The 217,931-nt window shown below is 41.3% G+C and overlaps 2 protein-coding genes across 13 annotated transcripts; one reads left to right on the top strand and one right to left on the bottom strand.

Moving 5' to 3' along the window:
* The first annotated feature begins 7,098 nt into the window (after positions 1-7,098).
* On the top strand, positions 7,099-57,004 carry ZMYND8 (zinc finger MYND-type containing 8). 7 transcript variants are annotated; one of them, XM_048322290.1, is made up of 22 exons: positions 7,099-7,201; positions 17,131-17,201; positions 27,938-28,086; positions 32,501-32,719; positions 33,592-33,705; positions 34,614-34,706; positions 35,974-36,061; positions 36,709-36,764; positions 37,221-37,298; positions 38,341-38,456; positions 39,522-40,003; positions 40,348-40,488; positions 43,064-43,216; positions 43,901-44,404; positions 46,156-46,527; positions 48,111-48,301; positions 48,842-48,922; positions 49,871-49,949; positions 50,489-50,728; positions 50,878-51,035; positions 52,436-52,525; positions 55,601-57,004. In XM_048322290.1, the coding sequence occupies exons 1-22, from the start codon at positions 7,188-7,190 to the stop codon at positions 55,700-55,702; spliced, it is 3,591 nt and encodes a 1,196-aa protein (XP_048178247.1). In that variant the 5' UTR covers positions 7,099-7,187; the 3' UTR covers positions 55,703-57,004. The 7 variants fall into 7 exon arrangements, with proteins under 7 accessions (XP_048178247.1, XP_048178245.1, XP_048178241.1 ...); XM_048322288.1 differs by lacking the exon at positions 52,436-52,525 and having other exon boundaries at positions 32,576-32,719; XM_048322284.1 differs by lacking the exon at positions 52,436-52,525.
* A 2,366-nt stretch (positions 57,005-59,370) lies between these two features.
* EYA2 (EYA transcriptional coactivator and phosphatase 2) lies at positions 59,371-145,518 on the bottom strand. 6 transcript variants are annotated; one of them, XM_048322294.1, is made up of 17 exons: positions 145,444-145,518; positions 107,996-108,114; positions 106,156-106,200; positions 104,376-104,424; positions 103,611-103,753; positions 100,644-100,760; positions 88,143-88,210; positions 86,033-86,210; positions 84,276-84,403; positions 83,709-83,792; positions 72,315-72,404; positions 67,170-67,228; positions 66,217-66,377; positions 65,070-65,184; positions 64,366-64,487; positions 63,441-63,541; positions 59,371-59,931 (listed from the first exon to the last, which is right to left on the bottom strand). In XM_048322294.1, the coding sequence occupies exons 2-17, from the start codon at positions 108,102-108,104 to the stop codon at positions 59,851-59,853; spliced, it is 1,650 nt and encodes a 549-aa protein (XP_048178251.1). In that variant the 5' UTR covers positions 108,105-108,114; positions 145,444-145,518; the 3' UTR covers positions 59,371-59,850. The 6 variants fall into 6 exon arrangements, with proteins under 6 accessions (XP_048178251.1, XP_048178252.1, XP_048178248.1 ...); XM_048322295.1 differs by lacking the exon at positions 145,444-145,518 and adding an exon at positions 145,325-145,345; XM_048322291.1 differs by lacking the exon at positions 145,444-145,518 and adding an exon at positions 145,051-145,147.
* Positions 145,519-217,931: the final 72,413 nt, after the last annotated feature.

The raw sequence follows: 217,931 nt of genomic DNA, 5'->3' as shown, positions 1-217,931 counted from the left end.
AAAAATGACCGCTAGGGGATGCTACATTCCTACACAATTTCACAGCTGGGCGGGGGGTGTGTAACTACCAATTTTGCAGCCTTATTACCATTCTTTTCCACGCAAAAAATATGGAAAATAAGCTTTTGATTATTCTGTGCAATACGGATATTTTATTGGTATTTAAGTGAGTAGAAATAGATAATTTAAAAAATTCTTTGCTAATTGTCTGTCCTATTATGTATAAATGTCCTTTTTATGTGTGCATAGAGGTTTATTTTTAAATATCTATCATAGGAACCTCCAAGTCAAGACCATGATCCCAGTCCAATAAATTGCATAGAGAAGTAGGTGGAGAACATCAGACACACTATACACAAATATACAGAGATCTTTAGTCCAGGGCTCAAATTGTAGAAAGTGCCCTTTGAGAACAAACACAGAACAATTTGTAGGTCTGAAATTTGATACAGAGCAAAGCTGGTCGTTCTGCACTAGAACTTGTTTTTCCTTTAAATAATTTACATTGTTTCCAAGTGGTTATAAAAACTGTACAAAATAGGAATATTTACATGTTTGACAATTATGTAAACTTTCATCATCTTTTAAAATGAAGAACAAAATATAAAAACAGATGTCGGTAACATTTTTCAATTAAAAGAATGAGCTTGGAACAAGCAGGAATGACAACCTTACTATTCAAAGAATTGCTATTTAGAAATTGCATTTGCTTTACAAATATTTGCAAATAGAAACAATAATAAAGAGAATTTTAAATTTTTATACATTAGTTACAGAGGACCAGTTTTTGATATGTTAAATTATACAGGCAGCTGCATTTGAAGTTTCTGGTGAGAGCCCTACCTTAGGACATGCTGCTCTGTTCTTAAGACAGTGTAGCATTTGCTTGTCAGAGTCCCTTTGCTGGGTTTTGGGCCATCAAAAAAAAAAGGTAATTTTTTGGGTGTAATTTGAAATGCTGGTGGTATTCTATGCTATCTATCAAGATCTAAGTTTTCCTGAGCAAATGCATACACATGTAAATAACTCCAAGTGTCTGTTGCTCTTTACATGGTTAAAATGTTGCATACAGGTTCACCTTTGACTCCCCTCAACTGTGACATTTGTCCACTCTAATGTTGAGGATATTGTAGCCTTTAATAACAAAACTTACAGCCTAGTGACATAATTAATTAACACACACTTGGATTTGATTGTTAAAGGCAAGTAGGTTAAATAGAGCATGATTTGTTCTGCTCTTTCAGAATTACTTTCTTTCATGTGGGTATGCATTTCTTTACAGTAAGCAAAATGAAACAACTGTTGAAAACAACTTTACAGTGGCTTTAGCTCAGGAATGTCCTCATTTTTGTCACCTGATAAGGGGAACTCAGTAAACATCGGCTGTAAGTCCAGCAGTGCAAGAAAAATAACAATCTGTAAAGGTGGTAGAATGAATTCAACAGTTTATGTACATGCTAATTAATGTGAGTGATGTGTGCTAATCACAGGCAAGGCTTTCACCTGGCTTCAGAAAGCAAAGCCACAGCTGGAAAATGTGTTGCTTCTTTTCAGAGACATGATTGTATTTCAAAGGCTTTTTTTATTCCTGTCCTTTCATGAGGTTGAAGAGACAATAAAATCAGATCTACAGTGCCATTAAGACATGAAAAAAACCTAGTTAATACCACTACTGTGATGAAAAGATAGATGTAGTGCTTGGTCACATAGTTTCACAGAAACTTCTCACAGAAGTAGTGATTGTTTCAATTACCTGGAGCTGCTCACGCCTGCTCTCAGTCCTGCCATGGCAACTGCTATTGCAGCAGTGGTGTGAACTGGAGCCTTTCCTGGTTGAAGTTAACACAGTAAATCTTTGATTCACTGTTCTCGGTGTCAGAGTACAGACAGTTCTGCTAAAAGTGCGACTGAGTGCTGTGGCTGGAAGGAAGGGTGAGATGCTTAAGCCACTAAGTCTGATTGAAAAAGAAAAGAAACTTGTGGTGAAAAAAGAAAGATGAGAGGTGAACCACAAAACTGAGATGAAATAACAATTGGAATAGCACATAGAGAGGAGAAAGGTGTGAATATGCAGAGCCTTAAAGCTGAAGCCAAACTCTGAATTTAGTGTGTGGAGGAACATGAAGGAGGTTAAAAGTGAAAGTGATACAGTCTGAATCTGCAGTGGGTTGTGCAGGAAAAATTAATGTAATAACTATCTTTGTAATTCTGTCACTTGACATCTTTGGTATGAGCTTTAGCTGGTGTAGTCTTCTGGGACATGATCAGATTGAATTAAGAAAAACCCTGAAGTAAAACAACATTGATAACAAACCAAACATGACAGAAGTCATGTCATCTGATTGTTGTTAACCAACTGAGTCCTGAATGTGAAAAAATTGAGAAAGAAATCATAGTAATAGAATTGGAGTTTAGCATTATGTAGTCCTGAATAATTCCTCCCCAACAGCAGTGACTTTCTTTTGTTTCCTTTGGAAGTACCCTATGCCAGAGTAAGTGCTTTATGCAAGATGTCTTACACTTGGCCATTACAATCACTTGGTGAAGTACAAACTTCTTTCAAGATTCTGTACTTAGGCCTCATGCAGGGTATTTACATTTCCATGGCCACAGAGCTCACCTGTGCTGTGGGTTGGACCCATGTAATCACAACAGGGGTGATAGATCCATTTGTTCACCTGCACAGTGGGTATGCTTTAGGCCTGATGTGCACCATGTCTGCACGTGTCTCACAGCTGCTTTCTGGATAACTGAAAAAGTGTTTGTCTGCATATAAAATATGAAAGCAATTGTATCTGTTAGGCCTTTAATATAGAACATAAAATTTAAATGCATAATAATGAAAATTCCATTTTATATGGAATACCCAACAGCACAGCTGTTTAGTTGTGGAGAGACTGGTTCAAAGCGGGGGTGAAAGCGATGAAATACATGGGCTTATGCCTTAAGATAACGTAGGCTGTAGCACTTCTTTTGAAAAGCTACAGCTGTTAAAGGGCTCAAAGATGCTTTTTTTTTTTACCCCCAGGTATTTTTGGCAGATGATTGAACATGAATGGAGATTTCCTTTGGAAAGAAATGTACATGAAGCAATCTCACAGCACACTAAAAATGGCTGTCAAGAGACACTCTCATAATGCACCAGATATTCAGTGTATGTTATAAACCAAATCATGTTTTAATCTGCCGACAATGAGTGACCATTTTAATCTAGAACAAGTAATGTCAACCCAAAGTACTGAAAGCTACTCATCAGAAGGACTAATGCATGCAAAGCCTTTTAAGCTCATGGGCAAATCAGCTGCCTGCTGTGCATAGATACCTTCTCCAGTAGTTTCTAATGATTTATGAAATTACCAATCTTGACAGGTCACTAATTTTAGCATCCATCCCACTTTTAAAAATCCAGGAACTGTTTTTATAGACATTTATTGTTGGATTCTGTACCGAACAGCGGTCTACTGGTCTTCAGGCAGCTACTGATACTTTGCCAGATTCATGATAAAGTGAAAAAAGTTGAAGAGGTTTTCTTTCCAAGACACTGAATGATATTTTATGTTCTTACTCTAGAATTTAGGGTTATCAGCCAATGACTTGGAAATCCAGGATCAAGCCACAAGCTCTTAATGCATTTTCTTTTCCCTGTTTTTATCTATTTATTTATTATACTTTAAAAATATGACACTTCCCCTTTTGTGTGTCTGTTCAAAATGTTCCAACTTTTGTCCATCACTTTAATGTTCCATCTCTGTCAGTGATGATTCGCCCACTGTAGGGACGGGTAAATATCAACCCCTGCTTCTGTCACATAGGCAGACATTCTCCTTACTGGTATTTGTTTAATTTGGAGGCTCTGGTATGTGTTATGTAGTATAGGTCCTTATAACTCTGTGATGCCTGACGTGTGTGCTTTCTGGAGATGCTGCACAGTGGGCACAGTTCTTTGCAAAGACCTCTGTAATGGGTTGTACTTTAACATTACTGTCTTTTAGTTTCCTTTTGACTGAATTTGCTTTCCATCTTTCCTTTGATTTCTCTGTTTAGCATTTTTTTTTCCCCCTGCCTCACAGCCCTGTTTTCCCTTAATATCTCTAAAGCACTGAAAAGGACAAATACAAGCTAATCTGATCTCTGCCCTCTTTTCTGCTTTAACAAAGCTTTTAGCTTTCCCTCTCATGCTATTTTTTTTAAATTTTGTTTTCTTTACCTTTCTTTCCCTTCCTCCACCAAAAAACCCACTACTCCTATGTAAAAGAATTGGTCAAACTGCAGCAGGAAATGCAATCATGGTGACTTAAGACAAAAATCTGTATTTTTCAGGTGTTACCTCTGTGTTGTTATACCAGGCTTGTACCTCCTGCTGCAAAATAAGAATGTGGACAAGAGAATAAGAGAAATATATTTCAAGCTCCCCCTTTGATTCATGACAGAATTCTTTTGTGTTTTTGAGCAGAACAGCCGAGTGGCTGAGTATACATGCTATATATGTCTGATGTGCTTTCTGCGGTTTTGTTCTTGCTAATGACTGCAGCTTTATAAATTTTTCTTTTGCATTTGGGCCACTGCTTCCTTGAATCAAGAGGAGATGGGCCTTAGGCCTTTCCTAAGGCTGCTGTTGCCTCTCTCTCTCCACTTCGTGCTCATTTTGTCTGACAGGCCCAAGTGTGTCAGCTTGGCAGCGTTCCCAGGCACCATCAGCATTACAACATTCCCGGAGTCGGGTCTGGGTTAGCACAAAGCATTGACAAATTCTGTGTATTTAGTTTTGCTCTCGTGCTGTTCTTCATAGGGATTAGGAATTATTTTTTTTTAAGAGAAGAATATTAGAGTAGAGCAGTCACACAATGAGCATAAATGTTAATGACCGACAATACTCACATTTACTGCTTAGAGGAATCAAAATTTGGATGTTTGTGTGTAGGGGGTGATATCTCTGAGCAACATAGGCCTTTAGGTGTTCAATTAAAAAGAAATCCATCTTGAAGGGTTTGAACTGTTGAAATTGATGCAAGTATGCACTGAATGTCATGAATTTTCAGTGTGTTCCTGCTGCTGTAGTGGGCTCTATGATTCCTTTTATAGCAGCATATCCCTAGTTTCTGCTACATTCCTAAAACAGAACAAACGGTCAGTGTAATCCATGAGCCTTCCTGCTCCCTGGCCTGAAAAACATTGCCAAATCTAAAAAGAGAAAATGCTTCCAGCAGGGACTCCAGAATTCCTTATGAGACGATCATTTATACTCTGGGCTGCTAATCCGCTGTTGCAGCCTGAAATGCAGGAACACAGAACTGTAAGCACAGCGATAGGCTGCTGTGGCAGTTTCCCTGTGACAATGCTATCTCAAGGAATAATCTGAATGCAGTATGGGACAATGCAGAGCAGGATGATTAATTTTACTGAGTGGCACAGTTATGAGTCACGTCAGCTCTCAGGCAGAGAGGTTTGTGTGGTAAAGTAGTTATATCATGAGAGGTGCTGTATGGAGGTAAGGGAGGGCACTAGTTGTTTTTTTTTTTTTTGTGGTGATTGTTTCTGGGATTATTAGCACTCAACTAAATGTGAAGTGCATATTCTGTTTGCAACTGTCGTAGATTTATGGAAGAGGGCTTTTTATAGCTAGTTTTGCACAATTTGAGATCCTGCATGTTTTATTGGAAGAATGTTTATTTTTCTTTGGTTATTTTATCTCATTATTTAATAATTATTGTTTCAGTGTTAAGTCATTCCCTCTACACCTTCACTTGTTTTTTTTTGCTTTTTTAAAGAACTAGTTATTTGATATTCAATATGCTTCAGAATCACCCTTTCATCTGCAATTTCCACTGCAATGTTCATTACTATAGAATGATAATACAGAGCTATATAACACAGATGCAAGATTTTGAACAATAATATAAAGGCTTGTTGGAGGCTTTCTAAATATTTAACCTTTAAGATCTTCATCTGGAGTTAAGACTTCCTTCTTGGCATAACGATAAATCCTCCCACTTTCACTGCATTAGGAAAAAGAACGGAATCACATTTTTTAATCAAAAGCTTGGGAATTGGCCCAAGATCAAACTGGTTGCTTACATGCCGTTTTGTCATTTTGTTTCATTTGCAACATTTTAGTAGGAGATAGAAAGGTAAAGCAAAAACATCTGAAAAGCTACGTGAATGTTTTTGTGGGGACAGACGGATTACTTGCCACGTAGAGAAATCTGTGTTTTCAGGGCCTGTGTTGCCTCTTAAAAAGCACCAACTCCTACAGGGTTAACGGACAGGAAACTGCAGTTACAGCCGCTCCTAAGGAAGTCAGTTTTGTGTAACAGCCCGAGCAGGCCGAAAGGTGGGGGCCGGGGGGGATTGGAGATCTCGGGGTCTGGGGTGATACTGATATTTTTAGTTTTGTTCTGCAGCGTTTTAAACACACGGAGGGCCTGCACCAAATGGTAGCAACGCTTTGTGATAAAGCAATTTCCATTCTGGTATACTTTTTGGGAAAAGGAGACGTAAGCATTCTAGTTTAAGGCTCCTTTTTCCTACTAGGACTCAGCATATCGTGATAGCTAAAGAAATCACACTGCAGGTTGCTCTGCTGTATGTTCATGTATTTAAATTCTGGAGCAGGAGAACCCTTCTCTGAATTCTGTGTTACTAATTTCAGTCCCTCCGGTGCACGTGCACTTTCGGTAAGTTTTGCTCTCTGTCTGTGGCCTGCAGAGCACCAGCAAAGCGAATTTCGCTTTCCGTGCAAACAAAAGAACAGCACTTGCGACCTGGGCGAACTCTGCCTCCTTCGGGTTTAGAACACCCAGATGCCTTCAATAACGGCATCCTGGGGCACATTTGCTCGGGCAGGCGGTCTGCGGCCGCTTCCCCGAGCAGGGCAGTGCGTGCCTTTGGCCGGGAGAGCGCAGGGCTAGGGCGGCAGCGGCGATGGCGAGCGGAGCCGGGCCTAGCGCGCCGGCCTGCTCCGAGCCCGGGATGGCTCCTGCTCCCGGAGCCGCACAAAGATAATCGCTCAGGAAGTGTCTCAGCCAATCCCCTGGCGCTTTACATGCGGATTTGCCGGGGCAGCCAATCCGGGGGCGGCTTTCATGGGGAAGACAGATCATCAAGCCCAAGTGCCAAGCCCTCCCTGCCCGAGTACTGAGAGTCTGTCCTCCATGTTTTATAAGTATTGACATAACACTGTGTTAACAATGCATCCACAGAGGTAAGCCTTGCTTTTTACATTGCTTTTTCTCTAAGACCTATGAGTTGTGGGTTGAGAGTGTGATTCTCTGTGATTTCTCGTGCAAAACTCACACCACAGCACTTATATTAAGTTGGAACTGTTTAAATTTGCTTTCTTGGGTCACATGGTTAGTAGCCATTAGCCACAGCTTTATTTTACAGTCTGGCAAAGCCTTGGCATGCCTACTTCTTCACAGGAGGATGGTGTTTTTAGAGTTTATCAAGATCCTGGTATTCCAAAGGAGGTTTCTGTCTCTGAGCAGTTTGCCAGCACTATTGTCTGTTGTGTCACATGCCTGCTGGAGAGAAAATGGAAGCTAGGGAGCAGATGCATTTAACTGCCCTACAGGGAGTCAAGCAGGGATAATGGCAGACAGAAGAACAGGCAAGTTTACCTTTCTAAACAGTGAATGGAACAGCTAAGATAAGTTATCTCTGAGAAAATATGGGATTTTTTAAAACCTAGACATCAGCAAAAAGTGCTAATGGCAGATTGTAGATATTGGGCCTAGGTGGTGGTGTGCTGTTGCATCATGTTTTTTATGCAGGTTATCTTAACTTAAAATGACTATTGAACCTTTTTTCTTGCAGGAATAATTAATACAACGCTTTTCTCTTTCTGAGGGACAATGTATGGTTAATATTTCGTTCCTTTAAAAGGGAGTTTTTATGCTGCAGATTTTGGAAGTGGGGTGCTGCCCAGTAAAACGCAGCAGTGCATCTGTTTACAAATCTGATGCTTTATGGAAAATGTTTTTGAACTGTTAGCTTTCTTGTTTTGCATAGTTCAAATAAACTAATGTAACTTTTATCTGTGCCTTTTTGTTTTACATTGTATCAGACACAGTTCTGTGTTGTGGAGTCCAGAAGATATAAAATCATGTGTGGTTCATGACAGTAGTACATGTTATTCTTTCTTAGGTTTTTTTTTTCTTTTATTTTTTTTAACGTTTGGTTTAATGCTACGTAATTATTTCAAGAAATTCCTTTTTGATCAATTCCCAAATCTGCCAGCCTGTTGTATCTTCTTAACTGGGAAAATGAGATGGGTGCTTGAACAGTTGGTAAGTAAGCAGCATGCTGCTCTCTGAACATTTTTAATAGTTTTCCAAACATTTTGTTTTTACTGGGTCAGTTAGTGCAGTAGATGAAGTGATGTTAGTGGTTAGTCATATAAAAGATCAGATTTGCTTAGCATCCATTTTAAGGGACTTGTAAGCTGCTCTGTTTGAATGCACTGTTTTTCTGATAATTTGTCTCTAAATTTTGAAGCTTGTACTTCCTGTTTACCTCAGGCCAGTGAAAAATATTCTACTTGCTGCTTGTTCATAGATCATTAATTACCATGTTTGCAGGGTAAAGCGCGTTTTCACTGTTCTTGGGCTTTTCGGGTGTGATGAAAGTGCTAGTGCTCAGCAATGAAGTGACCTTATGAAGTAAAGTAAATAACACTTAATGAGCATATGTTTCTGATACTATACAAAGTGTAACCTCAGACAAACTTGCTTGGTTTATACCTAATTTAGAAACATTTTGTGCTCTTTATAAAGATTTTAATTGTAGCGCCTGCATGCTTGTTTGAACAAGCTGTTTTTCAGTGATCACCAGGGCTGTTACAAAAGCAGAGGAAGGATGCTCTTTTATGCTTTTTATGTAATTTTTGCACTTGTTTTAACAGTCCATACACATTCATTATTTTAGGAAAGAACTGAAAGCTAGTGTGCCTTTGCAAATGACTGTGCTGAGGCACAGTGCATGCAAACTTTCATAGACCCTTGCCATGTATTTGGTAATGTTCTTTAACACAGCAATTTACCTCTGGTTACTTGTTTACCCGTGTGAGTATCTTACTTTGAATATCTCACTTTGGTTAAAAGCTTTCCTCTCTCTCCCCCCCCACCCCCCCCCCCCAATCCCCTAGGATTAGATTATAAGAATGTCTAGTTCAATTTGAATCCTGAAATACTGCTGGGGTACCACTGAATTTCATGCTATAGCATTTTTATATGCAATTTTAATGCATTTTTCAGCATACATGAAAGTGCTGACACAGCTAAGAAGTTATTCTGGTTTTTGTTCTTCAGTTGCTAAAAAACAGAAATTACATTTGGACACAATTTTCCGTATAGTAGTTTATACATGTTAGCAGTTTACTTTCAGCCTTTAAGAGTGAACAACATAGTATTTGTTTAATACGAGGAAGCAGGGGTAAGTGATCTGCAATCAGAAAGCTTGTATTAAAATGGCTCCCACAGGTTTTGTTAGACCAGGATCTGTTTCAAATCTGCACCTCCAGACACGCTGCTGACAGTGAAGTGCATTTGTGTGAGCTGCCCTCGTGCGTATAATGAAATAGAGCATCGTGAGTCTGTTAAAGTTCACTATTTTCAATCACTTGAGTATAATTCTTTTATAGTTCACAAAAAACAAATGTCTGCATTGCAGCAAGATGTCTGAGGCAAGGTAGAGACAGCAGTGTTGTGCCTCGGCTCAGCCCAATGGCGCTGCTCCGCCAGCGCCGGAGCCAATTGCCGCAGCAGGCAGGTTAAAGATTGACAATTGCAGTGGCAAGGCTGAGAAAGGCCTTCTGGAAATTTCTGCCATCTTTGTTCCATCTAAGTAAAGTAAATTCAGCCAAGCTGAAGAATTTCATATATATACATTTTTGGTGCTTTGTCACTCACTTCCCTAGGTTGCATAATAAGCAGCACTCTACTGTTTTTTCTGTTCAAGACAGATGGAATGTGGGGTTTTGTTTAAGTGACAGATGCAGGGAAAAAGCACGTATGCTTTCTCCCCAAGATTTTGCTGGCCTGGATCTTGTTACTATCACAATTAGACAGGACATGTATGAAGCAATGCAGCTGAGGTTTATTCAGCTTGGAGCAAATGGCCATTATTCTGATTATAACTAGCAGTTAATCGTATAATTGCACTGTAAGTTTTCTGGCTACTAGAGAGTAATTTGAATTGCCCAGGATGAATATGATTAGCCATTATTATTTAGTGCCAACATCCAGTTACTTTTGTAATTAACTGGACAAAGAATGGAGTGGGGGGGGAAAACAAAGGAGTGATCTGGATTATAAATCATGCTGAAAACAGTAGCTTTTTAAAAGCTGCATGCCTTTTTCATTCTTTGCAGGCAAACTGTTTTACTTGGAAGCTAAATAGTGCTAGGGAAAAGCTGAGTAATTCCTTTAAACAAATGACACTACTTAACATATTGGGAATGAAAAAAATGCAGAGTATAAACCACTCCAAATGTAACAGTCGCCCCCCCTCACAGTAGGTAGGAGTATTGAAATGTAGCAGAAAACCTACATTGCTACTAAGGGAGCATGTAATAAAAGGAACTTCATGCTCAAAAAGCATAAATAGATAGATTACATTACAAATTTAGCCCTTCATATCAGTGTCCACAGACTTCAACTGGCTCATCTTCCTGAGCTGTCTTCCATTTTGTGATATCACTTTTGCTTGAGATTTTTGTTGTTGTTTTGTTTCTGGTTTTGTTGGTTTGTTTCTCCTGTTTTGCTTTGTTTTCCAGTGTATTGTGTTGTATCACTTTTCAGCTACTGGCCCTGTGGATCCAGTAGCTGAAAAGTGATAGGTTGTGGTCAGTTTTCCGTAGTGGTGGTAGTACTCCAGCATAATTGGTTAAAGGGAGATAAATCTCAGTAAAGGCTCTCTTCTCTGTCTGGAATTCAGGGTATTAATTTGAATTTCCTAAAAATCTTGAAAGTTGAACAAAACCTTTGCCCATGTAAGATGGAGTAGACAGCAATTTTCAGATTTTGTTATTTGTGGATCCCCAGTATTTTTCCCATGGGCACATGAATCCCATTAGAGTGACTTTAAGCCTGTTAGACTAGGTTTGATTTACTTGGTTATTGTCTGAAACCCCTTTGTGCACAGTACAGCTGGCTTTGAGGGGCCTGCAGACTGGAAACCATCATAGTAGGCCATCAAGCTTGGCCCTTTAAATTGTATTTAGAAAGTATTTAAAATACATTTGTTAATAAATATGACTTGTGTTCATGGGCTAAAGACTAATTTAGCCGTAGCTACATAGGAAGTGAGTTTCATGTATTTGTCTGTCATTCTTATTTTAACCCTTTATTGCCCGTTGTCGGAGCATCTGTGTCTCACACAGTGAGATTAAAACGATGCTGTAACAGGATGTTAACATTCCTAATTCAGCTAATATAAACCTTTACTTTCAAGCATGATTGTTCTCAAATTATATTTTTAGCATCTGAAATCTGTAGCTATTTGGTTGCCTTGCTTGGGCCTCAGCTGTATAGTTTATAGACTTAAAGATGACTGTGTAACACCAAGGATCCCCCTCCCTCCCCTGATTTTTCTCTTTTGTGCAGCTATTTTGAATGGACACTGAATAAGAGTAAGGTTTTAAAAAGAACCGAAATGTTCTTTAAATGAAAAATGGAGTTACTTTGCTTGTTATCACAGGTAACCAGCTTAAACATTGCTGTACATAAGATAGCTGAACGTGCCTTTTGTGTATGTTAATTACTTAATACAAAGTGTTATTTATTTAATACACATGGAGCATTTTGCAGGGAATTCTGTGAAAGGAAATGTTAAATACGAGGTGCTCACACTGGAGGGTGAAGCTAAAATTGAGTGATTTCCTTAGTAACCTGTGACTTCACAAATCTCCCTATCTTGTGCCTTTTTAGTTAAACGTTCAGATGTCAGGTGTCCTTTGGTCCTTCTTTACCATTTCTGATATTTAGATGCTGGCTTTGGATCTTGCCCTGCTGTGTAAACAGGAGCTGCTGGTATTGAACAAAGTGCTACCATTTTAGCTCCAGAGCAGGAGTGAGGCAGTGCAGTGCTGGCAGACGCCATTTTAAGAGCCCTGCATAAATAGCATAGCTACCGATGAGTAAGAGACTGTTATAGGTGAGTGCTCATACAAAGCTGCTATTTATTCAGCAATGGCATGCAAATAGTGGTTTTTGTTTTAAAATTTTTATTGAATGCAGTTTTTTGAAATCCTTATTTAGAATTGCTGCTCACAAATGTGATGCATGAGAGGCAGGAATTGTCTTAAAGATGAAATTCAGTTTTAGTGCTTATAGTCTTTAATCTTTTTTTTTTGTTTTGTTTTCTGTTAATTAAAAGGAAAAATGAATTCCAGAAATATGTAGTTCTTGATCTGAAATTCGTGTGTTATTCCCTAATGTAGATCTAGATTGTGTATGTGGGCATTAGCTGTTTCGAGTGGTTTTCCATATCTGTCAGTTTTTCTTGGTTAAATGTCAAGGTGCAGTAGTTCATCTGCAACTTTTAATTGCTCTTTGTAGTTACTATGGGTTAAAACATCTTTAAATATTCTTGTATATGTACATTTTCTCAGGTAAGTACTACTATTAGTAAAGGAATGATTTTCATAAACAGAAAAGTCAGTATATAATTTAGGGATGTGAAATTTGAAAACCTGAATTTTATATTAAAAAAAACCCACCCTCTCTTCAGTTTGGTAGAGAACATATTTAAAAATAAGGCAGCTAAGTTATGTTTTCATTTTTACCTAAGTACCAATAAATCTTGTATGTTTGCAATTCTTATTTTTTTTTCTTTCTGTGCCCAACTCTCCCCAAAGGAATAACCTCCACCCCTTCTACCCTCATTCAAGCATGCTAAACTAGTTTGTATGAAACAAATTAGCTTAACATTTTAGAAAACAAACTTTTGCTGTTGTTGTTGCAAGTTTTGTCAATATGAGTAGGGAAGTTTTAAATGATTAATTGGTGTTCTGGTCATTTGACAGGGAAACTGGCAGAGATTAAATTTCAGTTGTGTTCTTAAAATGTGTTCCTCTGTGTTCATTCATCTTAATGAGGAAATAAGAGTAGCTTTCAGAATCACATAAACTATTTGTTGTATTCATTTAGGTACTTAATTGAGTATTTTCCAGTATCATTTCTGATCTGCAGCCTCAGAGCATCCCATTCATACATGCATGACAGTAATACATGCTGGCTGAAATAGCTGCTCTGAGCCCTGCAAAAATGAATTCTCAAAGTAAACCTCTCTAGAACAGTCTACTTGACCACACAATTATTGTTTCCATGGAACTAGATACTTACTTTTAATTATTTTGCTGCTGGTCTTAATTTTCCTTTTATTTTGCTGTGGGTAATAGTAAGGTAACTGATTAAGAACCTGTTGTTCTTGAATTATTTAATTGGAAATCTTTTACTAATATCTGCATTTGGAAGTTTGTGGTTTACAAAGCATTTTAAAGAATATTCCTTGTATTGATGGAGGGTATAAAGGTAAAAAGATGTCAGCTTTAGAAAAGTTACTGTAAACTTGCTGTGAATTGCTGGTAGGTATTTAAAGGCTTGAATCTCAAAGATGACCACTACAGTCACCACTGTCAACATTCAAACAATGTCATGTTGTGGAAGTCGTTATTATACATTACAGCAAATAAAGCAGTGGGAGATGCTTTTGAGGAGCTGTGAATGTTCAGTATCGTTTATGGTTATGTCTAACACACTTTTATTTAACTGTTCCTCACCAACATTGGGATATTTTTTTTTCAGAACAATCTCTGTAGTTTTCTTGTATGCTTATATGTTTGTGCCTTTAAAAATTAATTAATTGCAGAGAATATGGAGATGCCTCTGTTCCTCTGAGGCTCAGGTTTCATAGTCTTGTAGGTAATTCCTGGATTTTGTGTGAGTGATGCACTGTGTGCACGTGTGTATAGGGAATGTGCTCCTCCATTGCTAAGGAAAGTGGAGAACCTTGGGATCAAGTGGAGAATGCATTTTTGACTGCTTATTTATACTTAAAATCTTTGGGAAGGCTGCTTTCAGGCATCTGTTACGTGATGTTTGCATCCCTGCCCATGGCAGCAGTTTGGAACTAGATCATCTTTAAGGTCCTGTCCAATGCAAGCCGTTCTATGATTCTTTGTATCAAGATTTTGCAAGATACTTTGTTCCCCTTACAGGTGTTTCTGAAGAATCTTTTTGTTGTTTATAGAAGTATTGCAAGAACACTTAAAAGAGTGATGGAGGAAACTGACTCAGTTTCCTAAATTAAGCTCCTTATACGAGTGGGACAGATTCTGAGCTGAAAAACCCTTCTATGCTGTTACTAATAGGTAGGAGTCTTGCCCTGTAACCCCCTGCAGTGCTGTGTTTGGGCCCAGGGGCACAGAACATCCTCAGTCAGCCTGTGACTTCTCCTGGTGCTTTGGTCAGGGAAGTGGGAACAGTTCCTGCTATGGCGTTGCTGTATTGATCCCTCACTCCCATTTCTCAGCCAGGATTCATGCACAGCTCTCTGGGTTGTAATACTGATTTGTACCAACTACTGTATCTTTCATATTGGATCATGTTCCCCTGAGGCTGTGAGTTGAACAAAATGACCTGATGGATTTGGATGAGTCTAGAATTTTATGATTGCTTTAATGTAACTTAAATGTGAGCTGCTGCTAAAAGGGTGGTGCCTTCTCCCTGTGTGGTTCTCCCATTTTCTGCATGTCCAGCTGCACAGTGAGTTACATTCCAGAACTGATTCGGATAAAATGGACATGGTTTCTGGAACAAGTTAAGGATTGGGGAAACCATTCCTTTTACTACCCTATGTAAAATGAGCATTAGTGTTCAACCTGAGTCTTGTAAAGCCTTGTATGTCCCAGTCTGTGTCTGGAACTGGGTCTATATTTTAGAGGCAGGTAATGTGCACATGCCAGATTACTTCAGTCTTACAGAATTGCTGGGCATGAATACATATTGATCTGTATGCATTATTGATTATATATACATGATGTTTTAAAAATATGGGGTTTGTTACAGTTTGCTGATATTGAAATAGGATTTTCTAAAGAGGGAGGGGAAGAAAAAAACCCCGATGCACTATTGGAAGAGAACAATGAACCCATCCCATGAGCCCATCCCTTCCCTTTGCTTAGGAGAGGAATGGGCAAAGGCAAGTGGTGCATGAAATGTTTTGGTGTCTGCAGGCCACTGCCATCTCCTCTTTGCTGAGGCCCCTGGAAAAGGGTGTAACAAATGTGCAGGATAATTGATCTGCCCATGCATAGTAAATGTGTGAGCATTGTAGTGCTGTTGGCTGTGTTGCGCATTTAATCTGCCCATGCAAGATAAATCTGAGAAGCATTGTGTTACAGTCAACTGTGCTACACATTTGCCATAATTCTGGTCACATGGGTGCCTTGCCTTGCTCCTGAAAGATCAGAATAGTCCATGAGCTGGGAGGTAGATGCTGGTAGAATAGAACTCCCCTTCAGTGTTTTGTGACTTTAAAGAGCTTATTTTGTAAATTATTTCTATATCCAAATGACAAGCAATAATGATTTCTGGCATTCGTGGAACTTCTCAGCTTTGGGTTATCCGTATTGAGCTTGGTTGATTTGTATGTAAAATTTCTGCTGACATAACTGTACTGTTTAGAACTGGGAAAGGAATTGTAACCCAACTGCCCAGTAGCGGATAGTTGATTAGAAGTAGTTTTGTCAAATAACAGACTTAAAAATCCTTCTTCTGTTTAGTTTTACTTTGTTTAGGAATCTCTTTTAACTTACACCTGTAACAAAACTCCTGCTAATATAAACTGTTTGTCAGGCTGAAGAGTTCTCTGGTATAAATGTAACCACGTCCTCACAGTTGTTTCCGAGCTCTGATGAGATGTTTCAGGCAGATTTATAGACAGTGGCTAAACCAAGGCTTCCAGCTGCCCTCTTGGCGCAGACATCCCTCCAGGGCAGTGGCTGGGCATACCCCACACTGTCCCTGGAGCTGGGGTGGCTGAATGGAACCTCAGCCCACTTCATAGCAGCAGAAATTCATAACCTGCCATATCAGTGCAAGCTGGTATCAGCAACAACTTCCATTAACAGACTGAGTGGTAAATCGTCCCTGTAGAGGAGAAGATGTACATCCCATGGCTGTTGTACTCTGGTGGTATTAATGGACACTGCAATACCTGCCTGAGGCTCAAGAATGCCATTTGTCTATCCTTTTGAATTTGAGTTTACTTCAACATGGTGTATTTTCTTTTACCTTTCGTCTAGGATAGTCACATCTCCAAAACCGCTCTGTAACTCTGTGTTCATTCTTGTTCATTTTTCATCTCCCTTCCATCTTCTTTCCCCAAAGTGACTTAACTAGCCAAATTGATTGAGTTGTTTTCTTGAATGGCATCACTGTAAGAAAGTAGACCATCAGAAAGTCAGATGTAGTTTGTAATAATTTAATCCTTCCTGGAGCAAATGAAAACTGACTGTGTAAAATTGAATGGTAACAACTCTATACTGTATACTCTTTATGGTTAATAATTGGTGGAATTGTATTGCCAATAAATTATAAATATTCAGTTTTCTGTTATACAGTCCAGTTCCAAAATAATTAAAATTATTTATTTAATGGTTTTTGAAATTACATTTTACCTTCTAATTTTGCAAGTTGTTCTGTGTTGCTAAGTCTGTTACTTCAGCTAATCTGTTCACGAATGCTGATGAGCATTTAAATGTTGGCAGGCATCTGTCCCCGTGGTTTATCTGAGATTAGGAGCTGCAAGAAACAGAATTCCTGTTTGTCTGCCACATGCATACAATTCATACATACATTGCCATAATCTTCAGTATATGTTGCAAGACTGTCATTCGTACAAAAATGTAGCTTTTGTGCTTGGTACCTTGCAGCATATGTGTGTACCTGGATTGTTTCTCACTGTGTTTTGATCAATGTATGCTCTGGCAAACAGGAAACCTTTCATTCCATCAGAAATTTTAATGTAGTTGTGTTTGACAGTGTTGGGTTGCACGTGATGGATAGAAGTTAGTCATGGGAATAATACAGTCCATAAAGTATTCTAATTTCACCTTTTTGAATCCCGCAGCTTGGCTGAAGAGGAAATAAAGGCAGAGCAGGAGGTGGTGGAGGGGATGGACATCTCCACTCGATCCAAAGGTGAGTAAGAGGACTATCTCACTTAGGTTCTACAACACAATTATTTGTAAACCAGGATAGTGAAGCTGTGTCATCTACCATGAAGCTACTCTTTGAGTGGAGACTCAAGATTCACTGTATTTTTTGCAGTGACTACTGTATGTTAGGAAGTGTTTTAATTTTTGCTTGGTTTTCATTGTATGTCAAATCTACACACACAAATATTTCAGTGTTATTTCAGGTTTATGAATAACTTAGGTTAAATTATGAAAAAACAGCAACCTCTTGTATTATATCACTTATCATGGCATCCTTTAAAATAGTACTTCTAGATTTGCAAGACAGAAGAAAGAAGTAGTAGTAGTAGTAGCAGCAAAAATATTAAGATAGTATTTCCTACAGTAATTAATTTTTTTTCTAAGAAAAAAGAATCACAGTAGCATTTCTGTTTCCACAGAAATTAATCCCCTGACCAGTATGTATTTCATGGACATTCATGCCTGTCCATCTCCTTTTGTACTTGCAACTGACTTTGCTGCTGAGTTTACTTGAAAGCCATTTCTCTAAAACAGCAGCAATAGTTACTACCATCCTTTTAAAGTTCTGGCACATATCCAGTTACTCTTCACATTCCTACGGCAGGGCTCACAAATCTAATTAACTCTGAATGTGCAGGTGGGATTGTCTTGAAAGCATGGCACAGATCATCTGCATGTTTTTTAATGAGGAAGCTTGGCTGGATAACATAAAATTGGATTCAGGTCTTATTTGTACTTACAGTAAATTTCTTGTTTCAGTTCTCATGGTGTGGTTAGGTGAGGTAGTACATGTGATCTGACACCTCAGAAGAGATACACTTGCTCCTTTTGTCCCTTCTCCTTGTCTTTTTCTCCCTTCTCTCCTTCTGTATGTTAGTCTGCACCACTGGACTGCTTTCAACGTTTACTTGTCTCTGTATTTCAGTTTTCTAAGCCAGCAGAAAGTAAATGTTTTTGTTGCTTTAATGATTGCTACTGACTAGGGTAAGCTCCCAGCTCTGCACTCCACCACTTACTTCCTTTGTGTTGCTTGTCACATCCCAGCCACTTGAACTTTCTAACCAACTTGAAAACTGAAGCATTTTTCTGCTGTTGTAGTGACCAGTTTGTTCATGAAAGAGTTTGATAACATAAGAACTTGGTATAAGAGGCAAAGGGGTTTAGTAGGTACATCTAGCTGCCCGTGAAATCTCATCTTTATTTCTGCTTAGAAACACTGGCCCACTTACTAGTACTAATAAGAGTTTTGCTTGCCTCAAGTGAGCTAAACCATTACTTTTGTCACTCTGACATCATTAATGTCTAAAAGACACTTAAAAATCTGATATCTACTTATGTAGATGTTTATGTTTTAGTTCTGGTGCTTTGATTAGCCACAAACAGGTGTATGCACCATACAAAGTAAGTTTGCATTTCCTCATGGTAGTTCTAGTGCTGCCCTGACCTTAAGATATGCTGTTTCAATGAATTAAGCCCACAGGAAACTCTTTACTTTTTATTTGGTAAGGTTAAGATGAAGTTTCTTAGGACAGTGAGCTGATTTAATGTAATGGTTATTGAAAGGGTCAGTCTTTCATCTCCCAACCTTCTCACACATGTGATCTTGCAGCTTGTGTTGTGGGCTCTTAACAATTAGAACTGGTCAGTTCACAGGGATTTAACCTGGCAGAAAGAGACTCAGGTTTTCATACTGTTTACTGTTGCAACTCCTTGAACCAGCTGATGACAAAGCCAGTCTCACCATGCACCACCAGGTGCTGGTTTAGGTGGACCCAAGCTGACATTGTGTGGAAGTCACTGGTCTATGCATAGAAGGACTCTTAGTGCTTTAAATACCAGTGGGAGTGATGTAAATGGCATTTCTGTATCACCATAGTAGAGATAAAACTTAGCAAGGGTTAAATCACTTTAATAATAAGGGAATTGGTATTTATTTAACTAGATACTGATTTGCTTTAGTTGGTTTGTTAAATTTTATATGTATGTAGATAAAACCCCTGCTAGCACCACTCTAAGGACAAGAATAACAACTACCCACCCCAATCCCTTACAGGCTTGTGTTTTTTCCAGTGAAGAATGTAGGATATAAAGAACTCTTTAGACTTACCTGTAAACCATTTCTCTTTGTTGTGTACCCAGCCTAATCTGTGAATTAGTGATAGAACTTTATAATAGTTGAATATGTAGTTTTTCACAGAAAATAAAAGAATCATAAATGTCATCTCCAGGAGCTGGCCACATTACAGGCCAGGTGTAATGAATCATTCTGGACTCCTGTTACTTGGATTGAAACAAGCTTCTCTGATAGTTCAGTGCAGTGTTGCTGCAGCAGAGAAGTCACAAACCAGAATTTCAAAGCTGTTATTCTGCTCTGTGCAAGGCAGAAAAAGTGCAGCAAAGTTCTCAACTGGTGGGATGGTGGCAGCAATGTCTCCACTTGTAGCAATTAGCTTGTGCAGAGTTTTGCTTTGTGTGTTTTAAAAAGGATATAGATGAGGAAGTTGACCCTATCTAGGCAAACCTGGAGGGGAGCACAGAGCTCTTTGTGCTTTGTTTGGGTTTTTTGATGTGTGAGAAGCTTGTGCAGGACATCGATCTGTGGCACTGTGTAACTTCAGACTTCACCTAGAGCAGTGGATGTGCTGCAAGTCTGTAACCTACTTGCCCTGCTACAGTTTGTACAGCTCGTGAGGCTGTGTCTAAAGAAAGTTGTAGGGAAATAAATTTAATTGCTTTAAAACCAATTAGCCTGTTGCAGACATCTTCATGAACATTCTTGTTTTGGTATAAGCAGTTTAATTGCTATAATTCAATTCCAGTTCAGTTTAAGCTAAACTAAACCATGCATTGTTTAATCTGTAACACGGGTCTTAACACAGCCTTTGAATTGGTCTAAGTAACGTGGTGGTTTCAAAGCAGCCTAAGCTGGTCAAACTGCTCAATGCAGCAGTTTCATCCACTTCCTTCCATACCTAAGCTGGCAGGAAACTAACTGAACCATAAAACATGAACAGTTTTCTACTTGCTCAGTGTGCTGAAACAGCTTGGTGGACTGCCAGAACTGGTGTAAGAGACAAGGCAGGAATACAGCAGTTGGGTGCAGGAAGTGTGGAGCTTTGTTAGCAAGCATTTAGACAGGGCTAAGCTGGAGTGAAACCAAGAGCTTAAAGCCATCACTGACACTTCTTACTTCATATTGTGCTAGATAAAGCGAGTCTGTAGCTGGGGTCAGGGCTATGGAGTCCTACATGTTCAGCTGCATTTCTCTACCCTTCTCCTTTGCTGGCTGTAATGCTTCTGCTGTTGCACAGTCAGCTGTGTCAAGCAGCTGATCTAGCAGAAAATTGTTCATTTTTTGTAGTACTAGATTCTGCCTGCATCATGAACTGATTAACACTACAGTTACACGCAAGTGCCTGTCTCCAAAAAGTTGTGGGGACAGATACCTGGTAAGATGGGAAAAGGGGAAGAGGAGTAGTGTTACTCTAGAAGTTATAATTTAGATCTGTTTATAAGATGTGCATGTGCAGCCTTGTTAAAGACAAGGTTTTAAAATACACTGCTCTTTTGATGAGAGCAAGAAAGCATAAGGCATCTGAGAACTGGAAATGGGAAGTGACAGCTTAAAGAGAATGCAGAGTCCAAAAACATAAAATGGAGTGAACAGGGGATTGCTCTTCAGTGAAGGAGAGAGGCTGTGGATTAGATGATCGTATTTTCTCCTTTGCATATGATACATTAACATGTCCAGCAGAAACATCTTGTTATATTTCTGTTCCAGCCTTATCGACTACTTTTTAACCTTGTTTATTAAAGATTTCAAGATGGGGCTTGCAAGATCTGTGGATAAATGTCTAAGCATTTCCAGGTTGTGGTTCCAGAGCAACTTTTGTCTTTGCTTGTACTTGTTCTCTTTGGACAGAATGAACTATCCACTGGGTGTTTTCTTCCTATTAACCTGGAAGAATTTTTTTTTTTTTTTTTAAATCCTTTCTGCTAGTTTAACTTAGCTGCCAACAGCAGCAAGCTGTGATGGCAGATGCACTTCCATGTAGGTTTTCCTGTATTTCAGCTGGTACTGGAACTATTGCCTGTTTAGTGCCCAGTCAAAAGGAGATCTTTAACTCTCTTTTTGCCATCATCAGTCAGACATGTCTTCCATTGCCTTTGCATCTATGGTGGCCCTTAGGACTTAGGTGGAGAGGTTTCTACCTGCTTTTCTCACTGAACCAGATTACTGGGGAGTTGAGCAGATGTTGGGCATTGCTGGGAGCAGCCCTGCCCCAGCAGGGACAGCTGGTCATTAGATGGTCTTAGCTTGGCATAAAATCATATACTGAGGCCTTACTGCTTAATGGGGAGAATTCTGACGTTTACAGGTTAGGGGTTTTTTTCAGGTTTGTGTTAAAAGGCTTTGGTCTTAGGAGCTCCTCTCGGTGGTAAAATGTTCAGATACTATGAATATAAACACGAAAATGACTAATTAAATGGAATTCCCAGAATGCATGATATATTTTGTAACAGTTTCATAATAGTGCATCTCTGTCAGCTTTCTTTGTAGTGATACCAAGTATTTAATCACACAGAGATGAGATTCTTACTCCAGTGTGAAACTGAGACTCCTGCAGGGAACAGAAGTGCAGCCCTGGGCTTCTGTCTCTAGTGCAGAGCCCTTGTTATCAGCAATCCCACCTTAGGGAGGCCTTGGGACAGCAAGTCCCCCACAGCCAGGCTCCAGCTTATCCTTGCCTTTCAGCTCTTACCTTGCAAGTTGTTGGGAAGTGTTTCCTTTTCTTTACCTCCCAAAGTCCTACAGTGAAGAAGCACCTAACAGTGTCTTTTTCTACTTGTGTAAAACTGAAATGTGGCAGGAGTTCATCAGAATTTACACAACCATGGCTGACCTCTGTTATTTATTACATTAAGCAACTGGATTGGGTTAATTACATTGGTTTAAATTTCTGGAATGTAAACAGGGCTTTAGCGGTTGATGGCAATTGCATCATGTTTCAAAATTCTGGCAGAAAATTAAAATTCCTCAAAGCTGAGTGTAAGTTCTAACAGATTTATCCATGATTTTATTAAGTTTTTAAGATAAATACCCTTGCTGAAATATTACAGGTAATGGATTTGAAAAATCAGAAGTCTTTTAACAACCATTCAGGATAATAAATTTGACTGGGAGGCTTCACAGTGCTGGAATTCATCTAAATTATTAATTGAAACCTGTTCTATCAAATGGGAGAAGTTAGTATTGCTACATTTGCTTGCAGATTTCTTCATTGATTACACTCCATGCCGTTTAAAGTACAGGCATTCAGAGATTTTGAGGAGGAAAGAGAGACACAATAGTCTAGGTGGTTTTGGTCTTCTTCCTTCTAAAGGCATAGATACCCATTTCTGGGGGGTAATGACATCTTAAGCAATCTTCAGTCACTTTTTTTCTTGTACCTTCTCTCACACTGCCTTCTTAAAGCTGTTTCTTAAATCCATCAAATTAATTCATCATGAAACTGTTTTCAATAAATTTTTGTTCTTCTGTTACATTTTATTGAATTTGATTCCTTGATTTGGTTCACCAAATGTTGGCAGAACTGTTTGTGCCATAATAAAAGGCATGGCATGGCATTGGGAATTAACGTTAACAGAAGTAGCCTTGGGCTGGTTCTGTTTAAGTGACACTTCCGAGTGTCTGACTTACATGGAGCAATTAATTGTGTTTCTAGTTGGAAACGTTATTCAGAATTTTGCATATTTGACCCACTTGCATTGAGATATCAAAAACCTACTTAGGTCGCAGAAAACCCATTGGTGTAACTAAGTCTCAGTTTACTGATATTTCCTAGGAGGCTAAAATAATGCTTTCACTGAAAAAATACATTGATGTTTCTGGCTCCTGGAAAACCAAAATGACTGCTAATCTTACTATCTTTATCACAAATCATACTGAAAAGCTTTTTTAATTACTTTTTTTTGTTGTTACTGTCTTTCTTAGTTTCCCTCTTCTCACTTTCTGAAAATTCCCGGAACAGAAAAGTTTTTTTCTCCAAGCAGTAAACAGCTCATTTTTCATAGAATTTATATCTACAGTTTAAGAAAATTAGGTACAGAATAGGAATAAATAATACTCCTTATGAAAGTAAACTTGATATAGTTAAATTTTTTTTTTAATTGTCTGCATTTTGTTTTGAAATGCTAAACTTTTCTTCCCATCCACGCAAACTCAAAGAAGGATAGTTCTTCACTCACAGCAAAAGATTTTGTCCTGAGATTTCCACACTTTTTGGGAAGGCTCTTGTTTTATTTGCCTAACTTTTTTGTGAGGTTGAATTTGAAAATGATGGTCTCTTGTAATTCTGATTTACTCAGGCTTTTCTCATTTGCCTTGCTATCCGTTGCATTGAGGATGGAAGGCTAAGGCAACATATCCTGGTCTAAGTCAGCCCTGCCACACCAGCATCCCTCCTTCACGCCAGCCACATTTGCATCCTTTTCCCTTACACTGGCACTTTCAACTCTGGGACTTGCTACTCTGCTGATTTAACTGAAATTAAATTTTGAGGTTTTTGTTGATTTAAGCCGTATCAGTTTTCCAAACTGTCTTGCTTCCTGGGTGAATAAACCACAGTGCTAGAGAAAGAAAAAAGGAACAAACTTTATTTGCGCAAGGGTGCTGTGAAGCCTTGACTTAGGTGTGGATTTCAGCTCCCATTAAGGCTTTATTGATAGAGAAAATAATCTAAATATAGGAGATGGCTAGAAATACATGTGTAGACATGATTTCATTGTTGTTTTAGTCTGGAATTGCTTTGATTGTGTTTAGCTGAAGTTTTTAAACTAAAAAAACAACAAAATTTATTTTGAAAGGAAGAAGGCCATAAGGAGGTGTCACTGGCAATCTTTGGCACTGAGCAGTTTATGCTGTGTTCTTACAGTAAGGCATGTTGATGTTGCTTGTTTTCAAGAAGAAAAGCAAGGAAAACAACATCCTACTTTTACAGGTTTTCTGAGTTGGCACCTGCTTCTATTGAGAAAAGTGAGACTTCTCAGTTGTCAGGAATCACTGCTATGGAGTGTTTACAGAGCAGCACTTTGCAATACACAGAGTATAAAAATATTTGGTTGTGGTCTGTACTCCATATGCTGCAGCAAGATAAGATCCCTGATATAAATAATATACTTTTGTTTGTTTTTATATATTTTTTAAGCTAAACTGTAGTAAGTCATTGCTGTAGTTGTCTGCTTACAAAGTGCATTGCCATCACATAAAATTGGACTTACAAAATAGTCATAAAGTGTGAAATGAAATTGCTTTAGGGTTTAAGTATGCCTTAGTCTGTCCCCTGGGAGCAATGGTTACTAATCCTTTAGTCATGTGATGGCATACAGAAGCAAAGATTTAAGCTTCAGGTGAAACTCAGGTTAGCTTGTTGTTCCCCAGTGAATGGTTTGCAAGAGCACTCAGAGGTGCTTATTGTCAACCTTGACAACATCACAGACCAATTAATACTACCCTAGTGATGTAAAACCAGGTAACTTTTAATGAGAGTTAAAAAAGTTATTTCAAGTGTCCATTTTTTCACTTGAGCTGGAAGCACATTTTTTAAATGGCGCTAAGAAAGCAAAATCACACAAACCCCCAAGAAATAAGTAAACTAAAGTCGCTTGGCAAAATTAATATTTTTCGTACAATTGATTTATCAATGAGAAGTTTGGTTCAGGTTGATGTGCTCAGTGTGTGATGGGAGTTCAGTAGGAGCAGGGGGATTGCAGGATCCCATGCTAAATGGTGACCAGCTGGCGTGGTGAGATGCTTCCTAAGGTGAGACCATTCTTGCTCACGAAACACTTTTTGAAAAACATTTGCTTATCACAGAAGAGATCACAGAAATTTTGGCTGTTCCCTTTTGAAGCAGAAACTTGAGTCCACCTCTTAAGTAACTGTTCTAGTCACCAAGTTATTCAGAGCTTAAATTTGGTCTCTTTTGTTCTTTCCCCCCAGATTTGTTTCACTTTTTTCAAATAACACTACACTGGGGAAATGATTCAAAATTAAAAATTAACTGTCCTTCTGACAGGCTGTTTCAACAGGGATCAGTTTCTTGATCTGGTTCACAGTTCAGCTACAGGAACTCTGCTCACACAGCTGGGAGAGCCAGGGAGGGAGAAGCAGCAGTTTGTGCTAAACAGGGTATTCCCATTGAAAGAAATTCGCACAAAATGCAATTTTTATTATAATTAGAATTGGAAGCTATAGCTCAAACAGTTTAAGTAGGTGCTACCATTCTTTTGTTACTTCAACTGAATTAAAAGATTGTTCATATTATTAGGTCCCTCACAGACTGGCAAATTGGCAGCATACCAAGGTAAAGACACTGGCCTATTCCACAAGCACAGCTAAATCTGAAAGAATATGCCTGTGCATTGCTGTTTTCCTGTCTATTCCTTAATTTTTCCAGTTACATCCTACATTCCCTCAAGAAAACCTCTGTGCATTTGAATAACTTGCCAGTTAAAAAAAAAAAAAGGAAGTGTATTTCAGGTCAGTTTTTGTATGTTGTCTATGAGTCACCACTAGTTGATTTGAAAATCCCCAGTACACTCAGGCTTCTTGAACCAAGGAGGAAAATTACATCACTTTAAGTAGTTTTTGAAATTACTTAACCAAACATACATGTTTGTGTGACCATTTCATAAGATTGGTATTGAATCAGCACCTTTTCTGCTGAATTGTAGCTTGGATTTGGCTGTGACTGAATAGTCATTCAGTTCTGATTTAATTAATAACAGTTTAATCCTTTTCCTGACCCCAAATCAGTTTAGGAAAGGAACAACATTTAAAAGTGAAAAGCATCCCATTATGGAACTTTGCAGCTGATTTTCATACTTAGAGCTGAGAATTAATGTGCAGTGTCACAATCAGCTTCTTTGTAAACCCTACAGTCTGAGTCTGAAGAGCTGAAAGGAAACTGATGTGCTCCACTGGTGGCAGTTTTGTGCCTGGAAGTAAGAAATGAAAGCCAAAGGGCAGAAAATTCTACTGTCCATTTACCCTCCTGGTTTAAGGTGTGCCTGCATAGGGACAATCTAGAAATAAAAGCCTAAGTCTCTTCAGGGAGTTATGGGGATGGCTTTATTTGCTGGTGAGAAACTTGGCCTAGAGATCCCGTTGAGGATATTGTTTGCAAATTATAATAAAGAAACAAAGACTTAATGTGATGATGGGAAGATGAGAAAAGACATGGTGTGGTGCTGTTTTTTGTGGATCTCACTGAATGCAAACAGTTCCCATGCTGAATAAGCTCCATTTTACAGTCATGAAAAAAATAGCATTGGTTTTAGGTTTGATCATTTTTTTTAGTTGTGGGCTTTGGTTTAGCTGACACTGATGCTGCAGTTTCTTCCAGGATAGCTGGATTAGCACAGCTCTCTTGGGATATATGAAGCATATCCCAACCCAAGGAGTTCTTCTGCCACCTTCTGTGCATAATCAGCTGAACTGACAAACCCTCTGAGTCTCCTGTCAGCACACTTGTACTGTGTTGGCATTTTATTGTCATAATTGCTTAAGGAGGGGAGGAAGCAGACACTATTTTTCACACACATAGGTGGCACAGCAGTTCTTTGTATTGTCATCAATCTAAATTTGGGGCTAAATGGAGCAGGAGGCAGATTTGCTTGAATCCAAACAGAGCAAGTAACAATAATGGCCTCAGACACATTGTATTGATTGATTCCAGTCAAGGCATGTCAGCAGATAACTGGTGCTAAATGCTGCCCATAGGTGTAAAAGGGGAGGGGTTTGTGGGAAGGGAAAGAAGTCACATGTCTTAGTGTCAAAGCTCAAAACGTAAGATTTGTTTATTTAAACCAGCTTTACTACCTTTCACCAAAATTTTATAACTTATGTCAACAGAAGAGTTTTTCAGAGAGCTGACACCTTATGTCTGCTGGGCAGCACTGCTGAAGTTGCTGTGCCTACAGAACTAGTGGGAGACACTTCTAGAATTGTTGAAATTCCAGATGTTGTTAGCCTGGTGTAGCTATTCTAGATTAGTAAAATGCAGGATGGGCAAACGCTCCTACATTTGTTGTCTCTCTTTCAGTTATATGTCCTTCCATCGATATTTTCATGTGGTTTTCGTATTTATTTAAAGTTTCCCTAAATGTTATCTTGACACATGTTAACCAAGCTTTTGGTCAATCAGAAGTCACCATATAGCACCATATTTTCCATTGATTTGTGTAGAAAGTAGCCAAAACCACTGGGTTGGTTTTTTTTTTTTGGGGGGGGGGGGGGTGGTTCAGTTGTTTCTCTTGTGATATTGTTGAATACTGATCCCTGTGGTTCTAGCTATAGTTTTGTTTTGTTGCATGGATTAAAAGCTTAAGGAAAAATTAAACTTGTTGACCCAACTCTAATGAAATTTCACTTGTATTTTGTCAGAATCATATCAGTGTTCTTTGATTGCCCTTTACAGCTGATTGTGTACTTGTTTCTTTTGAAAAATATCAGTAAGTTCTTTTTAATTGAGCTGAACATTTCATATTCATTAGGGATCACTGAAATTTTGTTCTGAGAGAATGAAGTTGCAAATGCTCTTATTTTAAAAAGATGAAATAAAAATCTTTGAAGAGTGTGAGTGACAAACCATAACCTTGTTGGAATGTTTTTCATCAATTAGCAGTCTTTAACCATGTTGCTTGTTTCTGTTACAGATCCTGGCTCTGCTGAACGCACAGCACAAAAACGGAAATTTCCCAGTCCCCCACATTCCTCCAATGGCCACTCACCTCAAGATGCATCAACAAGTCCTATAAAAAAGAAAAAGAAACCTGGTCTATTGAACAGTAATAATAAAGAGCAGGTAAGAGAAGTCATGGTTTTATTGTGCTGGAATATGAAACAGTAGAGGATGTAGAGACAGCTGATCAGGAGCTCAGTCTTCTTTAAAGAAGCTCCATTTTTGTACTCTTAAGGAATGGATATTAATTTTTGAATGCAGTGGGGGTAGGAGTTGGTATTATAATTTCAATTTGAATGCTCTTTGATTATTGTTTTACATCTGTTGAAAAAGACCACCTGTGTCCTGTTTAGTGACTTCATAAAGGTAATAAGATGTGTAACAAATAAATGCAATTTGGAACAGAATTACTATGAATAATTACAGTAATGAATAATGACAATAATAAAACCAACAATAGCTGGTTTTTAAAATTAAAACCATTAACAGGAAATGTTCAGTAGTGTGATACCCTAGATTAGAAAGATCTCATAATGTCAGTGGAAGTTCCTCATCTGCTTGCAGTCCTTTCCTACTGTCCATTAGTCAGCTCCATCCTTGGTACTCTGTGGATTTCCTCCCCTTCCTTAAAATTTCCAGGCAATGTACACTCCTACCAAACTAGTAAAATCAAAAGGTCACACTGACTTCTCTGTCTTTATGCTTGTAACCTTATTTTTACTGTCTTCTGAATGCTGAATTGATAGCATGTTGTCCTTCTTAGAAGAACTTGACTCCACAAGAGTTTGACCTTTTCGGATTCATTGTATGATGCACATGAAAAAATTACATGAATTGTATTAAATAGCAAATGCTGTAAAGCATCTGCATCATCTTGGAGGAGATTACATGAAAGCAGTCTTCAGCTTTACTGAAATTACTTCACACCTGATGTACTGATGACATGTCTGTGTATTTTTCCAAGTGCTTTTTTGTGTCATGGGGTTTTTTGCCAGTATTATATAAACACAGGATTAAGTTCTGAGTGTTCAAAGCTCTTTCTCCTCGCATAAGAGTATCTACATTATCCTGGTACAATTGCACTGGTAAAGAGAGAAAATTAAATTCCCACTCACTGCAGTTGTCCTGGAACAAAGGCTGTGAATAAATCAGGTCTTAAAACCCAGTGTCAATTGTATTTTATTTCAGGATAATCAGGAGGTGCAACTGTATCATGTGGAGGTGCCCTGGGGTCAGTTTGGCTTTTGCTGAGCTTCACTGCAGCTTGGGTTTATTCCTTTATATCTTGGACATTTTCTGGGCAGATGTTGCCCCACTGAAGTCTGAGCTTGTAACTCTTCAGTGCAGAGATAATTTTGCAAACAGTGGAATTGAATCCTTGGGTATTAATTTCCACTTTTTCTTCCTGCATTTAAAAATATATGTGAAAACACAGTTGCAGTTGTTGAACTTGATAAATTCCCCTTGGTAAATACTTTTCTGTTTTCCAGGTGTCTCAGACCTGAAATGTACAGGATAGAATAAAGTTGTGTATCTAATGAAGAAAACCTATCAGACTTGCTTATTTTGCTGTGTTTATTACAAGTTAGCAAGAAAATATAATCTATTTAGTTCTGTTTAGCTTTTACAAGTTGCTTTTCATTTAATGTTGTCTTGCATGTCAAATTTGAAGTGGGCATGCCTGAAGATTGTTGTGTCTAAATAGGTTCAAACTCTGCTCTATGTGGTAGTGGGAGTTAATTTAAAGATTATTTTAGTGCTGCGTAGATGTGAGCTGAACATACAGGTTCTAGTTTTGTTTGAAGTATGATGTAGCTGATAGCTGTGGTTCTGATTGACTGATAAATCTGTTTTGAGGTATGACAACCTCCCTGGAAACGTCTAACTTAATATTCTACATTACAAAATGCTTTATAATACATGAACATTTCAAGATAACATTGCTAAAATTATAGTTGCATGAAGCTTTGTATTACATATTGTGGGTGCAGTAACAGATCTTCAGAATTGTGCCATCAGGTATTTAAAGTGCTGAAAATCAAGCAAAGAATTAAAGAATTGTAGAACTAAGGTGAAAAATCAGAAACTTCTGACAGTTGGTCAGTTATAATGTAATTGAAGTAGTCAGCTTGTTTTACTACTAGTTTCAATATTAATTTAAACTGAATATAAATAGTGATCTTTTTCTCCCCAAAACAGCACTCTAATACTGTTTGTTTTCTTCAGTTTTCTGTGTCATTCTACAGGTCTTAATAACTTCATTAAAGCCTTTAAAACAGCTACCATCTAGTTGAGCTTGAACTTAATAACTGTTAAAATTTTAACTCCTAAAGCATATTACTCTGTCTAGGACAAATGAAACGGTCCCTTGATGCAGTTGAATCATTCATTTTCAGTCTTTTAGTTTTGTTCTTTGGGTTTCTCTTGAGTCTGTGAACCCTTTTTTGTTTTGTTTTTTAAGCTTGGCTTAGGCAAAATAAAGTGATAGATGTCTAAATGATAGAAATATCCTTGAACAGAAAACTTAATTCATCTCATGTTCCAGCAAAAATTGACTTCTCTTCAGTTTGGATGTTATGATTTCTGTGGAAGTTTCACAGGTTTTGTTTGTATTAAAGCAGAATCTTTGAGTCTTAGAAAGTTAGTGTGGATATACTACTTACATCCACTTCAAAGTCAGAATATGTATTAAATTCCTCTGGTAATTTCCTTTATCTGCAGTGGAGGAAATGCCCCATAGCTGCATTTCCAAGTATAAAAGATTGAGATGTTGGTCTCACAGCTGTGGTGCATTTAGCTGCAAACAAAACATGTTTCTACACTGGAAATTGCAGCTTTCCCTTCCTCACTCTGGTTTCTTTGTTTGAATGCTTGTTGTAGGGATTCATTTGAAATGGAGTTAAACCCTTATGCTGTCCCACTTATTCCGTAAGATCCCATAGGAGCATCCTTCTGAAATTCTTGTCATGTGATTAAATGTGTGTATATAGAAAGCACAGAAGTAACACTTTGCCCATTTCTGTGGTGGGAACAAAGTCTTTTTGGGCTTTATCATCTGTAGAATAGAAAATGAAAACCACCAAAACTGGCGCAAAATCATGCAAAATTTTATGTGGCAGAATGTTTATGGATAACATCCTTTCTTTGCCTAAAATATTGTATAGTGTTAGATAATCTGGGGTTTTTTTTGAGATACAGCATCTTCAGGTGGGTTGTTGCTTCTACCTTGAAGATCCCTAATTCCTGCAAATAATTAGACCTCCTCCTTTGTAACTTTAGGTATCTGGAAATACCATGGTTCAAAGTGGCATGATGGTGCTTTCTGGGGACATTATTTATGCCCCATGTGACTGATTTTGTTCAGGATGCTTCAAAGGTACAGAACACGCGTATGGTTGCCCTGTTCTGTGAATCACACGGGTGTGTGACAGCTCCAGGGTCTCGGAAGTTGCAGATTTGTAAGTGGTGTAGGGCACCATTTACAAAATGAAAAATGACCTGAGAATCAAACAGACTGGTTCTTCAGACTACAAGTGTTTGCATAATTACAAGTGAAGTCACGAGCAGGTGGTTTTACATCCAACAAAAAAGTCACATTAAATGAGCTGTCTAAAATCTCAAGGCTGTTTCCCTCCTCAGCAAACCACCCCTCTGATGAATACCAAACAGAGAGTTTGAGTTCCCTTGTCATTAATAAATAGAAAGTAGTTTTCCAATAAATGTTAGCAGCTCTTCAAAGCTGATAAAACAAACTTCAGGTATCTGTGGACCCACTTAAGCCATCCCAGGCTCTTCACTTTTTGTGTTTTGATATCAGCTGTGTCATCTTTGAGCTGTCAGGCTCAAGGGGAAGACCAGTTCATGCAGGTTACAAAGCTGACACTGTTTTCTAGTGCAGGCAAATCAGTGGAGATGTGAGTCTTAAATTCTGATACACATTTAGGTGGTGAACGAAATCTCTCCTGTAGCGGAGGTGGCTGCTCAGGATGTGAATTTGCTCCTTTGTCATCCTTCTCTACAGTTTGCCTTATTAATCAAAATCAGCATTGGCTTGCTTCGTGGTACAAAGCTATAAACTGCTGCAAACTAGCACAGATTTGCATGGTGTTCAACTCCTTGTTTCAGGACTAACTTCTTCAGTTGGCCCAGGTTTAGCCACCACTAAATATCTTGGTATTTAGCTTGCACGGCCCCATGAAATTCTGAGTTTAGAGGGCCTAATAGCTTCTATAGCAATACTTCTTTCTTGAAGCTGAAAGTGTCTGCTGGCTTTTGTTGGATTGCATGTCTTGCACTCAATGCCCTCACTTGCCACAAAAAATTTATTTCTGGTCTTGAGTGCAAAGTGTCATTTGACATCTGAATAAGCAGTAAACTTCTTTATGAATGATTTTGTGCAATGACTAAGATACTGTGCTTGCATAAATGTTAATCAAACTCTGTAAATTGCTGTTTGCTTATATATTATGAATATTATGATTTGAAAAAATGCAAATTTGTTTTGAAACCAAACCTGTTTTTCTTGCCTACATTTCAGTCAGAACTAAGACATGGTCCGTTTTACTATATGAAGCAGCCACTCACCACAGACCCTGTTGATGTTGTACCACAGGATGGACGGAATGATTTCTATTGCTGGGTTTGTCATCGGGAAGGCCAAGTCCTCTGCTGTGAACTCTGTCCTCGGGTTTATCATGCTAAGTGTCTGAAACTGACAGCCGAACCAGAGGGGGATTGGTTTTGCCCAGAATGTGAGGTTAGTTGGATACAAGGAGTGGATTTCCTTCTTGGGTTTGAGATTTAAGCAGCTTTTCCTGTGTTCTGAAATGTTTCTGGTTTATTCCTACGTTGCCTCTTGGTCAAGGTACCAGAAAAATTTGTACAGAAGAAGAGGCATCCATGGTTCTGCTTTATCACTTTTTCTCTGCGTCACCTGGGTTGTGTTTGCGTTCTTACCACGAGTCTCCAACTTCCTTTATGTCTCCAGCTGTAGAGAAGCACCATTTCAAAGAGTGATCTCTTCATCAGGCACCAGTAATTCTGAAATCTTTCTGTAGTTTTCACTAGCTTAACTTGTGCTTCTTCTGGTGGCCTGATCAGCTTTTCAGCAGTGCGGAAAAAAATGCACTGTAGGGTCTACATAAACAAGTGGGTATTTTGTTACTCTTTTTTTCTGTGGAGTGAGGAAGAATTTAATCATTCCTCTCCGGTGATTTCTGGGGAGAGAATACTTAGCATCCAAGTATCTGTAATGAAGGCAAATTGGTTTATGGCATGTTTTTCTCTTATCAGTTATTGTATTAGAGCCCAGGTGACTTTCTCACTCTCACATTGCTCTGAGCCCACATTGTATATGGGAATTTTATGTATTCACATATTCACTTTGAGTGATCTTGAAGATGCTGGATAATTTTTTTGTTTTTTCTTTTTTTCTTCTTTTTTGATAACATACCCAGACCAAAACCCAGGTAAAACAGGCATCTGAAGTACTTACACTGCATTATCAGAAATGTTTTGTTTCTTATAAAACAGCTATTATCTTTCATTTGAATGCTAGAATGTTTCAGTGGAGAAGGATTTATCTAGAAATGTTTGCTGACAAAGTATTTTTTTAATCTGAACTTTTAGAAAATCACAGTTGCAGAATGCATAGAAACACAGAGTAAAGCAATGACAATGCTCACCATCGAACAGCTATCATATCTACTGAAGTTTGCACTACAGAAAATGAAACAGCCAGGGGTAAGGAAATTTTTGTGGGTTTTTTTTTAAATACTTGGATCATGTGTTTGTCATAATCCTGGGGCTTGCTTCCTTCCTTTAGTGGATGATGAATGTAGTTTAGTTTATCAGATTGTCTGTGACAGCTTCTGTTCTATCTGCCACCTGTCTAGCACAGACAGATTAGTTTAGGTTGTACAGACTATTTTGGACTGCATTTAAAATGTAGTTTCATCATGTAACTTCTGGATGTATTTTCAGTAGGTGTAATGAAAGTACAATGCGGTTTTCCAGTGAAACGTGGTGGTTTCTTACTCTCTGCAAGTGGACAATGCTGTCTCGGAGATAGAAGGGGAATGGGGAGACACGATCTCTTCCCAATATATTTATATGGACAGGAGCCCTAGGCATTGACACTGTTACATTATTGATTATATGTGTTGAAAATGTAGCTGCTATCTGTTACTAGAAATTGTTCTTACCACAGAAGTTGGTTGTATCACATACTTTTAAAATGCTGAGGGTATTTTCTTAAGTGTGGCTAAAAACTGTGTCATTGTGTACTGTAAAACACAACAGTACCTTTTACAAATACCCCAGTTTTTGCAATTTCTGCAATTCATCACATCCAGCATGTGAAAAATCAGTTAAATGAGACAGTAAAACACAACAGTACCTTTTACAAATACCCCAGTTTTTGCAATTTCTGCAATTCATCACATCCAGCATGTGAAAAATCAGTTAAATGAGACTTTTTAATTCCTATTGTTCTGCTAATAATTTATTACCTTGCAACGTTTTATAATTACCTTTGAAGAATTTTGTCAGATAACACAGCAGGAAGTAGTATTAGAAAATGAGTGAGTATTGTGTCATTGATGAAACTGTTCAGTATTAGTAACCAGCGTGGTTATTATTTCCCCTAACAGACAGAGCCATTTCAAAAGCCAGTTTCACTGGATCAACACCCAGATTATGCAGAATATATCTTTCATCCAATGGACCTTTGTACATTAGAGAAGGTTTGTATGAAGCTAACAGAGGAAGGTTCCTTGAGTTTGATTGCTGTCTGTAACATTTCTAAAATGTTTGATGGCAGTGGGAGAGAAGTTGCTTAACATTATTTTGATGGGTGGGGTGGTTTCTTGGTTATTATAAAAGTCAGTTCATTTACAGCTTAAAAACAATCATGTTAACTGAAGTTCACTGTTTTGTCTGAGCTAGTAACAAATGCTCAGGAAAAATAGTGGGAAAAAGACAAGCTTATGCTGCTGACTTCCTCCTGTTAAATTCATCTGATTCCATGAATGATCTCCAGGAGAGACTTTTTAAAGTAGGATTTTCATTTGATCATTGTTTGTAAGCTATTTATGGATCATTGCTTCATTAATTAGGTACCATTTGATGTATCTCCAGGGGTCATTTCAGACTCATTTTACTGATCATTCAACAAATACTGTAATCTCCACTGCACCTGAGGTGTGGAAGAAAAACGAAACAGTCAAGAGGTGGATAATGGAACTTTCATTCTCACTTCAATAGTAATTTGAAAGTACACATAATGAAATTCTCCATTCTCCATTGCTTAATGAAGAGTGAAGCATTGCAGAGCTTTGTTCTGTCAGGACCTGGTGAAGAGACAAGTTTTCATTCTCTGTGTCCTCACAGTGGAGGCCAATGTCTTTATGGTATAAAGTGTAACAAAACCATGGGACTGATTTTATTTAATCAAATTGCTTTGCCCACTGGGTAGACTGTAATATCAAACATATTGTCTAATGTACTGTGACCAGTATTTTTTTCTGGGTCTTGTAAAAATTAAAACTGCTGTGGAGTGATAATACATCAGTAGAAGAAATCAAGGACATTTTTCTGCAGAAACATCACGTTCCTAACACTGTGTTAGGAACCATGTTTTTTTGAAATGTTGAAGATATTGATCTAAATAATTCACTATTTAGATTTAATTTAGACAGTTCATACATTTTTGGGGCAGTCAAAAGGCACCTTTTGAATTTGATAGATTCTTAAGCATTTAGAATCATAAGTATCAAAGAATCACAGACTGGTTTGGTTTGGAAGAGACTTTAAAGCTCATCTTGTTCTGACCCCCTGCTGTGGACAGGGACGCCTTCCACAGGACCAGGTTGCTCTGTCCATCCTGGCCTTGAACAATTTCAGGGGTCAGTTTTATTTACTGTATGACTGATAAGACACAGCATTCAGGAAGAAGCTGTCACTTTTTATTAACTTCTCTTTCCCGATACATTCTTAATTTCTTCTTTACAGAATGTTAAAAAGAAAATGTACGGTTGCACTGAAGCATTTTTGGCTGATGCCAAATGGATTTTGCACAACTGCATTATTTACAATGGGGGTAGGTATTAATATGTACATCTATCCTCAGATATGAAACTTTAACATAGTTGAAGTCATGGAGCAATTTGTAGACTTCTACACTGAAAGGGTCTTCCTGTTAATGACCATGATGCCATAATTTTTTTTTAACAACTGGCATAAATAAAACTATAGGGCCAGATACAGCCTGTGCTGTCACTTGCTCATTCCACCTTAGAGAAAACATATCTGAAATAAGTTAGAATCATGGAATGGTTTGGGTTCATAGGATCATTGGATAGTTTGGACCTTATATGACCTGATCCAACCCACATCATTTCATTCCAACCCCCAAATTGCTTTAGTGTTTTGCATTGTGCAGCACTTAATTGAGACCTAATTGAGAAGATCATACAGCACATCCCTCATTGAAAGAGTGTGCCAGTGGTGGGAAGGCTGCAATAGGCCACAAAAAGGAGCATTTAAAGATTATTAAATGTTACATTGAGAAGAAAAGTGCTGATGTTCTGCTTTTGTAAACATGTAGTTCATGCATATGTTTTTACATAGTTTTTTTAGATGTTCTCTTTTGGTTTCATGAATGACTTTTACATCTGGAAACTGTTGATTTTATCATAGTTCTAGCATAACAATTTTCTTGGTTAAAGTATTTTATTGTTTCCTCAGGAAATCACAAATTGACACAAACAGCAAAAGTCATCATCAAAATCTGTGAGCATGAGGTATGAGTGCCCCAATTAAATTAATTTTTCTGTATGTTTAGTGTTCCATTTCATGTATTTGTGAGTGACATAATAAATAGTTTATAAGGTGTGTATTGCAGATCGATAGTTTTTGAGGGCTTCCTTATGTCTAGGTACAGATATCCATGACCTGCAGAATGGCATTGGACAAGGGCATTGCTAATGTGTCTTCCACTAGGATATTCACTATTTATAATTAAGACTTATGGGGAGGGGAGGGAAGAGAAGAAAGTGGATATATGGATTCTGCTCAAAGGCACCTGTCTTGTTCATGAATATTTGGAGTTGGAAAAAGAGACCGACATCTTCTGATGCATAGGTGCACTTTTTGGTGGTTCTTTTACTGTAACAATATGATTTTCCTCTAAATAAATGCAAATGCTCACACTTTGGACTCTGTTTAATCTCTCCAATAACTTTGCTTTTTCTTTTCAGATGAATGAAATTGAAGTATGTCCGGAATGTTACTTAGCTGCTTGCCAAAAACGCGAAAATTGGTTTTGTGAGCCTTGTGTAAGTTAAGAATTATGGTAGTCTAGCTACTACATTAAACTAGCAGCTCTCATTTGACTGTTACCCCCTCTTTGTTTTAAACCTGTGGTGGTTACTGAGTCAAGGGAAGCTGCTGTAGTTTACCTCGTAGTTTGTGCTGGCGTATCATCCTTGTGGAGTCAGACTGTCTCAAGATACTTAACTGTTAAGATTGCAGGTTTTCACAAAAGGATTGGTCCAGTCAGAAATAGTTGTAAAGGCTGTCAGCAACCAGTTCACAAGTTCTCTGTCCTCAAATATAAGGTAACTGCCTTGTGCCACCTGTGCTTACATGTGGTACCCTCAGTGCTCGGAGGATTTCTGAAACGTGAACGTCTTTCTGCAGATGTGCATCAGTTTAGACTTGGTTTTTCTTTTGTGACCTGTTGATGGGTTGTATGTTTTCTGTTTAATACTGAACTGAATTTGGGAAGACTCCTTAAAATTCTTAAGCAGAAGTGTATAATCCATCAAGTTCTTTCATGGGCTGTCCTGGTTTCAGCTGGGATAAGAGTTCATTTTCTTCTTAGTAGTTGGTACAGTGTTGTGTTTTTGATTCAGTATGAGAATAATGTCGATGACACACTAATGTTTTGGTTGTTGCTAAGTAGTGCTTACCCTAAGTCAAGGACTTCTTAGTGTCTCATGATCTGCCAAGACACAAGCCTAAGTGAAAATTAGAGTGTTTCAAAGATTGGCTCTAGCGTAACTTATGTTATGCTACATGTTTGGAGGGGACTAATCAAAAATAAATGAATAAAGACGTGCAATTACGATAAGTTTAATCAAGATATGTAAGATTTTATGTTTTGGGAGTTTTTTAAGTACAATTTTATCATTTTGTCCTCTCAGGATTTATTATGTTTATAGTAAAATGGAATCTTGTATTTGGCAACTGCCTTGTGCATATTGGATCTTTATTGAATCTAAGTAATACATACAATTTTTTAAAAAATCATGTTTATTAGATTTGAAGGTAGTACTGCTTACGTTTTCTTACTGTGTATTTTGCCTCTTCCTCTAGAGCAATCCCCACCCTTTGGTCTGGGCTAAACTCAAAGGCTTTCCATTCTGGCCTGCTAAAGCACTGAGGGATAAAGATGGGCAAGTTGATGCCCGTTTCTTTGGCCAACATGACAGGTGGGAGTTTAACCAAAGGATGCCTTTGGCCGTACTTAAAAAATTCACGTTGTAATTTTGTGTGCTTACAAGTTTTTGGATCCTGTCTTTAGAGCCTTGACCCTAACAAACTATGTAATACTGTAGCAAATACAGTTTTAGTTTGTTACATGATGTCTGTAGAATGTGAGCTGTGTTTGTAAGATGATTACATACGTAGTCTGGTGAGTATGCAACTTAATTCCTGTGTCTGGTGTTGTGCTGGGGAGAACTGCAGTTCTTAATGGTGGAAGAGAACAATGAAGTCATTTATGTTGTCTAAGCAACATGGGAACAAATACACACCTGTAGGTTTGAAAAATACAGAAATATAACCTGTGTTGAAAATGCCAGTTTTGCTCCAAAGGGAGTTTTCTGTACTTGTGAATCCTCTGCTTAGATGGGCAGGGCCATGATGAATACAAGTTAATTTGTCATGAATTGGAAATATAAATCTATAAACATGTGCTGTAAAAACCCCAAGTCTATAGGGCCATGGAATAATTAAGTTAAAGTTCCTGGCATCTTAGGATCTTGGGAGACAGTTTCAGGGTCTGCTTCATTTCTAGATAAATAAAATCTGTCCAGTACTTGCTGATAGAACTTTTGCTGGCATTGAGGAGTTTGGCATGGCAGGTAAAATGTTTCTAAGAAGGTGCTTGTGAAGTATTCTTTTCCTTAACTGCTTTTTACATTTTAGTGCCATGACAGAAAGATAGACTCTTTAGCAATGGTTGTTTTGCAGTTATATAGACTATTCCAATTAGGAATATTTTGTCATATTTGACCAGTGTTAAGTCATGTTTTATTACTACTGGGTAAAGTAAAATAAGCTAGTGATAATCCAAGGCATACAGTTTGCTTACTTACAGAAATTAAGCACTGAAATATTAAAAGAATGTAATGATGATTCTTTAAAATTATCTGAGCTATTTGTATCTTTATGATTCGGCAAAAATAAATTAGTATGTGCATAAAAGTTGGCAATGTCAATTCACAGTATGAAATGTAGTTATATTATCTTTTCTTTCTCTGTTTTATATATAGGGCCTGGGTTCCAATAAATAATTGCTACCTCATGTCTAAAGAAATTCCTTTTTCTGTGAAAAAGACTAAAAGCATCTTCAATAGTGCAATGCAAGAAATGGAAGTTTATGTTGATAACATTCGTAGAAAATTTGGGGTATTTAATTATGCACCTTTCCGGACACCATATACTCCCAACAATCAATACCAAATGTTGTTAGACCCTGCAAACCCAGCTGCTGGAACTGCAAAGACAGACAAACAAGAAAAAATCAAACTGAATTTTGATATGACAGCGTCACCCAAGATTCTGATGAGCAAGTCCATGCTGAGCAGTAGCACAGGTCGCAGGATTTCACTGACAGATATGCCACGGTCACCAATGAGTACAAACTCATCAGTTCACACTGGATCTGATGTTGAACAGGATGCAGAGAAAAAAGCAACTTCCAGTCATTTTAGTGCCAGTGAAGAATCCATGGACTTCATTGACAAAAATACAGGTAAAAAAAGAAAGGAGGTACAGGACTTTGGTAGTGGACTAGTTTTATTCCATGTACTTTTTAAAGAGAGGCTGTATTATTACTTGGTTTATGAAGAAATTTTAGAAAAAGTGATGCATTTAACTTTCAGTATCACAGATAAGAAATGACAGTTCTCTCTGACACATTGAGAAGGAATGAATAATCTTGAAAAGTGACTAAACCCCTTCAATTTAAATAGCAGAAAATAGTTGTAGCTATCAAAATGAATGGAGAGTGGAAAGAAATTAAAAAAAAAAATTAGAATTGTCATGATTAGGTGTTGTAGTATTAAATCTGTCTTTATAAATTTTGTACTTTTTCAGCTTCTCCAGCACCAACAAGAACAGGTCAAGCAGGGAGCTTGTCAGGCAGCCCCAAACCTTTCTCTCCTCAAGCATCAACGCCAATTTCTGCTAAGCAAGAAAGAACTTCCACTCCAGGAAGCATTCTGAATCTCAATCTTGGTTAGTCTTGATGTTTGAAAACCTAATATTCTTACAGCTGAACAAATTATGGTGGTATCAGTGCAGCATAGTATGAACAAACATGCTCGTTACGTGGCTTTAAATTAACAAAGGTCTTTAAATGAGTCACATGTGTAATTATTGTTTCATCAGATTTACTGGGTTTTTTATTTTGTAAAAGAAAGTTATTGTTTCTTGTTGATGAAAGGAAGTAGTTAAAGGATAATTTTTTCCTTAGCTGACCTGTACAAATGAATGTGTCTAAACAGTAGGTAAGTTTCTAAATGTTGTAATGACATGAACATTGCTGCTCTTCACCATTCAGTGTCTCTCAAGTAAATTGCTGGCAAGGTTTTCTTGTGATCTTTAGGATTTAGGATTTACTAGGGCTTCTCTCTTGCTGACTTCACATCACCTCCTCACTGACCATCCCTCTCTAGGGAGGTAGATCGATGAAAGGAATTAGCAGAATTCTTGAAGTCTTGAAACTCCCTAGAAGTAAATTTTGGGATTGTGGAATTTTGAAAGATGGAGTAGGTAAGTACTAAGTTGGTAAAATAGTTCTGCAAGCCAAACAGATGTAAATCAGTTTCCTCAGTCATGCTTTGTTCCTGTGAGCATTCTGATTCAGTTCTGGCTACTTTTTACCTCCACGTGATACTACACAGAGAACCAGGATTTTGCACCTTGGTGTTAGCCAGGTATTTCAGGAAGGCTTAAGTTCAAATAATGAATTCATGTCTTCAGTGCCTTACAGATATTCTGATTCTGGATACAAGCTTACAAGTCTGTTTTTCAGTGGATCATGCTATATGTGTGGACATAATTGTAGAATTAATTTCTCCTGCTGCACTGCAGCTGATGCATTTGGAAAAACATTAAGAAATACATAGTGCTGCAATTGTTTGAGCCACAGATGGGAAGCATCAGCTGGAGCATAGAATACTTTGAATAAATAGCGTAGATGGGAAAATCCGATGTTATGGTCCATGAGCAATACCATAAAAGGAGTGCTTGTATGCTTTCAAGTAGAATATCTGGGGTTTTTTCAGGTTTAGGGGAATTTCCTGTGTTAAATATACTTTTTGGTGATGGGAGTGAAAATGGCAACTGTTCTTCATTTAATAGTGTCAGCTGTGCCAGACATGGATTCTTCTACGGATGTTAGAATTTTTCCATCGTATGTGATGTGACAGGGATTCTCTCTGCAAACACAGAAGTGAGAGTCCAGAAAACAAAGACACTTTGTATCTTGAGCAGAGTGCTAGGAGGACTCTAATGATCTGCAATTCAGAAAAAAGGAAGGAAAAATAATAGAAATGAGCCATCTGTTGTTTCTGGCAGACTTGCTAATTTGAGAAATGGAGGTGTGAATGAGCAAGATATACAGGGATTTGGGGGGGAAAAACCCGTGTGCCTGATATTATAGGACCTGCCCTTGGATAACAGAGGCAAAAACAATAAGAGTATACCTTGATATGAAATTCAAACTTTAAAAGGATGTCTGGTCAGAGGAATCATTGGTTCAGTGTTTTTTATTTATTTCACTTTTCTCTAAGTTGCACATCAACAGAAAATGTCTTGTAAATAAATATATATATACACACATATATATATATAAAGTAAAATAAGGCAACACTGTGTCATATTTAACTGCTCTGGAATGAAACTTGAAAATAAAGCACAAATGCACGTTGTGCCAGTGTTGCCTTTTGCCTTCTCCGTGGCCTCTGGTCTTTTTCAGCATATGGCATTGGCTCTTTTAATCCTACCACAAGCCAGCTGAAGGAGCTAAACTGGCCAAACATGATTCTTCTCTTCATTCTTTCCCTGTTCTTCATGGGTCCTTCCTCTTCCCCCAAGTAACTCCAACTGATTCGGTGCCCTGAGCACTGATGGAGTGTCAGCACTCCCAGCGAAGGGTAAAGGATAAGGACTTAGGCTACAGAAATACATCTCTGAAATGGGAAAATTGAAGCAAAAATGGGAAACTTAGTTGCTAAGACAGTTTCAGCCTTAGCACTGTAGTGTGTACTCTTTGCAGACAGATGTGTGCATTTCAGAGTGAAAATTCTATACATGTAGATGAAAACTCAAGATTTTGCTGACATATACTGTATTATTCTATCTTTAATTTACTAATCTATCCAGTGAAACAATCCACGTTTTTGTATGTATTCTCATGACCTAACTTTTGGATTTTAAATGATGACTATAAAGACTTTTATTTCTATTCAATTTTCTCTGTGAAGGTAGTACTCCTTGTAGTAGATAGCAATGGTGGTTTAGTAGGGGTGCTGTCAGACAGCTTTACAAACCTGAATGGGGATTTCTTGAAAAATTCACATTGATGAAGAAAATGTCCCCATAATCGATGCATGTGTTTTGTGTGTGAAGAGAGGAAGAATCCATTTTTTGTGGTAGTCATTTTAGAGTTATTATTTAGCTCATAATTATTAAAAAACGTGCAGTATGTTCCTGATTGCATTGCTCTTTGGTGAAACTTGTTTTATCTGGATCGTGATCTCGGTTCCCTTTGTAAGATATTTTTCTTAGTTTCTGTTTCTTTTTGCAGATCGTAGCAAAGCTGAGATGGATCTGAAGGAGCTGAGCGAGTCAGTCCAGCAGCAGAGCACCCCTGTGCAGCTCATCTCTCCCAAGCGGCAGATCCGCAGCAGGTTCCAGCTTAATCTTGACAAGACCATAGAGAGTTGTAAAGCACAACTGGGTGAGTGTCCCTCAAGAACACAGTGGACATCAGATGGATACACTTAAATAAGTTTTTGAATAGTAAAACCGTAATTATTTTACATTTTAAAACAAGAGTTGAGGATATTTGAACTCTTTGAGGCAAGTAGAATGCACTGAACTAGTTCGCTTTATAACACAGTGAGACCTGATGCTTCAAATTTTTGTCAAAAAGCTTTCATCTTTTAACCTGTATTTGTACCATGCTGATGTAGATAGTATGAGAGGATTATAGTCTTGTTTGCTTTGCATGTTGAGAAGTTGGAGAATTCTGTCTAAATTGTGTCGGTTACACAAATTAGAATGAACGTAAGTAACTATTATCAGGTGAATAGTGTTGCTGATTTTTAAGGTGGCTTCTTGTGGATAACAATAATTTATTTTTGTATTTGCCAGGATTGGGAGTTGAACAAAAGAGCTTGCAGGTAGTGGGAAAAAGCAGTGAAAGGAGGGCCACTGAATGAAATAAAAATCTTAATTGGAATATGTAGAAGTTTATTCTTATACATTGTGGTGCTGGGATAGAGCACTAAGATTTGTAGCTTAAGGACTGACAGTTAAGATAATGGTGTGTGTACACTTTGTTCCAGTATATAGAGTATTTTCCTGGTAATGTCAGTCAGTCTGATGTCAGCATGCAATGTACTTTCCTTCCCACAATTAGGAATAAATGAAATATCTGAAGCTGTTTATACTGCAGTAGAACACAGTGACTCTGAAGATTCTGAAAAGTCCGATACCAGTGACAGCGAATATAGTGATGAGGATCAGAAATCAAAGAATGATCAAGAGGATGGTGAGGACAAGGAAGGTACAAGAAGTGACAAAGAATCATTGAGCTTGAAAAAAAAACCTAAGCCTTCAGTTCAGAATGAAGACAAGGAGGAACTTAAAAGCACAAGTCCAGAAGTGGAGAAAACAGAAGAACCGGTCAAGGAAAAGGCCGTTTCAGACACTGAAAAAGAATTTTCTGAAAAGGGAAAGAGTTTACAGCATCCTGCAAAAGAAAAGCTGAAAGGTAAAGATGAAACAGACTCTCCAACTGTGCATCTAGGACTGGACTCTGATTCTGAGAGCGAACTTGTCATCGATCTAGGAGATGATCATTGTGCTCGTGAAGGAAGGAAAAACAAGAAAGAATCTAAAGAACCTTCTCCTAAACAAGATGGTAGGATGAAATGATTTCCTTTTTTTTTTTTCTTCTCTTCTGTAGGACTGTTACCAAAGGTAGAATTGCTACCTTTATTTTTGCATTAAGATAAAAATATCGATATTAAAACAATTTTTAGGAGTGATTGTTCATACTTTGTGATTATGAAAAAAGTTTTTGGTGCCCATTGTAGTTTCTGGTTTAAACAAAATTTGTTTTGCTGTTTCCTTTCAGCAGTGTAGAACTATGAATATCCCTAATTTTTGCTGTGTGACAAATGTAGAGTTTATTTTGCAATTTTTACCACTTTCAGTTGAATCTTTAAATTTCCATTGACCTCCCAACATTTCTGGTATAGAAGAAATTAGAACTTACCAAACACAGAAATTGCATAAGAACCCATTCAAATCAATGTAAATACTCTCAGTCATAATCAAAAGAACAACTAAATTACTTGTTGTCTGAGATACTGTACTTTGTTCTTGTGTTGCTAAAAGAGGAAAGCAATCTCAATGAGTAATATGCTTTTGCTAAGCTTGTTTTGCATGTTAGTCTTTTGACAACAGAAAATAGAAAACCAGATTTAAATGGTTAGATTGAAAAATATTTTACTCTTCATAGAACTTTTTATCTTCTTGTTGATATTTTATAGCATATTGGCTCAATCATTTTATTTAAAATAGTGTTTTCAATCCACTAACTAAGCATACTTTAGAAGACCACTTAATGCTCCTGAATTTTGAATCTTAGAACTTAATGCATAAAAGTTACTATGAGGTCATCAAGAAATAGGCTTATAAAATAAAAAGAGAATTGTAATTTTGGGTATTCTTGTTTAAAAATTAATTAATTTAAGCTTTATGAATTTCAGAACCACCGATTCATGTGGTCTAAATGAGTGATGGTCGAAATAATAAGTAATCCTAAAATTTTACTTTGATAGAGAGGCAAAGAAATAATACATATTCTGGGTGAATTCAAAACTGAACACAGTACTTGAAGTGTGGCCTCACCAGTGCCAACTATTGCAGGACAATCACTTTCCTGATCCTGCTGGCCACTCTACTGCTGATACCAGCCAGGATGCCGTGGCTTTCTTGGCCACCTGGGCACATGCTGGCTCATCTCCAGCACCCCCATGTCCATTTCTGCTGAGCAGCTTTCAAGCCCCTCTGCCCCTGCAGTGCTGCAGGGGGTGATTGTGACCCAAGGGCAGGACCCAGCACTTGGCCTTATTGAACCTGATGAAGTTGTCCCAGCCCATTGATTCAATCTGTCAAGATCTTTGCAAAGCCTTCCTGCCCTCTAGCAGGTCAGCACTCCTGCCCAACTTGGTGTCATCTGCATTTGGTTGTCAATGTCAGGTCGCTGTTGTTTAGAAAGTTTTTAGTGTGCTGTTCCTTCAGTTACTGCTCAGACATTAATCCTTTAGAATGTTTTTTTTTCTCCTGAAAGCAATTGGGATGATGGGTGGAAGTGGTAAGGCAGCAACATCTTAATAAGTGCGAACCTCTCACGTATCTTCTGCATGAGGTCAAGCTGGTTTTTCTTGGTTTTGTACTTTTTGTTTTGCTTAGTTACTGATGCATCTGAATTGCCACCAACTTCAACTAGACTGAAATGACTTTACTTGTAGAATATTGATTACTTTTGAGGAAAATAATTCAAAGCAGACTGGAAGGTATATATGGCTGTTCCAAAAACTAGATGGAAAATAATGAATCAGATGTGTTGGTGAAAAGCTGGCATAATATTTTATGTTTGTTTAGTTGTAGGTAAAACTCCACCTTCCTCCAGTGCAAGCACCCAGCCTCTACCAGAAACTCCAGTACTCACCCGCTCCGCATCCCAGACCCCCCCAGCCGGTGTGACAGCAACCACCAGTGCTGCTTCTACTGTCAGTGCTCCCTCTGCTGCCACAGGAAGCCCTGTGAAAAAGCAGAGGCCTCTGCTGCCCAAGGAAACCGCCCCTGCTGTGCAGCGGGTGGTGTGGAATTCTTCAAATAAATTCCAGACATCTTCTCAGAAATGGCACATGCAGAAGGTACAGAGACAGCAGCAGCAGCAGAGCCAGCAGTCTCAGTCACAGCAGCCTCAGTCCTCTCAAGGGACAAGATACCAGACAAGACAAGCAGTTAAAGGTACACACTTCTCTAACCCAATGTGCCCGTGGTGCTCAAATTCCCCAGTAGTGATCTCAGTGCTCCAGGGGTGCCCAGCCAAGAGTTCTTGTGTGTAAACAAAATCTCTAAGTGTGGTTCTACTCTGATAAGTGCCTTTAGAATACAAGTTACTCACCATACCTGTTCTTTCTGGTGTGTATTTAGAGTCATGTCTCCTTATTTTAATGACAAAAAAATTTGGTGTGTCTGTATATTGCTTTTCTTAGCCAAAACAGACTTGGAAGGGTGAACTGAACCATTTTCTGGATTATATGCTAAAACCGTTAACTATTCCACTTCATGTTTACCAGTGTCACCTCAGCATCTACAGATTGCTTCCAGTTTTGTCTGACAGGCAGTTGGTCTGAAGGGTTTTTCAGAGTATAATTTGACAACAATGAAATTACCCAGGCTCCAGGATTTGTCTTTGAAATCCCTGTTGTTTAACAAGACTTTGATGCTAGTTTACTGAGCAAACACCTCTGGCATTTCAGGATGTTTTCACAACTGTTTTCTCACCATCCCTTTGCTGGAGCTTTCACCAATAGCAGGCACAGGGTAATACAAGCCTGTGCTGCTGTTGCTTCACTTAACAGCAACTTTATGTAGATCAGCTTCATTTGTAATTTCAGCTTAATAAATGGAAATGTTTACTGCTGTGCCTAATGAGGACACATTCTCCACTCTGCTGACACCACTGGCACGCAGGTGATTTTAGAGGAGAGAGGTTTTAGGTTCACATACAGACATTTACAGAGGCTCATTTCTCTGGTCCCAAACTGCTTTTGTTTCTGTCATTTGAGTGTGGAGGAAGTGGTGTCTTTCTGCTTGTAGACTGCACAAATTGATACAGTAATATTCAGTGAGGAAAAACAAATGTGAAAATTGGAGAAGTTAGATGTGAAACCTTTAACAGAATCATACTTTTAATATACACCTTAATAGTATGGGCTAAATTTCGTGTTCAGCCCATGAGTTTGTTTTTTCAATACTGTTTACTATTGAGCACATCATAGCAATGTTCCATCTTAAATATTATAGTCTAGAAATCTATCAAGTGAAAACTATAAAATCTATAGATTCCTCATATGCTGAATGGGCATAAACAAAAATATAACACATGAAGATGAATAACTTGTTTATTCCACTACTGTTCCAATTACTAAGTAGTAATTCCACTACTGAGGATATTGGCAATGACGACATCTTTTATAATATGAATCAGTAAAAAGAGCTTGAAAAGTTTTGTTCTTAAAACTATAAATTTTTTAAAATACTTCAGCAGATAAGTCATTAGAACTGAGGGAGACTTCTGCACTGGCCAGTCTAAGATGATAAGGTTCAAAGTTGTATTTGCTTCCTTACCTTTAAGCCTTACAGTTATGTACAAGTTCAGTGGCTGGGCACTGTGTAATTAATCATATGATGGCACCATTGTATAAATAAAGCAAGTCTGAAATGGTTATGTGCAGACAGTTAAGTTAGATATTGAAGGTAGAAGTTTGCCTACTGTTTTCATAATTCCTTGTGTGATTGATCCACTCAATGTTCTCTTTTCTTAGCTGTGCAGCAAAAAGAGATCACCCAGAGCACTTCCACATCCACTATAACCTTGGTCACAAGTACTCAGCCTATTTCTATGGTTACCAGCTCTGGTTCTGCAAGCACACTTTCTTCCTCACTTAACACAGACTTGCCAATTGCAACAGCTTCAGCTGATGTGGCTGCAGATATTGCTAAATACACCAGCAAAGTAAGTTCTGGAGGAAGGTTTTAATGAAGTTGTACTTTTCTTTTAAAACACCCTATAGTTTCATCAGGTGGTAACTTGTCATAAATGTGTGTTCATGCATTAAAACAGTTGCTAAGTTGTTCAAGAGAAGGGGTGTGGTACTGGTCTCATCACAGTGACAGTGAGGGAAGGGACATGAGCTTTCCATACTCCCTTAGATCTTTAGATTAAAAAATCAATGAATACTATATATTTTTGCATTGAGTTTCTTCCCCAGATTCGTGGTTATATATTTTTTGTTGATAAATTATATCAGTAGCAATTTCTTAGAAAAGTAGAAGGTCAAGCAGTTCACCAGTTCAGGACACTTAAAAATCAGAGTCCTGATCAAAACTGTTATGCTCTACCTTCTAAATAAGTAGAACCAGGTAAATTACATGTATTTAGACAGAGAAAGAAGGGTAGCAATATAGGTTCCCAGTAGAGGGCTTGAAAGAAAATGAAAGTGGGAATCTACTAAAAATATATATAAAAGAATTTTTTTTTCTTTTTGTCTTTCAGATGATGGATGCCATCAAAGGAACAATGACTGAAATATATAATGATCTTTCAAAAAATACTACTGGAAGTACAATAGCTGAGGTTAGTGCAAGATTAAAAATAAAACCAACTTGTATTTTAAGTTTGAAAAATGCAAATTAGTATTTTTATGTATAAAAATGTGCCACATAACTGTATCTACGAAGTACTATATATGGAGATTGTCAAGAGATACTAATATCTGTGGGCTCTGTAAGATAAGCATTAAGCCATCAAACCCAGGTCCTTAAATCTTCTGTCAAGCATTTGTCACCTTGTTTAAAATTAGAAATTAAGTCAGTTTTTTTGAAAATAAAATTTTTGTAAGCTGTGTAGTGCAGTAGCTTATTCCAGTTACATGACCATATGACCATAGTTTTAATACTTCTTTAAAATACTTTGAACTTTTAACATTTTTAATGAAATGCTATACATTGCTTTTAATTTTCCCTAAGGGTAGTACTTAATATCTTCTAAGGGTTTTTTTTTAAACATTCGAAAAAGCAGATTAAGCAGTGCAAACTAAGTATGAATGGGAACAAATAAAGCTCAAAATGTGATGATTTATTTACCTGTTTTAACCAAAATAAGGAAGTCAAAGTTTTGAGCAAAGATATTTGTATTCGTGATCCACAGTGAATAGAAAACCTTGCTTTTCCAAGCCTCAATGTCATACTAATAAATGCAAACAGCACTGAGGAATAGGTTCTTGATTCCAGTCAGAAATTTGAGACTTGACAGTTTCAGAGGAATCAAGAGTTAAGTTTAATAAAATTTTTTTGTCTTCAAAGAATCCTGTGCTCTTTATGGTGAGCAAATCTAGCAAACAAGTATTTAGAATACATCACACTTTGCTTTGGGGTTTACTATTGTCTTGTCCTCATGTTAATGTGAAAGAGCCTTGATGTAAATGATGGCTCATTACTTTGGGCGTGGTTTTTTATATAATAATTATGTATTATACACCACACCCTGTTTATTATTACTAACTATTACATTTTTAATATTTAGATTCGACGTTTGAGGATTGAGATAGAAAAACTTCAGTGGTTGCATCAACAGGAACTTTCAGAAATGAAACATAATCTAGGTATGAAAATGACAGTCCCAAACAGTGTGTCAGGTACTGTCCTACATGGAAAATGGAAATGCTTGTAGTATGTGTTACTCTCATCACATGATGCTGCACATTGTCTCCCTTGGAACTTCCACATTTTTCTTTGTAAAGACACCAAGATACGATGAACAAATTAGATGAGAGAAGAAATGGAATTCTCTGTATTTTCTGATTATTGAAGCAGAACAAAAGTTTGGGCTTGTAAAGAAAAAGCATGTTAGCAGCAGCTGCATATGTCCTTTTTGTGCTTGTGCTGTATTCTGGTCCTTTGTGGGACATCTAGAACTGCAGTGCTAAACAAATGGGAGGTAATGGTTAAAAATCATGGTGCCAGAATAAGAAAAGAAGATGGAAGACTTGCATTTGTTGAGTAGGTATGAAACAGATGCCCAAACTCGGGGAATACCTTGACTGCTAGTTTTAATGTCATGTTGTCTTTAAACTCATATTAGTGTTTTGCTCCTTGCTGTTGGGTAGAAATGCAAACCCATCTTTCTCTGGATTTTGAGTAGAACTGACAATGGCTGAAATGCGTCAGAGCCTGGAACAGGAACGAGATCGTTTGATTGCTGAAGTGAAGAAGCAGCTGGAACTGGAAAAGCAACAAGCAGTGGATGAAACCAAGAAGAAGCAATGGTGTGCCAACTGCAAGAAAGAGGCCATCTTTTATTGCTGTTGGAATACCAGCTACTGTGACTACCCCTGCCAACAAGCTCATTGGCCTGAGCATATGAAATCTTGCACACAGTCAGGTAATGGTGCCTGTTTCACAGCTGAGGGGGTTTGGGTGGGTGGATGGATCCACAGTGTCTCAGTTCTTCATGTGCAGATGGGACCCTGAGGAGGGACTGTGGACTGGCTCCCATGAGTAGTAGCCTCATCCTTTTTTCCTTTATTTTAGCTACTGCGACACAGCAAGAAACAGATACTGAAATTAGCACAGAAACACTAAATAAATCATCCCAGCCCAGTTCAAGTGTGCAGTCTACACCCACAGAAACAGCCAGCACCCCTAAGGAAAAGGAAGGTTCAGCTGATAAAAGCAAAGAGTGTGTTACAGTGAGTATCATCACTTCAAACAAAAATAACGTGTAAGATTTCTCTGAAACCTTCCCCTAAAGGCTTCCCTGGAGAAGCCAGGAATTGGTAACCATTTGCATTATTTCAAAGAGTGTGTTTTGGGGAGTGATAGAGATTTGTGGTTTTTGTTCTTCATCTTGTAAAAAAAACCTCCTCTGTCCTCTGGGAACACCCTTTCCCCTTCACTTATTCCCAGTAAAACCTTGTGTTGGCTTTATTCATCCTTCCAGCCAAGGGGGACTGGACCTCTTTCTCTCTCTCTCTCCAGGACCCATCAGTGTAGCTTCTGGTCTGGATCTTTCGATACAAGTTGCCTTCTGATAAGCAATACTGACTGCAGCACTTCCAAGCCCTTCTTGCCTGGGGGTTCAGAGGCCAAGCTCAAGACCTGCATTCAAACCAACTTACTTTCTCACCACAGACTGCCATTAGGGTACCACAATGTTCCATAACACTGATACAACACTTCACCTGGATCTACGGTTAACGGAGCAGTTTTGAAATCTTCCATAGCATCTACTCTGATAGTTTTCAGTGGGCAAGGATGAGCAAATGCTCTAAAAAAAGGGACTTAACATTGCATATATAGAAAATGTTTATAGAGAAGATTCTGCTTTCTAGGTAGGGCTTGACTATTAGCAATTTCGGCATCATTTTTTTTCTGCCCTTGCAAGATTTATTAAAAGAAAAATTTTAGTGGGGAGGGGGGTGGGGCTGATCCTTCAAACCTTTACACATGATCCTCCACATCAGTAGGAGCCTTGTTGTATTTTAAAATATTAAAAGCAAACTAATTTTGTAGTATTGTGATTCCAGCATGATGTCTCATTGAGATAGTCCTGTAGAATTGGGAAGCATAGTAATCTAGAGAGCTGTGTTCATTTCTTGACACTTTTGCTACTGTCTGGTGTTAGATCTCTCGGCTTGAAATGTCATCTAAGGGAGTAACTTGGGGAACAGATTTGAAGAGGGGGAAAAGAATGTGCTGTTTCACTTAAGTGTTTTGATGAAGTTGGTTAAACTCTGGCTCATTCGGTTAATGTTTGTATGCACTGTTATGGCAGCACAAGCTTTGTATTTCTGGGTAAGTAGGGAATATGAGACCTAAAACCTGCCAGGGAATATTCCAGTTAAACAGATATGGAATTGCTTTTATATAGATGTTCTACCTGAAACATCATGCTGTATACATTGATGATGTTCATAATCTGAATTTTGTTTCATTAACAAGGAAGTAACCTGTGAATTCATTAAGATGCAAATTTTTAACACAAAGGAAACATCCAACATAAATTTCATATAATAATAATAATATAACAACTAGGTGGAATTTATGTAAAAGCTGAGGCTTCTAGAGGTTGCCAGTGCTGTCTCTGCAGATAGCAGCAGGTGTGACAAGCAACCAGCCTTTAAAACTGGTCCAGGTACTGCAGACCACCACCTATATTCCAACTACTCAACCCACAATTGTAAGTACAACATCATAATTTAAAGTCTGCAGCAATGCTGTTCCTGGCATTAAAATTGCTCAGTATCTCTGGGGGGTTGTCTCCGTCTGGTGTTGTATCAAGAGATGAATTCACTGGTATAGTCTCAACTTGCAATGCAAAATGCTTTATTTTGCTGTGCAACATTCCACCCTTTCACTCCATTCACGATTGCAAGGATTCAGAAATCTTTAAGTGCAAAGGCACTGAGGACAGGCAGAGGCCATTTCACATTATTGGTCCGTTTCATGTATATACTTGACCACAACATCAATGTAAATATATAGAATTCATTTAAAATATCTTTTAAATATCGTTTTGTCTATGTATCCTAAAGAGATTTAGAGATTTAATTATTTCTGAGCTATGCTTGATATTCCTGTGACATCTCAGTACCTGTAAAAAAGGATATGCATTTGTCAGCAGTGTCTCTCCCATGCAGTCTTGCACATTAGCATAATGAAACAAGAAATCGCATTGGAATCAGACCTGGGTTTTTTCCATCAAAGGCTTAACCAAGGACAACCGAATTCCCTAGTGTCAGTCACAGTAGATGGGACAGAAGTGAGTTGGATTTTTGTATTTTATACACCATATTAGCCCATTATTTCAGCTGGTTGTGCTCTGCAGTGCTCATGTCAGAGTCAGCTCCTGAGCTGATGCTGCCCTGGTCATGGCACATGCTCTGCCTCTGTGGTGGGTTCAGCAGGCAAACCCATGTGTGGGTGACTTCATTTCTGACTTAATTTATAACAGTGTGTAGTATTTTATCTGACTTAACAGTGTACCTAACCCACCCTGTGACTGTGAGGCCTGATGTGCTGTAGAAGTTCCTCTGTCTCTCTTTCCCTGTGCACACCCCCGGCTGCAGGACACACCTGTGTGTGTTGGTGGATATGTGCTCATGCACAAACAGTGCTTCACAGCCATCAGATTCCACACAAACACAGCTCTTACTGGGGATTGAGACTTCCCACATTCCTCACAGCATTTCAGTTCCACTTGGTCTCAGCTGAGACCACTGTGCACCATTGCAGCATTGGCCCTGAGTTGCTTGGACTGAACTACCATTAACAGTAAGGTTTTGTATGTGTTTTAAAATCCAATAGCAGACATCTAAGACATCAGGCTTCTTTTGTGAATAGCTGCGAGGTTGTAAGATCCTACGGTGGTTTTGTGTAATATTCAGAAAAATGGCAGTTACCCTCATCAGTTTTCTGTAACACAAAGTGTATTGAGTTATGTAGAGCAGAACTGGAAGGTGTGAAAGGTTTCCAACTTTATTTGTGCATGTTTATAACTTTGTACACATTTGCATTAGTCTTGCACAGCTACAGACACCTCTGTATTCTAATGACTGCACGTGCAATTTAAATAATTTTAAACCTTAGTGCATGTTTAATATGTATGCAAAATGTACATATGTGTAAAACTGGCAGAGGTGGAAAATTTACCTCTCAGGGAATGATCTTAACACATTTAAGGAGTCTCGCACATTCCATATTCCGTTCGCGCTAAGAACTGAAACTTAATTATTTCCATGTGTGTAAGTGCGTATATTTAAAAGCAACTGCGGCAACCTTAATTTCCCCATCTCTAGTACTGACAGTGACTTACATAATGGCTTCTTTAGAATTCAGTTTGCACTTTGTGTCCAACTAGGAATTTCTTCCTCTGAACAACTTCCCATTGTACTTTCTGGGTACCGTTTTTCCATTGAACCTTGTAGACACATCTGAAATCATTACAAAATGGCAGTAATCTGGAATTTATTTAGCAAATTGGTCCCATGTTTGTTTTTTATTCTTTCTGCAGTTAAAATAATGTAAAAATATGAACCCATCATCTTTGCATTCTGGGGAATGGAATGAGTAGGCTTCTGGAAGGCACAGACTCAGTCACAAAGGAGCTGTAATCCATCTCAGCAGGGATACTCACAGTCTTTCTGGAATATCATTAAGACACTCATGTGGTTTCTTGAATCAGTGTGGGAAAACATTGGGCTTCAGTGAACTTGTATTTGTTCTTCCATGTTCTCTCTGGAATGTCACACTACCATTGGGGGATGATCTGGGCATCCCTTTCAGGTTCCTCAAAATCTCACTCCCTGTTTCTTCCACAAGATGTTGTGAACTGAAATAGATGCGTTTGATCACCACTTGTGCATCACTGGAATTGTATCGGAACACACTTTGCAGTTTGTATGGTAGAGACATTTCTAGGCTTTCTCACGTTTTTGGAGGAAGGTTAAAATACAGACTTTAGGTTCAATAAATCCTCTTACAGATCTCCAGAGTGATGTGACCTTGACCAGATTGTTTAACATTCTTGTGCCTTTGTCTCTGCATCTGTAGAATCAATTACCACCTATAGAGATGTCCTGAAACTCCATTTGTTGAGATGTATAAATCATGATCTGTATGATGGAAGTGAAAAGTTTATTCTATATTAATATTTTTACAGGGTGTGTAAGACAATTCCCAGTAATGCTGATGTTTTTGCTATTAATTTGTGCAGAAGTTAAATTAAGTACTTTCTTTTGTTCAAATGGATGTTCTTTGTTCTCTTCTGTATAGACTGAATGCATGGGGGAAAGTTCCTTTCGGGGAAAAAGATTTAAGTAATGTGTAACAAGAATATACTTATAAACAAGGGTATTTTTGTACTCCAGTTTGATTTGTCAGAACTTTTTCAAATGACAAAGGATTTTCTTAGCCCTTTTTCTTCTTCCCATGTGTTAGTTTGCAGAAAGTACATAACTGGATGTAACTCTGAAACCCTCACCCTCCAAGCACAGACAATGTGTGCACCCCTATAGCACCTCCTGTCCCTGTAATTCTATAGCAGTGATGAGAACACAGAAACTCTTGGCTATAGGGAAGTAATGCACTACTCTCTCCCCTGGAATGAGGTAATACTGCGGTAATAAAGGTATTAGTTCTTGCACAAAATTGGAACTTGTTCTGGATTTCCCCTGGAAAATAAATCTCTGTTTCTGTGGTCATGTTTATGTGACCTTTAACATAACAATCTGTTTCTCTTGGTTTTAATCCACAGACCATTCCTGTAGTGGTAAGTCCTTCTGCTGGGACAGTGGCAATGAGAACTGGAGTTCAGTATGTTCAGACCACAATGCCAGTCCAAGTACGAAGAGTCTAACTGCTAACAAGAAGTTCATACAGTTGTTGGAATAAATAAATCTAATAGAAATGTGACAAATAAACACAGTTCTTTGGATTAACCTCAGAGGTTCAGACTTTAGCTTTGTGTATGTGTACAAAGCATTAATTACACTACATTAATGTAAAGCATTAGTGCTGGCTTAGAAAAGCTGAGGACAGGTAAGATCCATATTAAATCTATGCTTCTTTTGTAAATAATGTACAATTTGTGGATGTCATTAGAGTACCATCTCCTTTTTTATATTTGTATTGACTTTAACTTATAAAGAGTGTTTGAAGTTGGAAAAGGAAGGTTTAAAACAGCCTTATCACAACCTAATGCTGAAAAATGGTCTTGGGAAACTGCATCAAATAATCTGAGAATCTGAACAACTTTTTCCGTTTGGAGTGAAAAAAATTTCTGCACTTTGAATCTCTTGTGGAATTTCTCTGAACAACCAAGTGATGAAGGATATCTTTTTTCAGTTAACTCTATTAGGCAAATTATGTGGACCTGAAATCCATAAAAATTTACACTGTTTTTCACAATGACCAGGCTGACAACAATATTCATGTTGCTTACAGGTTAAAATTAATTTAAAATTTCATTCAGTCTAAGATCAGAGAATTTGGAAAGTGTAACAGCAGTTGGTTGTAGCAGGATTTCTGATACTGATATCAAAGATTAAGGACAGTAAAGTTTGTTCCTATGCTTTACAGTTTTCTTATTTTTTAAAAATCCTCCCAGAGGACTTTGAAAAAGAACTAGGTGTGGAGAAAAACATGGATTGGGAAACATGGGCAAAGGACTCTTGATGCTGGGCCAGAGCATGTATTATTTATATGATGGAATTTATGTTTTTATGTAAGCATGAAGCAGTACAGTATGAGAGGAAGTACCCCCTGGAGATGCTGTCTGTTACACTGAGACTGTAGTCCCATTTTGTATGTTGTGTAAAACGAAAGCATTGAACAAAGCAAAGGTGATGTATGTATATGAGAAAATTAATTGTATGATATCATTCCAGTACATTCTGTTGTACATTTTAGTCATGTTGATTTCTCTCATTGTTTATATAAGAATGCGGTTTGTACAGTCTCCAGCTAGTACCCTGATTAGAGGGAAAAAAGTATTAGAAGAAAAAAAAAGTGAGAACAGAATATTCATTAATTGCAGTTGTGTCAAAACTAGCCTAGCTGGCCTTATTTGTGAAGCATAATTGCTTTTAGCATATGGAAGTATTTTTTCACATTTTCTTTGTATAAAATTTGTATTAAACTTAAATATCTTTTTTGACAATTGTGTTTCTTTGTGACTAAGACAGGTGACACACACGATATGCTTTGGGTTTCTCCAATTTTTCAAGAAACGTCACCATTTTTTTATTAAACTGTTTTAGAAAAATGTTCTGTGTTCCTGCATTTCCAGTTTTGGTTCAATCTGGAGGAATGTTCATTTCTGCACAATCTCCAGATCACAGGTAATTTCACTTACATTGGCATCTTCTGTCTCAGAAGTGCGGGACCTTTGGATCCAAGTGTGTTCAGTTTGATGTGTAACATTTATTCATTGGTTGGATTGGGGTTGGACTGATATACATCAGCCTAACACCATGTTAGGTGTATTTGTGGGTTAGAAATGGGGCCTCTCATGGTGAGTGCAGTTGTAGCCTCTCAAGAGGGCATGAATTGGGCAAGACTTCCGTGTGTGTGTCTTAATTATAAGTTAGAAGAAACAGGAAGCTTGTGAAATGTCTCATAGTAAAATCTGTGAATATTGTCTGAAGTTCATGCTCCTGCATTTACCTTGTTATGTGCATTTGTAAAGCAACCACAGTTCATGTTCCCAGTGCTACTGTTTACAGAAAAGCACAAAACTGGAAAGCTTGAAATGTTGTTTTGGCCTTCCCCATGGAATCTGGATGCTGAAATGAGGCCTTGTGTTAGAGGAAAAAGAAAGAGATGTACAAGATGTACACTGCTTTCTGACACCTTTTCCAGCCTGTGGAAGTTTTTTCCTACAGAAGAGTTGTTTTCTTTCCTCCTCCAAAATAACAAGTGACCAAATCCTAGAAAAGTATGTAGAAAATGTAGAAATGCATAAAACCACAGGTGAAGGAGCTGAGCCAAGACCTGTACGTGTGTCTGTGCATGTTCCCAGACCTTTTTAATGTTCCTAGGTACAAAATTGCTGTAGATCCCCTATTCTATCCATGATAAATTCCCTGGAACAGTAAATCTTGAACAGTAAACAGTAAATCTTGAACAGTAAACAGTAATTCTGAATCCCCTTGCTGCACTGAGAGCCATGGTGCCTGGAAGGAAGTGCTGACACCTGAGTGAGAGACGTGTTCCTGACCCTGGTGTGTACTGCCCAAAGCTCTGCTAAAGCAGAATGTCAGCAACAAAACCAAGAGCTTTCAAACCTTTAAATATATTCAGAAAGCAAAATCTTCCAAGAAACTTTAAGGAAAAAAAACCAATCAGTGCTCAGACAATTGACTCAATTAAGTCAGGTGTTAAATTTGGAATTTCAAGGCAGATCAATTAGCTGATTGAAGGGGTATTAAAAGCTGAAGTTGTGCTTCTCTAGGAATCTACAATCCCTGGCATTTATTCCTCTTTCAAAAGTTTATTTACCAGAGAGCTTATCTTGCAAGCATTAATCAATTCTCCACTGACTTTGTCACAAATAGGAAATTATGCCACAAGTGAAGGAAATCATTCTTACAGCTGGGAAACCTTGAGGAAAAAATTCTGCTCAGCAAGCCCTGAGAACAGCACTGCCTCTGCTAGAAAAGTGACATTTTGGATGGAGTTGTGCTAAGCACAGAGAGCAGCTCTTTGCAAATGCCCCCGTAGCATCTGCTGGAAGGCTGGGTTTGGTCATGCTGATGTGTCACAGCTGCTGTGGGGCTGCTGCCTTGGATTAATTTAGGATCAGATTTTCTGCTTTAGCTCTGCAGAAAATCCCCTCTCAGATCTAGCACTGTTTTCTCTAAATGTTTTTAAAGGTTAGGAATATCCTTCAGGTTTGTGGAGCACTTGTGTAACCCTTTGAGCGGTGAGGGCTGTAGCATTTGCTGCATCTCTAACACCTCCTTCCAGAGGGGCTTTGATCCTTCTGACCTTACCTGGTGCCACAGCAAGGAACAATCAGCCATTTTCAAAGTAAGAGATTCCTCCAGGCCCAGAGAATTTAAATATTCTGACAGCAAGATTACCAGGCCAGCCTTGAAATGGGGAGCACACACTGCACATCCTACCTCTAGATTCAAGAGTGGCGGGAGAGAAGGCAGGTAATCCAGTCCCCCAAAATGTAAACATGTTTTTATTTAATGCCTTTCACTCATCACAAGGTACTTTTTCCCAATCCTCAGCCCCAAGATGGCAGCATAAGGCACCGTGTAGACACATGCACAGTCCATGTACCATCTTGGTAAGGTTCAAAAACACAGCTACAGTTCTTACCAGCAGTACCATGTGTCCTTACTACTCATGTACACAATATGATTCTCCCCAGCGTTTGTTCTGGAGAAATGAACTATTAATTTAGAACAGTAAGACTTTCCCCACCCTCCCCACCCCCAAAAAGCCAGATGAAAAACACAGGTACAGAGCTTAATACCAGAGTAATGAGATTACTTCATAAATTAAAAAAATACAAAAAAAAAAAAAAAAAAAAAAAAAAAAAAAAAAAAATCAAAAACCAGAACAAAACAAAGAATCAACAGTTTCACTCCTATTTTCAGAAGGTCCCATGTGATAGGATGGATTGTGCAGACTCCTTGCTGTGTCCTCTTCCCCTTTCAAAACCAAGAACGCTGACAGGGAGGCCCAGATTTGTAGCATTTGCCTTGTTGATGGCAAAAAGGCCATTAGAGCTCCGTGCCTCCACCTTAGCCAGCAACTGCAGCATCCCAGTGACTATCAGGAGGACTTTCCTCTGTCCAAAGGAAGGAGGACTTGAGACAATATTCTTTGGCTGCAAGTTCTTAAAGGCTTCCACTGAAAGGGTTCTCCTTCAAAAAAAAGAAAAACTGCAGTTGCTGTGGGATTTTTTTTACTAAGAAAATGTTGAGGAGTAGGTGGAACCGATGTAAGAGTCTGAGTGAAGCCCTCCCAGTGCTAAGATGTTGGGGTCTGCTACAAGTATTCAAGTTCCAGGGCGTGCCGAAGAGCTTCCAGGTCAGCGTGACAAGAGATTCTCCAGAAGGGCATGTTGTGCTAGAGTGAAACCAAAAGAGTGGAATTTTTTTTCTGTTTTTGTAGAATACTGATATCAAAACAACTTCGTTTGTACCCTCAGGAACTGAGTTTTGTACTTGGCTGTCACAGTGCCAGAGGCAAGGAGGCTCATCTTAGGGGAGGGAGGAAGAGACAAAGTGGGAAGTGTCTCTGTTGATCTGTCTCTCCTACGCAGACAGGAAGACACATCTTCCACAATTTAGGAGTATCCTGCTTCACAGGTGATGGAGGATGTGGGCTGCATACTAAACTTTGTTCCTGTTTTTTTTCCCCCCATGAATTGAATAGGAATGTTTCTAAAACTGCAGTATTACTAGAAACAGTTTTAGGCAAATATCAGTAGTGAAAGCTGTTATCAGTGATTCACAGACAAGTGAATTAAATCCATCTATTGTAAAAGGAAGTTATTAAAATTTATAAAAATGTAATTAAAGGGATAAAATGCCACACAATCAAAATGCTTTCTAACAATTCACCTTCCCAATTAACTGGAACTGTAGGTCATACTGCATTTTCTACAAATGTAGGAACTGGTATCATTGCTCAGATCAATTTTTGTTTAACAGAACACTCTTGCCTCAGAGGAAGGTGCAATGAGGTTATAAAAGTCTGTCCCCAAAAAACTGTCCTCCCATTTATGGGAGGTTATCTTAAATTATTCTACTGCCTTCCTGTTTTTGAATTTGTATTTGCTGTGATAAATCTGAAGCCATGTACACACATGTCCAAGTTTTAACCAGCCTGCTCCACTTGAAATCTGAGCATCTGGACAAAATCTGGAAGGTCAATTACCTGTGACCTATTCTATCTTCTTTATATACTACCCTGATCATTCTCCTAGAAGTTGTGAATATACTGTAGAAAAACAAGACTTGTATCTGAAAGAGGACAAAGCATCAACTTTTTAACTGCTGTGAAACAAGTGCAGTTCAATTTCATCAGGGACCTGGGATGTTACCTGTAATCAGGGTGCCCTGAAAGCATCCCTGAACAGCACCGTTCCTTAGCAATAGCTGTGATCCCCATGGTTACTTGCACAGAGAGCACCTCAAAATAATTAGAACATACTCTTAGATGTTAAATACAACTTTTCTTGGTGTGTTCTGGTGAGCCTGGGGTTTGTGCTGGATTTGTTTCTTTTCCAAGACTGTTAAAGCAGTTAAATCAAAGACACAGTTCTTTTCTGCACTGTGATTTTGTAACGTTTGGGACTGTGATTTTCTTTGCCTTCTCCCAAAATGCCAGTCTCTGCACAGTCAGTGGTGTATATGTAGTAATAAATGTACAGAAAGCCTAAACTGACAGCACTTAGTCCCTTCCAGCACGGGCATAACACATCTAAGAGTCTTTTATCACTGCAGGAATTCACCTGTAACCACGCTGCTTGTGCATAAACAGCTTCAACAAAGCTTCAGAGAACATACACTTCCTAGGCAGATTCTGATGAAGGGAGATGTTCCTTTTCCAGTTGTACCTACCTGTGTACAAAAAATTCCAGTGGTTCCAGAGTGTCTATTTACACTCCTCTAACCTTTAAATACAACTAAAGTTTCTCTCTGGTATATTGCCTGTTGCCTACCAGTAAACAAATGTTTCCTTTGAGCTGTTTATCAGTGTGTGTAGAGACAGCAAACAAACCCAGACAGCTGAAGTGACTGAAATCCACCGTTCTGCAATTTCACTTTACGGGGAAAAGTTATTTCCTTCTCCCTCCCCCAGTTTCTATTAAACCCCTTCCATTAAATTATCTGTTTTTCTTTCTTAAACCAGAAGAAAACTTGGCCTCCCAGCCACTCCTGTTGTTCAGCAGTTACAGATTTATCACTTATCAGACAGGTGAAGAAAAATGACCCACAAAACTGGAGATGTTATCAGTGCTGTCAGCAAAACAGCAAAAGGCTCTCTGCCTGTCCCCTCCCTTTTTTGTTTTCTCTGTATAAAGCTCAGGTGTGTAGAAGGTTTGATTAATGATTGTCATCAATCAAAGGAGGCGACAGCCCAGCAAAGAATGTGCTCTACTAATGGCTGAGCTGCTTAGGCCAGGAGACATGAGCAGGAGGCTCTTGAAATCCCAGCAGAGGAGACTGCTGAACCTCCCCACCTCACCATGCAGGCTGAGAGCCCCTGAAGCCTTTGATCCAGTCCTGTTCACTGACCCACTGCCTTTGAAGTGTGGCACTGAGCTGCCACAAACAGCAGGCTATTGTCACTTCAGCCCCACTCATGCATTTTGGACTCTTCCTGACAGCTCCTTAACCCTTCATGAGCTACAAAACCCTCTGCAGTTTTAGGTAGTTTTCCAAGGTGGGTGCAGATATTGTTGCTTCCACTGGCCAGGAAAATTACACTATAAAAAAAATAGGGTTTCTGCTGCTTTGAAGATAACCTGAGATACAAATTCTGGGGATAAAATACATGCCCCCCACTTATTTGCTGGGATCCCTTTGTTGCTGGGCTTGTGCAACCAAAGAGCTCAAATTTGCTTGGAAAGTCTTTGCAGGATCTTCAGCCAGAATAAGATACCAGGTCCTCCAGCACAAGGTTCACCTGTATAGCTGAGCTCCTGTGACACACACTTTGTACATCACCTGAGCTACACCAGTTGTTGGTGTATCTGTTAAAAATTAACAAGTTTCCTGAAGATGGAGCTCATTCAGCCAGTTCCTGCATCTCAACTCATGTGCAATGCTCCTGGAGCGAACGCAGCTCTATCACATTTCTCCAGTCACATCAGGAGCACAAGACCCAGGATGCACAAAGACATCTTGCAAATAATGTTTGCCATTAACAAATTGAATTCCTGGCCCTGTAAAGCCAAATAAATGGAAGCTCCAGGCAATTTTCTGTTCTAAAGTTTAGGAAATGAAAACTTTGGCTGTTCCAATTCTCATTATTCCTGATCACACTGCTTTTGCAGTTTCTGTTCTTTGTATTCAGTACAACTTTCTAATTTCATTTTGCTTGTGAAATTAATCACATTGATCCGTAAGTCATTGAGAAAGGCAGCAACTCTGTACAAGCCCTTTAGGTATTTGCTATAATGAAGTTACACTCCATCTCAACGAGTCATAAATATAAACACACCTATGGATATAGGCATATTCTAGTAAGTAATCCAAAATTAACCCCAACAATTTAGAATTTACAAAAGCAGCACATGTAGATCAGAAATTCACTCTGCCTGCTCATCTGAGATCACACGCTGGAATTTCCCTTTTTGTGTTTTTATAGCATCTTTATTAAGCAAGAATGATTCCTGGAACATGTGACACTGCAACTACCTGAAATATTGTACCAGCTGCCAAAGTGGGGGGGGATTTAGAGCATAGAATTTCAGACAAGGTGATTGCTGAATATTTTGCATATTAAGAAATGAGACCAATTGTAAACTGCTTCAAGTGGAGGGAGCTTCATTAAATGTTTAAATAATGAAAGGGTCATTGCAATCAAAACTTGGAAGAATCCAGCATGGCATCCACAAACTGTACCTTTTTTGCTCCCTGTTCCTCTTCAACACCATCTCCTATTACAATGTACACGGCTTTCCTTCCAAACCTCTGCATTATTCTTTCAAAACAGCTCTCTTTCCCTAAGCAACACAAGAGAAGATACATTTTTTTATCTGGACACACACCACAGGCAGAGCTAATATTCAGGTACAGGACCTGGAGTTATAACCTAATTGAATTGGATGCAACATTCTTTGCTTTCTTTTCAAACTGGAACCAAACTGGATCTTCTTCTGAGGCGGATCCTCTCCATCTCATGACAGTTACTAGCACTTGTTTTGTCAGCCAAGGACTTCCAAGTGCTGCTGTGAGCTTTGTGACTGTGATGCCCTGCTAAGACACCAGCTGGCAGACTGATGTGGCACTCATGGCATTCAGTTTCCAGAGCCCTCTTCTGTTCATTCTGGTTGCAGTAAAAACATGAAAAGGCAATCCTCAGAGGTTCAAACACACCAGAAAGAACAGAATACAAAAAAGCCCCAAGCCAACCCTATCAGTACTTACTACTCACAAACCTTCACAAAGCTCATTCAGCACACTTGACCCCTCTGCAAGAATAAGAGGATCCAAACAATGTTTCTGTAACAGGTCCAACCAGCCCTTCCTTCCAGCTGGGTGCAGCTGGACATCCCATGTGCAGTCAGTGCACCAGAGGGTGGATATAGATCTCTATATCTGGCTCACTGCCCCATGGAGACACTTGACAAGTGTTTTTTAAATTTTTTTCCCTGCAGTCTGTACTAGGTTAAGTGTGGGAGTCAGGATGTGAATTAGATATCTCTAAGTACAGAGCTAAAAATAAAGCTCACTCATTGCTTGTTACAATCAGGTTGGATGGCTGTGCCTGACTTAGGGACAAAACTTCAGCCTGTCTTAGGTGAGACTTCAGTCAGTTTGCTCTTACCTGTTTTTGTTGCACTGTAAATGTTTTCAATGGGGAAGACAGTGCCCAGTCCATAGAGAAGCACTTTAGCCAGAGCTGGTATAAGCTGAGTTGTGGTGACCAACACATTCACACAGTTGGGCCTAGAAAACAGAAGTTATTAGAAATCTGAACTGAAAGATGGCAAGAAGCAAACCTTTCCTGCCACTGGAAGTTCCCGAGCCAATGGGGGATTTTTCAGCCAGAGGAAGATAATGTGAGTACCAGAGATGCCTTTTGATCAGCTCAGTAGAATGAAAAAAAACCAAACCAAACCAGCAGCAGTGATGTAGCCTTAACTGCAAGCTTGCCAGGATCTATTTGGTGGGAATTTAAACACAATGGATTAATGTCCATACTGGGTTCTGTGAGTGAACGTGTTCAGGGACAGAAGGGCTCTTTCCTCCCCCTCCTCTTTTGTAAACCTGCTCACATGCAAATGGTGCCATGGATGAGGAAGCCAAGGAAAGGCAAGGAAAGGACCGTTGTGCTTTTGCTCAGTTCATCATCCCAAGCTCACCCCAACCCTTGATAATTCAGCCTGGCAAACATGTGCAGACTGGCCTCTCACAGGCTTGGCCAGCAAAGTCCTGTAAATGTGTCTTGATTTGTTTAGAGGGGGAACACAAGGGAAGCAAAGGAGCTCCTGGATCAAACCCACAGGCAATTCTTTGAGCTGTTCTTACCGGGAATGTATCAAATTCAGCGCCTTCAGAGCATGTGTGAGCCAGAGATCAGTCAGCGCTTCCAGTTCTGCTCTCAACTGCAGCCAGGTTTCTCTCTTAGGAGCTCCTATTAAACCTGCAAGCAGGGAAAGTGTCCTTGCAGAAGCACAGAAAGGGAACTGCGTGGCTTTTGTAGGCACAATACTAAAGGGCACCTGCCTGTATTCTGAACTCTCACACTGCCCCTCTCTTGGTGGCCCTGGTGCCGCTGCCTCCCTTTGTCACTGCCAATGTCACGCCAAGGCTCTGCCCTGAGGTCCGTGAAGCCCAACAGCAGCACAATCCTCTGCTGCTGCAGCTCAGCTTCCTTCCCCTCTGGTGGAATGGTTCAGAGTCAAGCACACACTGTGGGAACTCCTTGGAACACCTTTCTTGGAGTGAGCATAAAGCTGGCATGGGAAGTGAGCAAGAGGATCGAAGAGCAGTGTGAAGTGGGCAGTGGCCTGGGCAGAGAGACATCTGAGGCCAGGATGGTTTTGTTTCCCCTGAAAACCTGTGCCCCATTTCCAGTGCATGCCAGGTAGACTTGTCCTCCAACCAATAAATAAGTTGTGGTGATACTTTTGAGTTTTGCTTCTTTCTTTTTTGAGTCAGAGGGCAACCTGCACTCATGTACTGAAAAGGAAGCTGAGAGTCTGTTGGAAGAACCGTCTGCAACTAGGGGAGATGAAGGAACCCAGGGAACCCTGATATCTGGTGGTATTGTTTTGGGGGAGTTAAAAACAAGTAGTTATAATACAAGAAAGCCTTCAGACAGAGATCAGACATGTTGTGTAGAAAAAAAGGAGCATATCCAGTTTTGAACTGTTTGCTTGCCTGCTAAACATTCTGGAAAATTGGAGAAGGTTGCTTTCCTGCCAAATAAATCACAAAATTAAGCCCCACACTTGGACTTGAGTCTTTTTCAAACCACTAAACCAGGTATTTCAGTGACTGCTGCAAATCCTGTACAGAACCACATTTCAGGGTGACTGCGGAGGAACTTGCTCAGCTCACTGTGAAGCACCCATATCATGAGGCTCCCTACAGCTCCTCCAGAGATGTCCGTAAGGGTCTCCAGTTTTGGGAAGATGAAAGGCCTGCTGGTTGCCTGGCTACTGGCACTTACCCCCCACATTGTTTTTGTAGGTGTTGTACATCTCTTTCACTCGGCGGTAGCGGAACGCCAATTTCCTCATCCAGTCAACTCCCCCGTGAACCCCTGAGCCCAGACACAGGTTTGCACTGGCAGTGGAACTGTGGAAGCCATCCGCAGAGAAGTTATACGTGCTGGGAGGGGGAGGAGGGAAGGGGAGAGGTCAGTGTAATTACAGCCTGCACAGTGCCAGCAGGGAGGGGAAACGACTGAAAAGAAATGTGGAGACAAGTGGCAGCAGAGACACACAGAGGACACGCTGTACGGAACTGAAGTTCATCTTTAGCACAATTACCAGCACGGATCTAAAAAACGTTCTGTTCCTGCATCAATTTCTCACAATAATCATCCATAAAACCACAAATTGCAAAGCTCTATGTGAGTTCTGCACATTTCATTCTTGTCCCTTTACCGTGGCTCTGCAGGCAACACTTTGGGAAAAGCAGACGGAATTTTACAGAAGTAGTTTCTATGAACGTGATGACCCAACTTACACAGGTAATGGTAATGTTTGGTGCATTTTGGGTACAAGTTTCAACAAGGATCTGGCATGGCAAAGTCCAACTCCTCACTACAGATTGGACAGGGGGAAACCTTTCAGTCTGGTTTTGAAGCATTTTGGTGACAACTGTGACAACTGTCTGGTCAAATCATATCAGAAACTGGTATGGTCTGACTGGAGTTCAAGCTAATTTAGATGTACTTCCCAGACTGGTTCAAAGCTCAGCATAGCCAGGGCCTGACAGAAGGCACAGGCACAATAACGTGAGAAAGTGAATTGTACTTGTGTGTACTTGATAAATGCAGACAGCATGGAGCCAGGAGGGGAGAGAGTGCAGGTTTGAGAAGCACTGACCAGCCTCCTGCTATTTCCAAATGGCTGGGGACTGCCTGTCCTGCAACTTCCAGCTTGGGAGATCTCATACCTTAGATCTTGGCCATTGTCATCTGATGATACATCATCTATGTGGATCTGGTCACAGTCCTGAGAAGCAGATGAAAAAAAATACAGTGGTGAGTAGATGTTGTGGAAAAAAAAAAAAATTGAAATCATATAATGCACAATTATATTAAGTGTAATATTAAGGAGACAAAATCTTACATATTGCTAGTATTGTAGTCTAGCCAGTTAATTGTTAGCAACAAGTATCATATAACACTGGCACAAAATATGAACAGAGAGTGTGTGTGTGAGATCCGCTGTTATCTAAGGGCACAACAGCTCTTGAATAACACACTAAGTGGAACTCCTTCCTATGCAGACAGGAGGGAGAGAGATGCTTGTGTTTTAGCCAGGAAAGCTGTGTTTTTTCTACTCTGTATGCATGATAAGGCAGAGACTTGGCAGCCTTTCCCCCTGTGAGAATACTGCTTTGGACAGGAGGTGTATGCCCAGATAATTACAGGGGGAGAAGATCTGTCCCAAGGAGATTTCCAGAGACGCCTGTCCTGCCGGTGTTTTCCCAGTTTGTTCTGAGAGGGCTGAGCTTCCTTTGATGTGCAGGGAAGCTGGGCTGAAGCACTGAAGGCAACACTCTTTCACTGCCCCAGCCACAGACTGAGCTGAGGAATAATGTGTGTCAGTAATGAGGAAATCTGTGCACAGGAAATTTAACCAGAATATATACTTGGAGCTCAGCCTGCATGAAGTATGTGCTCCAGATCTTATCTTCCAAAATTCTTCATTGTTCGAATGGTGGAGGCCCTGCCTCAAAAATGTGAGAAATGTTATTCCTTTGGTTTCTTTCCCAGTCTCAGCATTAAGACTAGAAAGAGAAAAATCGGGAAGCTTCCCCCACCACCTTAACTCTCCTTTCTCCATGAGGCTTACAGGTGAGAACAGAATAGAAAGCCTGCAAGCTGATGAACACTATCTTTTGTTTTCGTTGATTTTGCAACAGAGTTTAAAAGCTGTGACACTTGGTACTACAGGACTCTGAAGTCAGAACAACTGCAGCTAACCAAGGTGCAGTAATTCTTCACCACTTCGGTGTTCTGTAAACCACAGAATTTGCTTTACCTTCCTTTCACAATTATGAGTTTGATGAATTAAACTAGCCCCTTTCAAAAAATTAAAAAAAATTCTCCGAACAAATAACCAAACTTGTTGTCAACGGCAGAACATGACAGATAGCTCTTGTCCATATTAATGAGATTTTCTGCAGCATTTAGGTAATTCTCAAAAAGACACACAATTGCGTCTTGTTCTCGTCTCATCAGCCCTCTTATCAACCTGTCACTGGAATGTAGATTGCTGTACATAACTGGAGCCAAGCAGCAGAACAGCAGATCTCTGCTGGCATCTCTCTCTCTCCTCCAACCCCAGCATTTTGTAAGCCCCCCTCCCAGTAGCTGTTGTGAACCACGCTGGGGTAATACAGATACAGCCCACTCCACTTCAGCTGTATGATGCGGGGCATGAAGTCAGGGGAAAGGCATTTGTGGAGGGATCTGTTTTTCTCATTTGTGAATGGATTGTTCTGTACCCTGAAGTGTGACAACAGTAGCTATCACATTTCTAACTTAATAAAATACCCTGACACTGGGTGAGACGCTACCTCATAGCGCCGGCTGCGCCTCTCGTGTTACGGGGGAACTCGGGGAGCTGGCTGCAGCCACAGCGTGCACCACGTTTTACCACTCGGTTACAAGACTAATTTTTCATTCTTACAGAATTTCCTTGAAGTCTCAGTGAGTGGGGAATCAAAGCAGGATATCTCGGCTGCTGAAAAGGAGGAGGCTGTTCGAATGGCAGGAAGGCTGTGATGGGGACACGGCCCAGGTTTCACATCTGCTGATGTTTAAGCTGCTACTCTGGGATCTCAGGGTGGATGATGTGTGGCACACACAGCCTATACTTCAGTCCAATGTGTACGACCTCAGCCAGCCCTTGCAGCTCTGGGCACTGATCTGGTTTTACTCTTGGGTATCTCTGGGTGCTACACAACCTGCCTCCAGGTGGGACTAGCCACACTTAAAGGCGCCTGAGCTGTTTTAAATGGCACTTCTGGCTTGGAGAAAGCCTCTGCTGCCTCCTTGTGAAATACAGGGCTCCTGAGGAGCTCCATCTGTTACCCGTCACATTCCCTCTGAGTACTCTCAAGGTATGTCTCAAGCAGGTATGAAAACAACTTACAAATGCACACATAATCTACTTGTGGATCAGGACTGTGCTAGAGATTTTTAAACATCTCATGGATTCACTGATCAATGGAGCTTGCATCCCTCATTAGGTGGGGGTTAACAGCTCCTCCAGGGATGTCTCTGAAAGGCAGCCACTTGTAAAGACACTAATCCCCTTGTTTGTTAATTCCTCATCCCCTTGTCAGTCCTCCTGTCCTTAATAACTGTTTTCCAGAGAGCCAGACAATAATATCTCCAGAGGGGCTGGGGGTGGAAGGTGCTACTCCTTAGCCAGCATTGTACTGTGAACAAAAGGCATCTGGGAAAAAAATCACAACCGGAAAGCCCAGAGTTTGTATTTTAACTTCACTGTGATTTGTAACCTTGAGTAAGTTCTTTTCTCCCCGATTTCCCTAAAAAAGGGAGCAGAGAGGGAGAATGCCTCCTGTCAGGTGAATATTTGCTGATAGGCTCTGCAGCATGATCAGAGCCCTCTGTGCACACCACCTTGCATGGCTCACACTTGTGGACTGCAGGGATTTCACCTACTTGTAAGAGTTAACTTGCTGACAGAGAATCCCTATCTGTAAAAAGACTACAATTTTTTATTAGGAGTCTAAGACTTCTCCAGACACCCACCTGCCCTGGGGACCAGTGATCAGCCTCCTTGCATACAACTACCCTGAGGTTTGGGGTGAATCAGCTGGAACTCGGCCTGTCCACTGGACTGCAGCACTAAGGGAGGATGGGTTGAAGCAGGATGGATGTGAACAGATCCATCTGAATGGATCTTTTGGTTCACCTCTGCACACATCCATGATTTCTACTCCCGAGCATAGCCAAAATGCATTCAGCTAATGCATCCAGGAAACAATTACCTGAATCCCTTCTGGGTAGATCGTAGGAAAAGATAAAGCCCTGGCTAACCAGAGTTTCAGAATATTTTTTTTTTTGGACAGAAAAAAAAGGAGCGTTCCAGTTCAGAAATGTTTTGCAGTGTTTAGCATCATCTGGTAAGAGAACTCTTGCTTTGGTTTCAAATGGGCAACTCTCCCACTGCTGTCTCAGCTACAGCCTCTCAAACTCTGCCCCAGCACAAAAGATGGTCAGAAATGGTTTCTGCTCTGTGCAGTTTTAGCTCATTTTGTCTTGTACAGGCCAGCATAGCACCACATGATGGTGCTAATGTATATGGTAATGCTTGTGGGCCTACAACTAATCTGTTTCTGTGCTGTGTTTTACAAATTCTTTTGTCCATTTTTAAGGATGTCATTCACTGCATTTTTTTAAGCCGAATACTCAGTGATGTACGATCCTTAAATCCCACTCTGAATACACAAAGGTGACTTTTATTTACCATTCTAAATGAAGGAATAGGGTGGGTAACTCTGGATGCCTCTGCTGCTTCAAATTCTTCCAAACTGACATGGCTTTTTTGGAAAGTAAAATTCTGTAAGGCACATTTACTTTCCTTGAATTCTCCATCATCCCTCAATTTTTCACTGAAAAACCTCAGCTAAAACCAAACCACCGATGCCCAGAGCTGTTACTGACTGACAAATGTGCACAATCTGATGAAGGCCAGACAATTTGCTGCTTCATTTAAAGTTTTAGAGCAGTAAGTGAAAAAAGGAGAAAACTTATTTTAAAACTGGTAATTCTTGCAAAAGTCTAGAAAGGCAGAGGGGTTTTAGAGGGTCACTTTGTGCAGGACATGGAGTTTTGCTGCATCACATATTGAGATGCGATGGGTGAAAGGTGAAGGTTCTGTAGTAAATATTATCACTACTGAAATAGTGCCCTGGGCTCCCAAAGATGAGCTCTCTTCTTTTTTTCCCCCTAAGAGAAAGATTTTTTACTTTGTACTTTCTGTGCCCTCACCACAAACTCCCTCTCTGAAAGAAGTTGAAAGAAGAAAAATCTGTCAGTTCAGGTGCTTGTCTTTGAAAGGAAATAAAAATTCTCAGCAAGTGAAACCTCAAGACTGCAAGGAGCCAGGTGGCAGGAAAGGTTGTACCTCCCCTGACACAGGGGACCACAGTGCAATTAAGCACTGAAGGAACCAGAAATTCCCGCTGAACTCCTCAGGCACAGAAAAAGTTCTCTGCTTTCATCTGGCACAGAAACAAATTCTTCCTTTTTCAAGTGAAGGGGAAAAAAAAAAAAAAAGCCCACAGAAGTCTGCCCAGCAATGCCAGGTTTTTTTTTTTTTTTCCTCCAAATGCCTCCAAGCAGTGTTTTGATTCCAAGGTGCCCACAGCACAAACCCCACCTTGCTCACTCTGTACATGATCCATTCAGACTGTGTGTTCTGACTGCAAATGCCAACAGATTTTCATCATTGCTGTACAGCTGTTTCTCAGCTGCTGACAGCATTCTGCCAGCATCACTTTGCCTGCATTTTACCACATACTCAAAAGGATTTTTGCTTTGTGTAAGAGATAGCCAGGTCTAACCATGTCACCAGCAGGAAAAATTTCTTTCTCTTGGTCTGTTACACTGAAACTCTCATAGTTTCATCCTGCAGTATTCCTGAGCTTGAGCAGACCTCCTGCTCTGTCTGTGTGTACAACAGAGCTTCCTCAAGAACAGAGACCATTTTCAAAACCTCTGCTTTGGCTCATAGCTAATTGATGCCTGCCCCCCATAGGATCTATGCTAATTTAGCTTAATAAAATTATTGAATAGCAAATATCTGGAGAAGCAGCAGCAATGTCCTCATTATTACATTTAGTAAACCTGCAAGAGGCCATCATTGTTAACTGCATATTTAGAAAGAAACTCCTGAACAGAATGGAGCTGTCAAAAGGATGCTTCCAATAAGCCACCTATGGTCCATTTCTTCGGGGTCAAAAATAAAAAGTTTCTGGGCCAAAACCCCCTGAGTTTGTAGACCACATGCAAATGATTAGAGAGAAAGATGTCAAATACAATAAGCAGCTACATACCTCCAGGTCATTAAAGAACAGATGTGTATCTGCAAGGTTGAAGATCATTTCTTCCATCATGAGACCTATCCTCACAGACGTTGTGGTGTCCTGTTGGGGGAAAATCAGGTTTTTTCCATTCACTTTGATTTTCTTTTTTGGGGATAGACATGGGGGGTGGGAGACCTTAGACCAAACACAGGATCTACACATTCCTATTTCTTAAGATACATTTATTAAAGTACTTCCCAAGTGTATTTTAACATTGACATGACTTTCCCATCCTTTCTTTTGCTCTCCTAGATAAAGCAATTCTGTTCTTTGAAGGATGTCTGTGACTCACTCTGACCACTAACAGCCCACACACTTCAGATGATATAAAGATCCTTTAAACACCTGAAACTATGTAAGAATTGCTTCAGTAGGTTAGACAAAAATTGATTTCCAATACTACCATTAGTGAGTGGTTTGGGGGTAGTTACCAGCAACAGGGCACACAGAGGGTGATTCTTTCCTGACCTGTCCTTCAAATCAGCAATTCCATTCCCACTGAAGCTGTCTACTTATTTACCAACATCAGCAGAGTTAAAACAGCCCCATCCTACCATGCAAACCCAATTATAACATGACAAAACCTTTGACTATTGCTGCTCAGGACAGCAGGCTTGCTGAGCCTCAACTGCAGTCCCAATGGCAGTTACACCCAAATAACTACATTGCTTAAAAATACAAACAAAATAAAATTTTTTAAAAAAGAAAAAAAAAAAAGGCAAGATAAGACACAACACATGGAAGTTCAAACTGCCTCCTGAAAGGGAAGGACATGATGCAGAAGCTCTGGCTGCCTGCAGCATTTTCAAACCATGCTTTTTTAACGACTGAATGTGAAGATGCACGTGCTGGCAGCTCTAAAATATCTTCTACACCTTCTGAAGCACATGTGAACTTTCTCACACCCAGATACTGCTCCTGCCAACATCAGTGACAAAATCTTTAGTGAATTCCCCTGGAGAAGGATGATGCTACCTGCAGCTCTACTTAGGTGTCTTTGGTTAATTCATCCTAGAAAATTAATGTTTTTCCCAGCTGACACACCACAGTGGCCTGTGAAAAGGCTGTCACTTCATTGCCTCACCAAGTCAGCAAGTCAACCATCCCTTCTGACCCCAAACAAGTGAAACAAACTTCTTCCTAAATCCACAGCAAGAGCACAGAAACACACTGATGCAGACAAAGTTATGAGCAGTACATTATCTTATTCATTAAATACTTCAAAAACACAAGCTAAAATTATCTGTATTTAATTTGATAAACAGTCATAGCTCAAAAACATTGTGCCTGTTCAAACTGAACAACAACAGACAACTTGGAAAAAGCCCACATTCCCACAACAGAATTTTTTTTGTTGTTAGTTCATCTTCAATAGGTCAGGGATCTCTCATCTTGATGTGTAAATCTGCCTTGCTTTAGCATGGGGTGTGACTTCAGTAGAGGAACACCACCCACTTAAGCATAGTCTCTACTCTAATTTCCTGCAGATTTCTGTGGAGTCCTGTTATTGTGTGACAGGACAGTAATGAATTGACTGAGGAGCTCTAACAGGGAGCACAATGTTGGGAGGGTGAGTACATCTCAATCAACCTTTGTGGCAGACGCTGTTGACATGGATGGTGTACTACACACTAAGCTAATTATTACACATTCTTAGTGAAGTTCTCTTCAATTAGAGCAGAATGGCTGTGGTTTTAGCCATGTGTGTGACTCACAAGCACTGTGCCCATTACAGAGAAGCTCTGTCACTCATGTTTAAACACACTTGTTGCTGTCCCACAAACAAGGGCCCTGTCTCTGGGCAAAAAGTAAAAACTTCAACAGACTTGCCTTGAACATCTCTCATTTTAAGCCCCAAACCTGCTCCCCTGATGAGGCACAGGGACACAGGCCTAATCAGGGCATTTGACTGTGGCCCCATAGGAACAGCACTGAATCAAATTTTACTACCCAGGTGTAGTTACATGGGGGAACTGTTTTGAAGAAAATACGCTGCTAGGAAGAAATTATTTTGTAAAAGAGTTTTTAATGAAGCAATTTATTTTTATACATTTCAAGGATCATTAGCTTTTAAAACTCTTTCAGGAAATCTCATTGGTTGCTATCTGTCATTTATCCTCTAAGTTTCATTTTAGCCTTATTGGTATTAATCACTAATGGGGAGTAGGAAACATTTCCACAGTGGATGAAGTTACCTTCTCTTTAACTAAACAATATGTAAACCAAACTGCAGATGAGTGGGGGGGGGGGGGGGAAAAATCATTCTCTTGAGATACAGAACATGATGGAATGAAAACAAAACAGAAAAATGCACTTTACCACCCAGAGGGGAAGTTGTTTGGGGAAATGATTTGGCATCACTGCTTCCACAGTATGGACATTTCCTCCACAGCAAGGCACACTTCCAAGTCTTAAAGAGGCTGATGAAGTTATAAGGCCAACCAGCACTCCCAGTATGACAGAGGTGTCTAGAGGCACGAGGCCAGGACTCCTCCAGCAGTTATTTATTTGCATTACTGTAGCATCTAGAAGCACTAGTGCCAGACTTGAACCCCTCTGTGCCAGAGGCTGTACCCACCCTGAGGAAAGACACAGTTGCTACAGCTGTCAATTCAAGTAGGAATAAACAGGAAAATCAGGCTGACAGAAAAGCACCAAAATGAGATCAGTATATCCAAATTCTCTGCACAGTGTGTAAGTAATTGGAAAGAGGATTATGGCATTTGTTTGAAGATGTTGATGGAGTGCTCTTCCTAGGCACAGAAATCCTGTGCCACTAAAGGACATCTCTGTGCTGCCAGTGGTGCCCTGGTGGACTGTTAGTGCCTGTGCTGGAGCAGTGTGAGCTCAGCAGAGCAATGTAAAGTTACCAGGGATCCCTGCTAACGTCCTTCTGCAGGAAAAGTATGCCCAGGAGCCCTGGGAACAAGCTTCCTGACTAACAGCCAGCCAATGCTTCCTGATGCGTGTGAAGCCCAAGGACCACAGACAGCCTGAAATCAAATCTCCTCCAGGAACCACTTTTTACAGTGAAAACAGATTAATCTAAAAACTCAACCCTCACTGCTTGTTTAGTAACTTTAGAAGAGCGAGGTCCTCCCTCTGCTAACCTACGAGTCATGCTTTCACAAACAAGGACAATGAGAGGCAGGGGTAGAAAACAGGCAATAAACTCCTTTTGTAAATAAAACTTCCAGCAGCATGGTGTATCCCCACATGCCTCACCTCTGCCATGCTCTATTGGTGGAGTTTCCTTCAGGGTCAAAATTAAACAGCCCCACAAATTACTTTTAGTGCAAACCTCTGGTGCTGAGACCAAGCATTCCTGATCCTCCTATGCACAGCCTGAACAGCTTCTTCCAATGGCTGTGGGAGACAAGCATCAGGAGGGAAGAGATCCTTCTGAATTATTCATTCCTGAATACAACCTTCTCAACATACCCTTCACTGCCACTTTTAAAGAACAGGAGTCACAGCTTCAGAGTTGCCCATTTCTCCTTAGGGAATACCTTGAGAGAACTGAGAGGTAAAAACCCCCCATTCCCTACTACTCCTTCATAAACAACAAGGGATCAAAACATACAAACATACAGAGAGTTAGGTAAGTCATTTCTCAACAATTTTCATCAGAAATGTGTTCCCTAAAGAGCATCCTTGCTCATCTTGTCTCTGCTGTTTCTGTCACCCCTGTGACTTTCAGCTAAGGCCTGATGGGTAGTGCCTGCTGCTGGCAATGGCCACACCTTGTGAGCAAGGTCACTTCCACTGTAAGTGAAGCACTGACAACTCCCAGCTCCATATCCACTTGCTACTTTTGCTGCCTGATCAGGACAAAGTCCTGCTAGAGGAAAACATGGGCAGCAGAAGCCTGTGGAACATGCTGTAAAGGAAGACAAAAGCATCCATTCAGCAAGAAGCACATTTTCTTTCATATCCCAAGCTCACATATTTGCTGCCAGTGTTGCTTTTAGTTTGGCCACTTGCATGCACTGTTTCTAACCCCTGAACTAGTTCTCTACATTTGAAGTGAACTGTGTTCTAAAAATTACAATTTGAGTTCAATTATGTCCTCTTAGTTAATAACACCTTGCCTTTAAATAAAATTAATTTCTGTTTAAGTTTTCATTTTTAACCTTCATTTCAAGTAATAATATGTCAGAAGATTGCTAAAAAGAGCTTGTTGAACAGCCCTCAGTTTGTCTTAAAGACAATTTCCATGAAAACTGGAGGAGAGCAAAGAACAAATATTTCCCTATGACAGCAGTGGGAGGGTAGCTCTGCTCACACCACATGAAACTCCCACTACTCTGTACTTTAGCAGAGCAAAGGGAACGCAGAATGTGCATGCACACCCAAATTAGCTTTAGGCTACCAAATGTGGGCACAAATTGCTGTCAGGATGTTGCAACACACACAGTGCTGGGTCCTAGACCCTCTTCCAGGAGCTGACGTGCACAGAAGCCTTCACTGCTGTACCTTCAGTGCTACAGGTACTGGCTCTACCTCCACAGAAGCCCTTGTGCATTGAGTCACACTCAAACTGCCCCACCAGCATCCTCCCCAAAGGCTGTGCACTAAAACCACCTTCCCACAGATCTGCTGGAACACGGAGATTGATTTTTCATACACTGCTTACACTTGCCCCAGAATATGCATTAAAAGGACATGTATTTGTTAACACCTGGAACTAATCCAAGCTGCATGTCCACAGCCAGCTCTCCCTTCCTGCACACTGTAATTTTGAAAGGAAGAGGGAAGCAGACTTATCTCTGGCAATCTCTCAAGTCCTAGTCACTCATGCCTCCAATCCTGGATCCAAAGCCCTCTCCAAGCGTCTGCCTTGCAGGTACCCTGTTCAGACTTGCAGGCCATTAGCAAAGGGGCAGAGCTGGCTCCTTTGAGACAGATAACAAATCTGCTTGTTGTCTGACTCTGCTTCTCTTTAGCAACGTGACAATTAACTCGACATTCAAATTGTTAGGGCAAAGTCCCTCTGAGCGTGGATCTTGGATTCAGACACCATCGCCTCCCTTAAAAACCCTACCAGCATAAAGCCCTAGTATTTAAAACTAATCAGTCCTTTTAAATCCCTGCCAAATACCTATTTATGCCGTGAGCAAATAATTACTTTTCTACAAGGAAGAAAGTATTAATTAAGAGTATTCTTCAGACTCCTATTCTATAGGGTTTATCTGCCACAGGTGTCAGCCAGAGGTGAGAGACGGATTAGTATACAATCAAGGGCCTTCCAAGTTAAATCTCCTCCTTGTGGTTATCTGTTAATAACAAAGTTGTCACCAAAAGAAAGAATTTAATAGTTTTAATTGGGTTTAATTACTTGGAAACGCCTGGAAAATGGACCAGCTTGGTTGTAGCATAAAAAAAAAAAAAATCAAAAAAATCAAAGACACAAATACCAGGGCCACATGTTTGAACAAAAAAAGTCTGTGAGAATAATGTAACATTTTATACCTTGATCAAAATTTGAGACATGAACAAAACTTTCCCATAATAATGGGAAATTACCCACGTATACAAGTTCTAGTTCAAGTAAATCCATGTCTTTTTCAGGAAGAAACCACATTTCACTCCTTTACTAACTACACCTAAGTAGCTTAGCTTGCAATTTTATCTCTTTAACAACGCAGGCTACAACCAGACTGAGCCTTTCAGAGCTTTCCCAGGGAGAGTGGGTATTTGTGAGAAAAGTTGTTTAAAGTAACGAAAGTAGTTAGGAGCTAAAAGCCATTTTCAGAAGTGACTTACTTAAGGGACTACACTTCGGGCTTTTTGGAAAAGGATCATCCCTTTTCAAACAGAACCTCTCAGTTTCTCAGGGTCCAAACTTTTTCCCACCAAAATAAAGACACTGTTTACCTAAACAATGATACATCCAGGTTTATTAGACAATCTACTGAATTTAAATGAACAGTGTCAACAGACAGCACAGTGTGACCTTGTGAGAAGTCCATGATAGATGGAGAGCAAATGTAACTGAATCCCTTTTCTTCAGGTAACTTTTCATATTCACCCTTACTGTGATTTAAGGGGTACTTCAAAGTATTCTTACTGGGTACTGAAGGACTCCTTTTACTGTCATGTGTCTCTTCACATAGGGCTGGAAACTATTCTAATAAGCAAATGGGCACACAGGCCACTAAATCCTCACATTTAAGGGCACACCGAGGTTGAAAAGGCCCTCCTCCCTCTCCAAAGGAACTATGCTTAGGGACAGGCAGCAAAGACCACACTAATTGATCCAGTGTCTGAACCCATCAAGTCTGAAGTGGATTCCAGTCCTGTGGGAATACTGTACTGAAATACAGGTTAAAAGCTGGGTCATGATGCTTGAGGATAAATGGGAATTATTTTCATTTAGTAATACAAAAGGTTCATGACCAAAAACCTACAAATAATTTCTTTTTACTATTCATGGCATGCATTTCAGAAAAGGGAGTGGAATTTAAACCAAATTAATCTTCATTTCCTTCCCCTCAACACAGGAAAGTCACTGTATTTCTATATGAAAGCCCTTGATAGCCCTGTGAAAAATACCCAACTTCTGGAAAGCTTGGTGGAAACACATCATGGAGTGTAATCCTCAGCACAATGACATATTTTGCACATGCAGCTGCCTAAAACAAGCCATGTCCCTTTGGTTTTTCAAACTTTTCCCCTTGAAGTTGCAGCCCTGATTCAGCCATACTGTAAAGCAGGTTCCCTTTCCTCAAGCTTGTTTAACAACCCAGCATCGTTTCTGATATGTATTTTATGTCAAAAATAATCCTTTAATAGTTCCAAAATGCCGCATGTGCACTTTGCTCAGAACCCCCCCTGCTCTCCTAAGCTCCAGTACAAGAGGTTACATCTACAGGAGCTCAGAGCATCTCCTGTGCCCACCTCCAACCTGCTGGGGCATCTGGTTTTGCTGTTCCTGCTGCTGCTTCTCATCAAGCAGTACAGATGATAAACACAGATGTTTGCTCCCGAAATACACATTTGAAACAATCAAATGGCTGGAATTATTTACTCCCTTCTCTCCCATAATGAACTAAATAATTGATATAGCAGCATGTCTAAAGTAACAGACTTCTTTATTACCTGCAGTGATTGAATGCTTTTTTAATTTAACTTAAAAAGGCATTAAACACAAGGTTTAGCCTCCAGTGGGTAAAAAAATCTCCAACTTCCTCAGAAAATCCTTTCCAAATTGTATTCATCTTGACTTAATCCATGATCTACTGAGTGAATTAGGCTCTATTTGTTTTCAAAATCTATTTTATGGAGTTCCAAGGACTGTGTTTTCCTTAGGAAGGGCTTACTCTGCCTTTCTGACCAGGATGCCTGCTAGCAGCCCTCAGCACAGGCCTCTGCAGGTTTTTAATGTCCCAAGGTGCCCCACACATATGACTAACAAAATGTAAATAAACACAGCTGAGCCAGTAAGAAATTGGAAGGTTTTCTCATTAAAGAAATAAAATAAACAGATGTCCTTAAGCACTTTGGCTCATGTTTGTCAAAGGAATGGAAAACTCTCAGATGTTTGAACAGCAGTCCTGATATAAGGCCACATCTCAAGCGAGAGGAGAAGAAAAAAAGCGATGCCCTGGCACTTAGAATTAACTAATAGTTCTCAAGGGAGGCCGCTTTTGATTTGAACCTTAGCAACTTCTACAAATAGTTTTTAACAGCCGAGCAATAAAATGGGGTTTTATTCCTTCTCAGTTTGTAAAGTAGTAAAGGACAGACCCGGCCATTAGGAGCATGAATCACCAGCAGATTTGATTAAATCCCCATGGTGTTTCAATCAGGTCCTGGCTTTAGGGTCCTGTGAGAGAACAAAGCAGGGAAAAGCACAAGCTACTTGAAGCATTCAGTGAAAGCAGGGAAGGGGAAAAAAAAAAGAAATTAGAAAATCAAACCTAGGATTTTACAAGGATCTCGAGTAGAGCCAAGGAGGAACTTTTCAATGACTTTTTTTTTTTAAATTGGAAATTATAATTCATTTAAAGGAAAACTTTTTATGAGAACACGTAACAGCCAGCAAAACTTTTGAGGAATAAAGCTTCTTAGATCCACAACATCATTTCTGGTGAGAACAAGACAGTGCAGTTCACAGCCAGCATACAGCAGCTATAACATTTGTTTCAATACTAGAAAATCATATTTGTGTCCTGTCCTCAACAGGGTCAAGCAGAAACTTTTGCTACTCTGTCCTGAGGTCCCGCTATCATTGGTGGACCCTCTCCTAGGTCACTGCAAGTCTCTCATCAGAGGGGCAAAGCCCATGTCTGCACACGCTGGAAACCTGAGTGCCTCACCCACACCTGTCTGCTTACAACTCGAGTAAACCTCATGCTGCCACTTCTGAAACACAAAAGCATTAAAAAACCATGGCTGTCACAGAAAACTCTACTTCAAAGAAGTAACTATGGGTCACACTGCAAGGCCTCACTGAATGCAGAGTGGCTGCTCCAGGGAAAGCAACCACACATTCCCAGCTCCCAGGGACACAGAGTAACACAGGGGATCTAAACACCTTTCACTTAAAGTTAACCAACATCTAGAGCATGACTTTGCGTGACTCTGATTTAAAACTGGGACATAATGTGCTTTGTAATTTTTTGCAGTATATTTTTTCTTAATTTGAGCTAATTCCAAATGCTGAACAATCTCAATAATTGTATGATTCTTACAAGGAATTTTATAGATCTGAACTCCCAGATATCAGCAGACACTGTCAAAGTTCTGATAAAGATCCAATGCAATTCAAGGATTCAGACAGTCCTATGTGTTCAAATCTCTAAGTCCAGACTAAAATAAAATCCGTCATTTGATTCCAGGATTTTGGAGTATCTTGCATGTAAAGATGAATTTTACCTCCAGGTTCTACTTTACTCACAAGTCATTTGGACACTACAATCCCAAGAAGTGATGCAACACAGAACAAGAATACACATCCTTGGAACAATACAAAATACTGAGAAAAGGTATTGGCTTCACAGAGCTCCTTCAAGGTAGAGAAAACAACACACCCAGTGCTCCCTTTCTTGATACCAGTCCTTTGAAAACATGCACTGAAGCATTAACCATTAATAACATGACTTTTTTGTGAGTTCTTTCTCCTCTTTTTTTTTTCCCCCCTCACTTTTTGGACAGCTCCCTGTTGCTGCCATCACCAAGGAAGGGGCAACACATACAACCACTTGCAATTAAGTAGCTTAAGAACACAGGAGTTTAGACCCAAACCTCTGAAGCTGTAGTTGGTGTTCCTCCTCCCATCCTTCAAGAAAAATCACCCCAGAAAGAGGTGTTATTCTTCAGCTTGAACAACTTTACAGACTAATTCTTTGAGCACCTGCAGCTCCACCAGTGCAACAGACAGGATGATACTGGGACATAAATGTTGGCCAAGAGAATGGCCAAGATCACATAAACTGACACCTTTTCTGAAGGAAGACACAGTGAACCAAGATCTCCATGTATGAGATTTAATTATAAGTATATGCATGTCTAATTACAGGCATGTGAATCTTTCATGGAGAATTTTGGGTTTGATACTCAATTTACTTTGAGGTTAACACTTCCTATGCTACTGAAGTAAGATTCTGAAACTCTTAACCTCTGGCTGCTTCACTTGTACTTGATAGTTTTGAATTGTGCTCCTATTTTAACAGTTCCCAGGACAGCCTCTCTGAGTGTGCTGTATTTCCCTCTTGGTTTAAGGTCTGTTCCACAGCCCACCAAAGCCTCTAGTTGTCTTTGGATCAAGCCACTAGCCTATAATACTTTTATAACACAACCATTTCCCTTATAGCAGAGTCCTGAGGAATTTAATACTGATGAAACAAATGAAGGACTGCAAAGAAAAAAGCCCTTCTAGAGAAGTTTCTCAAGGAACCTGTTGTAATTTCATAGAAAAAGTGATTCATTCTTTCAAAAAAATATTCCTGTTTATATCATTCTCTAAATTAGTATAAAGGAGACAGCCAACAAAAGCCCCCACACAGCAGGTTCCAACTCTACACCCCCTAAATATGTGCAGGAGGCATCAGGTGAAGGCATCTGCTTCAGAGGTTCTGTACTAGGACAAAGTCAGCCCTTTAAGGGAATTCTCCACATAAATACAGCAGCCCCTACCCAAGGCTAAGTTTGACCACAGAGCAGATCTGCACAGCCTAAGTTTGTTTCCTGATCCTGCCTAATTCTTTGTGGGGTTTGTAGGCAGTAGGTTTGAGCTCACACACGTACGCCTCGTGCATTATGTTCTCTGGGAAAAGTAACCACTTCAATTCCCTTGTACAACAGGGGTCTGAATAAATCCCTGCCTGGAAACACGTGCTTGGTTTTCAGAGGGTGCTGTTAGAAGTGTTAGCTGCATTCCAAGTGCTGCAGTAGACTTCCACACCACAAACACCATTTTATATCCTTTATAACTGTGCACATCTAACAGTGAACAATAAATCTATCTTACTAATTACACATTCAGCTTGTTATAACCATCGTAAAAAAGTACAGCTGGTAAAGCCATGAAATGATGTCAAATCATATTTCTGCCTTCTGGAGAGAAGCTGGGTTATTTTCCAGTCTCCTGATGAAGCTGAGTGCTCAAAGCCATGTGTGGAAACAGCTGCCCACTAGGTCATCCACCTTTAATTAGGTAATGAGATTGTCTTTTTTTCTACCCACTTAAAAGTGTTTGACATTCTGTAATTCAAAGTGACTTAGGTGTTTATCATAAAAAGCTGCCTCTGGAAGAAATTGAAGCACATGGTACTAAATCCAAAAGCCAGTGTTTTCTCCTTAGCAGCCAAGTTCAGGCTGTTCAGCCACAGACAGCTACCTAAAAAAATGAAATTGCCTGTATTTCAAAGAGGGTATCTAAAGTATGGTTAGCTAGATATGCTTCTGAAACCCCATTAGGAATGTGAGCTTCAGCAGCTCTGTGGGAAGCACAGCCAGTTCTTCATGGCAACCTGGACTGATGAACACAAAACCTCTCTTAAAAAATTGTCTGAGATTCATAAGAAAACTCTGGTCTAACAAAAGAAGTGTTAGCTCATTCAGGCTGGAGTTAATGCTGTCTGGCTGCTGGATGCTCTTTCTTGCAGAAGACAGACACTGGAAGAACATCCCAGCAAGCAGCAGCTGAAGCTTTGGGAAAACAAGGGGCTACTTGCAACATGAAAGGGAGGAAAATGAAATTTTCACATGTTCGGAGGAAATACTGCAGGACACATTTATACAAATATGTCTGAATAAAAGGGGCAGCATCTGTTTGAAAAGCTGTCTCATTAGCTGCCCCCACAGTTCCCGACGCAATTTGGCTGGACAAGCAGTAATGCTAAAAAAATTAAATTTTACCTTCCCATATCTGGATGCAAAGGTTCCCGTGAGTAAGGAGTGAAAAATAATTATCGTCTCATCCAAATCCCACACAAACACACGCTGTGATGACAGATGGGGTGGAAAAAAGAAATATAGTTACATATTAAGCAACTGCAAGAACAGGTTCAGTCAGGAAATATGTCCTCTTGGACTAGAGATTTTTAAGATCTCAAGCCATTTGGAGCACTGACTGTGGATGTTTTGTGAAAACAGGCAAAATGAAACATCAGGAATTTTGGAACTATGTGTGTGCTGGCCATCCCAAGAGCCTGCTCTCCTAACAACCACAGAAATCCCTCATTGCCTGTCAAGTCAGGGGAACAAGACATCAGACTTACAAAAAGCCCAAAGGGAAAAAAAAAGGGTACATATGAAGAATAGCTTGAGATGTTGATAACACAGAAATTGAGCAATTGTTTTGACTACTCGTGTCTGCAGGTTCCAGTTGTATTACTAATACTGTTCTGTCTCTGGGATTTGCTAACACAGGCAACTGTTCATCTTTGCTGGATTTATCAAAGGAATATAAATTAAAGTTATTACCTCAATCTCACTGTCAGCAGTAGGGGAAGGATCGTTGCTTCTTTTTGACCGGGCTCGTACCTTGCCATCTGACCCTCTGTGATGTCTCTCTGTCTCTATATCTTTTGCTGGTGTTGTTGAATATTCCCCTATTAGGAAAAAGAAATCCCATTGTAAACTTAAATTTTGCATTGTGTCATTGTAATTAGAGCACGAAATCTTTTCTTGAAAAGCAACAGAAACACTGTGAAAACACCGTGAGAAAATCTTACTCTTTTCACATTAATAGCTATCAGTATTAGAGAAATAAGTTTTAAATCCTAAGATTTCTTAAAACAATTTCAAAAAATCACCAAAATCGCATATATAACATTTTAAAAAGGACATGTCACTTCAAAAAACCTTATCAAAATTTTCATTGAAAAGAAAAAACTTTCGGAATTTTACTCCCTCCCATTCTTTTCAAAGACAGAAATTAGAAAGGCAATAGAAACAGAATCCAAGACCAATTACACTTCTGAAAATTTAAAAAATTCTTTCTGTTTTTGTTTTTTAAATTTGATGAATGTTCATGATTAAAAATACACTTTCGACTTTTATTTAAAAATACAGAACTAACCTGTTGAGCCTTACCCCATTTCTGAGAGGATAGTATTTTAGAAATAACTGAGATGAGACAGTTAAAAGTAAACTTCCCATGTATAAAGTATCTGTTTTGATTGGCTTGAGTTTCATAGACCTGTCTGCGTTTCACTTACCTTAGATTACAAATCCTTTTCAAACACATTTTTCTTTACACCTTGCTAAGTTGTGGCCTCTGCAACTCCCTAGAATAACCATACTCTTCTTCAGAGAAGCTGGGATTGTGCTTAACAAGCCTTTTTGAAATCATCCTTTCTCAAAAAGGCTGAGATAAGATCTAAGGAACAGAAAATCCTCCAACTGCTTTTAGAGCAGTCTGCGATCACTTCTTTTTAAAAAACAATACTAGTTTATTTTTCTTTTCGAGCAACCACAGATGTTCAGATTTGTTTGGTTAGTCAGCAGACCTTCAGTGGGTGTGTACTGTGATCATCCACAAATTGTGTGGTGTTTTATATAAATGTTATTGCACACCAATGAAAACTAGTAGGGAAGTGATATCTGAAGATTGCTCTTGAACAGGACACTGGGGGATAATCCACCAGTAATTCCATAAACTACTTAGCTTTAAAACTTTAAAAATTAAGCATTCAAAGAGAGGCCACAAATTTTGAAGCTTTTTTTTTTCCTGTGGAATTCATCTTGAACTTTCAATTTAGACACACAGTTCGTGTAGATTTTTTAGAGAGGGACTTTCTCTTGATGTACTTGTTTATGAATGCACACATTAAATGTTGTTGTAAGAGGTGAATACAATCCTTGACAGACATATGGGCTAAAAAGTCATCAGACACTGAGGAAACAGAGAATTTTTCAGAGCATGGCTGTTTGTTTCACTGATACCCATGTCAGCCCTCAGTACTGATCTGGGGTTGGCATGACATTGTCCTATCCATCTGTACTACCTTAGAGGAGATCAAACCCCATATACTCAGGAAAACAACATAGGATGGTTTTAGAGACCTTGGATATTCCAATCTCTTCCCAAACCCCTGTGTAAGAACCGTTAAGTGCTAGAAAATCTGAGCTATCCATGTAAATAGATATTTTTAAAAAAACCCCAACAAGAAGGTTGTAGTGTTTATGTCTCCAGATGGCTGAGGCTGCCAGCCTGGGAACACATGAGCTGCACCTACCAGAGAGTGATTCTGTGCTCTGGCTGGTGATGTTGTGGGAAGACTCCTGCAGGGAGTAGGTGGAGGTGGGGATGGCCGAGGGGCTGATGCTGTTTGCAGACACGTACGGGGGGTTGTAGGAGGAGCTGTAATACTGCGAGTACTGGCTCTGGGGGAAGCTGGGATACGATGAATATTCCTTGGAGGAAAGAAAAGAAACATCTAACTCACATGTACCTGGTTTTATCTTACAAACAAGTAAGCCACCACAAAAGCAGGGTTACTTGTGCATGCAGCAAGTCATGGCTCAGGAATACTTCACTAAAGAACTGCATTTCATTCACTTATGACATTACATTTCTGCTTCTCCCAAATATACTCCTATTTTATTATGACTGACTGACCAACAAGAGGTCAGAAATCTGGCAAATTCTGATTTTTTTATAGGATTTTAGTTATCAGTGCTGACACATTTTGTATTACAGAGTTTAACAATTTTATGTAAGTAGAGCAGCTTTCTGAAAAAGGCCATGATGGAACACACAATCTTTGTAAACAACAAAATACCTAAGAAATTGCAAGAACAGAATGAATAGCTGTGTGAGGGAAGGAGCAAAACTGGCTGCATTTTTCCATGATCAGCAACATTTTCTGATCAGCTGTTAGGCTAAACAAATGAAAAGAAAGTAGCAATTTTTTTGCAGCAATGCTCACAACAAAGTCTGCCCAACTATCTCACAATAAATAAATCCCTGAGTGATCTTCCCTACCTTCAGAAAAATGAACTAAAAATACGAGGTGCAAGTGACCTTGGGGAGCTGAGGTATCACAAAACTCTTTGTCTTGATTTTAAGGCTCCCAAAGGAACCCTATACCATTATCCTTGTGTGTTTTGTGGGTTTACTGTGAAAAGCAGGACACTGGAAAACATTATAAAACATATCTCTGAAAGCATAAAAGATTTTATTTGTTTTTTTGTTTTAAGTGCAAATCCTGTCCTTGTCCACTGATTTGCTTTTCCAGATAGAGAACTGTGTTCATGCTCTGGGCATTGTCTTTCAGCAGAAGGCTTCTATTTCCTCAGAAATTATAATTAGTCTCTGGTATTAAATAAAATTAAATAATAAATAGTCTTTCGAAAGACTAAAAGCACTTTCCTCCTTAACAGCTTACATCTTTGTCTGTGACAGCTATTTCATTAACTTTCAGTCACCAGGGAGCTCTCAAGAACAAAGACTCAAATTGTCATAAGAACAATCAGACTGTAAAAGAAATGAGATAATTTCACTGTTTTCTCCTTCAGAATATTACAAAATAATGAAAAATGCCCAACTTTTCCCCCTTTTTAGGTATCCTCCATATGTCAAATGCACTTCTACCAGCGAATGCTGATGTTTGAAGCCCAAACTGAAGCAACAAAGAAATTGCCCACTGTTGTCATTAAAAATACAAGTCAACAATCACCCTACAAAGAAGGAACTGAAATTATTGGCCAACCAGAGTGCATTTTCTGGGATAGTGTACTCATTTGTTTGGTCCACACACGAAGAGCCATTTGCTACTGAGAAACATCTGCCTCGTGTGTATGCGCCTGCTGTTTATTTATACACACACTTCTATCAAGGTATCTGAGGCATGGAGCCCATGGACAGGTGTGTTCCTAAAGAGGGAAGTGCACAGACAGCTCAGATGCCTCCATATCCACCAGGGCCTGCCAAAGCCTCTTTCAGATGGTTCACATTTATTTCACAGTGCCAAGGCAGCAGACGACAGGATTCTAGAGGCCATCCCCCCTGGAGAGGATGCACAACATATCTGGGAGTTGTGAGATGGCAGAAGAATGATGAAACTCTTGGCACTGCTACAGCAGCAAGTCCAAGACTGCCAGGGCACCCTCCTCCTGGAAGGACTGCACTCTGTGTGTGTGTACTAAGACACATCTTAAAATTAATCAAGATGTCTTAAGTCCAGCAAACAGACCCACAGAGCAGAGCAGAATGGTGCTCACCAAAACACAAAGCAATACCTTCCTCAAATATATGTGAACACTAAAATAATCTCTCTGATCTATAAATCTTCCAGTTGTTCAAAATAAGTGACAAGGTTGCCAATAACAGATGCTGAACCATACCTGATGCACAGCACTGAATCCTGCAGAATTTGTCAGGCCATTGGCTCCCTGGTAAATCCCTGTTGTGCCTAAGGGAAAGAATATCACACTCATAAGGTAACACCAGCAATCAAAATAACAGGGTATATTAATATGAATAATTTCCAACAGGAAGTAAAGTACCAGCTCACCAGAAAAAAGTATGGTACAAATCTGAGGCTGTAAAGACTGTGGGCTGTTACTGGGGCTTACTGACTGAAAGGCATTCATTACATAAACTAAAACATTGCTTACTGGGCTGGGAAACACAGCTGGAACAAAAGGATTCAGCCCAGATTTAAAACTCAGTTACTTCTTTTTACAATAAGTAATGGAATAGTATTTTTTATCTTCTCTTCCTGTAGGAAAACCCCTCAGATTACATACACATCCTCCCACATGTGCTGTTTCATGCATGGGTATCCTGGCATCTGTCCTCATTGATCAGGTACCCAGGAATTTTCAGAAGAAAAACTTGTTCCCTGGTGTTGATGTTCCCAGTGTGGGAATAATATTGTTGAGATTTCTGGGACAGCAAGGAGCAAAAATATTTCTTCATCCTGGGATATCAGAAGGAGAAAGGATGGACGTGGTTCTGTCCCAAGCAAAGCAGCTGATGTTCAGCCAGGCTTCCTCAGCTGGAGGAAGCACTACCACAAAGATTTTGTTTGGAGAAGTAAATGTTCAGATAAGATCTGCAGGAATGGTCTGTCTTTGCTTCCCATCAGGGCAGCGGCAGCAGAGCTGTAAGATCTCATCCCCTCCCAAGTTCTAGCCTTGATTTAATCCCACTCTATGCTGGTCTTGATGTCAGTATTTTTCATTTCACATGGTATGTGAAAGGTATGATTTTGGTGCTGCCTGGCTGCACTGGGCTCATCTTGGCTTCATTCTGTCACCTCAGTGTGCCATCAGACTGAGCCCTCCTCTGGCCTTCAGCCTTTTCTTCTCATATGGCTTCTCACCATGTGAATTACTTTGAGCGGTGCTGTTTTAACCATATGACACTCTGCACGCCTTCATGTGGCAACCATTCTCCAAAGTTGCACTTGCTTGTTTTTATTTTAGGACACCAGATTAGCTGGGGAATGGACAGCTGAACAAACTCCACTCTGCCAAGTGCAGCTACAAAGCACATGCACTGAGAAATAAATCTCAAGCCAAAAAGAAACAAGAGAGAGGACTCTGCCCTCCAGAACTAATTTGCTGCCACATGTGGTCTTTAAAAAGAAAATAGCAGAGAGGAGGAAAACAGAGTGCAGGTGACTGCCAGGTACCTGGAGGCCTGGGTGTCCCCAAGGCCCAGAATGTGCTGGCTGGGAGCTGAGCCAGTGCAGGTGGGCTCAGCTGATGCCTCCTCCTGGCATTCATGCCTTGGAGGCAGCTCTGGGTGCAGAGTGTCCAGTCCCTCCTGCTTCCAGCAACCCATATGGGGAGACTGCCCAGAGCAGCATCCCAAAGACAGCAACACATTCAGCCCTTGGCATTTCCCCACTTCCCACCCATGACAGGCTTCTGCAGGTTTTCCAAAAGTCACAGGTATGCAGCAGTATGAATATATTCCTGTGGTAACAGCACTTCTCACCACTGTGAAGGAGAGTAATAGAGCCCCAGTGCTTACAGGCAAAAACAACTTTCACAGAAGACAAAACAGCTCTTGTACACCAGAGCTCAAAACAATACAGGGGGGAATTTTTGATTTTCCTAAACTGTCATTTAGAAACAATCCATCATCCTTTATTAAAGCTGTCAAGAGGGGGATGAGTTACCTCAAGGGACTCACGCTTTATGCGTAAATTGTGATGAGAACATGTTTATTGCTGTGCTACCTGCACATGATACTGCAGCTTCTTGGTTTCCAAACAGTCAGAGTGAGAGAGAAAAGGAGAGACGTGCACAGCTGGATTAAACTTACTCAGAACTTTGTACCAGCTGTGAAGAGCGAGTGTGCCATGCACACAGAGGGCAGGTAAGGGAGCAGGGAGAAGAGGGCAGGAACTTAGGGATGAGAGGATGGGGAATGACTCGTGCTCCACAGCTTCCCACTGCACTGTGACTGGACCCAGTGTGGTGGATTGTACACTGTGGTTTTGTGGAATATATTTTTGCCACTTTAGCTGAGCTGCCCAAGTTCAGGTGTCCCTACAGTCCACTGCAGGCTGGCTCCCTCTGCCCAGCAGATTTTCCAAAGGAAGGACAGATTTTTTGCCTACATACTTAAGTATTTGTGAGAGTGCTTTAGATATTCCTTATAAACTGAAGTTCAGCCTAGCAACTCAGGTTTTTCTCTTCTTCTGGCTCCTGTCATTGTATCCTGACCAAGGAGGACTATCATCTCAGCATTGTTTTTCTAAACTGAGATCAAACACAACCCTTTTTCTTGCCCTCCAGCAGTGCATTCAGAGATTTGAACCCCCCTCCCCGAGGTACACCTTGAGAGCTGCTAAGCTCAGCATGTCTTGGCAGCTCAGTGTTACAGCAGAATAATTACAGATAAGGACACTGGGGACAACCAAACACTTGGAATTTCTTCCCAACTGAACAAGGATGAAAAACTGGGAGGAAAAAAAAAAAATCAATTATCTGCATGGAAAAGAAAGTTCTTAAAGATTCAGGTTCAGCAGTATTTGTCTTGGGAACTATTACAGCTCAGACCCTGTTCCACTTCACAGACTGGAGAGACCATGTTTTCAATGATGCACTCTCAGTTCAAATGGCAGGAAAACAAACAAGTGCCACAGGTAATGAAGACAAAGACAAACCCTCTCTCTCCATAAACAGAGAACGAGGCCTGCTAGTCACCATTTCCGTGAGCAGCCTTGTAGAATTCAGCAGTTCAGAACACATACCAGAACCAGCCCCAAATGTTTGCTTTTCCTCCCTAAGTTGTTGATAAGAAATAAACACTTCCATAACAAAATCAGTTCTGTCACGTGCAATTTCAGTTTCGCATCAGTAAATTTTACACTCAAGAAACTGGAAAATTATCAACAGATATTGCAATTTAGCCCTATTTCCCATGTAACCATTTCCCCCCCAAACACATTCCTAGGTAATAGTGCTTCTTGTAATACTCACAGATAGACTGAAGTTTGAAAGTGGTGCTACGTGGAATGGGGCACTCCAAGGAAGCCTCCTGGTAAGCAATGTACATGAATGCCTGCATGAATGCCTGGCCCCCTCCCATTTCTGCCTATTTCTATGGAACTTTTGCTTTCACATATATTGGCTTTTTTCCATGGACCTCTGAAGACAACACACAATCTCAAACTGAGGCTGGTTTTACATCTGCAATACTACAAAGGTGAGAGCAAGAGATTTGTTTCCATCTATCTTGGTAGCTCAATGCCAAGTAATTGCATTCAAACTCCCTGCAAATCAGAAACAAGCCAAGGATCTCCCCCTTTGGATCTTCTCCATATGGAATATGGCTCACATCTGTGTTCAATCAAGCCAGTTGCTAAATGTCACAATGCCCTCATTCACAGGTAGCTTAAAGAACATTTAGCTCATAATAAAACAATCTGAACTCTGAAGTAGAACAGCTCTTCAGATATATGGTACTGTAAGTGTTCCTGTAAAGTATTTATATCACAAACACATTCACATGGAAAGGCACTGCATGAAAGGCGTCCACATGCCAGGCATAGCCAGTGCCATGATTTTTCCTTGATAAGTAGATGTGGCCCTTCTCTATGTGAGTGTCCAAGGGCAACATGTATAGAAAAACTCTTTGTGAGCTGATTGATGTTATATTCCTGTTCTCATACAGATGGATTTCATTTGCTATTTTCCCTTCATTCACTACTTAATTCGAGCATTCCAAAAAAGTCTATGCCATGGTCAATGACAATTTCAATGGTGCATGATCTGGCCTGTGTTCCTGCAAAAACTTTCATACCAGCTTCTCACCCTCTCAGTCTCTACATCTGTTTTTCAGTCACTGCAATATCAGGCTGCAATTCTTCCCCTCCTAGCCAGGTATGAGCAAGTAAAGAAGGGAATATTCATGGTTATTTTCAGTATATTCAGAACTAAGTTCTGGCATTGCTTAAAAAAAAAAGGTTTTTTTCAGCTTATGAATGCACAGTATGATACATACTGGTGTCTTAGGGACTGGTGATTAAGACAGGATGGGCCTGTGGTGTAGTTCGGATCAAAACCGCAGCAAGCTTTGAATATCAGGTTTGTGTCCTTGTCTTTCACAGGTCAGAGGGGCCCTGACAACAGGGAGGTGTTCTCCAAGCCTCCTGTACTGCTCAAAAGAGAATAAGCTGCTATATTTAGAAGAACAGATGGTTTGTACTTTCAACATTCAACAAAATACCCAACAGTCAGAGAGAGCCAGGTTCAACACAGGTGGACAGTTTCAGTGTTTATCACAGCTCTCTGGGCAGCCAGCAGTAACTGTGAGTTCAGGAACACTTAAAAGATGCAACACTGAGGGTGGCTACCATGGGCATTTCTGAATATGTTTGTGTCACGATTTAACTCCCAAAAAATAGAATGCTGAAGCTTAGACTCAAGCATTTCCTCTAGCTTGTAGATGAATCACACAATGGTTCCACAGAGAGTTCTCTCAAAGGATTATTTGACCATTTAGGACTAATAAAATAAATGCCTGCAGGGGCCAGCTGAATTGCATGATGTTTTACAAGCCTGCACATAATGGCTTGTGCATCCTGACATCATCAAGCTGTTTTCCTACAGGAAGCAATGCTGACTGTGAGTGATGCAGGCAAAGGCCCCAGTCCACCTCCCTGCACAGTGTGCACTGCTCTGTGCTACGATCAACATCTGCCTGGAGACTTCCATGGTCATTCAGAGAGGTTCTTTGCAGTGCTTCAGCTCTCTGACAAGCTAATGTTTCCTGCAGTAAATACTGCCTTCTCCAAGCTGCTACATTTTTAGTGAGAGGTTAAGCACTCATCAAAATTACCTCCCACCAGCTATACTCTAGTGCCTTGTAAGGTTCCAAATCCTACAACATCTGCCTGCATTTACTGGGCAAGAAGACTCATAAAACCTTGCATGGTTGTCAGCTGTGGAGCCATTTCAAGACTATCTGACCTGTTAAAGGAGAAGAAAAACTCAACCCATATGTATTTTGCAGCAGATTGCTCAACTGTTTGCCATTAGGCGTAATGAACCCTTCCCCAAAAAGTCTTGTATTTCTGTCTGGAAGGACTCAGACAGTGCAGGGAAGAGCGCACTGCATTAACCTAGACGAAAAGCATTATTCTACAGTGTTGCACCACTTGACATCACCAGTGTCTGTTAAAGGACATTGCTCCCAAAAGCATATGAACACCTCCTGCAGATGATACTCTCAGATACACAACCCATTCAAAGTAAGTCCATTTGTCTCCCACCACAATCCCATGCAGTCCTGTCAGCCTGACCAGGTGTTTGAGGGCACTCTGAATGGTGATATAAAACACATTTCACGGTTCAGTTTCTCTGAGTTGAAGCTCTTCCCCCGCCCCTGGGAGTACTCAACCCACAGAGCCTCAAAGAGCTTTAATAAGTGATGACCGGAGCAGTTTTAAGAGCCTGGCTTTTACCATCCTTTTGAGCTTGGTCACCTGTATAGCTCAATCCAGATCAACAGTGGTGTTGAAAGTGCTGGGATGGTTTATAGTTACTCTCAGGATTTGAACCATGGGAATGCAGTTAGATTTTACTGTACTTTGAGAAAGTGTTTTTAACCGCTTCTATCTAACAATGCTACAGCTATAGAAGGCAATCACACTGGACTCTCTTCAAAAACAAATCACAAAGAAATGTTCTGGGCCAGAAAGTGGACATCCTTACAGCAAGGATGTAGAGCATTTCGATGCAATACCTTGCGGAAAAAAACAACCAGCAAAACTGACTGTATTTGGGTGACTCCATGGACACCAAAGTATAAAGACTCCTACAGCTGCAGTTTCATCTGGGACACAGTCCTTCACTGATGGATAACAAGACATGATAAAGGAAAGCTGGATTTGCCACCTCCTATGCTAATTAGTGGCCATGAACCTCCAGTTCCCAGGTCAGCATTCAAATCTAAGTAGCCTTGTCACAATTACTGTCATGCCACTGGGGATAAAAACATGCCCTGCCAGCATAGCTGTGTATTTAGCAATTCTCTTCCTCTTGAGCAAAGTAAATCTCCAGATACCAGTGGAAAAGAGGGAGCTGGTCAGTACATCTCCACTCTTTGACCCATTACCTAGGAACCCTGTAAGTCTCAACTGAGTACTCTAGATCCAGGCATTTGTCCTGAGGCTTTTCCAGCCTCCATGCACTGCTTCAGCACTGCAGGGGCTGCAGGAGAAGAGACACAACAGTGGCCAACAGAGGATGCTCAGAGTAAGAAACTCGACAACAGAAGAGTGATCTTTGTCCTGGTAAAGCCTTGTCAGCTTCAATTAATCTGCCAGTTACAGACTTTCTAAGTCAAATTTTTTATCCTTCTCTTTTTATCTGTAATAACTCAATGGGCTCTTCTTCAGACAGTGCAGGTATTCTTGTAGTTCTAGAGGTCACAGTACTGCAGTGCAGAAGTGTCAGAGTTTAAACTCTGCCAATATAAACAGAAGGGGCATCCAAATTACATATAAAAAGGCCCATGCAAGAGTGTTATCCAGTGCCAGCAGAGCAGTTCAGAACCTCCTGAGCTGCACAGCCTGTGCTGACTGAAGCAGGGTCAGGCTGAACTTGTCCACAAACATCATCCCAGTCTCTCATCTATTTTTCCACACAGCATTACCTCACACAGTGCTTGGAAATGAGATACAACAAAAGCAGTACCAATACTGCACAGCATCATGAATCTGATGTTTTCTAACTCTCAAATGCCTATGTAGGTATGATGTTTCTTGATACAGATTTTTATATGTAATTTTACACTAGCTCTTCTATTGCCTTCTAGACATTTTCAAAATCATTAGGTATACTGAATCAATTATTCAGTGAAGCTTCCATAACATTTTAGCATATTCTTTGCCAAGTGCACTATAAGCTGAATAATCAAGGCCAAGTTCAAGATTTCCCAAGCTGTTACCATCCTATGTTTTTGCATTTTTTTATATCCTACAGAAGCAATGAAAATAGAATCCACAAAGAGAAGTCTCTGTGACATCTGAACATCTTTGTGACTGTTTTCTATGCCGATTTTGCTCATTAACCGATGTTTTGAGATTTCTATCTGACCTTCACAAATGCTCCCAAGACAGTCAAGCAGCAGGTTAGGGAAATGTCACTTCTTTCTTTGTAGATTCCCCCTTTCTCAGCACACAAACTTTTCTTTGTATTTTCCTTATCCAGTCCCTTTACTGTTGCCCCTACCTTACCGCTCCTCTCTGATTCATGACTGTCACAGCTGCTCCCATCTCCCTAGTGCCACCCTCTGCAAGCCTGATGACAGAGTCACACAAAACTCTCAAGCAGACACAAGATACCTCCAAAGTAAACACTCTGCCCCAGAGAAGATTCCTGTTATGACTGTACCAGTTAATATTTAAATTCCATGACACGGGAAGAGTTAGAGCAGAGCTTTCCCCTTGGGTAGCAGTAGCACAGATCCTTGCAGCCTACAGTGCATCACTGTCAACACCTTCACCTCTCCCACGGACTTCCCTCTCCTAGAAGTCAGCTCGTTTTAAAGCAAAGTAAATGGAGCACAGTCAGCCCCTGGTGTTTAAAAACCTTTGAAAGAGAGACTGTGCTGTTATTCTGAGGAACGTTGTATTTACACTGTAAAAAGTGAGGTCTGACCCCTCCTGAAGAGAGGCCTCTCCCTGCTGAACCCACCACGGAGTGGAGCACAACTTTACCGCCACGCTTTTAGACTGCAATTAATGCAAACCAGCTGTGAAGCAGAAGCTTTTGAAAGAAGCTGCTCGTTTTCTACTGAGGTTTTAATTTTATCAATCTAAGGCATCTGAGTGACAGTCTGCTGAGAACATACTCTCACCTTCCTTTATTTTCTGGGACTTCATATGGATTCACTATCTGTATGCCAAAGTGTAATCCACATTTCTCAGGTGTACTTTGAAATTTCATCACTATTTTCATCACCAAGTACTTCAAGCTTAAAACTAAACATGGACTTCCTTTGCAAAATTCATGCAGGTAGAGGTAACTGTTCATGCCAAATTGGTATTTACGACCTCATATTAAATTTTTAACACACAAATTGGCACACAACTGCAAGAACATTCTGACATCTCTTGGAAAAAATATTTGTCTAGATTATCCACTTATCAACAAGGGTCAAAATGTTTTCAGCATAAGAAAACATTTTAATTGATTAATTATTCAGATTTTAATTGTTCTCAGGCCAGAAGAACAATTCATAACCAATTCACTCCACAAACATAAGCAATATATATATATATATAATTAATCCACTTTATATCAGTGTTGCACAAAAGAAATGCTAATTTCTATTCATTCACTACTTAACAGCTCATCAGAAGGGCTCTACAAAGAAAACAAACGTTCAGTAGTAGCAAAGAATTTCACTGCATAGGTCTTAGGTCTCAAATTTATGTCTGTCCCAAGCTCAATACTGCGTAGCAATTCCTTGGCAAAGGGAAGTTATCCCGGTTACATAACTGATTTTTCCTTTGTAATGGAAAAAGTATTTTGTGGGTAGATAGATTTGGATATTAAAAAAACCCAAAAAAGCAGTCAAATCTTTTCCTGCCCAACAACAGCATCCACAGTGGTCTTTGGCCACAGTTTTAACTGTTGTGCAACTTCATAGTTTCATACCAGCTGTCATTTTAGCAATTATAACTGAAGCGCAAGGCATTGTCTAGGAATTAATGACAAGCTGAGAAGAGATGGCCTAATGTGCAATCAAGGGGTAGCACATGCTCTTGCAACCACAGGAAATGCTCTGTAAGCTGGCTGTTACTGCACTCTCTGCAGAGCTGATGGGTTTCTGGGTTAGCTAATGTGCTGGCACAATTTTCTCTTTGTATTTTACATAGCTCACTAAATGCTAAGTTTCTTATATTCCAAAGATTTCTCCCCTGCCCTCAGCAACAAGCAGTTTCCTCAAGCACCAGTTAAGACAGTAAGTTTTCGGGGGCAGAACTGGAAGATAATCTTTGTGTCTCATGTTCTGTTTCTATCATTGAATAATAATTTTACCAGAAGTCTGAGCAAATCACTGAACTGCTAAATTGTCAGAAAATGTAAACTTAAAAAAATGTGTGCTAAAAAGCAAAATATATTTCTAATACCAAGCCCAAGGTGTTTGGTGATTTGGTGCTGTAATTGAACACTTACATGAGGATTGATTAAGAAATGAAATGGACCTTGAAGAAACATTTTTCTCAGCATGACAAATTTACCACTTTAAAGGCAAAAATCTAATGCAAGCTGTTGCCTCCTCTCCAGATTCATGACTCTGAAAGTGAGTGCCATCCCCAGACTGGCCACATGCATATTTCAGATATCTTCATTATGAAACAAATAATTTTGTAAATGCAATACTGACATGGAACAACACCGTACACAGCACTTGTTAAAAAGAAAAAGAAGAGAGGAAAAAAGTCACTCCTTCAGAGCAAATATGTGAATACCAGATTTCAGTCTGAATGTTACTTGAAGCCTGATGATATCCATTGCTACATGCCCATTAAAATCTTTATGTCAAGCCACAGTACCTTTGCAATATGATTTCGTGTCATTTTTATGAGCTATGGAACTTGCTAATCTCATCTTCTATATTTATATATGTGTGTGACAACTTACATTAGCTTTTTGGCTTACAAACTCTTCCACAATCAATTTAGTTTCATGCTAGGGAAGCATGAAAATACATTTCCCCTTCTGGCTGGCTGTAAAATAGCTTTTTTTCTTTACCACTTACTGACCAAAAGAATATTATATCTTCATTCTTGCTCTTCAGTGGATCCTGTACTCACTCAAGAACCAGCATACAATTGACAGCTGGAGTTCAAGATGAGAAGCTGAATGCTACCCCTTTACACCTGCATCACCTGTGTTTGTACTGCAAACAAACAGACCTTAACAGAGAGCAGAATTTGGCTTCAGAAGTACTGATTTACTGATCACAGCCTCACAGGTATCCCAGCCAGCCAGTGCTGCTGCCAAACAAACATCAGAGGGAACAAACGAGCACCAACTATGCTGGCACTTACTGAAGGACAGCATTTGTCCTAGAGCCCTGTATGACAAAAATTTGTCACCCAAGAGGTCATCTATTCCTTGGTGAGTGGTGTAACACCTACAACGGGCACTTATTTGCTGCTGGAACTCTTATCTGAGGGGACAGTGAGGACGAATCATGAGGAACAGTGAGGAACAATCTGACCACTCACCCTCACCCACAGATGAGTTCACTATTTTTCTCTAGGAGCTGGTCCTCAGTGGAAGCAAGCAATACAAACTTACTTCACTTTTGTACCTGAGCTATTACCACCTTACAATACTTGCAGAGAACACCTTAAAAAAAGTATGTTTTTCCTTACACTTTACACTACACAACTGAGGAGCAGTTGGAGATAGCTTTTCTTTCTGAGCCCCTGACCATCACCCTCTTCATGATCTCTCTTCCTGTATCATGCAAAAAACATTTTGTCTTTGAACTGGGAGTTAGGAGCTTGACTCTTCAAGTCCCCCTTGAAGGGGGACATTTTTATAAAAATATATCAATAAAAGTTGGCCCTTTTCAGCTGGTTTAGCCCATCACCAGCAAAGTCTCAGTGGTCCTGGAGCTGGGTGGCACAGAGAGCTGCCTGCTCGCATTCGGGAGCGATCACCTCCCCACCCCCAAGTGCTGTGGCGTGGGAAAGCCCTGAGCCCACATTCCTCGGTAGCACTCAGCACAGGAAGGCTCCTGGCTCCTCACTCAAACCTTTCACTAGCACTCAGCAAGGTAAATAAACCATACAGTCAGGGAGCTTCAGACTGTTCCTCTCACAAGCGAGAAGAAGGGTGGAAATATTTGTTTACTCCTGCTCCCTGTGCCTTGGAGTAAGCACCTGCCACTTGCAGAAACTGTTTTCTCCTGTTTTCTTTTGCATTAAAGGCTTAGTGGAGCTGCCTGAAACGATCATCCTGGAATAAATATCTGAAAAGAAGTGATTTCACTTAAAACCACAGCCTCACCCTAGGGCACATTCATACTCATACACACAGCTTTCCTCAGCCTGTTTTGGTACAACTCACAGCTGTGTCACTGTTGTTTCCAAGCGTAACATTTTCAAGGGCTGATGCACAAAATTTGCTTGTCTAAACCTCCTGACTGAACAATGGGGGCACCTTAAAAACCTCAGCCCTAAGAAAGTCAAGAGTCTGCCTTCTCAAACAGCTCAGCCAGCCAACAGAGCGCACATATGGAAGTAGGACAGCTGAAACCTGTAGGAGTCAAGGTGACAATAAACCCCAAACCCATAGGTTATCTTGCTTTTTGGGTTTTTTTGTGCCACATCCAGCACAGGTGTCTTCAGCAAGTAGTATGAGGTATTCAAGCCCCAAAAACCACCTCTGTGTTAGAGATAACGTGCTCTGACAAAACTAGCAGGTGATGCCTCAGCCAAGGGTCCACTCTTAGCCTTCAGCTTTTTCAGATAATTTCTGGAATAAAACAGATTTTACCGTGTTTTCCCTGTTTTCATAACTGTTTAGGATTTTAGTTGGTCTCAGAATAAAAATGGATGTGCATGTCCACCTTTCACTTTCGAGATTGAGAAGAATTAAGAGAATTAAGACACAGTTTTGCAATGATGCCAGCAAAATATAATGTCACAAAAGGGCCTTCTGCATAAAACCCTCAACAATATCAAAAAGCAAAGTGACAGACTTGATCTCTCTCCCCTTCCACAGCTTCTACAAGAGTTTGGGAAAGCCATGCAATTCCTCTTTGTTTTTCCAACCCTTGGAAAACCTCACAAAGCCAAGGCACAGCTTTATCTTTGTGTGCATTCGTCTCTCCTCAAGCAGAATCACTCTCTTTTTTTAGTATCAAAGTACCAGCTTTTAAAAAAAAAAATAGTAGGGAGAATATACAGCAGTTTAAGCACAGAGCAGTTTGTTCAGGTCAGCACAAGGCATAAAGAAGCATAATACTGACAGGACTGTTTACATGAAGTGTAAAACCACCTTTGTTTTGCTTCCATCAGAATGCAGGAACCCACACTAACACAACAATCCCAGGTATGCAGTCACAGAACTAATTAAAAAAGAGAAAACACAGTTTCTGCAGAAACACAAAGCTTATATTGATCATAGGTGAAATTCTGCTAGGACATAATGCTGTTAAAGCCAGTCCCTCAGCCAGAAATCAATGTCTTGATGAGCAAAACAGATCAACCAGAGACTTACCTCCTTCCCTACGCTGACTCCCTCCACCTACAAGCTTTCCACAGCAACTGCAGGAGGAGAACTGGCCCAGCGTGGGGCTGTGGGATTCTGAGTGCCCACAGCACATCCTGCCAGGCACTGGGCTGCACTCACCGTGCATCTGGTACGTGTACGGGGCCTGTCCCGCCGTCGGGGTGCTGAAGCTGGAGCCATAGCTGAGAAATCCACCCTGTCCTGGGGAGTGGCTCAGGCTGTCCTCTGTTTTAATGCCTTTGGAGTACACAGTGGGAACCAAGAGCAGAACATGAGTGCTTGTCATATGAAGATGTAAAAAAGCAAGTGTAGGAATTAACAAATTTTCAGCTGGATTTTAACCTAATAAACTCTTTTTTTTTTTCATTTTCTTTTACACACACACACACACACACAAATATATATATGTATGTTTAACTATTTGCATTTCCCAAACAGGTCTCTTAACAGCCAAACAAACTCATCACAAATCATATTTGAGTCACCTACATCCTGTATCCACACCCAAAAGCACTTTTGCTAAGATAGGTAAACACAAATAATGTTATTTTCAAAAACAATTTCTGAACATATAGTTTTGTTATAGAATTGAAGAAACTCACTGACTCATAATTTTTCTGAAGAGTTATCAGATGCAGAAAATGATTAACAATGGAACAGGACCTTCAGCAAAATAACCTCAAGATTTCTGTTCTCAAAAGAGTTATTTTTTACTTGCATTATATTTTCAGCTTTCGTATTAAAACATTTATTGGCAAGTCCTACAGGAGGGTTATCATCTACTCAGTTAGACAGAACATACAGTTCAGGAACAATAGGTAAGCCCTGAAGCCACAAAAATCTTTTCATTTCTAAAACCAGGCAATTAAACTGACAATTTATAGGGGGAACAACAATAGCTGAATTAAACATTGCAAGATGAAACCCTTGCTGGTAATGAAAGGGGTTGATATTTTATTCTGAGATGCTGCTGAGATTGTACAGCTGTATTATTAAAATAAACAGCTCAAAGGTGCAACATATTATGAACCCTTTGGGCGTGATCCTTCCCTCCTTTGCATCCTATTTGCACAACAAAAAATGGCCATTGGACACATCCTGGACGCTGGGATTAAACAAAGACCCTGCTGATGTTTGGGCCTTGGATTTACACACTTTCCAGGCTGCTGTCAGCTTTTAGCACGTGGAGGCAAACTCGCCAAAAGACAAGTTGAATTCAGGTGCCTTTCCCCAAACATGCTGCTCTCTAGCTTAATGAGTCTTCGAAGCAACAAGTCTGTGCTTGCTCAGGTTTGGAATAAGTCCTCCCAGATAATGTTTTCTCTAATAGAAATCACTTATTTTAGCTTTAGGTGAGAAGAACTGCGATGCAGTTTGAGTACAAGTTTGTAACAAGACGACTGTGAAAGGCAGGAAGTTTATTTGGACTCTTAGGGGACACGTGCTGGTGCAAGTGTGTGGCTTCATCACTGCTGGGGAAGAGAAGTGTGTGCAGAGAAGCCCCTCTTCCCAACATCCTGTGCTTTTCAATTCCATCAGCACTCCAGCGTTCAACCTACCCCAGTTACAATCAATCTTCAGCGAATGGGCCTCTTTGGAAGCCTAAAAATTGTTGTCAGACAGCAAAATAACTTAGCACCAAATTAATTTCCACATAATGTTCTGTTTTGTCTAGAAACTGGCCGAGTTTTATTTTTTGTGCCTAAAAACAATACTGCCTCATTGTTCTTGGTTGTCAGCCAGGTGGAGTTTTTCATATGCTGTGTTGAGTATCTTAAAGAGGGTGTATGGGCTGGGGGAGGGAAACCACTGCTCAAGGATGCTAAGAGGTCACCTACAGGATTTATAAGCAGCATATGGGCCTGACACATGTATGCCCTAAAGCCTCCAGGCAGTAGCAAATGGCTCTACTTTCACCTGCTCTAACAGGACAACTGTTCAGAGTTTTCCTTGGAAGTCAGCCAGCTGATGCAAACACACAAATAGCTCCAGGAAAGGGTCTCAAAACATTCCTCTCATCATCCTGGTAGAGTTTTGGCTCTGCTAAGGCCACTTCCCCAGCCTTCCAGCCTGCTGCACTAAATTCCCCTTCAGTAAAAGCTTTGTCAATGGCTGTATAAAAACTTCGTTGGGAAGAGATACTGTATCTGCCAAGTAAATGAAGGTGTTTAAGAGCACAAGAGAAAAGAGGAGTGGAAACAAAACCATGAAGCCATCTTAACAGCGCAAGACTCAGCCCTCATGGGAGTAGCCAGAAGTAAGAAGCCCAAAGCTTTCTGTTAAAGAGCTGTACCTAAACAAGAGCAACATCTCTGTGGTCTTTAGGAGTGGAAAGAACTTTAAGCTTCCTCAAGAGTTCAGTATTCCCATGCAGAGCTTGAGGACACTTAAGGCATGGTTTACCAGGCATTTCTCTGTCAGGAGTGCTGGTTTAATTAGCTCCCTGTGCGAATCCCCCAGCTGCTCCTGCCCAGCACTGTCTCCCCACAGCTGTTGGCCAGGCTGTGCAGAAAAGCAGGGAACAAAGCTGACTGGGGTTAGAAATGTTGACTGCACATGTATGTCCATTTAAACACAAAGTGTCTTCCAAAACCAATGTACTCTGTAACATTTCATCCATGCCTTACTCTGCTCTGCATTTTGGTTCTTCTGTAGTAATAGACACAAAATTTTTCTCAAAGTAGCTTGTGTCATTGAGACTCCAGGAAGAACCAAGGAAGGCAAAGTATGGTTTTCATAAATATCATATTTAGTGTACTTTGTCTTGACAGGGAATCATGGGAACACTCACCAGCTACTACTAAGCAGCACATCCTACTGAACCTAAATTTATCATATCCTACTGCTGACTGTCTCCAAACTTACCTAGCTGTAAAAACATAACCCATGATATGAAGAGCTGATAGGTAGTTCAAAGTAAACCTAACATTTTTAAAGTCAGACTTTCCTCTAAACCTGAGAACGTTGCTAAGACACAAATGACACTTCACTCTAAAGCTTAAAGACTTCAAAGACATTTTGCTAGCTATATTTGGCTACATTTTGAGGACGATGTCCTCACAGGTACCATGACTCTGGAGTACTCACTGTAGGAGGGTATTCCATAGGGCTGCCCTGGGGGAGGATAGGCAGTGTATGCAGCAGCCTGCTGGATTCCCGGGCTGTACTGAGTCTGTCCATACGTTGCCATTGTGGGGAACGATGGAACTGTCACTATATGGGGATAATGTCTATTCAGAACAAGAAAACAGGAGGGTTTAAGGCAATAGTTAGTGTACATGATCTTCTAGAGCACAAGTAGAACAGTTCTAGACACCTTGCTAAAGTGACATCCAACACAGGATGCTGAATATTTGGGGAACGTGGAATTGACTGGACTGAAGCAAAAGTTTGTTTCAGCACATGGCTCCTGATATGAGCTATCAGATTAAGGCACCTAAATGCATGGGGACTTTAAGACAGTGCAAGATAATATGCAAGTTAAAAATATAAAATAAAATTAACACTGATTTTTCATGTTTCATTTTGAATTTGACAAACAACTGAGTGCGATGGGAAACCTCTGACATTTCAACACATCCCCTCTGTGGTTACTCATAAACACAACAATATTCAATCTGATAAGGTTTGGATTCCCAGAGGTACAAAAAGCACAGCTCACAGTACTGCAAACCTTATTTCACTCCATATCCAAGAAGATTAAGAACCAGCTACTTCACTGTGCCAGAGATGTGCAGGGGAACAGGTGGATGGGCTTAGGGCAGATGTTTTTTAAGGTGACAGAAGTCTGCACAAAATGGCTGTTCAGCAAAACACGGCTTTTAAATTACAGCACTTGGCACGAGCACTCACTTTGTGGTGTACAGATGGAGAGGACACTGCGGTGCTGCTTTGCTGCTGCCTGGAAAACAAAATTAAAGGGTCTTAGATTTTCATCATCTTCTGTTCTATGGCCAAGCTGATACAATTGTTTTTACCACTGCTGGTTTGAAAAAAATATACAGGAATCAAAAGACTTTTTTATTTAATATTCCCAAACTGAAGTAGGTAAGAAAGATACTCTCTGCCTAACAATAAATATAGATTTAGTTTTTAACTGAGGGTGATACCAGTTGATTGAACTACCAGTCTCTTCTTCTCATGGGACTGATACTAATCATGAAGCTGGGCTTTGAAGCAGTGACTCATATGCTGAAGGCCATAAAAGCCAATACTATGATTGCTGAAGTGATTTAAGCCCACTGCACATTTTGCTCTTTTGCTTTTTTTGGTACTCTCCTAGACCATGACTCACTTTCTTTAATGTCCATTAAAATATATAAAATAATAGCAAATATTAGAAATACAACATCATAAATCTCCTTTATTTGAATTTTTTGAGTTACCTATAGCATACCTTATTGAACTACCAGCAGTCAAAAAATAATTCAGCAGAAAACCTATCATACAAGTTATATATGCAAGATGCCTTCTAATGGACCAAACAGTTGTGTCCTATAACAGCACCAAAGAAAACTGTGCTACCAGCTTTATTCAGATATAAATTAAGATTTACCTAATTAAAAACTAAAAAAAAAAGCTAAATTAAAACCTGCAAGATGCCTGCAAGTAGTACTGAAAACATCATACCAAAATACCATCATGTGTATTTTGCAGGTTGCCTCCACAGTGCCATCCAAACTTTGCTTATTGGTTCCTGGCTGGAGCTGTCATTAACTCAGCACTATAAATGCCAAAACTCTCTCACAATCATCAATAACGACATGAGGCACAACTGATTCAGCCTCTGTGTCTCCTGGCTGCATCAATGAACACACCAGAACTCCACATGTCTTCTCCACCCACCTTCAGTGACCAGAACAGCAAAACTTCCTTTGTTCAGACATTGGCCAATTGGCAAATTAAACATTTAAACCATTTTTCATTTAATGAAATATTCAAGTACATATGAAGTCTAAATACATGCAAATAGTCCTGTGGGTCTGGGTAACTTGTGCAATAAACATGGACGGAATGACCAAAAAGATTCAACTTGCTGACATCTGAAATGTTTGTTCTTCCTGATTCAGACCTCTTTTGAAATTGTTCTTTTGTACACAACCCTTTTTCACAACATTTTACACAGCTTTATCATTTTACACTATAACATGGAGATTACACCAAACTATTTTTAAAAACACTGCCATTTCACCTGTTAACTTTTTAGACTAAATATCAATAAAAATTGCATCATCGTTGAGTTCTTACTAAAAATATTAATTATTAGGTATCATTCTTTTTTTAGAATGTTAATTTATGTAATTAATGGTGAAACCTATACAGGCTTAATCACTAACAGGATCACCCTAATCACTGACAGAAACAAAACCAGAAAGACTCTTTCTTCAAACCCCTTCAACCCCCCAACACCTTAGAAAAGTAAAACACACCTGCAACTCTACCTTGGTTTCTGTACATATAAAATGTGGTACAGTGACCTATTTCCCAAGCAACAGGCAGAGAGGTTTGGTTTAAAATACTGACAAAGGACAGCGATATACAAATGTACATATTATTGACAAAGGATAATGTTATACAAACTTATCTACTCACACTGAAAAAAGACTGGGTTTAAATCCAAAACTGGGCTCACCTGAGTCACCTTCAAACTCACTATGAAAAATTTGCTTTGACTTACCTGAAAGAAAACAGTTTAGAAAATTAGATTTTTAGACTGTGAAAACAAGAACTACACCATTTCTGTCTCTTTTGCAATGAATAAATAGACATTTTAAATTAATTCCTTTAATTTGTAATTTTAATTACATCAAAAGTCCAGCAGAACAGTTTGAGCACAAGCCTCATTTCTTTTTCTCTTTGCAAAACATGACAGCTTCAAATTTTTTATTTTGGTACAGAGCAAATAAGTTTGCCAAGAACTTCAAGAAGGAATTTACTGCGTCTGAATATGCAATATGTTACTGTCATTGACAAGGCAGAGTTGATTCTACAGGCAAATTGTGCACTTGAAAATTATATTGATAAAACTGCACATGGAAACAACAGGCCAGACAGCTACATGGACATCTAAATGAGTAAGTACTATGACTAGACTTGCTAAATTTAATACTGTATGTGTAATACAGAGCACAAATTTGTGTGCATTTATTACATTAAGAGCTCTGTCAGTCAAAGAATTGTCAAACACAGAAGTATTTTCCTGTTCTTTGAATTAACAAGAAGTATTTTCAAGGGAAAGAGCACAATCTTGGTAGCACAGGGGATCATTCTGTAGCAAAACCACCGTAATATTTCTATAAGAAACAAATCAACATGAGCTGTCACTGGCAAACTGGTGCAGCTCCTGTGTCGGTTCTTATTTATATCACTTAATAAAAAACCAGTTCCTGCACCAAGATGTTTACAAAATGATGTACTTAAAAATCATTTCTAGCTCTAATCTTTTGTGCAAACAGGAACGTTTAAAAGGATGTTTCCTTTAGGCTGTTACTCCTACTGCTCTTGTAAATAGGCACTCATGATGTACGTGATTTAACCACGCAATTCCTAATCCCTCAGCAAACATGCAAACAAAACATCTCCTGGGCTTCTAAGAGCCTATAAATGAAGGGTTAAATGTACTACTAAAACATAATAGTCAGTGCCTTTTCCTAACTCCCCTCTACCAGGAAGGCTGACAGATCCTTACCGCAGCAAACAATAGCTGGGATTGTACTAGCAAGAACTAGTTCAGCTGCATCACTTGCCAATAATTTTTTTAGCAGATTTAACATTCTTCTGTTTCCTTCACTTGAACAGTATGATGGGGCGGGGGGGGAGAAGGAGGAGAGCAGATAAATTTCCATCAGAGCCTCAACCACTGAAAGAATTTGTCCCTGGTACCTGCCAAATATGAAACTCCAGAGCAGAGGCCAGCAGGGCTAACCATTTGGGGATGGCAGCAGTGATTTCAGAGCGATGCAAACTGGGGCACAGAGCTGCTTTGGCCAGAGGTTTTCTGGCTGCTCAACACATTTCTGGGCCTGGGAGCCTCCAGAGCCCCCACCTTAACAGCAGCAGCAGCACAACCACCAAAGCCCAGGGCTCAGGTTCACACCACCCCTGGGGCTCCAGTGGGTCCAAGCAAAAACTACCAGGTCTACACAAAATATGGTTTACACCTGCAATTTTTCCAGTGGAACAAAAATCTACACATGCACGTGTGTACATGCAGGCACCAACTATACACAGATATATATTTACATATGAACTATTTCTATTCCATTTGCATTCAAGCCATTGTGGAACTAAAGGATTCAACCACAACTGGAGAGTCTACAAAAAAAAAAAAAACCTCAAAAATCTCAGTTGCTCACTACACTGTAGAACTAATTGCCAGAAGCAGAGGCGGTGCAGTGGCCAGCTCCCTTTAGTTCCATGTATACATATATGCTATGTTAAAGCAGCAAACAGTAAGCAGAAGAGCAGCCTACCTTCTATGTCATCTGGAGCCGTGGCATAAATGTGAGAAAGGTTAAGCTTCAGTCTGTCAGGGCACTCTCTATTTACAGTCAGACTGGGTGATATCACTAGATCTAGCATTTCCTTATACCTGAAGGAAAACAAAGGAAAAATACAATTTATTCATTAATTATGCATGCTTACTAATGATTCAATTTTTTTTCCCTAAGAGTATAAATATTAAAGCTGATTACCTAAACCCAGGCTTCATATAAATTCCACATAATAACATTCACTAAAGTTTTCATCAAAGGGAAATGCTGAATTAAAATGCAGTACTTGCTTCCTTGGAGATTACACCCATCTGATTAATGATTTCCTTTTCTTCCTGGATTTTGCCAGACAAAAACTAAATTCTTGATCTCTCATATGCCATCAAAGCAAGAATACACACACCAATGTCCAGCGAGGCTGCAGAACAGACTATTACAGGCTGAAAATGAAGCTGAGGGCAGTTAAGATCATTATCTAGTCTCACAAGGCAATGATGTTAGTACTGGTGACAGGGTCAGTTTACCAGGGGACACCCACACCAGGCACCCAGCTACAATGTCCTGGCCATTAGGTGGCAGTGATACAAGGACAGTCCCTTCCACACAAGCAACTAAACTTGCAGGTTTTGGTTCAAGCCCAGAACAGATAATGAACAGAGAACTCTAAGGTTCTATGCCCTTCTTTGCTTTCCATGGCCACACAGAGCACAACCTTACTTCAGTTCCCTGGAAGTCACTGGATGGAATTAGGGCTATTAGGGCAAAGCATAACTGTGCTCTTGGACAGAGCAAGAGCAGCTGGGGCAGAAGGAATAGGGTGGTGAGTAGATCCAAGGCACCTGGCTGCAGCCTGCTCAGGCTCCCCTTCCCTCGTCACTGAAGTGCCGCCTGCCGAGGCAGCTGGCACATCCCTGCTCCCAGGCTGGCACCTTCCTGAGCTGGACTATACAGGCAGTAGGTGGTATGGCAGCAACTGGCTGGTAACAACCCACAGCACACCTAAAACATCGTGAAGTTAGAGAAAGCAGCACATAAACCTGAAATTTTCAGGCTTCTGCAATACCAATCTATGTGCTCCTGGGAGAGGCCAAGAGGTTTGCTTTGATTTTCTGTTTAAATACAACTGTATGGCTTTACCAGCTTTGAGAAACAGAAAACCACATACCTTTTTATCTGAACCTCCCCAATTCCTTTAACAAAGCCTGCAAGTCCCTGTGGGGGAGGGCAAGTATTGTTAAGAACAGGCACAAACCAGATCAAGTATTTCACCTGTAACTAAACAGCAAAGACCAAAGCTAAGTTCATTTTCACTTTCTCACCTAACAGCTGCCCAGACAGAAAAAGCATGAACCCTCTGTGAATTCAAAGGACTACCAAAAACAGGTATGAAGAGGCATAACCATGTACAGTGTCCACAACCCCAGTCCTCCTTTCTCCAAGTGGTATCAGGGATCTGTCTGCCTCCTTTGGAAATCCACATGGGTGTGTGCATTCTCATCACCAACACAGCCTCAAGTCCAGAGGCTGGTAAAGGCTTCCCAAATATGTGCCATGAAGGAGACCTTATGAATGACCAGTGTGGTAGAAATGCAGTACTCTGGATCCAACGCTTGTGTCATTCCTGGTCCCCAAGTGCTACCTGCTACAGATTTGCTAAGGAAACAAGACCAACATAAAAATCAGTGTTGCTCTGCAGCAGTATCTTTGTTGCTAGTGGGTCTCGAAGGGTTACACCTTCAGAGGTGTCCCCATAAGAGGAGCACAACTGCCTCCCCCCCTTCCTGCCTTGCAGACAAACTGAAAATGCGGATGCACAGGGGCCACCAATTGTGTCCACAGCCAGTGGCCGTGCCACCAACCGCGTGGAAACGCAACAAGGAGTCAGATGGCGTGCAAGGATACAAAAAACAGTCCCCAGGTGTAAAAAATCCTACCCAAGGGACACAGTCCAGTGACAGAGCTGAAACAACAATCCATAACTCCTCACTTAACTCAGAACACAGCTCATGAGAGGCTTCACTCAGCCCTCACAGCACTGGAGGAAGTTATGCTCCATCTGGCACCGAAGCACAGACTGTAGGGCAGTAAGGGATGGTCACAGCCCTTCTTCTGCACACTGAGCTTATGCCAGAGCTTCTCCTCCTGAAATGCCTCATCTCACTCTTTTGCTGGCACAGCCAGGCTGCCACAGAGAAAACGCTCAGGAAGAACTTTGTGTTGCTTCTCAGTGGGCTGGAACAACGTGTCACCTACAAGCTATGGCTCCTATGGCTCTCTGAAAAGCAGCAGGGTGGGAAGGTGCTTTTTTCCCCAAGGAATTAGTTTATTTAAATCCACTGGCACCCAATCAAATTTTGTCTGCATAGCTGAAAAGTAGGGTTCCATTTTATCCACCCTAAACACCATCTCATTTCTTTTCTCCTTACTTCCTTGGTGTTACACCTGAACTGAGGGAAAGCACTGCTGTCCCAGATCCTGTCAAGCTGGGGTTGTTCCACCTTGTTTCTCAGATAACACATGCCCTTCAGCATAATCCAAACCCCCATCACTCATGACACTGCCCAGGCTGTTGCCAAGTGAACAGGAGCAGATGTTCGAAGGGAAATGATCTTTTATAGTGATTAATGCACTTTAATTACATCATTGTTCAGGGATTTCATTAGTTACTCTCTGCCTGATGATTTTTCTACTGGTTTTGTTCTGTTCACTTTTGTATTCACAAAGCCACACCATATTTTCCTGTATTTATTCTATAACATTTTCCTGTGCTTTTTTTCAGCTCTCATTTTTCTTTAGAGTATGTACTAGTTGCATGTACAAACAGGTAACTTTTCACAGAACTGCCTGTCTGGTTGTGCATGTCATGTATGTGTGCTGTTAGTGCCCATTTTGCACGCACCATTTACTGATTTAGTCATGTGCATTTCTTGCCGATGGACTTCCTGACAAGAGTTTCTGAAATTCCAGTTTTAATGATGGCAAGCTACAGAAAATAGTCAAATAATGGAACAGGGCTGGTATTTAACACAGTAAATGACATGCTGGAGTGCAACTGATGAAAATATCAGGTCTTTGTTTTCTTTTTAGAGCAAAAACATTTTCTGGCTTAAGCAGTGTACAGTAAATCAGTAATAAAGTTTGCTGAATATGAGCTTTTATTAAAACCAGTGATGGCAGCATCTAGCATGCAGGGCTGACAGACATCTGGAAGAGCTTTTGGCTTCTATAATTAAGAAGAACCTTGTGTGAATTTGTTGCTCAGCTTTTCCATTAGAATCCCCTACTCAAACCCCAGTATTTTGCCCTGAAAGCCCACAAAATCTCTGCCAAAAACAAAAACTTTTTTCTAATGTTTAGGAAGGAAAAAATAGAAATAGAGGTATTTTTTTCAGTCATGATGAAGCTAGGAATGCCAGATCAAACAATTTAAGGTTTCAAATTTTTGACTGAGGTGCTGGGGCAACTGGGAAATCACATATTCTTTCACAGTGATGTTTTGAAGGCAGTGATTCCAGACCCCAAGTCAAGACTGTCAAATGTGTGCTGAAGATCAAACTCCTGCGTGATCTCATCTCTCTCCAGCAAAGTACACAAAGATGGGTGTAAGTGCAATGCCAAGGAGGGACCTGGTGTGCAGACTGAGTCTGCAAGGTGATGAGAATTCCACGGGTCGTATTTTGAAAGGATGGAACAGGAAACCACCGTGGCATTGTGGGCAGATGGAACCACACCACAGCTCTGCCCAGCACAGCTGACAAGCCAGAAGGCACCAGCAACAGCGGAAGGAGTCTCCTTCCAAAGCTTGCAGCTCTGCTGCACAGGGATAACTTCAATCCTCTCTCAGTCTGCCCTCACTCGTTATTAGCATCCTCCCCACAACGCACTAAACGCATCTCAGGACCACGGGCACTTCCATCCTCACTGTGGAGGCAGTGGACTTGTGCCTGGCAGTCTGCACTTTTCACTCATCTCTACTCCACTTCTAGGGTGAGACGACAGAATTCTGGCTTCAATATGTACGTGAATGGTAGAAAAAACGTTCAAAGAGAACTTTCAGGGCATTTTCACTAAATAAGACACCTGGGCAGTATGAGGTACCAGGGTAAATGCAACAGCCAAGTGATTAAGAGATTTCAGAGGGAACATGTGCAATGAAGAGCAGAGCATTTTCCCCAAAATGACAGCAGTCTGCAGGAGGGCATTTGAGCAACAGAAAGGACAGTTGGGAGTAAAATACACTTTGGGGGGGGGAAAGCTGGCATGGGTGTGGGAAAAAAGGAGAATGAGCTCTGCATCTGTCATCAGTGAAGGAACTGAAGAGTTAGGAGCCCTGCAGGTGAAAAAGAACTCCTCTCCTTGAGTAAAACCTGCCAGATCATACAGTGGAAAAGACAAGTACTTCAAGGGAGTGAGAAACTGCAAAAAGTTTGTCCATGAGGGGAGAGGTAAATATAGAAATTATGCTCCCTGCAAAAATCCCATGCAATTATCTTCTCAAGAATTTTTACTTGTGTCTGGATGGAGGCCAAATACAAGCTTAAACCACCAGATCTTCCTAAACATATGCATATGCCAACACAGAGCCCTAGGCAGGAGTGGTACAAGCCAAGTCCTCTGTTTTCAGCTTTGCTGGGAAGGGGAGGAGTAGAGACAGAGATTGCAGCTGAATTGTAAGAGTAACATTTTTGTCTTGCTTCCATGACTTTATCTGGTTTTAATTAGTTGATCAACTGCTTTCATCTTTCTATCCTCCTAAAAAACGGTGCAGATCGCTAAGAAGTACTTCATGGCACCAGTGGTACTCATCATTAAAAAGCCAACAGCCTGATTCCCCAGTTTATTTCAGAAGTGAATCACATACAAAAAAATCTGAAGATGGTTTTCTCACCCTCTGATTCAGAGAAAACAAACAAAACCCATCCCAGTCCTAAAAAATTTGGGTTTAATTCATTCCTAGGAAATACAAGATTAATTTTTTTCCCCATATGGATAAAATTTTCAAAAGCACCTGCTATGTCTCATTAATTTTCATTGGGAATTAAGACTTCTACTGTTTTAACTCCATGGGAAGCATAGTAGCTTAGGCAGCATTGCCAAGACTTTTGGTTGCAAAATTCTGCTCCCAATTTTACTTTGCTCCTGTACAAAAAAGAGGAATCATTCATAAGCAAAGAAAACAGTATTATCTTGCAGCCACCTTCCACATGGTATAATCATAGGGAATCTCCCACACTGAAGATTTTGGCTACTTCTATCCACACATTTCAAAAGCAGAGGAAAGTAATTTCATTTCCCCAGTACATTCCTCCCCACACTGTTTGGACGCTCTTCTCTAGATCTATAATAGATTCTTTGTTCCATTTCAAAAACTCAAAAATGCTTCAGCAGGTGAAAACCACGATCCTCTTTTCTCTTTTATAATGAGTCTTAGTTCATCCACAAGTACATCTGATAGATGTATGCAGGAAAAGCCTGAACAGGCATGAAGTGAAACCTGGGCTGGCACCAATGCTCGTGGCCAAGACTGACAGTACAGCCTCGATGACAAGATATCCTTTCAAGGTGACCTGCAGGGCAGATGCCTCGGGCTGTTTATATTCCTGAGAGCTGCTTTTTACTGATGTAATTGCACAATAAAAGCAGCAGTACTTGTCTGGATTTATCATTGCCCAGCCTGTTTCAGACACAAAAGAAAGAGAACTCCTTAGTACAGCTGTAGCACAGCCCCTGGGGTGAGGATACAGAGCTGCATTAGCTTCCAGCACATATTATCTCAGGCTAAGGATGAAAACAAGAGAAACAAGACAAAAGTTACTGTGATAGATAAGGAAAATAATGGTGTGGGTTAACATTAAGATTTTCAAATTCCTTTGTTTTTAAAAAAAATGTGTTAATTCTAAACAAGCTTAAGAAAAATAACTGAGAAAAAATAACAAAATAGACCAATTATTTCACACTTCTGAAACCACTATTGTTTAAAAATAACCAGAGTATTCCATCGGCTTTAAAATCTTTCCCCACATGGTTTCTGTGTTTTGTCTTTTTTTTTTTTTAATGAGACAGTCTTTTTTATCAAAATTTTACTTTCACTGGAAGTTTTCTGTCTTGCTCTAACCCATAGACCAGAGAGTAAAAAAGCAGACGAAAATTCCTGTCTCGTGAATTTTTTGGGCCAAATTCACTTTTCTTTTTTTTTTTTTTTTTTTTTTTTGAAAGGAAAGTCAGCCTTAAGATTTTTGAATGCTTGGAACTGGCACAAGTAATTGCATGCCTTGTTTCCCTGGAAGTCCTGAATTTCCAGAAGCATTGACTTGGTTTCACCAGGCTTCATCACCTGCTATTGCAGTCTGCTTTTCAATGATTTTTCTTTAAATACACTGTTTCTTTTTTGTCTCAGACCTATTAGTTAAAAAAAAAAAAAAGAAGTACGGTGTCTTCATAGAAATAAATGTAAATAAATTCCTCCTCCCAGCTAGACTTCACTACTGGCTTCTCCAGGCGCTCTTTTTCTGATCCTCCCCTGCAGACACAGAAGAGATGGAGATGGAAAAGGGGGATGAGCTGGGCTGTGATCCCCCTGCATCTCCTGTGATTAACACGGGAAGAGATGGAAGGAAGACAGAGCAGGGGAAGCAGCAACATTTTCTGGCTGAGCAGTCCACAGTAAAGGGGATTCAGTGCACATAAAACCACACGAGACAAGGCACCTTCACCATTCATTCTGAAAGCACACTCTAAGAGGCAGCCTGAAAATCTGAGTGAGCTCATGATGGGGTTCACACCACAGAGTTTCAACCTGGCAGCCTGACCAGAAATACATCATGACACTGGCCGGAGTCATTGGGTCTTTTAAAATTCATTTCAACAACAGTATTTCACTTATTCTAAGTCAAAATGAGAAAGCAGAATTTTTCACAATGCCTTTTTTTTTTTGGTCTATTGGCCCTATTTGCTAAGTGGAGCAACACTTACTTGCCAAAGCATAAAATTACTCAGGTCTCTTCCTGTGAACGAGCAAGTACCAAACAGATCAGGCCACACTGATAAAGAAACACTATGAGCTTACAGCCTACAGTGATTTGAAATATAAAATTGTATGTGTATGCATACATACAAATGTACATAAATAATCTCTTTCGGCTTCCACATTCCTCTTTGACATTCACAAGCTTTTTAATTCCATCACACCTCTTCCTACTCAGATCCCCCAGGCATGCAAGGGCTGCATGTGACTGCAGAAAACCACTCCAGCAGCTCCAGCTGCAGAATTGGGGCCCATAATGCAAAATAACTGATTCCAGAGTTGGGGCTTTCCAAACCAAGGGCTGCAGAGTCCAGCTCATGACACTTGGCACTATTTAGGCACCTCTTTCCACTTTGAAGAACTATACTTTTTACTCCTTCTCCTCAGAATCACAAGGGCTAAAACCACACATAAATATAAATATAAATATGCAATTGGAGTTTATTCCCCTCACTCAGTTTTCTGCTTTCTCCTCACATGTCGTGGTGAGTAAAGAGCAGGATCTATGTTTGGACATGAAACTCTGGTCTTACCAGCAAAAAACTCATTCTTGGGTGTGTGTGTTCGCAGGGCCTTATTTTGTAAAACATTTGCATCAACACACTGTAACATAAAGCAATTACATAAGCAAAATTAAGCATCCAGACAGTACTTCAGCTCTACCACACCTGGATGAAGCAGAGACAATAAAGCACAAACATCACAGAAAAAAAACCCCATCTGTTTCAAACAGTAGTGGAAAATCACAAATAGAAAACAGAGCTTTCCTTGCCTACCTGCGGAGCCTTGGGCACACCTGCCCAGATGCCAGTGGCATGAGAGAAACTACTTTTAGGCAGTAATTTTTGTAAAACTAACTATTCAATGTGGCAAGTAATGACTTCCCTGAAACTCTATTTAATGCAGCAGGACAAGACAAATCACAAGTTGCATAGGGCTTGGGAGGGAAAGCACCTCCCACAGCTGGAGCTGCAGGGCAACAGGAATCCTATTGCTGCACCGTTTAATGCAGTCAAAATTGGCCATCAGCTGGAACGAGGGCTAAGGGGAAACATTTTCCAAGAAGTTTAGAATATTTATGCCACCCACATCCGAACAAAAACCTCCTCATTCAAAAGGTAGTGATGCATCATTCATGAAGCTGCCCCAACCCTCAGAGTGAGAGCAACCTGGTCGAGTGGAAGGTGTCCCTGCCCATCGCAGGGAGGTTGGAACAAGATGATCTTTAAGGTCCCTTCCAACCCAAGCCATTCTATGACTCTGTGATGTTCCCACAGAAAGATCAATGTATTAGAAAATACTTGCTCATGCCACTTGAGAAGTAATACTCATTAAAATCCACAGGTAATCATGTGCAGGAGAAAGTGCTGCTCACTCACACAGGAACAGTTCTCACAGACAACACAATGAGATTAATTCTGTCATAGAGAAATAGCAGATCAAACCCTGGTCTGAGACTCAGAAAACCTGGGCTTTTCTCCCTACTCTGCCCCTGGTAACTCAGCTGATTCCTAGGCAAGTCCTTCGTGCCACCGCTGTGCTTCCTGACCTTTGTGTGTCTTCCCTAGAGAAGCTGCAGGACAAGTGCTCCTCTTCTATGCATGTGAAGCATTCACCAGTGCAATGGTGACCTACTCTCTGTGAGACCTCCAGGCACTGCAGTACTAAATAAACAGCAATAACAACAACAACCACAGAAAAAATATATATATAAAATAAAAATTTCCCATGGGCTGCAGTTTATCTTGAAGTAACACAGGGCAGCTCCTACTGAGTTATTCCAATCACTATGACATTGGGTAAGTTTCTCAGGACTGTGTTAAGGCCTCTGTAAAACTGGGAACTACAGTATAAATTGCCAATTAAGCTCTTTTTAGGGGCTGAAAAGTGCTCTGAAATCTTTAGGTGAAATCTGTTACACTGCTGTAGTATTGATATCCATGCCAATGAATAATGACCAACGTGAACATGAGACAGCCAAGAAGGAGGCGAGGCACGAGAGCTGTCCTTCAGGGCATGTTCTCTCACTAACAAAATCTCTCCATTCCCAGACTATGAGAATATCTTCACCATTTTGATTTACTTCTCAAACCTGTCAGAGTCCTGCAATGGCTCCAGCAACCCACTAAGAAAGGTAGGGCTGCCCCTTTACAACAGGCCTGTGTCAGCACCTCTGTTCTCAGCCTGTAAAGGAGGAGCACTTGGGGAATAATAATTCAGAAAGAGCTATGGGAAAAGAACTATGAAATGTAAGTTAGCAAAAGGACTTTGGATGTGAGGGAAAAGTCTAGCATAACAGCACAGGTGAGGCTGGAGTGAGAATGACGTACTCTCTCCTTGGTTAAATCCCTCAAGTCAGACTTTCTCCGAGCAGAAAAAGACTGTTGTGCGTGTAGAAGGTTGGAAGAATCTCTGATTGCCTCGTTTTCCTTATCAATAAAAGAGCAGTGATGGTGATAAGATTATGGCACTTCTGAATAGAACTGCTCTGTTAGTGCTGCCATTTATGGAAACACCAGATACACAAAGTTTAGACCATTCTGTGATCAACAGTGAATCTGTGGCTGGGTCATTTTCAAACACAGTGAGTTAAACTAACTAATCCCCGTAATATAACAAGAGCTGCCCCCTCCTTTTGATGCTGCTTAACACACTCTTCTCCATAAATGCTGTAGGCAAAGCTTGTCCAGCACTACTGCAACTGCTATGAGGGCACTGCAAATGCAGGAGCTCATTCAGTACCATTTAACCCTGAAGCTGCTTCCCAAACGCATGGCCTGGATGAGGAAATCCAGCCGTACTCTGATATACTTCCCCTGTTTAGATATGAAGTAAGTCAGATTACCAGTCTGGTTTTAGTGAATATTGTGGTTACATAAATCAAATTCACAAACTTCTAATATTCCCTTGAACACAATCCTTTCTCTTTGACAAGAGCAGAAGATAGTCCTGGAAGAGTGGCTATCATCCAGCTGAACTTCAAGAAGTTATCCTTCCCTGCTCTTCTTCATGGATATAACTAAAGCCACCTCTTCCCTCCATTTTTGACTCTTAAAAAAATAAAAATCAAATGTCATTATGAATAATACTTCTGTAGTGAAAGGCAGTTAACTTCACCAGTAGGAATACTGAAATGTCAATTTTTTTGTTCCTGTATCTAAAACTGGAAGGCTCAAAAGGGATACTCTGAATCAAGAGATTCAGGCTGACAATGGCAGTTTATAGATGAAATTTCTCATTTTAAAGAGCTACAGCACAACAGCAGTGAGGACAGTAGCACAGTGTAATTGCTACTTATCTTGGGGATGTTAGGAGAAAAAAGGACAATAATCAAAAGCAATGCTTGACCAAAGTGCACTTTAATTTGTTACACATACCAATTAATAGTGTGGAAACAGCCAAGGGGAAAAGGAATCTACTCAGAGCAAATGCTCACAATGTTTTCCTTGATACTAACTCCATTAATAATTTGTTTCTGTGGGTATTTGAAAGTCAGGCTGAAATAACAATATGGGAATAACAAATGGGACAGCGTGATTCACGTTGTATGTTCAGGTGCGCCAAGGTCTGATTTCCCAAGCATTTTGGTGTGGCAATAGGCTGAAGCTTTTTTCTGTAAGTCCAGATGAAAGTTAACCGGGGCCCAAGTTCCCAAAGCTGTTGGCTGTTAGGTTTATTTTCAAGACAGAGGGAAAGAATTTTTGCAGGGAATAACGAGGATGATATCAAACAAAGAGGAGTCACAGAGATCCTGCCATCCAGTCACTGATACTCTGCAGGACAGCATGGTAGTGAAAACCCCAAATAAAACAAATGCACCAATCCAATGCCATGCACACAAATGTCCCTGTTTTCCTTTGCAAAGTCTGATCTGATGAAGAAAAACACTTCCTGAAAGTGCCATTTTATGATATTAAACAGACCTCAAATGACTTAACAAAGTACAGAGGGACACTGACATTTGAACTGCAGGAGTTTTGTTTTCCATCTTGTTTTTCCCCACTGTGAATATTGCATTTGAATAACTGAAATTTTTAAAATCTCTTTTCCTCCTTTCAACCATGACGTAATGCAACTGTTGCACAAGAATAACAATGTAGAGCTACTGCTGCTGGAGCCAAGTTTGGCACCAAGAGAGATTAGGGTTGGCACCAAACACCATGATCTTTAAAATAAATTTGGCAGCCGTAGCTCTTGCCACTGCTGCCATAAACAGCAGTCAGGGCAGTAAACGGAAAAGTGCTGAAAGAGACCGTGAGTTTGTTACTGGAACAAAGATGCCCATTAGCCAACCACTTAATCTAACACCTTCTCATATATGAAAAGTAAAGAGTTTTACAATGGCATGTCAAAATTAGCAGCAGTAGCAGGGACCAAAGTGTAACATAACAGTGCCTTTCATCTGTCCATCACACCAAACTGAGCCACAAAAGCCACCAGCCAGCTACCTGTCAGCCAGGAGAGTTAACATGCACAACTGCAAGTTCCACTAGATTATTCAAAGAAAAATACTTAATCTATACAAGAGCACATCTGTCTCAACAAATTTCTCTTTCCAGTACTTTTCAGTTATGCTTTCCCGGGAGGACATTTGCTCCTACTCAGTGATGCTGGAACAGTTCTCTGGAAAGAGAGGCATACGTGTGTTTTTCTTCTTTAAATGCAGATGGAACAGAAGAGAAATGCAAGGTTTCCTCACTGTATCCCTCCTGGCTTGAACTGAAAGAGCGTGGGCTGATTTTCTCTGCTCTATAAAAAGGGTCTGATGATTTGTGATATGGACATCTGCCTGCAACTGGACAGACGCCACCAGCTTATTTCACACAGACAACTAGACAGCCGTGTAATAGCAGCATCTTTCAATTGCTACTTAATTTGTTTAAAAACAACCCCTCATTACTTAGCAGAAAAACTCCGTATTCCATCCCAAATTTCACTAAATGTAAGAATTCTTTAAGCACCAACTCTCAAATAAGGGACCACTTCACCTGTCAGATAAAAGCCAGAAGCACGTGTGGTGCTGTAGCAGCTTTTTGCCACTTGGTTAGCACTAAAACACATAAGAACATTCAAGGAAGATTTCAAGCAATTCATCTGATCCTCAGTAGTAACTTTGATCAATAGTACCAAGCACTCCTAATGGGATAGCCAACATGGTGTTTGTGTACGGAGGCACACAGAAGTTACAGACTCTTTTTGCAGCTTACTGTGGAATAGATGAAAAGCAAGAATTGGTTTAAAGGTGAACACATTTTTCTCCACTCCCAAAAATCAAACAAAATGAAGAAAATAGGATCTGATTACTATGACCTAACTTTTTTTCCTGATGGCGTAAAATTCTTCAAAAATCCTGTCAGATCCAAAAACAAAGGGCAAGTTTCAACGACCACAAACCATGGCATCTTTTATTAGAAGATTTTTACAGCTTCAGTGACAAAACTAGCATGTTAAAGTCCACTTTGTTTCTCAAAAGAGCACTTTCCTCCTATCATATTATACACCACTAACCCTTGGGATCACCAGTCCAACTCTCAAGAAGCTACTCTGGGACACAGCTCATCACCTCTGAGGCCACCTGTCAACAGTGACCACTCCAGCCCAGTTTGGGACTGCTGGGAACAAGAGAGTGCTGGGATCCAAACCAGCAAGAGGCAACTGTGTCTTTCACAGGACTGCAGGGCAGCTCGAGATAATTCCTTGCAGGTACAGAAAATAGTAGCTACCTAGAGTTCTTTCAGATAATCTAAGAAAAAAGAGTTTTATCACCTATACAGATTAAGAAATCCAGCTGCAAGTAAAAGCCAGCTTTCACTGCTTGAATATTTGAGATGTGAAAGCTCACGTGTACCATTGAGAAGGCAACTGCCTTAGACTTAAAACTCAGATTTGATGTGCAATTTCCCTAGCTTAAAGGCAAATTCCTCTCGCACTCATGGGACTTCAAAGGCCCTCACCCTTTCACAGCCCAGAAGAGCTGCCTGACAGCCTGGTTCAACAGTGGATGTCTTTCCTGACACTGGATTAACTTCAGCTCATCACCTTCAGTGTAGCTTCTCTCTGACACTTTTATGGAATAACTTCCACCACAGACAAAAGAAACAAAGTCATTTCCTCCCTCCAGCTACTACAGGATGGCACAGATATGTCCAATTCACTCACAAGCAGCATGCAAAGATGCTCTTGATGACTCCAGCTGTTTGCAGCAATGAGCTAACAGAAAATAACAAAATAAAATCAACGGTGCAAAATATATGAATGGAGTGCTTGGCTTCCAAAAGAAATACAGCAGCTCACTTCTTTTTCCCCTTCACAGAAAATCTGATAATTCTAGTGAAAAACAAGGGAAAAGGAGACTGTGCCTAACTTCAGATTGTGTTTTGATTTTTATTTTTAATTGGTGCATATACAGGAGTAATACAAAAACTGGAGCAAAGGTATCTGAGCTCAAGCAAGTTACAGTTCTACATTAATTTCCCTCAAACACTAATTAGAGAGCCATCTGAAAATACTAACACAAATAGAACTGCTATTAGAAAAACAATTTACCCTTTCTCTCGAGTGAAATTGTCAGAAATGGCAAATTTGATGCCATGGTCCAGTGGCCAGGGCTCTTTTAAGAGAGACTTGGATCCAGTCCTTTGTCAGCCACAGGTTTCCTTTTACCAGAGTAGTTTACAAAGCCAAGCCCTATTTAACTGGCTTGCCTCTATTCCCTTCTCTGTAAAACAGGGATTTCTGCATTTTTCCACTTCTGAGCATGCTAAGCTCAAAATTATGATGACAACGTGCTGCACTCAGGTAAGTCAGCACAGGGGTATGAGGGAGAAAAATATATAAACAACAAAGACAGAAAAGCAGCTGAACACCTATGAAAAATGCCATGAAACCAGTGTATTTCTGACTTTTGCTTTCCACTTCAGAACCTTTCTCTGCTCTTGTGCCCGTGCAGGGAGCAGGCACTTCCTGCAGTTGTCAGAATCAAACAGAAGCTTAAGTCTCACATTCCTATTCCTTCCTAGACCACATAATATCCCTCCTCATTCCAGCACCCAACTTCTGCATGGTTAAATTCTCCCTTTAATTCACATTTTGGCTGTGTAACTCTTCTGTCCCAGCCATTTCACTCCAGTTGGTCTGTTCCTATCTGGAGCAATAGGTGCCAGGTTTGTGCATCTTCTGTTCGCACATGTCCTGCTGTGGTTCACATGAAGCATGACCAATGTGCTAACCCCTGGACAGCTGCTGGTTTTACAGGCTGTCACCACAAAGACTGCCTGTGTGCCTGCTTGGAGGGTTTTGATTCTTTAGGAGCCCAGCAACTGAATTCATTCAGTTCAGCTGCAAATTTAAGCACAGAATTGAAATGCCACAATTAAGACAACCAGCCTTGCTTAGTTCAGCTTCTAATAACAAACTAGCACTGGGGGATCATCTAATGTCTTAAAATCCTGCACCCTCCACTTCTAACACAGTTCCTGAAGGTTAAAAGGGTGCATTTTCAGCAATAGGTATTGCAGAGTAAATGGGTGTAAAGATTCCAAACTGCAAGGTCTCACAGGAGAGGACAACATGTGCTAGAACCTCCACCTCCTAAACTCATCTAGGAACTTCTTCCTTAGTGTTAGTGTGCCAGTGGGGTGAAAGCTAAGAAAGACAAAAATCAGTGAGAAAATAACACAAAATATGAAGAATATGTGACACAAAGCTCCTGGGACGTGGGCCTGAGAAAAGCCTTTTGAAATGCTACGGAGTACTACTGAAAAACACAATTTCTGTAATCTTTCTGTGCACTGGATAAAAAAAAACCCAAACAAAACCCACAAAAACTTTCAGTACAATTTCTAAACAAACAAAACAAGTTTCTGCTAGAATTAAACTCCATCTATTTCCCTCTAATTCTTGTGGACTGCCCACAAGAACTCAAGTTTCTGGCTTGTTGGAGAGAAGTTAACAACACCAAATTGAAAAAGGCAATGTTTTTTTCGTCCTGTTACATACCACTTTGCCAGTAAACATGAGGGACAGATAATTTGAAAAGCACGTACACACACCATAAGCAAAAGTCCAAGTTTTAAGAGCAACAGCCTGACAGCGAAAGCTGTAAGAGTTAAGATTTTTCTCAAAGCTAAGCATACATTTTTCCACGCAAGCAGCTGAATCACAGATATTTTAAAGAGTAGTTTATTAAGCACAATATAGCTTATCTCCTACTCAGCTCCATAAAATGTGTCCAGTGCTGTACAAAGCATTAAAAAGCATTTAAATCTGGAACTTGCTGGCATCCACTGGCACAGCAGAAGAATTGAGAGAACTAATCTAACAGCTGTCTGGAAACACAGCAGATTTATACCGAGGGTTTAGTCATTAACTGTAGTTATCTGACTTATACCAGAACACTGAATGAGCAGTGGTGGTCTCTAGACTAATGCAATGCAACCCCCAAAATACAGTCCTGGCTCCAGGATGCTGAAATTAATTGCTTTGCTTCTTAGTGGAAGCATTCCAGTCTGGTTAATAAAAAAGTGGAGTCAAAGAAAAACGCCAAATAAAGGCTATATACAAGTCAGTTTATCAAATATCTGTATACAGAATGGGTTTATTGGTCTTTTGCATTGCTATAGAAATGAATTTGCAGGCTACACACAGCAACTTAAAATTGGCATGATTTAATAGCCTTACACTTTTTTTGGTTCCTGGTATACATTTGTATTTATTTTTTAAAGGGAAAATGAGATAGCATCAGAGAAGCAGAGGGATAAACAGCATCCTTAGCTGTATGGAAACTTACATCTAAGTGTGCATTTGAGACTGCAGTGTATGGCAAATATTGCTAATTGGGTTGGAATTCAAATGTCAGGTTTGGTGAATTCAAGGGAAAAACAGCTGCGTGAATACTGCAAGAATCTATTAATAACTGAGCATATAAATGAAATTCTAGAAAGGCTGGCAAAATTACCCTCAGATACACCAAAACTTTGGGTTCATGCCCAGAAAAGCCCTATGGTTTTTGACATGAGTACTCAGGTGGGTGGTATTCCAGGGGAACTTCACTCCAAAAGGAGGTTTTCCTGTGGCACCTCCTAACACCTCCAGTCTTCCTCATGACCATGTGCACTCCAGGGCTGGAGGACAGCAGAGATGTTACAGACTTGGAAGCCAACTGAGAAAACTCCCATGGATAATTCTTGTGAGGACTGACACTGAAGGTATCAGAGGCAGAAATCGCTCCATATTCTGCCAACAGCAACGCCCGGTGCTAAGAAGCTTTTCATGGTCATTTTGTTTAACAGTTTTTAAAGACTGCTATTTTTAAAGACTGCTATCAAAGACAACACTGAGGTAATGTGAAAGCTGAGCCCGGCTTCTCCTCTCCACCTCCCATCCGCCAGGCCCCTCTCCCTGCAGTTTATTTGGCAGAGAGGCGTTGCACAGAGTCTCATCCAACATTGCTACCCCAGTGTTCCTGAACATGATTAATTTGCTAATGATACAAATCTCCAAACAGCACGTTAGTCCTGCTGATGATTTATAAAATGCCAGAGATCATTCTCTCACCAGCCATAAGCTCTTTCAAGCTCGTGGTTATGTATGAAACCTCTTGCAATTTCTAAGGCCATTCTCAACTCCGCATCACTCCCAGACAGGGCAGGGGCAGAGCTGCAGCAAGGATTTCTGTAATGAACTGCAGGTTATGTATACAGACAAATAAAATAGAGGGTCAGATTATGAATTCTTGCATACTTCCATATGCAAAAAGCCCAGAGTGTGCTTTGGAGCAGAGACAAGCCTCACTAGGCAAACACTCTGCTTGGACTGTTCTCCTCCCAGGATGCAAGTGCTCACCAGCAATTGCAAAACTAGGGAACGTTTCCTTTTCTCAACTGCTCAAAATATTGTCCTTGGCACCCCAATGGCCCAAGATACAAGAACAGGGAATCCAAATATAGTCTCAGAAACTTCAGCAGTTTTTCACATTTCTTTGCCAGACATTGCCTATGCTGTACAACCCACCTGAAACGCACAATACCCCAAAAGTTACTCCAATCCCAGCATCCTCTTGACCAGAAGACACAAGTGATACCCAACTGCCCTCAGTTGTGCTTTTATTACTTTGATCAATGATGTACAGATTATGTTTTTATTCGACAAGCAACATTTGCAGTCAGCATGTGTTTCCTTGTGTTCACTCTCCACATTTATGCAGACTCTAAGTTATTTTTACCTATGTGGAATAATCACAGATAGCTGAAAATATTTAAGATATGAGATCTTCACTACGACCAGCCAAGAATCCTACAGCTGCTCTTTTTGTTCTGACAAGTTAGCCCTTGCTTAACAAAAACACTCCAAAACTGGAATAGTTGGGGTTGATAGGACAGTTTTGGAATTTTTCCTGAGTCTTAAGGGCTGGCACTAGACACTAATTCCTGTAACAGTAGGCTACCACAAGACACCTCTGCTGAGTGCTATTTGTTTGCCCGTTGCTACCTTCCCACAAGAGTGCTGTGTTTCCAAAGGGAGCAGTTGCCTCTCTCCCCAGTGCATTTACTTGTCTCTAGTATGGGTGTGCTGAGACATAGCTGGACCTCTATCCAGCTTCGTTCTCTATAAAACAAGGCATCAATTTGTAAGCATTAATAAACATGCCGTCCATCAGGGTGTGCATGCCCAGGGTTAGCCAGGGGGTTTTTCCACTCGCGGTGCCTCCCAAGTCAGATGTTCGAACCACCTTGCACACCACAAACGTGGGGTCACTCCAGGCCTGCCCTGCATTCTTTCCTGGCACAGAAAGAAGTTGTTCTGGCCAGACTTCTATGCATAAACAAATGATTTTTATTTGGTAAAAAACTTCTCAATCCTATCGCTATTCCTCTCTCCATTCCTCGTGTACATTTGCATCACTGAAATATTTCAAAGAAGCAACTCAGTAATGCCATGTATTTCTCTGCCCTGTTCCAAGTGTGGCATCTTCTCTAAGGCTCTCCAGATTATGACATTCCACTAAGACAACCTCACATCACCTCCAAGTTACTACTACAAGCCAGTGAGAGGTATAAAACCTGAATTTAGAATCTGGGTACAAAGGGAAGTAACAGGCAGGACAAAACAAGATTTGGGAATTCAGTATGAAATCCAGACCTTCCATTCCTATCATAACTAAAAATAATAATCTGGAATTGAACTGCATATATACTGCCTAAATACTGTTGTGGCTTTCTTTTTACTTTATCATAAAACCTGATTAATGTGTGTGCATTTAACATTAGGGCACTGTCAGTTATAAAACAAGACTTGTACATTTGACAGAAAAGGAGTTTCAAACCTACAGTTTGCTTTGTAAATCAGTGTAACTCTGGTTGCATTTAATAAACAAGAGAAAGAGAATTTTACAAATACTTGTTTAAATGTACTTCTGTGCTCAGACAAGCCTCAGAGGTTTGCTTGTTTCAGCCCTACAGTTCTGCCCACAAGCTGGTAAAGCCATTATTGCCACAGAAACCTCACAGGAGCAATAAAACAAACAAACAAATAAACAAACCCAAGAGCCCACAAAAAGCTAAAATCAAAACAACCTATCTTCATCTGCATGCACAGTCTGACTGAAAAATACACAAATAATCAAGCTACAATTAGCTCCCGACACTATCAGCAACCTACAATGCCAGAGATCACCTGCTGTGCATGAGGCTTTTAAAACTAAATATTTCTTTTCACTCTGGCCCCTGTCTTGGTTCTCTGCTTCCAGCCCAAAATGAATTGTAACTCCAGGCACAGAGGTGAGGCTGTGGGACCAACACTGCTGCACTCCTGGAAGCAAAAATGTTTGAGCAAAGGTGAGGAGGTCAGAAAAGGGCAAAGTCCCAACTAATTTTAAGTGGTTCAGCTAAGTAGGGAAGGCTAATGGGAAACCATTTTAATTTGTTACAGTCATCCCCAGTGAATAAAAGGACAACGTTTTTCTTCAGCAGCTTGATTACAAAGCACTAAATCCCTCTGTGTATATAAAAGATCTATGAACAGTATAGATCAAATGTCAAAAAAAGATTTGTACTATGTGTTGGGAACAGTTTTAGATACTCAATCATTCTCATTTTTAAATACTTCCAACAATTATTCTCTCCCTACAAACAGACATATGTAAGTAATTCTGCCATTCTATTCTACAAAGACACAAAGTAGCAACATTTTTGCAGCAAACATTTTTGGACCTTCTCTTTCCATAAACACCTAACAAACACAGTCTTGAGCACAGATACACGTAATCTTTCCCTCTCTCTCACCAACACTGTCTGACTCTTGCTGGTAACAAAAATTTATGCTGCTTCAAGTGCTGGCTGCAACCTCCACTTTACAGACCAAAGGCAGCAGTAAACATGCAAACAAGGCACAACTCAAGGTGACAATATCCTCCAGCAACACAAATATCTTGGAGTAAGAACTATGCCAGAACAGGACTGTTCTCCAGTTGCTGACAGGGCTTTTGTGCAGTGTATCAATTTCTTTTTCTCTGACAAACTGATAGACCCACAGGCCTGTATACAACCTATTTCATGCACCCATCTAAGATGGGATGGAAAAACATTTAAAACAATGAAAGTTGTAGCTGCTCAGCCACAGGTTCTTTTTTAGAAAGGATTTTTTTCTTTTAGTCAGAAGTAGGATTTTTAGGCTTAGAAGCAGAATGTTCAGCCATTAGGAATTATTAAGCTTTTCTAAAGCTCTATAATTCAGAGGCAAACCCCAAATAATCTGTTTATTTCTCAACAAAAGAATGACCTGGTCATGGCAATTTGTATCTTGTGTCCATGTTGTTTTTTCCTTCTGATCATAAGAAATAAATGCTCTGAGGCAAGAAGCACTTTAGTTCCATCTACATTCACAGCAGGTGTTGGACCTCTATCTGTTGCTGTAATCAACAACCACCAAATACTGCCGGAACCACAAAACACCTTTTGTAAAGCAGACTCAGTACTGCATGCTAAATAGTTCTGTCAACTCAAATTTTCAGAAACCTTGCATTGAGTTTGTCTTTTGATAAGTAACTTCAACCAGTCCTGCAACTGTGGAAACCCTCGAGGTAAAAATCCTGACAGCCCCCAGGGACTACTTAGGAGAGATGTTACACCATGTCTTAGCACACACTTGCTCCAGGACAAGGGGCCCTTACAGCAGGCTGGGGCCATGATCACATTACCAACAGCTCAGCTATAGGGTACTAAAGCTCCTTGAGAGCATTATTCACCTTTTCCTAATTAAAGGACAAAATTCTGCTGCTGACACCTCAACTGCACGATGTATACCTGCTCCATCGGGCACTCACACCAACACTTCTCCACTCACACTAACACTGCTCGTGGCATCCTCAACCAGGTTTTGGAGAGATCAGCTCTGTCTTTAACAAACTTTTCTATACACAGGCAAAGTTGTATGCCACATGCCATGTAATTTTTAAAAGGTTGAATTTTTCAACTTTTAATCCATTTATTGTGAGTAAAGAACTTTACAGCAGTTTGGACATGTGGGTATCGACCCCTGGGCAAAGCAGGCTTAAGTGTTTGTGTTCTGTCTGCCCACAAGAGTGCCTGTCACTTCTGCTGGCTAAAATGTTCTCTTCTGTGGTTTTGCAAAGTGTCCCTCCCTGCTGTGGACTACACACCAACAGTTGGGTTTCATCTCATATATGGCTCTTTGGAGCTCATGGGGAACAAGGGGAAGGAGTGAGAACAACAGGGGATGGGACCAAAAGCTAAATAAATCAATGTTTCTTTGATCCTTTGGGATGAGGATACTGTAAAAACACATGGTTATTAGAACAGTGATTTTATTGGTAAAAGACTCGGTTACTGGCACTGTATTTCAGCATGAACTTACATTATGGTACTAAGTACAAAGCATTCATTCTGTTTGTGGCCATAAGAATTAATCTCTTCCATGTGCAGAGAGGGTGTGTGATAATTCAGCTAAGATTCCCGTTGGTAGTCCGGGCAAGCACTCACCAGCTGCAGGGCTTTCAACAATGCACAGCAACAGCTCCAAGAACAAATGATGTAACTAACACCCCTCTGAGTGCTACCAAGCAGGGCCAGAGCAGCCTGCTCCTTTCAGAGTCTTCATCCAAGTAGGTTGTCAGAAACCTGAAGACCTGAAACTAAAAGGTGAGTTTCTCCCCAAACACTCCAACACTTAACTTTGGACAGGATTCAATAGCTAATGGACATTAAATGAAATTGTATGGTTCTAATAGCTTGCATTTGCCTCAATAATAAGAAAAGGTCTGATCCTGATTATTAAAAATGAAAAACTAATTTGCAATGTTTATGTGGATGGCAGCTTTATATGCACGATATGCTCCAACTGCCTTTACAATCCAGCTGGAACAAAGTTTTCATTTTTCTTTTTCATGAAATTTCATTTATTATGAGCACTGTGTCTCAGTAAGGCAGCTGTTGGCAGCAAGCTGTGAAATTTAAGTTGAGCTGGTTAGTACCAAGAGCCAAGATATAATATGCTTTTGTCAGAGAGAAGTTTTTCTTGTATATATGCAACCTACATTCAGTAATTAAAATAGTTCGTCAGTCAATCCTATCAACCCTACTTGAAGGAAGAAATAATGCTATTTTAAAATACAATTTACAAATTGCAACCAAAAAACTGGGATTGCTACAGCTCATTTCACTGAGGTCTTTAAGTAGGTAACGCACCAATGACTTCAGAAATTAACAATACCTGGTTTTCATCACTGTCCTACTAACATGGTGTTAGATTTTGGGCAAGTCTCTTCTGACAAGATTCCAAATGGGAATTAAATAAGGATCAGTGTGTTACTATTATACACTGAGGATGTCACACACAGCCTGCACCTGGAGGAAATCCATCCTGGGCTTCCTGTGACTGGGGCAAGCACTCCTATCATTCAATACATAACCATGATTTTCTTCCAGCTTCTCTGGCTGTTATAAAAGAAAGCAGCAGTAAGCTTCACATCTTCCACTGAACCTCCTCTGGAATGTGCTTAAGATGCATATTTCAAAAATATCTATCTAAAACTGCCCTTGGGAACCAGGTGAATGAACAGGATAGAACTAGGCACATGGTGTTGGAAGTTCAAGCCACCTAAGGGCTGAAATTTTATAAATTAAGTGAATAAAAGAGAACATAAAAAACCCCACCAAAACTGAAGTATTAAGCTGATCAATCCTCAACAACGACTACTTGCAAATTGACTTCTTTCCCAAATTGTTGCCCAAAAGCTCAGTTATCAAGGGTAATTGCAACACTGTATCATCATCTATCCTGGGATTTGATTAGCTTCTAATGATTGTAAACATTCAGAGACTTTATTACTGACCAAAGATACAACCCTGTCCTGTCCCCGGGCCAGCCACAATCTCCTGCAGTGACACAAGCCTGACCAACAAACCCATTTTTTCCTGTTTTTCTACTCAGCTGGACCAGCAAGTTGATCCAGTTTGCAGCACATCCAATGGCACCAACACAGAGGAGGAGACAGGAACACGCAGCCAGGCTGAGCAGGACACAGCTCTCAGTCAGATGAACCCAGTCTGGAAACCATACCTGTGATCTATCAACACTATTGCTTCTGTAGGGTCCCCCTGCCCAAGGGGTGACTGTAGTTCTACTGCCATGTAAGACAACCCCAAATTACTCCCCTGTTTAGGTGACAGCTATCTGCACTTCCCTGTAAACACAGGATTACAATTAAATACTCCAACACAGCTGAAGTTGGCACCACTTTTACTATTATAATGTTAACTGACAGATTAATTTACTGGGTTTGAGGGCTCTGCCCACACCACCTGATCCATAAACTATACACATGTGCAGACTCTCGAGCAATTCTTACTTGGTATCTACTTTAGGTGTTTCCAGCAGTGTCCTATTTGCAGGGGTATCAAAACAACTTGGGGGGTTTACTTCTTGTCATGCTTCCAGCTCGACAGCCATCTACTGCAGTTAAAAACAGAGCCAAAAAGTTCAACTAGAGAACTAGAAAATTAAATAGCATTCAGGAATTGGTGAGAGATTGCTCACTGATGTTTAGTATCAGTGTACACAGTGGCTGGCTACAGGGTACTTGCAAGTATTTTTAAGCCAAAGAAAGCTTAGCAGGTTCTTTCCTCCAAGCAATTCTTTCTCTGAGGAGTTTTTTAAGGGATAAGCATTGGGGTTTACTCTTCTGAGATGACATGCATTGTTAAAGACAACTGGATTGTATCTCTTTTGTATTAGAAAAAATAAATCTGACCTTTCAGTATCTAGAGAGTCAAACTCCTCAGATCGAAAATGCACTTAGTACATTCAAAAAGATGAGAGCTGGTGGCCATCACTCCACAAGTACTGCCTCCAAATACACACTCATACACTTACAGCAATATAAAAATACAAGGCTGGCAAGAAACTGAAATGAGAATAAAACACATATGAATCATGCACACAACTAATTAAACATGAAAATTATCTTCACAGTCACTTCACCATTGTAAGTTAACAGTCAGCAGAACAAATTTGAGAAGTGTATTTTAGACATATGCAATCTGGGAGTAATATTTCTTTTAAACTCATGTCAGGATAACACAGCTTCCTTTCCAAGAACTGATTATTTTGGGCTCTCCTAAGTGAAGTGAAAAATGCTTAAGACTGAACACAAGCCTTGGCTGACAGCAGTTAAGTGAGCCTGGAAATCTTCAAATTTACCGTGTTGGGAACTGCTGTGTAACTTCTAGGCTGAGGCTTTGGAGCAAAGCATACCTATACTCCGTCAACTCACAAGTTAAAGAAGTCAGATTTTGGCAACTTGACTCGAACTTCCTTTTGCATAAGTAATACACCAACATCTAAGCACTTGACTGTTCAGTGTCAGGGGACCATGTGAAAAACTCCTCAACAAATCACATCCCAGCTATTTCTTCTTTACTAACATTTAATTTGCAGAATACAATCCAAACTGCACTTCCAAAAGTCACAAGGGTGTATCAGCCACTTCAGGCACTACAAAAAAGCCACAACAATATTTGGAGCTTGATTTACAGCGATGCTGAGAAAACCCCTGTATGCACTGACCTTTTAGAGTATATGCCAAGAGTAATTACAAAATTTGGAGTTCCAGAGACTACAACAATGCAGGTTCCATTCTGCTTCTTCTGGTAATGGTATTTGCATCAACACAGAGAGCATCCACTTGAGGAAAGACAGAGAGCATCGTGTTGGCACAACAAAACCCTTTCATTAAGGAGACATCTGGGCCATTAATAGCAGTCTGCTGGGGAAGGCTGCACCTTGCTAGATTGGGTTTCAAACCAAGTTCTCCATGAGGTGTTGAGCAAAAGAGAACTGGCTGGAAGCAGGACAACACAGGCCTGGTGGGTTTTGTTTACTGTGGAGTTAAAGGACCAATGAATTAGTAATGAAGGACTGACAGCTTCTTTGTAGAGTAGCAGACAATATTTTGGGGCAAGACTTTGGCTTGTCAGGTTAAACATAAAAATGCTTACATAGAGCCCTCTCTCCTGAGCTCACTGCTGTTCAAATGACTTTTCTAACTTGCTTCCCAGGACAAGAACATAAATGTAAAACTATATTGAGGAGAAAAAGAAACACAACAAAATGTTAGGTTGCCAGAGCATCTGGCACATTAATATGTGCGGTAACACCAGCAGCACACGTTCATTACCACCTTGTTAGCAGCTACAGGCAAATCTTCAGCAAGAGCCCTCTCAAAGTAAACCTAATTCCACTGAGAACAGCAGGATCCTTTACCCTCCTCAGACAAACTCTGCCCTGCACTCTCCAGGCTCTTCCTAGGCAGAGAGCTGCCATCACCGTCAGGAATGGCAAGTGGCTCGTAAGGAACTGAACACGCCTTCCTTTGGAGCATAAACAAGGTAAAAAACTGATATCATGTAAGCTTAAGGTTAATGGCTGAAAAGTCCTGAAGCCCACCATAATCAAGAAAATGTTACTGGATGCATGATTAAAATCAGAGGATGTCCACCATTTGATGGCAAGATCATCTCACCTGTTTCTACCCTTCAGAAATGAAGTGAATACAGGCAAAACCCCCCAAACATTAAAGATGATTTGGCCTCTGGAGAGGCGGGGAAGAGGAGAGGTCCCCTACAGGAGCCTTTCCAGTCTTCAGAGCAGTTACAAACTTACTCGCAACTTAAAATCAAAAAACACACTTAAGAAAACATATCCAGGAAATGTAAGATCCTGAAGATGCAAAAAATGTGTCCCTAGTTCAGGAATCCATGTAAAAGACAACACATTTCACAGCCAGCATGTTACCATACAAGTACAACTACATTTTCAATCAAAATCAGTCCTTAAACATCAAGCACAGTCAAGCACAAGCTCAGTTTTTCATGCAAGATCACTTGTGCCTACAAGATGCCCGAACAGCCTTTGTGCATCAACTCATAGACTTTTGAAGAGATGGATCTAATTTTAGCACTCAAGTCTCTTACCTCAGGTGAGAGGCAGGACAAGCAAGGCCGACTGACCTTCCCTGTCACCCTTCCCTACCCTTCCCTGTCGCACAGAGCTCTGAACCCGGCAGGAATTCCTGCTGGATATGGGATGTGCCATCGCTCCAGATCACAGCCCCATGTGAATTTAAAAAGTGCTGATTTTGTCAGGCTCTACCAGGTGTCTGCACCTGGCGCTACTGGGGTGCCACAGGGAAGGTTGAAGGTCTGTCCTGGGCTGCTTCCATCCAGCTCCACCACAGACCCACAGCAGGACCTGTCTGAGGCTTGGTGGCACCTCTGTCAAAGGGCAAAATCCAGCATGGCAGGAAGGAAAAATGAGAGAGAAACAGCCACAGCTCCTGGAGAAAACAGGCTGGAGCTGGTTCTCGTGACAGGAAGGAACTGTAGGCTGCAGAGAGCCCACACTGGAGCAAGGGAGAAGCGTGAGGAAGGAGTGGTAAAAAGGAAATGCACACTCTGACTGCAGTCTCTCACTGCCCTTCCCCCTGGGTGGGGCAGAGGAACTGGGAATGTGGGAGAGAAGTTGAGCCTGGCAAAGGGGGAGGGCAGAACTGTTTTAGTTCTTGCCTTTGCTTCTCAACATCCAACGCTATCGTAATAGGCAATAAATTAACATTCCCCAAATCGAGTCTGTTTTGCCTGTGATGGGAGATAGTAAGTGATCTCCCTGTCTTAATCTTGATCCATGAGCTTTTTTATCTTATTTTCTCCCCTGACCTGTTGAGGATGGGGCGTGGGCAAAGAGCCGGGACATCCAGCCACAGTCAACCCACCACACATGCAAGAGTGTTTCTTATTCACCTCAGGGTTCCGAATGAAGAATACACTGTAGCTGGAAGAAATGTAGCAAACCCCATAAATTTCCTTTCCAATAATCTGCCTCTGTTCAAAATCTGCTTCTTTTTCAGTATGTTCTGCAAGAACATAAAATCTTGCCATTTCTCCAACTAACCATAGAACAGCTGAGATCAAATCTTACCAGTGAGAAACAGAACTGTGTTACCATGGCCTGGAGTCTGCAGGACATGCCAGGGCTCCCCCTGTGACATAAACACCTTCACCACAAAGTTGTTGGGCACTTGTTTCCAGCATTTATGTTGTTTGGTGCAGTACTCACTTCTCCTTCCCGAATCTCTAACACCACTGGAGTCCTAACACTGAATCACCACTTCTGTCATAGACATCTACTGCAAACGCTCTTCCTGAGCAAATTTTTGGGTTGTACTAAACATAGGGGAAGAGTAAACCAGAAAGCCCTCAAGAAGCAAGAGTGCTGCTGCTGCAGGGTCAGCAGCTTGTTCCTTAAAGGAGACTGAAATCCTTGCTTCACTCTCCTCTGGATTGTGATGGCTCCTGCTCCCCCCATCACACCAAGCTGTTGGAAATGGAAGTACTGGAAGGACAAGAGCAGAGTTAAACTCTTGTTACTGCAGCAAAAGGCTAAGTGAGGACACCACACCAGTCTCTGAACACTGGAATAACTTTCTGTTGGGAAAAATGACTTGTCAAGACACTGATGTGGCAGAAACACCGTGATCTCCGCTGGAAGGTTCGAGCTGCAGATATTCTCTAGCAGCTTTTTCATTCAAGTCTTGGATTCAATTCATTTAACACTGTACAAAAGCCATCAGTAAGTAGAGTGTGGCTTTCTTTTTTACAATCCAGTTCCTCCTCCAACAATCACCAGGACACAGTACGTGCAGTTCGGAGGAGAACTGAGCGTCAGCCTGGGTACTGCTGCGTGTCAGAGCTCCTCCTCTGGAGTCCTATCGAGTGACTTTCCTCCTCAACATGTTCTAATGAATTCCACTGAAGCCTGCAGGTAAAATCCTTCCCTGAGCATTTTGTCCTGATTGATAGCTTTAGAGCCTTCCTTCACACGACTTCAGCTGCTTTCCAGACCTTTATTTTTCTCCTTTTTTCTAACTGTCTCCAACGGGAAGTTGCACTTGGTTTTTTCACTGTACGTTTCTCTTAAAACTGACATCTCTGTATTGTAATGAAGGAACCCCTGGGTATTAGTGACAAATTAGTCACCAGCTAAAGAATATTTTCTTTTCATTTCTATACCAGGTGGAAGATATTAAAATCTCTAGAGGAATTTCACCTACTCCACTACAATAAATCATCACACAATTTTCTTCTAAAGTGACTTAATTTTACTACTTCTAAAACTTCATCACCATTAAAATAATCCTGTGAACTTGGTCAGGGAGACTTTATCATAAACAGTATGTATTTAATTATACTTTGAAAATTAATGCGATTTCACTTTCATACTTTAAATAGTATTTTTAAAATATGGAATTATTCCTTTCTGAGAAGAAAACCCATGTACCTACCACAGGTAGAAATTAGCAGAAAAATATTTTCCCTTCTTTGTTTAATTATCTACTAAGGAACAGTATTTTAAAAATCTCCAAAAGATCCCACACAGTCTGTAAGAAAAGAAGAAATATTGCACTCACTATTCTTTGTTGAAGAACTTGTAAAATAGCAGCCAAAATAGAGGGGAAAAAACCCTAAAAACACTTAAGTAGCTCTCTGAAGCCACAGGCAAAATATTCAGTGAAAGCAGAGATCTACCATTTTCCTTTTTCTAGAAAGCAGTAATATTTTAGTAGTAATGTATTATTAAAAAGTTGATACTCAAAATGTTAACTTTACAACCATGCAAATTTTGTGTCATTTCAGTGGGGTTTTCTACTTATAAGACAGGTAAATTTCTAGTTTAGAATTAAAGCTAAATACTACACAAGTGGCTTACAGCTTCTGATTAAATGGCTTACATACATTTATGTGCTCTTAATCATCAATTAAGTTAATTTTTCAAATTATAATGGCTCCATTAAGTAACCCAGCTGCAAAAGAGTTCATTTTACAACTGAAAGTAACACCAAGACCAAAGTTTAAGAGTCCTGCCCCACCAGCAAAGGGAGGGTGGAAGTGCATCTATCAATAAATACAGCACACTAAGTCTACATCCAATAGTTTCTTCCTCTATTTGCCACGAAAAGAGAGAGCAGAAGATCAATTAAAAAGCAGAAATGTAAAACCTAAGCGTTAAATACTACTAGATATTTAAGATCCCACAGTGTTTCCTACAAGTGCAGTGCATCACTCCCCTGCTTCTCCCAGGGGAGTTCCAGCTCCAATAATTACTTTCTGTCTGCTCATAAAGTTCAAGTTCAAAACAATATTCATTTTCCACTTCCTGTCCTAAACCAGGGCACAATGCTTCTGTGCATCGTTAAGCAACCATCCTGCTCCACCACAGACATGGTTAAACCACTGTTGTGATTAAATAATCCTGATCTGTGGCAGGGGGGCTGGGGAAGGAGAAGCCCTTGGCTTTAAGAAGAAAAGCAACAAGCTCCAACATCAACGCATCTGACTTTTAGCAGCAGCATCCTTTATTACATTCAATTAGAAATCAAGCATTTGCCTCCACACCCAACCCCTAATTTGCAGGGGGGCATAAGTGGTGTTTCAAAACTAATCTAGCCCAGAAGTTTTGCTGCATCTCAAATATTTTACGGAAGACTCACTTGGCTTCCTCAGTCCCCCTCCCCATCTATTTCTCTTCCCCAAATTATATTCATCTGCTGCAGTGAACAGGAAGGATGGTTGCCAAACAAACAAAATGAAATCATACATAATAGGCAGAATACGCCTTCCTTCAAACCACAACTCGAGAGTTTTCAGGTGAAGAGACACTGAAGAGGGAAAGACAGCAAAGGTCTGTGAAAGTGGTTATACAGAAATCTTACATTGCCTTGTACAGGGTTACACACATTTACAGCACTGCTGAATGATTATGTATTTCTGGTCAGAGACGTCAGCTTGCCTCTTATTCAGAGAGAAATGAATTTTATTAAAAACAGGATTCCTCTAATGTAGGTATTTACACAACAGGCCACCAAGACTAAACGGAGTAAGGAGCTTATAATTTTATTTCAATAAATAAAATGAAAAATCGTGTCTGTCTTGTTTTCCTGCTGCACACCGAACTCCACCAACACACTTAGGAGTACCAGGTCAGAGGAGATGTGATCCCAAGGACTGAGTCGTATCACTGCAAAGTTTTGGTGCAGCAAACAACAACCACTGGTACCAAAAGGGCTGTGGTACTTCCCTCTCAGGGACCTTCCCACCCAATCCAGCTTTTTAACTGCTGCTGGAAACCTTTGCTGATTTGCAAATAGGCCTTTGAGCATGGACAGCACAGAAAGACGTTGATTCCCACTCCCATTTTGCAAGGCTCAGGCACTGAAGAAGTCAGCTGGACTTGCATCGGCCCCAGTTACAACGGGATTTAAAAAAAAAAAGTTTAAATATGCACTTTTGCAACAAGTACAGAAGGTTTAAAACTGCTCCCACTCAATAAGGGTCCAACCCTTATTTGAGTGAAATGATTGGGAACTTGCAGTGAGAGCACGACTGGATCTAATACATTTATGCATAGTTGAACACAAGGAACGAGAAAATTTATGTATTTTGCTACAAGCATTAAGGCTGACTTACTTCTAACTCTATCTCAGTGGAGTAGTATCAACACAGCACTTACCAAATGTAAGCTAGCAAATGCCATGGGTTTATAAATTCAAAAATAAAGTCCAGCCTACAATTAAAAAGAAAATTTGGATACAGTGAAAATAACATTCACATGTTTTACTTTAAAAAGTGGCGTGTTTCAGAAAAAAATGTGCTTTTTAGTTTGTTAAAGGGTAGAAAAACCTCTTTTTCGAATAAAAAGTATTGCTCAATTTTAGACAAGATTTTGTCTTGTTTCAGCCACAGTAGTGGGGAAAAATAATAAATTTACATAGTTTACAAAAACAAAGTACACATTGTCAACATTTACTGAGAGTAAAGTATTTTGTAAATACATTTTGACCTTACTTAGAATCAAAGAATTGTCAAATAGTTGCAATTAAACTCTAAGGATGGTAACTGAGCACCGAAGAGCAGTCGCAAGGGGAATCAAAACCAGTGATACAGATCTATATTCAAAACTGATCAAAGTTATTTCCAAGTAGCTGTAGGACAATTACACAGCAAACAGCCAAATCAAATATGCCATCAAAAGACACGATTTGCAATAGATGTAGAACTTGTCTTTAAGACAGCTGATGAGCCTCTCTGGGTGGTGCACAAAGTTGTAAATAACTGTGGCCCCCAGACTGCTTTGCTTACTCAACCTATTTAAAAATCAAAAACATTTCAGATGCCTGCCCCACTTTCCCCTCACTGTTTCTTGTGGGTGCCTGAGTAATCCTAGAGGCATTTCCAGCTTTTAAGGCATTTGCTAAGTTTAAGAAACATTCCCCACACCCCTCTTTGTTTGGAAGTACCTGGCTGTCCTGCTCTGGGTGAGTTTCTCTGTGAAGTCTGCCCTTTCCAGCATAGACAGAGGCATCAGTTCTCTGTGGGTTGACCAGTTACTATCTGGACTGACTAGTATTAAATAATTTTCTTTATTTAGGATTATTTTTTTATTTAGCTGGGCTGCTCTCCTTCTTAAAAGCAGGGATGGCAAATGAGAATTTCTGCACGACAAGACTGAATGTCTAGAGTTAGGTGTTCAAGCCAACAGCATGAACGTACCCATTTTCTCAAACCCTTCTGCACATCTAAGAAGGGGCAAGTAAATCTGGAACTTCTTTGATTACTGCAACCTATAAAAGTAGGAGCCCACAGCCAGGAGCAGGCAGCAGAGAGAAACCCTGTTTGCAGAGGGACATGGCTCTGGTCGAGCTTGAAGTCTGTAATGCTGATTTATGTAAAAACATTCCCGAAGAAGTCTATTATAGTTAAAATAACTCAAGACTTCCATTTTCCTGAATTATTAAGAGGTGCTGCAGCACAGGCAAGTTGAGGTTCTACCATTAATCAAATTCCTCTCCCAAAAGCAGAGGGGAGATGAATGACACCAGCATTTCATGCAGCACTCACACAAAGACATAGACGTGAAGAAATCTCAGGTTTGTAACCAAATACTTTAAACCTTCACTTCCTTAAGGGGAAACCAGCTGGGAATAAGTTAGAAGTGGGCTATCATCAAGGAAGTTTCTAACATCTGAACAACAAACTTCAGTTCTACCAATCTCTGTGCATCAATAACAAACCCTTCACCTGCTTTTCAAATTGCTAAGGCCCAATTCATATCCAGGCTCTCACAGCCTCGAGCCCATTTTCACTCTTTGTATTCAAACCTGGCAGCAACAACAACAAAAAAACCCCAGCAGTCTTGCAAATAACAAAATCCCACACCCCAACAAAAACAAGCACCCTGCTTCTACCAAATAAATGTCAGTCAACAAAGAGGCACAGATTTCACAATGGCTGAGGTCATCCCCTTTAAGTCATTACGGTTTGTGGGTGAGTTTTCCTGGTGGTTTTAACATTGGTTTCTGTGATTGCAGCTATGCTTATTTATGCATTTAAGGCGTATGATCTAATACAGTTAGGTTTAACTACTTCATTCTTTTGACATTCTTTCCAAATTATAAAAAGGATTCTTGGTGTTTTCACTGCCTTGGTAAAGCAACAAAATTGCTGTCCACATAATTTCTTAAAAATACAGAACAGAGTAAGTACTTGTTGAAAATAATTCAAAGAAAAAAACCCTACCCCAGACATTCCCTCCTCCAAGATAACACTTATTTTTGTTCTCTCTCTCTCCCCCTCTGAGGGAACTTACTATTTTTTTAGAAATAGATGTTTTGCTGGCTTTTTAAAAACAATGTCCAGGCCTTAAGAGTGATTCAGCTACAACTTATAATCAACACAGTAGTTCAGCTTATTTTTTTTAAGCCCTTCTATTTTTACTGTTGTGCTTTTTAAAAACTGCACATTTGCGGTATGCTTCAGTCCCATTGCATCTTGCACAGCCCTTTGAATTCTACAATAATGCTCATTTTATTCAATGCCTTTTGGTTATTATCTACCAAGGATCCTTGCTTGACAAAAATCAAAGAAGGCAATTTTCTACCTTTTTCTAATGGAAATTTAAATTATCTTCTCCCTCCAAGGCACAAAAAGCCCAAAGAGCACCCACCATTCAAATCAGGCTGGAGAAATTCACTGACTTGTAAGAAACATTCAGAAACATTTTCAAGAAGATGAAATGAAAATTAAAATCGTGCATAGAGATGAGTGTACGCATCTCTCTCCCAATACTGCGTGCAGTGCATGGCTATTAGCTTGTATACAGAAGTCATACTAAAATATTTTAAGTAACCTTTTCAAACTTGAGGCCGTGGGTACTTCTATATTTCTGTAGTCCCTGATACAGTTTGGTATGTCCAAGCATGTTCCTAATGAGCAGTAGGAAGAGCGGAGAATACCCCACAAGCTCTGTGGAGAGAGAAGGGCCCCATCCTGCACTGCCCCTGCAGATGAGGTGCCACCTCTCGCAGCTCAGCTCAGCACCACCACCAGGTGCAGCTGTCCTGAGTCCAGCTCTGACCCAGCCACACCACACAACAAAACACTATTCAGTGGCACACAAAACGCTCTCAGTTCCCAAGCCATCAGACCTCCCCATCTCCCCAATTCTGTAAAATACCTCCATTACAGCCAGGCACTCTGGGCACCACAACAATGTCCCTGGCTCCTCTCTTCCTTCCTGCTCCATCCTTTCCAAGCCGCTTTTTCTAATCGAACCCAACTAAAACAATCCTCCACAAATTACAACAAACCTTCCTTGAAATTCCCCATAAACCTCACCGCAACCCTGCAGCAGACTTCTGGCTTTCCACAAAGCCTCTGTACCTAAACACCAGGGAAAATACCTCAGCACGGCACTAATGAAGCGTTTTCCGGACACAGCAGAGGTGACAAACAGAATGAGAGCAAAGCCAAGATGCCATCTCGACTTCAGGCAAACAACCTCTTCTGACCTCTGGCAGCTCCCACACACTATTAAACAAAAAGTATTCTCTCCATGTTAATGAACCATGTACAATCTAACAGATAACGCTGATGTTAAATAAACATGTTTATGTGTGACTCCTAATGCCAGGACTTAGGCAGCTGCAGACAAATAATTTTAAATGGGAAGGATTATGCCCATGTAATCTTTCTCATCTCATTTTACACATCTTTGAAATAATTAAAATACATAATTAAAGCACAAGCAGAAAGACTGAGTGAAAAGAAGTTTGACTATTTTAAATTAAATATTCACTCTGTGACATGCTTGCTGGAACCATCTCTGCAGTGAACATTATTTTGGATCCAATTTTCCTCTCACACCTCTTGCAGCAGTAAATCAAGAGCAACTGAACAGCCTGACAAAGAAGGGAGCTGGATCGGGTTTTGAATGCTGCAAAAAAAAAATATTTCACACGAATGCTGAATCTTTTTTCCTGCTTTCTCCTCTATCCTGCTTAAAATCTTGGGTAGCACCAAATCTACCTGCAAATGGCAGCACCTCCAGGCCCCAACTGACCCAACCAAGAGGAGCAATTACTTGCATCCTAATTGAAGGGCTTATCCTCACCTGATTAAAACAAGGTGTTTGTTAAACATCATTACTTGAGTTAAGATCTGCAAATAAAGATGAAGTATTGTTTTAAGAATTTGACTGCCATGAAACAATTGTTTTCTGATGGGATCTCTTAACGAACAGTCCCAACCATGATGGTCTTTCTGGCTTTCCAGCAGAAAAGGAAAGAGATTTGACAAGTTCTCCCTATTCATATCATATCAAAGTGAGCAAAATGCCAAGAGGTTTGAGTACTTACTCTTGGGTTTTTTGTAGACATATACTAAAATTTAAAAAATTAAATCTTGTATTCTGTACTAAATTAAGCCACCAAAAAAAGAAGGGCGTATTTAAACCTGAATGGCTTTACTTTAGTATATACCATTGTTTATAACACCGAATATATTTTTTGTTCCTAACAATTTTTCTGTCCTGTGCAGTACAATGTGAAATTTAATGAAAGGAAACTGAATGTTAATCCAGGAGCATCCACCATGCACTAATCAAATTTATATTGCCACTGCTGTGAAAAATACACAGGTACAGGGCAACTATACACTGGAAACAGCGGTATGAGATTTCCCTCCTTGGTCTACCAAATGACCCCTCCACTTACAGGATTTATTTCAATTCTTCATATTAAAACTGCAGTGTTCCATGGCTTATGAAAAGGATTTGAATTTGCAACTTCGTTTAACAGTTTGTCCCAAATAAAAGTTACCCCAGTCAGGCAAAATTAACCCAAAAATATTTTCTTAGCATTCTAAGAACTTCTGCTTGTTTTCACAGATTTGTAAAAGCATTTTTCACTGCATAAGTAACCTTAACAATCATTTCCACAGATTAGGTCTAACAACCTGTGAATTTATTGCAGAAGGAATTTACTGCAAGGAATAATTAGTCTTCAGCACTGTTCATGCTTGTTCTCGGCTGAAGACACCTTAAGACCATCTGGTTACTGCAAAATTTGGCACAGAAGAAACAAATCTTACTGAAGAGAATTATAGCTGATTTCAGAATAGCTGTTGTACTATTACACATCATAAATAACAGTTGGGAAGACAGCAGAAAATTACTAATGTCTTTAATTGTTTTCTTTGTCAGCAGTGTGTACATACACACACTGACACACAAATACAGCCACGCAGACTTCAGCGTGATGCCTCGCAGGCTTGAAGTTAAACATGCAACTAATATTTGCAGGATTAATAGGTAAATTTTTAGGAAAAAAAAAAAAGCACATAAACCAGCTACACACAACAACACAGCGACACATGAAACTCTTTAAGTGATATTGTGAGATCAAGTTCTTTGTGTGAATACCTGAGTTTAATTCCTTCTTATAATTCAAGGCATATCCGCACACACCGTGGAGTTGAATATGGGGCTTATTGTTGGAGGGGGAGTTATCAACAACATTTTTATTCCTCCCTAATGAAGCTTTTCTAATGGAACCTAAGACTGCCAAGGTTGTGAGGTATTTGAAACAGGAACCCGTTTCAAAAATTTCAACCAAATAATGGTGATAAGATTAGCGAGTCATGGGAATCGAGTCTCCATGTATTATTTTAAAAGAAAATGAGCTGAGGGGAGTGGGCTAAACAAAGCAAACCAAAACAAATCGATGAGCGTAAACCAAAAGCATACACCACTTGTTATTTAGCCAAATGTTTTGACCTGCTAGTGAGTGAGTAGAAGAGGCACAAGAATTACGTGGACAATTTGACTCCGTAACTTCACAACTCAATTTTACACCATACATTTACTTAAACACTTTCTAAATTAAGGGGTTTAAGTTAGAATAATTAAGTCAAATTATCAGCTGCTGTACCATTTCAAGTGAATTTTCAAAATATGCTTAAAAAGTTTCTGGAATGTCTCCAAAGCTGAGAGTACTGATTAATTTCAAGGCATTTGTACTGCAAGTCTTTCCTACCTGCATGTGTTACATCGGAGGCCACACGATGCCTTCAATTTCAAAGTAGAAATAAAAATTCAGCTTTATTAAGGAATAGAAAGTTTCTTCGCGTAAAAAAGGATGATGAGAAAGAATTTATCCTCTGTGAAGCAACAAGTAACAAAATAATGCAACGCTAAATATATGAAACTATCTCAGAAGCATTAGTGTAGACACAGAACAACTAGTTTAAATGTATGCCATCTTTTGTGGACCAGATTGCCCTAATACACACAGATGTGGACTAGCATAAGGAAATTTAGACATGCTTTTTCAATAAATTGGGGGAGAGGAAGGGGAGGGACCCTTCCACGGATGGCACTGCAGAGATAAGAAATTCTCAGTAAATTAATAAAGCCCCCAAGAGAGACTAAACAATAAACCATTCCTGCCACTGCCTTTAACAGCGCTCAGGGATGCGTGAATTTCATACTGCGCTGAACAAAATTTCTGTTAATATTTGATACAGACCAATAAACTGTTTATTGGTTCACTACATGTATTTTAGTAATCACAACGTTATACAACAGAATATATCATTATTGGAAATGTCTGAACAACAGTAGCTGTACACCATGAATTATTTCCTTTAGAGGCCATTCAGTGGGCTCAAGCACAATTTAACACTCAGAAAAGTTTACTTAAACTGCATAAATCACACACAAGTTTTCCTCATAGAAGCAGCCGCGGGAAAGCGCAGTGGCTCATTTTATTTAAAGGCGCGCTTCAGCTTTTAAAATAATTAATAAGCGGGGCTCGCTTGACGGTAAAATCGAACCGCACGCTGCGCAACAATTAACTCCCTCTGCTAATTCTCCGTAGCAACTCCGCACGCAGGACCCCCCGCCGCCGCCGCGCTGCCCCGGAGCCGCTCCGCGCCCGCGCTCCTCCAGAGCCGACCCCCGACGGGCTCCGGGGCTCCGCGCCCCCCGCCCCGCACCCGCGGAGCGCTCTCGCACCTCGGCGCGGCCGCGGGCGGGCAGAGCCCCACCGGGCAGCCCGCACCCGCCGGCCCCTCCGCGGGCGCGGAGAACCCCCTGCCCCACTCACCGGCGGTGCAGCGCGGAGCCGCGGCGCTGCGGAGTGTGCGCGCCCGCCGCGGGCGCAGTGAGCATGTGCGAGGCAGGCGCGCATGCCCGCGGAAGGGAGCGGAGCGGAGCGGGGCGGCGGCTCCGCGCCCCGCGCTGCGCCCCGGGCGCGCCCACCCGCGCCCTCCCCGCCGCGCCTCCCGCCGGAGCCGCCCGCGGGCTGCGCGGGGCGCGGAGCGCAGCGCCACGGCCGCACCGCGGGACGGCGCGGGGGTTTTTCCCTCCGTTCTTCTGACCTGTTGCTCGCCCAACACAGCCGGCCCTCCGCCCCCCGCGGCAGCCCGACCCCGGGGCCGCCGGCCCCTCGCAGCGCCGCGGGGCTGCCCCCGGGCCGCCGCCGTCGGGGCGCACCTACCGCACGCGTGGGGCCGCGGCGCGTCCCGGCGCCCGCAGCGCTGCGCTGCCCGCGGTGCCGGGGCGGAGGAGGAGCCTCCCGCGGCTCCCGGGGCCGCCCGGCAGCCCCCGCTATTGCCACGGAGCTGCCCGCGCCCCCCGGGCCGCAGGGAGCGCGGACCCCCCGCTCCCGCGCAGCAGCCGGGCAGCGCTCTCACCGGCGCAGGTACGCGCTGGCCGCGCTTGCTCCCGCCCGTAGCTACGGGTTTATGTTGCTGCTATGAGCGTTCATCGAGCTGCAAGTCCTTGAAAGAAATTCGTCGTGTAGAACTTGGACCCTTGAATACCATGTGAATACCGCCTTGTCTGTAGCGTCTGTTTTTCGTGAAAACAGTCATTTTCACTACAGTCCTTGTATTACAGATCTCTAGTGACAATTTTAAAATATAAATTTAAAAGGAAGGGCTTTTGTTGACATCTGGTTTGTCTTACACACACAGTGCCACAGAGCCATGGGTCCTGCAGAAACAGCATCACTCACACAAGCCACCCTTCTGCACTCGCAGAGTATCCCACAGCTCCTGGCTCCCCAGAGGGCGAAAGCCTGACCACAGTTCCCATCACCTCAAGGGAGACAATGGTTTTGTGGCCGTACAGAGGTGCTGTCCCATCTCCCATGTCAGCACAAAACCAGAGGCAGTCTGGCATGAGCCCCTCGTGCTCCTGCCTGATGTGCCGGACGCCTCAATCAGGCACCTCCTCTGTTTGCACATCCAAGAGAGGGGCAAGAGGCACCTTCAGACAGTTTATGCTGGGAAGATGGGGCTGGAACATCCCACCGTGTGCACCCTCCCTGAATCCCCTCGTGCTGTATACCCCACAAACAGCTTCCCCTGGCCCATGCTGGCCTCGTCCCCGCTCAGGTACCACACAGCTTCCCCTTTCTGCCGGCGTACCTGCTCACTCAGGATGCAGCCTGGCCACAGCAGCATTGGAGTGTTTCATTTCCACACCCTGCTCTTCCTCCTTATTCCCCTTTCTCACCAGTCTGGGACAGACTGCAGCTCTCCAGTTCTGTTTCTCCAGCACTGGGGAGGCATCGGAGGAGACCTGCAATTCCTTGTCCCGACGGCTTTTATTACACCTAGCCCTTTCCTCAGGAAGGAGATATCCCATGAACCGCAGTGGAAAAGCCAAAGGAGCACAAAGGGTGTTGAGTTCAGGGTTTGAGCAAGCTGCAGCCCACTCATGGATTTAACTCAAAATTTTGACAATGGAACAAAAACATCATTGCAATGAGACAGCTGGTTTTACTATCAAAATCTCTCAGATCAGTTTGACTGCAAAGTGTGTTCCTACAATCCAAAGGAGACAAAGCTCCCAACATCAGTTTGGAGCTGGCAGACTTCCTAGCATGAGCTACCTCCCGCCAGCCTAGAAAAACCAAAGGTCTTTCAGTTGTTATTCCCCATCAGTTCTCGGCACTAATCCCCTGATTTCCCCATGGATTATCTGCAGTTCTGAGTTTATGCTACTCTCACATTAAATTCTGAGCAATCCCTGGTTGGGGGGACTTCCCTGCTGCCTTTCTCACCTGTAACTGTGGTTCTGGTGAGGAGTCTCTGAAGTACAAGAAAGTCCTTGGATCCATCTTGAAAATAAACCTTTTCCTTCCTGCCCCTGCCGTGCCCAAAAGCCTGATTGCCACATTAGCAACTTTTGAAGCTGGTTTTAACAAGTAAATTCATATCTAAAAATGCCTTGCTTGCAAAATTCTCCCGACCCCTGATTTCACAACATATTTGAATATATGCTTAGTTTTATGCATGTGAATAGGCCTACAACAATCAATACAACTATTTACCTAAGTGCTTAAAGTCAGGCAGGTATTTAAGAATTAGTATTGTTTGTGGTAATGCCACGGCAAGCCAGGCAGGGACCAGGACCTCATTGTTTGTTCAGCACCCCATACACAAAAAGACACTCCTTGTCCCTTTCAGCATAAGTAATTTTTGTAAGTTGTGAGTAAGTTGTGAATCAGTGCCAGAAACACCTTTCTTGAGCTGGTGAGTAAACATTATTTGTCTACTCTAATATCTTTCTTATTTACCAAAAACGTTGTATGCAGTATTTAGAAAAGTAATAAAGGCACAGTGGGAAAAGGGGCAAAGAGGACAATAAAGGATATTTTTTCAATTAGGAATTTAAAGTATTTTCCTCACTGTTAGTGTCCAGGAAAGTACCTGTAGATCTTAAAAGCCATGTAGAAAGGCAAGGGAGTAATACAGCTTCTGCCCCATCGATGAGACTGTGGGTTGGGGTGCCTGGGTCAGACAGCTGCATGGAGTAAAGGCTGCAAGATGAGAGGAAAGGAGCCAGTCCTAGCAGTTGGCTTGACAAAAATCTCTGTTTCATCAAGCTGGGGCATCCTCAGCTGTATAATGCCAGGGATTTCTCAGAGCACTGGAATTTTTTTTTTGGCCAAAAACCAAGGCAGGTTTGGAAGGGGATTTGCTTGCCTTGTTACTCTGAGCTTATTCCCAAATATCATAAACTAAAAGACTACATGGAAACGGTGCAGAAAGCTCCACATATTCACCAAGTGGAAATGCTCCTAATCATTGGGCTGGGTGCCAGTGTCCTGCACAGATTTAAGAGATAATGGTTCTCCTTGGGCACCTGAGCAGTCAGCCCATACCCTGTCCTTAGGGCTCACAGGGAGCTGTCTTCTGCCAGACCCTGGGATCCAGAGGGTGGGAGAGCCACACCTCGGCCTCTCTGAGGAGTAGGTGAAGAGCTAGATCCCAAATTTTACTTACAATGGAAAGTGTATTTCCCTTGAGGAAATATTACCAGTTTCTGCTGTTGACCTCATTGTCAAAATGAAGAAATCTACATCAGTACAAACAACTGGTTCTGTTTTTAAAAACGAGAAATGAGCCAGTATTGAACTTCAGCATCCTCCCTGACAATTAAGATGTGATGTCACCCTCTGTCACAAACCAAGGTGAGAAGTCCTCAAAAAGGATACAGAGGATTTATTGGGCTACTGAATATGATTAACCCTGAGCATAGAAACACCCCAAGTCAGAATTCACTTTACAAAGTGTAAGAATTTAAAAGTAATGCATTTTGGGCTCTTCCTAATTGTTCTCTGGCCCTTGGGCTCATGTTTTCAATTTCTCTTTGCAACCACAATGCTGAGTAACTTAGTTGTCTTCTAAAATTAAAACTGAGATTCTCACATTTTCATGTTTTCACATGATGCCAGAGCTCAGGCTTTGTGGGGAAAAAAAACAAAAACAAACCCCAAACACCCCAACCCTCACATTTTAGAAGACTTTCAACAAAATTGCGAAAGTTGGCAACCATAGTATTTCCTAACACATTATTTTGTGGATTGCAATGAAATTTCATTCTCAGGGCTAATAGTTGCTTTTCCTCTGGTAAACACCCCAAATTGCTGCTGCTGTTATTGTTAGAACATTGTTAATTTATGCAGTATTTTAAAAACAGAGGAGAGGTATTTATCCTCAAGTAATTAGAGGATAAATAACACAATCTAGAGACTATTTTAAATTTATTTGCTGTACAGTTAAACAGAATTATGTAAAAATGACCTATTTCATGTATTAGTGCTCAGGCCCGCAAGATACCAAGGGTCTGATTCTGGAAAAACTTTAAATATATTTAATTTGAATACCACCAGACTGCCCCCAGTGCAGTAGAGCATTTCATATGGGACTGTGCCATCCGAGGGGCTTAACTGTGCTATAGTTGGTTGCACTTTTGGAGCCAAAACGCTCTGCTCCTTGTAGGATGGATTCTTCTGTGGATAACAAGGGCTGTGTCAGGATCTGAATGCTAACATCTCCCATTCAGAACCAGAGCCATCAATTCTGAGATTATTATTCTTATTTCTGAGAACTCCTTGTTTGCAAAGTCTCAGGCCACAACATTAAACACATTTTATCTCAGTCTTTGGTACTGATGATAAGCCAATATGTGTTGTTCAGCCTGTTTCATCAACATTCAGAACATTTGTAACTGATAAACAAAGTGCATGTTAGCTATTAAAGCTCAAAATTAGGCAGGCAGTAAAAAGTAATCTGAGAGCAGGACTGTAGCTACTGATACTATTGAAGCTGGTCTTAAAACATATGGTTTCCAATCATTGACACAATGCACAAAAATAAAACCCTGCAACTGAGGAGTGCCTGATCTATTCACCACTAAATGATCAAATATGCCTGTTTGTTTTTTAGCTTTATGCCCCCTTCCTCTTTCTGGTTTTCAAAAGTAGAAGCTTGCTATTTAATGTTAGCCGAAGATTTGGCCCTTTGTACCAGCTGCACACGGGCTTCATTAATCAATTTCCACTACTGGATTGAAATGAAAAAACACCAGGTTTTTTACTTTTTTTTTTTAATGCTCTCCCACTATTTTGCTTGGAATTTCTCCTGTAGAAACAGCAGATCCCTCTACTCCATCCTTCCTGTTTCCTCATGCTTTAGCAGAAAAATGTTTTGTACTATGCAGATAATGCAATTTCACGAATAAAATATCCATTGTCAGAAAATGTGTGATTTGTTTCAGGCTGGGATCCTGCCACTCTTACTGCAGCCATCTCTAACAGTAGGAGTGAACCAAATTTCATCTTTGAGCACAGCTGCGTAACAATTAGTTTGCATAGAAAGGTATTAAAATGAAAAATAAGTATTATGACCATTTTGGTCTTATTCTTCATGAGCTTCTTTTTCAAGACCTCTTTTAATGACATAATGTGAGACTAAAATTCTTGTGTTGTGCTGCCTGCATGGAGCATTATATGCAAGTACATGGTTCCTGCTGACTCACTTTGCCACGTGCAGTTATGGACCCAGATCTGAGTATGGGAAATGCCGTGGCTCTGCTGGTGGAAGGAATGATGGTCTGCAGGAGAGATTTGAAAACCTGACACTGAGCTGAAGCAATATTTTAAAGTTAAGGTTTGATGTTATTTCAATTACCAGCAATAAAAAAAAAATCACTAGGAAGAATTCGGACATTGATCCATTTGGAGAGGAGGTGCAGGATTGGGGGGATTTTTTTTACACTAGAGCAGAACTGAGAAATGACCAATTTTCAGTTCTGAAAATCAATATGTACATCGAAAGTCAGATTAATAAAACTTATATTAATTTTTAATAAAAGCCCATTCCCTTTGAAACTAGTATGTATTGGTGATCCAAAAGGAAGACACATGGTCCACTCATGTGGCTGTGAATTAAAACGGAAGGGATTTGTGCAGTGATTTTCTCATGGGTCCTTGGCTTTTTTATTTCTTTCTTTACATTTCAGGTGAAACATTTTGTACATATCAGCTTCCACCTCAGAGAAGACTTATGAATTCCATAGGCTGGCAAACCTACTCATGAATTACAGCTTTTGGCTCTGTTTCATTCTGACTGGAGGAGTGTGCATGAGGCAAAAACATAATTTGGGGCTGTCACTGAAGTTGCCTCTGACCCATATAAAGTTGTATCTCTCTCTAGGCACCTGATGTTTCAGTAAGCCAAAAAAAGCTGAATTTTGGGTGGGCTCCAAATTAGGCAGTGGTTGGCTTTTGATGCAACAGCATCAAAGTGCCTTGGCTATGGTTGCAGCAGCAACTTACCAGCTTTGCTGGTACAGAGAGCCTGAGTATTCTCCCAGAAATCTTTCATTTAATTTATCCTGTAGAATTGCAAGTATTTTGAAAGTTCATTCGCACAGGAATCAAAAGCCATTCTTCCTTCAGCTTTACGTAGGATTTTGACTGCAAGGAAGAGTTTGATTTTAGGAATCTGAATGCAAGCACTCCAAAAGTTTTTTAGTATGCCTGTCCTAGTGGGAATGAGTCTCATTATTATGGACATTAAAATTGATAATCAAAGACAAATGCTTCAGTCTGTTATTTTAAACTTGGAGAATGTTTACCTAAATTCTATCTACTTTCATTCAGGAATTCTCATCTGGCTTTCTGAACTGTTCTCTATCTTTAAAGAACGTTTCTTTAAGTCACATTATACTTGATGGAAAAGTAGGGACAAATTCAGTTGTACTTTGAGTGTAATTTAGCTGCACCATAGAAACAGGCTTTCAAACCTTTCATCGAACTGATTTACGAGCGGAACTAAGGTTTGCTTAGTACAACATTTTCACAGTAAGAGTTACATTCCCACAAAAGGGAATGCTGTCAGGTAGAATGACCATGAGTCAATTCTGCCAAACCAATTGCTTTGTTCAGATAAGCCAATCTGGCTGCCACAAAACTTTAATTAGAAATTTAACACAATATTTTAAAAATTGCTCCAAACCATGGCTGTTAAGTATTTTGAAACAATCTGAGAATACAATAGACGCCTAAGAGCATTTTGCCAGTTTCCCATCATTAGTAGTCATTGGACTTTTAAATCTGTTTTACAAACTAATGAAAGGGCAGATGCTGGAAGAAGAGGAAAGTACCAAAGGAGATATGCTTCCAGAGTGCAACTTATACTGCATTTAGTACTGCATGGTGTCACAAACTGTAAAGATCCACCCCAAATTAAAAGAGTAAGTGCTCTTTCCTAACTCCTATGCAAATACAGTGAAATTCAAGAACATCAGATCTAGTCGGTCAGTGCTAGGAAGTCACTAATAGTGTATTCTCAATTTTTTGGTCAAGCATACAATAATCCCCCTCCTGTTTATTATGACAGAGATCATTTGCATTTTGCTAATCCATATTACAGGCAGGAATAAGCCCCATCCTCAATCTGTGTGGCCAAGAGCTCCATGCACCCTTCCAATAACTCCTTGGTCACTCTTTAGGAGTGTAAAGCAAGGAAATCAATATGATTTATAGTTTTGGGGGCAATTCTCTGCAGAACAATTTACCTAGGATAATTCTTTTAAAAACTGACTCTGGTAAAATGCTTCCTTTTCTTTTTGTGCTCAAGAAGGTAATTGGACTAAAATGTTCCCTTATGCTCCAAAAATGTGACTTAGCATGATCTAATTTTTTCTTTGTTTTTGTTTCAGCCTACATGCCCCTTCTGCTCCTGTGTACTAGTGCAGAGGAGCAGCACTTCATATCCTTCCTTGGCAGAGAAGAGACAGGCAACCCTCTGCCTACACAGCCCAGATCAGTGCTGACCTAGGAGATTCACTCCTCTCCTAGGCTGTGAGCAGAGTAACTTTCAAAAAAGAAGTTATTCCAAATTGTGGGAGGTATTATGATAAGATCTCCATCTGGCTTGCAGCAATTTGAGTACTTCTACTGCCTTGTTTATACCATTTTAAATATCTAATGAATACAATATGCTGTCCCCAAAATAATATTGCATATAAGGCCTGTAAATTTAGACTTGGAAGTTTCATAAAAGAACTTGGCACATTACCTCTCTGTAAACGTTAACTGAGTGTTCCTTATGATGCTTTCCCAAGCTTCTATTGCACCCAACAAGAAGACAGGGAAGTACAGGTAGCCAGGATGAAGCTACCTGTTCCACTTCCTCCTGTTCCACTGTATTTTGTAGATGTTTTCCCACTTCTAACAGCTTTTCACTTAAATGTTATGTTTTTCAGGGAGCAGCAAATGCCAATAGATTCCTAAGGGAAGGTGTCCCAGGAACCAAGTGTGGCTGCAGCACAGGCAGTGATGGGTGCCAGCAATGTGTCCCATTGAGAACCCCAGACATGAGGAGGAGTGAAGCAGGGTCCATCCAGGGAGCACAGGACCAAAGTTCACCCAGGAGTCAAGGCTGGAGACACAAACACCTCCAGCCCAGACAGGGACTAGGATCCCTGGGACTGAGCTTAAGCAGAGCTCCTGGGCCATGGCCAGGGGCTGTGGGTGGGAGCACAGGTGAGGCTGCTCAGGGCAATTAAGGACTCAATACATCCAGGGAGCTGCCAATATCTGGAAGTAGCTGTGGTCCAAATCAATCTATTTGTTCGCCTGAGTTTGGTGCAGGGCATGAGCAAACAGGCCGGGATAAACAGGGCGCCAAGTGACAGCTCGGGCTGGAGTCCAACCCTTCAGAGGGACGTTCTTGTGCAACTGCAGCCTCGGGGCGGGCAGAGCTGGGGGTCAGGTGTGTGGCAGCTGGAGATGGGCTTGGTGCACAGCAGAGTGCCCACGGTGACCGGTGTGACTGCACTGCAGGCACCGGTGTCTCTGGCCACCAGCGACTTTCTGGGCCTCGCTGCGTTCTGTTATTTACGTGACTCTACCAACTCTTGACACCGATCAAACTGGCGCTGAGGCTTGTGCTTACAGCAAGGGCTGTGCCCAGAGGGGCAGGAATAGGGAAGGCCCAGATGGAGGAAGTTGTTCCATGAAGTTTTTGAGCCTCTTTCTGTTGCATGCAGTCTGTGAGAAGACCCAACTTGTTTTTCTCCAAAACAAGTTGATGCCTCTTTAGAGCACTGAATGAGATGGGTCATTTTCCTTCTGCATTGTGAGGTATCCACATTGCTCTCCTAGAACATGTTTATATAAAATAATAGGCATTTTTATATATTTATAGTCACTTTTTTTTTTTTTGCCTTTATGAACTGACGGGAAAGAATATCTTGATTTGGGAGAAAATGATTTTGCCATCAGACTTAGCGAGCCTCTCTTCATTCATTTCAACATTGCCCGTTTTAACATTAACTTCCAGAGGCGCCATATGCCAGTACAATACAGATCAGAAATATTGAGTGCATTACAAGTAGCAGGTTACACTTCAAAACACTTGGTTCACAGTGTTTGAGACCATTAATCATTTTTATTATTCTAAAGGACTGAAAGGGCTTAGAAACTTTGCCTAGGAAGCAGTATAGATTCTGAACAGCTGCACTACGACTCCTGCTCACATTAGGTTTTGGACAGACCATTGATTTTCAGTAAATGTTCTTGGCGGCCAGGAAGTGCTGAAACTGGCAAACTTTCTCTCACAAACTTTTTTTTTTTTTCTTCTGAAATGAAAAACATGCTGGTTATTCTGATTTAGATCATCAGTATGGCCCTGATTTACCACTACATCACACCCTCATAAAACTGGAGTATCAAGGGACTTTAGTTACAGGCCAGACAAAATCAAATCCGCTGCAGGGAGCATATATACAGTTTTCACAAGATTTTTTTTTTTGAGTCTGTGTTAATAGGCGCTGTATATGTAAACTCTTGGGTAAGTCTTTTCTTTGTTGTTATGACAACTGTTAGCAAGGAAGATACCAAACAGAATTCGGCTGTGAATTCAGATTTCCAGAGCAGACTGAAAAACATTGCACTTACAGAAACAGTAGCACACCCACAATTGAACAACAAGGTATTAGCATTACCCATGCAATTGTGGCTGGACTAAAATGACAATTGATTTGGTCTCTTTATATTTTTGCATACTTCATTCTGCAAATGAATATACCAGACACTGTACAGAGAGATGACAGGATACTTTATCCTTCCTGTTTCCTTCCTGGAAGTTACACTTTGTAAACTGGAAAGTACAACATGCGTTGCTCCCAAACCTGTGGAACTGTTTAGGAAGAAAGGTATTTAGGACTAGCTTAATTTTTAAGAGAAACTAGGACTGTAGTTTGAACTTGAATGTTGGACTTTAATGGATAAGAAAATCTCAATTCAATAATAAAAAAAGGCTGTGTCTGAAAATGGCATTCTAATTAAATCTTATCAAGATTTCAAGAAACAAAGCAGGTTGATAAACACTATTTACATCCCCTAGGCAAAGCAATGTCACTCTTTTTTTTTTTAACCTTTTAATTTCTCTGTTCATGCTTCTTACAAGCTGTATTGGTTTGGTTGGGGTTTTTTTTGTAGAGAGGGAGAAAGTTAGGAAATTGGAAACCCTCCTGCCCTGCCAGCAGAGGTGGAAAACAAAAATGTTCAGTTGCCAAAATCTGAAATTATGTTCTGAACGGATGCAGTATAAAGCAGCAATATTTTGATATTTTCAGTTGGACCATTTAGAATGGAAATAGAATTATATCATATTTGAAAACAGTTCTGGAAACAGGAAAGCTGCAGTCTTGGATTTTTCTTGAAAAAGGTTCTTGTGAAGAGCACTTAGAAAAAAGATGTATTGTAGGTGGGTTAGTGAGGAGTACTGCAGGGAGAGAAATAGAAACGTTTTCTGTTTTGACATTTGCAGTCCTATAGAACTCTTCATGTGGCAAAGCCTGGGGGGAAAAAAATTCAAACAAAGCATCTGATGTGATTGGTCAAATATTCAATATAAAAAAGGCTCCCCTTTCCTTGCTCAGTAAAAATAAATTTACTGTTTGTGGCTTTTTTTTTCTGAAGTCAGGCCATTACACACAAATCTTTCTTCTTTCTTGGTTTTTTTGTTTGTTTGCTTCTGTTTTGGGGGGCTTTTTTGTTTTGGTTTGGTTTTTTGTTTTTGTTTTTTTGTTTGCTTTTTAGACAGAGTAAGTTTGTAGTTCTCGTTGCTTTCATAAGCTCAAACCAACTCACGCTGATTGAAACAAACGAGATCTCTCAAACCCTGTAACTTTTCAAATCTCATGATTCTTGAGCGAGTGTCACAGTGTGAGGGTGGAGGCAGCACTGCTGTGATTTAGTGCACACAGGGGTGGCACAGCTGCTGAGGGGTATCAGACAACGAGCCCACTTGGGCTTTATTAATAGAAACCCGCACGCTTTTCATCTCCCTTTGGTATTTTTATTTCAGTAGCCTTTGAGATCCCAGTCTTCCTGCACTTTCACATGAGAAAATAGTGCCTCTCCTGACGAGCTGAGATTTTAAGAGCAGACAGGCGGAAGAGGGGAGAAGGCAGAGAAGGGCTACCTCATTCCATCAGCTCAGCTCCAGGTTCCCCACAGGAGAACGGGGATACAGAGCCTTGCCCATTTCAAACTGTGGTTTTTGTGTTTTGGTTAGGGTTTTTTTAAGACAGTCATGCTCTGGGATTGCACAGAAAACCAATTTGCTGCACAGTGCCACTTAGAAAGTGAACTCGTGTCTGGACAATTTTCCACCAGAGCCTGTCCAACTTCCCAAACTGCTTTCTTTTGTTGCTTTTGGGATGAACTTGACTTTCATCGCAGAGAGCCCTCTCCTTTGTTTTCAAAGGTTTTTTCTGGCAAGCCAAGTAACTCTATTTCTCAAGCGCAGTCCTCTGAAGGCACTGAAGCATGTTGAATACAGAAGAGTAATTTGTTCCCTCAGGCTGGATATGTCTTGTATTAAAAATTACAAGATGTGAATCTGTGGCTGTGCTGGGAGCACACACTGGATTTGTTGTATGGTGAGAAGAGAACAGGTTATGGCTAATCCTGTTCATTCATTGAAGATAAGAGAGGCGCTGCCCTTTCTGCTTTTTTGTTTCCTTGGGTCTGGATCAAATCCCCATCTGTCCATCAATGTGAACAATTGTGTCTGAGTCAAGAGTGCTTTGATTAAAAATGATATGGTTGGAAACACCCTTTTTACTGAGAAGAAAAGAATAAGGAAATGGCCCTCGTGTGTGAGCTTTTGGGGAGAGACTGTCTGCTCAGCTCGCAGGCCAGTCAAAATATGCTCTCCAGCAGGGAAATTAATAAACAGACCAGCTTCAATAGATGGAGATTTAAGGGCAGGAGACTAGTGTTGTTTTAAAATTCTTTTGGGTTGGAACTAAAATCCAATCTTAATGAGGTCAGCAGAAAATTAATTTATTTTCTATCTTCCAAACAATATCTTCTTTGTTAAACAAGAAGATTGGAGAGATTTTTTTTTCAATAATTATTTTTATATATACTTTAAAATGTGCGAAAACTTTGGCCCCTTTCATTTCCTGAAGACAATCATGTCATAACCTTAAGTGGACCACATGAGTGTATTAATCTCATATTCCTAAGTGTTATGGAGAATTGAGAAACCTCCATTCTTTGGATTTCCTCTGTATGGGATGTCAAGAATGATATGAAAGGAGTGGTTTTGTAGTGAAAATACAAAACTGCTGAGTAACAGCAACATGAGCATACAAGGACCTGGTTTGGACTAGTCTCCAGTGGAAGTGGTGGAAACTCCATCATTCAAAACATCAAAGTCTTATGACTATTGAGAGTCTCACAATACCGCGTGTTTTTCTTAAATCTCCAGCTTCTGGAATCAGTGAATTTGTCAACATTTCCATGCATTTTACATAAGCGAGCACACAGACGAGCTACTAGTGGTGCTGCTTGTGGAGAAAAGCTCAGAAATGAGACTCCAAAAGGTTCAAATAGTAAAATACAAAGAAGTAACAGTTCCTGATTTTGCAGATTTGGCAGACCTTGATATTTTAAATCTGCAAGTTTGCCCATACCCCAGAAAATAAAATCAGGTGTCCACAAAAAACCAAAATGTCAGTGGTTAGAGGTGGTGTGGGCATCCTGGGATATTGACATCCTTCAAGGATTCCATGCTCATCCTTTGCCTGTGGCTCTTTGGAATCACACAAGTGTTGGGTGTGCGTTTTACAGAGCTGGTGTGAGGCAGGGAATGGGCACAATGTGAGGGTTTGATGAGTAAAGAACTGCTGGGATCCACATCTGAGGCTTGGCTTTGGGTCTGTCCTGAGCAGGGTAAGACTGCCACTATGCATCTAAATCTCTGGCTTTTATGACTGATATCCCTGTTCAGCTTCCTACATGAAGTGTGAAAGTTTTCCTCATCAAAAAAGGACTTGACAATGCACTCTCAAGGAGGGGGTAGCTCTTCAGTGGCAGAGTTACAGCTGACCCAGGGGAAGAACAGAGGTGACTGATGAAAATGGGGACCTCTTGACACAGGTGGTGTTTGATGGCTCCTCACTGTGGGCAAGCAGGTAATACTTCATCACCTGTGTGTGTCTCATCTGCATTTTGGAAGGCAATTAATGGAAGGCAAGCCAGATACTTCAGGTAAGAGTGACTTGACAGAAGTGATGGTATAATGACGCTGAGATTACTCTGTTGTGGTCAGGAAATTGTTTCTCTGTTCATCAGCTCCAGATAAATCTCTGTGTGTCTCATTGCTGCAGACCCTATAGTCAGAGATAACACCCAGCACAGTATAATGTAGCTCTGCTACTACAAGGGCTTTCCAAGTGGCTGCAGAGGTGCCTGGAGCTCATTTTACACACAACTCTCTCCAAAATCCACCCAGGGTGGGCCGCCACATGGCCAAGGCACCATTAACTCTCTGCCAGCTGTGCAAAGCACAATCTTTGCACTGAAAGCAAAGGGTGGGTCCTGCCAGAGCATTTCATTAAAATTAAAATGCACTTACAGGTAGATTCCTAAAATTTCACCTTCCAAAGAGTCTGAGCTAGTCCTCTTGGGACATGAAGAAGTGATTCCCAAAGCTATTTCTAACTTGCTGCTTAGCTGCTTAAGCCATCACATGGTAACTGCTGCCTGCACTAAATGGAAAAGAGTATTCTTTACATGCAGACACAGTTAATGTCTTTGCCAAAGTTTTTTTCACCTCCTCTGCTACCCTGAGCCATCACCTGCTAGTGCTTGTGGCGTGCAAATTGGAGAGTTTTCTTTACGAGTTGCACATAAAATCCACACCTCTGGTCATGCATGAGAAACTGCTGAAAGAGCCCAATACAGCCCTGAACATGTTCCTGTTTTATGGACAGGACCCAAAGGTTGTTTGCTTTTCAGAACTGCACCATGTGTCATGCCTGACCCTGCTGGCACTCACAGATACTAAATGACACACTCTTGGCAGGGGACGCAGCTGGCTAATTATGCATGCAGTTTACCTACAGACTGGATTTAAAAGGACCCCAATTAAATGATCCAAGGGGTCAGAAATAAAATGAAGGCATTGCTAGAGGAGTGAAACCTTTTCTGCCTCCTGAGGCAAAACCTACTATTTTCGCAGTGATCAGGGAAAAAACAAAGCAGAGCAGATGTTTTCCCTTTAAAAAGAAGCCCATTTTGTTCCTTACTACTTTTGATCATTATCACACTTGACATTAATTTTTGGTATTGTAAAGGACAGATTCTCATGCTGTCTGAATATTATTTTCATACTGATCTTCTTCTTGTTCAATAACTGTCAGCTTCCACAGAGTAGTTTTTATAGAGCTGTTAGTTTAGATAACAGAACCTGTCTCCTCTGTCTTGGTTGTTGAGAGTTTTTCTAGTTGGGCTGGTATAACCCTAATGTCATTTGTGGGACAGAATGAGCTTCCCAAATTAGTCTGTCTCCTAGTTAAAAAGACATTTCGAAATCAAAGTTATCTGCCTAACAAAGGAAAAAAGCACTTGTCACAACTTTTCACAAATCTGAACGGCTTTCTTGAGTTTTTAGATGATCCACCAAGGGATTTTGCATGGGCTGCTGCCAGGAACACAATGCTGAGAGCAGTGCCAGTGCCAACAGTTCGCAAAAGCCCAGGCACAATTTGTGGTCCCAGCTCTGTGAGCCAGTGGTCACCAGGCAGTGCAAGAGGAGCACATGGGTGTTTCCAGCCCTAAAGCATTTGCCATCTCAATTTTGCTCCACAGCAGTGATGAGTTTTCTCTGGAGGCATGCCCAGCCCTTTGGGGGAATATACCTCTTGCAAAATAGGACATGAACTCGAGTTTCCTTGATTAAATCTTGTGGTATGCACACTTTGAGAGTTGCCCAGCAAATGCCTTCTGCATTTGACAGCAAGGATCCAAAGATAGCTCACGCTGCTGCTGTCTGGGCAAACTGTTTTTCCTTCTGCTGTCTATAAAATAGCTGGAAAATCTTCTTGGGGGAGAAAAATTTCTGGAAACTCCAAAGTGAGCTGAATTCCCCAAGTCATTACACTTGGTTAGTGTCTTTCACAACACTGCTAAGCCCTGGGTAATGGTATGCATAACCCCGAAAAGCAGAAACAGAAAGACAGGAAATTATGGCTGAACTAGTGTTTTTCTTAGGGTGTTTGTGCTCACTGTTGGAACAACCAGTGCCAGGTATTGTGAAACACAGTGAGAAGCCCCTTTTCAGCTAAGTTTCTGTTTAAAATTCAGCCAGATTGTAGTGAGATATGAAAATCTCCAGAAGAGGTATTCTGTAAAAGCAGGAAGCTGCTTCAAGAAGTGTCACCGCCTCTCTGGGAGTGTTGGGTACACCCAGGTCATGGTCCCTGCAAGTCAGACAGTGCTGCTAATCCCACAGCTCCAGCATCACAGGGAGGTTCCCTCACTGGTGTAGGGAAAGTTCAGTTGATGCTTAAAAAAATTGTGACGTGCTCTGAGCTTTTGGGGGTTTAGATTGTCCTCATAACTGTGATGGTGTTTGGTGCACTTCATATATTTCAAAGGAAGTCACATCTCATTATCCAGAGCCATACCATTAGGGCTGGTGCTTTAAAAAGAACTCCAAGCACTGCAATGTTTGGGCAAAAGCTGTGTGTATTCCAGTGGGGGCTTCTCTGGTTATCTCTGTCTTGTGGGCCCCTCTTAAAAAACACTCATTGTGTGAGGCAATTCACAAAAATGCCAGTCTAATTGACAAGCTTTGATACCATGAGGGTGCAACTGTCCTGTTACAGGGCACCCGGGAGGTCTGATAAGCCCCTTTCTCATGTCTGATGCACAGAGAGCAGAGTTTAAAACAGCCTGAGTCAGGCTGAGTCACCTGCCAACAGCTTTCGTGAGGGATATAAAGCACAATGGAGAAATATTTGTTGTAAGCCATGTTAAGGACTTTATGATCTCTGCTCTTGCCCAGCCTGGTTTCTCTCTCCACCTGAACCTTTGCAGACTGTGTGACTGGCCAGCCAAACCCCTGCTTTATTTAGGGCAAAGAACAACCATTGCTTTGGATAGCAAGGAGGAGGGAAGCAGCAGCAGCAGGAGCAGCCCTTAAACCTTCAAAAGGGGTGAAAAAATCAAGTGCACTTGTTGGGCAATCACAAGGAAGGAGTAGAAGCAAATCACTCCCAAGTACATATTGACAAACACAACCTTGCAGCCTTAAACCTTCAGGAATTAGAAGTGACTTCTTCCAAATTTTGACAGAGAAATGATGGAGTCTCGTTGTACCATTTGGCTCCAATGGTTTTTCGAGCTCTTGATGTACCAGCTCAATATTTTTATTAGAAAACAGACGAGTGTTGTGTGGCCTGAAGAGCTGTGCAGACGAATACCTGAGAGGAGTTTTGCACACGCCATAAGGAACAGATCAAGCCTTGCTCACGCGTGTTGTTCATTTACACCTTGCATCGCACGCGGCCCAGCGCCTTCATCTCAGCTTCGTGCTAAATCTAGACAATGAGCCCGATTCACCACTGCATTCCTTTATTTTTACCTCAGGATAATTCCTTTTAAATCAGAGGACAGACTGGACTAACCCAGTGGTTTTTGTGCCAAAGAAATCAATGCTACAAGCCTTTGAGCTTCCTGACCTGCTGTTTTGCTTTAACCTTCACTTTGGGGTTTTTTATCCTAGCTGGGGATCTTGATGGGCTCATAGTTGTTGGAGGCTCCTCCGTTGTCTCAAGAGAGGCAGTTAGGTGCTAGAATTAAATACTGAATGACAGATTTTTCATAGCATGGGAAGAGCAAAACAAAACAGCTGTCTGCAGAAACCTGAAGGAGCAGGAACTAGACTGCTCTTTGAAAATAAACTTGGCATTGGAGATGGTGACTGAGATAAAGTCGTAGCCAAAAATGGTGAATATTTAGGATGGTCCAAAATATTCCTATATTAGTGGTTTGCAAATGTGGGAACAATATATTCAAGCTTTATTTTCTTTAGCATGTTCTTTGGCTTGAAGTGAAGTTCAACATTCAAAATGACCATGTAATAATGGAACCAATTCAGTCAATCTCCTGTTTTTCTGTATTCAGTCAGATCCACTGCCTCTAGTGCCAAAAATAAGTTTTTACTGATTTTTACTTTTGTTAGCCTGAAAGAACCAAAACCAATGGAGAATCAGCAAACTGAGATTGAATGATACAAATCCAAGTTCACTGAATTTGCCTGTTTAAACTCATGAAGGAAGTGGGCTACCATAAATATTGCTGAGATTCTAATTTAACCTAAAAAATAATGCATGATGAAGGTATAGAGGTGAAGGAACTCACACACACAAACCAGCCTTTGATCTTGGTATTATAATTTTTATTACAGTATTTACTTGTATATTACATATATTTTTATATGGAAATCGAAGTGAGAATGAGTAAATACTCCATGATGGTGTTTTTAGAGCCAAACAGTACCAAACTAGTTTTTGCCACACTGATGGATTCTCATGTGCACATCCCACAGGAAGTGAAAATTAACTAAAATATTCGTCTTCCCCATCAAAGTGTTTCAGCCCTGGCCCTGGCTGGCCTGCTCCATGTGTGAAGGAGCATGGTGTGTTTGCCCCCACATCTGACGTGGGATGGCAGGAGAAGGGGCAATCAGGAACATACACCAGGGAGATGCTTTTTCTGCCATAGCCAAGACTGAATTACAAGAACACTGTTTGCCAGTGCTGCCATGTACACATCAGTGAATGATCACTTTGGCCACCATCTTCATCACCTGCTGAGCTGCTCGTGTGAAAGGGGCTGTGCAGGGGTCAGTGACCATCTTTATGGATGAGTGGGGCAGGATGAATGTGTGAGAATAAAATTTCTGCAATTGTGACTCCATTTTTGCATGATCATAACAGAAGTCCAGGCTATTTCAGCAGCTTATCAGCTCTGTTTGGGGGGACACATCCCAAAGCCTGGTCTGACAGTCTTTATGCAGACAGCTTTGACTGTTTGTGCATTGGGGATGTTATCTCCATATGGAGGAAGAGCTGAGAAGACTCCAGTTATAGCTCTGTATTTCATTTCCCAGGACTCTGCAGAAACGTTTCCCAGTTTATATGTGTGAGAGAGTGTCTATTCTGGTTATCACTCAGCTGCAGACCATGAGGCCCAAATCCAGAGGTTAAACTTAGCTTTAGCTGTTGTAATCATCTCATTTGTGTGTCTAAAGCATCTGTTCCTGTTTTGCTCTGTTTTCATGGCAACACAAGAATGGGCCACAGGTACACAAATCTTTCAGCTGGAAGGTACTCGGTTTGCAGGCTTTGATACAATGTGAAACCAGATTAGTTTCATGTAATATCAAGTTTTCTTACTGGCATTTTCTGTGAGTGCATTTATCAGGGAAGCTGCAAAAAGCTGGAAAACTGCTCCACAGGAACTTTGAAGCAGAGCTGAGATCCAAGGTACTTCTAAATGCCAGAGCTGGAAAGTGAAAGGGATGCCTGTTTGTATCTATTTCACATGCATCTCTACTTTCAGCTATAGTGTAACGAAGAGAAAAGTGTCAGGACTATTACGCACTGCCTAGTCAAACCTACATGCACTTCCACTGAAATCATTAGGTATGCCCAAAACTTGGTTATATTACTTTACCCAAAATATGTTGAAATTGTTCATTCAAGCACTCAAAAATTAGAATAGTTAAGAATTAATGTTGTAACTTTAATGCAGACTATTTTTTTCCCCTGTGCTTGATTCAGTTAAATCATAACTGCATCATCCTGTCCTGCTTCATCCACTGCATGCTTATTGGCTATTCAGGACTCTTTATCTCCTTTTAATACATGGTCCCAGATGTTTTGTACTGCACATTATTCCAATGCTGCTGGAAAATGAAAGTTAATTTAGTTGTGTACATTTCCATGGTGGTATCACCATTATATCTGAATGCTTCTCAAAATCAATTACTTCACCTTTGCATCAATGCTGCAATAGTCAATCCTATTATTAGCCCCCTTTTACAGCTAAGCAGAGAAGACAGCTACTCAGCTTCCACAAACCTCTGATGAGTGTTTGCAGACCAGCAATTCTGAACTGCATGAGTGAGACACAGGCAGACCTGTAGTCCCACTGGGGACTGCAAAACATCCAGGCACCACATGCATTCCCCCACCACCAAATGCCAAGCTCCAGCTGAAAATCAGGGAGCGGGCAAAAACTTCTCAGTGAAATGTGTGTGAGGTTGTTATTTTTACAGTGTTTCTAAGTTTCAGAGACATCATCCAGGTGGGTGAGGATGTCAGGATCTGAATAGCAGCACTTGAGCTTCCTAATGTGATGAAAACCTTAGACAGATCCTCAGCTTCTCCTCCTGTTTGATTCCTTCTGGCTTGTGACTGGAAGAGCCTTAATTAGCTCTTGAACTTGTCCTTAAACAGCAGGTGGGATTTATTCCCATAGTTTCTTTGTGTATTTCTTTTTCCCTAAGGACAAAAGGAAACAATTCTGTCTCAGAGGATCCACCAGCTGGTGCTACTTGTGGATGATGCCCCATCTGTTTTTGCTGCTGCTGAAAACGTGCAGGTCAGTGCTGACAAACACAGCTCATACTCTGCAGTCTGAGGGAAAAGCTGACTTTCTGGGTGAAATCTCTTTGCACTGGTCTGACAGGAGTGTATCACAACTTGGGTGGCAGCCAGTTACACACCACATCTGTGAAATCTGGGGGCTGCCTGATCTGAAGTTGTCATTATATCATGTCCAAGCTATTTGTGCATGGGAACTGATGGTGATACTTTCAGAAAAAAAAAAAGCCTTTTCTGAAGCTACGTGCAAAAGCTAGATTGTAAATGTCTGGAGAGTCGTTAAAAATCTCTGTATATATGTACATGAGTCTCTTAATATCAGAGAGATTTCTGGCTTTTCAAATAATGTAAACTCTATAGCATGCACGTTGCACATGAATTAGCTGCAATAAATAATAAAATAAAATGTTAAGAAGCCTCTTAGATCATCTTCTCATGCCATCTTCACGTAGCACTTTCTCTAGGTGGTGGCTTGCATTAGTTCACTAATCAAGTATTAGCATCAATCAGAGATATTCAATCTCTCTCTGAACATGTCTAGAGGACTGAGGAGCCAAAATGCTGGCAGATATGTATGCTTTATTTGTAAAAATTTATATAGGTCTTGCAGATCTTACACAGCAATGGGTAAGGAATTACAAGAAAATGATTTTAAAACAGGTGAAGTTTAATAGGCCTGAGCAAAGTGGACTGATAGCTGTCAAACTGAGCTACGCCTTCCCTTAGCAATGCAGCTTCTGCTTTCTGGCAACTCAAATCCCTGGTTTTTTTTAAAGATAATTTTGTATATCTATTTTCTCCTCTTTTGCCTTTGTGACCTTGCATGGATGATTTTGAGAGAGATCTGAGTCTTGCTGACATGGTGATTCTGGAAGTGAGACAGTATTTTATCAGATTTCCCTGTAAGCCCCAGACTTACCTTCCTAACAGACATTTCTCATGCTTGGCTGATAGAAAAGGGACCATATTATTAATAACTGAACTACTACGGATATAATATAATAATGTCTGCAGTAAATTAAATGAGATGGGAGGGCACCTGTGCTACCCCCTTGCTGGCTGCAGGGCAGTGCTCAGAGGTGAGCACAGGCACGGGGGAACATTCACGGTGCTGAAACAAAGACACAGTTGGCCCCTGACATCATTTAAAGCTACTTGATGCCAAGGACTTCCTCACTTTTTACGGATATTGAAACAAATAAGTCATGGAAATGATGACTGACCCCAGCCATATGGGAGCAGAGAGATTAGCTGCTAATATGGAAAGTTACCTGGCCAGCGTTGAGATCAGTCACGGGAGAAGGGGGAGATCAGAGGGAGGGCTGCTGAAACCGTGAGGTAATGTGGCTGCTGGGGAAGAGGGGCTGGAGCTGGGACTGACTGGAAGAGAAGAGGTGAAGGTTTTTTCTCTGCTGAAGCCAAAAGTGTACGTCATCATGTGGCTGACTGACAGAGCTGCCTTTTCTAGAACGTGCTTGATACTATGGGAATAACGAGCACGGGGAAGTTACTGTGAAGTGCAGGGAGGAAAAGCAGTAAATCAAGGACCAGAACAAAGCTGGAAAGCCCCTGCCCAGTCCTGAGCAAAAAAAAAGCAAGTACAAGGAGTCAGGGAGTAGGAAAAGGTCTGCAGGGCTCATTGCAGGAGAGTTGGAGAGAAGAAATACGGAGCAGTGTGGTGCAGGGACACTGCTGCTGACAGGGGTTAAAGGAAAAAACGGAGCCATGAAACTTGGGGAGTATATAAATAAATACCAGTCTTTGTAGCAACTTGATTACATGGGTTAATTAGATGATACCAGTCTTTATTTAAATACACATCCTACTGAAACCCAACAGGGAAACTTCACAGTTGTTCTCTCAGCACAAAGGGAGACAATGAAGTCTCACTAAAGATTATTCGGGGCTGAATTTTCACTTTCCCTGAGCATAAGATTAAAACCCTCACTAAAACTATTTACTTGATTACAAAGCTGAGGCATGTAGAACTTAATAAACAGCAATGGAAGACAGGTTTTAAACCAAATTATGGATGTTTAATTGTAAAGAGAGTCAGCCAGTCCATATCTGAAATATGTAGACTTTAATTTTAGCAAATGACCATTAATATGAATTGCCTTGGAAAAGAATAAAAACGCAGTTGCTTGGAGGATCAAAGCTTTAGAGATCAATAGAACTGGAAAGGCCAAAAAAAACTGACAGAAAGAGAAAATAAGAAGGCTGAAATCAGATTTTACCTTTCTCACTTGGGATAGTCATGATGTAATCCTGCTGAACTGACTGAGAATATTCAACATGAAAGACTATTCAACATGGGAAGATGTTTCTTGCTGAAAGGGAGCAAAGGAAACATGCACACACTGATGAAGGGTTGTGGCATGCAGACTTAAATGCAGGAAATGAGGAATTAGCATGGAGCAATTCACATGAAAGTTCAGAAAACATAATGTGTGGGATAATATACTGCGAAGGGTCATTCCTACACTTGTTGTGAATTATTTTAAGACATAAAGAGACCATGTCTACATTTCTGTCTGTCTGTCTACCCGTAGCGAACCTTCTGGTGAAATCAGATATCAGGGTTTTTATAGATATATTAAATGGGAGTTGAATTTCCTTTCCAAAATATCATGAGAATTACTAACTTTTAAAAATGAATCTTTGCCCTAGGATTGCTGGAAGAATTCTGGGTGGATCACTGTGAACTATTTAGGTCTCGTAAATTAGATTCATAGAGGAAACTGATAAAGAAGTGGAACTAAGAAATTTTTTCTTTCATTTTTTTGCCCTTACTTTCTTTTTCTTCCCTTTTCTTTCTTTTTGTTTAAATTTTATTTACTTGTTTCTTTGTTATTCAGTTCTGATAATTCATGTGGTTTTGGATAATTTTCATTCTGAATACTCATTTACATGATTAGAATATAATGTATGCATTATATTAAGTTTTTGGCAATTATGGAAATTTGTCACCCTTAGAGCTGCCTTCTGCTTCCATTCTTGTCACTTTGGTGGTTGAAATTTCTTTCAGTGTCATAAAATTTAAGGTTGTAAAATTCATATTGTAACTTTAACAGCCACATCTGTTTTAAACATTTTTGTTTTAAGAACTCAATGAGAATTTAATGACAAGGCAATAAAAGGAAAAGTTGAAGGAAATTATCACAGATTTGTAAAGCCATAAGACATGTTTCTGCACTTCTGTGGGCCATCAAATTACAAAGAAACAGCCCAATTGCTTTTATTATAGCAATTCTGCTCTTGAAGTATTTCATTGTTTGATGTATTAGCAAGAATTAACATTTCATTTACATCAGTATTAATAATGACAATTATACCCAGGTGCAGGATATTGTCATTAACATACAGACACCCGCAGCATGTTCAGAGAAAAAATAATTATCTACAGTGGTTGACAGTAATAAATGATAAACTATAACATATTTTGCATACCACCAAATTAATCTACAGGACCAAGAATGTAATAAAAATCAGTTTTTCCTTCAGTGTCTTGCTACAGATCCAACCTTTCAAATGGTGTAAGTCAGGGTAATGTGGCTGTTGCAACTCAGACCCATCCACAGAGCAGAACCCAAAGGTGCTGAAGGTGGGAGGGATCCCTGATCATCCAGCCCCCAGCTCAAGACAGGGTCAGCCAGAGCAGATTTCTCATGGCCATGTCCAGCCAGGTTTTGGACACAACCTCTCCAGGCAACTTGGTCCAATGCCTGACCACTCTCACAATAAAAGAAGTTTTTCATTTGTTTAAATGGTTTTTTTGGTGTTTATTTCTGTGCCCATTGCCTCTTGTCCTGCCGCTGGGTATCGCTGAGCCATCTGCTCATCCAGTTCCCATCAGATACTCGTACAGATTAATAAGGCTCCCCAAGAGAGTCCTCTTCTCCAGGCTGAGCAGTCCTGGCTCTAAGCTCCTCTTCAGATGTCAGATGCTCCAATCCCTTAAACACCTTTCTTGCTCTTTGCTGGACTCACTCCAGTATGACCACGTCTCTGTTGTACTGGGGAGCCCAGAAGCATTTAATAACAGCCCATTAGAAATTATGAGCTGAATCTGATGTATAATACCTCTGACACTAAGATCTCCTGGTCCTCCTCTGCCTCTCCTTCTGGCCCTTCTCAGTCTGATCTTTGTCTCTGCTGATAAATGGAGACCAAATGGAAAGCTGTAAAAATCTGTCCTACAAATCCCTTAACGTTGCATGTAATGTTTATGAAATTGGAGTCACATAAACATTTATGTAAATCAATTAGGAGCAAGCAGCCAGGATTCAGGATTGCTTTCAGTATCACTTTCCTACTGAAAACCCTTCTAGGCAGACCTGGTTCACCCAGTCAATATGTTACAAGCTGTCTCGGTGCCATCTTTTACATATGTTTGCAAAACTCATTATGGCAGAGGAAAGGGTTTGAAAGAAGAAATTCAATGACCAGAAGCATTTCAGCAACTTATCTTGCCAAATATAATTGCTACCATGGCCAGACTCTTGGCATCTGGTTGTGGCTCAGTTGTTATGTCTGTCACTCCTGCAGTATTTAATAAAGCATTTATAAAGAACCCTTTTTTAGATAAGACTTTGCAAAGAAACACAGGCTCTATCTCACTGGCAACTATTTCAGATAAAGTGATTTACTAAGTATTTACAAGTGAGTTGCAGCTTCTGGACTTCAGAGCTCACCACCAGTACAGAAGTTAAGAAGTGTGTTGAAAACAGCTCCACTCAGGGCAGATTTAAAGTTGCTTCCTACAGGAGGTCAAAGATAAGAAAAATAGTAGCACTGCAGGTTTAAATTGTAATTTGATTCTTAGAGGGGCAACACTGAGCTCAAAGGAGTCTCTGTTACACTGGTAAGCGATGCAGAAAGTTATCACAGTACAGGGTCAGCATGCTCAGAGCTGTGGAGTTTTCCTGCTCAATCATTTTGAGATTACCATTTTCAGTTCATAGTTGTGCCACAAAGCAAATGCATAAGGAATGCATATTCCACCAGTTCTTTTTAATTGCTCCACAGAACTTACGTGTAGACAGGATGTGACTTTCCATTGGCAAACTGACATACGTTTCTGTAATTTGTCTGTTTTGTCTGCAAAATTCCACAGACAAAGTTAAAAGCATCTGCTGCAAATTTGATCCTAGTAGCCCCTCTTGGATACAGAAAGGTGCTAATAACTTGCCAAAATTTATGGAGTCTAACACTCCAGTCTAACTCTGACAAATTCTCTGAAGTCTTGAGCTGAGAGAAAGCTTTCAGAATTACTTTTTTCCATTATAGACCTGATTTCTGTATGGTAATTTGTGTCATCTGTATAAATTCACTGATGGCACACAAACCAGGTAATTACTTGTAATGCAAGAGTGCACCCAATTTGTTGGCTGCGTGCACAGATTCCCATTTTGCTTGCGCAATATTGAGCACATCTCACACAGGAACTTCCCGTACTCATAACTGACTTTCTCTGTTATTTTTGGAAGATCTGGATAGATAGACAATAAAAGAATACAACTTACAATAGAAAGTTTTATCCCAATCCAACAGCAACCTTAGTCTCTATTTTCTATGAAATCACAGGTCAAAATTTGCACAATAGCAGGTCAGCTGAATTGCTGGAGAAAAATTTAGGATAATCAACTAAATTTGTGCAGGATACTGGATCTGCTCCATTGCTCAGGAAAAGTGTCCTGAGATCACAGTGGAGACAGTAATTTAGTTACATGACTTGTAGTGTATAATTTTGTTATCTATAGTGCATTAGTGTCATATTTAATAAAATTGAAAGCACACTAAATAATTCTGCCTGATTAATAAGTTATTCTTCAGTGTTTGTCATGAACAAAATAAAAGATGTACAGAAAACTTTACTTTTTCCAGTTACTACTAGTGCTGTTTTCTATTCTCAGAAGACCTGGAAGGATGCCTGCTGCATTTTAGGGTTGAAAAAGTGAAAATATAAATGCTTCTCCTTGATTTCAGTGAAATTTGGGGCATTCAAAATAATTTTATTTATTTGTTGATAAAATAAATACTCCAAAGGCCACTCTTTCTTTCACTGGCATTCATAATTATCTCCAAACTTTGGTAGATTTTATTACAGTTTGAAACTGAGATTGAATCTTTTGAATTTAAAACAAACCGCACCACCACCAAAAAAAAAAAGGCACCAGAAAATTGCAGGAAGAGAACAAAACTCCGAGTTTTGTTCGATTTTTGACCGTGACAGTAGGTTTCATGCAGTATCAATGAGAGAAAAATTTGGATCTAAAGAAGTAATTTGGTTTCTTATTTCTCTTTTCTGTCACTTCCACTGAAGAAACAGACTTACAATACGTCTTTGCTTGCTTAATGCTATTGCTAATTGCCCAGATGGGACTCTGAGAGACCATTAAGTGTCTATTGATTGCAATCAGCTTGCCTATGACAGATGAAGTTGACTCTGGTGGGGTTTTTTCTTTTTTTTTTTCCCTCCTGTCTGGTGCTGTAAACTGAGGGTTTTATGCTCCTGCTGACCGTGACTTTCCTGTGTTGACTTTCCTGGCTTTTTTGAACTTTCCATGTAACTTTTTGCTGTTCAGAGACATGGCAAGTGCTGTCCTGGGTGAGGGTGCACTTGTCCCTGTGACTATTTAACTCTGCAGTGTTTGTCCTGTCTGCTTCCTAGTTTTTGCTGTTGCTGTGTTTCAACAGTTGAGGTATTGGATGTGGTGGAAATATGGTTTTGTGGGAGGGATGTTTGCCTGGGGCTCTGCACCTGTGCATATCCACACCACCTAAACAGGACTCAGGTCTGCTCCATGGTCACTGTTTAGTAGGTAAAATGACATTTAATGTTTTTCTCAAGAGTCATTACTGTGGATGAAGGTGTTCCAGCCCGGTTTAGCTGTTAGCTAATGTGAATTTGAAACTGCTTACATGCATGTTCTGCCTGAAAAGTGTGTCATGCTATCCCTGTCCCCAAAGAAGGGTGAAAGGTCTGCTCAGCCTCCCTCTGGATGGAAACCTAAATCTCTGATAGGGTTTAGTACATTGTCCAACAGCTAAAGAAATTGCTGAGTTAAGAATAAAAGCTGTCCACGAATAAAGAGGAAGAAGGAACTGTGGAAATGTAGTTTAAAGAGCAGAGGAGGTGGTAGGACTGAGTGGAAAAGAAAACCAGAAAACACTGTGTAGGAGGAACAGGCACAGGGGAAAAAAAAAATAAAATTATCACCTGGAAATTAAAAGAAAAATGGTAACAAAACTGTCAGAGATATAAAAGGAAGTCTAGAGTTATGAAATGAGTTAAAACAAGTGTGGTGGTGGAAGTGGGGAAGGGTGGTGCACCCCAGTAGCCCTGTGCCTCCTTTGGGCAGGCTCTGCCAGCTTCCTGCAGTGGTCACTGCCTGGGAGAGACTTTGGCCAAGGGCAGGGAAGTGCCGGAGCCCAGCAGGACAGAGAAAACAAGGCTCCATGGTCTGCAAGGTGATAATTGTGGCATCTGCAGGAAATGCTGCTCCATCATGTCAGGCCAATGAAATGGCCATAACTGGCAGGTTGTGCTGACCATTCATGCTCTGACCACTGTCAGATAAGCTGCCTGGCGTCAGGTTTTGTTGCTTCCCCCTGTTCACAACTGTTACTTTTTGTTTGGTGATCCTGAACATGCCTCATGTAAACCTCATCCTTTCCTTGCTATTTCCTCAAGAGAGACAACTGCTTGCCCTGTAGCCTCTTGTTTTCAATGCAGTTGAAAAATTGTTCTAACACATTGAGCCATGAGATCAGGTTTCATCCCAGTCTGGGGGCCTGCATGGGCTCTTGTGAGATGCCTCATTGATCCAAAGCACTTACAGTGACCTATTGGACTCTGTGTAATAGAAGGTCTGTCCGTGTCAAGGAAATGTTCCATCTGTGCTGTCCTGCAAACGCCTCATCCCCACCAAGGTCAACATCAGCAGCTCAGCCCACAAAGCTGCTGCTTATGGGTCAAGTTCCGTGATGCCATCTCTGGAGCTGCACATGAAGCGGGCACAAATAGACACATCTGGGTCTGTGCAGAGAGCATGAAGCACGTGTTGATGTTTAGCAGCCAAAGGACAGGGGGGACTGGGGGCAGACCTGCATTTCTACAGCTGAGTGATTCAAATTTTGCTCTTAACCCTTCAAAGCACAATGGACTTAGGGCTGCGTTTGGCCTCAGATACTTGGTAAAGGATCTGCCTTCAAGTGTTGGGTTGGAAATATGTAACAATAATGACCAATGTTCAGCAAGAATCTAGCGTGGATGGGTGGGGCTCACTTTATGCATCTGTTAAGTCTGAGCCATGCACCTGCTGACTCCTGACAGATGACCCTTTTCCAAGTGCCAGACACAAACAACTCCCTTAGGCTGCTCCTGGACCCCATGCACAGCGTGGGCTCTGCCTCCTGTGGTGAGCCAGGCCCTCTGGCCCTTCTCCTAAATGTGGCTGCTGGGATACCCAGAATTAGATGCTCAGAGACACCCTGTGTGCACCTCCTCTGCAGCCCCCAAAGGGAAGGGGCACAAGCACCATCTGCACAGCACAGGTGTGAGTCCCCACAAGCACCAGCACAACCTGGCAGGGCTCTCACAGGGCCCTGATTGTTCCAGCACAGCTGTGTGGGGACAGCCATCTGCATCCATGGACAGGCAGCCCTCAGCTTCAGCGTCAGCCATTCAAGAGCTGACACGGACTAATTTATGAGAAATTGCTTTTAGCAGGTGCTAACCTGTCTCGACCACGGATAATAGGAGAGTTGCTATTGGGAATCAAATCAGAGAGCCATAAAACCTGAGTATCATTACAGATTTTACTGGAGAGCACAGCTGTTGCAATGTCATCATCTCTCTCTGTCGAAGACACACCAATTCCTGCTGAATTCTGACCAACTCAATGGCAGGAATTAGAGCCATGCAGTCACAGAGCAGCAATTGCCATGTCAATATTATTCAATTCTGTGCATGTATGCACATGTTTGTCTGGCTGCCACATTGCCACATGCTCTTGACACCTACTGCAAATCTCTGTTCCTTGCTTATCCCTCACTTCCATTTCTCCGCTAGAGCAAAAACCAGAACCGAGTATTTTTTCACCTTCAGTCTCACCACATATGTCACTAATAGGACTTTTCAAAACTTTTGTCAGTCACCTTCTGTAACAGCCTGAAGAATACTGTAGGGACACCTCTAGTAGCTGGATACAGGATATTGTATTTCTTAGTTTGTCCAGTTGAATAATTGCTTGGAGTAGCTTTGTGAACTTACTTGGAAGGAAGTGAAAAGCCAGTTGGGGAATCAAAATATTTCTAGGGTGACTTACAGAAGAGTCAGGTTAAAATCAGCAGGTCAGGGTTTGATTTGAGATTGTAAATCAGGTGCCTGGAGAGATTTTGTTGGGAGGAACAATGTCCAGCATACTGAAATAATTTGAAAAACCACTGTTTATTGATGCACCATTTTTCACCATTAAAGTGTTGCTCCTGCCTTTTGCATTTAAATGCATTTAAGCTGCAAGATACTGTTGCTGAAGAAAAGGGTGAGAATCAAAGCTATTCAACTCTTCCCTTTTTGTCTCTCTTATTCTGGAGAACACATTCCTGGAGGTGATAGTCCTTGGTAGTAGTGTAGGACTGGATCAGCAAGCTAAGTTCTCACCCTGGAAATCATCTCTCTGCATCAGGTAGCAGCAGGGAGCTGAGCAGGAGAGGAGCACATTTGGGCAGCAGCCTGCACGGAAAGCAGGGAACTCTGCCTGTCAGTCTGGCATCTTTCACTGACACCAAATTTGCTTTAAGGATAAAAAAAAGAAGCCAGGATGTGGTTGAGAGTGAACACATGTTGGAAGTTCAGCTTAGGTAATACAATAAGCTCTTCAAGAACGGGTTCTCTTTCTTCTCAAGGTAAATAAAAACTCATGATAGCCCCAGCCATATTCATTTTCTTGGGATTCTCTCTGTTCCTTATCGGAGGTGGTGTCCTGTGCGTTATTGATGTGGGCTCATTTGAGAGCCTGTGCCCTCGTCCATGTGCACAAGCCATTTAATGAGATGAGAAGCAATGTGTAAAATAACAAGAGTGTTGATGTAAAGTTCTCAAATGGCCAGCACTGGGATTAATAGTTAATGGCCTATTGACACAGAATATTTACTGATGAGCAACACAGGGTTCCAGTGACACCAATACAAGGTTGTTTTGGAAGGCTTCGTCCCCTTTTTAAAAAAACAACAAAAAATTTTAATTAGTAAAATGAATTTTATTGATGTTTGTTACAGTTTCTCTTGCAATGGTTGGGGGGAAGTGTTCACTTGGAAAGAAACAATTTGAGGTAAAGAATGACCCTCTAAAATCACAGTAGATTTTTTTAACAGCCCAATGAGATCGTTACAGCTAACAGCTCTTCTAGAGATGCTTGATAAGATAATTAAGAGGAAAATCAAATTTTGTGCTTCAGGGTATAAATTGATCAAAAAGTCTTTCCCATGAACAGCTGTCTAGTTAAGTATTCAAAATGCAAATGTACGTATGTGTGAGTGATTGTGATTTTCCCATCCTTGGGAACACTGTGGGAGCAGCACTTACATCCCACCTCAAGTCACCAGGGAGAGGAGCAGGTCTACCCCGATCTACCAGGGGCAGTGCTCAGGTGAAGCAGAGCCAGGCTGTGCTGGTTGTCCAGAGGAGAAGGGATCACCTCTGCCCTTGGCTCCTCCCCTGGAGGAGCTGGAGCCTGGTCACTGGGAACATGTGGTGACCCAGTGCCTGTGGTGTGGGTCTGTTTCTCTCTTGAATAGCTGGGAAGTAGGACAAAGTCAGAACCTGACTCCAGTGAAAGGCAGCCAGCACCATGGCTTCTCTGCTCTTCTTTTCAAACTGGCTACTGTAAAAAGTGTAATTCTGAATCCAAAAACTCAGACCTGCTGCAGATGGAGAGTCCCAACCCAGAGTTGCAGGGGGCTGTAAAACATCAGGATAAATCAGTGGTGCTTCCATGTGCTCAGATCCAGGCAGGCTAAGCAAGGCTTTGCTCAGGAAAAGAAACCAAAGAAGTCTTTGGCTCTGCAGGACAGGGTGAGTTGAACATCAGATCTGCTCTCCTACTGCCAATGCCACTGAGCTGTGCTCCCAGCACAGGTGTGTGGAGCCAGGTGCTTCTCCTGCCCCAGCTCTCCAGCACACCAGGGTTACAGAGGATGCTGCATGAGTTAACACAACTGAGCTCAACTCTCCACTCCCAAAATGGAGATTAAACCAATTATGTTTTTCTGCTAAATGAAAAAACCTGACACAGGAACAAGCTGGAGCAAAAGGGGAATGTTTTATAACTCCTCTTCCAAGACTAACAATACTTTAGGAAAACTTCCCCGGACTAGTTTTTTATGGCAGTGTATTTTAAACAATTTTTCACAGAAACATGCATCCAGCATAAACAGTCAGTGGGGTTACTGACTCTAGAGTTACCTGTGTGTCACTGGAGGAGCTTGGTCCATATAAAAGATTAGTGCAGAAGGCTGATAGTGAATGGGATGGAAAACCTCATTAAAAGCCAGCTCCTCTTCCCCAAACTGCCCCATGGGTGACAGTCAGTACTGCAGCAATGTTTGCTTGGTCCCTTCCCAATCTCCTCAGCAGATACAAACTCCTTGTCTTTCATGTGTATTTCCTGGCTGATTCCTATGGGTTATCTGTGCATTTGTTTTAAGGAGACTGAAAATAAAAAAGATAGTGGAATAAGACAAACTAATCCTCTGCAATTAGGAGAGTGTGCCAACACACTGACCTAGGTAGGAATGCCAGTGTTGATCCATTTCTCACAGATGTGAGCAAATACGACCTTATAGATGTAGCTGCACAAGTGCTAACAGATTTTATACTTCTCCAAACATATTTAGGAGTGCACCTAGGTGACAATCTCTGTAAATCTGAGATAAATGCACATTGCTGCTCCCAGGCAGAAAGGTAGGTACCCACCTCTGTCTCACGTGTGCACAGACGTGTACCCAGATGCCAGGTGTAATTTTAGAGCAGCAGCACATGCACACACATCTGTTGGTGGGCACTGGGCAAAACTGGTATCAGTGAACTGACCTCTACGTCCGAGCGAGTGAATTGAAACCCAGAAGCAGCAAGGCTGGGGCTTTTAATGAAGTGGATGAGAAATGAAAAAAGAGAGATTGAAAGTGCCTGGTGCTGTGATACATAATTGATGAGACTCCAAGCAGGGCTTCAGTGGCTAATAAATTATTAAACACTGACTCATTAGGGAAAGATTTCATTATAGGATAATTTAATTAAACAACAGGCAAAAAGAGGAAAGAGCTTTAAGGGACTGCATCCTTCTGGTTTTTCCACTGTGACACTGATGATTTAAAGAGAGAGGAGCCAATAAATGATCCTGAAGACGGGAAAGTTGTTTACTGTGCAAAAGAGGACTGATCCTTGGCTTCTTCAATGCTCACATTCTCATTTCCCTGTTGTATGGTAAATGTGGGCTGCTGTTATTCTGCTTTAAATGCATTTTGCAGGCACTTTCCCTGGTGTAAAAGCCTGCCCACATGGCAGGGCAGGAGAGAAGTGGCCCTAGGGATGCTGTCCTGTGGTGACACACAGGAGATTATCAGCTGTGGTTCCTGCAGAGCCCAGGGCTGGAGCTGTGGCTGAGGCCAGGCTCCACTCCCAGCACCTCTGGCTGGGCCAGGGCTGGGATGACCCTGGTCCATCACTCACCAGCCACGGTGCTTCAGGGGACAGGACAGCAAGGGAGGGTGTCCAACCTCAGTTTTCAATCTTTACGAGGCCAGAGGCCCTGAGTGGAGCCAGATCTCCATCCTGAGAGGGCTGAGGGCCAGGAGCCTCTGCCTTTGACTGACCTCTGCATTTGCCCAGGGCATCAACCCTTTTTCTTTCAGATGAACTAAAATCCTTTAATATCACAATCCAAGTACATGTAGAATGCAGTACCTAAGACCAGGACCTCTCATGGTACAGCTCACAGGTGGATGGTGTCACCAGCCTGGAGAACAAGAGCAGAGGCAAGAGCCAGGCCAGCACTCCTCAGCAGCTTCGGGGTGTTTGGATAGAATGAGCTCTCTTGATCTCAGCTGAAGAGAATGAAGATGCCATATCAATCCCTCAAGGGAGACTGAGGGGACATCAAGTCCTCTGGTGAACATTTGGCAGCAGTGAGAGGACTCTCCAGGGTAGGGCTGGGATGTGCAGGCACAGCTCCCTCAGGTTCCCACATTGTCTGGCCTGGGCTGGGGGAGAGCTCCCCAAATCACCCCACAGGCACTGCGGGGAGCGGGGCAGGGAGAAGAGTACTTGACATCATCCCATGATTGAAGAGGAGATATGTTTTCATTCTACATTTTCATCAACAGGACAGAAATTTGTACAAAGGGTGACTTTTTCCCTCCTTCTCCAGGATGGTTTTTTCCCAAGATGAGTTTATTCTCCATCAGGTGAGGACATTTAAAGGGCAGCTGGGAGGAAGGAGACAGGATGGTCAGGTCAGAGGGAGCCACAGGACAGCAATGGCAGTGAGCTGAGAACACAGAGGGATTTCCTTCTGCATCTCTCCTGGTGAGGGTTGGTGAACCTCACTGAGTTCCCCCCTCCTTTTTTGCTTAAACAATATGCAAAACAAACAGATGGACAGGCTTTTTGGGTCATTTGGCTGCCTTGCTCAGGGCTGTGAGTGGGACGAGTGCCCAGCTGCTGTTTCTGCACAAGGAGGTTTTCAAGATGGAACAGACAAGGTCAGGTGCATCCAAACTGATAAATAAAACAAGAAGAACTTGCAGGATGACAAGCATAGCAGAAGCAGAAAATCTTCATTTCCAAGCAGTTACATTCAGTATCTGTTTTACTTCAGAAAGATGCATGCAGCTGTCTAACATTTGCTCAAGCCCTCAATTTTGGGCCCCATTTCAATTCCTTCAGGCTTTCCTACACCCAGTGTATCTGCAAGGTAGGCGAAATTAAGACAGAAGTTTTCCAAAAACTGTGAGGTTACTGCAAAATCAGTAACACCTCCTTTTATTTTTGCACAGTGCAAAGGTAAAGAGCACATTAAAATTACCTTTGATTGAAAGAATCTGTTCATCTCCTCACAGGGAAAGCAAGAAGAGGGAAGGAACAAGGAATACAGAGGTGATGAAGGCACATGGGGATGTTTTAATAAAAGCACAGCCAGAAGTTTGGAGAAAATGGTGATTCCTCTCTGCCTCACAGCATTGTGATCCCTCTTGGAGTGAAAGGCTGGTTCTGTCCCTTGTTCAAGACAAAAATAAATGGTAGGGAGGCCAGTGAAGGGGCAGGAAGATGGTCGGGAGGTTGAAGGAAGCAGCTGGGTGGAAGCTACAAAAAACTAACGGGGATCTTAATTGCTTCTAATTGCCAGGCTCTTCATAGGGATTTTACCAGGTAATTGTATCCCTCCAAGGATATTTCTGGTTATCAAACTGTAATAAAATGCTTGGCTAGACATCATTCTCAAGTGTATAGTAAGTAGGAAAAGTATCTCTGTCTTTTTTCATGAGAAGAGGGTTCTTCATAAATATAAAATTGTACTTAACTGCAGTCATTTACCAGCAGACTACCCACAGCTCCTCCCTATATATGCTGATCTTTTGTGGTCCTTGTTTACTAGTTGCAACAGAAAAACAGGAAATGGCTGGGATTTTATGCTGGAATGCAACCCCATGGCAAATGTGGTCAGAAATTTGGGGAGTCTCCCAGAAATGACAACTTTTAAATTATTATTCAGAAAATAGAGAGACAAAAAAAAAAGCCTGTCAGGCAAAGGATAAATACAACATTTGCCTCTTGACAGTCACCTATAAATGCCTGAGAGAAAGGAAACCAGTCCAAAAAGTACTTATGTGCACTCTGAGAAGAGATTATTCTGTCTGAAACTGACTGACAGCTTTGGTTCAGAGTCTCACTGGCATAAAGCTGTGAATATGCATGAAAGAAAAAGACTTAGAAAAGGTCTTGTTTCTGCAAAGAAAGACAAAATTGGGCTAGTTCATTAAAAAAACCCCAACAAATTGCAAATATGGTAGAAAGTCTGTCAGGTTTAATTGCTGGCTGGGCAGTATAAATGGAGCTCTGCAATTGTACCTGGTCCTGTCTCACTGGTCAAAATTAAGGGACCTACTGCTGTAAGTCCCTTTAACTGGTAACCTGGGAAATGGGGCTGGGATGCTTAAATCCAACAGATAATCAAGTGAAAAACAATTAAGCAAAAAGAGGGTGGAACAGCTAAAGCAGATCCCAGAATTAGCAGCAATTAACATATTCCAGGTTATACTCTTGAACTGTCCTGCAGCCTGATGCAAGCTCGTTCCTTCCATTAGCTGTGGGTGTAAGTCACTTGTGAAGTTGCAGTTTGGTACTGGGTGATTGATGCAGGACCAATCTCCTCAGTCTCTGAAGAACTCAGTCTTTAACATTATATTTTCTTCTTAAGTTCTCCCTAAATTTCCTTTCTGCAAATATTCTTTGCCAGATCTGAGTGTGCGAAGTCAAGAAGGCTCTTCCCCTTCCCTTATAAAAACTTTCTCTCTGAGCATTTCTTGCTGCTGTGCACAAAATGTCTGTGACAAGGATGCAGAGAGATGCTGTGGTCACATCTTCCTTCCTCTGGCTGACAGTGAGGATCAACTATTTCATTTCAGAAAACATGGCTCTTGCTCACATTCCTATTAATGTCAGAAGGTTTACTGTTCTGATTAACCTCACTTACTCTCAAGGACAATTTTGGAAAGCAGTCAATGAAGCTAAAGAAAACAGTCTTAATAATGCAAATTAATATTTTTGCATGACTGCCCAAATGCAGTGCTTGTTCTGTTCTAAGAATTGAATAGCAGCTGTGAAAAAGTGAAAATTCAGTTTTGTGCTGTGTCTTGAACTGTGAGTTTTGAATTGCCAACAATTTAGAAGTTTGGCTTGCATAGATGCTCAGAAGATGATGCTCTCTTTGGTCTGCAGAGGGAGCAGATAATTTTCTAAGGAAAAGTGGTTCTTTGGAGAATTTCAAGAAAAGTTGACATCATAAGTAGATTGCCTGCCTGTCAACGGATCAGGCTTTTCCTCTGGAATGAGGAAGAAGAAAAGAGCTATGAAATGGTTATGAGGGAAATGGTTATGGGGTGAAAGAAATCAGTAGAAACACCTCCCTTGTGTTACTTAGGTTTTGCATACATTCACTTTTGGCTGTGCATGCGCAAGATCAAGATTTTTCCCTCATTTATCCCAGAATAAGCCCGGAGTAACTCTATCAGTGCCCACAGGCCCCTTCTTGCCTCCAAATCATCCCCTCCTTGCTTTTTCAACCTGCTCCTCAGCTGAGGCCATCCTTGCATGGCTTTACACCACAGCTCAGTTGGGTCTTTAGCTGCCCTGGCACTCCCTCCTAGGGCTCAGCATTTCAGCGTTGTTGGCACCACAGCTTGCAGACCACATTTTTCCTGGCCATGCTGTTGATAGGGGATTACTGCAGCAAAGCTGCACTTGGCACAAGCCTCCAGAGCCAGGCTGGCAGGAGCACTGTGGTCCTGGCAAGGGATGTGTCACAGCTCCCAGGTCCACTGTCCCCTCCTACCCTTTCACTGAACAGGGACTTGCATGAGGAAGGTTGTTTAGTAACCCTGTTCCTTGATTAAACTTGTTTCAGGTATAACTGTCCTTCTCTACTTTCATATATTGGAGTATTAGGATATTTCTCAATCCCTAATGGGAAATTAATATAAAAGGCATTTTTGTGACGGAAGAGGTCTTTGAAGGGTTATCTGGCACTCCTACAGTTTCATTTGGTCATCTTTAGAAACCATGTGACCTTCTGCCTCAGTTTCTCTGAATATAAAATGTAGAAGTGGGCAGATGTGCTGTGAAAATTAATGGTAATCTAAAACTTGCCTGGAAATAAAAAGAGATTGCTTTGCACCCATGGCATCCTTGAATCCAAAATCTCGGACTGCTTTGCAGATGTTACCTGGCACCACTGTCTGGAAGTCAGCAAACAGGACTGATTCAAATGGTGTGAGAGTGGGACAGACAGACAGAAATCCGTTTCAGCAGTGCCATCATCTGAACTAATTTCAACTAGTGGGAGCTGTGACTACAGCAAGATGTGGAGGAGCTTGATGTTGATGCTCCTCCCCAGAGCCAGAGTTTCAATACATAGCTTCTGCAAAGCCTTCAGAAACTTTTTGGGTAGAAGCTGTGGCAGCAGAGTAGTCTTATTCTCTGTTGTCATAATGATTGTTTCGAAAGATTTGACTTGCTGTTTTTCAAAGAGATTTTCTACCTGATATGCAGAAAACCACCCCGAGGGGGAGGAAGAACCCTCTCCAGTGAAAGACTTCCAGTTACAGCCCAGAGCAGAGACAAGCCCCTCTTTTATTTCGCCAGTTACCTGCTTTGCAGGCCGATGACTCAAAAGGGTTTAAAACCTCTCCGTCTCTCAGCTTCGGAGGTGAAACATTGGGCTTGTTCTCTTGCTGTGACCTCCAGGAAGTTTGGCACATTCCTTAAGTGAGATTGACCCCAAGTTCCTTTTTCTGATGTTTTTGGATTAAGGCAGACTTGGCATTCACGTGGGCTGTGATAGAGTCAGCATTCCCCAACTGTGATGGTTTGTCATGGGTCAGCACAAGCGAAAGCCTGTTCAGCAGAAGGTCGTGGTACTGCAGCAGGGCTTCCTGCAGATTAGTGCTGAAACTTGTAAAAGCAAGAGGAGGGAGCATGGCTGAGTAGGCTGAAACCCTCTGGGTTCCACAGATTAGCCCTGGTGTGCTGTGATACTCAAACACACTCAGGAATGTTTTAAAAGCTGGTTTATGAGCAAAACATCTCTTGGGTATTCCAGGCTGCCTCACAGACTGTGCAGCTCCCTGTTGTCCCGTTCTGGACTGGGCAGGGTGTATTCCTGTGACACAGACTGATGTTTCCAGAGGTGTTGATGCCAGTTAGACACATCTCCCATTACTCATCACAGCTCTCAAAATGCCAACAGTAGCTTCTTTGGTAGCTGAAACCTGACAGAGTTGGGAGTCTGGGAATAAATGCAGGCTGGAGTACAGCAGGAGGCACTGCTGGCTCATCGAGGGAAGATCTGAGATCTCATCTCTTTATAGATGAACCAGGTAAAAGGGCTGTGAGATCCCAAGGAATACCGGAGTCAGATCATAATTTCACATCCATGGCTCTTAGAGCTTCCTTGGAGAGTGATTGATTCTGCTTTGCTATGGTATATCTAGTACAGCACTGACAACTTCAGTGTCCTGCACTCTAGCTGTCATTAACTAGGCTTTCTAGAGGTTATTGCTGAATCTGCTTGCATCCTTTTTTTCCCTTTTCACAGTGGATTAAGAAGGCTGCAAGAGTGTTCTGGGTTTAATTTATTTCCAGTCCATTGATATTCCTAAGATAAGAAACACAAAATAATTGCAGGAGCAGGTTTTTATAACGTGATGGTTAGACTTGGGAATAGATTATTTTTTTTGTTTAGCATATTTGGATTTCTTACATCTTATTTGAGCAGTGAGGAGTGCTGGATCATTAATAAAACAATTCTTCATTGAAAACTGCTGTTACTGCTGGTTTGAAAATTCAAAATTAAAAATTTGGAAATTCTGAGTAAAAGTCTAATTTACAATACAGTTTCATCTCCCTTCAGTGTTGCTTCTTCTTCCTGAACCCTTCCATTAACTCCATTCCCTAAAGCACTCCCAAAGAAGATACACTGGGGTTAGTGACCACTGAGTTGTGTAGATCTGCTCTGGTCAGTGCTGGATTGCAGAAGGTGCAGCACCCCTGTTTATTACAGTGTTCCACGTGTGGTTACCACAGGAGGAAAATACTGAGTCTCTGGCACAGGTAGAGCAGCCTCATCTCATCCCTGAGCAAAATCAAAACGTCTGAACAGAGACAGGAGGACTAAGAAGGTGACAACCGAGTTACCTTTCTTACAGACTTGCTGAGGCTGCAGGCAGGCCCCACAGTAAGTGAGGCAGAGGCTCAGCCATGGAGGGATGCAAGGATTTGTGCATTTAAATGCAGCATTAAGAGGAACTTTAAGCACCCACTTGCTGTGACCAAAGTTAGAGCTGGCTCTCCCTGGCACCTGTGCCTTCCAGGAGCCCTTCCTCTGCAGACTTCACAGGGATATCAGCAGTAGTTTTCTTGCCAAGGCTCGCTCAGTCTCAGCCATTGCAAAGTGCCTTTTGTAATTTTCTTCAGAGTTTTGATTTTTTAAATAAACTTCCAGGATAGCCCATATTTCATATGAAAAAACAGGAAAAGAAGGAGTGAGAGTAGTGAAGTGGAGTGAGAAGAAAGATTTAAAACTCCAGAGAATTTTCAGTCACTTTTAACTGTCTGAACAGGCATTATAAATAACTATAACAAGCCCAGTTTTTCACCCTTCATTAGTTATTCCAATCCAGCTGTATTTATTGATGGTGATTCTCCAGCTGAGCAAAACTCCATCATTTGTAGTACTTAAAAAAGTCGGTGAAAGACTAAATGCAGAGCTGAGGCTGGTAGATACACCATAGCCAAGAAGGCTGAAATTCTGGCTCCAAATAATATTTTCCAACCCCCTCCATAGTCAGAGACTTGCTGGGTCCCCACTTAACTTCTTAAATTTATTGTATGTAACACCTGAAATCAAACGTCAACATGACTTTGTCTTTAAGGAGGGAGTCAGGTTTAAAATTAAGGCATCTGGGAGCCAAGGGAAATTTTCTAGGTGCTAAATTTGGCTCTGGAGCTGCCATTTCCCAGCACGGTAGAATAGTTCACCCCATCCAAGAGGTCACAGCAAAGCATGAATTGAAGGTGTTAATGTAAAACCCCAAATCTACAGATTTCTTGATTTATGGAGCTGATTTTGCTTTCTAGAAATGAAGACCAAGATTCGTTAGAGATGAGGATGGAAAAAAAGCTTTCATTTTTTGTGTCACAAGGCTTAGATATGCCAATTGTTCCTGCCACTGATAGGTCAGGACACCCCAGACAAGCTGTGCTTTGTGGTACTTTGCAGAGCCTCTCTGCCTTGTGGCCACATCAGGACTGAAGTGGCTCTACCAGGCAGAGAGCAAGAGGATGTACTAATGAGACTGTGAATATGTATTTATGCTAATAGAGGCACATAGGCCTCTGAGGAGCAAAAATAAATGGAGAAAACTCCTGTCTTTACTGACCTCCAGGACGAAACTACTTGTGTTCTCAACCTCTTCCTTTGCTGCAGAGGTCCAGGAGATCCATTTCCAGCTATGGCAGGGCAGGTGTACCCGCAGTTGTTGGGGTCTACAGCTTGTGAAAAACCTCAGATGTGAAAGAGAAGGTCAGTGCAGGCATAAGGGGGGATGGTTCACGGCACAGCTCCTCTCCTCTTTCCCCTCATTAGCATCACTCATGTACTGAGTGCTCAGTGTAACAGGATGGGAAGAATTTGTGCCAATGTAGGTCTCTCTCATTCCTATTAAATCCATTAAATCATTCCTATTAAAACCACTTGATTCCCTACCCCTGAAGGCCTTTGCCTAATAAAAGGCTCTGATGACCCTGCAATAAAGCAGAGAGTTTGGGAAACTCATATAGCAAAGCCTGCACTGACTCATGGCAGAATAGATAAATAGGATATTTAAGCACATCTGCTGTTGCATAGGTGAGTCCCTCTGCACCCCTGACTGGCACCAGGATGCTCAGGAGCTGCTGCAACTGTCAAAACTTCAAACTGACCTCAGCAACAATGGAAAAAAAGCAACAGAAAGTGTTTTCCTCCAATGGATCCTCCTCTGCCCTTGGTATCCATAAGCTGCAGTGGGTGACCGCAGTGTGAAGGTAAACCTTGCCTTGACATGGAGAGTGATGAATAGTTTCTATCCTGAAATCCAATCTCTGAAATTGATTGCACCATCACAGTAAATCCATTACTGGAGCAACCCATTTTACCAATGCCACATTTCAATAATTTATTTTAGAATAAAAGGCTTTTTAAAGTATCAGATGAAATTAAGACCAGTTCTTTGATATCTGTAAATACTGGAAGCACTGCTTCAGATGGAAGTGTCATAGATACTTCCTGAAAGCAAAATTATATTTCATAAAGATAACAGGCTAGATGGAGGGAGGGCTTTGGGAAAGGGGAGAAATCTCGTTTAATGTGTGCACCTCCCTCTTTGGGGTGGCCAATTCTGTTATATTTATGTAGGCAGACTTGCTCAATGGTTTAGATATTTTGAAATTTTGCTGGATAATAGTTAATAAATAAAGACCAACAGTTCGGTGAGTCAAGTGTCTGCACTGATGCTCAGACAGGCCAGCATGCTTTTATTCAGGGCTAATGATGCGGCAGGTGCCAACAGACAGAGCAGATCAGGCCATCAACCCATTCAGCCTTGCGCCCTGTCTCTGCCAAGGGCTGGCAAGGGGTAAGAAATGATAAAAAGCCACAGCAATCTCAGTGTCCCATCACAGCACCTGGCCAGCTCAGCTTGCAGGGAGTTCCACTGAGCTTCTTGATACCCCTTGGTGGACTTTATTGCTTTTACAAAATAAATCCACAGACTGTTCAAAATGGGCTCCTGCTTTTGGTAAGACTCTCCTTTTTTAATCATTGTCTCTGATTACAACATGACGCATCAACTAAATGCTATGTTCATATCCATGGCTATTCCCAGCACTGTGGCCGGACTCTGTGTCACATCCCCCCTCCAGGCAAAGCTACGCCAACCTGTTCTGAAGCATCCAGGGCAGGTTTTAAGGCAGTTGGATGTTTCCACGTTCACTGTGCTCTGCAGGAATCAGAGCACTGAGTAATGGGATCTGTGTTTAGGAAGCTCAAAGAAGGGAAAATGCAAAGCAGGCATATATCCTCATATTTAATACACATGTAACATTTTACCCTCCAACTTCTGCCTGTATACAATACAAATAAAATGAGCTGCCCTTGGTGTGACATTCCTTGCATTTTTACATCAGCTTAACCCTGGAAAAGCTTAATCCTGGTTTAATGGTCTTTTAATAGAAGTGGTCAGTAGTTTTGTAAATGTTTAAGTGACAGGTTGACAGACACTGAGTTAACACTTTAATCCTGGCTGCAGGCCAAATGGCTACCAAGCTGGATTTTCTTTAAACCTGAGAGTGGGGCATTTATTTCCAACTCAGCCTCAGGTTAGAGGTGGTGGCTCTGAGTGTTTACAGGAGGAAAATGGCTGTTGCACTGCGTTATCAAGAGGTACCTTTGGGCAGTGTGAAGCATTTCTATCCCAAACCTTTGACAGACAATTTCCTTTTCCTCTGCAGAACACAGTAACGTTATTACAGGTGGGTCTGAATGCTCTGTAGAAAGATATTGTCTTTCTTCTAAATGCCAAAGAGTTTCTCTGTAAGTGACTATAGTATAGAAACATAGAATCATTTAGGTTGGAAAAGACCCTTAATATTGAGTCCAACTGTAAATGTAACACTGCCAAGTCCACCACTAAACCATGTCCCTAAGTGCCATGTCTACATTATCAAGAATTCCAGATGCAAAGTATTAGATGGAAACTTCCCAGAATAAGTAGGTACTTATAAATGCTGCAATTAACAATGTCTGTGCACTGGGCATCTTGGATGAATTTCTCACAAAATCAAGCGTGAATTTCCAACTGAGCTTTTGAGGCAATTCTGGACTACAGGGCTGATCCCTTTTAGACCAGATGTGTTCCCCTCCCCAGATCACAGTGCCTCCTGAGCCAGTTCCTTCTCCAGCTCTGGGAGTGCACAGCTGGTGCCTGTCCATATGCATCCCTCCCTGGTTGTGCCCTTGCAGGAGGAGCACAGAACTGCTCAAGTGTTTGACCGAAGTAAAAGAAGAGTTAAGGAAAGAGACTGGTACCTCAGACTGCCTTTAAACAGTCCTTGGCATAGTGAGTTGATGAGCTCAGGCTCTGCAGGCACCACTGGTGTCCAGACTCCATGGGAATGTGGGGTAGCCCTGCAGTGATGTGGTTCCCAAAAGAAGAGACAACTTTGGAGGGGTTGGCACTGCTAAGGAAGGGCCACAGCAGTGCCTGAAGGCAGCCAGGACAAGTCACAGGCACAGCTCTCCGTGCCCTTCCCTCACACACCCTGATCCTCCTGCAACGTCCTCTGAGCCTCAGATAAGGCATAATTTGGTTTAATACATTACTCATGTCAGCAGTTCTCTGAAAAGTACTGAAATAATTTCTTTTATGTTCAAGACCATATTTGGCTTAGGTCAATCTGTTAAACAGTAAGTTTTAATTTTATGAGAACAGTCTTTCCTCCTTTACAGAGGAGGGATTTAACAGATTCATTAGCTGCTACCAGCTTACGTGGGAAACAGTGAGTTAGTAAGAACACACAGCTGGAATATGTTTTAGCTAGTAAAAGAAACTTTCTATTTTTTACATTTATGCATCAAATTTTTAGCTACCCTTTATTTTCCCCTTCTTTTTGCAATTTACTGTGCTAAGTTTTTTGTTATATGTTCAGAGTGTGTGTTTGTATGTTTGAATACGTCTGTGTATGAAGTCTATTCAGTTTGGAATGACTTATTCACAGAGGGATAGATTAGGAAAAAGTCTCTCCCGGTGATTGACAGTTGCACTCAGACCATGGGGATTATGGGGGATCAATGAGGATTATCTCATTTACTTTCATTAACCCTTGAGTTTACTTTGCCATTTCTCTTCCAAATGCCACTCAACTGAATGTTAACAGTTTCTTTTAAGAGAAAACTTTGCTGCCAAAGTCAAAGGCTGGTTTTTAAAGATGTGTTTTAGTGTTCTAAAGTGGTTAGTGATAAACAGATATTTAATGTTGACTGTCAGAAAGCATTGATGCTCTGCAATGGTACAAAAAACCTGTTTCAGAAATTTTATCTACTTAGCTCAATGGAAACAGAAATTTAACTTCCATAGGCATTTCCTGCCTAATGTCCCACAATTTCTTTGTAGGAACTTTTGAACAGAACAGAACTGAACAGGAAATTCAATCCCCTCCCCTTATGGTGAACAGTTCAATATCCATCTACTTAAATTTGGTACTTTTATGCATTACATTTTTAAAAGAATGTCTTTTGATGTTGAGGCTACAGATCTGACTCCTGCTGGTGAGAGGTACCAGCCTGGAGCCAAATTATAGACCAGGTAGATGAGGTAATCCTCGCACCTAACCTTTGTACCAGCAAGGAGGTGGATTTATTTATGTTGATACAAATTCAGCAGCCAGAGAGAGCACCCAGAGGACCTCTGTTGTGTCACCATTGCCAAAGTTAGATCAGCTTCTGGCAGATTTAAAAGTACAAAAGGAGAAGTTTGGTGAAGGACCCAGCTTTGCACTCCCTGTTGGCAGGAACCAGTCCTTCACTCAGGCTTGAAGGAGGAAGATACCAAAGTTTTTCTGAGTCTCAGTGTATGGGTATGACTAACCTCCTGCTTCTTTTCCATCCATTCTCTCCCAAGGCTATGAACAAAACAAAGATGATACCTGAAATGTGAAACCTTCTGGCATCTTGGATGAAATGAATTTCAACACTGACCATTGTGCAGCACAGTTGCTCATGTGCCTGCATATTACATGTGTAATGCTAATAGCAAAACATGGAGAGAAAGCCACTTAATCCCACTTTTGCTCCCATGTGACTCTTATAGGGAAACATCCAGTCTTGGAATATGTGGAACTAAATGCAGAATGGATATGTATACCCACGGAGGCTGAGCTCAGCCCAGAATCCCCTGGATTAAGGGCTGGATGTAATTTTCATTGTTCATGCTTTGCACAAGTGTCTACTGTATTTCAAATCCTGTGTTATTCCCTTGCAGATCAGGAGTAAAAGATATGGCTGGACGTGTCCAAACAGATGCTCCATTGCACAGTACTCTACAGAAAAAATGGTTTTGACACTTGAGAAACAGGTTATAGACTGGTTTTTTGGATATTTTTACAAGCACTAAAAAAATCAGTTATATGTAAGTGAACAGAACCTCAACATCAGACTTTGGTGTGCAAATTTATGTAGTTCTAAAGTGCTCTTACAAAGTATGAACAACATGTCAGTGACACTAAGGGAAATGTTTATTAAAATTCATGTAAGCAATTTGATAAAAAATTTTAATTAAAGATAAAATTATTATTACAGATCAATCTAAAATAATAAGGAATATGAACAGTAGTTTTTTAACAGAAACTTATTAAGTAACTTTGTGGGAAGGTCTTTCACAGGACCTCCTCCTATGTGTTCAGGATATGACTAGAACCCCAAGAATTAATTATGAATAGCAATTCTTAATGTCATGGAAGTCTCAGAAGCCAGTGGGGTATCTTTGCCTGAAGGTAAACACCATAAGTAAATGTGTGCAGAGTCATGGCACTGGGAAGTATTCTGGTAAAACAGAGAAGATGCCTCCAGGCACACACTGCTCTGTAGTGTTACACAGAACAGATAACATGATCTTGTCAAATATACCTAAAAAAGCCCATTGGAAAATCCTGGTTCACCACTTTGTATGTTCCTTGCCAGTGCAGTCATGCAGGCAGACATGGAATTTCCAGCCTGTAGGAACTGGAGTGCGCCAGGCTCATCTTATTTTAAAAAAAAATATTTTTGATTTCCAAACTCATCTCCAGTTTTCTGATTTTATGTGTTTTAATTATGATTGGAAGCAATTGCTTTCTTTGGGATTTTGTTTGTTTGGTTTTAGTTTGGTTTTGGTTGAGGCTTTTTTTGTTGTTGTTGTTTTTTTGGTGCTTCAGACACTTCCAGATGGAACTTGCAACTACCTTTATCTAAGAATTTAGCTGCAATCTGCTAGGGCATGTCCTCTGGTTAAACAAATAAACCCAGAAAAGCTTGGGAATGGAGTAACATCAGATGTCAAAAGCAGCTTCATGCTCTTGAGAAAATTTTTGTTAGGTGCCTTAGGGACCCTAAAATTGAACAGTGTCCTGCCACTGGGCAGATACCAGCAGGTGCCTGTGGCTCCTCTGTACTTAGGAAATTAGGAAACACAACAAAACAAAACCATTTTCTGTCTTAGCAACTCATCTCAAGTGCAAGAAGTAGATATTTCCTCCAGGTTACACAGTTACTGACTCTCCAGTCAACCAATTACTGCCAGACAAGGCTGTGACATCTGGAGCTGGTTAGTGGAGCATTAGCTGTTCATTGGGATGTTTTGACTGGGCTCTTCAATGGGATTTATTGTACTTTATAGTTGTTTATTTTCCAATCAGAGTCAGCCTTTAAGTCAAGATTGCTGCTTCAGCCCCTTCTGAGCAAAATGAAACACAAAGAAAGACTCTCCTCTGGCTCTTCAGTAGAGAGGGCTTCTCAGCAATTAAACATGGGCTTAAAACACATCAGGGCAGACAAAGTCAACAGAGAGTACTCTCTGCACGCTCGTGGTGGCAAAAGGGTGAGGCAACCCAGCAGGGCAGGTGTGGACATACACCTGGTGCTTCTTCTGGCTTTAAAAATAAAGATTATTCATCTGATGCTGGGAAAAAAAGTTGCAAGAGTGGGATGTCCTGCATTTTAGCCTTGAGTAGCAGAAGGCAGAGGAGCAGATGCTCACTGCCACACTCACACCTGGCTGACCTGCAGACCCTGCACCTCTGAGGCTGAAGGCAAGGATCTTCAAACCCCTCCGTCTCACCTGCTGAGGTGGCTTCCAAGGAAGTGTGCCTTGCTAGTGAGGGGATGTTTACATCGTGGGATTATCTCTTTGGGATTGGAAGGAATTCTGAAAGGACATTTTGCCTGCTAAAGCCAGTGACCATCCAACACCTGGAAACTGCATTACAAACACAGCCTGAATTCACTTGACCTGAAGGAAAAAAGTCTCCCTCTACCCAGTCCCCGTTGAGGTGTTTGCAATAACAGCACACAAAGCCACTGTGCAGGGATGTACCTGACTGTGGGAGTACTTCTCAAATGTGTGTGTAGAGAGCAGCCAGATTATTCCTCGTGTGCTGAAACCTGAGTTTCACTGACAGCTTTAGGCGCCCAGCTTCAGAGAAGTTTGGGGAAAAAATATCATACCTACATTCTGAGCCTCATTAAGAGGTGGGAAGAGATTGAAGTCTGCAGCTCCTGGTTTTGGGAGACAACTTCCATGTGGAGCTCGGCTCGTTCCTTGCACCATCACACCAAAGGCTGTTGGTGGCATTTGGCTCAGGTGACTGCTCAGGGGAGGACTCTCTCCTGGGGATGCCAGTAGCAGGCGAAGGGCCACCCACCTGGCCAGCCAGGCATGGGGCCGGAGGCTTTCCTGACATGGAAATCGGCTTCTCCAGCACACACCTGGTATTCCTCAAAATCCCAGCCGTACCTCATTGCCTGGCCATAAAAGAGCCCTGTGCAGCCGAGGAGGGCTCGCAGGGTGTCCTGCAGCCTGCAAAAACACCCGGAACTCGGGAAGGTGTCAGAGAGTCCCACACCACTAATGGATCGAGCAGCAGCTCCAGCACTGGGCTCCCACCCTCTCGCCCTTGCAGCCTGCAGACCTCCACTGCTGCTTCCCTCCTTAGGCAAACCCCAGGAGCTGTGTCAGTCCCGCTCAACACCGTTTGGCAGATCTTCAGCCCCAGTCATTAAACCGCCAGCCAGAAAACCTGCCGCTGCAGACTCACCAGCGCTACCTCTTTTATTACCCAGCTCTACATAATCTCTATTTTGTCTTTTATTACCTGGACTGAAGTCCAGCAAAAGTGTATGTTCCTGCGCTGGCCACACTTCAGTTCCTAATCCTCACTGTAAGAAAACTAGGACCGCTTTCCTCCCCCTCTTCTTTTTTCTTTACCAATGTTTCCTCTGGGTCTTCATTGAGCTGTTTCACTGATATTCAGTCAAGATTAAATATTTCACATTTAACATCATTTCTCCTACATTTTTTCCTATTTATCCTAAGCAGAACTGTAATCCACTGAGGAATATATCCTCAAACTATACTTCAGCAGCAGTCTAACTGGCTTTTTTAAAAGTCTGCTCTGAAATGAAAATGACTTCGAGCTCACAAATGGAAAAACCCAACTCCATTTGAAAGCAGGTATTAAGACTTGACACGTTACCAAATACGTCAAAAAAATAACTGAGGACTGAGAGTCCTGCAGGCATCGCACTGGCATTTGAAATTGGGTAATAGATAGGACGTTTATTTTTCACTCACCACTTCACTGGTAATTGTTGGTTTAATACCACAAATTTGATCGTACGGAGCACACAGAATTTGACCTCTCCTCCCCTTACCTCCAACCACTTGCACATGCTGTTCCACAAGGTTGGCATTTGGGACTGGTGCTAAGAGAGACCACATCGAGTGTTTCAGATTATAGGCAAGGAGAGGTGATCTTAATTCGTTCTGATGTGCTCGTGCTTTCTATGTGTGTCTGTAATGTCACCGAGAGCTTCTGAGGGAAACTGCTAACCTTGCAGCCTGTCGCATTTAATGGAGGGAGTAACACATAAAATCACCTAATTTGCTGTGAATGTGAAGTGGCAAATTAAAAATGCCTGTGTCATCACATTTGTCTGGAGGTATTTCCTGACCAAACAAAGGCCCAACCAATAAAGCGCATTCCAGATTTTCACTAAATAATGTGGGTTGTTACATAATAAAGTCTCCATGCTCCTGGCCCTGCTAGAATCCATGGGGAAACCTCTGTAGCTCAACTGTTTGGAGAGGCAGAAAGTATCTGGGCTTATTAGACCTTCATGCATGGAGGGGGTGCATGTACAGTGCAAATTTTATAGATTTGTCTTGGCCAGACGCTTGCCATGGCTGTGTCGTGCTGTGGCTGCCAAGGTTTGGAAATCAGCACTGTGCATGCTACAAGGAAAACTTTTGTTCCTTGGATTTCCCCTCCCCCCTCCTGTATATAAGCTGAAAGTCTTTATATTTGAACTAAATATTTAAATGCTGTGTTATTCAGACAAATGAGAACTTGATCTTGGGTCTGAGCTGTGGAATTAATATCAATACACTGGAATATTTTAACTGACCTAATGTGTGTTCGTTGGGATTATGCCAATCGTCAGGTATGTTTGCACATATGAGGAAATTCTTTGCTTTCACCAGAGCGACTTGGAAACCTGCTGGTGAGGCTACCAGAGGCTCTAACTGAGCCTGTGCTGGGCTGGGGAGATGACTTGGGCAGACTCAGGTTATTCTCCACTGGGCTTTGAGAAAGATGTGTGGAATTTCCTTTATCAAGTCTTCCACACTAATAACAGTCAGACTAAACCCCATGAAGGTTATTGTTCTCATTGTATAATTCATTTACATTTTTTTTTTCATAAAAGGCTCAGATTTTATAATTTACATGAAACCACCCCAGTTTTCTCCTTGCCATACACGTGGTGGTGAGATGACCTTTGAAGGCTGAAAGGAGTGATTGCAAAAGCATGTAAGCAAAACTGACCCGAATCCATGGTGGAAAAAATTACTATTGAAAATAACAGGTAGGTTCCAAAAACACCAAGATTCCTTTTAAAAACAGTTTTTCTTTTTCGGTTATTTTTGCCTCTCAATTTCATTTCTGGAAAAGACCATCAGTGGTCAATTTCTATTGATATATCTATGGAAAAAGACTTCAGAAAACACTAATGTGCCTGAATTTATCTTGGAGGAAGTAACATTCGTGTCAGCTGCAGACCTCAGGCATCTGAACTAGGAAGTAATGTGAAGAATAAAGGGAGAAGGCAAACTGCCCCCAGGGCACAAAGGTGCCTGGGTTATCACCTGGATCCTTCTTCTGAGGTTCAACATTATTTGGTGATGCTGCAAAAATCCTGGGAGAAAATGATTTTGAGGAATCAGCGTTTTAGTGCTTTGTGATGGGAACACATGGAAAACATTGCAGCTCTCATGGCTTTTTGAAGCCTGGATTTGGAAGGAGCTTTCCCACACAGACCCTGAAGGTGAGAGACTCAGAGACCTCCCTGCTTGGCCAAGGTACCACCACTGGGACAGCAATGGCTGCAGCAACAGCTGTGGGAAGGTGGTGGCTTTTCAAAGGGAAGTCAGGAGGTTGGAGAAGAAGTGTAAAGCAAAACGAGATGGTAAAATGGTAAAAGGCACAGAAGTTCTTACTAAAAGATGGGCTGCAGTATCTTTGTGTGTTACCAGGGGCTTGGGGCTGCAGGGAAGTTCATTTGAGGGTGCTCCACACAGTGTGGGAGCTATTGCTAATAGCAGCCTCACAGTCGCTGGAGTTTATCCACTTCCATCTGTCTTTATTTTGCACATCTTACTCAGGGACATGCCACAAATCAAAATGACTTGGTGCGTCATCCCGGCCCTTCCAGCCGGGCTGGGTGGTGTGTGTGGCTGGCAGTGCCAGGCAAACTGCCCGGAGAGAGGCACAGGGCCGGAGCTGGGGCTTCCCAGAGAGCAGGGAGCTGCATTGTTTGCTCAGTATCAGCTCCACTTCTCTAAAGGTCACAGCGAATTGAGAATAGGAGCCCTAGTGAGTCACGATAGTTAGACATAATATCTGGCTGTTCTTTCCCTTTTCTGCCTTTTTCTGTGGTCTGGCGCTGGGCTCCAACTCGTGAACTCCAGAAAGCTGCTACAGGTGCGGTGCCAGTAACTCCAAACTGGTAACGAGAGTCTTTCCCATCAGCTCGGCTGAACAGATTCTCTGTCAGGAGAGTGATCTCTGATGGCCAAGAAAGTGTGGCATACATTTTCCCCTTTGAAAAATAACTTTTGTGTGTGATGTTGCCAGCATAAATCCCCTTAGTCAGCAATTCTTCCTCTGTACATGAATGTTACTGTTCTGCAACTTTGCTTTTCTTAAGAAAACAAAATAAAAGTGTTTAACAAGAGAAAGAAAACCAGTGTAAGAAAGGTAGAAGATGGTAACCAGGACAAGCAGATGTGACAGCAAACAAAACAAATGCTATCTTCTTGCCATCTTCTCTGAATAGTTTGATGATGCTTGATGGCTGTTTGCAGATTTAAGGCAAATTATTTTGGGGAGTACTCCCTTGCCTTCTTTCTCTGTAGCCAGTGTTTCAGTAGTTGTATTAAGTTGATTTTATTACAGTTGTCATTTCAGTGTAGCTTTCCAATTTGTTGTAATGTTTATCTGGACGAGGGACATAAAGATTCATATTTTAAAGGCAGGAGGACTGACTGGTGGGGTCGAGCTTGAATCTCTGGCTGATGAAGATGGGGAAACGCTGAGAATGAACTTGCTGAGGTGTTGCAGTGGGGATACTGCAACATACATATACCAAACCAGGAGTCCCGTGGAAAGGAAATATATATGGACAGACAGATTCCTGATAGCTGTTTCAGAGATGTTTATTCCTCCAGCCGCATGGCCGGGGCTGCGCTCAGGAACTGTTACAGTCACGGGACCAAGGGTCCTTCTGCCCGCGCAGGGAACACAAACCAACCAAGGGGAATGAGGCTGAGCAGGGACAGGGAAACCCCGTGTCTGTGCCCTCAGGGCCCCTCTCCCAGGGCTCCATGGCAGGGGAGGAGACCCCAACGCTGAGGTGAACCCAACTGATGTGCACACACCTACCCCAACAGCAGCTCTACAGCCTCGTCAGTGGCTAGTTCACCAGCAGTGCTTTGTCTTTTCTCTAAAACATCCATTTCATGAAGCAGAACTTGGGGAAAAAGCCCAGTTCTGCGTGCCAGCCCTTGTCCTCTTGCAAAAAAAGCAAAAAGACCCCCAAAACTTAGAAGAATTCTTGTCCTGCTTCTTGGTTTCCTGCTAGCAGGGTGGGAAAAAAAGTGCTTTTTCTTGTGTTGAAAAGAACATGGAAAGAATAATCTGCAGCCAGGCCCTGACGGGGAAGAAGGATCATGATGCCGAGCTCCTGGCTGCAGCCAAATGGCAAATTCCAGCACAGGAGCTGGGGATACCAGGCTGGAGCGGGGAAAACACCAAACCGTGAACGATCTGTGGCCACAGAGCCAGTGTGTGACTGGGAACCCCATTACCCAGGAATGTTGTGCTGCTGGGAGCAGCACCAGTGCGAGCTGCTGGAGCAGCCAAGGGGCACTGTGGGGAGCAGGCTGGGCCCTGGGCCACCCTGGTCCCCAGGAAATGGTGCCTTGGATGATGTCTGGTTGTGCCACTGCTGATCCATGATGGGGTGTGGTGCTCGAGGGCAGCAGGTCTGTTTTCCAGTTACGATCTTAACACATGAGAAATTAAGACATAAAGCAACTGATTTAGCAAACCTGGATGTGAGGGGCTTAATAAATATCTCTGAGTTCAGCCCCAGATGTCTTCTAAGCCTTGTAAAATGGTTTCCTGAGTAGCCTGGATAATAACGATGGAATTCAGCATTATCGCAAATCTGACAATTGCTAGCTTGAGTTTCATTTTTTCTTTTTCTTCCTTCAGCCTTCTTGCCTTCTTTCTCCCCAGGAGAGCTGAGTCTAGACAGTGAGCTGGGAACACCAGAGAAAGTGAGGCAGAGAGCACCTTCTTGGTACATCTGCTCCACCCTCTAATCCAAGTTTTGCACATATTCTTTTTTCACAGCTATTTCTAATTAGTTGTCACGATCTGAGACCTCATAGACTGAGAATACAGGACAGCCTGTTGCCTGTATAGGAACAAAATATCACCCTTGTCTTTCCAATCAACACTGTTTGATTAGAATGGAGCTGTTGGCTGCTGCTCATCTCCTGGGATAAAAGGGAGGAGTTCCACACAGAGCCGGGGAAACCTCCTGACCCTCACCTTTTCTCCTTACATCCTCAGAGCCTTTTTTTCCTCTAACACTTACATTTTCATAAGTAGCAAGAGAGCACTTCTAGACAAGACTCCCAAATATTTGATTTACAAGAAGTGAAAGGCTCAGTAAACCACTTGGACCACCTCCTGAGGATGGAAGGGAGCTGTTCCAGAGGGCATGCTCCTCGAAGTCGGTGTGTGTGCACACACCATGGACACAGAGCAGAGAGGAAAATAAATTTATGTAATGCTTTGGTCCCATTTTCTGCTCTTGGTGAAAACTGTGTTTATCTGGAGAAGAGCATCCGGCACTAATGCAAGTGTGGGGGTGCTGCAAAAAGAGTAATTCTTCCCAAAAGAAAGCTTGCAAACCTGGACTAGTCAGTACTGAAGTCAAAAGGCTTCTAAATATGCCAGGCCAGGGAGTAGTACCCCAATGGCAGCAAAACAGCCTGCAGTCTGCAGTGATGCCATTTAAACATTATGAAATAGAGCAGTTTAAAATAGTATTTTTAACCCAGATTAAATTATTCTGATCTCAGAAGCACGTGAGAGGCTCCTGGCACTGATGTCCCTGTGTTCTGAAGCTGTATAGCATGAAGCAGGCTCATAATAACCCGTCCTCCTCTGGTTCATGTATACAGCCTAAAGCAGCTTTGCTGGTTTCCCAGCTCACTGGCCGTGTGAAGCTCTACAACAATGGCTTTTCTGTAGTAATAAACAGTAAAAATTGGGAAATCAGAAAAAAGTGAGGAGACAGCAGTGGGCAAGGGAACACCTTCCTTCTCAAAACCTTCCCTGTCTGAATTGCAAGGACCTTTTCCACTTGGATCAGTAGCATGAAGGGACTTTGCTGAGGAGTTTATATGGGGTTTCTCTCTGCATCTCCAGTTTCAGCATCTTGGGGATATCGCTGGCCTCCAGCACCGGCCTCTCGCGGCAGAAACATGTGAACTCCGGAAGCTCTGCTCCAGGTCTCAGATAGGGAAGCTGAGTACTCGAGTCAACACTTCAAATTTATTGATGTCTTGCACAAATATTTATGAGGCCATTTCCTCCTGCACTGGCAGGCACAGAGCCAGCAAGCCCGCTAATTCATGGCATGGTATTTCTTGATAGAACTGTATAATGGTTTTAGGTTAAGGACAAAACTGGGTGCTGCAGCATAGAGAAAGGATGTGTGAGCTGAGAGTTCAGTGAGGGGCTTTAGCAGCAATTTCCTGATACAGCAAAGCAGGGGCACTGCGTGATGTGCCAGCACTGGGATCCTCAGGCAGCCAGAACCCTCGGCATTGGGCTCTGCTGTGGCTCCCCTTCCTTGTTCTTCCTCAAGAAAACCTCACACACAGGGTTTGAGGAATGAATTCAGGATCCAGCTGGTAGGTAACCCTGCAAAACTGCAAAGACATGTCACAGACCCATGGAGCACCTCCTGGAACTGCTATGCAGGTTCTTTGGTAGAAACACGGATATATCCTGAAAATTGCCCCGTATCAAATTTCTCAGATTTTGTATTCCCAGCCAAAATCTCTCTGCAATGAAAACCAATGGTGCTAAGCTCTAGAAATACATATTTCAAAACCAGAGGGACCACATATTTGTAGGCTTCCAGCTCTGAAGTTGTGCCAGGGGGTATCTCTTGTTACAGCCCAGGCAGCTGCAGCCGGGCTCCTTCCCAGCTCGACCCATGGAGCACCAGCTCGGCCTTAGCTGGAGCCCCACAGACCCAGTCCTTGGCCTCCCTGGGGAGACCATGAGGGAGAAAACAAAACAGTATTGCAAGGCCCTTTCAAACTCAAAATATGTAAACCAGAGGAAGCAAGAAGGCTTTGCCATACAGGTGACATAAGCACATTGAGTTTTCCTCCCTGCTTTGGCCCTGGGGTGAGAAGATGGAGTTTTTAACACAGTGTGGCTGTACTTTCTCCTTGGCAAGGCTTCCTCATGAGCCAGATCTCTGGCTCAGTGGTGAGTGAGGAAACTGGCTTGCATTGCAAGGCTCCAGCAAGGCAAATTCCAGCAGATTTGCACCAGGAAGGTGCCAGCCCAGCATCAAGGCACAGACAGAAGGATGCAAAGGTGACCAAAAGTAATTTTCTTCCATCTTCACCTTTCCCGTTCAATGAAGCCAAGAACAGAGCCTAATCAAAGTGTTGCCCTTTCACGTATGACTAATCACACAGAAAAGTCACCAAAACAGTATGTCCCATAATCCTATTATAAAAAATGCAATAAAGTAATAGCATCTTTACATTACCATGGTTGAAGTGGATTTGTAACTAGCTTTGTCACTGGCACGTAAAAAATAAAATAAAAAAGCACGGGCATTAATTTGAAAAAGAAATGATATTACAGTAACTCTGTGTATAGTGAGAGTTTCAATTTTAATTTTAGTTCATTATCTTTTTCCTTATTAAGAAAGCTAAATCTGTTTTGTGTTTTCATTATTTCATTAGCTCAAGAAGCCTCATCAGTAACTGAGAAAGCTGCCAGCATAAATAGCACAATTTTCATATGTGAGATGGAATAATTTGCTTAACCACCCATTCAGCAGAGGCTGGAGCTAACAATTAGAGAAAGCAGCGTGATTCAAAAATAAGTTACAATTGATTGTGTTTCAGTGGAAATGAAGTTTGGAATGTGCTAATTTGATTTGATGTACACATCTGAGCCACAGTAAGTTGACATGAGACTTGTGACACCTCATGAAAGAAGACTCTTCTTAGGAAATGTACAAAAAATTGTTTAATATAATATTTAAAACACAATTAAAGCAACATGCTAATGACACTCTCACTTCTCAGAATTGACTGGTGACATCTTCTTCCAGGATTTACACCCAGACAGAAAATTTAAGACATGCTCCGCAGTATGAAACATTATGTGCTCTGGAAGTGCTTATGAACTAATTCACTTTGGAATGAATGTTTTAGAATATTCATAATTTCATTGCTTTTTTGGCCAAATGGTCTCATTCCAACAATGATCCTTGTGGACTAAATAACAGCTAAAGCCAAGAGGGTTAAAGTAATCTCTGTCTATACAGTGAATTATAAACTAGAATCAGTTCGTTTTTACACAGGTAGTTTTACTCTTCAAAGACTACGGAGGCAGGAAAGAAAGTTTCAAGAGGCCAGTTGGTCATTTCACCTGAATTTTCTACAGCCCTGTAAAAGGCAACATTTCAGTGTGGAAATGCAGAACAACAGTACTTGGTGAACCTGCCCTATCTTCTCATCACTTACAGAAAAGTCTGGGCTGTTCCCAGGTGTGCAGAGGATTTGGGGGATGCTATGGCCTCTTGTCAGCTGTGGAGCTGAGAGCACGTGTGGGTTAAACTCTTCTCCCTCCCTCCTGGCACTCCCTGGCAGGTGTGAGCTTTTGTGGGCTCCATTTGAAAGGTTTCTGACCTTTCTGACAACCCTTTCCCTGTCCCCATCCCTCATGCTTCTCACCACCTCAATTTACTTCATGCAACTGTTCTTTGCAAATCAGAAGAGCAACATTGTTTGGGTTAAACTGGGATGTTCAAGGTGATGCTTCATGGCCTGTTTGAAAGAAACCTTAGAGTGAGGAGGCTCCATGCTGGGTCTGTGCTCAAAGCTGGTAGATCAAACAGGCAACATCCCACTGGCTGTATGGGTGTCTCCATGAATCTAAGGAAATGAGGTTTTAATTTCCTTTTTCACCCTACCTGCTCTGGTTTGGCTTCCCCTGGAAGACATTATGCCATGTGAGAGTACGTGTGTCAGATTTTTGTTATTTTATGATGATAAATGTCTACAAGTAACTCAGTTTTGAGTGAGAATGCCATTAGAGCTCTCAGATTTGCCTAGATAGAATTGCACACACTGTCCAACAAAGACACATGAACTGCTAATCTGTAGGCAGAGAATCCTCTGTGCACTAACTCTTCTTTACATGCAGTGGCTACCGAGACAAAAACAAGGAGGTGTTTGTTGCTAGTAGCTATATGTGCACTGTAGAAACCCATCTGCTAACCAGAGGACCACCCACAGATCATTGTTCTGGACACTTTAACTGCAATTTTCTTTTATAGATGTCCTGCAGTACAGACTCCACCAGGATTCTGGTCTCTGGCACATACATATGTATTGAGCACACTGACAGAAACCTAATGACTTACATGGCTCAGGCATTAAGAATATATTTCAGAGGTTTTTAAAGGAGAAACCCTGAATTGTTTATGGAAAGCTCCTTGGATCTCCTTTTCCAGGAATACATTATTTATTGTGCTGGTACCACAAAGGCGTAGGGATATACCCTGAGGAGGGGAGGCAAAGCTCCCTGTCGCGTTTACTGTTGTAACAAAGCACCAGGGCCTGGTTCTGATCTTATTCATGTTGGTGTAAATCATGAGCCGTGTGGCCTGTGGATACATGTTCTCTTCTTGCTTAAGTGGTGCCAGCACAGAAATCTGCTCTTTGCTGCTTTCTTGCTACAGGTTCCTCCTTTGCCAGCCCCAGCGCACGGTCCCAGGGCCCTTCTCCTAGAAATGGCTTGTCTGGGTGTTGTGGGCTGTTCCTTCCTTCTGCAGCTCCTCAGCGCCCGCTTTCCCCAGGAAGTGCACAGAGAAGGAGGCTGGGAGCACCTACCTGTGAAGCATTCATTTTGCCAAACCAGGGCTGGAGCTTCACTTTAAAGAGCAAACTTGGGGCTCAAGCCTCCTAAACACCTTTGAAAATCCATCTGTACCCTGAAACATTCATAGGATAAGGATGCATTTGGTGTGCTCATCAGTGAATGATCCCATCTGTATCTCCAGCCAGCTTTCCCCCCTGCTTCCTCTTTGCTGCCTTGTAGCCCCTGGCTTTTCTTGCTGCAGACTAGACCTTCCTCCAAAAGGTGCAGGGAGACTGACTTTTGACAGCAACACAGTCTGCCTGGGTGTAGTCATCTCCTGGCAAAGGCAGCGTGGCCTCAGGAAGGGCAGGCAGTTGTAGCAGGCCTGGCTTGAAGGAGGTGAATCTTCTCTAGTCCATCCTGGATTTGCTGGATAACCTGGGGAATGTCTCAAACTGGGTTGTGAAAACTTTGTGTTGGGGTGGTCTATGATTATGGATCTCTACTGCAAGCAGGGGTGTGTTTTAACACATTTTTATTATTGTTTTTTCTTCCTAAGGTTTCTATGCAAGGCATTTGAATGGTGTCTAGCACAACGTGGGGCATTTGTGGTCTGGAAGGGAAGTGAGAATGCAGAGTAATAGAAAAGTTCACTGGTAAATACGTGAGTGAAGAAGGACAAATCTGTCCTTTTCTACCTGAAACAAGCGGGGCTGTTTCCTACTGGTATTGTGCCCATTAAGACCAGTAGGCATTTAATCCCTACTGGCAAGGGATACTACTCTACTTCGGGAGTGAGATGGCTACTTTAGTCATAAGCTCACTAATATTACTAGTCTCCAAAAAGTTATGTTGCAGAGCTCTTAAACTGTACAGAGGCATGGATGGAGATAGAGGAGGAAATGCTGTCAAGGCTTGTGACAGGTGTGTCCCCAGAAGTGCTGAGCTCAGTGGTGGGGGAGAGGGGGCCAAATGAAGCTGCTGCCTGGGACAGGAATTTTAGCAGCATGGTACCCCACTCTGTGGCTTCTCTCCTTGCACCTGGTTTGCTCAGGTGGATGAGGAAGAGGCTACAGCCAAAGGAAAGATTTTCCTGCTTGGAATGCAGGTCTGTGTGCTGGGGGTGGGAATGGTGTCCAGCAGGAATGTGGGCAAGGTGGAATCTCTCTCCCAAAACCACCCTCTGGGGCCAGAAATTGCATTTCAGTCTCAGAAGCACTGTTGGGGCTATTAACTGGCTGCTTGCTCCATTTCACTGCTTTCTGGCTGCCTGGGTTATAAATTGCCGTTATTCCTGCATTAGATTTATATTAAGGGAAACGGCACAGAGCTTCAGCCGAGGGGTCCAGCTCATTCCTTCTGCCTGTCTGATCCAGGGACAGGATTTTAGTGGGACAGACAGAAACATTAGCAATGCTCTGCAGTTTATGGGGTGAATTTGAGCTTGTAGGAAATCCCGTCATTCTTCCAGCACGTGCATTCATTAGAGCTAAGGGCACTTATACAGATGTTGGGGTGGAAGAGGTCACCTAATAATGTCTATCACAGGGCATCCTTTTTCAGCGGGTGTAGCTCTAAGTCAGCAGAAGGCTGAGGGTTTAATTAGACTGTGACACTGCAGAGTTATGGAGATTAAAGGGCATTTGACTTCATTTTTTTCACATGGCATTTGGTTTTTAAAATGTCACTGAGAAGTACTTTAGGGCCCTGTTTTGTCACTACATTATTTTTGTTCCATGCCAATGTCACCTCATTGGTTTCTGGATGGAAGGCTGGAGGGCTCAACGCACCATGGAAATTCTGAGGTTGGCTTTGAAATGAAATCTGGGATTCAGCTCATTTGTCGTCTTGGGGAGTTTCCAGGCTGTGGTCACACTGTGTGTGTTCGTGTATGCAGAGAATGAAAATTCTGCCAGTTTGAGGTTTCTTGCTGGACTAATGACAAATATCACCGCTGAGCCAACAGTCCCATGGCTCGTCTAATGTCAGGTGCCTTCAGGATTACTCAGGCCAGATGTGAGTTGTTAGGAAAAATAACTATTTTCATTAATATTACTTTAAAAATTGTTTTGTGAAAAAGAACTGGGTTTGGGATTTTCTGTAGGAAACTCATGAAAACAAGAAAAATTATTTTGAAATTTTGGGTTTGGTTCTACCTTTGTTTGGTTTGAAATAATTTCTTTCCTACTATCTTGTTCTACTTTCTCATGTTTTTGCACTCAGGAGGTGAGGGAAGGCAGAGGAAAGGGTAGAGCACTCATCACACTTGGAGTAAAAACTCCACAAACCAAATTTGAAATTTGAGATTGATTTAAAAGAAAAATTTAAGGTTATATGAAAAATATTTGGAAGGTAGCTTTCTCAAAAAAAAGTTTAGAAAATTGCCAGCCAGCTCAGCTTGAAATAGATGTTTGGAAACTTGACAACACAGCATTGCTAGGATATTTTCCAATTATCATTAAATGTTGTGTAGAGAACCATATAGCATAGAAAGTGGAGATTCCTCCTGTGGAGAAACTTGGGCAGGCAGGGATCATTCAGACATCATGAGCATGGCTTGAGGCTGCTCCTTTTCCCTCAACTGCCTCCAGTCCAAGGAACAGGGCACATTCAGCACCCTGGGATGTGAAGTTTCTTCCAGGCTGGCACAGCCTTTCACTGTTCCTGGTTGCTCTAGTGCTCCATTGCCTTCCCTCCAGCAGGAGGGCAAGGGATTGTTTTATTTGCATTTCTAAGCACTGCAAAGACCTCCAGCAACCGAAATGAGAGGCAGGAAGGTAGAGGCAAACTTATTATTGTTGTTGCTATTAATCCTGTCCACTTTGTGAGGTGCACAAGAGCAGACTATGAGGATCTCCTGTTTAAATTGGGATGCTGTTACTCAGTGGCCCAAATGTCTTCCAGCTTGGACTAAGGGATGCTGCAACAGCTGCTGGGACATGAGATGTTCCCAGGCCGGAACCAGTGAAGAGAAAAGGAAAATAAACCTGTTTGTTTCAGATACAGACTCTGTGCACAGGAGCCACATGCAGACCATATGTCCATGTGCTGTGTCTGAGTGCAGGTATTTGAGCACGACCCATATGCTTGCATTGGGCATATCTGAGCAGCTGTGCACAGGGTGTGAGTGTGCAGGTGTTGTACAAGTGCTTCTGCTCCGGGTTTGAGTGGTTGTTTACAAGGTTATGGCTGGGTGCACTCTGAGGACAGGCTGTGAGTATATGGTTCTCTTTGTGGCTGTGGTGGATGGATGGGAATGTCCAACCTGCTTGGCTGGGAGGACATAAGAAGTCATTGCAAAGAATTCTGATAATTGCTCAGTTCAGCCTTCATTCTGGCTTCAACTTCTGAATTCGGTTTGGGTGATTATTCTTCATAACATATAAAGAAGGAAAGACATAGTATATTCATATATACCTGCAGATCTTAAAGACAAAATGTTCTTTCCCTTAGATTCTACCTGTTCTTAATTTGATATAGTTTTGAAGAATAAAAGATTTGACATTTTTTGTAAACAATATTTTGACCTATCTTTCTCTGGAGAGCACCACCACTGAAGGGACACAGGCAATACAAGGTCTAGTTTGTAGCTTCTACATGGCCAGACTGCTCCATACACCTTTAAAGCACAAAACCAGTTTTACATATGTCTTGTGAAAATTATCTCTTGCTGAAAAAAAATGAACTGATGAACTGTGTCTTCCTGCCCTCAACAGCATGAGCTGCTGTCTGAAGAGGTCTAATGAGAAGATTAAAGGTAAAGGTTCTGAATTCAATTTGAAGTGTCAATATGTAACTCAGTAAGAAATGAAACATTTTTCAATTACTGGTAATATGAAACAAAATAGTGGGAAATAGAAATGGCAATCTTTTTAGCTAACCTGAAGGCCATTTCCAAGAGGCACTGTGCATTAACTAAGCAGTGAAAATTTTTACATCACTATTTTCCCTTGTGCCCATAATAGCATAAAATAAAAAGATTTTAGATAAGATTTCATTCAGTGAATCAATTGCAAAACCACACAGAGCCTTAGTGGGCATTCAGTCCTCGATCTAATGGAAATTTTTACGAGGATGTCAATGCTAAGTTGATTCCTATAGCGGAAAGCACATACAAAGGATCCAATTACAGATGGAAACCTTTTGCTTTCTAAGAGACTTTATTAACCCCTGAAGCACTGAATATGCAAAGGGATAGTGAAAAGTTTTCTGGTGAACTGGATGATGGTTTATATCTGGTTGCTTCCCCCACCACCAGCTCATTTTCTGTTTTCCTTCTGCAAATAGAAAATAATACTGTGCACTGGTGGTAATTAACAGTCACACCAAAGCAGGCAGAGAAGCTATTGGGTCCTGGAGGAAAGACACAAGCAGGTTATATCAACTGTGGGAAGTATTTGCCTAACAGATATTAGCCTTAAAAAGATATCAGGCCATGAAAATGGTCAGCAAAGAATAAAACTCCTTGTTAGACCTTCTGCTACAGAGTCTTCAGTGAGTGGGAAATTTGTAATGCAGGAATGGAACCACCAGCATCCAAAAATCAGGGGGGAAGGAAGGGTAATAGCACGGCCTTGTGTGATGAGACAGTGTGTTGGTACTCTGAGCTCCCCATTTCACAGAGCTTTAGGGGCAGATTGGGGAGCATCTTTCAGTTCAGATTCTCCCCTCCATGGGGAGTTTTTTTAAAGAGAAAGTTTACAGTGGTTCTTACAGCAATATACTTGGAGACAGGGTGTGCAGGTATGGAGTTCTACTGTTACAAGCCCATAGGCGGCTTTTCTTAATTTGTGTTGAAATGTTCATTATTTAATTGAATCACTTTGCCTGGTGAAGTCTCAAACATGTGACTCCTGCCTGCTCTGAATGGCAAGCAAAGCTCAGGAACTGAATTTTTGGTGAGGAGCTCATCAGTGAGAGCACTTTGTTGGTGGATGTGTGCAAGGCTTGAACAGTCAGTGGGGTCTGCAGTGTGTGAAGAGCACTTGGCAGAAGAGGCAGATGAATTTTTATAATCACTTTTGAATACTTTCTGTGCTTCCACTGAGCATCTGATCTGTTTAATCTCACCTCCTCCTGCCATTGCCTCACCATGCTTTAGCCCAGGGCTGTGCTCACAGTCTGTGTACATATGAGCCACTGTCCCTGACTGTATTATATATTATACATAAGATAGATAGATTATAGAAATGAAAAAGCAAAAAGGTATGGCTGGTGATATGAGTAAACTTTGCTGTATTCCCACTTGTGATTAGGTCTAACTTAATTTCATGGCAGTAACTCTTGATTCATGGTGGAGTAAAGCAGAAAAAGGTCACGGCAGAAGTGTTTATGAACTGAGCTCTAACTGAAACCCTAGAGGTGGAAATCCAGCCACAAGTTTCAGATCTGGATTCAGATTTGACGTGCCCCAAAGTTTCTGTGGGTTCAGATCCAGGCTTTTGTTCTGAGCCCGTAAGAGTCCAGTGAAAAGTCAAGAACGGTGTTTGTTCAACACTCCTGACAGTATTCACTGCTCTGCTGAGACTGCAGATATGAAAACAAGAACAACGTGCCCTGGACAGCCTGGCCAGGCTCCAGTGGGGAGTTTCATCCCCCTGGAAGAGATGGAAAGATGGCCTGAGCCAGGGTGCTCAGCCTGTGCCTGCGAGCGTGCACAAGGGGCTTTTGGCTTCTCTTTTTGAAATGAAAGGCAAGAATAATATAAGGTCAAAGTTCTTCAAATCTCCACTGATTCTGTTTGTGTTTAAGCTGTGGACATTTGAGATGTGAGAATGTCAAAAATGCCTTGTGCAAGCCAAACTTACTCACTTATCCCTTGCATATTTTGAGAGACTTTTTTCTTTGTCCCCCAAGTCCAACCTTGGTCCCAGATGACAGGCAGTGAAATCACTTGGTGTTTATCCTTGCAGGATGAGCTCTGTAGGTAACTGCTGGTAATAAGGGATCCCTCCAGATATTAGTCAAAGAAAAAGACCCTCTAGGGACAGAAGTTTTATACATTTATGTTGCTGTAGCAGGAGAGAAAGGCAGGCCACTGTGAAGGAATGTGTTGCTCAGTCCCTGGTTGCCCCAGGCTGTGGCGTGCTGGCGAATACCACTGGGTTTTCCCTGAAGAAAGATGGATCAGTCTCCCACTGTTGTGTTGTGACTTCCCAAACCAACAAACACCCCAAGACTCTCTTATGAATAACACATTTGTGTCTAAAATTAGGCCAAGCCAGAATTCAGCTCTATGGTTGGCTTTGTCCCCACTATCTGTTGTGATGGAGGAGGCTCATGGGCATGAAAGAAGGCTCATGGGCAGCTGAGTTGCTTCCATGGGGACTTGTCCATGTCTTATTTCCCAGTCCTGCATTTCTTTGACTGGGCTATTTGAATCATGAGTTGCAGGTCAGCTTGTGATTGAAAGAAAAGTAAAATAATCTTCAGTGTAGAATATATCTACGGACCTAATTTTTCTGTGCAAAATGACTTGGTATTTTGTTGAGCTGCTCACCTGGCTATATTTGAGCCAACTTACATGGCCCAGCTTTGTTGGCTTACACTTAAACTGTTCAAAGAGTTCTGTCTTTACTTGGGTGTACCAGCATCAAAGTCTCTTCAACACTCAGTAAATAAGATAGCAGAGACCCTGTAACTTTTAATGATAAATACTGCCAGTATCCTGTGATGGGCTTTTTTGGGGGGAGTGATGAACCATATTGCCATTGTGTACAAGGAGAGACTATCCTGCAAGTAAGAGCAGCTATATTTAGAAGACAACTGCAGCAGGCAATGGGAAGTGCTGAGGTGGCTGTAACTGATACCCCAAAATGGAGGTCAGTAATTTGACCTTTCTGCTTGGCAGCCAAGCAGCTGAGCCTTGTTGTTGTCTTTTTGGAAAAATTATGAGTGGAAGAGCCACTGCCTGTTCAGAAAAGCTCTAATCAATTTGCTATAAATTACTAAAAAAACTTATTTACAGCAGATTTGATAAGTTCATCACATGCCAGGCACACTGCAGGGTTTCTGCTGAAGGGGAAGCACAACCCACCACCATGAAAATGAACACAAACTTAGAATAAACTTAATTGTGGGAAATAACTAAAAATAGACATTTCCAAGAAAATCTTGTCTATCAGATATTCTTTATAATATAATGAAACAATCTATTTTAGTCAAAACCTGTTTTAGGAAGTTAAACTGCTTTGATTTTTCTGTCCAGCTTTAAACTGAGAGATTGGATATTATTTTAGAATTGGTTTTTCAAGCTAAAGAGCAGAAGTTGTTTTGGTGGTAATAATAATTAATAGGAGGAAAACATCCTTCTCACATGGCTCAGCCTCAAAAATTCTCGAAGTGACTGGAAGGGTTATCAGGCCCACAGTAGCGACAGAGAGCAGTAAAATATCCTGCTCAGCCTAGGAGCTACAAGAGCCACTGCTCATGGCAGTAATGGGAAAGCCAAAATGGGAGAACAGTCATCCAATGCTTGTGCCCAGCAGGGTTCACTCCCTGCTGAGGTGTCCTGGTGGTTCACCCACTGTGCTGGCAATAGAAATGCATGTATATCCACCTGAAATGTTATTATTTGCCTTTTGCACATATCCAGATAACTCCATTGCTGTGGTTTTCATCAGGTAAATTTGAGAGTGTTGTAGAAAACCTGTTTTTGAGGACAAGGGGTCCTCATGCTCAGCTGTTCCAACCTGTACCATTCCCAGCCTTTCACAGAATCATTCAGGTAGGGAAAGACCCCTGAGGTCATTGAGCCCAGCTGTTAACCCAGCACCACTGTGTTCAGCACTTACATGATTAAGACACACAGAGATATTAAAGAAATCACCCCTTAATCAAACATTTAATGAAAAGAAGGTGACAGGTATGCAAGGATCACACACAGATTCTCAGAAGAAATACCTTTCCCACTTTCACTGCATACCTACTGCATTGACTTTTCACATACACACGGCTGCTGGATTTTTTTTTTTATTGGCCATATCTCTCCTGTGATTTTGAACTTCAGCTCTAACTTCTTACAGTGCTCTTTATGCCACTTCCCTGTCATTAATTGCCTCGCTCATGAGCCCTACGTGAGTGTCACTTTGTTGAGCTGCCAAGGTATGTAGGATATAATGCATCTCGCTTGTTTTCTTTTCCTACCCTCCTGGCCCTGAGCCAAGGAAATGCCATCACCTCATCACCTGCAGCTCGCCATTCTAATATCTCTCATTTTAAATTAAATCTCACATTTTATTTCTCAGGCATGGCAAGAATTTTACAGCACTTGCACTTTAAAGACGTGGCTTTGACCATGCTATAGGCAAAGACACATCTCTCCAGATGTCCACGGGCTCTTTGCTTCCTTTCTGCTGCATTTGCATAGGTGGACAAGCTGATTCCCTGTGGAATTTACAGGGGCAAACACTGGAATAGGAGAAAATGTACGGGACAGTTGATTGATCTGGCTAACCTGACAGGTGTCCAGCTCCAGGGGTGACAAACAAGTCACATTTGTTGTACAATTTCAGCATGATCTGACAAACATTATTTAAGAGAACTTTAGGATATTCTTCTCTGATTTGAGACTGGGGTGGGCAGATTTGGTGCCACAGGTCAGCATTTTTTTCATATGCCAATGGCTGCTCTCTGGGCATTTTACCTTCCTGCTCCGTAATGCATGGAAAATCTTTGCAGTGAACTGAAGAGCAGACTACTGGTGCCTTAGTTCTGCTCTTAAACTTTTAATGCAGAGATCCAGGACTGGGCTAGGCTGAACTTGGGTTTGGAAAGTTTTTCTGTACCATGCTGGGCAGATATATGTTTGGATTCTCTTCTTGTTTATGTATTTTTCTTGGCCCCTGCAACTGCGTCTGCATTGTGATTAAAAAGTATTTAATTAACATACAAAAATAAAATTTAAAAGTGTAACAGTTATTGTGAGAATAAAACTGTACCAAACCACTCAGGCAAACAGCACCCTGGGGAGCTGGTAAGCTTGGAAAAGCTGGAAAAATACAACTACAACTGTAACAACTTCTCTCAAGAGGGGTACAACCAGCCAGGAAAATAAAACCCACCATCTACTACAGCCAACAACCACCCTGAGGGCACCGAGGCAAGGCAAATAAAACACACACCTAAAGCTGAACAAGGAAAGTGCCTTTCCCATACTTGCTCCCAAGACTGGGAAAAGGCAACTGGGAAAAGGCAACTGGGCTCTTCCTGCGATGGCAGCTTTGGGAGATGCAGAGGTGAAATTGTGGCCCTTTGAGCTGCAAACTTGTGCCACTTGAACCCCAGGTGCTTTTGTCAGAGTTGTGTTATCCTTGGTTAAATGCCTTGGCATCAGGTGTTTTCTCCTCGGTTCCTCTTCCTCCAGGTATGGCGCAGCTGCAGGATCACAGAGCGCTGCTGCTGTGTCACCTCCCCTGCAAGCAGCAGAAGGGTCATGCCTCGAATCCTTGCAGTCTGCCAGAAAATCCTTGTCAGAGGGAGCAGCATCTGATGGCATTTATTGTCAGAGCTGTGTGACACTGGAAGGCAGCTTGAACAGTTGTGGTGTTGAACCCACACTGCAGATGGGCAGCAGCTCCCCCAGGTACCCGAGGGAAACATGGGGCATCCAGGTCAGGGCCCTGAGCTCCTGCAAAACCAGAGATCATGGCCCTTGCACACCAGCAGCTCTTCCTTCACTGCATTCTTGTATTTTTACTAGCTTCATTTCCAAACAGAAAGTTCTTATTTTTCTGTCCTGGCAGTAGGTGGGATTAAAATGCTTGACCAGAATTAGCAAGTGAATATGAATAACAGAGAAGGGCTTAGAGTGGGAAACCTGGGTCAGGGAGATGGGCTTTGCAATTAGTCTTGCATGCTATGAGACTGGGGATTGTCATTATCTCCCAAAGACCACATCTTATCTTGAGCCCTCTGAAAGCACTTTTCTTCCTGGGCCTCCCTGTCCAGGATGTTTCTGTTGGCCAAAGGCTCCTGGCCATCCCAGGGGACCGAGGGACCTCCCAGGCACTGAGCGAGGGTGGATGATGTGAGGGGCTGCTCCAGGGGAGCTGGGGGATCTGAGCTGGCTGTGAGGGGCCCTGACTGGTGGTGTGGAGGGGTGGAAGGGGCAGGGGGGAGTTGGGAGGATGCTCTGAATGTGGAGTGTGAGTCAGGGACTCCACTTATGGGCAGAGCAAGATTTCAGAGCACTCTCTGCCCAAAAATGGTTCTGTCATATAATTTCTTCTGTCTTTTTGCATTGCCTGAATGATGCCTTTTCCTGGTCTTAAAATCAAGAGTCAAACGAGGTTAGAAGGGAAAAAGGGATTTTACCTTGGTATTTATTTTAAGGATCCTTAGGTGCACCACATCCAGGTCGAATGCACCTCCATGCACACCACAATGCACCCCCCAAAAGATCTGGTATAACATTATAGGTCTTACTAATTAGCATATCTAGCAAAGATTCCCCAATGAGAGGTTCAAGTGAGCCCCCCCTCCCCAAGGAACCTTCCCCTGGATGGTTCTATCTTAGTTTACAGAATGTGTTCTGGAGAGGACCTTGGGGTCTGGGGCACACTAACCCCTCCCTACGAAGCTTCTAAAATGTTGAGTCTCCTAGCCTGACAAGTCCAAGAATGTAGGCAAACAGCACTAAGAATACAGAAGTTGTAAAAAAGTCTAACAGGGGTATAAAAGAAAAGGCAAAAAATCATCATACCATCAGAAGCTCACTAATGCACCAATGCATCTTTCTTAACTGAGTGATTTAAACCTCTCTAAGGCCAGAATATATAAACTCTCCTAAATTGCTATAGCCACATTTTTACTCCCTTTAAAAAACAAGTGTAAATTCCTCATGGCCAGCCACTTTTTATGGATCCCTTCAGTGCTTTTGTGAATTGCAAGGTCCTTGGGCCCTGGCCATGAATATCAGGTTTGCAGCAACTGAATTATTTTCATGATTAAAGATAGTAAAGGATTTACAGGCGCTTTTTTTTTCCCCCATAGAAATCTCGCCTGGTTGCATTTGTCCTGAGCTCTGTTGTATTTCACAGAAAATGAGATGGGAATTCGTGCCAAAGAAAAAGCTTAATTTCAAAACCACAGCGGAATTGGGGATATAATGGCATATGATAAGGCTTTATGTTTTTTCTGGTGGCTCTGGAAACAGAGTCACTGTCTTCTGTGTGCAGAAATTTACCTTAACATGAACAATGAGAAAATACTTCTGCCAGGGGAACAGCAATTAACGTGTTTTTCCCCTACAAAAAGGGGACATCACCTGTCTATGCCCAACCCTTTTCTCTCAAAAATGTGCACTACAATTTTTAAAATTTTACTTTTTTTTTCCTCACAGCCTTTGGACAGACCTTGTGCTGTTAGTTTATTTCACAAAATTTTCTGCGGGGTTGTTATTGGAAGGCTCAAGGAAGCACCTGCATGATGGCTGAGTACAGAACAAGTGGGATGGGTGAATCAGCCTCGATGAAATAAGGATCATCCTGGACTGCTGACCAAAACAAATCAGTTGTTTGACGTGACTAAACCACTTGGTGGTTAATGTCCCTGGCAGTATTTATTCCTGTAGCCTCAGGCATTTCCTGGTGCTGGTCCAAGCTGAAGCTGCTGTACCAGCTGCTGGAAAGTTCATGTAGAAATAGCCAAAGCCCTGTTGTCCCCTGGGGGATTGACATCACCCTACAGGGACCGAGCTGGTTCTGGAAAAGCATCCTTCAGACAGCGTGGCATCCTTTCCAGACAGGTGCTACTTTTGGCCTCCCTACTCTAAGCTACTAGAGAGTAGAGATTTATGAGCCAGCTCCATGATATATAGCATTTGATCCTTGTCCTCATGGCTTGCAAGGATTCGGCCCTTGGATTGTTTCTGATCCCTCGGCCTAGCAGTGCTGTGCTGGCCCACCTCCAGGGCAGAATTTAGCAAGTCTTGCAGCTCCGGCCAGTGTAACTTTTTAAACTACTGACAAATGTGATCTTCCTTTGCTCCTTACCCTTGATTTGCCTCCATTTATTTTCCTGTCACTGAAATCCCTCATTACTCCCAGTCCAAGCCTTTCACGAACCTTGCTGAATTTCTTCTTCTTCTTTTTTCTTCAGGTTGAAACTTTGGTCTGGCCTTATAATTACAGTATTATTAATGTATTTTTATCATTGTTAATTATTTTTACATGCTAAAATTGATTCAATATGCCTGGAGCTGCCATTCTGGAACATGCCTTGATTCTTTTCCAAGCTGGAGCCCTTGTGCACCAAACGTGGAGAGTTCCAATGGCTTTAAATCACTATAAACCTCACTGAGTGATTTAAGTTATTGGAGTGTATTCAAGTTTTTATAAGCCCTCGAATGTGAACCCTGCTCGAATTCTGGGTATGTACAGTGCAGTGGGATCTAAAATGGTTTGAGTGCTCGACATACTTTCTAAGCCCCTGGCTGGCTGGAGAATAATCGGGCTTGTCGGGCAGTGCACTGTGCAGAGACTTGGTATGATGGGAACCATCACATTTTAAAAATGCTTTTAATTCCTTTAAATTGAAACATTCCTGCTTCATTTAAGGGACTTTGGGTAGAGCTTTCTGTGTGGCTTGGAGGATCAGCAGTGCAATGAAGTGGGTTTCATGCCGGTGTTGATGGATTGACTCGTGCACAAGGTCAGTCTCAAGGCAAGCCATCACCGATCTCTGGTGACAGCCCGTGGAGTTGTGATCTGTGCCAGGACCCAGGTCTGGGGTATGCAAAGGGCTGAACCCTTCTCTGATCTCCAGGTCAGGTCCTAAGTCTGGGTCAGGGGTGTCTGTCCTGATCCTGGTTTAGCGATGGCTGCACACCAGAACAAGTGGTCCCTTGGGCATGTCCTCTGACCAGGAGGGCAGCAGAGAGAGACATCAGAGGCTAACAGCTGGACATGCTGAAATTTTTCATCTCCTTTTTAGAGGCTCTCAGGTCAGGAAAAAGCTGTAAGAGCACAGGTGAGAAGTTGGCTATGCAGTGGAGGGAGGAGATCAATGCAAGTGTGAGAGAGAGCAGGGCAGAAGGACTCCCCTCACCCTGACATTCATGGACACGGCCCAGCACTACTTACACACTGTGTTAAACTTGCTTGGGAACCTCTCAAGTGAAAATACAAAATCTGAAAACTTAAAAAGAGTGTTGGAGGAGCACTATAGCTGCAGAGCAATATGATTCACAGCTCTGAGAAGCTGGCTTTGAGGCTGATGCATTGGAGACAGCAGAGAACCCAAAGTCCTGCAAAATATTTACTCGTTTCAGATTTCATTTTTTTATGGACAACTGCATAACATCTCCACTATAATTCCTTGCCCTTGCCATCAAGTATCCATCTCTTTTTATACTCACAAGTGCAGCTGCTGAACAGGTTGCTGTGGTTGGGAGTTTTGCCTTGATGAATTGTTGCATTCAGTTTGATACCATTAGGTGTGCATGGGGGGGTGTTAACCTGTGCAGTAAAACATTTAAGATTTGTACCCATAAAGCTAATTCCTGCTGCTCCTGCTCAGTAAATAATGACAGCTGTGAGAGCTGTGAGCGCTGAGCACCTGCGAGTACTTTTTGTTATGTACCTATATGGATTAATTATTCTCAGTTGGTTAAAAAGTAGGTTTTTAATCCTAATGGGCTAAATTCTGCCCTGAATTACTACACCTGAAGTAACTTTAAATAAAACAGAGAAAACCTGAGTTTACACACTTATTAGTTAGGGCAGAATTAGGCCCATCATACTGCTCAAATCTCATTTTAATAGTAAGAGAGAGTTTTATTAGTCGTCTTAATGACAGTGCAAACCCCAAACTACTGTTCATTCAAGGAACAGGTTCTATATTTTAAACAACATTTAATTCTCCTTAAAACCTCTTTTATTAAAAAGTTTTAAGAATAATATTAAATACATAAACAGCCATGTTAATTAGATTATATAGTTAATGTACATTGGAACTATGACTTATTGCAGAGTTACTGACCATGAAAGCACATTTTGATCATTCCAGGCTGTAATCCCCACTTAATCCATCCCCAGTCTGTCAATCAGTCGAATACAATCAGGATATTTATGATCACATCAGACCAGAGATCTGGAAGAATTTAGCAACTTTGCAGAGTTGAATCCAGAAAAAGGAGGGGGGAAAATGTTTCCACTGGCAAAATGAACCGTTGCCAGGAAAAACATTATTGTTGACTTGGCCCATGTAATTGAATTTTCTACTCAGAAGTAACTTACAAACCAGCAACTAGGAGAAATTATCAATACTGGGAACTCTCATAATAACAAAGCAGAGGAGTTTTACCTGGCACAGCATTTTTTAAAATCATGGGGTTTTTTGTTTTTTTTTTTTAACGTAGTGCTGTGGTTTTTTCCTCTCCTAATTTTCTGCCATCATGAAATAATTCAAATCGCTAGGGCAGCAGGGGAAAGCATCCCCTTCTCGGGCCCCTACCTCCTGACATCCACCTCAGCCCCTGCTCCAGTGATTGCAACCTCCCAGCAAGAGCTGGGTCTCTCTGGACAGGGGAGACCTGAACACTGTTGGGGCACCTGACCCCCTTCCCAGGTTGGGGAAGGCTTTGGGGTTCAAGCTACTTTTAAACACCTGAATCATGTCTCAGTATTTCTGTAAGGGATGTGCAATTCAGCAGCAAAACACGTGGCAGCAGTGAGGGTGTCCTACAGGAATGTGACACCTCTTGCAAAGGAGGACGTGCAGAGCTGTCATCTTCTGGGAGCTGCAATGGTTGTCTTGTGGGTAATTTCAATACCTTCTATCCTTGAAAATATTCTCCATGAAAGAGATGAAGAAGCAGAAAGTGTTAGGAAGAAAGATGTATCAGAAGGGAGGGGACCACCACTGCTCAGCATGAGGTGGGGGAAACTGAATGGAGCTTTTCAAAGATGGGGGATATGCACCCTCTCCGTGCTTTCCATCAAACCCAGGATAATCCTCCTGTATCCATGGTCCTACCTCTCAGTGTCAAGTTGGAGTGAATAACTTTCATTCTGGAGACCTTATTCTCTCACTTTCAAACACACAGGAAAACTGAGGTAGGAAGCTGTGCTATCACCCTCCTTGCAGCTGTTCACAGCTGTATGTGGGGTGTGATTTCCACGTCTGTTTAGACAACAAAATTGGTATTTGCCTGCTCAAAGCCACATGTAAGAGCCTGATCTGGCCATTCCTGCCCTAAGTAATGTTAAGCAATATTATAGAGACTCACCCACTGATGCACAGCCCCTGTGATCAAGCTCAACCAGTAAGTGACTTTTTCCTTCCAAGCCTGAATGAATCCAAGCACGTTTCATACTTTGCCATTTGATTGTGATTTGGTCCTTTGCCTGGATGGCAAAGGGCTGGATTCCAAAAAAATGTTTCTTCCATGATCTTCAGTGATTGGAGCTCTGCTGAGCTTGGATAGGCAATCCTGTGATGAACTTTCCAAGTTCCAGTTGGCTTTTTAACAAACTCCCCCTCGTTAAGCTCAGAAGGCCATTGGAGATCGTGCTTAAAGGGTGAGCTTGCTGGGCTTTTGATCTTGCCTCCTCCAAGGTGTATTTTTCTCAGTTGCTACTTTATCACTTCTGACTTAGAACTCTCTTAATAATACCCTCTATGAGAAATAGACAAATATTTCTTAGGGGAGGGGTTTGGTTATTGAAGAGAGAAGTGAAAAACACAAAACAGCAGAATAATCAATATTCCATTAGGCTTTGCCAGGATCCTTCTGATAGAGATTCAGTCAACGCCCTTTCCCTGCTCTAATAGCAGAAAAGTCCTTGGAATGAAGCATTGTCAGGGGATTAGTCTTCTGCTTGTAAAAGAAATGCTTTAGCAGTTTGTTAGCAGCGTGATGCCATTATCTTGTTGACAGTGTTCTG

The sequence above is a fragment of the Corvus hawaiiensis genome, chromosome 17 (assembly GCF_020740725.1).
Source record: "Corvus hawaiiensis isolate bCorHaw1 chromosome 17, bCorHaw1.pri.cur, whole genome shotgun sequence".
Classification (NCBI taxonomy): domain Eukaryota; kingdom Metazoa; phylum Chordata; class Aves; order Passeriformes; family Corvidae; genus Corvus; species Corvus hawaiiensis.
This window is presented reverse-complemented; position numbering and strand designations above follow the sequence as displayed.

Excerpts from the sequence above, each read along its gene's own strand:
- ZMYND8 (XM_048322290.1), top strand. Across the intron at positions 32,720-33,591 it reads GGTTTTGCCCAGAATGTGAG|AAAATCACAGTTGCAGAATG; the intron begins GTTAGTTGGATA and ends CTGAACTTTTAG. Across the intron at positions 52,526-55,600 it reads CAACTACTCAACCCACAATT|ACCATTCCTGTAGTGGTAAG; the intron begins GTAAGTACAACA and ends TTTAATCCACAG.
- EYA2 (XM_048322291.1), bottom strand. The coding sequence starts at position 145,115 with ATGCTCACTGCGCCCGCGGCGGGCGCGCACACTCCGCAGCGCCGCGGC. Across the intron at positions 108,115-145,050 it reads GGCTCCGCGCTGCACCGCCG|GTATAAGGAAATGCTAGATC; the intron begins GTGAGTGGGGCA and ends GTTTTCCTTCAG. Across the intron at positions 59,932-63,440 it reads AGGAACAGGGAGCAAAAAAG|CACAACATGCCCTTCTGGAG; the intron begins GTACAGTTTGTG and ends GTTTCACTCTAG.